Source organism: Panthera pardus, unplaced genomic scaffold, assembly GCF_024362965.1.
Source record: "Panthera pardus isolate Hobbes unplaced genomic scaffold, ASM2436296v1 HiC_scaffold_13, whole genome shotgun sequence".
In the NCBI taxonomy this organism is placed as follows: Eukaryota; Metazoa; Chordata; class Mammalia; order Carnivora; family Felidae; genus Panthera; species Panthera pardus.
In genome coordinates this window covers 204,627,110-204,851,300 of record NW_026526688.1, presented here as the reverse complement: position 1 = coordinate 204,851,300, position 224,191 = coordinate 204,627,110, and the positions used below count along the sequence as shown (strand labels likewise).

At 50.3% G+C, this 224,191-nt stretch overlaps 7 protein-coding genes across 26 annotated transcripts; 4 read left to right on the top strand and 3 right to left on the bottom strand.

Moving 5' to 3' along the window:
* The first annotated feature begins 17,977 nt into the window (after nucleotides 1-17,977).
* Nucleotides 17,978-62,039, top strand: PIGG (phosphatidylinositol glycan anchor biosynthesis class G). Of its 12 annotated transcripts, none has more exons than XM_019436858.2 (13): nucleotides 17,978-18,090; nucleotides 19,124-19,329; nucleotides 28,359-28,568; nucleotides 30,341-30,529; nucleotides 31,447-31,588; nucleotides 40,534-40,746; nucleotides 44,157-44,374; nucleotides 44,721-45,002; nucleotides 46,367-46,824; nucleotides 49,064-49,255; nucleotides 52,231-52,540; nucleotides 56,335-56,498; nucleotides 60,850-62,039. In XM_019436858.2, the coding sequence occupies exons 2-13, from the start codon at nucleotides 19,180-19,182 to the stop codon at nucleotides 61,061-61,063; spliced, it is 2,742 nt and encodes a 913-aa protein (XP_019292403.2). In that variant the 5' UTR covers nucleotides 17,978-18,090; nucleotides 19,124-19,179; the 3' UTR covers nucleotides 61,064-62,039. The 12 variants fall into 12 exon arrangements, with proteins under 12 accessions (XP_019292403.2, XP_019292401.2, XP_019292405.2 ...); XM_019436856.2 differs by lacking the exon at nucleotides 17,978-18,090 and adding an exon at nucleotides 18,097-18,282; XM_019436857.2 differs by lacking the exon at nucleotides 17,978-18,090 and adding an exon at nucleotides 18,289-18,645.
* Nucleotides 62,040-76,240: 14,201 nt separating this feature from the next.
* On the bottom strand, nucleotides 76,241-80,414 carry TMEM271 (transmembrane protein 271). Its single transcript, XM_053901813.1, has one exon. It carries the CDS (start codon nucleotides 80,290-80,292, stop codon nucleotides 79,168-79,170), a length of 1,125 nt encoding a protein of 374 aa, XP_053757788.1. The 5' UTR covers nucleotides 80,293-80,414; the 3' UTR covers nucleotides 76,241-79,167.
* Nucleotides 80,415-104,999: 24,585 nt separating this feature from the next.
* Nucleotides 105,000-139,596, top strand: PDE6B (phosphodiesterase 6B). 3 transcript variants are annotated; one of them, XM_019436883.2, is made up of 22 exons: nucleotides 105,017-105,635; nucleotides 109,849-110,001; nucleotides 110,306-110,395; nucleotides 127,041-127,181; nucleotides 127,272-127,346; nucleotides 128,298-128,362; nucleotides 129,239-129,305; nucleotides 129,484-129,531; nucleotides 130,232-130,381; nucleotides 130,674-130,817; nucleotides 131,270-131,335; nucleotides 131,735-131,881; nucleotides 133,225-133,332; nucleotides 133,686-133,795; nucleotides 133,980-134,067; nucleotides 134,412-134,512; nucleotides 134,653-134,760; nucleotides 135,339-135,402; nucleotides 135,726-135,800; nucleotides 136,942-137,025; nucleotides 138,288-138,444; nucleotides 139,358-139,596. In XM_019436883.2, the coding sequence occupies exons 1-22, from the start codon at nucleotides 105,096-105,098 to the stop codon at nucleotides 139,417-139,419; spliced, it is 2,643 nt and encodes an 880-aa protein (XP_019292428.1). In that variant the 5' UTR covers nucleotides 105,017-105,095; the 3' UTR covers nucleotides 139,420-139,596. The 3 variants fall into 3 exon arrangements, 2 of the variants coding, with proteins under 2 accessions (XP_019292428.1, XP_019292429.2); XM_019436884.2 differs by lacking the exon at nucleotides 105,017-105,635 and adding an exon at nucleotides 108,582-108,837; XR_002076635.2 differs by lacking the exons at nucleotides 135,726-135,800; nucleotides 136,942-137,025; nucleotides 138,288-138,444; nucleotides 139,358-139,596 and having other exon boundaries at nucleotides 105,000-105,635; nucleotides 133,670-133,795.
* A 1,542-nt stretch (nucleotides 139,597-141,138) lies between these two features.
* On the bottom strand, nucleotides 141,139-142,773 carry ATP5ME (ATP synthase membrane subunit e). Its single transcript, XM_053901812.1, has 4 exons — nucleotides 142,641-142,773; nucleotides 142,357-142,411; nucleotides 141,698-141,796; nucleotides 141,139-141,213 (listed from the first exon to the last, which is right to left on the bottom strand). Exons 1-4 carry the CDS (start codon nucleotides 142,674-142,676, stop codon nucleotides 141,188-141,190), a joined length of 216 nt encoding a protein of 71 aa, XP_053757787.1. The 5' UTR covers nucleotides 142,677-142,773; the 3' UTR covers nucleotides 141,139-141,187.
* Nucleotides 142,774-146,129: 3,356 nt separating this feature from the next.
* Nucleotides 146,130-149,828, top strand: MYL5 (myosin light chain 5). The gene is made up of 7 exons (XM_019436882.2): nucleotides 146,130-146,264; nucleotides 146,810-146,917; nucleotides 147,106-147,181; nucleotides 147,961-148,065; nucleotides 148,536-148,614; nucleotides 149,391-149,439; nucleotides 149,727-149,828. The coding sequence occupies exons 1-7, from the start codon at nucleotides 146,262-146,264 to the stop codon at nucleotides 149,826-149,828; spliced, it is 522 nt and encodes a 173-aa protein (XP_019292427.1). The 5' UTR covers nucleotides 146,130-146,261.
* Nucleotides 149,637-158,737, bottom strand: SLC49A3 (solute carrier family 49 member 3). 4 transcript variants are annotated; one of them, XM_019436812.2, is made up of 10 exons: nucleotides 158,218-158,352; nucleotides 155,114-155,272; nucleotides 154,716-154,929; nucleotides 154,478-154,554; nucleotides 153,342-153,479; nucleotides 153,088-153,204; nucleotides 152,195-152,347; nucleotides 151,796-151,953; nucleotides 151,460-151,569; nucleotides 149,637-150,907 (listed from the first exon to the last, which is right to left on the bottom strand). In XM_019436812.2, exons 1-10 carry the CDS (start codon nucleotides 158,350-158,352, stop codon nucleotides 150,735-150,737), a joined length of 1,434 nt encoding a protein of 477 aa, XP_019292357.1. In that variant the 3' UTR covers nucleotides 149,637-150,734. The 4 variants fall into 4 exon arrangements, with proteins under 4 accessions (XP_019292357.1, XP_053757784.1, XP_053757785.1 ...); XM_053901809.1 differs by lacking the exon at nucleotides 154,716-154,929 and having other exon boundaries at nucleotides 158,218-158,737; XM_053901810.1 differs by lacking the exons at nucleotides 154,716-154,929; nucleotides 155,114-155,272 and having other exon boundaries at nucleotides 158,218-158,737.
* Nucleotides 158,738-170,337: 11,600 nt separating this feature from the next.
* Nucleotides 170,338-223,031, top strand: PCGF3 (polycomb group ring finger 3). 4 transcript variants are annotated; one of them, XM_019436852.2, is made up of 11 exons: nucleotides 170,341-170,521; nucleotides 185,832-185,872; nucleotides 186,196-186,345; nucleotides 190,669-190,786; nucleotides 192,089-192,185; nucleotides 195,576-195,631; nucleotides 204,723-204,833; nucleotides 205,775-205,863; nucleotides 215,879-216,016; nucleotides 222,013-222,093; nucleotides 222,547-223,031. In XM_019436852.2, exons 4-11 carry the CDS (start codon nucleotides 190,678-190,680, stop codon nucleotides 222,592-222,594), a joined length of 729 nt encoding a protein of 242 aa, XP_019292397.1. In that variant the 5' UTR covers nucleotides 170,341-170,521; nucleotides 185,832-185,872; nucleotides 186,196-186,345; nucleotides 190,669-190,677; the 3' UTR covers nucleotides 222,595-223,031. The 4 variants fall into 4 exon arrangements, with proteins under 4 accessions (XP_019292398.1, XP_019292399.1, XP_019292397.1 ...); XM_019436851.2 differs by having other exon boundaries at nucleotides 186,193-186,345; XM_019436853.2 differs by lacking the exons at nucleotides 222,013-222,093; nucleotides 222,547-223,031 and adding an exon at nucleotides 221,384-221,533 and having other exon boundaries at nucleotides 170,338-170,521; nucleotides 186,193-186,345.
* Nucleotides 223,032-224,191: the final 1,160 nt, after the last annotated feature.

Sequence of the window (224,191 nt, the reverse complement as noted above, 5' to 3'; positions counted from 1 at the left end):
GTCTGACGGCAAGTACTTGGCTTGGCTTCTGGCCTAGACAGGCTACTAAAATTTCAATCTAGAGGTTCCTTATGAAAGGTTCCAGCAAAGCAAACTTTCAAAGATCTATAGGATCAATCACTAGTCTTGCTGAGCCTATGTAATTAATTAGGCCAAGTTTGTGAAAACTGGACTTGTTTTACAAATCAATTAGTGTTGATTTGGCTTCCTCTGGAAATGAGGGTTTTTAGGGAAAAAAAAAACCTATGTTTCAATAATGCACCTTCATGGATGTAAAATTCTAGTTCTGATAGTCTACAAATATTGTTTGCCTAAGCTGGACAACTTGAGATAAACTTGAAAAAAAAATTTGTCACAATAGCACAGGTATGGACAATCTTCTTGCTTATTATTCTTTGCAGATAGTAACAGGACCCAATGGGCATATGATTCCTTAAACAACTAAAAATGGGATGAACTCCTCCAATAACTGCATATGGAAAGTCTTTTCTCACCGTAGACCTATCAATAGATAGACTATAGTGTTTTGTTTAATTATTCACTTGAGGCCAGGTTAATTGATACATCTCTAAATGAATATGCAAGTCATAGCCTTCCTGAACCTGATCTGACAGTTACCAGAAACCCACCCCATATAAACCCTGAAGACATGATGTATTTAAAGGCTTGGAAGTCTAACACAGCAGAGGTTTTAACTCTAAAATGGAAGGTCCCCTGGGGCGCCTGGGTGGCGCAGTCGGTTAAGCGTCCGACTTCAGCCAGGTCACAATCTCGCGGTCCGTGAGTTCGAGCCCCGCGTCAGGCTCTGGGCTGATGGCTCAGAGCCTGGAGCCTGTTTCCGATTCTGTGTCTCCCTCTCTCTCTGCCCCTCCCCCGTTCATGCTCTGTCTCTCTCTGTCCCAAAAATAAAAATAAAAAACGTTGAAAAAAAAAAAAATTTAAAATGGAAGGTCCCCTTACTGGGTTGTATTATGTACTCCCACTATAGTAAAATTAGGTCATTCTTAATGGATTCACATATCAAGAATTAAACCTGGACCTTCCTCACAGGAATCTAGTATGCAAGCTGACATGCTTTCGTATTCCTGTGAACCAGTGGAAGGCCTCGAATCTCTCTTCAAATGACAGTAATGGACTGAAGGAAAATTGCCAAAGGTGTTTTTTTTTATATATATTTAGGCTTCTCTTTCTCATAATATGAACCCTATTTTGTTGTCTTTTCCAGTGTCTCCCTGCCTGGTGCCAACACTCCTTCACAGCCATAACTTCTAGAAGATAGCTGATCCTTTCTACTCAAGGAGGTTCATATATGTTGTCTACCTTGGATTGGCTGCCTCTGCCAGTGGTAACTCCTATGTATAAATACCTTCCCCAATTGACCAATATTGGCCCATAGGTAGGGACATCTCTATGCCCCTACTCAGCAGGAAGAAGTTACAGAAGATGAGACCTTCCACCCACAGCAACCTCAAAGATTTTGAGAGTCTAAATTGTCCAGGGTGGAATGATGTGGGAAACAAAGGCAGAAGGAAATGGCAGATAAAATTAAATTTCCTTATAACCTGCAGCCTATTGGCAAATACCTGAGTCAGGTTTCTCCTGGAACTCCCTACTGTCTTAATGCTAATGTTTTGCTAGGGGGAAAAACAACATTAGCTTGACAATAGCTAGGCCTCCAATATCCTGGGAGCCTTCTTTAGCATATGAAAATCTCACTGGAAACTTCTCCTGGACTTTACCTTCCGCTGCACTTTACCTCCATTGTATATAACCAGTCTTTCCTCATGGTCCTGGTGAAAGGGCGGGCCTACGCCAGCCGACTCCATTTTGTTCTGTGTCCTTCACCTTGACCACGCCTCCTCCCCTTGAGTAACCTCCCGCTCACCTGCCTAACAAGACTCGGACCCTTCCCCAGCCAATCGGCTGAGGCCACAGCCATTACCTCACCAACTGCCCCTAGGCCCCAATAAAACCTTTGTCCTTATGAAACTCGCTCTCTCTCCCCGGTATCTCACCGCTGCGTGGGTGCAGGTAGGGGATTGAGCTCGAGCTAGCTCGAATAAAGGCTCTTTTGCTTTTACATCGGACTCGGCTCCCTGGCGATATTTGGGGATCACGAATTCTGGGCATAACACTGGAAAGCTCTTCCTGTCCATGGGTCCTGTTCTGTGCTTTAATAAAATCAGCTTTTTGCACCAATTAATTAATTAATTAAAATAAAATGCAGACACAAGGGGCACCTGGGTGGCTCAATCGGTTAAGTGGTTAAGCATCTGACTCTTGATTTACACTCAGGCCATGAACTCACAATTGGTGAGATCGGCCCTACATTGGGCCTTGTGCAGACAGCGCCGATCTCTCAAAATAAATAAACATTAAAAAAATAAAACACAAACACAAAGACCAATCCAAAAAAGAGAACAATTGATAACATGGACTTTATAAAATTAAAACTACTACTCTGATAAACCTTATTCAAAGAACCAAAAGACAAGCCACAAACTGGTAGAAAATATTTGCAAACCACTTATCTGATAAAGGATCTGTATTCAGATTGTACCTTGATCCTAAACCCTAGCTCTCTCAAAGTCTTCTGCCTCTAGGTTGGAACCCACAAACTCCATTTATTCAGTCTAGTGCTCTCCCTAATAAGTCCTCTGGACAACTGGGTTCTCCTTGCATCTTCCACTGCCCTAGCCTAAATACATTAACCATTATCTCCCATGGCTCCAGTCTCACCGTAACTCCTATCTTCATCTCCTAAACCCTCATTCCCTAAACGATTACCACCTGATCCCACTAATCTCTCAAGAAATAAGCAATCATCCCCAAAACCTTATAAACACATACCCAATACTGTTACCCCCTCACCACCTAAACAATCACCCTCTCAAACCCCCTCACTCACCCTTAAACCATCACCCTCCAAATACTGAACCCACCAGTTCCCCACAGACCACCCACTGAACCTCCTACACCATCCCCTCACAAACACACACCAGCTCACCCCCTCATCCACTCACCCCCAAAAACCTTTCATCTCAAACCCAACAACACTCATTCCATCTTCTTCCCACGTCCTCACACAAAAACACCCAAATCATTAGGGCGTGTGACCAAAAAGCCATGTACCATAAACCCAAAACCATACACCACTAAATAATAGCATCCCAATCTATAAAGCCATAATCTGTAAACCATACACCATGAACTCTAACTAGATACCGTAAGTCATAGGAACAAACCATAACCATGATCCACACATCATGAACCAGAACCGTAATCACAACCAAAGCCAACATAAATACTCATAGCAATACTATTTACAATTTGAAAATGGTACTAAATATGCAAACATACCACAAACGGTAAAGGAATACATAACATGGGGTAGATCCGTAAACTTAAATGTTCTTCCAACATGTAAAGAAATGAAATAAATTTGTGCAGCTGCTGAGGAAAACTGAATGGGAGTTCCTCAAAATCTTAAAAATAGAATTAATTAATATACCTCAGGGTATATACCACAAATATTTGAAAGCAGGGATTCACTCTAGGAATTCCCCCAAATTCATAGCACCATCATGCACAATAGTCAGAAGGCTAAAGCCGACCAAAGTGTCCATTGAAAGGTCAATGGGTGAAGTATACACAACGGAATATTGCCCCGCCATGCAAAGGACTAAAGTACTGATTCATACCACAATACAGATGGACCTTCAATTCACTATGCAGGGGTAATATCAATCAAAGAAAAAAAATATAAGATTCTACTTGTTTGAGATATCCAAAATAATCAAATTCACCTACAAAAAGTAAAATATGATTGCCAGGCAGAGGGGAAAGGGGAAGGAGGAGTTAATTTAACAGGTAAAAATAAATGATTTTTAAAATGAAACCACAGGCCCCCAAATAAAGCCACTTATGTTAAGAGACCCATGTTAGCAATCCCAGACTTAATACCTAATCTAACTGCAATTTCACATACTCCCCACCTCCAAGTAAACTTTCAACAGTCAAGCTGTAAAATGTGCTGAGTGGCCCCTTCTGTTCCCCTTAGGAGGGAAACTTTGCCTAAAATAATGCATCCTTTTTTCAATCCCCTCTCTACCTTTAAAAACTTTCCCCTCCCGGGGCGCCTGGGTGGCTCAGACTTCGGCTCAGGTCATGATCTCGCAGTTTGTGAGCTCGAGCCCCGCGTCATCGGGCTCTGTGCTGACAGCTTGGAGCCTGGAGCCTGCTTCGGATTCTGTGTCTCTTCCTCTCTCTGCCCCTCCCATGCTAATGCTCTGTCTCTCTCTGTCTCTTAATAATAAATAAACGTTTAAAAAAAAGAAGTTAAAAACTTTCCCCTCCCTGCAGTTCAAAGAAGCTCTTTTCCATTTGTTAAATGGAATGCTGCCCAATTAATGAATTGTCCGATGAAGACAATATAATATTTTAATTATTAAGTTGCATTTTTATTAACAGATTTCACAGGTTTTTTTTATTAACAAATGAGATTGAATAGACCTCTCCTATAAGAATTCCAAATAATGGATGTAGATGTAGACGCTTGGCCATCCATCAAGGAGATGGAGCTAACTCCCCTCTCCTAAAGTGTGGGCTCCACATAGTGTCTTCCTACTCGTGAAGACACACCATACACACATCGGAAAAGAGTAACTTCATGGTGGGGAAGCCTGACCAACACTGCCTCAGCCAGGTGACCAACATTAACACCAACAGTGACAAGTCTTCCTTTGTCATAAAGTGATGACAGAGCACTTCACCTCTGTGATCTGCTTCCTCAAAACCCATAACCACAGTCTAATCAGGAATAAAACAAGTAAATCCCAATGCAGAACTTTCTATAAAATGCCTGACCAGATCTCCTCAACACTGCCAAAGTCAGGAAAACAAGACAAGTCTGAGGGACTGTCACAGCCAAGAAGAGCCTAAAGAGACATGATGACCACATGTCATGTGGTGCCTTGCATGGGACACTGGAGCAGGAAAAGGTAGAACAGAGGGAACCTGGATAAATTATGGGCTTTAGCAAACAATAACATATCAATATTTGTTCATTAATTGCAACAATTCTGTAGAAAACTAGAAAGAGAGTAGAAATTAAAGGTCAAATAAAAGAAGCCTATTGCATCAGACTAGAAACCTAGATAAAATGAGTTATTTCTTAGTAAAAATACACAGTAACAAAATTGACACTAATTAAGAAAAAAAAACCAAGCAGACTAATTAGGCATCCAGGGGCCTCCTCCTCCTGCTGGTTCTCCTCTCGCTCTTCTGGGGTTTTCCACTCCCAGGACAGAGAAGGAACAGGGACAGAGCTGTTCTGGAGCTCCTCTGAGCCCTGAACCCACCCACTGTCTTGGTCTTCTCAGCCATGCCCAGCCCAGTGAGGACACCATGAATAGGGAGTCTCAGGGATTGTTGATTCTGATGTGTTGGCTAGTACTTTTGGATTGCAAGGGACTGGACACACTTACTAAAGTAAAATGAATTAATATTTTTAAATGGTGGGAAATAAACTAATACTTGCAAGTAGCAAGTTAAGAGTGGGTTTGAACCTGACGGTGCCAGAGGCTCACACTCTCACAATGTGACCTGGACCCTCTCCAACCCTCCATCCTGTTAAGTGCCTTTGGGGTGGCCTCATTCACAGACACAGTCTCTCTCACTGCATCTGGGGCCTCCAGCAACTCCAGGCTGACACTCACTCACTGTCCACTCTAATGGGAAGGGTTTCTCTTTCCCTTGGGTTCCATGAAGAGTCATGGCTTTAGTCATGGCTGTAGCCTGAATTGGGTCACTGCCATAGACTCTAAGTCTACAGTTCTCTTTTGTCTAGCAAAAGAGTGAAGGCGGGATTAAAACCAGAGATGGCTAATGTCCAGGGAAAAAGACAAAAGCCCCAAATAAGGGCTTTGCCTTGTATTTGCCAATAAGGATCCTTGCCTTGTATTTATTCAGATGAGAAGGCTTACAAATGTGATGGGCATGCACAAAGAGACAAAGAAACTGTGAACATTAACTTGAGGATGTGAGGGGGGCAAAGGGAGTCTTGAAGATATACAGTGCTTGGGGTTTGGATCGATATAAAACAAACTCCAGGTGCCGGGAAGATGGGGTAGATGGTTGTTAACATAAGGGGAAGAATCTCAGGGTTAACAAGACACCTTTTCTTTTGTTAACCATCTTGCTCCGGGCTGCTTTGCCTGCAGCACAGTGGTCCAAAGTCCAATTCACCAATTTACCTAACCTGGCCCTATTCTCCTATGAAAGCAGCTTTCTGCTATACTACTAAACTTGGGGTGCTTTCACCCTGAATATCTAATCTCATTAATCCTATGTGTTGGGCACTTTTGCACCAATTCTATTTCAGGCCTTTGCCTTTCCCTCTCTATTTTGGGGGGTCCAATACCCCCTCCCTATTTTTGGGTGCCTTTGCACCCCCCATTCTTGGCACTTTTGTGCCTCCCTATTCTTAGAATGCCAATCTGTTTTTCCCAAACTCGGGTGTAAGCATTTTTCGACTTTGTGTTTCTTTATGCCCTGTTAACCCATTGGTGTAGGCCCAGGGAATTCCTAATCTTATCCCCCACAGGTCACATTCTCATCCTTGAAGCCATCAGAGCATCCAGAGGATGGGGCATGGGGTTAGCTAGATTTGGATCAAATGCTCATCTTCAAGGTAGGCAGAACGTGGGAACTGCCTTCTGGAACTGTTTGCATGGGAGGCAGGTGATATGCAGTTCCCAAAGGAAAGCTGAGGTGCTGGACTTGGGCATGAGAACAGATGCTGGGTTGGTAAAGCAGCAGATTCTGCACTACTGATGGCTGACTGCACAGCTGTGGAATCTGAAGTCCAAGGAAGGAAGGGGTTTGCTTAGAGTCAAGGGCTACAACCACCCATCCAGTATTCTTGCCATTGTCCCATGATGGCAAAAGCTCTTCCAACTGCTGAAATAGCAACTTTGTTGTCAGTGGGAAACTCAAGGCTTCTGCTTTGGGCATTGGGGCCTCACATCTCAGAGATTAGAAGCCACACAGACCTCACTCGTGACCCTGGGAGAAGAGAGCCCAGGAGACCCACCTGCCCCCCACATTCATCTCCAAAGAACAAACTGGCTCATTTTCCACTCTCTTCTCTCTCCTTTACAAAGAGCAGAGACCAGAGGGAGGGGCCAAGATGGTGGAACAGCATGGAAGTTTTTTTGTGTCTCTCATCCCTGAAATACAGCCAGATCAATACTAAACCATCCTGCACACCTAGACAACTGATTTGAGGATTAACACAACAATCTGCATAACCTGAACCACAGAACTTAGCAGGTACATGGCATGGAGAGATGAACTAGGGGAGAGAGAAGCCATGGAGGGCAAGGAGTTGTTTTTCCTTGCAGAGAGAGGACAGAGATGGGAGGAGAATATGGGAAAGCATCCCTCCCTGCCTGAAAGCAACTGGAGAGAAAAGAAAGAGTACACAAGGGACTGAACAATAAAAGGGAGAAAGGAGAAAGGAGAGGGTTTAAATTCCATTAAGACTCTATAAATAGGGGGAGTGCAGAGTCTGAAACTCCACAGCTCAATACCTGGAAATGCTCTGGTGGGAAGGGTGAATCCCCAGGAGCAGAGAGCGAGGTCCAAGGGGTCCTCGGGCTGCTCAGGGAGAGGTGGTTCCCCTGCTGGGAAGACATTTGGTAGAGGCTGTGCGGCCACCCCACAGACAAAGGTCCCAGCAGACCCAGGAGAACAACCACATTCGCGGATGCTGGAACAAGGACATTAAGTGGGAAGCCTGGTGCCAGTTGTGATTTTCCATAATCCCTGAAACACTGCTGCTACATGATCACGTGAACTTTTTCTGGGGCGGGCTGGCACCCAGCCACAGTCTCTGGGCATTGGCAACAGCATGGTTCCAAGAATGTTCCTGGGGGCAGGCGGACACCCGGCCACTGTTCAGTGAGACCCTCCCCCGGAAGGTAAGAATGGGTCAAAGCCACAGTCCCTCAGAAGTGAGAGGTTAGGAATCACAGCCGCATCCGAGATAAAATTCAGGAGGGAGGTGCTTCCTGGCAACCTGATGGCTTGGTCATGGGACAATGTAAAAGTGGGAGCGGACACAAGCTGGAGACAAAAGGGGTGCATGATTACTGGTCAGGGAGAACAGAGTTTCAATACTAGAGACTGGGTAGCTGAGTGATGCCATTTTCACCCCTCCTGCGCATGCACATACACACCTACAAGCACCACAACAATCCACCCCAGTAAGCTAAGCAGTGCCATGTAGTGGAGAACAGAGCCCTTACACTAAGTCCCACCCAACTGGGCCAACCTCGCCCTTCAGGAACACCATAAGTCTCTCCCTTCAGAAACACCATAATTCTCTCTGCCTGCTTAGTTTACAGACTAGAAAGTGCTTTGTAGTTTGACTTCTAGGGGAAAACAATGTAATTTCAATCGTATTTCAGTCTGTTCACTCAACCATTTATTCAATTTTTTTCTTTTTCTTTTCCTATTCTTGAATACAGAAAGAGAAAAAAATATTTTTATTCTCAATTTTTATTAAAAATACTTTTCCTTAATTTTTTCTACTATATTTTTACTTTTGTATAAATTTTTCAAATTCAATTTTACTTTCATCATTTCCCTTTATTCTATTTCATTGTATTCATTTTTTCAAATTTTCAAATGCTTTCCTTTTTTTTTTCTTTTCTTATCTTTTCCTTTTTTCTCTAATCTAGCAAGCTCCTTTCAACAACCAGACCAAAACACACCTAGGATCTAGCATCATTTATTTGATTTTGTGTGTGTGTGTTGTTTTTAATTTTTTAATTTAATTTTTTTACCTTATTAAATCCTTTACCTCCTTCAAAACGATGAAACAAAGGAATTCACCCCAAAAGAAAGAACAGGAAGAAATGACAGCCAGAGACTTAATCGACCCAGATACAAGCGAGATGTCTGAACCAGAATTTAGAATCATGATAATAAGAATACTAGCTGGGGTTGGAAATAGATTAGAACCCCTTTCTGAGGAGATAAAAGAAGTAAAAGCTAGTCAGGATGAAATTTTTAAAAATGCTATAACTGAGCTGCAATCTTGAATGGCTGCCACCGCAGCAAGGATGGATGAAACAGAGCAGCGAATTAGACATAGAGGACAAACTTATGGAGAATAATGAAGCAGAAAAAAAGAAGGAGACTAAGGCAAAAGAGCATGATTTAAGAATTAGAGAAATCAGCAACTCATTAAGAAGGAACAACATCAGAATCATAGGGGTCCCAAATGCTGAAGAGAGAGAAAAAGGGATGGAATGGTTATGTGAGCAAATCATAGCAGAAAACTTTTCTAACCTGGGGAAAGACACAGACATCAAAATCCAGTAAGCACAGAGGACTCCCATTAGATTCAACAAAAACTGATCATCAAGGTGTATCACAGTCAAAATCACAAAATACCTAGGCAAGGAAAGAATCATGAAAGCAGCAAGGTAAAGTCCTTAACCTACAAGGGAAGACAGATCAGGTTTGCAGCAGACCTATCCACAGAAACTTGGCAGGCCAGAACGACGTGGCAGGATATATTCAATGTGCTGAATTGGAAAATAATGCAGCCAAGATTCTTTATCCAGCAAGGCTGTCACTCAAAATAGAAGGAGATATAAAAAGTTTCCCAGACAAACAAAAATTAAAGGAGTTCATGACCACTAAACCAGCCCTGCAATAAATTTTAAGAGGGACTCTCTGAGTGGAGAAAAGGAAAAAAAATACCAAAAGCAACAAAGACTATAAAGGACAAGAGAACACCACCAGAAACTCCAACTCTTCAGGCAATATAATGGCAATAAATTCATACCTTTCAGTACTCACTCTAAACATCAATGGACTAAATGTTTCAATCAAAAGACATAGGGTAACATAATGGATTTAAGAAAAAGATCCATCTATATGCTGTTTACAAGAGACCCACTTTAGACCTAAAGACACCTTCAGATTGAAAGTAAGGAGATGGAGAACCATCTATCATGCTAATGGTCGACAAAAGAAAGCTGGAGTAGCCATACTTAGTCAATCTCGACTTTAAAATAAAGACTGCAACAAAAGAGGAAGAAGGGCATTATATCATAATTAAGGGGTCTATACACCAAGAAGACCTAACAATTGTAAACATTTATGCTCCAAATGTGAAAGCACCCAAATATATAAATCAATTAATCATGAACATAAACAAATTCATTGATAATAATACAATAATAGTAGGAGACTTCAACACTCCACTTACAACAATGGACAGATCATCTAAAGAGAAAATCAACCAAGATTTGGGACCGGATGGACTTAACAGATATATTCAGAACATTTCATCCTAAAGCAACTGAATACACATTCTTCTCCAGTGCACATGGAACGTTCTCCAGAATAAATCACATACTGGGACACAAATCAGCCCTCAACAAGTACACAAAGATCAAGATCATACCTTGCATATTTTCAGGCCACAATGCTATGAAACTTGAAATCAACCACAAGAAAAAATGTGGAGAGATAACAAATATTTGGAGACTAAAGACCATCCTATTAAAGAATAAATGGGCTAACCAAGTAGTTAAAGAGGAAACTAAAAAGTACATGGAAGCCAATGAAAATGATAACATCACAGCCGAAAAACTCTGGAACGCAGCAAAGGTGGTCATAAGAGGGGAGTATATAGCAATTCAGGCCTTCCTAAAGAAGGAAGAAAGATCTCAGATACACAACATAACCTTACACCTTAAAGAGCTGGAAAAAGAACAGCAAATAAAACCCAAAACCAGCAGAAGACAGGAAATAATAAAGATCAGAGCAGAAATCAATGCTATTGAAACCGAAAAAAACAAAAACAAAAAAACAGTAGAACAGATCAATGAAATCAGAAGCTGGTTCTTTGAAAGAACTAACAAAATTGATAAACCTCTAGCCAGTTTAATCAAAAAGAAAAAGAAAAGGATCCAATTTAATAAAATCAAGAATGAAAGAGGAGAGATCACAACCAATACAGCAGAAATGCAAACAAATACAAACAAGCAATTATATGCCACTAAAATGGGCAACCTGGAAGAAATGGACAATTCCTAGAAACATATAAACTACCAAAACTAAAACAGGAAGAAAGACAAAATTCGAACAGACCCATACCAGTAAATAAATCAAATTAGTAATCAAAAATCTCCCAAAAAACAAGAGTCCAGGGCCAGATGGCTTTCCAGGGGAATTCTACCAAGCACTTAAAAAGAGTTAACACCTATTATCCTGAAGATGTTCCAAAAAATAGAAATGCAAGGAAAAATTCCAAACTCTTTCTATGAAGTCAGCATTACCTTGATTCCAAAACCAGACAAAGACCCCGCTAAAAAGGAGAACTATAGACCAATTTCCCTGATGAACATGGATGCAAAAATCCTCAACAAGATACTAACCAGATCCAACTGGATCCAACAATACATTAAAAAAAAATTATTCACCACGACCAAGTGGGATTTATACCTGGAATGCAGGGCTGGTTCAATATCCGCAAAACAATCAATGTGATACATCACATCAATAAAAGAAAGGACAAGAACCACATGATCCTCTCAATAGATGCAGAGAAAGCATTTGACAAAATACAGCATCCTTTTTTGAAAAAAACCCTCAAGAAAGTAGGGATAGAAGGAGCATACCTCGAGATCACAAAAGCCATATATGAACAACCCAACACTAATATCATCCTGAATGGGGAAAAACTGACAGCTTTCCCCGTAAGGTCAGGAACAAGACAGAGATGTCCACTCTCACCACTGTTATTCAACATAGTATTGGAAGTCTTAGCCTCAGCAATCAGACAACACAAAGAAATAAAAGGCATCCAAATCAGCCAGGATGAGGTCAAACTTTCACTCTTCTCAGATGACATGATACTCTATATGGAAAACCCAAAAGATTCCGCCAAAAAACTGCTAGAACTTATCCATGAATTCAGCAAAGTTGCAGGATATAAAATCAATGCACAGATATCAGTGGCATTCCTATACACCCATAATGAAGCAACAGAAAGAGAAATCAAGGAATCGATCCCATTTACAATTGCGCCAAAAACCATTAAATACCTAGTAATAAATCTAACCAAAGCAGTGAAAAATCTATACACTGAAAACTATACAAAGCTTCTGAAAGAAATTGAAGAAGACACACAAAAAAAAGGAAAAATATTCCATGCTCCTGGATAGGAAGAACAAATACTGTTAAAATGTCAATACTTCCCAAAGCAATCTATCTACACATTCAATGCAATCCCAATCAAAATAGCACCAGCATTCTTCACAGAGCTAGAACAAACAATCCTAAAATGTGTATGGAATCACAAAAGACCCCAAATAGCCAAAGCAATGTTGAAAAAGAAAACCAAAGCTGGAGGCATCACAATCCTGGACTTGTAGCCTGTACTACAAAGCTGTAGTCATCAAGACAGTATGGTACTGGCACAAGAACAGACACTCAGATCAATGGAATAGAATAGAGAACCCAGAAATGGACCCACAAATGGATGGCCAACTAATCTTTGAGAAAGCAGGAAAGAATATCCAATGGAATCAAGACAGTCTCTTCGGCAAGTGGTGCTGGGAAAACTGGACAGCGACATGCAGAAGAATGAACCTGGACCACTTTCTTACATCATAAATAAAAATAAACTCAAAATGGACAAAAGAACTAAACCTAATACAGGAAGCCTTCAAAATCCTCGAGGAGAAAGCAGGCAACAACCTCCTTGACCTTGGCTGCAGCAACTTCTTACTTCTTACTCAACACGTCTCTGGAGGCAAGGGAAACAAAAGCAAAAATGAACTATTGGGACCTCATCAAAATAAAAAGCTTCTGCACAGTGAGGGAGACAATCAGCAAAACTAAAAGGCAACCAATGGAATGGAGAAGATATTTGCAAACAACATCCCAGATAAAGGGTTAGTATCCAAAATCTATAAAGAACTTATGAAACTCAACACCCAAAAGCAAAAATGATCCAGTGAAGAAATGGGCAAAAGACATGAATACACACTTCTCCAAAGAAGACATCCAGATGGCCAACCGACATATGAAAAAATGCTCAACATCACTCATCATCAGGGAAATACAAATCAAAGCCACAATGAGATACCACCTCACACCTGTCAGAATGGCTAACATTAACAACTCAGGCAACAACAGATGTTGGCAAGGATGCGGAGAGAGAGGATCTCTTTTGCACTGCTGGTGGGAATGCAAACTGGTGCAGCCACTCTGAAAAACAGTATGGAGGTTCCTCAAAAATTTTAAAATAGAACTATCCTATGACCCAGGAATTGCACTACTAGGTATTTATCCAACGGATACAGGTATGCTGTTTTAAAGGGGCACATGCACCCCAATGTTTATAGCAGCACTATCAACAATAGCCAAACTATGGAAAGAGCCCAAATGTCCATCGATGGATGAATGGATAAAGAAGATGTGGTGCGCGCGCGCACACACACACACACACACACACACACACACACACTGGAGTATTACTCAGCAATCAAAAAGAGTGAAATCCTGCTATTTGCAACTACCTGGATGGAACTGGAGGGTATTATGCTAAACGAAATTAGTCAGAGAAAGACAAATATCATATGACTTCACTCATATGAGGACTTTAGGATAAAAACAGATAAACATAAGGGAAGGGAGGCAAAAATAACATAAAAACAAGGAGGGGGACAAAACATAAGAGAATCTTAAATATGGAGAACAAAAAGGGTTGCTGGAGGGGTTATGGGAGGGGGACGGGCTAAATGGGTAAGGGGTACTAGGAAATCTACTCCTGGAATTATTGTTGCACTACATGCTAACTAACTTGGATGTAAATTTAAAAATAAATACATTATTAAAAACAAAACAAAGAGCAGAGACCAAATGCAAGGACGGTAAGTAAATTATTGCTCAGTGAAGCAGTGAGAAGCTCAAGGGTTATTCCACAGCACAGAATCCACACTTGGCAGGCTTTTCAAGGCCACAGACCCTGGGCCTTGCATGCAGCTCTCTGAGACCATGCAGTCTCAGTGAGAAACTGCCTGCTGGGAGACACAGTCGCTCCTATATCCTTGATTCTTAGTGAGTATGCATGTCAAAGGTTTACATTACAACCAGGAGGCCAAAGGACTGCAGGACCAGTCTGCTGGTCCTTGTGGCCAGGGCCACATTCTATGTTTGGAGGATCATTACCTCTCTTGGCAGGCTAGGAGGCACTTGTCTCAACCACACAGATGTTGGGAATGGAAATATCCCAAAGGGCTGACAACACTGTCCATGGACCTGTAAAATTGCCAGGAGCACAGTCGGCTCAGTAATTGGCCATGCAGGTTGTGGAGACCCAGACTGGCCTGAGCCGGAGAACCACAGAATGCCTGCCTGGATGATTGGAGGCCAAGGGCTGTCTATCTGTGACCTGATTGTCTACTGCTGATCAGTGGGATAGGAGGAAGGATCCAGCTGGTGCCAGGAGATCCCCACCAACCCCCAAGAGGGCTGCACATGGGGGCTGAGAGGCCACTGCAACCAGACATGTGTATCCATACATGTCCACCGAGGGCCCTTGCCAGTCAGAGCTGTGCTGGAACCTGGGGCTGCCCAGGCAGAGTGGGGCCAGCAGCACCCTTCCCAGGAGGGTGGGTGGAAGGGACCTACACAAGTTCTGAGGCCATCCACAACTCTTGACTGGGGTTGAGTTGGGTTTGATACAGTGGCCAGATAGATATTTCACTCTTCTTTTAGAGCCTAACACTGACAGGCAGAAAAGAATTGCTCTAGCTCAAACTCTAAGGCAAATGTCACCACAGGTGAGTTCTGTCCATCCTAGAGGTTCACAGAGATAGAGGAGAGATAGAAGATGAGGAAGAGGGTCACTTATACAAAAACCAAACCCTGACCCTGACCCTGGCCTTGACGCAGAACATGAACCTGACCCAGACCCAGACCCTGACCCCAACCTAGATCCTGAACCTGACCTCAAGCCTGACATTGACCCCAACCCATGACCCTAACCCTAATCCTAACCCTAACCCCAAGCCCTAACCAGTTCTTTTGAGATAGCAATACTGTTAATGAGACTTCTAAGTTCTGCTCTTTTGCAAAAAGTTCATCAGCTACTTCATGTTTATACTGGCACTGTATCTTCCCAAATGCACTTGGATAATTCTTTCAGTGTGTTCTTGCAGGCTTCACTATTCTGCTTTCATGGCTTCTTTAAGCAGAGATGTCCAGGAGGCATGCATGACTCTGGGTTTGCCTTTGTAGGGAGAACCTTTCTCCCCTAAGTCAGAATAAGTGCTGATAAATATTTCAGTTTGCTACTTTCAGAGTAGAGTCCTAGTCTAGAACTGCCATACAATTTGGAATTATGTTACTTGTTCTGTTTGTATAATGATTTTTAGTTTTCTATTTTGTACCCTGTCAAACTTCTCAAAAACAATGTACCAAATAAGGTGATGGCTGGCTCTACACTTCAAGATGATTTCCAGTGCTTATGATCTTGATAAATATGCACTATAGATGGGAAGTGCCTGAGCATTCTCCCTCCTGACCTTCCTTATTACTCAAATATGGCCTTAAGTGTTTTCCAACTACTATGCACTTTCCCTCTGATGTGTACAATATGACAACCAGAAAAAGTCCTTCCTGGAACTGAGGGACAAAACCACTAAATATGGAAAACCCTGACTCTCGATCAGCAATGCTTTCAAAGAAAGATCTTGATCAAAAGGGGGAAGTGTGAAAATCAATAAAAAATAAACCTCATTTAACTATAGACAACAAACTGAGGGTTGATGAAGGGGAGGAGAGGGGAGAGGAGGTGGGCAAAGGATGGGCTAAATGGGTGATGGTTATTTTTTTTAATTTTTTTTTAAGCTTATTTATTTTTGGGACAGAGAGAGACAGAGCATGAATGGGGGAGGGTCAGAGAGGGAAGGAGACACAGAATCTGAAACAGGCTCCAGGCTCCGAGCTGTCAGCACAGAGCCCAACGCGGGGCTCGAACTCACGGACCGCGAGATCATGACCTGAGCTGAAGTCGGACGCTCAACCGACTGAGCCACCCGGGCGCCCCTAAGGGTGATGGTTATTAAGAAGGTCACTTGTTGGGATCAACACTGGGTGTTATATGTAAGTGACTAATCACTAAATTCTACTCCTTAAACCAATGTTACACTATGTTAACTAACTAGAATGTAAATAAAAAATTGATATTAAAAAAAAAAAAAAAAAAGAAACCTTATTTAGAACGGAGTTGGAGGCCAGCAGGAGGAGCTCTCATGCCTTACAATACTACTTTAGCTATTACTTTCCTAAGGAGCAGTAGGAATGTTTCAACCTGACCTGGCAACACCTCAGCCAGTGAGAAACGACTACACTTCCCGCTCCCGGTTTACTCCAATGGACTTTCTGTTTACAACAGCCCCTCACAACGCCTGCCTTTCCTCTACAAAAGAGCCTCTTCTAGTGTTTTGGTCTACCTTGCTGGTCTTCCATTGCAATTCTCTGCTATTTCTGAATAAACCTATTTTGGCTGGTAAAATAACTGGCAGTTTTATTTTTAAAGTTAACACTTTATTTTGATTGATGTCTTTAAAAGCCTTATCTTCAAATACAATCACATTCTGAAGTACTAAGGGTTAGGACGTCAACATATAAATTTTTTGGAAGGACACAATTCAACCCATAACAAGGACCCTTGTAAGGGAGGAGGTGCTTTTTGTTCTTGTTTTCTTTGGTTTTTCTTAAAAGTCAACAAAGTGTAGAGATTCAAAGCACAGGTGAGTCAGACTGACAGCTCTAATTCTCGACTCTGTGGCTGTTTAGCTTTGTCACTTTAGACATGCTACTTCAACATTTCTTTGTCTGCAATAAGAAACAATTGTTTGTGCAACAAGAACCAACTACTTTAAAGGGTTCTTGTGATGATCAAATGAAATAACTTCAACGCCTTGACCTAGTGCATGGCACGTGATCAACCAGATAAACCCCAGTTGTTGTGTAGCAGTTATTATTAACACTCATGGTGAATGAGCACTGGTGAGAAGGTGGTAGAAACCTACAGTCATCCGAGCTTGAGGTGACAGACTTGTTTTAGAGACATCGCATGTAATGCCTGGAGACGCAACCTGAAGTCCGCCTGGGGCATGGGAATGGGGTTTGGGTACATGCAACTCACCCAGGAAAGTTCTCGGAAGTGTTAGGGTGTGAGGAGAGCGGAAGAAGGCAACAGGGATGCAATCCCAGGAGCCGCGAGCACAGACTGCACCAGAGTTAACCTCCTCTGAGGCCAAGTGGCTGGACCTTGGCACTGCAACCTGTCAGTCATGGGCTCCAGGTGTGTGCGGAGCGGTACCCTACGGGGAGCTCAGCAGCTCCCAGTACCCTAGGGCGATTCCCCAGAGGAGGGGGCGGCTATGAGCTACCGGTCCCCGGCACACACAGAAGCCGAGGACAGAGGCACCGTCCAGTAAGGGGTCTGGAACGGCGCCTCAACAATGTCTTGGAGTGTAATTCGCACAGGGACACCCTAGTCCAGGAAGTCAGCTTGACCTTCTCTAGGTCACTTAGCGATGCAGCGGCGGCCCAACTTGAAGCCCAGCTCAGAGAAGGCGCCCGCTGCTCAGACCTGCCCAAGAAAGGTGAGGGTTCTGACAGCGAAGGCACTAGACTCAGGAGGCTGAGGTGACACTTGCGAAAGCTCCCGGCAGGAGGAATGGCACACGTCCGGTTTTCCTACCCACGGGAAACACCCCCAACACCTCCAGCTGGAAAGCGGGGGCGGGGCCTCGCGGGCGGGAGGGAAGGCGCAAGCGCGCGCGCCGGAAGTGCTCGCAAGAGGACTCTGGGATTACCAGCACCCGGAAGCGTCCATCTGTTTTGCATATTTCTGGCGCGCCGGCGGACGTGATGACGCCACGAGTCACCGCCTGTTACGCGTGCCAGTTCAAGCTTGTTCAGGGGCTGCTCCCGGAAGCAGCCGGTGCCGAGGGAGAGTTGGGAGGGAGCTCGCAATTGTGAGGGGTGGGGGAGCACGGATCCTGGCCCTGCGGGTGGGCACGATGCGGCTGGGCTCCGGGACCTTTGCCGCCTGCTGCGTAGTGATCGAGGTGCTCGGGGTCGCGCTCTTCCTTCGGGGATTCTTCCCGGCTCCGGTTCGTTCCTCTTCTAGGACGGAGCACCAAGCAGAGCCCCCAGCGCCCGAACCCTCCACTGGTACGGACCCCTCCCCGGCCGTCTCCGCTCCCCTGGCCCCACTTTCTCCAGAGAACCCTCCTTCTGAGCCTCGCCTCTTGGACTTCTCGGGCTACCGGTGCTCGTCTCTTTCATTCTGGTCTCCACACCCAGGAGCCCCCTTTTTACCGCCCCAGCCTCTTTCTGTATCGTTTTGTGGCAACCACCGCTACTAGCCCGCCTCGAATCTCCTCCCTGGTCGCCGCAAAGAAAGCTATCCACACCCTGGTTCTTGCCTCCCCCCGGGTCTGCTCATCCAGCTAACACCCCCCGCCCCATTCCCTGGACAGGCCTTTGGGTCACTCCCTTTTCTAGGCACGTTTTTTGGTTAATAAGACATAACAGGTAAGATACTTGCTGACCCCTCGCGTTTTCTTCTATGACATTCTTCTAAGAGGTTGGTGTTTGTTTTATTCTCCCCAGTAGCCCTCACCTACCCAGCAGTACAAAAGGCTCTCCCGCTTGGACCAGGGCCACACAATACCAGCCACTGACCATGTAAACACAATTTGTAAACGCTTCCCTATCTCCTACCTGCAGCACTGTTTTGAATCAGTCTCCCTAAAGGTCCAATTTTCAGGACCTTCACGAAGGGACTCCCCTTTTCCAGTATTCACCATGCAGAGGGCAATTTACTGCTTCATACTGGGGCTCTCTCAGTGTATTTGTCACCCCCCGCATTGTCTACCAGTAACAGGTCCTTTTCTTTGGATTGAGGTAGGTAGATATGACAATATCTACGGTGCAAAAGTAGATTACAAGCTGCTTGGATGCTAAGTACAGTTTAAAGTTCAATTTCCTTTTTTCTTTCAAACCTTTTTAGGAGCCAGTTCCAACTGGACCAAGCTCCCACCACCCCTCTTCAGTAAAGTTGTTATTATGCTGATAGATGCCTTGAGAGATGATTTTGTGTTTGGGTCAAAGGGTGTGAAATTTATGCCCTACACGACTTATCTTGTGGAAAAAGGAGCATCTCACAGTTTTGTGGCTGAAGCAAAGCCACCTACAGTTACTATGCCTCGAATCAAGGTAAATGGTTTGACTTTGTTATATACGGGTTGATCTTTGGGAGGTTTGAAGGGGCTGTACTCTTTTACTTGGAGTCCCAATTTTTACTAAGTAGAAGTTAGTTTGGTGTTGTCAACCTGGCTGGGACAGTAAAATGCTGAAGAAGCCTCACAAGGTAGGCTAGAACTGAGACCTGTGATTTATGCCCCCTGTCAAGTAGCCAAAGTTCACACTTGTTGGAAAGCGTAAAGTATTTAGATCCAGATCATTCAGGTCAGCCTAATCCAAGAGCTAGTGTCCTCCTTGCTAACCTGGTCTCTAATTGTCAGTGGGTCACCTACATTCCAGAAAGGAGCCTTTAGGGTTAATCCAGTTCATTATGATTTTATAGATGAGAAAGCAAACTCAGATAAGTTCGATAACTCGTCAACGATTGTGGTATGCACAGTGATCAAACCTGCATGATCTGGCCGTTTCTAGTGTTTCTAGTGAATACCTGTTTCAGGTATTCAGCCTAGTGAGTGTGTGGCTTTAAAGCATATGGTGCTTTACCCAAGAACTAGGAGTTGAAAAAAAAAAAAAAATAGTACAGCTTTATTGATTGGCTCAAGAACTGTTTATTAAGCAACTACTATGTGTCAGTATTGTAATGGGTATGCATTTGGGAGAAAATAGTTATCTACCTTCATGGAGCTTTTAGTCACTTAGGAGAGACCTAGCCATTACACAAATGAGTAGACAAATTAATGTTCACTTTTAAAGTGTGATTAATGCATGATGAGAAAGAACAGGATGTGATGCTCATTGCTGGGTGGGTTAGGAGGAGCCCCAATTTAGATTGAGGGTCAGAAAAGCCTATCTGAAGAAATTACATTCAAGTTAAGCTGAGGATGAGTAAAGAGGAGGCAGCAGAAAGGGACAGAGGAGCTTAAAAGTTTGTGACTACGTTGCTAGCATGGTATAAAAGTCCTGGCTAAGCCTTACATCTATGGCTGATCATGTGACACGTCAATATTTGATGAGACGGAGCCACTTCTTGACTCAAAGCTTGGGGCAGCATTTAGTAGGTACTCAGTAACTGTTTACTGGATGGATAAAACAGCCTGGGATTGTAAGGATTAGAACCACATCTTTCATTGGCTCTTTTTCTTGAGTTTCCCACTCTCTGCCACTTTTGGATGTAGTGTGTCCGTCATTAGGCAATATTTATTGAGCATCGTCTGTGTACCACACAGTTTTAGATAAGAGGGATTCAGTGAGGAACAAGACAGCAAGTGCCCTATCCTCATGGAGCTTAATTTCTGATTGAGGGGACAGAAAATATGTAAGTATACAAATAAATAATCAAAGTTTCAGAAAGTGATAAGTGCTGTGGAAGAAATCAGGGAGGACAACATGATGGAGTGATGAGGAGCGGGAGGTGGGGAGCACCTTTAGTCAAGAAGCTCAGGAATGGTCTCTTAAGAGTACTCCTTCTGTTGAGCCCAGTCTTGTGAAAGCTGGAAGAAAAGCATTCAGACTCCTTACCATCAGGAGCACTGTCTTTATCTGTTCTATCAGAAGTATGGAAGGAACCCGTTCCTCCTTCGTTCTGGTAAGAAAAGTATTACTAGGAATCTGAGCAGGTGTGTAACAAAATGTGTAAATGGGTGTGCAGACCCGTATGGGGGCCGCTGTGGTTCTTAGGGCCTCCCGTCTCCAGCCCATTTGTGTCATTTCATGAAACCGGTGTTTTGTTTCATTTCGTCTGTTTTGTCTTCAGTCCTTTACAGGTTCTTGGTCCTCGTTCCTCATCAAGGAGGAGCTAGAACAGGAAGTCCATACTGGAGTTAGGGTTACACAGCTCTAGAATTTGGTAGGATTGGGTAGTGTTGGCTAAGGAGTGTGTCCCCTACCCTGCCTTCAGTTAGGGAAGGGACTTCAGTAATCTCAAAGTGTTGATGCAGTTGTCACAAAATGCTGACCTAAATGACTCCAGACTAATGCCCCTCATAGCGTTTTCTCGTGTTAACTAATATGTGACTGCTTTTCCTTTCTTCAGGGAATTTATAGTCACAATAAGGAACAGGTACTGAACAACTGACTGTAGTGAGCACAGAGCACAGGCATTTTCTCATGTGCTGTCACAACAGCCCCATGTTAGGCTTCGGGAGGCAGGTACTGCCGCCATCTCCATTTTCCAGATGAGGAAACAGGCTTGAAGTGGTAAAACCACACGGGTGACATCAGAAACCAAACCTAAGCCTATGTGTGTGTGGCTCCAGAGCCTCTGTTGGTCACAGTGAGTTTACACAGCAGTGCTGCCCAATAGAGTGACCAGGCCACATCCTCTTCCAGTAGTCTCTGCAGAGCCCTCCTTCAGTCTCAGAAGGCAAGAAACTACTATTCCCAAGGCCACAGCAACCACAGGAAGACCTCCGAGGTGATGTCAGGCTTGGGCTCTCACTTAGACTTCCCAGGGCTCTCAGCTGCCTGCATGCCTCCTGCAGGCATGCAGGAGGGTGAAGGGTACTAAATAGTCCCTGCCCTCCTTGAAAATGTTAGTGGAAACCCAGCCTAATATGAGAAGGAGGCAAGTGCCTTATAAAAGCCCCTGGGAAAAGAATGGACAGATTAGACCACGTGGAAACAGAAAACCTTTATGTGGTGGAAGACACTATAAACTAAGTCAACTGACAAATGATAAACTTGGAAAAATCATTTACAGCTGAGATCACAAACAAGATGTTAAGCCCGTGATGTGTAAAGAGAATCTGACGGAAAACAATCCAGTGGCAAAGGATATAAAGAACCCCACAAAGGAAGACATTGAAATGGCGAGTAAACATAGGAAAAGATGTCTTTACTAGTAATCAGGGCAAAGCAAACTAAATCAATCTGTAAACCCAGTTTTTGTCTATCACATTGTATAAAGTTAAAGATTGGTGATGACCTCTTCCTCACACGAAATGAGGTGGACAGGTACTCTCAACACTGAGCCAAGCCCTGCACTGCCTGTCCAAACAAAGCAGCTCGTGGTGCGCTGGCTTAAACTCTGGGTGCTAACCCAGGCCTTGAGGCTACATGGTCCTGTCCCTGTTTACCTGTCCACCCTCATCTGAGCTGCCTTCCCTCTTCCTGTGTCATTCATCCACAAGGATCCCCATAGCTCTCCGTACCCCAAGTGTGCTGCCCTCCTTCAACCTTGGGGCCTTCACAGATTGCGGTGCTCCCCCTTGGAAAGCCCCGCCTCACCTCCCTTCCCTTCCCCTAGACAACATGTCAGCCTTCAGATCTCAGCTCAGATGGCACTTCCATTGGAAGCTTTTTAAAATAAATGTCCATTAAAATGGTCTTGGTCCAAATACTGGATCGCTTTGTTGGTGCTAAAAAAGAAGAAGCAGCAGCAGCTGTGTGTTTTCTGGGGAAAGAAGTTCATGATATGTTAGCGTTTGAAAAACAAAAGCAAGTTGTGGAATTATTTATATAGTTTGTTACCATTTTGGTAAAGAAAAATATGTACCTTTGTGATTGTACACATACAGGAAAAGGTACGGTATGATACTCGCCAAGAGTAACTGGTTACCTAGAAGCAGTAGGATTTCACGGAGGGGGAGAGGCTCACATTTTAAAAAATAATTTCATTGAGATAGAATTTTCATACGATGCAGCGCATACATTTTTATGTGCACAGTTTGGTGAGATTTAACAAATGTGGCATAGCCGTGCAACCACCACCACACTCTGGACTTTGATCCGCTACCCCAGGAGTGGTGGTTGTTGCTGTCATTTTGTTGGTTTGTTAGTGTAATCACTTGCCTAAACTCTTTCTGTAGAGTCTGTCTCCTCTGGAGTGCACAGTAACGGGTATGCTCATTTTTGTTTTAAATTCTTGTTTTTTATTTTTAAGCTGGTCTTCTGAAAGGTTACCCCTTGGTGAGCATAGTTAGTGGTTAGCCAATGATTGGTCAGAGGTTGTGCTTAAATACATTATGCAGTGGGCCTTCCACCCTTTCCAGGGCTCTGTGTATGGTTTGTTCTCACTGTTCAGGCACCTAGTAAGCCTGCCTTCTCACTTTCTGTGTGAGCAGTGCCTTTTGCTCAGCTGGAAGGAACCGGTAACTAGGCACTGTCTGATCTCTCCTGAGTGCACACTCAGCCCCGTGTGTGCATCCAGATTTCAGGAATATGTGGGAGCTTACAGAAATATGCTATAGCTGTCCTTTATATAATATATATTATAATTATATGTATTATATATAATTTATTGTCAAATTGGTTTCCATACAACACCCAGTGCTCATCCCAACAGGTGCCCTCCTCAATGCCCATCACCCACTTTCCCCTCTCCCCCACCCCCCATCAACCCTCAGTTTGTCCTCAATATTTAAGAGTCTCTTATGGTTTGCCTCCTTCCCTCTCTGTAACTCCCCCCCCCCCCTGCGTTCCACTGCCCCTTGGTCTTCTGTTAAGTTTCTCAGGATCCACATATGAGTGAAAACATATGGTATCTGTCTTTCTCTGCCTGACTTATTTCACTTAGCACAGTACCCTCCAGTTCCATCCACGTTGCTGCAAATGGCAGGATTTCATGCTTTCTCATTGCCAAGTTGTATTCCATTGTATATATAAACCACATCTTTATCCATTCATCGCTTGATGGACATTTAGGCTCTTTCCATAATTTGGCTATTGTTGAAAGCACTGCTATAAACATTGGGGTGCATGTGCCCCTATGCCTCAGCACTCCTGCATCCCTTCCTAGTGGTGCTATTGCTGGGTGATAGGATAGATCTATTTTTAATTTTTTGAAGAACCTCCACGCTGTTTTCCAGAGCACCTGTACTGGCTTGCATTCCCACTAAGAGTACAAGAGGGGTCCCATTTCTCCACATCTTTGCCAGCATCTATAGTCTCCTGATTTGTTCATTTTAGCCACTCTGACCAGTGTGAGGTGGTATCTCAGTGTGGCTTTGATTTGTATTTCCCTGATGAGTGATGTTGAGCATTGTTTCATGTGTCTGTTGGCCACCTGGATGTCTTCTTTGGAAAAGTGTCTGTTCATGTTTTCTGCCCATTTCTTCACTGGATTATTTTTCGGGAGTTGGGTGAGTCCTTTATACATTTTGGATACTAGCCTGATATGTCATTTGCAAATATCTTTTCCCATTCCCTCAGTTGCCTTTTGTTGATTGTTTCCTTTGCAGTGCCGAAGATTTTTATCTCGAGGTCCCAATAGTTCATTTTTGCTTTTAATCCCCTTGCTTTTGGAGACGTGTCGAGTAAGAAATCACTGCAGCTGAGGTCAAAGAGGTTGTTGCCTGTTTTCTCCTCTAGGGTTTTGATGGGTTCCTGTCTCACATTCAGGTCTTTCATCCATTTGGGGTTTATTTTTGTGTATGGTGTAAGAAAGTGGTCTGGTTTCATTCTTCTGCATGTTGCTGTGCAGTTCTTCCAGCACCATTTGCTAAACAGACTGTCTTTTTTCCATTGGATACTCTTTCCTGCTTTGTCAAAGGTTAGTTGGCCATACATTTGTGGGTCCAATTCTGGGTTCTCTATTCTATTCCATTGGTCTATGTGTCTGTTTTTGTGCCAGGACCATACTGTCTTGATGATTACAGCTTTGTAGTAGACGCTAAAATCTGGGATTGGGATGCCTCCCACTTTAGTTTTCTTCTTCAATATTACTTTGGCTATTCGGGGTCTTTTGTGGTTCCATACAAATTTTAGGGTTGTTTGTTCTAGCTTTGAGCAGAATGCCAGTGCAATTTTGATTGGGATTGCATTGAATGTGTAGATTGCTTTGGGTAGTATTGACATTTTAACAGTATTTATTCTTCCAATCCGTGAGCATGGAATGCTTTTCCATTTCTTTGTGTCTTCTTCGGTTTCCTTCATAAGCTTTCTATAGTTTTCAGCATACAGATTTTACATCTTTGGTTAGGTTTATTCCTAGGTATTTTATGATTCTTGGTGCAATTGTGAATGGGATCAGTTTCTTTATTTGTCTTTCTGTTGCTTTATTATTGGTGTACAAAAATGCAACTGATTTCTGTACTTAATTTTGTATCCTGCGACTTTGCTGAATTCATGTATCAGTTCTAGCAGACTTTTGGTGGAGTCTGTCGGGTTTTCCACGTAGAGTATCCATGTCATCTGCGAAAAGTGAAAGTTGGACTTCTTTGTCAATTTTGATGCCTTTTATTTCATTTTGTTGTCTGGTTGCTGATGCTAGAACTTCCAACACTATGTTAAACAACAGTGATGAGAGTGGACATCCCTGTCATGTTCCTGATCTCAGGGAGAAAGCTCTCAGTTTTTCCCCATTGAGGATGGTGTTAGCTGTGGGCTTCTCATAAATGGCTTTTATGATGTTTAAGTATGTTCCTTCTATCCCAACTTTCTCGAGGGTTTTTACTAAGAAGAGATGCTGTATTTTGTCAAATGCTTTCTCTCCATCTATTGACAGGATCATATGGTTCTTATCTTTTCTTTTATCAATGTGATGTATTACATTGATTGATTTGTGAATGTTGAACCAGCCCTGCAGCCCAGGAATGAATCCCACTTGATCATGGTGAATAATTCTTTTTATATGCTGTTGAATTCAATTTGCTAGTATCTTGTTGGGAATTTTTGCATCCATATTCATCAGGGATATTGGCCTGTAGTTCTCTTTTTTTGCTGGGTCTCTGTCTGGTTTGTGAATCAAAGTAATGCTGGCTTCATAGAATGAGTCCGGAAGTTTTCCTTCCCTTTCTATTTTTTAGAACAGCTTGAGAAGGATAGGTATTATCTCTGCTTTAAATGTCTGGTTGAATTCCCCAGGGAAGCCATCTGGTCCTGGACTCTTATTTGTTGGGAGATTTTTGATAACTGATTGAATTTCTTCACTACTTGTGGATCTGTTCAAATCTTCTATTTCTTCCCGTTTGAGTTTTGGAAGAGTATGGGTGTCTAGGAATTTGTCCATTTCTCCCAGGTTGTCCAGTTTGTTGGCATATAATTTTTCATAGTAGGCCCTGATAATTGCTTATATTACAGAGGGATTGGTTGTAATAAATCCATTTTCATTTGTGATTTTATCTATTTGGGTCCTTTTTTCTTTTTGAGAAGCTTGGCTAGAGGTTTATCAATTTTGTTTACTTTTTCAAAAAAAACAACTCTTAGTTTCATTGATCTGCTCTACTGTTTTTTTGTTTTTGTTTTTGTTTTTAGATTCTATATTGTTTATTTCTGCTCTGGTCTTCATTATTTCTCTTCTGCTGGGTTTGGGATTTCTTTGCTGTTCTGCTTCTAGTTCCTTTAGGTGTGCTGTTAGATTTTGTTTGGGGGATTTTTTCTTGTTCCTTGAGATAGGCCTGGATTACCATGTATTTTCCTCGTAGGACTGCCTTTGCTGCATCCCAAAGGGTTTGGATTGTCATGTGTTCGTTTTCATTTGTTTCCGTATATTTTTTAATTTCTTCTCTAATTGCCTGGCTGACCCATTGGTTCTTTAGTAGGATGTTCTTTAACCTCTATGCATTTGGAGGTTTTCCAAACTTTTTCCTGTGGTTGATTTCAAGTTTCATAGCATTGTGACCCAGATGTGACTTTTTTTTTTTTAATTTTTTTTTTAACGTTTATTTTTGAGACAGAGAGAGACAGAGCATGAACGGGGGAGGGGCAGAGAGAGAGGGAGACACAGAACTGGAAGCAGGCTCCAGGCTCTGAGCCATCAGCCCGGAGCCCAACGCGGGGCTCGAACTCACGGTCCGTGAGATCGTGACCTGAGCTGAAGTCGGACGCTCAACCGACTGAGCCACCCAGGCGCCCCCAGATGTGACTTTTAAATGTTAGGCCTTTCTCTTACCAGAAACAGCACTGACCCCTCAGGCAGCTGTAAGGTTGGCCTTCCTTGCTTCCAACATATCCCTGGCATGGGACTTCTCTGAGCAGCTCCAGGTCAGACGGATCCCCATGGCTGCTATATTGCAGGGGTAGGAGAAGGGGAGCAGGCTATGTTAAACAGCACAGGGACTCACAGCTCTTCCTGAGATTCAGTAGTTTGTCTTAGATAAGAACTTCTCAATTTGTTTTATATCCTTGATGAGCTTTCAAAGTCTGGAAATGGTTGCTTTTGGCAGTTTGGTCCCATTTATCATTGCTCTTATGGGAGGAGATATGCCAAGCTCCTCTGGCATTCCAGAAGTCAGGTTAATCCATATTTGCATTTTTAGCTGTTAAAGAAGTCCTGGAAAACTTAGTATGCCTGTTGGCACTGTCCAGATTTCTGTTTATTTCAGTACATAGGTCCCTGGGTGCCAGTATCATGGGTTGTTGGATAACTCCAGATCATAGGAGACACATGACCTGTTACAATGGCCTCTTAGACTCTATGCTAAAATGAGGGAGGTTGTTGACATAACTCTACATCAGAAAGGTATTGGCAATATGTCACGCCTACCCTTTCTTCCCAGAAATTTCAGTAGGGTGTGTGTGTGTGTGTGTGTGTGTGTGTGTGTGTGTGTGGAGCAGGGGTGTCCCACCAGCAACCTGGGCCCGTTAACGATGGGAATTCCTGAGAGTTTTTGCTTAGAGACTGCTTTCCTCCCAGGTGTGTGTGAGAAGCTGTTCATCCACTCAAGGTGGACATTAGAATTGCTGTGTTGTAAGATCAGTACATGGAGTTTGCTCATCACACAGAGCAGATTTGAAGCTTAGGTGAGGACCTGACAGGTGGTTGAGTAAACAGATTTGTGTTTTCGATGCATAACACACTTTGCCATCTGCTTCAGTTGCTGTAACTCACGGCTTTCCTGTCCACCACTGTCATCCAGCTGCCCGCAGCCTCCTCCATCCTCCCATTGGCTGAAATACAACAAAGTCTTTGTGATCAGGTTTGCTAGCTTTGCCAGAACGTATGTGCAGCTTTCCCCTTTGTCTTAACACTGACCCACCCTCCAGTATTGAGGATGCCCTAGTTTTATGCTTTCCTCTTTCATCCATAAAATGATTTTTGGCACCCCTTCCCTCGCTGTGCTTTGGATTCCATGGTCTAAGTTCTCAAATGTTTCCTCCTGCAGGCACTGATGACAGGGAGCCTCCCTGGCTTCATCGATGTTGTCAGGAACCTCAATTCCCCTGCACTGCTGGAAGACAATGTGATCACACAGGCAAAAGCAGCTGGGAAAAGAATGATCTTTTATGGAGATGAAACATGGGTGAAATTATTCCCACAGCATTTTGTGGAATATGATGGAACAACCTCATTTTTTGTGTCAGATTATACAGAGGTCAGGTTTTCAAATAAGAAAATTTTGTCATGATAGATGGAGTCTGATATACTCTTAGAGGCAACATCGTTTTGTATGTGGCTTTTATTAGTATATTAGGAGTAGTATGGAGAGGTTGTAAAAATTGTCCATTCATTCACATAATCAGTTACGGCCCAGGGACATGAACCCTGATGCAGTTGTGATCAAAATTCTCTTGGAACAGCCAAGCGCCTGTTGATGGGGGTACAGAGGATCAGGGCCAGCCAGCAAGGAGCCATTTAAGCTGAGTTTTGAGAAGTGAGTAGGGACTTCCCAAGTGGACAGAATGGCGGGCGCAGCATCTGTACAGGGCAGAGCCTGAGGACTCCGTCGCCTCTCTGGGATCTTTGAGGATGTTCTCCTGTTAGTGTGGTGGCATCCCCAGTGGAGAGGTGGGAGGACAGATGGTGAGCTGGGCGGAGCCTGGTCCTGAGGGGCATTTCCCTGTGCTGGGAGTGCAGTCTCCAACAAGAAAGAGGGCATGATTAGTCCCGTAGTCAGAACGCTGACCCTGGCTGAGACCCTGGATGTCTCAATCAGTTGAGCATCTGACTCTTTATTTCAGCTCAGGTCATGGTCCCAGGATGGTGGGATTGAGCCCGCGTCAGGCTCTGTGCTGAGTGTGGAACCTCCTTGAGATTCTCCCACCCTCCCTTTCTCCCTCTGCCCCTCTCTGCCCACTCGTGTGCTCTCTCTCTCTAAAATCAATCAATCAATCAATCAATCAATCAATTTAAAGACAGTTGACCCTGGTCAACTCCAGAGGGAGTCCCCATAGACTAGAGGCACACGCACAGCAGCTCAATTTGCTGGGCCTCGTGGAGCATCTGCAGTCTTGCTTAGGTTGATATCCTTTCCTGAAGTTGATGTCTGTAGATGAAGCAGTTACTGAGTTTTCTCGTCCTCTGTCTCATCAATTAGAGACCCTTCCCTTTGTAGTGACTTTCCAGTGGGAGGGAGGTGGGCCAGCTGAGTGGTCAGGGCTGACCAGGCTCCCGGCTCTCAGTGGCTGCTCTACTAGTTGCCGAAAGCTGTGTCTTTCCTCCCAGAGCAGCCTTCTCATAGGACACTCAGCTTCAGCCCAGAGGTCACCTGAACTCTGGCACCTGTGTGACCTGGCTATCTGCTTAGTGTTAGTTAACTCCCAGCATGGATCCTGCAGAGTTTTTTTTAGAATAATACTTCTCATTGAAATTATCTGTATAACATGTTCTATCTGTAACTTAGAAATGTGAAACAGTATTAGTAAAAGCTTAATCTAATGCTAATATTTATTTATTTTTATTTTTTTAATGTTTATTTATTTTTGAGAGAGACAGAGACAGAATGTGAGTGGGTTAGGGGCAGAGAGAGAGGGAGACACAGAATCCGAAGCAGGATCCAGGCCCCGAGCTGTCAGCACAGAGCCTGACACGGGGCTCGAACTCACGAACTGTGAGATCATGACCTGGCTCCAGGCCTCGAGCTGTCAGCACAGAGCCTGACGCGGGGCTCGAACTCACGAACTGTGAGATCATGACCTGAGCCGAAGTCGGACGCTCAACCGACTGAGCCACCCAGGCACCCCTTGTTTAATTTTTTTATGACAGCTTTTTCTGTTTGTTTATTAGGGTTTTTTGCTCTTTTCAGACTCTTAGTCCTGTTACCTAAAATAAATGCTTAGGTTTTAAAAGGACTGTATCACTTTCTCTTGGAGAGTGAAGATCAAGGGAAACGAGGAGTTATTCATACTTACTTTTCCCCCTTTACAGGTGGATGATAATGTTACAAGGCATTTGGATAAAGTATTAAAAAGAGGGGATTGGGATGTGTTAATCCTCCACTACCTTGGGCTGGACCACATCGGCCACATTTCCGGGCCCAGCAGCCCCCTGATCGGGCACAAACTCAGCGAGATGGACAACATCCTGATGAAGATCCACACCTCGCTGCTGTCCGAGGTGAGGCTCACTGTGGAGCGCCGTGGAGTGCTAGAGTCACTGTGCCAGCGTCTCCTAGGAGAAACCAAGTTCCTGAAGTGGACTTGGGACCTACGTGAATGCCACGCCCACCATCATTCAGTTCACCTGTAAGCACAGAGCACAGGCTCAGCCTCCAGCAGCTCTGGTTTTGTCTACCACTCACCCACTTAAGCAGCTACTAGTTCCAGAATGCCTTTTATATCATTGTTCCTGTCTGGGCATCTGTGGAGCTTATACTCTTGCCAGGAAGGATAAACAAGGGGCATAATAAATGAATACATAAGTATACTGGAAAGTGATTAGTGCCAGAGGAGAGCATAGGGCAAGAGGTGGGAACAGCATCTGAGAGAGAAGCTGTGATTTTAAACGGTGAGATGAAAGCAGCTGTCCTTCAGGACGTGTGAGATGTGAGTGGAGCCTTGAAAGGAGAGAGGGGCGGATCCGCCATCTGTGAGGGTGCGTTCCAGGTGAAGAGGCAGTAGCGGTAAGGCAGAGCCTGCTGGGCAAATCCGAGAACAGCAAAGGCCCTTTGCTGGAACGCTGGGGCTAAGGGGCAGCCCCGTTTGACACACAGGAGACAGGCCTGACAAGGAGGGCACCTTGGCTCTCGCAGCTCAGCAATGGCAGACAGAAACCAAGCTCAAATCCTCTGCCTTCGGAGGCCCTAAATGTACCCCTCCTGGGCTCTGTGACCTCCAAGTGATTCTGTTTTATTTATGGTACTCTTTGACTTTAACCCTTTGATCTTGTAAGCTCATAGGTTAAAAAAAAGTCTAACACGTTTAGAAAGAGCTACTATTTATAGAGTACAGCTAAAATCTAAAGTTTTTCCTTAACAAGAGCGTGCGTTCTCCTCAGTCTGAATGCAACTGAAATATTTTTCCTTTGCATTGTAGGAAAGAGAGAATCTTTCACCCAATTTGCTGGTTCTTTGTGGTGATCATGGAATGTCGGAAACAGGAAGTCACGGGGCCTCTTCCATGGAGGAAGTTAACACCCCCCTGATCTTAATCAGTTCTGCATTTGAAAGGAAGCCTGGTGAGGATTTAGGAATGTTTACTATTCTCCTTTTTTTTTTAATGTCTATTTTTAAGAGAGTGAACACGTGTGCACGGCAGGAGGGGGGAGGGGTGGAGGGTGGGTAGAGAGAGGGGAGGGCAGAGGATCCAAGCAGGCTCCATGCTGACAGCAGAGAGCCCGATGCGGGGCTTGAACTCATGAACCATGAGCTCATGACCTGAGCTGAAGTTGGACACTTAACTGACTGAGCCACCCAGGCACCCCGGGATGTTTACTGTTTTAAAACGGTATTTTACGTAACTTCTTTCTATAGTCTGATTTTAAATTTAAAAATCAATTTTGGGAAGCTGGGTGTGTCTGAAATACCCTGAGCAATGTGAAGATGAGAAGTAGTGGGACAGGGTGCAGCCAGGGTTTGGAGTTTACATTTCTCACCCCGATTCTTATAATGCAGACATTTCTTGTGGAAATTTTGTTGTATGAATGTCACTGCCTGAATATCTGGAGGTGCTAATAAAAATTACCAGCAGCTTGGAGACATCTGAACACATATATGAACTAAAAGAAAGAGACGTTAGTAATTAAAATTTTTATAAACTATCCATCTTTGGAAACTATTAAGGGTCAGAGCAGGACTACCTGAGGGCCCATCTTTCAGCATTAAGACACCCAACTCTCCACCCCAAACACACACGGGCAGCTCTGACCCATGCAGGCCGGCCTGCTTCACAGCTATCTGCCCTCCCTCACCCTGCACTTGAGGCTGGCCTCTGCCTCCTCGCTTTACCACACGCTCACCTTCGCCCACCAGTTATCTCTGAGTTGAACACTCTGGCTTCCTTTCACGCAATCCTTCCATACCATTTGGCACTTCTGACTCCTAGTTCTGGGACCTCCCATGTGTCTGGTTTTCCTCCTAACTCTCACTTTGGTGTCTAGTCAGCTGTCTTTCTTCTCTGGTCTCCAGTCTCCAGACTGTCTACTCAGCTGCCTGTCTGACACCTCCACTTGGGTCTCCCACAGGTAGAGAAATGACAGCTTCACATCCTAATCTGCCCTCTCATGTTGCTCTGCCAGCAAATGGCACCTTCGTGTGATTCTTCCAATCGGAAACCTAGGTGTCTCTCTTCACCCTCCTTCTCCCTTGCTCCCCACATTCCAGACCATCCCCGATCTCCCGTACATAAAACCTTTCAGTAGCTAAACTTTGGGTCAGGTAAGTCCTACATGAGGTTTCTTTCCTACCAAACAGCTTCATCCTGAGCCATATTCATCACTATTCACTATGTCCTGTCCTCTGCCCTTCCCATGGGTCCTCCAAGTGGCAAGCTCTTCCCCACATGCCCCCGACTCTGTCGCCACATCAGATCCAGTCATCCTTGGTTTCATCTGACGTCAGTTGCTCATCCACGAGACCAAATTGCCTTCCCTCTGTTCATTTTTCACAGCATTCTGTGCATCCTTCCATCATTCTTTGCTTAGATTGTAGTTAAAGACTTAGATGTGACGCGTGTAATATCTGCCTCCTCTCTGCACTTCAGCTATAGTCAGGCATGACCTAGTCTATTTTGTTCATTGGTACATGCCTGCCTTGGGCCTAAACATTGCCTGGTATATGATCAGTGCCAAAAAGAATTGTTGAATGAATGAATCTTCCACTTGCTTGAGGATTGGTTGGGGCAGAACTCCACTGACTTCCTTCTGTCTTTTAATAGTGCTTTCTCCCCTCGGACATCTGACCCCCTAAAATATAAGTCCTTGGCTCTTGTGACCTGGGCCTTTCCATTCTAGGTGTCTTGCCTGCCTTCCAGTGAAGGCTCTACTCACCAGAGCACCAACTTCCTACACCTGACTTTCCCACACTGTGTACCCAAAGCAGGGTCCTGTGTGGCTCCCCTACCTGAGCGAGAGCCCATGCCAGAAACAGTCTTTCCACTCATCCATCCAGTGGAGGTACGCTGAGTACCTGTGGTGGGCCAGGCACTGCGCCGGACACTGTGGGCAGCCTTCACCCTCAGGGGCCTCGTAGTGTGGGGAGGAAGAGAGACAACCAAGTGGGTGGTTTTTATTGTGCGTTGTTAGGTTATTGTTGAACTATAGCGTTGAAGTTTCGTCTTCAAGGTGGGCATTTAAGAATCTCCTTGGGAGGCCTGGCTGCGTCTTCAGAGCCAGGAGCAGCCAGGGCAGCTGCATGCGCGGATGCCTGACAACTGACCGCAGTGCCAACGGTGGGTGGGTTCCAAGCTTTTTGTTATCTGTACATTTGTTTCCGGAATGGTTGTGTTCGGTAGTCTCATTATGCTGATTTTATGAGCCAGGACTGCGCTGTATCTAGTTCGCTCAGAGTCAGTATTAATTTTAGGACAGTGCATGTCCAGTCCCCCTGCCCCCAGCGCTGCCCTTACACAACCGCTGATCTTTTTTCCACCTCTATAGATTTGTCTCTTCTGGACATTCATGTACATGGACCCCGTAGTACCGGGCCCTGTGTGAGTGGCTGTTGATTACTGAGCATGATGTTTTCAAGGTTCTTCCACAGTTGTATCGGGTGTCAGGACTTCACTCCTCTGTTTGGCTACATTGTTGTGCAGATAGACCACATTGTGTATCCACGCATTAGCTGATAGATACATGGGTTGTTTCCACTTCTCAGCTGTTAGAAATAATGTTACTGTAAACATTTGGAAAGAAGTTGCGTGCACAGATGTTTTCATATGGTGTTGTTTTCTTTTGCCAATACAGCTTTGCCCCTATGTCCCTCCTCTGTGCTGTTATTGTCAAGTACGTTATATTTTTACATGTTACAAACTGAAGACCTAACTGTATATGTGTTTTATATAATAGTTTTTTAATTCAGTAAGAAGGTAAATATGTTTTTATGTGTTCTATAATTGTATAATTACTTTTACTGATGCTCTTTGCTTCTTTTATGGAACAGAATTAACCATGGAGTCACTTGCTTTCAGCCTAAAGAACTTCCTTTAGTATTTCTTATAATCCAGGTTTGCTAGCAATTAATAGTTTCTTTTTTATTTTGTTTTTTGTTGTTGTTGTTGTTGTTTTTACCCTGGGTGTCTTTATGTTGCCTTCATTTTTGAAAGATAGTTTTGCTGGATGTAAGACTCTTAGCTGACCATTCTTTTCTCTTCCAGTGCTTTGGATATGCTATCCCACTGCCTTCTGGCCTCCACAGTTTTGGATGACACATCATCCCAGTCTACCTGGGCTTCCCTTCTCGTCTTTCAGAATTTTTTTTTTAATTTTTTTAATGCTTAGCTATTTTTGAGGGAGGGAGGGAGGGAGAGAGAGAGAGAGCGAGCAGGGGAGGGGCAGAGAGAGAGGGAGACAGAGGATCCAAAGCAGGCTCCATGCTGACAGCAGAGAGCCCAATGTGGGGTTCGAACTCACAAACCATGAGATTATGACCTGAGCTTAAGTCGAACGCTTAACCGACTGAGCCACCCAGCGCCTCCAGCTCTTGTATTATGCTATGCATGTTTTGTGTTTATCCAACTTGGAGTCCGTTGAGGCTTTTGGATGTGTAGATGAATAGTTCTCATCAAATTTGGGAATTTTTCTGTTTTTCAGATTGTATATTTTTTTATCAATTTGACTTTAAATTTGGTGATTCTTCTGCCAGTTCAAAATCTGCTATTCAGCTATGGTGAATTTTTCGTTTCAGTTACTGTGTTTTTCATTTTCACACTTTCCATTTGGTTCTTTTCTTTATAATTTCTGTTTCTTTGTTGATAATCACTATGTGATGACAACATTGTCATCAGACCTTCCTTTACTTGTTTATGCATAGTTTCCTGGAGCTCTTTGTGCATGTTTACTGTGGCTGCTGAAAAGACAGTCTGTTACCTCTAGCATCTGGGCCCTTCCCTGGGAGGTTCTGTTGCTTTCCCTTCTGAGTTTTACTTTCCTGTTTCTTTGCATAATTACTCACAGTTTTCAATGAAAACTGAACATCTCAAATAATCTATTGTAGCAACTCTGGATGCTGCAGGTCTGCCCACCCCCCAGCCCGGGCCTGTCTTCATTGTCGTTTCCTTGTTTATTTACTGAGTGCCGTGGCTTGACCATTTCAGTGAGGTCATCTCCCACAGCGTGAAGTCTGCTGTTGCTCCTGTGCGGGGACAGCAGCGCTGGGGTGACCGCAGACTCAGTGGCTCTCTGTTGCTGTCACACCCAGCTGTCAGGCTCCACTCACTGCCAGCTGACTGCCTTATTTTCAACAGTTTGTGATAAATGTGCTTCACAATCTGATCTCATATTTGAGCCCCTTTGAAGGGTTCTTTCTGAGGCCGTTCTCTGAGGCGGTTCTGAGCCTTCTTGCTGTCTTCTCCCCAGGCCCTCCTCTCTGAGCACTTAGCTGGCCTGTGGTTTAGCTTGTTGCTGTCACGAAGCTACCAGTCTCCTCTCAGCTGCCCACCTCCAAAATCTCCATTGTTTTAAAGAGCATTCCTAGGTGTGAATTCACCACCTTCTATTCCAAACAAAGTCAGTTCTTTTGTGGGGAGTTTTGCTCTGTTTTGTGGCCTGCCCTGGGCGGTTTCTCTGAGCCACAGTTTCTAGTTATGGGTGGTAACAACAGTCCCCTTCTCTTGGGGGCTCTGTGTAGTCGCCTCTGGTCTTTCTGCTAGCCTATTCTGGGGGCAGCCTCCACCCGGCAAGACTGGTGTAAGGGTGAGTGGGCCCCAGTACTGTAGGCCTTTTATGCCTTGCATAGAAATTCTGGGTGAGGCTGGGCAGGACAAGGTAGCTCCCAGCCACTCCACTGCTGTTGAGGGTGTGCACTACACAGCTGAGGAGGATGAGCAATGCTGGCAGCCTGTTCCTCGCAGGGAGAGCACAGAGCCCTCCACAGGGCCCCGGGGGGAGAGGGAGCCCTGTGTTCTTCAGTGCACCCTCTCAGAGTAGTCTGTGTCCCACGGAGCTGCAAATGGCGGGGGGAGAGAGTGGGTCGTGGTTCCTCAAGGGCCTCACACTCTCCCGTTCCTACCAAGCTTTAGATTTTCTTGAACAAAGGTTTCTGTATTTGCCGTATGCCCTAGATGGTTTCCGGAGGCTATAAATCATTGTGCTGGTGGTGGTTTTTATGCTCTTTACCAGTTATGCTTGTTCTCCTGGCAAGCTGACCCACAGAACTCCCATGCCACCATTCCTAATAGGTCCTTGCAGGCTTATTTTTAGCCTACAAATTCATGTACATTTTTGTTGCTTGTTTTAATAATAAAAAAAATCTTTCTCATGGTTCGTGGGTTCGAGCCCCGCGTCAGGCTCTGTGCTGACAGCTCGGAGCCTGGAGCCTGCTTCGGATTCTGTCACTCCCTCTTTCTCTGCCCCTCCCCTGCTCACACTGTCTCTCTCTGTCTCTTAAAAATAAATAAACGTTTAAAAAATGTAAAAAAAAAAATCTTAAGGCGTTTATTGATCTGAAAGATAAGCACTTTGGGATTGTGTGCCTTGTGATTTCATACACCCCCAGCCTGCTACTGTCCACCCCCAGAGTTCCAACCTCCCAATAAAGAGAAGCACAGATCTGGGTCCATCCAGGGTCAGGGGGTCCCAGAAGGAGATCATGCTTGTGCTTCACTTCCACATAGGGCAGAGCAGGTATATTTTGTCTCCCTCCTGCTACCAGGATGTAAACTCCATGAAGAGAGGGAGGGACTTTGCCTGTTCTTTCATATTCTGCCCCTCCAGCCTGGAATACTGGCACATCGTGGCTGTCAGTATTTGCTGATTGAATGTGTGAAAGGTGGCTTAGCTGTACAGAGCATGTTGCTAGGGCCAGTGGAGATGAGGCAGGTGGGAGAAGGCCTGGCTGCTGGAGGGGGAGAATGATTTTCTGAAATGCGTTTCCTTCTTCCATGAGATAAAACCCACTCTGTAATGTGATCTGCCTTGTATTAGTATTACAGAATTGCAGTTATCAAAATATTGCTGGCAAGGGCTAGTCACACTAATCAATGGAGCAAAATCAAGAGGTGAAAAGTAGACCCCAGTAGCATTTGGTGACAAAAGGTGGCATTTCACAGCAGTGGAGAAAAGACAAGGCATTCCAGAAGTGATGTCATGACCTTCTAGAAAAAAAAAATTATGCTAGGAATCTACCTCATTCTTTAAACCTGTGTAAATTCCGGATCAAAACATTTAAATCTTTTTTTGAAACACTCTTTGTTATGTGAGTTTTCAGACCTGCAAAAGTAGGCAAAGCCCGCCACCCAGTTTCAGTGTTCATGGGCCGTTACAGCCAATCTTACATCTTCCGTCCTTCTCGCTCACTTTCCTCTCCTTTCTTGCTTGGAAGTAGGTCTCTAGAAGATGTGTGCTCTTACTTTCTTAATGTAGCACGTTTAAAATATAGTATTAAGTCCTTAATTCATCAAATGGTCAGTGTTCAAATCTCCAATGTCGGTCTCCCTCTTTGGTTGTTTGAGCTGAGATACCAGTAAGATCCACGCACTGAGATTGGTTGATGTAACCCTTTACGCTCTCTTCCGTCTATAGGTCCCCGCTCCATCCTCTTTTATTTTCCCACAGTTTATTTGTTGAAGAAGTGTGGCTATTTGTCCTGGGAAGTCTCTCTCTACACTGTCTGCTAACATATCCTCTGTGAACCCTGTCTGACCAGGAGGCAGATTCAGATCCCGTCGGCTGGTTTTCATAAGGCTGTTTCCAGCAGGAAGCGCACAGTGTCTGACTGTTCGCTGTATTGTGAAGCCAGTAGCCACTGATGACCAACTAGGGCCAGTAATTCACTGGAGGTTGCAAACAGTGATGTTTTAATTGTATAATTCTTCACTAACTAGCCTGAATCATTCTGTAAGGAGAATCTTCCCCAATCTACTTTTGCTTACCTACCGGTACCATTTATATAACAGACAGAGGATTAATGATGAGTTATTCTTCCCACTTATTTACCAATTTCAGACCAACGATTTAGTTCACTGTGAGTCACTAGCACACTTCATCTGTGACCAGTTAGGGTTTTGTGTTGCTGTTGTTGTTGTTGTTGTTGTTGTTGTTTAGTAGCATTGTGAACCCATGGATCTAAGCATATTTTGTTTCAATTCCCTATAAGTAATATTCTTTTTAATACTCAAATTGTGCCATCTTTGGCCAGTAGGAGCCTCTGATTCAGATTAGCTCCTGAGTCCTTCCAGCCTTGAGGTCTCAAACACCTTAGTCTCTCTGAGAGTTCTGTTGCTCTCTAGACTGAGAAGGGTTCCAGCCTCCCATTGCACAGTTCCTTCCCTGGACCTGGAATCGGCTGCTTTTCCAGGATTCCCTAGTTCTGTTCAGTGGACAGGGATCTTTGAGGACCACTGTCTGGATACTGGCTTATTTGTCATTTCTGGACAAAGCAAGGAAATCTTTTTAAGATAAAAATGATCTTGAGTTTGTATTGATACTTGCAATTCACATTCATTGCTGTAAAATGAAAGTATTAGGCCCTACATCTTTTCTGTCTTCCTCCTAAGCTTAGAATCGTGGTTGTCAACGACCCTGGAGATGAGTATCCCATAAACACCCAGAGTAATCTCGGAATAGCACTGGCACCACCACCAATATCAGCACCAAAATCAATTTAAGGTGGGATTTTTCTTTTGGGTTTTGTTTTGCTTCAGATCAAAGCACTTAATATAAGAAAATACTAGAAGAAAAACAAATGAAAAAATTGGCGTAGTTAGTTCTTTCTAAGTATAACCCAGAACCCATCAGTGGAGGGTTGGTCAAGAAGGGATTAATATATTTGACCAAGTCAAAAAGAAAAATTCTATACAACCAAAAGTACCACAATGAGAGTAAAACCTCTGCAAACCCACACTACAGTGTCTGAGGTACTCCCACCAAGCACCACCTACCTCTCCTGGGTAGACTTCCCTGGTCGCCCCCTCAGTCCGCCTCGGACCTTCATTGTGGTTTCTGGGGGGTGGGGGCTGGGTATTCTCTTTACAGATGAGAACAGTCTGACTGTGTTGCGTTCTCACCGAAGGCATCGGCCGGATAGTGGCAAAGCAGGAGCCTGAGCCCAGTGTCCCGATGTCACACCCATTTCCTCTGCAAAGTTAGTAGCAAAGCAGGCCATTACCGGGGCTTGAAGCTCTTCAATTGCTCAGGCCACCAGTAGGCAGACGTCTTGCTTGTTGGAGCTGGTTAGAGAACTAGGCCTAGCTGAATCCACCCTCACTCCGCTCTCCCCAGCACGGGTGCCTTCTACTGCTCAGGAGCTGCTGAAAAGTCTGTCCATATCTCAGTGCTGTGTGGGCCTCTCTGAATCCACAGGGTAGGGCTGCCATACATCCTGCTGTCACCCTTGTTCAGGAGGTTGACTGTTGACCTCACCAAAGTGACCATCCCTCAGCATGTACAGAGCTACCTGCTGTCTCTGTGCGTATCCCGGGCTCTAAAACTCAGGCGGTACTGTTTCTTGTGTTGGTATCCCTCCTACATATCGTACGCTACTTTGGGGAAGGCACCGTGCCCACACGGGATGAGTAGTTAGTAATTTATTGACATAAAAACCAGGAAAGTGCTTTCTGTATGAATCTACATAGAATGGCTCAAAGAGATGGATAATCGGTTGTAGAAGGTCAAGGGAACGGGGGTGCCTGGGTGGCTCAGTCAGGTAAGTGTCCCAACTCTTGATTTCAGCTCAGGTCATGATCTCTCAGTTCTGAGATTGAGCCCCGTGTCAGGCTCCGCACTGGGTGTGGAGCCTGCTTAAGATTCTCTCTCTCTCTCTCTCTCTCTCTCTCTCTCTCTCTCTCTGTCCCTCCCTCCCTCCCTCCCTCCCTCTCCCTCTCTCTCCCTCTGCCCCTCTCCAATGCACACAAGCCTGCACGTGCTCGCTTTCTCTAAAATAAATTAAAAAAAAAAAAAAAAGGTCTAGGGAATGACTACTATCTCACACATCTGAGAGCCCATCACTCAAACCGTTTTCTTTTCTCTAGGTGACATCAGACATCCAAAGCATGTTCAACAGACTGACTTGGCTGCAACCCTAGCAATAGGGCTTGGTCTGCCGATTCCAGAGAACAGCGTTGGTAGTCTCCTGTTCCCCTCCATAGAAGGGAGACCAGTGAGAGAACAGTTGAGGTTTTTACATTTAAATGCAGTGCAGCTCAGCAAATTGTTGCAAGAGAACGTGCCATCATACAAAAAAGGTAACTCAGTTAATAGACAATGTTTCCACTACACCTGTGTGTAGGTCATCAGTCTTTGTGCTTCTGTTTTATTAGAACCCTGATGAACACCATTAGCAACACCCACAGGTACAGTTATCTATATCAAGTTCTTTCATTCAACAAATATGGAATTTTTTCACTAAGTTCCTGTTTGGCTGGGGACTATCACAAGCACTGGAGGCACAAGGGCTCTGCCCTCACGGAGCTTACCTTCCAGAGGAGAAGTAGCAGTAGGATGGTGAGGAGCGCCTTAGGAAAAGGCTGTATGGGGGAAAGGATGGAGAATGCAGGTCGATGAGGGCTGTCGGGGCAGGCCTGGCCTTTGACACCGGGAGAGAACATGTGGCAGATGCAGGGTTCTGCAGTGGGGACCTGCCTGCACCTTCAGGGGAGGACCAGGGGGACGGAGTGGCTGGAGCAGGGTGAACTAGGGCAAGGCAGAAGGAGATGAGGTCAGAGGGATAGGAAGGCCTTCTAGGCCCTGGAGAAGCTCTTGCTTTCATCATGAGCTAGATGGGGAGCCCGTGCAGCCGTTCGTGCAGAGTCTGAAATCTTCAAGCTGCGTTTTCAAAGGCTCTCAAAGGCTCTCTCAGGTGCCCAGGTGGAAGGCTCTGCCTTGTGTGGTAGGAGAGTCCGAAGGCTGCTTCAGTGCCTCAGTGAGAGGTGGTGTGAGGGCCCAGGCAGTGGCAGTGCAATCCAGAACAAATGGCTGTATCCTGCATATATTTTGAAGGTAGTGCAAGCGGGATTTGGTGTTGCGCTGGATATAAGGTGCAGATGAACCAGAGGCATAAGGAACAGCTTGGGGTTTTCATTAGAACAGTGGAAGAATGGAGTGACCGTTACTGAAATGGGGAAGGGTGTGGGAGGAGCAAGTTTGCAAAGCAGGGTGCTTGCCAGGTGAGGGGGTTGGTGTGGAGGAAGTCACGCAAATTAAGAAACTCAGGAAGGGAGGAGTGAGCAGCTATGTTGAGCGCTACTTAAGGTAAGCTAGAGTGAGGAACTGAGACTGGACCATTCATCTGGCAGGTGAGGTTGTCGGTGGCTTTGTCAGGAGCAGTGCATATGGAGAACTGGGAGAAAACCAGGCTGGAGTGGGGACAGGGAAGGACCTGGGGCGTGGAAATGGCTGTTGTCTGAGGTGGGTGGAGGCCGACACAGGGTATATTGTTTCTAGTTTTAAGCTGGGAAAAACTAAGGGGTATTGATACTCTGGTGGGAATGATCCAGATCGCCCCACGACCATCTTTTCGTATGATTTATCTGACCATCAAGGTATATTAAGGACAGCGTGTTTGGTGCTGGAACTGGGGCTGGTTTGGGAACTTAGAGGAAGTCAACTCCTAGTTTGAGGTGACATTCAATGTGATGTTGGCAGCTTTTCCTACTTGAGATAGTGAGTGGAGTACTAGGAAGTATGGTGATGCTGATGAGTTTGCGCTGAGACGTAGACTGGCCTTGAGCTGCTGGTGGACGACAAGCCCTGCAGGGACTAGTGGGGAGCCAGGTGTCCTGAATGGCTGGAGAGCTGGGGAGCCAGCCCCTGTCAGTGAAGAGGCCCCCAGTGAGCAACTGTGTGAAAATCTGGGTGAAAAGTGAGGCCGGCTCTGGTGCACATTTCAGTCCCAACTAGAGAGTGGTTACTTTGTTTTCAAAAATAACTTGTTTGGTAGCTTTTGCAAATTTGTTATTGATAACGTGTGTCCTTTTTCCTACACTAACAACCAGCAAAACCCCAAACAAAACCACAGCGATCGTTGTTTGCTTATTTCAGGAGTAGCAAGTAGGGAGAATTAGGCACTGCAGTGGGTGTGGTGGGAAGCAGGCCCCTGAGATGAACTTAGGCCAGTCCCTGGAATGGGAAAGCATTCTTGGGGCCTTACGCCCCTGGGATGCCCTTTGTCTACGTCAGCAGTGTTTCCTGAGACAAAACTGGGTATGTGTCTGACGCCAGAATTGATTTCAAGGCCTCCCCTAACATCCAGCCCAATCTGATACAGCTTGCCCGGCGCTCCCCCTTCACTCCAGGGGGCCAGGCTTTTCTCGTCTCAAGACCTGTGCATGTGCTACTCTCATAGAATGGATGCTTTTCCCCACTGCTCACCTGGTGGATTCCTGGGCCACCTTCCACTTCAGCTTCAATATCAGGCCTTACTGTTCCCCACCCTCAACCCCAGATTTCATTCAGTTTCCTCAGTGTTACCAAAAGTCTCCCATATTCTCCCGCTTTCCTCCAGAGCATTTCTCACAATGTGCACTTCCATGCACGTGTGAGAACCCAGCTGGATGGTAGCCCCAAGCAGGCCTAGCCCCATGCCCCATGCCTCTGTGATTCTGGGTATAGACACCGGTGCCCCCACATCTCTGTGACTTCAAGGTGCGGGGGAGGGGGGTATAACAATTAAGGTTTCCATCCTGGATCCAGACTAATTGAGTTTAGATCCCAGCCGTCACACCTGCCAGCCTGTGGGCTGGTGTCCAAGTGCCTCCCCTCTGCAGTGGGCATGGCAGTCATCCCTATCTGAGGGTTAGGGTCATGCCTGCCATCAGCACTTGGTCACCTGGTGCCTGCAGCAGCGGCAGGGCTGTGCTCAGGGTCATATAGCAGCCTTAACCCTAATCCTGAAAGGCATGGTTTAGACCACCTTAGAATGGCTCTGCTGGAAGTCAGAGGAGCATGTTAAATACCACGGAGTCTCAGAAAGGAAGTTCTTGCGTTTGCAGATGAGTTGAGTCACCGGTAGGTCTGGTCCAGCTGAGCTGCCTGCTGCTGCCATCCCAGAGGGGGAGCCAGCCAGCAGTGGGGGCTGGGCTTCACCCAGCAGCTGTTCTGCCGGCCTAGCTTGGCATTGGGGAGGATCATCTAGCCCGGCATCGTGGCAGGAGGGGTCAGGACTGCTGTCCCTTTCCAGAGAGGACTTGCAAAGAGGGAAACAGGTCAGAGATGGGTCCTCACAGTGTGTGAGCACTGGAAAGATTTTTAACACCGAGGACCTAATAATGTAACGCATTTCTGGGTTGTTTTTATATTGCACATTAAAGAAGAAGAAAAGGGTGGAGAGAGATCGGGAGAGAAGGGGGAGGAAGAGGAGGAGGCAAAACCAGGTGTAAAAGGTAGAGACAGGGGGGCACATGCTTCTGTCCCTATTGGGTGCTGCTTTGTGCCTAGGGCTGTGGTGGGCTGGCAGGATGTCAGAGGATTCGTGAGCATCATCAGCTGTTAGTTTTACTGAAGGCGTTGCTGGCCACCCCCCAAGGAATAATTCACCTCCATTAGGTCTCAGAACTTATGCTCGCACTATATGCGTGTGAATAATGGAATACTTTGAAATGACATACGCATCCTCTTGTCTGTGATTTGTAATATAACCTTGTCCTCTTCTTGGTAGAGCCTGGGTTTGAGCAGTTTAAAATGGCAGAGAGGTTGCATGGGAACTGGATCAGACTGTACTTGGAGGAAAGTACCTCGGAAGTCCTTTTCAACCTGGGAACCAAGGTTCGCAGGCAGTACTTGGATGCCCTGAGGACTCTGAGCCTATCCCTGAGCAGACAGGTGGCTCAGTACGACATCTACTCGATGCTGGTGGGGACCGTCATGGTTCTGGAGGTACGGCTGCTTGTGTGGAGTCACGGCTCGGCTGTTAAACTGATTTGATAACTCAGCCAGAATTTTGTAGTTTCAAGTGTATAAAACACTTGTTTTTCTAAATATGGAAAAATACCAGTTTCTTTACTCGCTGAACTCTCTCATGGTGTGCCCTCATGCCCAGAGTACTGCCAGGCGTCAAGTATGCGTGCGCTCTTGGCAGCTCTGTACAAACCGTGTTTATTGGGCTTTCTTCTTCTGTTTCCAACGTTTGAACAGCTGGCACAAGGTCAGGAGGCAGGCTTTTTCTGACCGGTTCTCTCCGAGCCCATCAGTCATGGACACTGCTGCTGTTTTTCTCTGCCAGGTTCTAACCCTGCTCCTGCTCAGCATCCCGCAAGCACTGAGCAGCAAGGCTGAATTGGAAGTTCCTCTGTGGTCGCCTGTGTTTTCTCTGCTGTTTTATTTGATGTTTCTGGTTCTTTCTGCTCTTCACGTCATTGTGTGCACCTCAGCTGAGAGTTCCTGCTATTTCTGTGGCCTCTCATGGCTGATGGCAGGTGGAGTGATGGTGTTGATCTCTGCACTGCTCTGTGCGGTTGTGTCTGCTCTTGCCAAGATGTTTGCCAGCGGAAAGCTCCTGAGCAAGGTAAGGCTGGTTCCCACGCATGGGACGCTGTCTTCCTGGATCGGCCTTTTTCTCTTATCTCAGCTGATCTTTCATTCATCAGACACTGGTTAAACCCCTTGGTGTGTAACCAGGCAGAGTTGAGGAGCCCACACTTCAGAAGGGCCAACGTCTGAGCATCCTGACTTCAGACCCTCAGACCTGTGTTGCCAGGTCACAGGCCTCATTTCTTCGTTGTAAACACAGGGTTCCTGTGACTCTAAACATGGGCTGCTGGTCACAGACAAATGGGCAGTTGACTGGTGGTGCAGTGTGAATCAGACATCTCTCAGAAAGTGTTTGAGCTCAGCCAAGGGAAGAACATTTCAGAGAGGAAGGAGTCAACTCATTAGACCTTCCAGAAAGGTCAGCAGGAGGCTGGGACCCTGTCCTCACCCTGCCCTCCTCAGGAGTCCATCCTGCCTCGTAAAGTGCAGTTTTCTTTTCAAGACTGATGTTTTCCTGTAGATTTCTTAGGGTCTTTGGCCTCTGACACCTATATTCGTGATCACGGTAGCAGTGTGGTGAAGCAGAGGTGGGCAGCCACGGTTGGTCCATGGTGCCCGGAGCCTAAGGGACCCAGGGAAGTCACTCCAGGCCACCAGAATGATCAGAGGCCCTTCCCCGTGTGCCTGTGTCTGAGGAGCTGACGTGTTGTCGTTCATAGGACGCTTCTGTTCCCCCATTAGAACATAGGGTTCCCTCAAGCCATTTCGTTTGTTCTCTAGGCCCTAAATTAGGATTCATGGTATCTCTCTTTCTGTCTTATACAAGCTGTGCGTGACCAATAGAGGAAACATTAAGAAGTTGTCAAATGACAGTCACGGAGTCCTGATCTTTAATCTTCAACGCGTTCGGCATATGGAAGGGTTGGTGCCGTGACGCCAACTTTGTTGTTTCGAGGGAATTGACCATTTTAATGAAAGCTTTCTGGATTTCTGGAAAATTCATGGAGAAATTAAATGTCTGGTTTGGTTGCATATGTCCTGGGGGTTCTTTGGTTTCAAGCAGCAGGAACTGCCTGTGACCCCTGGAGGCCTAGGCCCTGAGGGAAAGGATGAGGGTGCAAGGAGGGCTGGGTCCAGGAGCCAGTAGGGGAGCTCTCGGAGCTGCAGCACTGCCCAGACGGTGTGCGGCTAAGTATCTTTGTTCTGTCACTCGGCTTAGGACTTGCAGTCCAGGGTGACAGTCCCTCCAGAGCAGAGCAGGGGGTGGGTGGGGGCGTGAGGAGCTGCAAGTGCCTGTCACAGCAGGTTATGCTCTGTGAGCAAGAACTTTAAGTGCCTGGGGTGGGATTTGTGTAATTTTCGTGTGTTTCCCTCACGGAATGCATTTTCCTTTTACAGAATCCAGCCCATCCAAACTCACGATGGTCAGAGTTGGATGTTGTTATCTTGTTGGGGACCATGGGCCACGTGCTGAGTCTGGGCGCAAGCAGCTTCATCGAGGAAGAGCACCAGACCTGGTACTTCCTCGTTAACACCCTGTGTCTGGCTCTGTGTCACGAAATCTACAGAAACTGCTTTCTGGGCAACGACTGTGAGCCCCGGCGATGCTCGCACGGGGAGCGGGGGTTTGTCAACACTGCACCAGCATTACAGGACAGGAGCATCGGCCATGACGAGCTAGAGCCCCACAGAGTGTCTAAGAGCCCCACTTCCCTTAACACGCTCAGAGGCTGGGAGAAGTGGATGGCGATGGCAAGCCCCTGGGTGATACTTACCTGCTGCCGGCTGCTGCGGTCACTAAACCAGACGGGTGTGCAGTGGGCCCACCGGCCTGACCTGGGGCACTGGCTCACCAGGTGAGAGAGAGTATGAGCCGTAGCCTTAGGCCGGACCTTGCACGGCTGACTGGCCACAGAGTGTTCTTTTTCCAAATTCAGCCCTGTTTTTTATACTTAGGACGGAAGTGGTATTTGAGAACTGAAGAAATGGAAAAATAGACTGTAAGCCAGGAATTAATATTGAAAGATGGATTTATTTGAGGCTACCCTAACATGTTTGGGGTTTTTTTATTGCTGAGTCACCATAACTTTATATTTGAAAACCTTTCAGTTTTAAAATGACAACTGCAGCGAGGACATAGTTTTGTTACTTGCTGCCTCCTCGCCGACAAGGCAGGTCTGGGACAGGGCCATGCTCCCTCCGTCCTTCCTCCCCTCTCTCCCCACCCTGAGGCTGATGGCTGAGCAACCTAGTCGAAAGTGTACTGGATGGCAAGGATCACAGTAGAGAGAGGAAACTGGGACAGAAAATACTGGCCGTATTATATATTCTAATTGCCTGTCAGTGAAGACTTAGAAAACTAAAGGAGAAGGAAGAGAACGGAATAAAAATTTATTTCCTGTCGCTGTGAAGGACTTGTATGAAAGTCGCCAGCAGGAAGGGGGCTCAGGACAGTGACAGACACATTCCTAAAGGAGGGAATGCCAACAGAAAGACGAGGGACATGCCCACCGTCCTAGTGATCAGGGAGCGTAGGGTCAAACAACGAGGTGTGATTTTACTCACAGCAGACACACAAAAGGAAGTGATAGAACGCAGTCCCAGCACGCAGCAGAGGACCCCTGACCGCACACTGCCATGGCTCCAAGATACCTGGAAAGATCCATCACAGGCTATAAAAATCATCCCTCTGGTCAAATAATTCTTGTGGGAAATTTCTCCCAAGTGCTAACTCTGTTGGCAAACCTCTGGCAACCACAGGCAGCTTCTTCCGGGTCCTGCCACGTGCCTGCTCGTTTCGTTTTTGTAGCAGGCCTGGAGAGAGATCGCTGGCCTGTCCCACCTCAGGTGAGGAAGCAGAAGCAACTCGAGACCTCTGCCTGAGCATGTGAGGTTGGGGCAGCTCTGGGACAGCCCGGGAGCCTCACTTACCTTTCTGGAGAGTCGAGGCACTGCAGGAGAATGTGCTGATCCCGCCCCTGATGCCCCGCCCCCCTCTCCAGGGGCCACTGTGCCCACTCCTCAGTCTGGACCCTCCTCCGGCACATCAGGCCCGACCTCTTCCCCTCAGAGGGTGCCCCTTCCTGCATCACAGCCTTCCCCGTGCTGCCAAATTAGTCCTGTCAGTTCGTGAAGAAGCTGCAACGTGGCCCCATTTCTCCTTCAGAGAAGGGCTTCTTGAGAGGCATCTGAACTCACCTTCTTTATTGCTATTTTTCAGTTGTTACAATGAACAATCCAGGAGAGTGCATAAAACATCTAGTTTAAAGAGCGACAGCGAATGGACACCCAGGTGACCACCTCCCAGACCAAGCACCAGGGCAGGGCCAGGCCCCAGCACGACACCCATCACCTCCCGCCGTCCCTGGGCCCATGTCCTGACGCTGGCCATATCTTTCCTCCGAGTCTTTTCCAAGTAGTTTTTCCGCTGCTGTGTGTTTACCTTGGCAGGGTTAGTCACTCATCCACTTAACAACTATTGAGTGTCTGGCCTTCGTGAGTGTATGCTGTGATGAATGAAACAAAAGAATCCTGCCTTCCAGCGCAGCACTCACTGAGGTGGCAGGATGGTGGGCGGGGGCCAGACAGAGACAGGGGAGCAGCTTTGCCATGACGGCTTTGTGCCCCGAGCCTGACTGCAAAGTCTCCTTGCCTGGGAGCGAGCAGACACTCTCAAGTGAGTCAATCTGTGTTAATGAGGGAATGAGAGAGGATTGCACCAGGACGTGCTGGTCTCCCGTGAGCAGGACGTGTGCTGGCAAATACACAGTTTGCCCAGAATCTCTTCACCGGTGGTTGGGGGAAAATGGGGTTGCCAGGGGAGGCAGTGGATAGCGTTCTATACAGGTCACTGCACTGGCCAGTGCAGACCTGGTGGCAGGGACCATTTGTGAATGAGAAATGAGAGCTCAGGTTAACTCATTTGTCGCATTTTAAGAACCTTTGAATTTAAAGCACCAACGATTTTCTTTTCTTTTTTGCTTTTCAGAAAAATCAGCTATTTTTAATACAGTTCCTAGAAAACCACTTGGTGTAGATCCGTAACATCGATCGCTATACTTACTAGCGATTTGGGGATTTTCCGTTTCATTTCAGTTCTGATCATAAAGCTGAGCTCTCCGTTCTGGCCGCCCTCTCGCTCATCATGATTTTTGCGCTGGTGCAGAGGAGGTGCTCCCTGACGTCAAAAGTAGCCATGGCACTTGGCCTCCTGGGTGTCTACTGCTACCGGGCAGCCATTGGAAATGTCCTGTTCCCATGGCAACGAGACAGCAAAGACATTTCCAAGTAAGCGTACTGGCAAATCTATTTAATGTTTTATACACTGAAACGTGCCACGCGGTCTTTAGAACTTTGGAATTGGTTTCTGTGAATCGTGATCTCAGCAGTTACTAGAGCCTGGACAAGGAGTGCCTCAATAAACTGATTCTTTTAGTCTCTTTCCTTTGGCAGGAGAGAGACAGATAACGGAGTAAGGTCACTGAGGTTTATTTTTTACAGTAAAGGGTTCTCTAAAAATAAGAAACGGAAAGGATTCAGTTTTGCTCGGTCAAGAAGTAGTAACAGGAATCACAAAGAGGGGTCGCTTCCTATCAGTTGGGAAACAAAGCACACCAGAAAAGTCAACTTTCCCGTAATTTGACGGTGAATTCCTGGGGTGGGGAGGGTCCCCCCCCCCGTGCTGACTGAGGCATAAATGCCACATTTTATGTATCAAAAACTGGCAGCTTTTCTTTTTTTAAAGGCAATGTGGGGTGGGGTGAGCAGAGGCTGTTCTGGAGGCCGTAAAACGTGGTAAGAACTTTGAGTGTATCCAACCCTGTGACCTGGGCACCCTCTTAGGACATTTATCTCAAGAACAGAACCAGAGATGAGGCCTGGAACCAGGACACAGGCATGCTCTCTGAAAAATTATTTACAGGCACACAGAGTACAAATCAAGATAATTGGCCAACAGTAGTGGGATGAACCTCTGAGTGATGTTAAAGCTCTGTGCTGGGTACTGTGTTTTCATAGACGATGAGAAGATGTGGACCAGGAGGCTATAAAACTATCATATGACCCCAGTTTATGAAGTAGATGCGTATTTTTTCATGTTTGTATGAAAGACTCAAATATGTAATTGGTTGTGATTAGATTTAGGACACAGACTCACAGGTGGCTTGTGCTCTTCCTTTCCATGCATTTTCATTTTTTTATTGCTTTTCTAATCAGAGAAAGGAAAGCAAATGTTATCTTCTCAGAAAAGGTCAGGGTGTAAGCTGAGGGCTGTGGCCAGGCTGTGTGAGTGGCCAGGAGGCATGAGGCCCACCTGAAAATAGGCCAACAGTACGGGCACTTGAAGTGATACCCAGAGCCTGGCTGAGGTGACGGCAGGGTGGTAGGCCTTCACCCGAAGCAGGGAGGTCAGGTAGGGGGAGGATGGTGTAGAGACATGTCAAAGGCTGTTCACTTTGGAGTCGGAGACTCTGGGCAGATGTCAAGGCTAGATGTCACACTCGAGGATGTCCACAGGGCTGTCTAAATCTCAAAGTGTGATACGTGAATACATTCCTCACTTCCTCTCAGATCAGTGCACCTAATTTCCTCCTCACTCATCTCAAGACTTGGATCACTTACCTTTCATGGACACTACAGCATGTACCTTCTTGGTGTTCAAAGCATAGGTCAATGCACCCTTTCACTCACCTTCACTGCTTGGTGTTCTGCCTGTAAAATGCTTCCATTCCCCACCCCCATCTATCCTGGCTCTAGATCCCTCTCACTAAGAGATCTACTCCAGGTCTTGAGCCATGCAGGTTCTAGATTTCCCTAACAGCTGCTTCTCTCCATTCAGTCTGCTGCTGTCCATAGATATTCTAAAATACTCCCTTACATTTAGCTCCTGCCTCTCTTCTCCGCTGTGATGCCCAGGCTTGCTGGAGTGGAAGGTCAGGTGGACATTGTCCTAGATAGCATTGAATGGTTTGGGGCAAGGAGGTGAACCCCTTGAAGGCCCCCACTGGTGTTCTCTTTCGTATTCACCACCCAGAATGCATTCTCCCCCCTCTGATGACTCGGACCTTGGCTGATTTCTCCTTCTTTAACCCTACTGGGTCTGTCATCAGCTCTCTGCTTAGCACACCTTGGCCATGGGGTTGCACCTAACCCTAGCTCTTTGGCTGCCGCATGGCCCTGTGGTTGGTGTCTACACACTAGAGGCACACAGCAGACAGTGCTTGGACTATTCAAATTAAACTAACTGTGGTTTTAAAAAGGAATTTTTTTTAGGTGCACAAACCTTCCGAGGAAAATCTGAGATAGGACCATTCAGTTTTTCAAAACACATAACGTTATTATGATACTGATTTCACTTAAAATTTTGTTTATTTAGCATTACTTTAAGTGATCAGCTTTTCTAGTATTTATAAAATACTTGATTTATAAAATTTATTTAAAATATGTTTTAGGGATATATGTGTTTCATTAGATGAAATTTTTTGGTATGGTGTCATAAATTATATCCTTTACAAATAATTGTAAGTGAAGTGCTAAAATAATTCTTAATAATCCTTAACATTTATTATGTGCCAAACACTTTACCTCTGTTCTTTGGTTAACTCCCAGGAGAGCTTGTGAGGTGTAGGTACTGTTTCTCTTCATTTTAGGAATAATGAAGTGAGCGTCAGAAGCCTTAAGTAACTTTCCCCAGCAACAGAGCTAGTAAGTGGCAGGGCCCAGATGAGCCTGGCCCTGCCCTTCTGCAGGCCCCACAGTGTTCTCTGCACCATTGTGTACGTGTGCATGCGTGTGCATACGCAAGTACTTGTGGTTGTGAGCACGTCCGATTGTATCTTAGCATTATGAACGTAACGGAAGTTTCTGCTAGAGCTTGACCTTATCCCGTTGCAGGAGTCTTTCAAATTAACCGTGTGAAGCAGGTAGGAGGTTTTTCTGGCACCCTACAAGTGATGGCTCTGGCCTTGTGCCAGGCCATCCTTGGGCCAGATGAATAGGACTCCCCAGAATTCCCATGAGTCAGTTCCATCAGAGATGTGCACAGAGAGAGGACAGGCCTGCCAGCCTCTGAGCAAGGGGAGCCCTGCAGGCCGAGATGCAGAAGCAGACACCCCCACTTCCATGGTGTCACCCGAGTGGGCGGGCACTATGGCTTCTTTAGTCAGCTAAGTGGACTCTTGGTTTTCATGGAAAAATATGTTTTGAGTCTTTCGAGCTGGTGCTAATGAATCAAACTCTTTTGCTTTTTTTTTTTTTTTTTTTAGGGGTCTTATTGAAGCTCGTTTTGTTCATGTCTTTGTCCTGGGCATTCTGTTCACGGGCACCAAAGACTTGCTTAAATCTCAAGTCATTGCTGCAGACTTCACAATCAAGACTGTGGGTTTATGGGAGATATATAGTGGATTAGTTCTTCTGGCTGCTTTGCTTTTTAGACCACATAATCTTCCAGTTTTAGTATTTAGCCTCTTGATTCAGACTATAATGACTAAATTCATCTGGAAGCCCCTGAGGCATGATGCAGCTGAGATCACTGTAATGCATTATTGGTTTGGTCAAGCATTCTTCTATTTCCAGGTAGGTTTTCATTGCTATTGTGAATAGAAGCCTATTAACTTTTTATGTCATTTCTCTTTTAGTTTTTCTCTGAGAAAGGTTACCATAAGTTGGGAAGTTAAAAAGGCTGTTCAGTGAAGGGACTTTCAGTATGGTGTGGGGGAATGATGCTTAAATTTCATGTGTGTTTGATAGGATAAAATTTAGTGACTTACTGAAGACCGACCCCTCAGTGTGGATCCGTGAGTGCTTAAGACAGTGTGTGGTTGTGCACTAGGTCTATTTACCGTGACTGGTTAGGGAGGCACTTCACAGTTCCATTGCTTTATCTGATGAAGTGATAACTGAAGTTTCTATTCCCTTTCCCCTGGCCATGCTGTCGGGTGTCTTCACGTGGTTATGAATCCCTGGGGCCCCGTGGTCGTCACGTCTTCTCTCCAGTGTTAAAGGGCCCATCAGAAGCAAGTCCAAGCTGCCTCCAGGATGGACCTCAGTATCTGCCTGTGTGCGTGGAGCGGCGCCTGGGCAGGTGGACAGAGGGCCCAGCTTCTGGCCAGAAAGGGACTTAGTTCCATCCCAGCCTTCCCACATCTCTCTGCCCAGTTCGAAGGGCCCCACCCTCAACCTAGTTGCTGCCTCTAGGACCCTGGAGGGTGGGCACAGCTCCCCAGCCTCCCCTGTCGGCCCTGTGCCCTCTGGTGGAAGAACTGTGCGCAAACCCCTGAGTGTCTCAGCTGTGTTTTCCCATCTTTACAGTGAGGATCCGTACTTCCTCTGTGAGCACCAGCTCCTCCCTCCTCTTCCAGACCCTGGGGACTTGTGTGGCCTGTGTGTCCCGATAGGTGGGCCTGGGCTTCTTCCCTGACCTTGCTATTTCTCTCCTGGTTTCCTGGTGCTCATGGCATCCCCCAAAGAGCAGCCCCCCATCATGGCTTTCCATCTGTTCCCTGAAGGCCAGAAGGGGGTGGGAGAAGTTCTAGAAATCCATAAGTCCTAGAGGATGTGACCTGACCCTCAGAACCACCCCCTTGCCATCCGTCTCCCCTGGGGGACTCCATACTTCTGTCTCCAGTCCTGCCCTTGGGTGGCTTCCAGAGTGTCTGTCCCCAGCAGAAATGTGGGTAGCTGCAGCCCTGACACTGGTGTCCAGTACTTTTAAGCCACTTGGCGTCTGGCAGGCACCTGCTGCGCCCTGGTCTCATCTGTAAAATGGAGTAACTAACACCTCATCTCATCCTTGGCTGCTGCAAGGGTTAAAGTAGTGAAGAACGGGAGGCACCCTATATAGTAGCTCTCACTGCCCGTGTCCCTCAGGACCCACAGAGAAGGCACGATTGGAGTCCGTAGGACCTGGAGAGTGACGGCACTTCCCTGGAGTCGCTGCCCATCCCTCGAGGTGCTGGTGGCTGAGGACCACGCTGCCCGTCAGTCAGCTCCACCCCTCACAGGCTGGGCCTCACGGTCTCTCCGTCGTGTGTGTGTCTCCGTGGTGTCGAGCAGCCACACTTCAAAGACCACAGCCTTTCTTACCTACCGGTAGGAATGTAGAAACAGCCCTGTGGAAGTGAGGGAATACAGTTAGCCCAGGAATTCCAGAACACCAGCCGGAAGGGGGGAAAGGACAAAGGAAGCAGCTGAGGTACCATGAGCCGCAGAAGAGAGAGGCGCGGGTCGGAGTCGGCCTCTGGATGGTATTTGCTCTGCTTTGTTGGCAGCGACACGCCTGTGTTAGGGCTCTTTCACTCTTGCCATTCAGTGTGACTGATGTGTTGCTGTAGAAGGACTTTACATTTTTCTGGGCATTCCAGAAATGTCTAGGTGGTCCGTCAGTCTCACGGTCCTCTCTCTGTCTGAAAGCCATGCACAGGCCTGTTCCTGGTGGTGACCTCCGTCTGGGAGTTCCACTGTTGACAGTCTCCACGTCTCTGACCGCGAGTGCCCTGGTGGGGAATGGGAATACCATCGCCATGGAAAATCGCCCGCCCCTCTCCCTTCTCAAGGCTCCCGGGTGCCATGCTACACAGTGAGCGTGTCTGATGGGCACCAGACGCTCCTACCCCAGGGGCACGTGGACCGCCGGGACTCCACACGGGAGCGATTTCGGCATATCCACAGATACGTCATGGTGCTTGTGAACTAGCCATACGGTAGACACTGCCGGCACGGGTGGGGAGACTCACTCGGGCTCCCTCTGAGCCGAGATGGAGAAAGTGGCTGCTGGCTTGGCACAGTGTCCTGCACTGAGGCCTTGGTGTCGGGAAGACCGAAGGAGCCACGGTCACGCCCCGAGCAAGGAGACGGCCTCACGTTCAGTGTGCTCCTCTGTGGCATGCGGCCACTTTCCCTGGGTGGTGAGGAAGGAGCACTGGTGATCGCACGTGGTACTGGTTCTCGTCCGGTGCTGCCTTGGGCAGTGGAACCCGCAGCAGACCGTGGTGTGTGCTGGGGAGGCTGTCCGCACGCAAACTCAGCACAGACCCTGTGCGGCAAGTCCTGAGGCACGTCGGATCCTGAGCAGCAGCAGTGTGGGTCTCCCTCGTCTCTCCCCTGCCCACAGCCCTTCCCGCATGGTCAGCTTTCCCGGGACAAGACCTACAGGCTTGCTGCCCCTCCTTCTTGCCCTCAGCTCCGTGATTCCTGGTACCCAGCTGGCCTCCTGGGTTCCCACCTGTTCCCACTGAGGGTCACAATGGCACCACATCAGGACTGTTGAGGACTGAATGAGTCGATGGAAGTAAAGCCCCAGAGCAGGCCGTCTGTGCCTTGGCTGCGATAACAGTATTGCAGTCAACCCTCTCTGGATACGAGTGAGTCGGCCTCGGTGGGATCTCCGGCAGCTTCCCAGTGTCAGATCCACTTGTCCTTCTTCATCATGCCTCCCTTGCCACAGCACTTGGGGCTCTTCCTCCCTCTGCTCAGCAGCTCCAGGGTCTCCTCGGTCTGTCGCAAGGGGCTTCTGAATAGGAATTACATAATCGCAAAGGCTCAGGCGGCCGCTGGCAAAGTGGGCAAAGGGGAAGCTGCACAGGAGAGGTTGCTGTCCGGGGAGGGGCCCGCTGCAAGAGGGTGTCTCTGAGGTATCTGGGAGGTCTGCCAACATGACCCGGTGACCATCTGGAACGACGCAGCAAAGGAGGAGGCACTGGGGTTCCACTGGCAAGTCTGTGAAGCCATGAACACCTGGCTGGAGTTGTGTCCTCAGCCATCAATAAGTGGTCCCAGGAGGGATCTTTGCTGGGCTGGGACAGACATTTGTGCGATCAAACTTATAAATGTCCTGAGTAGCTGAGGAAAGGTCACCAGCAGTGATGAAGACTACAAGTAGAGAGAGGGACTGAATCTTAGGAGACCCTTCCCTTGGATGTAGACCCTACCCTTTTGTGCAGGATGAGCCATGCATCCGTTACCCACCAGGGTCTCAGATCTGACACGTAAGCTGGAGGCCAAGCCCCCCCAGTGGCCAGCGTGCCCTCTTCTTCCTAGCAGCAGCATTCACCCATTGAAAGAGCCATGTGGCAACACCACCTTCAACCTCTCCTTGGCCACCTTGCCTCCCATGACCAGGTGCAGCCCTTAGACAGGGTCTCTGTTGTAGGGAGGTCGGTGTGTCTGTCTTAAGTAGATAGATCTGAGGAAGGTTTGGAATTTGCCACAGTCCTTCGGCAGACGTATATTTGTTCCTCCCCACCTGGCGGCGAGGTGGGAAAGGAGTGGGCGGGCATCTGGGGCTCCTGGGTGTCCGTGTCACTGTGGCCACATGCAGGTTTCTTTGGTTGCTGGTGGCTGTGTCAGTGCTGCTTCTACCTGTGTTCCAGGGAAACTCCAACAACATAGCCACAGTGGACATCTCAGCGGGCTTCGTGGGCCTGGACACCTACGTGGAGGTCCCAGCTGTGTTCCTGACCGCATTTGCAACGTTCGCAGGACCCGTGCTGTGGGCCAGCCACTTAGTGAGCTTCCTGAGCTCAGAAACCAGCAGGTGAAGCTGTTCTTTGTCTCTTAGCACAAACTCTGATGGCAGGTCGACCGTTCAAAGAGAGTACCTTATTCCAGATACAGGGTTCCAGACCCCAAGGGGCTAAAAGTCTTCATGCACTCTCTTTTCCACAAATAAGAATGAACAGTCCACAGCATGTGAGCCAGAGGCGGGTGCAGGTCAGGTCTGTGGCCACCCGGGCCCTGTGTCGGGATGATGGGGAGGCCACAGGGGCAGCCAGCTTCTGCTGCTCTCTTCCAGCCTATACCAGGGTGTGGTTTCCAGGGACCCTTCTCGGTTTCTTTGCTTGCTGGTGGCCTTATTGGCCACCCTTCGGGCACAAAGACAAGACGTGCTGGCTCTCACCTCCAGGACCCCTGCTACAGAGGAGCCTGCACGGGCCTGAGGGGATGCCGTCAGTGGGTACATACTCTGGGGCCGTGCCCTGCCCTGCCACCGAGAGGCCCCATCGGGCTCCACCTGGTGGCCCGCCCCTCTGGCCAGCCCATGGGGCAGCCTACCCCATCCTCCTGCCCACCATGCTCCTCCCTGCTTCCTCATTTGTTTGTGCATTGGCCCTCCCAGAAAGAAGGCTTCATAAGGCAGGGGCTTCCCAGTCTGTGTACCACGGTAACCTCAGCGCCTGGGTCCGGCCTGGCAGAGTGCAGCCTGAGGGGCATGTGGCCTGCCTGATTCTGCACTTTCCAAATAGGCCCAGACTCTCCCTTCTGTAAAACGGTGTGATGGTATCGCCTCCTGGGGGGTGGGGCCTATGTGAGGAGTCCCACGGGTGCTGGAGGTGGTGTGAGCAGCCGTGCAACGTGTGTCAGGGCTCTCTCTCTCAGTGCCCCGGTCCCAAAAGCACCGTTGCCTTTCTTAAGCTACTCAGTAACACCCCACAGGCGTGGTCTCCCCTCTGAATGCCAGCGTCTGGCTGAGGTGCTAGACCAGCCCCCACATGCTGAGTGGGCTGTGGAACATGCGGGGCAGGCCCCAGAAGGACGATATTCCTGCCAAATGTCCCGCTGTGTCCCCAGTCCTACAGGGGGATGTCGCTTGGGGGAGGTTGAGGCCTCCTGTCCCTGTTACCCCTCTAGACCCCCACTGCTCTGCCCCCCCATTAGAGTGCAACCCCTGCTATGGTGACTGCTGACCCATGTCTGAACTTCCCGGGACATGCTCAGGTCCCACCTCTCAGGACAGCACATACTTCATGGGAAGCCTCTCGTCCTCACCCCAGACCAGCTCCTGAGACTCAGGCCTCAGGGACCCTCGACTTCTGCCCCCAAGTTCATGTCCACGGGCCACCGTCTTCTCCCATTCCACAGTCAAACGTAAGGGGTGGAGGAGAGTGTAGGAGTGAGTGGGGTGATACCCTCAAGTCACAGTTTAGAGCAAGAAAGCAAGTAAAGGCTTCACCTGTGGAGAGCAGGCTTCCTACTCCGGGGACCTTCTGGCCGCCCCTCTGAATTGCCACGGTTGATGTTTGGTTTCTCCAATGTGGGAGTCTCCTTTCTCCAGCTCGCTCTAGGTTTCCTGAGGAGAGATGCCTACAAGTCAGTGTGTTTTCCTCGGATGCACACTTGGGGACCGTCTGTGGATAGTCACTGCTCGTCTGATGGTCAGCGCCTGCAAGCCAAGGCACTGCTGGCTGGAGCAGAGGCATGTGGGGGCCGCTGCACTGCCCGCGATGACCTTCAGGCTCTCGTGCTGCCTGTGAACCCACGTGGGCCACGAGACCACTACTGGCCTGTTGGTTCTCTCCCTAGCAGCCTCCTAGATGTCTCTGTGACCAGGGTTAGGTTGGGTTGGGAGGCCTCGGTCCTTGTCAGTGCCGTCATGTGTTGGGGACCCAGAGGGCCATGAGTTGGCAAGACGTGCTCGCCTCTGCCTTGGAGAGCTTGACTGCCTTAGTGCACATGGCTCTGCTAAGCACACCGTGTCTGGTCTGCAGACCAGCTGAACAGGTGGGCCAGGGAGGATGAGGGCCAGACAGTGAGAGCCTAGGCTTCTGTGAAGGGCAGCTTCTCTGGTGCTGGGATCGCAGTTTGATTTTCCTGACACTTTTCATCTATCTGTATTGGGGAGAAAAAAAAAAAAAAGCATTTTTTTAAAGTAAGCTGAAAGCATTTTAATCAACTGGAGAGTATTACATGACGTTTTCCCTAATTAAGAAATGTTTCTCTTTTATTTTAGAAAAGGTTTTGCTTTTTCTTTTTTAAAAGCTTTTACTTTTACATCAAGTTCTACTCATTGGTTTTTGGAGTTGTTTTGTTTCAGTCAAGTAAGAAAACTAGAGCTATATTAAAATAGTAGAAAAAGAAAATATTGCTAGTGGCTCAGAAACTGGGCCCTGGGTGTTCGTGACCCTTGGCTACAGGGGCTGGCTTCAGGTCTAGAGCCTGGTGGCATGGACAGCCATGCTGAGCTAGGCCGTGAGGCCTTCATTCACTCCCTACAGTGCACGTCATCTTTGCTGAGGTTGTGGGAATGGTGACCCCCTGAATGTTGCTATGGAAGGAAGAAGCCAGAGTTTTCTAACTAGGTCATGTTTACTACGTGCGAAATTGTGGCAAGCTCCAGCTTCCGTGCTGTCTGCTCAAGAAGGGAGCAAGGTCCGCAGGCTCTTAGCTAAGCACGGACTCCATGGCACTCCCCAAGAGAGGGGTAGCAGAGCCATGGGCCACAAGCATTCATCCAGGACGCTGTTCCCAAGAGTTTCACCGGTATTGGTGCAGTGGCCCTTGAGGGACGTAATGAGATAATGCCTCAGGGCCCAGCTCCCTGGAGGTCCTCGGCCTAATGGACTGGATCTTCAGTGGGACCCGAGGTGCAGGAGCTCATGGGCTGGTGGCAGTAGCAGAGAGATGGGTCCGTTACTTGCTGAGCACATCACAGAGATGAGCCCAGAATGGCTGAGCCCCTGAGTCTGCTGGTGTTGGTCAGGACAGCTGCCAAGAGAAGGGCATGTGGGTGGAAGTGGTCACGATCAGTCAAGGCAGCTGGAGAGGAGCACGTGCAAAGGGACGAGGCCACAGGATGGCACGCAAGTAGAAGCAGAGAGAGTATGTTGCCTGCCGGGGATGATGGGGCAGCTGGAGAATGCGGCAGGAAGGAAGGATGGGCACCAAGGCCCAAGATGGAGAACCAGTTAGGGCAAGGTGAGGGCACAGAAGGGGACAAGAACTGTGAGCATGAGGGGCCAGGCATCCTTTGGCCCTTGAGTGACTGTTTGGCTCCTCTCACTGGACAGTGAGCACACTGGGGGGAATCTTAGATGGCACCAGATAGTTGTGCCTGGCCGACAGGCCCAGGGAGCCCCTTTGTGGAGCACATATGTGCACACACTCACTCCTCTGCCTCCCAGCCTTTGCTCTACACAGAACTCATTGCTCACCTTTCATGTCCAGACCCTTCCCAGTATGAGCATGACACCCCAAGACTCCCCTAAGCACACAGAGCATCTACTCCGGTGGGTGTGCTTGCTCCCCACCTGGAAGTCCAGTAATCCCAGGCCCATGTCCATATCCCCATACGAAGCACTGCTGATGTGAGTCCTGCCCAGTGAAGATAGCTGTGTGTGTCATGAAGGCCACACTTCAGGAAGAGTGGGCAGCGGTGATGCGTGGCATAGACTGACCACAGAAAAGCCACTGACACTCATTGCAGTGTTTGAGGGGAGGCGTCAGAACTAAAACTTGTCTTCTTTTTTTTAATGTTTATTTATTTATTTTTAAGACGGTGGGGGAGGGGGAGAGAGAGGGGGAGACAGAGAATCCCAAGGAAGGCTCCACGCTGTCAGCGCAGAGCCCAACGTGGGACTCGAGCTCACAGACCGTGAGATCACGACCTGAGCATGTGCTTTGAGGGCTGTTTCATGTTTGGGCATGTTCTTCGCGGTTCGTTTGCTTAGCAAACACTCGCAGGCCAGTGTCCCCAGACCACACCAACCAGATGCTTCACTGGGCAGCACAAAGCAGAGCTCAAAACTTGTATCTGATCCAGTGGGATTTTCTTTTCAGTGTGTTTCGTAATATTTGTGCTGTATAGTAGTACATGCACATAATTCTTAAACATGACTGCGAAAGCTGGAGGGCACTTTTCAAAACCATTCTTGCAGATTGTGACACTGGAGAGGGACAGGTTAGCCACCTGCAGCGGTTGTCCCCTCAGGCAAGCTCCTACCCATCAGACTGACCAGATCCAGACTGGGAGGGCGGGGTGGGGGTGGAGGGCCGGGAACAAGAATTACCATGGTCATTTTCAAAGTAAAAATCTCGTTTGCTTTTATGTTCATGCCTTATATGAGGCGGAAGTGGCAGATACTAATACATATTTCCCTTTTTATTAACAGTGGTTCTGCACTGAGTCATGCTTGCTTCTGCTACGCACTGATCTGTTCTTTTCCAGTTTCTGCATATATCATTTTGGTGACATCCCTGCGTTACCATTTATTTATATGGAGTGTGTTTTCTCCAAAACTTCTTTATGAGGGAATGCACATCCTCATCACAGCTGCCATCTGTGTGTTCTTCACAGCCATGGATCAAACCAACACAAAGTCATAGGCACTGGGAGAACAATATATTTTTAAAGTCCATTCACTTCATGCATTTGAGTAGTGAAAAAAATCTGTTTAAATGCGAGAACATTCTTAAAAATATTGTGAATTCTACAGAGTTGATGAATAGCTTCAGTTTCTTTCACTGCTATACTTGAATTTAGATCAAATAGTAAGTGATTTGAAAGGTCACTTTAAAATAGTTTGGATATGAATCATGTTCCCTTGTTGACAGTAACTCCATAAACTTCTGAACTTCTAATTTCCTCTGACTCAAACGTATGTGTTATTGTGGCGTCGTGTGGACTTAAGAGAGCCCGGGAAGTCTGTGGGAGGAGGCTTACCCACTGCCGGCGTTTACCTCACAGAGCTCAGACCCTTCGCTACCCTAGAAGACACTGGAGGTCTCGGGGAGCTTCGGTTATCATGGGTGGGTTTCATCTATCAACATGAAGACATTCAAAACCTAGTCATTGAAAATAAAGATGTAAATTCAGTCCATGTTAACATAGCATATTTTTAAGAAAAGTAACTATTTTTTTCCAAAAGAAAAATACGTACTGAGGAGAGTGGCATTGTTTTACGTTTTTGCAAATCTCTGTAGCGTCTGATGGTTAGATTCTGCAATCATTCTGTTGTGATATGTGTGTTTGGTTGAAGTAGTCACACAAATACATGGTTGGGAAAGGGAGGAGGAGTATTCTTTTTCTAATCCTTGTGGATGTTCTTTTTCAGACTCCATTAAAATTCGACAAACAATGGTTTCTTAAAGGTTAACTGGAGAAAAAGCAAGTGCATGTAAAACAGGTGAAGCCCTATTAAGGTCTGCACCTGAGTTAGCAATTACCTGGTTGAGAAGTTCTGGGTCTGTGTAAGAGATAGTTGGGGGAGCTGGGTGAACTGTATGTGGAGCTTTCTGTACTATTTTTGCAACTTGTGAGATTTAGACTATTTTAAAATAAAAGTTATTTTATAAAAGCAAAGATTGCAGTGCCTGGGTGGCTCAGTCAGTTAAGCGTCCAATTCTCGGTTTCGGCTCAGGTCGTTCGTGATCTCATGGTTTTGTGAATTCAAGCCGCGCATCAGGCTCCATGCTTCCAGTGCAGAACCTGCTTGGGACTCTCTGTCTCCCTCTCTCTCCGCCCCTCCCCCACGTGCACTGTCTCTGTCTCTCAAAATAAATAAACTTACAAAAATTAAAGATTAGTTGCAATGTGGAATCTGAAACTGTGTCAGTGAAATTCTCTGCTCCAGTTTATTAAAATTCACTGATCAGGGGCACCTGGGTGGCTCAGTTGTTTAAGCATCTGACTTTGGCTCAGGTCATGATCTCATGGTTTGTGAGTTTGAGTCCCCCCACGTCGGGCTCTGTGCTGACAGCTCAGAGCCTGGACCCTGCTTCAGATTCTGTGTGCCTTTCTCTCTCTGCCCCTCCCCACTCATGCTCTGTCTCTGTCTCTCTCGCACGCTCTCAAAAATAAGTGAACATTAAAGAAAAAAATTTTTTAAAGAAACATCTTGGGGCACCTGGGTTGGCGCAGTCGGTTGAGCGACCGACTTTGGCTCAGGTCATGATCTCACTGTTTGTGGGTTCGAGCCCCACATCGGGCTCTGTGCTGACAGCTAGGAGCCTGGAACCTGCTTCAGATTCTGTCTCCCTCTTTCTGTGCCCCTCCTCCACTCACACTCTGTCTCTGTCTCTCTCTCTCTCTCTCAAATATAAATAAATGTTAAAAAAAAGAGAGAGACCTCTTTACACAGCGAAAGCTCACAATGGCAGATACAAGTTTTCCAACTCATGCATTTTAACTTACATAATGATTTGATATTTGTATATATTCCAAAATGGTCAACTCAATCAATCTAGTTAACATCCATCACCACACAGAATTACAATTTTTTTCTTGTGATAAGAGCTCTTAAGATCTACTCTCATAGCAACTTTAAAATATATAATATCTAGGGGCGCCTGGGTGGCTCAGTCAAGTGTCCGACTTCAGCTCGGGTCACGATCTCGCAGTTCGTGGGTTCAAGCCCCACATCAGGCTCTGTGCTGACAGCTCAGAACCCGGAGCCTGCTTTGGATTCTGTGTCTGCCTCTCTCTCTGCCCCTCCCCTGCTCACGCTCTATCTCTCTCTCAAAAATAAACATTTTAAAAAATTAAATATATCTTAAACTATAATCATCATGCTGCACATTATATCCCCAGGATTTATTTTATAACTGAAAGTTTATACCTCTTGACCCCTTTCATCCACCCCCATTCCCCGCTTCTAGCAACCCCCAATTCGTTTTCTGTATCTATGAGCTTTGGTTTTGTTTGTTTGTTTGGGATCCCATGTATAAGAGAGATCATACAGGATTTGTCTCTCTCTGAGTTATTTCACTTAGCATAATGCCCTCAAGATCCATCTATGTTGTCGCATATGGCAATATTGTGTGTGTGTGTGTACAAATATATGCCATGTTTTCTTTATCCATTCATCCATCAATGGGCACTTAGTTTGTCTTCATATCTTGGCTATTGTAAATAATGCTGCTATGAATCTGGAGGTACAGGTATCTTTTTGAGTTAGTGTTTTTATTTCCCTCACATAAATACTCAGAAGTGCAATTGTTGGATTATATGGTTGTTCTATTTTTAGTTTTTTGAGGAACCTCCATATTGTTTCCATAGCGGCCACACCAATTTACATTCCCACCAACAATGCACAAGGGCTGCTTTTCTCCACATCCTCATGAACACCTTTGTTATTTCTTGTCCTTTTAAATAATTTTTTAATGTTTATTTTTTTGAGAGAGAGAAAGAGAGACAGCATGAGCAGGAGAGGGGCAGAGAGCAAGGGAGACACAGAATCTGAAGCAGGCTGCAGGCTCAGAGCTGTCAGCACAGAGCCCAACGTGGGGCTCAAACCCACAGAGGGATCGTGACCTGAACCGAAGTCAGTTGCTTAACTGACTGAGCCACCCAGGTGCCCCTATTTCTTGTCCTTTGATGGGAGAGTGTTTCTTAATGTATAGATACTTAATATTTAATTTACAAATATTTTAAGATTTTTTTTATCACTTTCTAAAAATTTTTTTTTCTAGTTACAGGTCATTTCCCACTTAATCCATTCTGAAAATCCATTGTTTCATGCTAAAACAGTAACTGGGGATCTATTTTCCATTATTTTAAACAGAAAACCATGAGGATGCAATTCATATCATACTCAAGCCCCCAATCAGTTTCCTAAAATGTAGCTACATATAGCAAAGTGTCTACATTTGCTATCATGTTAAGATACAAGATGCTTAAAATTGGTTCCTGGCCGGGGCGCCTGGGTAGCTCGGTCGGTTAAGCGTCTGACTTCGGCTCAGGTCATGATCTCACGGTCCGTGAGTTCGAGCCCCGCGTCGGGCTCTGTGCTGACAGCTCAGAGCCTGGAGCCTGTTTCAGATTCTGTGTCTCCCTCTCTCTCTGCTCCTCCCCTGTTCATGCTCTGTCTCTCTCTGTCTCAAAAATAAATAAACGTTAAAAAAAAAAAATTTTTTTTTAAAAATTGGTTCCTGGCCATCAAATAGTTAATATGGTTATGAACAACAGTTGCTCTGTGTCTTTTCTCCTAGATTTTAAAAATAGAAACTCAAAATCATTTTAAGCCTTTTTACCTCTCCAAAATAAACATTTAAAGCTATAAATTTCTCTGTAAGGTTTATTTTCACTGTATTTACAAAATTTCATATGCTGCATTTTTATTATAATCCAGTTTGAAATATTTCCTGCTTCACTTTTTGGCCTAGTAGTTGGTCCATCTTGATTCCATGTGCAATAGGAAAAGAAGAAAAACTGTAGTTTCAGCAATCATTTAGTGTGATATCTTATACCTGTTGATTAGGTCAAAGTAGTTGTCAGCCAGACCTTCTACATCCTTACTGGTTTGTCTACTTATTCTTTCAATTACTGAGAGGATAGCTACAATTTCTAACTATGATTGTGGATCTATGTGTTTCTCTCTTAGATCTGTTAGTTTTTGCTTCATGTATTTTGCATTTCTATGCAATAATAATGAGGTAGCAAAAAAGATACATTAAGAAAACAGTTCCATTTCCAACTGCACACAAAAAAGTTAAACACCGGGGCGCCTGGGTGGCTTGGTCGGTTGAGCGTCCGACTTCGGCTCAGGTCATGATCTCACGGTCGGTGAGTTCGAGCCCCACATCGGGCTCTGTGCTGACAGCTCAGAGCCTGGAGCCTGTTTCAGATTCTGTGTCTCCCTCTCTCTCTGCTCCTCCCCTGTTCATGCTCTGTCTCTCTCTGTCTCAAAAATAAATAAACGTTAAAAAAATTTTTTTTTTTAAAGTTAAACACCTACAAGTAAATTTAGCAAGGGAGGTGAAAGACCTGTACTCTAAGAATTGTAAGACATTGATAAAAGAAAGTAAAAACATAAATGAAAAGATATACCATGCTCATGGATCAAAATAATACTGTCAAAATGTTCATATTATCTGTCCCCAAAAATCTACATATTTAATGCAATTCCTATCAAAATATCAATTGCATTTTTCACAATACTAGAACAAATAATCCTCACATGTGTATAGAACCACAAAGGACCTCAAACAGCCAAAGCATTTTAAGAAAGACCAAAGCTGACATATCACAATCCCAGATTGCCAGATACATTACAAATTTATAATAATCAAAAGAGTATGGTACTGGCACAGAAACAGACACATAGATCAATGGAACAGGCTAGAGAACCCAGAAATAAACTCAAGCTTATATGGTCAATCTATCACAAATGAGGCAAGAATATACAATGGGGAAAAGACAGTCTCTTAATAGATGGAATTGGGAAAACCGGACAGCTACGTGCAAAAGAATGACATGGGACCACTTCCATACACCATACACAAAAATAAACCCAAAATGGATTTAAAACCTGATTATGAGACCTAAAACCATAAAATTCCCAGATGAAAACATTGACAGTAATTTATCAACTGTAGCAACGTTTTCTCTGGTTATGTCTTCTCAGGCAAAAGAAACAAAAGCAAAAATAAATTGTAGGGACTGCACCAAACTAAAGCATTTTGCATAGCAAAGTAAACCATCAACAAACAAAAAGGCAAGCTACTGAATGGGAAAAGATATTTACAAATGATATATCTGATAAAGGATCAACATCCAAAAGGTATAAAGAATCATACAACTCAATCCAAAAAAAGAAAAAAAAGGTTTTAAAATGGGCAGTGGGCTTGAACAGATGTTTTTGCAAAACGCAAATACAGATGGCCAACAGACACGTGAGAAGATGTTCAACATCGCTAATCATCAGGGAAATGCAAATCAAAACCACAGTGAGATATTGCCTCACACCAGTCACAATGGCTAAAATAAAAAACACAAGAAATAACAAGTGTTGGCGAGGATGTGGAGAAAAGGGAGTTCTCATGCACTAGTGGTGGGATTGATAATTGATGCAACCACTGTGGAAAATATGGGGTTTCCTCAAAAAATTAAAAACAAATACTGTATGATCCAGTAATTCCACTACAGGGTATTACACAACAAAAACAAAAAACTAATTCAAAAAGATATATGCACCCCTATGTTTATTGCAGTTTATTTGCAATAGCCCAGATATGGAAGCAACCTAAATGTCCGTTGATAGATGAATGGATAAAGAAGATGTGGTATACACCTCATGCTAGTCAGAGTGGCTAAAATGAACAAAACAGGAGACTATAGATGCTGGAGAGGATGTGGAGAAACGGGAACCCTCTTGCACTGTTGGTGGGAATGCAAACTGGTGCAGCCACTCTGGAAAACAGTGTGGAAGTTCCTCAAAAAATTAAAAATAGATCTACCCTATGACCCGGCAATAGCTCTGCTAGGAATTTACTCAAGGGATACAGGAGTGCTGACGCATAGGGGCACTTGTACCCCAATGTTTATAGCAGCACTCTCAACAATATCTAAATTATGGAAAGAGACTAAATGTCCATCAACTGACGAATGGATAAAGAAATCGTGGTTTATATACACAATGGAATACTACTTGGCAATGAGAAAGAATGAAATATGGCCTTTTGTAGCAACGTGGATGGAACTGGAGAGTGTTATGCTAAGTGAAATAAGTCATACAGAGAAAGACAGATACCATATGTTTTCACTCTTATGTGGATCCCGAGAAACTTAACAGAAGACCATGGGGGAGGGGAAGGGAAAAAAAAGGTTAGAGAGGGAGGGAGCCAAACCATAAGAGACTCTTAAAAACTGAGAGCAAACTGAAGGTTGACGGGGGGGTAGGGGAGAGGGGAAAGTGGGTGATTGGCATTGAGGAGGGCACCTGTTGGGATGAGCACTGGGTGTTGTATGGAAACCAATTTGACAATAAATTTCATATTAATAAAAAAAAAAAGATGTGGTATATATACACAATGAAATATTACTCAGACATAAAAAGAATGAAATTCTGTTATTTATGGCCTACGGGTTACTAAGTGAAATAAGCTAGACAAAGAAAGACAAATACCATATGACTTCATATGCAGAATCTAAAAAACAAAACAACAAAAACAGAAACAGACTCATAAATACAGAGAACAAACTGGAGGTTGTCAGGGTGGGGGAGGGGTTGGTGTAGGGGTGTGTCAAATAAGTGAAGGAGATTAAGAGTACAAACTCCCAGTTATAAAATAAATAGGTCAAGGGGATGAAAAGTACAGCATAGGGAATATAGTCAATATAATAACATCCAGTGACAGATGGTGATACTTACTGTTAACATTACATAATTATTAATTGTTGAATCACTATCTTGTACATGTAAAACTAATGTAACGTATGTCAACTATACTTCAATAAGAAAAATTTTTAAATAACTTTTATTTTTTTAATAAATTTTTAAAATGTTTATTTACTTTTGACAGAGAACAATCAGGGGAGGGACAGAGAGAGAGGGAGACACAGAATCTGAGGCAGGGTCTGACACAGGCTCTGAGCTGTCAGCACAGAGCCTGACGTGGGACTCAAACCCACAAACCGTGAGATCATGACCTGAGTCGAAGTCGGAGGCTTAACCGACTGAGCCACACAGGCGCCCCTAAAAATTTTAAATGACTTTTGAACCTGTTATTAGACATGTATACATTGATATTTGTTATATCTTCCTGATATATTTACTTTATATCATTATGAAATATACCTCTTTATCTCTGGTAATACTCTGTCTTAAAGTCTATTTTATCTGATATTAATACTGCCACTCCAACTTTCTTTTGATTAGTGTTTGCATATAACTTCTCCACCATTTTGATTTCAATCTACTGTGTTTGTATTAAAAATGTATCGAAGGCTCTTATAAACGCAAAACTTAGGTCCTGCTCTTCTATCCAGTCTAACAATCTCTGCCTTTTAATTTGGAATATTTAGGCCATTTACATTGAATGTAGTTATTTGTAGGTTGGATGTAGAGCTGTAAGTTCTCTATTTGTTTTCCTTTTTGTCACTGTTATTCTATTTCTTTCTTGCCTTTGAATTAATTTAATAGTTTTTAGTAGTACATTTTATCTTCACCATTGTCTTTTATTTTTTAAAAAATGACTGGCACTATCTTTTAGAATAGTTCTGAGTGTACAGAAAAATTCATTGGAAAGTGCAGGGAGTTCTCATATTACACTCCCCCACACATAGTTTCCTCTATTAACATCTTCCAGTAGTGAGGTACACTTGTTATAATTGGTGAGCCAATGTTGATACATTATTATTAGCTAAAGTCTACAGTTTACATTAGGGTTCACTCTTTGTCTTGAATATTTTATTAGTTCTGAGAAATGTGTAATGACATGAATCCACCATTATATCATTTATCATTATATAGAATAATTTTACTGCCCTAAAAATCCACTGTGCTCCACACATTCATCCCTCCCTCCCCAAAACCCTGGAAACCACTGATCTTTTTACTGTCTCCATAGTTTTCCTTTTCCAGAATGTCACACAATTGGAATAATACAGTTTGTAGCCTTTACAGACTGGCTTCTTTCACTTAGCAATATGCATTTAAAGTTTCTCCATATCTTCTCATGGTTTAGCTCATTTCTTTTTAGTGCTGAATAATACTCCATTGTCTGGAGGCACCAGTTTCTTTATCCATTCGCCTACTGAAAGCACTCTTGGTTGCTTCCAAGTTTTGGCAATTATGAATAAAGCTGCTATAAACATCTGTAACTGGCCAGTGTCACTTCGCGAGAATTCAGCTCCACTTCCTGCCATGAAGATCTTGGGACACAGTGTGCAGCTACATGCAGGGATCTGAGAGGAGCAGGGTGAGATCCCTAATATTGGTTGTGCAGAGACCCACAGAGCCCATGTCAGGAGAGGGTGAGGACCCGGGAAGGGAGGCCTATATGAAAAGAAATCCTGGATTACTTGGCATGTTTGGACACATGAACATCATGTTTTCATTTTTGTCAAAAGCTGGGGATGAGTTGGCCACAGGTTCATGGAAAACGTCAGTTGTTAATTTCAAGGAAAACAAGAAAGATAATGAGGTCATGGAACACTGTATACTTCACCAGTGGATGATGTTTATGATCTTAATAAAGTAGAATACTGATTTTGGGGAAAAAAAAAATCCAGAACTATTGGCATTGTGAAGAGAAAAGGTCATGCGTTGAGTTGGGAGTTCCAGGAGTCTATCCCAAAGTTCAGTAATAAGAAGTCAGTAATCACACCCAAAATGGAAATAATCAGAATAGCAGTGTACTCATTGTTTCCCATAAATACAGAAGCATATTACCAAAGAAAGGGCTGCTTATGGGGGTGGAAATACAGAGTAGGAGGGCAAAACGATAGTAAAACTGACTGAAATGATGCATTATTAGTTTGATTTAACATTGAAATATAGATGAGTGTAATTTACCACAGTAACAGATTAATCGAGAAAATAAATGACTATGATGATGAGAGAAAAGCACTGATGGAATTCAATACCAATTTATACAAAACTAAACTAAAAATAGAAGAAAACATGCTTAAAATATTAAAAGATATCTACCAAGAGCCCAGACAAGCCCCATACTTAATGACTTCAGTCCTGTCATCCCCACCTCTATTCAAGTTTGTGTTGGAGATCTTAGAAAGAACACTTGGGTGGTGGGGGGCGCCTGGGAGGCTCAGGTGGTTAAGCATCGGGCTCTTGATTTTGGCTCAGGTCATGTTTTCACAGTCATGAGATTGAACCCTACATCAGGCTCTGTGCTGACAGCATGGAGCCTGCTTGGGATTCTCTCTGTCTCTCTCTCTGTCTTTCTCTCTCTCTCTCCACCCCTCCCCCAATAAACAACAAAAAGCTTCTTTCTAAAAAAAGAAAAGAAAAGAAAGAGAGAGAAAGAAAGAAAGAAAGAAAGAAAGAAAAGAGAGAGAGAGAGAGAAGTGGGGGGAAGAGGAGGGAGGGAGAGGGAGGGGAGAGGAGAGGCGACACTCGGGCCAGAAAACATGGCAGAGGGTTTGGAGAACAAGAAACAAAACCATCAATAATCACAGATGATATTGGAAATAGGTTATTAGAACTGAAAAGAAATGTTTGCAATGTTGCTGGGTACAAAATCTGTATACAAGATCAGTAATAGTCTTTAAACCAAACAAGTAGATAACATAGTTTTCAAAAAGACAGCATTGACAATAACCACAAAACTTGAAATGCATCTCAGGGAAAATCTGACACAAGTCATGCAAGGTATTTACAGACAAAAATATGGAGATTTATTGACAAACATATAGGAAGACCCAAACAAGTGAAGAGAGAGACTTACTCAAGGATGGATGAAGGGGCTCACAATTGTTGGGGTGGCATTCACCCAGATTAACATGAAAATCCAGTGTGGTTTCGTTCCGCACCCCAGCAAGGCTCTGCATGCCAAGCGACAGTCTCATCTAATATGCATGTAGAAAGGGCCAAGAACAACGCAGAAGAAGGCAGTGAACAATCAGTACAGACACCTCTCTAGTAAGAGTGGAAATGCAAGTGAGGACACGGAGACGCCTTTTCCCAACAAAAAAGGAGAAGACAAAGCGAAGGGGTGCTGAGATGGGGACCTGGGGCCGTGTGCTGCTGGGGGCTATAACTCTCTGAACCCCCATCTCCACACCACACGGTGCAATCACACATGGGTGTGGGACCTACGGAAACAGGAAGACAGGTAAAGCATTTTCCTTGCCCTGTGGACTATGAAAGTGAGAAAGGCCATGATCCAGGGGTGACTTACTGCCATTTGTCCACACAGTGGAATCAGTGGGACACAACGTGTCAGAGGAAATATGCCACAGGCACAGGGAGAACCACAGATCAATCTCAGACACATAATGCTGAGTGCAAGAAAGCATATTACGGGAAGATCAAATATAGTATGATACCATCATGTACAGTTTAAAAACATGCAAAAACAATACTGTATCCTGTGCGTGGACACACACTTTTGTGGTAGAAGGACAAAAATATGGCAATGGTCCGTAACCAGCTTGAGTGAAGTGTGGCCAGAAAGACGAGGCGGAGGCCCCGGCTGCTCCTGTAATACATTACGGTTAATAGATGTTACCTGTATATATTTAAGAGTAAAAGAGAAATGTGGACCAAACATGGGAAACAACACTTTAAAATCTTAAAATTTGGGGTTTTAGTTTGACGTTTCCTAGCAGCGCACACTGAATCTCAATGCTGATACGTGTGTGTTCTTTATATGCAACGCTTTGTGTCTAACATTTTCCTCAATCAAAATAAAAGAAGCATGCGAGAGGCTGCTCTAAGACTCTCCACACGCAGCTACTGGGCATTTGGAATGCAGCTGGTCCAAACTGAGATGTGCTCTATGTATAAAATACATACAGATTTCTGTACTTAGCGTGGAAAAAAAAAAAAAAAAGAATGTAAAATCTCTTTGCCCTCCAGTTCTCCCAAGAGCAAGCACAGGCACTTGAATCAGGGTGAGTGGCAGTTAGGGAGTGTGGGGCACCCTCTGGAACCCCCAGCATCTGGCCCAGCTGACAGTTGTTGAATGAAACACTGAATGAGGTGAGTTAGCAGAGTGCTGAGTTGAAGAGCTCGGAGGTGGGTGTGTACAGGGCATGTAGGACAGGATTCCGGGGGTGGGTGATGGGAGTCACTCAGCCAAGAAGGGGAAGATGTGAAATTTGTGGCAAAGGCTGAGTTCAGGGTCCTCAGGGACCCGGAAGAGGGACGTGAGCAGGTGGCTGGTTATAAGCACCCAGGGGTCAGAAGGGACATGGAGATTGTCACACTACCCACCCTGTGCCTGGGTTTACAAAACTCCCACAAATGCTGCTTAGAAACAGAAAATTGGTCCTGCCTTGCGGCTGGACTGAGTTCAGATGGCAGTTCTCACGCCGGCTCTAACCTGGGCACAGAACCGAGTTCCCCAAGTCTCAGCTTTCCCACCTGTAAAGCCATCGTTTTCAAGATTAAAGGAGGCAGTGAAACCAAAGTGCCTGGCCCATGCCAAGCACTCCATACAAATTAGCCATCGATCAGGCGGTGCCCAGGCCGCCGACAAAGATGATGGTGTGTGCCCAGGTGAAGTTTGAAAATATCCAAAAACAATACTGTATAGTGTGCATGGACGGACCCTTGGAATCCCGGGGGCTGGCCTGCAGTCTTTATAAATGCTTGTTGGTTGGGCAAGTGAGGACAAGACGTCCGGCAGCTGGCGGGGCCTTCTTTCCCCCAGCCTCAGGCTGGACTGGGTCGGAAGAGGTGAGGGAGGCGGCAAGTGGCGGGCAGAGCTCATGCTGGGAGTGGCTCCACCGTGGAGAACCAAAGTAACGCACTTAGGGAAAAATAACCTGAGTTACACCAAATAGGCAAGAGGGACCCTCAGGGGCACGCCCCCGGGGACAAGAAGGGGGAATACAGAGCAGACGCTGTCCTGCAGGGGAATCAAGGGAGGTCTCAGCAAAGGTGATGTCCCAGCTGAGCCAGGACAAGAGGACACAGGGTTGGGGGACAGGGGACGGGCACTCTTACAGAGGCTGGGAGGTGAGAGAGCAGGCAGAAAGAAAGCTCCTAAGATGAACAAGATGGAGGCTGACCCAATGTCCTGCAAATGCCCTGGGGTAGAGGGGCCTACAGGGATTCCTGCCAGACGGAGAAGGTCACCTTCAGAATAGCCTGGGATCCTGAGGCCTTTGTTTCCCAGAAGGACTGGCAGCCCCTCCCCACCTCCCAGGCACTGAAGCCACTCCTGCCCCAACCCTACACGGAGAAGAGAATGACATATGCCAGTCTGGATTTGCAAAATAATTCAGTTACTGTGGCTGTTACCTCAAAATATTTGCAAATAAACCAAATATAACTTATTTTCAGAAAGCATTTCCCCTTGGGCAATTAATTTTAATGTTTCTGCTTTTTTTAGAATATTCATCTGGAAGATCTATTCAGCTCCCTAAATACCCGTGGTCTGATGAGGGCTCCAACGGCTTTATTCCCCAGCAGCACGTCCCAGGGAGGGAGTGCCTGTCCTCTGAGGTCCTGAGCAGCTAGACCCGCACAGAAAGGCTTGAAGGCTTCCTGCAGAAAAGAATGAGCAAACCACAAACCTGAAATGAGCTCTGCACTGAGTTCAAGATTTGTCCCCCAAAATTCTGGTCCACACAGAGCGTGGCCTTATTTGCAGATCATGCTGGATTAGAGTGGGCCCTAAAGCCAATGAGAATGTCTTTGTAAGACACACAGAAGGGCACCCAGAGACAGAGGAGAGGGCTGCACGAAGGCAGAAGCAGAGATTGGAATGATGAGTCTCTAAGCCCAGGAGCACCAAGGAACACCAGCATCCACCAGAGGCCGGGAGAAAGGTCTGGAATCGATTAGTCCTCAGAGCATCCAGGAGGAAGCAACCCTTCCAACACCTTGATCTCAGACTATGAGAGAATAAATATTTGCTGTTTGAAGCCACCCAATTTGTGGTACTTTGTGACGAAAGCCACAGGAAACGAATTTGAGCCCCAGGTACCTGAGGTGGTCCAGGCCCCCACTACCAGCCCCACACTTTGCTCCAGAGACACACCCTCCTTCCTCAGCCAGTCAGCACCACAGCTGGTTCTGCTGTCCCACTGCACACCCAGGATCTGATGTTTGCCACACTATTCATTCAAAGGGCCCTACCAGATAGGAGCCCCCCGTCAGACTGTCCCCAGGCCCTGGTGGCTCACAGAGAAGGCTGCGGGGTCAGGCTGAGCTGGGTCCATGAGATTTTGCTTCCCTTCGGGAACAGGGCAGTTCTTGAAGGCCAGTTTCTTAGTGGGACAGCACAGTCTGTCCCGCATTTTGGGGAAATGTTGCATCAGGAGTAGAGGCGAAGAAAGAAATCAGGCTGGTGGTTTAGGAATAGGGTAAGGACCACAGCAGGTGCACAAGGTCAAAGCTGGGGCCTGAGTGTTGGGGAGATGGGCAGGTGAGGTGGGGCACCCCTCCAGCAGCCAGGGACGCCTCTGTCCACCCGCTTACCTGTTCTGCACATTCCTGGTAGACCTGGCCACACTCAGGCACAGTCTTCAGGGCCAGGACAAGAGCCATGCAGAGACAAGGCATAAAGGATCGTTGGCACGTTTAAAGGAGTGTGTTGTGCTTTCACACAGATTTTATTGACCCTAAAGCGGCAAGACATATTATTGGCATTCTGTTGAGGATAGATGGCAGATGAAAAGGCAAATCAGAGATCAGGGCTTCTCTAGGTGAAATTCTCATGTGTAAATCGATTCCCCTCAAAACATGGAGATTTTAAGAAAACTATTAGAAACACGGCTCTGTGGTAGGAACCATCAGGCTTTCTCCTGCCACCCCAGGAAGTCCTTGGAGAATTCAGATTGGGGACGTGACAATATATGAATACTATTTTCCTAGGTTAATTTTTTCCCATTTTGTTGGTGTTTTGTTACTGTGTTAAAGAGTGGCAAATTAAGCAGATATTGGATCATCTGGAAAGTAAACCAGTTGACATTAGGCTGTGGCCTCTGTCTCATATAAAAAACAGGTACACAGATACATAAAGTTGGTACATATCTTTATGCCAGAATTCATTTTTCTTATGGTCTCTGTCATTTATTAATGTTCTTTCTTGATGAGAAAGCAGTGATTTGAGGGTAATAATAACCTCGAGGGCCCCATGGGACAGCGTGTCATGTAGGCAGCCCTTGCTCAGCGGGCGAGTAGACCTCCAGGTGACCCAAAGAGGTCAGCACCAACCAAGCCGTGGCAGTGTCGGCACAACACGGACCCACCTAGGCACCTAGGAGGTCAGCCTGCCCCACAGCACTCGCACGGATGCCAGAGCACCTCTGATGTGGCTTGCTGTGCTGTGCAGGCATCCAGGTAAGGGGTCACCCCGCTATCTTCCCCCGGCACGTGACAGAGTGTGCAGGCCTGCGCGAATCTCTGCACCCGCCAGGTACCCTCCACGGCATGCCTACCGCGTGCATACCCTCTATGCTGCAAGGGGACGCGCCAGTCTACAGTCGGGCCTCTCCAACTCAGACAGATTCGACCCGGACACCCCGGGCAGGGCTGCTGGCCTGGCCCTCAGACACTTCTCATGAGGCACTATATGTGTGTGTGCTTGCGTGCGTGTGTGTATGTCCCACACAGTGTGTGTGTGCATGTGCAGACATATACACGTGGAACGTGTGGGCACTTATTCCTACACATGCATGCATGTGCATTTGTCCTTGTGTGCACGTATGTTCACTCGTGTGCGCCTGTACTTGTGTGTGCATTCACGCACCCGCACGTGTGTGTGTGTGTGTGTGTGTGTGTGTGCATGTTCAAGGCTTCTGCCTGAACTGTGTCCTGACACCAGCCAGGAGTAAAATCTTTATCACCAGCAGCTTGATCTTCATCACAAACACTATCTGACTGGTTTTTAAAATTAAATGATTAATTGACTTTCAGTCAAAACTTCAGTTGCATGGTTCAGATTTGTGTTGCCAAGGGCAGAACACCCCCTCTGACCAAAGAGAGTCCTGTAAACCCAGATGCCTGAAACCCTGGGAGGGCCTGTTTAGCAATCTAAGAAAACATGCCTTGTTTGGTGGCTACCCCCTGTGTTATCTTAGTTAAATTATTCCCTTAAAAGTAAACAATCTTTATGTTTAAAATAATAACTTACAAACTCAGCATTAAGTCATGTAACAATGCTAAAATGTGTTTAGTTTAATTCCGGTACTTTGTCATAATCATAAACTCTTGATCTGGCCTCCACCAGGCCAAGCGTTCGTTACTTATTATTCTGAGAAGCAGAGTAAGACCCATTTTAGGAAAGTTCCAGGAACTGGCACTATTTTCTAGAGCACAAAGAATCCATTTTAAACAACTAAAACTTACGGGAAGTAGAATGGACGTGAATAAGAAGTGAGGGCCGCGAGGCGGAGCCCCGCAGGGGCAGGAGTGGTCCCGAGGAAGTCACTCCTAACTGGAAGGAGGTTCAGTAGCTTCCTAATTCTCCACTCATTTCCCTGAGTACTGATCTTTGGAACAATGTGAGTTTGGGGAGACTTGATTTTATTTCCTCTCATAAACTCTAAAAAATAAAACCCTGGTATCCCACATCATTATATCAGCCTCAATAAAGTGGAGTTGACAATATCCGTGGAGTTAGACACACTTGCATCTTTAAAAATCTCATCTAGTCCGTTGGGCATGTAGAAGTTTGCCAGGGGAAAAGCAGCTGCCTGCACACCCCAGATGCTCCCTGCTGCCCTGGCCAGATGACCACCCAGATGGCATGATGCTCCTGTCGGGCTCCTGTGCCGGCCCCACCCACCTCACCCCCTTCTGCCTTCTGTTCCATCTCAAGAAATGTCTGAAAGTTGAGAGAGGTCACTGATTTGGATTGCAAATTTGAAAGATTCATAAGGCATATGACATTTTAAGCTGTACAAACCATGTAAGATGAAACACTTCAGAAAACAAGAAAGGTACTGGGAGGTCTGACGTCTTGTGTCCATGCTGCCCACGTGTTTGCTCTGCTGGGGTGGTCCTTGCCCGGCGGCCTTCTGCAGGAACCCACCGTGTGCCCGTCTATCCAGTGCACAGTGGCCTAGCCACCTCCACTGGGTGAGCTCTGGGTGGTCAGCCCTGCAGCTGCCTATGAGATATCTGCTCCGGGAGTGGAGAGCAGCCCTGCTCAGGAAGCAGGAAACCCCTGGCAATTCCTTCTTGATTTGACTTAGGTAGGTGGGGAAAAGTATCTTAAAAGCCACTTTTGCTGCCACTTATCACATTTCCTGCTTAGGTTGATGACCATCGGGCTGGTGGTACCAGGGCAGGTGATGGGCCAGGCTGCGAGGACCAGCGGTGGGACTAGTTGAGCCATGCCCTCAGCCTGGCTGAATCCCGAGGCTGAATATGGACCAGTATCTGAAGAGGCCTGTGGTTCAGAACCTACTAACTTGGCTGTGAATCATCCTCTTTCCTCAGGCAGCATCAACATAACAAGGAGATCTCCACGTTACACGGCAAGGATCAGGTGCTGACCGGCGACAGGTCCCCTCCGCTCCTCTGCATGGAAGCCGGGCCTCCTGTCTCCAGCAGCCTCCACTGCAGCTGGGCAGCCCCGCCAGGTCCAAGCTGGGGTGGGGGCCCTGATTGTCTAAGTACAGGAGACTGTGGCTTTGGGCAAGGAACGTGGAGCTGAGGAGAGGTCTTATCCCAGAGCCGGCACCTGGAAACTCCACCTCCATCCCTAACTCCGGCTACTTTCCCACAATCAGAAGTGAACCCCTTTACGCTGCAAAGGCATTACACATTATTTGTTCATTATCACCTAAAGTGTGGTGCTCACCCCTGGCAGAGCACTGGGTGTGTCCCTACCTCCTTTGGCTCGGGGCACACACTATTCAGGTCAGGGTGGGGCCATTCCGCTCTTCCGCTACACTATTCTGCTCCAAGCACCTTAAGAATCATCGGCACACCTCCCCGGCGCCACAATCCCAGCACGTGGGGTTGTGCTACCTTTTGCCCGAGACTCTGAGCCTGCTTGGCTCCCAGCCAGGCCACCAGACTGGATGGAAGCGTATTTTGCCGTCACCGAGAATACATTTCATATTGTGCGGGTAAGCATCCTAAGGATTTAAAAGTATGACCTTCACATCAGTTAAGGCTATTTAAGGGGTGTATTTTAAATGAAATGCTATAATATGCAAAAATTACCAGATCACTGAATTAATCAACAGGAAAATAATCTTTGCCAGAAAAAAACTATGACTGTGATTTTCCAAAATAGGATTGGATTGTTCATATATACTAACCAAAAATAAGCTCAGCTTTGCAGTAGAAACCCCACCGCCAATTTCCAAAAAAAGAAACGTTTGGGACCTGGTACACACACAGGGGAAGTTAACTGCAGGAAGAGGTTGGATGGAGGCAACCGCTCAGCAGAAAACTCCAACTCAGCGTTTGTCTGACCAGATCCAACCACTGGCCCCAAAGTGGGTTGTGTGTCGACACCCTCTAACTCCAATTTGATGAATATCTCCAATAACATAGCAATTAATTTAATAAAGGAACTAACCAATTTTAAATTGCAATAAATTTACCAAACATTTTCACTGTTTATGGAGAGCTTTACAGTAAGAAAGTATCAACAAAAGCAGGCACATCCGTGTACAAAGTGTCGCTTGTTGGGTGCGTTTTCACTTCTGCCATTCTGCTCCTTCTGTCCTCTCGGCGAGGGTTCTTCCTCCCGCGAAATCACCCTCTCTTTCTGAGCTCTCACCCTGGACCGGACTTTGCCAAAGAGAAGTGCGATGGGGGCGAGGCAGCCCCGAAACATTTATTGTAAACTTTAAAACGGAATCCGGATACGAACAGACACAGAAAAGAAGAGAAACCTCCCAGACACAGAAATGGTAATACTGGAGGCCCAGTCTCTCGGCGAGGGGCCCTCAGCGACGCGAGGCCAGTCCGCCCCTGAAGGTGCATCTCCGCGGCATGTCCACGGCAGGCCTGGTCCTCGCTCGCGGGCGGCGGGCGGTGGTCGGCCGGGGAGGCCCGCGCCGGCTGGCGCGCCGTCCGTCCGTCCGTCCGTCCTTCCGGGGAGGGCCCCGGGGCTCAGCAGGCCCGGCTCGGCTCCCAGGGGCGCGCGGCCTCGCAGGGCTGCCGGCAGCAGTAGGGGTAGGAGGCGTTGAGGTCGGGGTCCGAGGGCGCGTACCCCGGCAGCTCCACCGACGGGTGCCCTCCACAGCACACCTCCACACCCGCCTCGTCGAGCGCGTGGAAGACGCCCACGTTGATGTAGGAGACTGCGTGGTGCGCCCCGAAGCCAGCGCAGTCCCCCGGGGCGGCCACGTCCGAGTCCTCCGGGGACAGGATGGAAGCGTCGCTCGGCCGCGGCTGCAGCCGCCGACCGCGCCGGCCCCGCCGGCCCCGCCGCGCCCGGGAGGCTGGCGGCTGCGCGCGGAGCCCGGGGCCGCCGCGGGGCCGCGCCAGGGCCCGGGCCGCCCTCCGCCGGCCGCGCCGGCCGCGCCGCGCCTGCGACGCGCGGTAGTTCTTGACGAGCAGGAGGCTGAGCAGGCCCAGCAGGCACTCGAGCGAGTTGAAGACGGTGGAGAGCACCAGGCCGCGCTGGTAGTCCTTGAGCTGGCGGCACTTGGCCGACGTGGCGCTGTCCAGGGTGCTGCGGGCGCGCGGCGCGCCGGGGGCCGGGCCGGGGGCGGCGGCGGCGGCGGCGGCGGCGGGGCCGGGGGCCGACGCGCGCGGGGGCAGGCAGTAGTGGGAGTACTTGCGCTCCACGAGGGACACGGTGTCGCCGTCGATCACGGCGCCCGCGAAGGCGCTGAGGACCCCGAGCATGAAGACGAGGACGCCGAGCAGCAGCAGGTTCTGGCTGCTCCCCGGCCCCGAGGGCCCGGCCGCGGCCCCCGGCTCTCCCGGCGCGGCCTCGGGAGCCCCCGCCGCGGCCGCGGGGACCCCGAGCCCCGAGCCCGGGCCCGACCCCGCGAGCGGCGCGTCCCGGGGCCCGCAGCAGAGCAGGGCGGCGCCGAGCAGCGAAAGGCCGGCGGCCAGCAGCAGCCCCGAGTAGAAGGCGCCGGCGGCCGCCCCCAGCCGGAACGGCTCCCCGCGCAGCTCCGAGCCCAGCGAGAAGCACTTGAGGCCGACGGCGGCGGCGCTGAGCGCGCAGGCGAGCAGGAGGCAGGAGGAGAGCGCGGCGCAGGCCCCGCGGACGCTCCACTTCATCCTCCGCGCCCGAGCCGGCCCGCACCCCGCGCGCCCGCCGCCGCCGCCGCCCGCCGCCGCCCCCGCCGCCTGCGCCTCCTCCCGGCGCCGCGCGGCCGGACCGCCGGCCTCCTCCTCATCCTCCCGCGTCCTCCCGGGCCCGCGCCGCCGGCGCCGGAGTCCGCATCCTCCGCCTCCCGCCGCCGCCGCCGCCGCCGCCGCCGCCGCCGCCGCGGCCCCGCGCCGGGAACCGATGCGGCGCGGAGGACCGCAGGGCGCGCGCGCCCCCTCCCCAGCCCGCGGCGCCCCTCCCTGGACGCTCCACTCCCCCCACCCCACCCGCCGCCCCGTGCGCCCGGCCCAGGCGCCGCCTTCCCCCGCCCCCCTCTCCACCCTCAACCCCCGCAGCCCCTAGGACTCCCCTCTGCCGCCTCCCCAAGGAGAAGTGACCCCCCTCCTCCCTCGCGCCTCTCCGCCTGCCTCCCACTCTCCCGGCCGCTCTGGGAACACTACCCCCCACCCCCACCCCAAGTCTTTCTACCCCGGACTCCTCTAGGGGCCCACTCCCCAGTACCTCCCACCTCTCGGGCCCCTAAGGCTGCGCTTCTCCCGCGACCGGGCTCCACGCCCACCACCGGCCTACCAGCGGCCTGGAAGCCTGAGGAAGTTGGCTTGGGGTGCAGGAAGAGGGGGAAGAAGGGAGCCCGGGTGCTGGTGGGGTAGGAGGGAGAGCCTGGGTGCAGAAGGGGAGGGGGCCAGTCTGCGGGACAGGGGAGGGAGGAGGACAGAGGAAGGGAGAGAGTCCAGGTGGGGAGGAGAGGGGAGAAGGGAGCCCAGGGAAGGGGTGAGCCTGGGTGCTGGGGGTGGGGGTGGGCGGGGGGGGGGTTGGGTGCGGGGAGTCTGGATGCCAGGAAAGGGTGGGCGAAGGAGATCAGGTGCTGCTGGGACGCTCCAGCGCACCCTGGAAATCGCCCGCTGCTGTGCGTGGGGGTGGGGGTGGGGGGAGGCGGGGAGGTGGTAGGGATGCTGCCCAACTGGAGGTGAAGCCTTGGACGTTAGTCTAAAAAAGCCCTGCTCCGGGATCATGCAGGAATTTCACCAGGGCTCGGGTGAGTGTGAGTTAATTTCATCAGAAGGCGGTTCACGGCCTGAGTGCCACGGTTGGGGGGAGGGGGCGGTAAACCGCCTCTTTCTGACCACCGGACCTCAAGGTGGGTGCAAGGAAGGCGTGGGGTGTGCGGGGCGAGGGGGTGGCCTTCCCCCAGGCCTCTCCGGGCCCTGCATCCTCTTGCTGAAAGGCGATCTGGGATGGGACGTCTCTGGAAGGCCCTCTGAGGTCCCACCGGGCCGAGCGGCTGGGCCTGCGCCCGTGGTTCCTTCCACACCGTCTCCGCTGCTGCAGCAGCGAGGCCGGGGGAGCAGATGACTCACTCTGCCGGCTAATTGCAGCGTTAAATAACTTCGCGTTGCATCCAGAAGCAGGCGTGGCTGCAGCTAGGGGAAGAGCTGGGGGAGGGGGCGGGGAAGGCAGGGGTGCTCTGGAACACACCTCTGTTCCTGCCACCTACTCAGCAAGTTCTGGCCTGCGGAGACACCACCACCCCCCCCCCCCCCCCCCGAGCTCCCAGCTTCGTACCCCTTCCTGCACAGAGTGCCTGTCCATCGGCGCCTGGTGAGCACAAGACCCCAGCGGCTCCTTGCGTCTGCGGAAGGCCGCACCCACATTCGCAGGGGTCCCTCGCCCACACCTCACGGACACCATCTGCCCAGTAACTGTGATATGAACCCCCCTTCCTGCGGCTCTCTGGACATCTGCGTGGGACTGACTCGAACCGCAGTAGCTGCGAGGAGAGGAGCGCGTTGCGCTGTATTTTTAGCAGGGAGTGCAGATTTTAGAACATCAGCTGAACCTCCTCGTTCCGTCCTGCTCCTCTGGCAGGGTGCCTTGCCAGAAAAGCGGGGATAGTGAACCTTCTTTCACATTCATGGCGTATAGGTTTGAAAAGGACAGTGTGTAAATCAGCTTGTATAATAATCGTGGCACCCACGCGCGTGAGCGGAGTTGCCATGAGCTCACTTCCAATGATTATTCCGGTTTCCAGGGAGACGAGGTTTGCAGCCACCTCCGTGGAGAAGCATGGAGCAGCCCCTGCATTCCCCTCACACGCCGCTGTGGCCAGACTGATGAGGCTCTGGGGGCAAAAGTGAACTGATGTTGGCTGGTCCTCAGCTCTCCCTCATCCTGGGAAGGAGGCCCCAGTCAGCCTAGGCCCAGCGGGGAGCGGGGAGGGGCCTTGCTGGAAGGCGCTGTGTGTGGCAGCTACCACTGGGCCAGAGGCTTAGGATTTGTTTTGAGATCTAGCCTTCCGTCTCCTCCAGTTCCCCTTCACGCCCCCGCCCCGCCATCAGCCCTTCACTAGACACGTCCATCCCCCTGACCACCTTCCTGTTCCTTACACTCATCCTGCCTCTTCCTGCCACAGGGCCTTTGCATATGATGCTCGGTCTTTCTGTTGTATGTTCCCTTGCCACATCCTCACCTGGCTTCTGCCTTCTCATTTCTTACATCTTAGCTTCACCTCACTAACTTTTGTTGGGTGCCTGATGTCCTCCAAACACGAGAGTGTTTGGGTTTTCTTATTCAGTCCTTGCAACAAACCCTGAGTCAGGCAGCCCTGTCATTCTCGCAGAGGCTTTCCATGAGTACGTCAGTGACTTCTGGAGCCAGGGTTCACCCAGGCTCTGTGCACCACCTCCCTACACCTTCACCTCTGTCCTCCCCACTGCCTCTCTGCCCCCACCACCCTGCCCCCCACTGACTCCCTGTCCTCCCCCTTCATTACTCCCCTCCCTGCCTCCCCTTCTTCTGGTGACCCCCCCCCACCTCCCTGCCTCCAGCCCCTGGCAGACGGTCCCCCATGACAGGTAGGATCTCCTGGTGGTCTAAATGTCTGCCTTCCCCATCAGATTAGGAACTCAGTGCAGGCAGGGCTCATGTTCAACTTGTCCCCAGCTCCTCCCCATCAGGGTTCAGTCCTGCCCTGGTTGTGGGGAATGAGAGAGTAAGTGAGTAAGTGAATGGGTGGGTGGGTCGTCAGCTGCTAACCTTGGGTTGCTCTGTCCTGTGACAAAATCTAAATGTCTGCTTGGTTCTGCTCACTAGGAGAACCGGCCAGGCCAACAGGCAGAAGAGGTGCCCACCTATGTGTTCAGGTAGGGGAAGGCTCTCTAGGAGGGAGCCAGAAGGGAGGAGGGAGCTGGCAGCAGGAGGAAAGGCAGAGACCTGAGGAGGGAGCTTGGAACTCTTGGAACTCCTGGAACTTCCAGAGAAGTTGGGGGCAGAGAGCAGGGGACCTGTCAGGAAGGGTACTGAGCTGTGCCAATTTGGGACTCATCCTGAGGGTGGGGAGACCCTAGAAGGGCAGGAGGATGCTGTGGCGTGTGTTTTGGAAGGAACCCTTCCAGGCGAAGACTGGGCTGAGGAGATGAAGGCACGCAGGGGTGGTGGGAGTGTTTGGGGTGCAGGCGGAAGGGTCCAGCTCCCATCATGGTGCCCATCACATGTACTGCAATCTTCCCGATTTGCTGTTTGGCACTCAGCATATAGTCACCTGTCTTCCCGTCTGTCTACAGGGAGGAGGGACAGCCGTCTGAGGTCCCTGTTCTACGGAGGTGCCTTTTAGGGTGACCCAGTACCAGTCCCTCTCTCACAGGGAGGGCCTCTGCACCTGACGTGGCTTCTGACACCTGTAACCAGGAGCGTGAATTGAAATGACCCGTGCATATTTTGAATGGTCTTTTTTTGTTGTCTGCTTATCTATTTTTGAGAGACAGAGAGCAAGTGGAGGAAGGACAGAGGTGGGGGGTGGGAGGGACAGAGGATCCAAAGCCGGCTCTGTGCTGACAGCACAGAGCCCGATGTGGGGATTGGGCTCAAGAACCGTGAGATCATGACTTGAACGGAAGTTGGACGCTTGACCAAGTGACCCATGCACATTTCGAAAGCTGATTCTGTTGCTTTCCGGTGGAATCCTTTCCTCGTTCCCTTGCCAGAATCACCTGTAAAGCCCCTTCCCTCCCAGCCACGTAGCATAGCCAGAGGGGCCCCCTCGAGGGGGCAGCCATGGTCCACAGTGGGGTGATTTGGGAGGCTCAGAGGTCGGGCAGGGAGTCCACTCTGGAAAGAAGCACCACCCCAGTGAGCAATGGCTTTAGACAGGTTGTTGGGGAAGGAAGAGTGACTTTAATCATCACAGAGCCCACCATGGGCCACATACTTCCACAGACTGGTGTAGCATCTCCACGTGGGACACATCACTGCCTGATTCTAAAGACGGGGAAGCAGAGCCCAGAGATGATGACTCCAACTGCCTTGTGTGTTTTTCTGATTACAACAGTAATCATGTATCAGGTGAAGAGTATTTTCTCTATCACCTTTAAATTTCATTCTAATGTTTATGTATTTATTAGCATTTGAAATCCAGTCTCCTAGAGTATCGACTTCAGTTAATTTGGCTGATTCCAATGACTTCTTTCTAATTTGTTTATCATTTAAGTTTTCAGTATTTTTTTAAAAAACTTTAATGTTTATTTATTTCTGAGAAACAGAGAGAGACAGAGCACAAGCAGGGGAGGGGCAGAGAGAGAGGGAGACACAGAATCTGAAGCAGGCTGCAGGCTCCGAGCTGTCAGCACAGAGCCCGACGCGGGGCTCAAACTCACAAACTGCGAGATCATGACCTGAGCCGAAGTCGGACACTTAACTAACTGAGCCACCCAGGCACCCCTAAGTTTTCAGTAGTTTTACCCTGTATCTTCTTAACTGGCTAAACACTCAGATTTTTCTTTTATTATTAATTCTCAGCCCCCTTTTTTCCAGGAACAATGTATACTGGTCTTCACTTATGGGTGCGTCGTGTGCAGTCATGTGCCCACTCTGCATAGGTGATGGTTAATCTAAAGAGCCCACTCTCACAAAGCCAGAGCCAGTGAGTTGTGGGAGACACAGGAATGCACTTTCATGTTATTTAAATGCTTTTATCCTGTGCAGTATAATAGATCCACAGAGAAATCCATAAACTAGCACGTAGCAGCTTAGTGACTTCTAAATGAGCATCCATATACTTGCCACCGAGTCAAGGAACGGTGTTTCAGGACTCGAGTACATAGTATGCCTCTCCCCAGTCACTGCCTTCCCCCCAGAAAGGTCCTGCTCGCTTCATTTGAAGCCATTTCCTTGCCTTTATTTATTCTTTTAGCGCCTAGCATGCAACCCTAAACACTTTAGTCTGGCATTGTGTGTCTTTTGAGTTTCATATAATGGAATCATAGAACATAATTGGTATATATCTGTCTTCTTTCATCCAGCTTGATGTCTGTGAAATTTATCCCTGTTGTTTTATGTGTCTGTAGTTCATTCCCTTTTGTTGCTAGATACTACGCCATTAAAAGAATATGCCGCAATTTATTTATCTATTTTACTGCTGATGAACATTTGATTGTCTATAGCTTGGGGACAGTGTGAATAAAGCTGCTGTGAACTTTCTTATGTGTGTGCACTGATGCACTTTGGTGTGCATTTTGTTGGACCATGAGTCATATATATGTTCAGATTCTTGTGCCCTTTTTTACTGAGATACAATTTACATGCAGTAGCAATCAATCAACAATTTTAAGTGTACAATTCCATGAATTTAGACAACTGCACACAGTGTGTAAGTCACCACCACAGTCACGACGTGGGGCCAGTCCAGCTCCCCCCGAAGCACCTCCTGTCACTCTAGCTCCCGTGCACCTGCACATCTGCGTTCTGTGCTATAGTTTTAGGGTAAAATGTCATATACCTGGAGTCATAAAAGACATATTCTTTTGTGCCTGGATTCTTGCCTCTGGTATAATGCTTTGTTTTTATCCATTTATTCATATTGCTGAGCAGAATTCCGCCAAAATTTGTTCACCCATTCACAAAATGGAGGACAGTACAGTTCTTTTTCCATTTGGAGCTGTTATGAGTAAAGCTGCTATTAACATTCACGTACAAGTCTTTTGTGAGCGTGTGTTTTCATTTCTGTTGCATACATACCTAGGAGTGGGATTGCTAGGTTGTATAGTGAGTTTGTATTTAACTTCATAAGAAACTGACAGACTTTTCCGGAGCGGCTGTGACATTTGACATTCCCCACAGCCGTGTATGAGAGTTCCATACCCTCACCAGAGCATGATGTTGTCACTGTCTTCTTAACAATGGTGACCATGCTGCTGGGTCTGCAGTGGTACCTCACTGGAGTTGTAATTTGCATTATCCTGATGACCAATGATGCTGAGCCTCTAATATTTCTTCTTTGGTGAGGTGTCTGCTCCCATGAGCTCCTAAGAAGTTAATAACTTATGGCATTTCGTTTATCTTCTGTACTAAAATATCTTTCTGATTCTTTTGCCAGTTTTTAAAAGTTGGTCTGTTTTCATTTAGTTGCGATGTAAGAGCTCTTTGTGTATTCCAGACACAAGTTCTTTACCAGATACTTGTGCAAATATCCTCCCTGTCGTGGACTCGACTTTTAATCTGCTCGTCAGTATCTTGTAAAAAGCAAAACCTTTCCATTTGATGGAGTCTAATTTATTACCTTTTTCTTTTATGAGTTTTATCTAGGAAATGTTTGCCAAAACCGATGTCACAAATATTTTATGTCTTTCAAATGTTCTATAGTTTCAAAACATACACGTTTTCCATACGTGGAATGGTCCACTTTGAGCTAATTTTTGTGTGGCCTGGGGTGATAGTAGAGGCTTTTACTCTTGTGTGTGATGTCCAATGGCTGCAGCACCATTGCTGGGAATACTCACCTTCCCCATTGGGCTACCTGGCACCTGTGCTGAAAGTCATTTGTCTGTAACACTGTGGGTCCATCTCCACGTTCCCAGTTCTGTCCCAGTGACCTATACGTCTGTCCTACACCGACACCCTACTGTGTTTATTATTGTTGCTTCCTACCAAATCTGGAGATCAGGTGGTGTAAGTCCTCCAGCTTTGTTCTTTTTCAAGATCACTTTGACCATTCTAGACCCTTTGAATTTCCAGATACATTTCAAATTTGGGCATAACGGATTTGTTAGCAATGTTAAATTTTCTGATCCACGCACGTGAGTGGCCTCTGTATTTATTTATGCCTCTATTAATTTCTCTCAGTGTTTTACAGTTTTCAGCATACGGGCCCTGCACACATTTTGCTAGATTTATCTATAAGTATTTCATATGTTTAATGCTTTTGTGAATGTTACCTTAAATAATGTTACATTGTCCGACTGTTTGTTACTAGTATATGGAAATACAACTGACTTTTTTAAATTGCCTTTTTATCCTGCAAGCTTGCTAAATCCACTGATTGGTTCTAACAGCTATTTTTGTAGATTCCTTAAGATTTTCTAGCATAATCTTATCATGAGTAAGTAGAAAGAGCTTTACTGCTTCCCTTCCCACCTACATGCCTTTTATCTCTTCTTGCTGGGGTGCACCTGCTTGGCCCTCATGCAGAGCAGAGGTGGTGAGAGTAACATCCTTGCCTTCCTCCGGATCTCAAGGGAGATCACTTGGTCCTTCATCCTTCAGTCTGATGGAAGCCGTAGGCTTTTGTAGATAACTTTTACCTGGTTGAAATCTCCTGTTTGCTGAGAGTTTTTATCATGAATAGGTGATGAATTTTGTCAAATGCTTTTTCTGTTGTCATAATCTATTATCCTTTTTACACATAGTTGGATACACATATCCTTTTTGCATATTATTTTGTTGAATGTTTTTGAGTCTGTGTTAATAAGGAGTATTATTTATAGTTTTCATTCTTGTAATGTTTTTGTCTTGTTTTAGTGTCAGAGTGATGTTAACTTCATTAAAGGAGTTGGGAAATTCTCCCTCATTTTCTCTTTTCTGTAAAGGTTAGTATAAAATTGGTATTATTTCTTCATTAAGAAATACTTAAGAAAACACTTCCTTAAGTGTTTGGTAGAATTCACTCGTGAAGCCATCTGGGGTTAAAGTTTTCTTTCTGGGATGATTTTAACTATAAATGCAAATAAATTCAAAAAATTTTTAAAAACAATTTTAGGGATATTCAGGTTAATTTTTTAAATGAATGCTAATAGTTTGTGTCTTTTGAAGAATTTGTCCATTATATTTACATTTTTAGATTTGTTGGCATAAAGTTGTCCACAATATTCCCTTATATATTGTTGTATCTGTTGAGATTATTGTATGGTCTTTCTTTTTCAGTCTGTTAAGATGGTAAATGACATTTCTCAAGTTTCAATATTAAACCAACCTTGCATTGGGGTGCCTGGGTGGCTCAGTCGGTTGGGCGTCCGACTTCGGCTCAGGTCATGATCTCACAGTTTGTGAGTTTGAGCCCCGCGTCGGGCTCTGTGCTGACAGCTCAGAACCTGGAGCCTGCTTCGGATTCTGTGTCTCCCTCTCTCTCTGCCCCTCCCCTGCTCATGCTCTATCTCTCTCTGTCTCAAAAATAAATAAAACATTAAAAAAATTTTTTTAAATAAAAAAATAAACCAACCTTGCATTCCTCAGATAAATCCCATTTGGTCATTGTCAAGCAAGTAGCATCTGTTGCCTATTATCAGGAGGAGAAGAACAAATACTTCTGCCCACTACATCTTGGCATTGGAGTCACAAAAAAGAAAAAAAAAACCCACAACACAGTCAAGTACTGAATGGAACAAGTTCACTCATAATAGAAGTCACAGACCAAGATCAGCTTCAGTGGTGAGTGTCAATCCTCCATGGCCAGTGAGTCCCTCCCAGTGGCTGATGCATGGCCAAGGACCTGCGTGCACCCTTCTTATGCTGCAGCAGGAAAACTCCAGCCCTCGCTGCATGGACAGATATAGCAGTGGACTGGGTCAGGTACCACATGGCACATACACTTATGCAGAACAATGGAGCACACCCTGAATCTAAAACAAGGAAAGATATTCCCCCACAAGATGATAAGCCCATGGGCATTTAGAAGTGACTTTCTCACTTCCTCCCACATTAGCCAATGCCACAAGTCAGTTGCCTGAGGTCAATTGCAAGGATGGGGGGGGTGGATCTCAATCCTGTTACCAGAGTGTTGGCCACTGCTTTAGGGTCCCAGCTGGGCAATAGTGTCTTATCCTAGCTCCAAGTCCTGGAGCCACCTTGCTCGCAGCTATAGTTTGTTCTGGGCAAACTGATCCTTCGAGCCAGACTATTCCATCCAGGGGCTTTTAGATCTCCCTCTTGGTCCTTGGGTCTGTGATCATCACTTGAGTTTCTCTCTCCCAGTCCTCTGTAATCACACATGTTCTCTGAATTGAGGACCTTGTCCCTTAGTACTTATTTTCTAATGCACTCCATCTATCTCTTCAGTCTCACTTCTCATGGTGAGTCCTACTCTGAGATTCCAGGCTTGAGACACGCCAATCTCCTTGCCCGGCTGAGAAAAGGGGATGAGGAGGGCAACGAAACCTATGGTAAACTCCAGTCCTCACTGGTGCCAGCAATGCTTCAACCAAAGCCTGCCCCAGCAGGTGCCATTGGATGTTTATGGGACCCGATTTTTGTTCAAACATTCATCTTCTTCCAAGTATCCCAGGGACAATGACCCTCCTGTTAGTTTGCAACCTCCTTGGGAGCTTCCCAGGTGAAATCGGAAACAGGTTTCCATATATGGAGGGCAGGGGAAGACCAAAGAAAGAGGCAATCTACTTCAGGTTGACAAGTGGCAGGTTTAAGAAGCAAGGGAACTTACATATGAGGGTTGTTTTGGGTGGGCACAAGACAAGTAGATCTTCACATCCGCCTTCCGGAATCTTAAATGTTTACATAGAGGTCTTAACAGGATTCGGTCACATATGCCATCTCGATGATCTCAACATATTACTTTCTCAAGACTGTTCTTTGAAACAGCTTCTGGGAATGGAGAAGTGAAGCAGAATGAACATTCCAAGGACAGGCGAGGGAGTAAGCAGCCTCCAATTACCCAGGTCCAACTCATGGGTGAACCAGCAGTCACATCCTCTCAATCACTCCCTCCAACACCTCTATCAGCTCTGGGCGGGGCGGGGAGCTATGATCAAACTAAGCCAGAAAATAGCAAACATTTTCTGTCAAGAGCCAGATGGTAGGGGTGCCTGGGGTGGCTCAGTAGGTTAAGTGTCCGACTTTGGCTCAGGTCATGATCTCACTGTTTGTGAGTTTGAGCCCCTCATAGGGCTTTCTTCTGTCAGAGCAAAAGCCACTTCAGATCCTCTGTCCCCCTCTCTCTCTCTACCCACTCCCCACTCACACTCTCTCTCTTTCAAAAATAAATAAAAACTTAAATATATACATATATAATTAAAATAAAAAGAACCAGATGGTAAACATTTTCGGCTTTGCAAGCCACATGGTCTCTGTTGCATAGACTAACCTACAAGTAGCTTATTGTGGGAAGCCCGTTGTGAGCCACCTCTCCCTGGAGCACATGCCCCTCAGGGGTCCCTCCCCTCTCTGAGGTAGGGTCTGACGGACTCTGACTTGTTGGGGGCCCAAGCTAAGCCAGTCAGCACATGGGGTTTGCTGGCCAGTGTGGGCACTTGTAGCCCTGACTGCCACCGCCACCAGCTGGGGATCCCCCAGTCAATGCTGAGGGATGCAGAGCCAGCAGGAGGAGAAAAGCCAGAACTTGAGCTGCAGGGACCCCTGGTTACCCACCTTCCTGAGCTTAGGTTGTGTGAGATGCACATTTCCTCACTGTTTAAGGCAGTTCGAGCAGGTTTCTGCTACTGTCCTGGCTGCTCTGAGCAGGACCTCACAGCAGCATTGAGCACCCAGATGGCTGGGTCCCAGGTCACCATGCCCATCCCAGGGCAGCTCCGAGGGCAGCTCCAGCCTCATCTCTGAGGCCACACCATGTAGCATTCACATCCCATATGTGCGGTGCTGGCAATGGTCTCTGGGTGGGAAAGCCTTGTCTCAGTGCTTGGATGGAACTGGGAGGCCTCCATGTGGAAGCTGAGCAGAAGCTCATGAGACAGAAGCAGAAGGGACAATAATGCACATCTAAGATCAGGGCTGGCTCGGCCCCAGCAGCCATCTTCAGGGGCAAGCATGGGCTTGGGGTGTCTGGTACAGCTGGGAGACTGTGGTCTCAGAGGGCCAAGTCCCCCTGGTTATCAACCCAGCTTTGTAGAGTACAAGAGCTGATCTTTAAGTAGCTGCAGTGGTGAATTTTATGTGTCACCTTGTCTGGGCCACAGGGTATGTAGATATTTAGCTAAATGTGATTTCTAGGTGAGTCTGTGACAGATTAGCATTTGAATCAGTAGACCCGGTAAAGCAGATGGCCCTTTCCAATGTGGGTGGGCCTTGTCCAACCCACTGAGGGTATGCACAGGACCAACACTGGAGGAAGGGAGAATTCACTCCTTTGCCTGACTGCTGAGCTGGGGCATCAGACTCCTGTATTGCATCCCTGGGTTTCCAACTTGTGGACAGCAGATTGTGGGACTTCTTAGCCTCCATAACTACCTGAGCCAATTCCTTAAGATAAATCTCCTTCTTGCTCCCTAACATATCCTATTGGTTATGTTTCTCTGGGGGTCCCTGACTAGTACAGTAACTGAACTTTGATGCACACATAAATAAATCTCTTGCAATGCTTTCCTTTGCAGTTACAGAAAAGCTGCTCCAATGGCTGGAATGACAAATTGTTAAGAGAGGGAAGGTTCCAGCTCCAACCCCGCCAAGCTCTTAGGCTCTTCCCTCCTCTGGTCTTGGCTCCACCCTCAGACTTTCCTTCCCCAAAACAGCTGCAGTTGGGGTAGGTCCAGAAGAAGGAAAGAACCGTGATTCCGCAACATGGGCCAGGATCTCCCTTCTGCACCTGTAGCATTTGCCGGGAAACATTCATCATGGCTCAGAGCTGGTCCCCAACCAGTCTGGCCAGAAGGCTGAGGCTTAGACCAGGCAAACTGTGGCCCTTGGGCCCAACCTGGCCCACCACTTATGGGAGTCATCTAGGACTGCCTTAACCAAGTACACAAAGTGGAAGCTTACAACAACAGACATTTGTTGTCTCTCAGTTCTGAATCAAGACCAGAAGTCCAAGATCAAGAGCAGGTTCCCTCTGGGGGCTATGAGGGGAATCCACTCCAGGCCTCTCTCCAGCCTCTATGGTGGTTCAGGCAATCCCCGGTGTCTCTTGGCTTTTAGACCACCCCTCCAATCTCTGCTTCCACCCTCAAATGGCCTTCTCCTCTATGCCTCTTCTTATAAAGACACCAGTGGTTTGATCTGGGGCCCACTCTAATCCAGTGTGGCCTTGTTTTCAATTGGTTACATCTGCAAAGACCTCATTTCCAGGTAAGATCACATTCACAAATTCCAAGTTAAAAAGCAAAAGGCACAAGTTAATTCACCACAGCTGCCTTTGTTGTAGTTTTTTTAATATTTTATTTATTTTTGAGAGAGAGAGAGAGAGAGAGAGAACCAGTGGGGGAGGGACAGAGAGAGAGAGAGAGAGAGGGAGACACAGAATCCGAAGCAGGCTCCAGGCTCTGAGCTGTCAGCACAGAGCCCGACGCGGGACTCGAACCCACGAGCTGTGAGATCATGACCTGAGCCGAAGTCAGACGCTCAAGCGACTGAGCCACCCAGGTGCCCCATCTTTGTTATAGTTTTGAAAAGGAAAGACAAGGCAAACCCCTGTGGTATGGAGGTGTCACCCTCTCCCACTGCCCTCTCCTCTCTGAGCACCTATCCCAGGAGGCCGCCGCTGGCAGTCACAGCTATTGGTTGGGTGAAGTGAAACCACTGAAGTTCTGTAGGCTTGAGAAACTCCACCTCTTCTGCCCTCTTCCCCTGGATGCGAATCTGGTAATAGCCCGAGCAAGTGCTCTGGCCACCCGGCCAGCACACGAGGCCTCTGTTCTCATGGAGTGCCATCGGCAACAAGGGGGGAACTCAGGGCTCCTCCATCCACTCCCCCGCCTGTTCCAGAATGGGGCAGAGAACAGGGCATCACTTATTCTTCTTCAGATCACAAACGGAAACATCCTAAATGCCCGTGGAAAGGAGATTAAATAAGCTATGGAAACCACATAATAGAATTCTGTGCAGTCACTGAAACTCGTGATGGGCAGGCTACGAAACGTCGTGTGTACTGTGGTTTCATCACAGAACGATTCACATCGACATGTGTGCAAAAAAGGGGCAGTCTGGAGAGATCTGACACCATCAATACGTGTGAAGCTCTTGGGGTGGAAATGGCATTGGTGAGTGAGGTGTGCATCTCCTACCACAGACCCTTGACCTCTTCGCGGCAGGTGGAGGCATGATTCTGTCTCTGCATCTCTAGCTCTCCAACGACTCATGCTTTCCTATGTGGCTTCTACGTGTTCTATTTCGAAGGAAAAATTGCGTCCTATTTGGTGGTGATATGCTGGGCACATTGTGTCAGACTCACCCAGGCCCTCGCCTCTGGTCCACCTCAGCCACCTCCGACTGGCCCACTGGGCCCACCTGGTGCTGACCAATCTCTTGCCCAGGGAGGCCACCTTCCCCCCGCCCTTAGCAGGCTTCTGCTGCTTCTGGCTGGGATGAAACGCCACCCTCTCGTTTTCTGGATGGCTGCCCAAGGGGGTGGGAGTACCCCCTGCAGGTGTGGAGAGTTCCTTCCCCATGGGTAAACTGACCAGTGCCAAGCAGGAGACTGGACAGAGTAGAGAAAAATTCCCCTCCTTCCGTGGCTATTCTGAGGTGTGGTTTCTCTGCAAGCCTGCTGAGCTCCTAGGGTCCTCGAGAGCCAGGGCTCAGGGTGCTAGTGTAGATTTGCCCCAATCCTCCCCAACTCACTTTGTACCCACCCCCATTGCTACCTGGGATTCAATCACCCTTACAAAGTATTCACACTGTGGCACCTAGGGGGTTCAGTCAGTTAAGCATCCGACTTCGGCTCAGCTCATGATCTCATGGTTTGTGAGTTCGAGCCTCACATCAGGCTCTGTGCTGACAACTCAGAGCCTGCAGCTTGCTTCAGATTCTCTCTCTCTCTCTCTCTCCCTCTCCCTCTCCCCTGATCACACTGTGTCTCTCTCTCCTTCAAAACTAAATAACATTAAAAAAAATTTTAGGGGTGCCTGGGTGGCTCAGTCGGTTGAGCGTCTGACTTCGGCTCAGGTCACAATCTCACAGTTCGTGAGTTCGAGCCCCGGGTCGGGCTCTGTGCTGACAGCTTGGATCCTGGAGCCTGCTTCGGATTCTGTGTCTCCCTCTCTCTCTCTGCCCCTTCACCACTCATGCTCTGTCTCTCTCTGTCTCTCAAAAATGAATAAATGTTAAAATTTTTTTTTTAATTTTAAGCATTCACATTTTATCCATGCCCCAGGCTCTGTTTTCTAGAGAATCCAGGAGTATAAGTTATATTTTCTGTATGCCCCAAAACTTAGTGGTTTAAATAATTTCATTTGTTCATGGTTCTGTGGGTCACTCATTTGGGTTGGGCTCAGTTGGGCAGTTTTTCTGCCAGTCTTGCCAGAGGTCACATTGTAGCCTGGTCAATGGGCAGTCGGCCTAAGATGACCTTTCTCATAAGTCTGGAAGGTGAAGGCAGCCCGTGGCTGGTTGGGCTAGGAGACCTCAGCTGCTGCCACAGCTTCTACCCTTCCCCTCCCTGACCTGCTGCCCCTGGGGGTGGGCTCACCAGGGGCAACCAGTCACAAAGCCCCCAAGTTGCTCTCTGAAGCACTCCAGATCCTGCTGGAATGAGGCAAGGGACGCCCAGATCATCAGAGAGATGTGTGTTCCACCTTCTGCCCCCACATCTGCCCTCAGTTTGTTCTCTGTATTTAAGAGCCTCTTATGGTTTGCCTCCCTCTCTGTTTGTATCTTATTTTTCCTTCCCTTCCTTATGTTCATCTGTTTTGTTTCTTAAATTCCGCATATGAGGGGCGCCTGGGTGGCGCAGTCGGTTAAGCGTCCGACTTCAGCCAGGTCACGATCTCGCGGTCCGTGAGTTCGAGCCCCGCGTCAGGCTTTGGGCTGATGGCTCGGAGCCTGGAGCCTGTTTCCGATTCTGTGTCTCCCTCTCTCTCTGCCCCTCCCCCGTTCATGCTCTGTCTCTCACTGTCCCAAAAATAAAATAAAAAAAAAAATTCCGCATATGAGTGAAATCATATATTGTCTTCCCCTGACTTACTTTGCTTAGCATAATCCACTCTGTTCCATCCATGTTGTTGCAAATTTCAAGATTTTATTGTTTTTGATCCCCAAATAGTGTTCCATTGTGTATATACACCACCTCTTCTTTATCCATTCATCAGTTGGTGGACATTTGGGGTCTTTCCATACTTTGGCTATTGTTGATAGTGCTGCTACAAACATTGGGGCGCATGAACCCCTTTGAATCAGGGTTAGGGTTAGGGTTAGGGTTAGCTAAAGAGACTTTTTTCCACTGGATACTCTTTCCTGCTTTGTCAAAGATTAGTTGGCCATACACTTGTGGGTCCAATTCTGGGTTCTCTATTCTATTCCATTGGTCTATGCATCTGTTTTTGTGCCAGAACCATACTGTCTTGATGATCACAGCTTTGTAGTAAAGGCTAAAGTCTGGGATTGTGATGCCTCCCACTTTGGTTTTCTTCTTCAATATTACTTTGGCTATTCTGGGTCTTTTGTGGTTCCATACACATTTTAAGACTGTTTGTTCTAGCTTTGAGAAGAATGCTGGTGCAATTCTGATTGCGATTGCACTGAATGTGTAGATTGCTTTTAATTTTTTTATGTTTTTATTTTATTTTTGAGACAGAGAGAGACAGAGCATGAGCAGGGGAGGGGCAGAGAGAGAGGGAGACACAGAATCCAAAGCAGCCTCCAGGCTCTGAGCTGTCAGCACAGAGCCCGGCGCAGGGCTTGAACTCACAGACTGTGAGATCATGACCTGAGCCTAAGTCGGACGCTCAACTGACTGAGCCACCCAGGCGCCCCATGCTTTTAATTGACATTTTAACACTATTTATTCTTCCAATCCATGAGCATGGAATGTTTTTCCATTTCTTTGTGTCTTCTTCAACTTCTTTCATAACCTTTCTATAGTTTTTAGCATACAGATCTTTTACCTCTTTGGTTAGGTTTATTCCTAGACATCTTATGGTTTCTAGTGCAATTGTAAATGGGATCAATTCCTTGATTTCTCTTTCTGCTGTTTCATTATTGGTGTATAGAAATGCAACTGATTTCTGTACATTGATTTTATATCCTGCAACTTTAGTGAATTCACATATCAGTTCTAGGAGTTTTTTGGTGGAGTCTTTCAGGTTTCCAGGTAGAGTATCATGTCGTCTGCAAAGAGTGTGATATGCAGAAGAATGAAACTAGACCACTTTCTTACACCATACGCAAAAATAAACTCAAATGGCATGAGAAACCTAAATGTGAGACAGGAAACTATTAAAATCCTAGAGGAGAAAACAGGCAGCGATGTCTCCCAATTTATCTTTGACTTATCTTTGCCAATTTGTATGCCTTTTATTTCTTTTTGTTGTCTAGTTGCTGAGGCTAAGACTTCCAACACTGTGTTGTGCAATAGTGATGAGAGTGGCCATCCCTGTCGTGTTCCCGACCTTAGGGGGAAAGCTCTCAGTTTTTCCCCATTGAGGATGATGTTAACTGTGGGCCTTTCATATATGGCCTTTATGATTTGAGTTATGTTCCTTCTATCCCTACTTTCTTGAGAGTTTTTATCAAGAAAGGATGCTGCATTTTGTCAAATGCTTTTTTTGCATCTATCAAAAGGATCATATGGTTCTTAACCTTTTTTTTTTATTAATTTCGCGTATCACATTCATTGATTTGCAAATATTGAGCCAGCCTGGCAGTCCAGGAATAAATCCCACTAGGTCATGGTGAATGCTCCAATCAAAAGACACAGGATATCAGAACGGATAAAAAAACAAGATCCATCTATGCTGCCTACAAGAGACTCTTTTTTTTTATTATGAAATTTATTGTCAAATTGGTTTCTATACAACACCCAGTGCTCATCCCAACAGGTGCCCTCAATACCCATCAACCACCCACCCCTCCCTCCCACCCCCCCATAAACCCTCAGTTTGTTCTCAGTTTTTAGGAGTCTCTTATGTTTTGGCTCCCTCCCTCTCTAACCATTTTTTTCTTCCCCTCCCCCATGGTCTTCTGTTAAGTTTCTCAGGATCCACATAGGAGTGAAAACATATGGAATCTGTCCTTCTCTATATGACTTATTTCACTTAGCATAACACTCTCCAGTTCCGTCCATGTTGCTACAAAAGGCCATATTTCATTCTTTCTCATTGCCACGTAGTATTACATTGTGTGTATAAACCACAATTTCTTTATCCATTCATCAGTTGATGGACATTTAGGCTCTTTCCATAATTTAGCTATTGTTGAGAGTGCTGCTATAAACATTGGGGTACAAGTGCCTGGGTACAAGTACCCTGTATCCTTTGGGTAAATTCCTAGCAGTGCTACTGCTGGGTCATAAGGTAGGTCTATTTTTAATTTTTTGAGGAACCTCCACACTGTTTTCCAGAGTGGCTGCACCAGTTTGCATTCCCACCAACAGTGCAAGAGGGTTCCCATTTCTCCACATCTTCTCCAGCATCTATAGTCTCCTGTTTTGTTCATTTTAGCCACTCTGACGGCGTGAGGTGATATCTGAGTGTGGTTTTGATTTGTATTTCCCTGATGAGGCGCGACGTTGAGCATCTTTTCATGTGCCTGTTGGCCATCTGGATGTCTTCTTTAGAGAAGTGTCTATTCATGTTTTCTGCCCATTTCTTCACTGGGTTATTTGTTTTTTGGGTGTGGAGTTTGATGAGCTCTTTATAGATTTTGGATACTAGCCCTTTGTCCAATATGTCATTTGCAAATATCTTTTCCCATTCCACTGGTTGCATTTTAGTTTTATTGATTGCTTCCTTTGCTGTGCAGAAGCTTTTTATCTTCATGAGGTCCCAATAGTTCATTTTTGCTTTTAATTCCCTTGCTTTTGGGGATGTGTCAAGTAAGAAATTGCTGTGGCTGAGATCAGAGAGGTTTTTCCCTGCTTTCTCCTCTAGGGTTTTGATGGTTTCCTGTCTCACATTTAGGTCCTTTATCCATTTTGAGTTTGTTTTTGTGAATGGTGTAAGAAAGTGGTCTAGTTTCATCCTTCCGCATGTTGCTGTCCAGTTCTCCCAGCACCATTTGTTAAAGACACTGTCTTTTTTCCATTGGATATTCTTTCCTGCTTAGTCAAAGATTAGTTGGCCATACTTAAATTGAAGAAGATATAAAGAAATGGAAAAACATTCCGTGCTCATGGATTGGAAGAATAAATATTGTTAAAATGTCAATACTACCCAAAGCTATCTATACATTCAATGCAATCCCAATCAAAATTGCACCAGCATTCTTCTCGAAGCTAGAACAAGCAATCCTAAAATTTGTATGGAACCACAAAAGGCCCCGAATAACCAAAGTAATTTTGAAGAAGAAGACCAAAGCAGGAGGCATCACAATCCCAGACTTTAGCCTCTACTACAAAGCTGTAATCATCAAGACAGCATGGTATTGGCACAAAAACAGACACATAGACCAATGGAATAGAATAGAAACCCAAGAGACTCATTTTAGATCTAAACACATTTGCAGATTGAAAGTGAGGGGTTGGAGAACCATCTATCATGCTAGTGGAGGTCAAAAGAAAGCCAGAGTAGCCATACTTATATCAGACAAACTAGATTTTATTTTGCTTTTTAAGTTTATTTGTTTTGAAAGGGAAAGAGAGAGAGTGAGTGGGAGAGGGGCATAGAGAGAGGATCCCAAGCAATTTCTATTCTGTCAGCGCAGAGCCCAATGAGGGGCTTAATCCCATGAACCGCTGAGCTGAAATCAAGAGTTGCATGCTTAACCGACTGAGCCACCCAGGCACCCCAGACAAACTAGATTTTTTTTTTAAATCAACATTTATTTTTGAGAGAGAGAGAGAGAGGGCAGGGGAGAGACAGAGAGAGAGGAAGACACAGAATCCAAAACAGGCTCCAGGCTCTGAGCCGTCAGCAGAGAGCTCAATACAGGGTTTGAACTCACAAGCCGTGAGATCGTGACCTGAGCCAGAGTCAGACACTTAACCAATTGAGCCACCCAGGAGCCCCATATCAGACAAACTAGATTTTTTTTAATTTATTTATTTTGAGAGAGAGAGAGAGAGAGAGAGAGAGAGAGAGCATGAGCAAGGGAGGGGCAGAGGGAGAGGATCCCAAGCAGGTTCCACACTGTCAGCACAGAGCCCATTGCAGGGTTCAGTCCCACGAACCATGAGATCATGACCTGAGCCAGAACCAAGAGTTGCATGCTTAACTGACTAAGCCACCCAGGCACCCCAGACAAACTAGATTTTAAAATAAAGACTGTAACAAGAGATGAAGAAGAGCATTACATCATAATTAAGGAGTCTATCCATCAAGAAGACCTAACAATTGTAAACATTTATGCTCCAAATGTGAAAGCACCCAAATATACAAATCAATTAACAAACATTAAAAAAAAACTCATTGATAATAATACCATAGTAATAGGAGACTTTAATACCCCACTTACAACAATGGACAGATAATCTAAACAGAAAATCAGCAAGGAAACAACTGTGAAAGACACACTGAACCAGATGGACTTAGCAGATATATTCAGAACATTTCATGTTAAAGTAGCAGAATACACATTCTTCTCAAGTGCACATGAAGCATTCTTCAGAATAAATCACACACTGGGTCGCAAAGCAACCCTTAGCACATACAAAAAGATTAAGATCACACCATGAGTATTTTCAGATCCAGTGCTATGAAGCTTGAAGTCAACCACAAGAAAAAATTTAGAAAGTCCTCAAATACATGGAGGTTAAAGAACATCCTACTAAACAATGAACAGGTTAACCAAGAGATTAAGGGAGAAATAAAATACATGGAAGCCAATGAAAATGAAAACACGATGGCCCAAACCCTTTGGGATGAAGCAAAGGCTGTCCTAAGAGGAAAATACATTGCAATTCAGGCCTATCTCAAGAAGCAAGAAAGGTCCCAAATACACAACCATCCTAACCTTACACATGAAGAAGCTAGAAAACGAGCAGCAAATAAAGTCTAAACCCAGCAGAAGGGGAATAATAAAGATTAAAGCAGAAATAAATGATATAGAAACAACAACAACAAAAACAGTACACAGATCAATGAAATTAAAAGCTGGTTTTTTGAAAGAATAAACAAAATTGATAACCCCCTAGCCAGACTTATCAAAAAGAAAAGAGAGAGGACCCAAGTAGACAAAATCACGAATGAAAGAGGAGAGATCACAACAGACACCACAGAAATTCAAGCAATTATAAGAGAATACTATGAAAAATTACATGCCAATGAATTGGGCAATCTGGAAGAAATGGACAAATTTCTAGAAATTCACACACTACCAAAACTTAAACGAGAAGAAACAGAAAACTTGAACAGACCTGTAACCTGCAAAGAAATTGAATCAATTATCAAACATCTCCCAACAAACAAGAGTCCAGGGCCAGATGGCTTCCTAGGGGAGTTCTACCAGACATTTAAAGCAGAGATAATACCTATTCCTCTCAAACTGTTCCAAAAAGTAGAAATGGAAGAAAAGCTTCCAAACAGCCAGCATTACCTTGATTCCAAAACCAGACAAAGACCAGTAAAAGGAAGAATTATAGGCCAATATCCCTGATGAATCTGGATGCAAAAATTCTCAACAAGACACTAGCAAATTGAATTAACAGTACATTAAAAGATTCACTCACCATGGTCCAACACAGTTCTTACCCAAGGTTTGCCCCCCACCCCAGGCCAGCACGTACCCCAGACAGGTGGCTTCAACAGCCCCTCCTCCCACTGCCTCCAGCTTTGCACATCTCCCTCTGTACCCCCTCCACTTAGGCCTCCATCATCTCCCGCACCCCATCCCACCCTTCTCCCCCTGCTCATGCGGGGATGGGGTACTCTGCAGCCTGCTGTCAACAGGATGTGCTAATGCCCATACCACATTCTTTACATCACCCTTTCTCACCCCCCCCAAAAAAACATGGCAAGATCTTGTTGGCCAGGAGCCAAACAGGAGCCCAGAGAAGCTGAGACACTGCCCTGAGGTAAGGCAACAGGTGAGAGCAGAGGATAGAGCCAGGGTTGGGGTACAAGCCCACCTTCAGTTCACACGACGCCCCATCCCCACCCTGGGGTCAGAGTCTGAGGCATCTCCCTGCTCAGCCCACCCCCCACTTTGCCACCTGTCCTTTCCCAGTGGCGGCCCAGCCAGGTAACACATCTCCCGTCGTCCCTCTGGCAAAACTCGTCCTGTGGACACTCAGGTGCCTCGTGGATATGTCCATTTCTGCACTGCATTACACTTCTGCGCTGGAAATGTAATGAGATTTCTGAGTGTGAACTCTGATTTTCACATCCCTGCCATCCTTCTTGACTGGTTAATTTTAATCTCAGAGCATAATGCTCCTTATGAAATTGCATCCTCCCCACGGTTTGGGACAAGACACTGGAGCTCTCTTCATGGAATAGCTATTTAAGACATATTCCTTGTTATAAATGGCTCCCGGGGTGTACTTGGTAATTCTGAGATTCCACATTATGATGAAGTCAAATTAACGGGAACCTAGAGAGCCCGTTTGTCTTCGAACATCTCCCACGTCCATTTGTGGAGAGCTTACCCGTTGTGTCGGATGGGCCCTTGCACACGGGTGTACATCACAGGGGTATCCACAGGCCCGCCCCGCAGGTATACCTCACCGGTGCGCCTCTCAGCTGTGCTCTGCAGGGGTGCGTCACAGGCGTCACTGACGGCTACCTCACAGGCTCACCTTCAGGCATACCTCGCAGATGCACCTCGCAGACCTTCATCACAAGAGCATCTCGAAGGTGTGCTCACAGGCACAGCCCACAGGTGTACCTCAGGCACAAGCGCCCCTCCCAGGTGAGCTCACAGATGTATTTCATAGGCTTGTCTCGAGAGTCTGTCTCCAACCGAATCAAGAGCCCACCCTTTCAGGGCTGTGCAGGGGCCCCAGGTAACATCAGTGGATGTGTCAGAAAGTGAGACGAGGGAGGGCAGGAGCCAACCCAGAATGTGTTGTTGAGCCGTTGTCCTGGGGCCCCCAAGGTGGGCAGCTGGGGTATTTACACACAACCCCGTGAGTCACAGGTCAAGGGCTTCTCCAGGGGCGTTAACTTCTGGTGCCTCTGGGCTCCCGCACCTGCGAATACTGCAGGCTCAGGGGCAAGGAAACCCACAGGTGAAGTGACACAGGTACCACAGGGAAGGTCTAGCGGGCACAGTGTGTAACGGAGGGTTGGAGCAGGGCTCACCTATGCTCTGGGCTCTCTTCTGCTCCAACCCACCACCCCAGGTTTCCGGCTAGCGCCCTGAGCTCCTCAGCCAGCCCCTCCTCTGCTCCCCACCCATTCTGCCAGGAGCCCCCTCTGCTCCACCAACACTGAGTACATCGTGCCTCTGAGCCCACGGCCATGCCATTCCCACTGCTGCGACCCAGCCCTGCAGTTGCCAGACATAGATGCATCCCTCACCGAAGGGCCTCCCCTGCCCCAGGCAGGTAAGCTGCACATCTACACCCCATTTCCTCAGCCCTGCAAGGAAGGAGCCAGCTGGCAGGAGCGGGGTGCAGAAGCCGGGAGGGTTGTGCAGCCCTGAGTGAGCCTCAGGATGGGGCGAGCCAAGGATTTGGGAAGCGTCCCCACAAAGACTCTGCTGCCCTGGGCCTCTCGGCCAGATGGCTGCCTCATTGGCATGGCCCTCACATCAGGCGTAATTTGGACTGCAGCTCTGAGTGTCTGGAGACAATATGCTGGAAGGCTCTGGAAGCTGTCTGGGGACTGAATTCAGGGCAAGGTGACCCCCAACCCTGGCCCCAAATCCGAGCACCACAGCACCCCATCCACAGCACCTGCCTCCCTGCTCTCCCCCAGTCCCCAGGCAGAACTCACTATTTTTAGGAAAAGTGGGATGCTCAGAGCAGATCCCTGAAAGGAGTCTGCTGCATGACTAAGCACAGGCAGGAATGTCATAGCACAAGGGCCTGTGCCGGCGCTCGGCCAGCTGGGCCCATTGTGGCCAGCCCAGCTGCCAGGCGCCAGCCCAGAGCCCACGCGGAAGGTCCCCCGGAACCAAGGCTTGTGCTGAGAAAACGTGTCTGAGCCCAAGAAGTTCCCTGGCCCCACAATCACACATGCGTGCACACTCACACGTGTGTGCATATATGCATGCTCCTACATGCACAAACACATTTTTGCCAGCTGAATGCAGTGAAATTCAGAAGCACACACAGATCCTGCATCCTGGTTAAAAGGTAACATGAGGGAACCTTAGGCCTTTTCCTCAGGCAAGGCCCCTGGTTCGTGATTCCTGGTCCTTGGCTTGGAGAGGCCTAAAGTTCTTCCAACAGAACTGTTCTGCGTCTGCCTCTGCCTCTGTGGACAGAAACATGGCTGCTGCCTCAGAAGATGAGTCTAGAAAGCCAGGTGCCCACCTGGCATACCTCATGGATGTACCTCACAGACATTCTGCTGGGTGATGTGCACAGCTGGTTCACACTGTGGACGTAGCTCCGACCCCCAAACTTCCAGCAGTCCCTGGGCATGCACACGCATGCACACTCATGCACGTGCACACCCAGCCCACATGCACACGCAGGCACACGCACGCCCAACACACCTGTACGTGCACACCCAGCGTGAACACACACACTCATGCATATGCACACACATTGCACACCAGCAGCTGGAGAGTCAGACAGACACAGAACAAGCCACCCAGTTTGAATCCAACCTTTTTGTCACATCATGACCCACAAAGAAGCTAATCCCTGTATGGCACCCAGGCAGGTGGATAAGGAGAGAGGCTCTGCCTGCTGTCTAGGCACGCTGGTCACTGTTTGAGGCACAACCAGGAACAATCTCATCTACAGAACATGGCAGTACCTGCAGTGTGGTTGTGGACTCTGTGTGAGGAGGGGGTCTGGCAGTTTGAATAAAGGTTGCCCGGTAAGTAGGAATTGGGCCAGGGAAAAAGATGTGTGGTGGGGGTTTGCTGAGACTTCTAAGGGCACTAGCTCTTAACAGAGAAGCTCTGTTGTGCACCCAGGTGACCTATTCTCACATGCAAACCCCTCACCTGCAAGACCAAATGCCCAGGCCACCTCTTCACCATCAGAGAGAAAGGAAGGTCTCTGCAAACCCCCATCTTGTGGCCTGACCTCCACACTGGATGCCAGACCATCTTCCTCCCTTCTCCTCACTTCCTTCCATGAGGACGGAGCCATGGAGCTGCATTTGTTGACCTCTGGCACCATAGGAGGGTCCCCCTCTCCCTGCCTGGGGCTGGGCTGCAGTTCCCCGAGGGGGAGAGCTGGTGCCCCATCTCTCCAGCACACCTGAGCCCAGGTGTGAGGGCCAGGAGATGTGGGGATGCCTGTTGGACCATCCAGAATTATCAGGCAATCCCCCAGGAAGAAAGGGTCACGGTGTTTGTGGGATTACCCCTCTGGAGGATTAGGTGTGAGGGGCTCCTCCGGTGGAAGCCAACTCCCTACCCCCAGCTTCCCAGGACCCCTGCCACAGGCAGAAGCCCCTGAGCTCCCATCATCACCCACCCCTGGGAAAATCAGACCAAGTCCAAGATCTAAGGCAAGGGGGGCAAGCGTGGGTGAGTCAGCTGGCGTCCTCCCAGTCCTCAGTAATCGTCATTAAGAAAGGCTTTGCTGATGACAGTGTTTGCTGGGAGTCTGTGTGTGCCTGGGGACCGGCCACGACTCCTGGACGGGCAGTGGGACACCATGAGCCTCAGCGGGGAGCAGGTGCAACAGTTCCTTGACCAGAACCCCAGTTTCGCAGACCAGTACTTTGGGAAGAAGCTGAGCCCCGAGAATGTGGCTGGCGCCCACGAGGACGGACAGCCGGTGGACTGTGCCAGTTTCCGCGAGCTGTGCCAGGTGGAGGAGAGCACGGCCCTGTTTGAGCTGGTGCAGGACATGCAGGAGAGTGTGAACATGGAGCGGGTGGTCTTCAAGATCCTGCGACGCCTCTGCACCATCCTGCATGCCGACCGCTGCAGCCTCTTCATGTACCGCCAGCGCAACGGCGTGGCTGAGCTCGCCACGCGCCTCTTCAGCGTGCAGCCCGGCAGCGTCCTAGAGGACTGCCTGGTGCCCCCCGACTCTGAGATCGTCTTCCCACTGGACATTGGGGTTGTGGGCCACGTGGCTCAGACCAAGAAGATGGTGAACATCAAGGACGTGACGGAGGTGGGTTCTGGGCCACGACTGGTGCGGTTGGCGAGAGGTCCCTACCCGTCCCACGGCCAGCCTGCAGGCCATGTGGGGACCTCTTCTTTTAGGAAGGCAGCCGGGGGCAGTGGGGTGAGTGGGGTGAGTGGGGTGGCTTGGTCCAGAGCTCACAGAAAGGAAGGAAGCCAGCCTTGAGGTGGCTGGGAGGGTGGCCCGGACAGGCCCTGCTGCCTCCCTGACGCATAGGCCCCTGCACAGGAGCTTGCGGGGGGGGGGGGGGGGGGGGGAGGGGTCAGAGCAGGGGCTGTGCAAAGGCCCAGAAAGGAAGGGCCAGTTGACCCTGGAGCCTGGAACTCACAATCCCATAGGAGACCATGCTGCTTGCTCGCACAGGCAAGTTTGGGGGTTCGGGAGAAGCAGCAGGGAGACCAGGGCTGGTCCAGGTGGCACAGGAAGGGTAGGCAGGAATTCGTGTTGCTGAGAAGCAGGAGGACAGGCTCTTGTTGGGTGGGAAGGAGGGCGAGTGTGGGGCTAGCACAGCAGGAGGACAGGGGCCCTGGGGTGGAGGCCAGGGCGGTTGGCACTTGAGGGAAGGAGGTGCCTGTTGGACATGTGTGAGGGGCAAGGGCCTCCAATGTGGGCATGGGGTTGAGGAGCTCCTAGAAGGAGCAGGAAGAGGCCGCTGGGGCAGAATGGGAGCCACTGCCTTCTCCCCTCTTCTCCCTTCTCGCCTGTGAGAGGGGCAAGCAGGAGCCCCGAGCTGGACCAGCCTCTTCCACTTTCAGTGAAGGAATCTAGAGGGGGTTGCCCACCAGGGTGGGTTTCTCTCAAAACAGCTTCTGTCCCCTAGTTCCTGGAGGCGAACAGACACGTGCACGTCCCCCCAGGTCCCTTGGGAAGGAAGTGGTGGCAATCCTCTTAAACTTATCTGCTCTAAACAACCCCAGGTCCAGCGACCTGAATATAGTAATCTCTGGGATTAGCTTCATCTCCACTCCCGTTTAAGAAATGGGTCACCCATGCATCAGAATATCAGGAGCCTGAATTAACAGGAAAATAAGGAATTCGGCAGTGGGGAAAGGTGCAGGGGGCTTGCACTGAGTGACTTCCCCTGCTCCTTCTCTCTCTACATCTTGACCCCTCCCTTCTTGAGTCTGAGGCAGACCCCTCAGCCCCCAGGGGCCTGTCCTCCGATTGGCCTCCCAAGCCTGTGCTGGGTGAGGGTCTGGGTCAGGTGGCATGGCCATCCTGGGTCCTGTGCCTCCTCTATCCCTGGGCCCTCGGCTTCTTCAGACCCTTCCGCCTCCATGAGGACAGCCTGCCCTAACCTGTCCCCCAGTGGGTCAGGGGCATAGCACTGGCCTCAGTCTTCAGGGCTGTGCTGGCTCTTCTTTATCTCAGACGCGGTAGAACTGAGAACAGAGCCCACATCAGCCAAAAAGCACATTTCCATTAAGTATGTCACAAAGCTCTAAGCATTGCCGATGTCAGGCTCCCAGACCCAGGTTGTCGTCAGAGGGGATACTGAGACAGAGCCTTGCTCCGTCTGAGGTTCCAGCACCCTACTCGCAGGATGAGAAAAGCATGGAGGCTGTTTTTGGAGGGTAGTGTGTGCCAGCGGGGCAGGGAACCCTTGCAGGCAGCCAGGACAGCCAGTGTATGGTGGCAGGAGGACACCGCAGGGCTGCAACATCACCCCACCACTACTTTGCAGCTCCTGAGACCCCCAAGGGTTCATGGCAAGCAGCCAGGCAGAAGGGACATGGTTCTGGGACAGTCTCTGACTCCCCTCCAAAGAGCTGTGGGCCCAGAAACAGTCCATCACAAGGGTCCTGCGTATTGCCAAGGCATCCAGACCCCAGTTGGGGCAGCCAGCCGCTGGGGGGTCGAAGGAGGCTAGACTGGCGTTAGGGGCACGGCTTTGTGGGGAAGGTCTAGGAGCCAGGCCAACTCTGAAGAGGGAGGAGGGTGACAGCACCAGGCCGGCAGTGCAGAACATGGATAAATGCTGCAGGAGAGCAATGAAGAGGGTCTGGGCAGTAGGGACAGGGTTGGGGGCACTTTCGAGCAGTCACGGGACCCCTAGACCCACTGAGGCCGAGGGGGAGGGAGGTGCCAAGGAGACACCAAGTTCCCCTCCATGGGGTGGTGGGTGGCTTCCAACCCCTGGACTGGGGCACAAGAGGGCAGACGTTTTGGGAATGAGGTTTAGGATGCCGTGGGGCTGGGGCTGCTCCTACTCTCACACTCTGCTACAGGAAGCTCTGGTTCCAGGACTTCTGGGAGCCTGAGCATAGCCCCCTGCCCACAGTGTGGTAGGGGCTCTGAGTGAGGTGGGGTCTGATTCAGCAGAGAAGCCGGGGTGGGAGCGTTGACATGGACACAGTGGAGAAGAAGACGCAGGCAGGGAGCCTGATTGGGTACAGGGTACAAGGGTGTGGCACGCAGGTGACTCCAGCCCTGGGGTGACTCTGCTCAGACCGCACAGCTCTGGGCCAGAACCTTCCTGAGGCTCCCTTCACCTTGTACCTAGGGTGTTGTGGGAGCTGACGAGCTACCTGCAGGGACAAGGAGAGGCTACAGCCACGGGCGTCAGAGTTAGGGTCCCAGTGTGGCAGGAACAAGAGGGGGTGTTGGTACGGAGGGGGGCACCTGGGAGTGGGGGTGCTGCTATGGCGGGGGGCACCTGGGAGCAGGGGTGCTGGTGGGACCCCAGATGGGAAGAGGGGAACACAGCTGAAGGACAGTAAGGAAAGTCTGGGGCAGAGTCGAGGGCCTGCCAGGAGACCCAGCCGTGTGGCCAGGAAGGTAACTGGAGAGCTCACAAACATCAAGGATGGGAGCGTGAAAAGGGCCCTGAGCTCGTGCCTGTGCTCGGCCTGGGGTGAGGTGGAACACCCCCCTTTGTGTCACAGAACGCTGGTGCCACTGCCCACGCTGCTGCCACCTCCGGGGCTCAGTATTGATTTCCCTTTGTGGCTGCAGGTGACAGCTACCTCTCCAATCATCAGGCAGGAGAGGAACTGAGAAGATTGGTGCCAGACGCATGCACCTCTTCGTGAGAGCATGGGATGTCCTCGTCCCCAGCAGGCTTCCTCTGACCTCCCATTGGCCTGAACTGTGGCCCAGCTGCCCATGCAAGGGAGTCTGGGCAGCGGACGCAGCGTCCTTGGGCCACATGAGGGCGGAGCCACAGAGAAGGCGCGGGAAGTCACATGGGGTCAGTGACTCCTCTGTCTGCCACAGGACCAACAGTCCTTGAGTAAACCCCAAAGAGCCCTTTTAACAAGTAATAATAACCAAATGTAGGGAGCGTTTACGGAGATTGCCTCGCTCAACCCAAGCTGACAGGTGAAGAGAGGAGCCCAGGGCTGTCCCACCCTGGCTGGAGGTGACACGGTGGCAAGCCCAGGCCCTGACCCAAGCAGCCCAACTCTGAGCCATTCACTGCAGCTCTGTGTCTGGTCACTTGGGCCTCATGTAAATAAATATGAGCACCAGGAAGTATGAGGGTAGAGCTGGAGTCACATCCACTCTGAAGGACAGTCCCAGTCACCTGGGGGACCTCATCCTGGTGACACTCCGTCACTTGTTCCCTGTGGGAAGTCCGTCAATCAGCTCCCAATCAAGGAGCGACCCGGAGGAGCAACCCTAAAGCTAGCGGGACCTGCCCTGGGAGCCAGACGCGGACACATGCCTTATCATAGGGGCAACGGACCCCACGGAGCACCTGCTGGCTGGAGCATGACCCCAGGAGACTCCCAGGGGACCCTCCACCCCGACTCACACTCACCCTTTATTCAGCCAACACACTTTTTGGGAAGGAGCATGTGGGGGCTGGCCCAGAGGGAGGTGAAGGCAGGAGAGGGCCGCCTGATCTAGGAGGGGCTTTGGGACAGGTATCCAACAGACCTGCTTAACTGGATGGCAGCAGGTGCGGAGGGACCCAGGCCTGCCACATCCAGGCTTGTGAGGGCTCAGCAGAGTCTATGATGGAGAGCTGGGGTAATTGGCTCCAAATCGAGGGATAGGGACTGCGCCAGGCTAGAGCCACAAGGACAGGCCACGGGCTACGTCTTCCTGTGCTGCCTGGGCTCCCGACGCCAGCACCTGGGTCTTAGCACTAGCCTGGGCAGTGGACTCTGTGCAGCTTAGGCCTGGCCTCCCCAGGGTCAGGGTGGTCCAGGTCCACAGACTGACTGCCTCTCTTTTCTCCCCTCTTGCTGCCCAGTGTCCCCACTTCAGCTCCTTTGCTGATGAGTTGACCGATTATGTGACAAAGAACATCCTGGCCACACCCATCATGAATGGCAAAGACGTCGTGGCCGTCATCATGGCCGTGAACAAGCTCGACGGCCCGTGCTTCACAAGTGAAGATGAAGATGTGAGTGTTGGGGGCCCTTGCAGGCATGGGTGCCTCCGCATGTGGGCCACCCCGTCCCCAGGTCTGTCCTGTGCTGGCGGGGTGCACGTGTGTTCTCTTGGTGTCTGTGTGTGGACCTCCCCTCCTCTTAGCTCTGAGAGCTCACGTATGTGTGTCTCCTACACACCATGGGCCTGCGTGTGTTGCGATCGGTGTCGCGTATGGGCCCTGCTCCAGGCAGCCGGGCGTCTCTGCACCCTTGCACACCTGAGCACCTTCTGACAACTGGGGTTTTAAACTCCTGCTGTTGTAATTCCTGTCTCAGGTCTTCCTGAAGTACCTGAATTTTGGCACGTTGAACCTGAAGATCTACCACCTGAGCTACCTTCACAACTGCGAGACGCGCCGAGGCCAGGTACCTGTGCGTGCGCCCAGCTAGGGCCATCCCGCCCCAGCCTCCCAGCCCTCCAAGATGTGCACGTGTGTCCAGGTCCCTGTGCCAGTCTCTCTGGACAAAGACGGTGCGCGTCCAAGCTGGGCCAGTTCCAGAGAGCTCCAGGGAGGGTCCCATGGCTTTTGTGGTTGTGGGATGATGCTGTGAGTGGGCCGGCTACAGTGAGGCAGTGTCGGGAAGCCATCGTGCAGCTGGGACCCCAGAGAGGTTGGGTCTCTCATCCCGTCTGCCCACCCTGACTCTCCCCCAGCCCAGGCGGGTGTGAGTGCCTGTGAATGCTGCAGGCACTCCTTAGAAGCTCCCTCAAACCCTCTGTGGCAGGAGCTGGGGCGGGAGAAGAATGGACAACAGCCACTCATTGCCTGAGTCTCCTGGTGGGTTCAGCCCTTGCTACACAGGATAGCAATTGCTTCCGGGGCTGGAATCTGCTTCCCCCCAGCGAGGAGGGTGTGGGGCCTGATGCAAGCAAGGTGGGGCCTTGTGTTTCGGGAGGAGGTGCAGAGCTCACGGGCGCATGAGGTAGGTTCCCTCTGTGTCCTCCTGCCTCGGGCCCGGGCCCACTGGAGCCCTGGAAGACAGTGAGTGGGCCTGGCAAGAGGACAAAAAGGCAGCTCCTGTCACTCTGGGCCTTGGGCTGGGAAAGCTGTACGAGACGTGGCCTTCAGGCTGAGCCTCAGAAGATGCTGAGGATGAACTGGTCACTCTAGGCCATCCCCACTGTCTGTTCTGTCTGCAAACGCTGGGTGCATCCTGGGCACCTGCTGTAAACTTGCTTAAAATGATGAGAGGTTCCTGTGCTTCTCTCAGAAAGGTTGTCTGGGAGCCCCCTCCTGACCCACGAGCTACAGAAGGAGCCGCCTAGGCAGGTGGTCTGGGATCCCCTGAGGATCTTTTGGCCAGAGGCCAGCCCTATTGATGGAGAAGAGAAAAGCCTCTGAGAGAGACCTCCCACAGGCTATGGCCACATGGGGCTAGGGCCAGAGCCCAGGGGGACAAGGCTGGCCATCCTGGTGCTCCAGCATGGCTGTGCAGAGGGGGTGATGGGAGGATCCTCTGGTGAGGACAAGAGGGTGCCCTGGGCAGAAAGAAAAACATGGCCTGAGGCCTTAAAGGACATGATTGCTCAGTTGGGGGCTGGTCAGGCAGGGCACAGAGCCGGCTGGGGAACAGCTTAAAGGGCTGTGAGGCCGGCATGACACTGGCATCTAGAAAGGCCACCAGGTTGACGGTGCCCTTTGGAGGGAAATCGCTGTGAGCCCCACACTGTGGGAACAGGGGTTTGCACTGGAGATATGTCTCCCCTCGCCTATTTATTAATTTATGCAATAATTTATTTTCATCAGTTCGGAGTCCTGAGTATTTCGATTACAACCCTAGTCAACTTTATTGATTTTGTTGTTCAATCTGTTCTGACTGTAGCCACTGGGAGCCTCTCAGTGAGCTCCTGTGCCATCTGACATAACCCATTGACCCCATTATTCTGGGGTGTTTTTGTTCGTTGGGTTGGTGGATGGGTAGGTTTCTTGGTTGGGGGGGAGGGTTTGCACATCACTTTCTTTCTATTTTAATTTTTTTTTTACATTTATTTATTTTTAAGAGACAGAGAGAGACAGAGCACAAGTGGGGGAGGGGCAGAGAGAACATCACTTACTTTCTGATGCTCCAGGATCATTTGTGTATTTCCTATCCAGTCCTGAAATCAGCAATTCCTCAAGGACCCCTGGTTCCTTGTATCGGGGAATGTCTTAGAAACAAAGATCTGGGCACTGGGTGTGCTCATTGCTACTGGGGTGTCAGCTTCAAGGTCTTGTCAGCTGACAGAGTAAGGAAGTCTATGTGTGCATACTAGCCTGTGCATAGACACATCTACAAATATTTCTACATGTAACCATGAATCCATAGTAAGTTAAACTTGAGTTCTTGCTGGTGTCCACAATGTAACCTGACACCACAAGGATGTTCTGGCCTCCTTCTCTTTCTGGTAAGCAAGTTTCCACTCTGACAGCGAGATACCTGGCTTCCGTCATCCACCACTCATTTACTTAATTGTTCAATTCTAGTGCGTGTGCGCAGCAAGAACAGAATTGTTAACCCATGGGATACAACTTTACCAAGCAGAGGACAGTGTTTAGTCTTACAAGTCTCTGCTCATTTCCAAAAATACTTCCATCAGCACCTTTTCTCTGCCTCCTTCAGTGAGGTAATTTCAAGTGTTACAGTTTGATTTTCTTGTCAGAGTCTGCATTCTTTCATCCCCCCCCCCCCATCTGCTAAATGACTGTGCTATTGGCACACATTAAGGTTCATTCTTTGTGCTGTAAATTTCTACCGGTCTTAACAAATGCATCATGATAGTTATAAACTGTCACAGTATCATAAAGAATAATTTCACTGCCCTGAAAATCCCCTGTGTTCCACCATTCACCTCTCTCTCCCCATCTCCACTGAACCACTGGCAACCACTGATCTTTTTACTGTCTCCACAGTTTTGCCTCTTCCAGAATGTCATATAGTTAGAACCATGCGGTGTGTAGCTTTTCAGATTGGCTTCTTTCCCTTAGTAAAAGGCATTTAAGATTCCTCCACGTCTTGGGGCGCCTGGGGGGCTCAGTTGGTTAAGCATCTGACTTAGGCTCAGGTCATGATCTCACGGTTTGTGAGTTTGAGCCCTGTGTGGGGCTCTATGCTCCCAGCCCAGAGCCTGGAGCCTGCTTCAGATTCTGGGTCTCCCTTTCTCTCTGCCCCTCCCCCCCCTCAAAAAAATGAATAAACATTAAAAAAAATTTAAGGGCACCTGGGTGGCTCAGTCAGTTGAGCATCCAACTTTGGCTCAGGTCATGATCTTGCAGTTCAGTTCACGAGTTCAAGCCCCAAATCGGACTAACCGCTGTCAGCGCAGAGCCCAATTTGGATCTTCTGTCCCCTTCTCTCTGCTCCTGCCCTGCTTGTTCTCTCACTCTCTCTCTCTCTCTCTTTCTCTCTCTCTCAAAAATAAATAAACATTATTTTTTTTTTTTTACTCTAAGATTCTTCCAAGTCTTTTTATGGCTTGATAGCTCATTTCTTTTTAGTGCTAAATAACATTCCATTGTCTGGATGGACCACATTCACCTATGGAAAGACATCTTGATTGTTCCCAGTTTGGAGCAATTGTGAATAAAATTGTTAAAAACATTTGTGTGCGGGTTTTTGTGTGGATGTAAGTTTTCAATTCAGCTGAGTATATACAAGGAGTGGAACTGCTGAATAACATGGTATAATTACATTTAACTCTTTAAAATTTTTTTTTCAATGTTTTTTTTTGAGAGAGAGAGAGACAGAGAGAGAGTGTGTGTGAGCTGGGGAGGGACAGAGAGAGAGACACAGAATCTGAAGCAGGCTCCAGGCTCCAAGCTGTCAGCACAGAGCCCGACGCGGGGCTAGAACTCACGAACCGTGAGATCATGACCTGAGCTGAAGTCAGCTGTTCAACCAACTGAGCCTCCCAGGTGCCCCTAATTGTATTTAACTTTGTGAGAAACTGCCAAAAAGCAACTGTGCTATTTTGCATTCCTATCAACAATAAATGAGAATTCCTATCATCTGTTTTCAGTATTGTCAGTTACTTGGATTTTAGTCATCCTAATAGGTGTATCTCATTTTTGTTTTGATTTACAATCCCTAATGATGAATGCTATTGAGCATCTTTTCTTTTCTTTTTTTTCTGGATTTTTCTTTTTTCTTCTTTTTAACTTTATTTTTTATTTTTTTAAATTTACATCCAAATTAGTTAGCATATAGTGTAACAATGATTCCAGGAGTAGATTCCTCGTGTCCCTTACCCATTTATCCCATCCCCCCCCACACAACCCCTCCAGCAACTGTGTTTGTTCTCCATATTTGTGAGTCTCTTCTGTTTTGTCCCCCTCCCTGTTTTTATATTATTTTTGTTCCCCTTCCCTTATGTTCATCTGTTTTGTCTCTTAAAGTCCTCATGTGAGTGAAGTCATGTGATTTTTGTCTTTCTCTGACTGATTTCACTAGCATAATACCCTCCAGTTCCATCCACGTAGTTGCAAATGGCAAGATTTCATTCTTTTTGATTGCCAAGTAATACTCCATTGTGTGTGTGTGTGTGTGTGTGTGTGTGTGTGTGTGTGTATACCATATTTTCTTTATCCATTCATCCATCGATGGACATGTGGGTTCTTTCCATAATTTGGCTATTATTGATAGTGCTGCTATAAACGTGGGGGTGCATGTGTCCGTTCGAAAATGGCACACCTGTATCCCTTGGATAAATGCCTAGTAGTGCAATTGCTGGGTCATAGGGTAGTTCTATTTTTAGTTTCTTGAGGAGCCTCCATACTGTTTTCCAGAGTGGCTGCACCAGCTTGCATTTCCACCAACAATGCAAAAGAGATCCTCTTTCTCTGCATCCTCGCCAACATCTGTTGTTGCCTGAGTTGTTAATGTGAGCCATTCTGACAGGTGTAAGGTGGTATCTCATTGTGGTTTTGATTTGTATTTCCCTGATGATGAGTGATGTTGAGCATTTTTTCATGTCGGTTGGCCATCTGGATGTCTTCTTTGGAGAAGTGTCTATTCATGTCTTTTGCCCATTTCTTCACTGGATTATTTGTTTTTTGGGTGTTGAGTTTGATAAGTTCTTTGTAGATTTTGGATACTAACCCTCTATCTGATATGTCATTTGCAAATATCTTCTCCCATTCTGGCAGTTGCCTTTTAGTTTTGCTGATTGTTTCCTTCGCTGTGCAGAAGCTTTTTATTTTGATGAGGTCCCAATAGTTCATTTTTGCTTTTGTTTCCCTTGCCTCCAGAGACGTGTTGAGTAAGAAGTTGCTGTGGGCAAGATCAAAGAGGTTTTTGCCTGCTTTCTCCTCGAGGATTTTGATGGCTTCCTATCTTACATTGAGGTGTTTCATCCATTTTGAGTTTCTTTTTGTGTATGGTGTAAGAAAGTGGTCCAGGTTCATTCTTCTGCATGTTGCTATCCAGTTTTCCCAGCACCACTTGCTGAAGAGACTGTCTTTATTCCATTAGATACTCTTTCCTGCTTTGTCAAAGATTAGTTGGTCATACATTTGTAGGTCCATTTCTGGGTTCTCTATTCTATTCCATTGATTTGAATGTCTGTTCTTGTGCCAGAGCATCTTTTCATATACTATTTGACATCTGTATATCTTATTCTTTGGTGAAGTGTCTGTTCAGATATTTGCCCATTTTTAAATTAGTTTTCTGTTTTCTTATTGTTTCATTTTTAAAGTTTTTATAAATTTTGGATGCAAGTCCTTTATCAGATTTCTGTTTTGCAAATATTTTCTCCAAGGGTATAGCTTGCCTCCTCATTCTCTTAACAGTGTGTTTAGAAAAACAGAAGTTTTAAATTTTAATAAAGTCCAACTTATCAATTTTTCCTTCATGAATTATAGTTAGATGTTGTATCTCAAAACTCATCACCATGTCAATTGATACATGAATGGATAAAGAAGACAAGGCATATATATATATATATATATATATATATAGTGGAATATTACTCAGCCATAAAAGAGAATGAAATCTTGGCATTTGTAACAATATGGATGGAGCTAGAATATATCATGCTAAGCTAAATAAGTCAGTCAGAGAAAGACAAATCATACCATATGGTTTCACTTGTATGTGGAATTTAAGAAACAAAACAAACAAGCAAAGGGGAAAAGAGAGAGAGAGAGAAAGCAAACCAAGAAACAGACTTCTAACTACAGAGAACACACTGAAGGTTAGCATAGAGGAAGTGGGTGGAGGGATGGGGGAAGTAGGTGATGGGGACTACAGAGGGCACTCGTGGTGATGAGCACCGGGTGATGTCTGGTACTGTTGAATCACTATATTGCATACCTGATTTAACATAGCACTATATGTTAACTAACTGGAATTAAAATAAAAACTTAAAAAAAAACACCTCATCACCAAACTCAAGGTCATCCATATTTTCTTCTATATCATCTTTTAGGAGTTTTATAGTTTTGTGTTTTAATTTCTTTAAATGTTTATTCATTTTTTGAGAGAGAGAGAGAACATAGCATGAGTGGGAGGGGAAGAGACAGAGGGCACAGAATCAGAATCAGGCTCCAGGCAGGGCTTGAACCCACAAACTGAGATCATGACCTGAGCCAAAGTCAGAAGCTTAACTGACTGAGCCACCCAGGCGCCCCTATAATTTTGTGTTTTATAGTTAGGTCTATGAGTTAATCCTTGTGAAAAGTGTCAGGTCTGGGTCTAAACACACTTGTTTGTATATGGATGTCAAATTGTGCAAAGATGAACCTTTCTCCATTGAATTGCCTTTGTTCCTTCATCTAACTGCAGTTGTCTGAATCTATTGCTAGGTTCTCTATTCTGTCTTATTCATCTATGTGTCTATTTTTTCACCAATACCATAGTGTCTTTATCATTATAGTTTTATAGCCTTGAAATCAGAAACATCAATTCTCCAACTTGTTTTTTCTGTAGTATTATGCTGGCTATTCCATGGGTGGGGGGAGGGGCCTTTCCAATTAAACTTTAAAATCAGGGGCTCCTGGGTGGCTCAGTCAGTTAAGTGTCTGACTTCGGCTCAGGTCATGATCTCACAGTCCATGAGTTCGAGCCCCACGTTGGGCTCTGTGCTGACAGCTCGGAGCCCACTGCTTGCTTTGGATTCTATGTCTCCCTCTCTCTCTGACCCTCCCCCGTTCATGCTCTGTCTCTCTCTGTCTCAAAAATAAATAAACTTTAAAAAACATTTTTTAAACTTTAAAATCAGTTTGTCTATATCCACAAAGTAGCTTTCTGGTATTTTAATTGGGACTTCGTTTAATCTGTACATCAAGTTGGGAAGAATTGGCAACAATAATGGGTCTTCCAGTTGATGAACAGACAATCTTTCTCCATTTCTTTAGATCTTCTTTGGTTTCTTCAGAATTTTGTAGTTCTTGCATATAGATTCCATATATATTTTGTTAATTTGCACCTAAGTATTTCATTTTTATCCTAATATAAGTGATATTGTGTTCTTAATTTCAAATTCTAATTATTTATTGTTGATATGAAGAAAAGTAACTGACTTTTGCATATTAACCTTATATCCTGTGACCTTAAAACAATCTCTTATTAGTTCCAGGAAGGTTTTTTAAATTGACTCCTTGATATTTTCACATAAACAATCATATCATCTGCAAACAAAGACAGTTTTATTCCTTCCTTCCCAATCTATATGCATTGCATTTCTTTTTCTTGTCTTATTGCACTTGCTAGGACTTCCAGTACAATGTTGAATATGAGTGGTGAGAGGGGACATCCTTGCTTTACTCCCAATATTAGCAGAAAACATCCACTGTCTCACCATTAAGTTTGATGCTCACTAAAGGTTTTTATAGAATTTTCATCTAGCTAAGGAAGCTCCCCCTCTGTTTCTAGTTTGCATAGAGTTTTTATTCTGAATGAGTGTTGGATTTATGTCAAATACTTTTTCTCCATCAATTGATATGATTGTGTTTTTTTTCTTCTTCAGCCTGTTAATGTGGTAGATTATATTAATTGATTTTCAAATGTTGAAACAGCCTTGTATCCCTGGGAAAAATACCACTTAGTTGTGGAGCATAATTATTTTTATACATTACTGGATTGATTTTGCTAATATTTTATTATGAATTTTTGCATCTAGGGGAACTGGGTGGCTCAGTCCATTAAGCAACTGAGTCTTGATTTTGTGTCAGGTCATGATCTCATGGTTTGACATAATTTCTTCCCTGTGTTTGGTAGAATTCATCAATGAATTCATCAAGGACTGGTGCTTTCTTTTTGGAAGATTATTAATTATTGTTCTAATGTCTTTAATATGTACAGTTCTGGGGACGCCTGGGTGGCTCAGTCAAGCATCCAACTCTTGGTTTCAGCTCAGGTCATGATCTCACAGTTCATGAGTTTGATCCCCACATTGGGTTCTGTGCAGACAGCTCAGTGCTTGCTTGGTATTTTCTCTCTCCCTCCCTCTTTGCCCCTCCCCTATTTGTTCACTCTCTCTCTCACTCTCTCTCTCTCTCTCTCAAAATTAACAAATAAACTTTAAAAAATGTTAAATGCATGCAGTTCTATTCAGAGTATTCTATTTCACCTTATGTGGGTGTTGGCAGTTTGTGTCTTTCAAGGCATTAAAAAAATCATTTTACCTACGTTGTCACATTTTGGGGCATAGTGTTGTTCTTAATGTTTACTATTTATGTATTATTTTTTTTCTCCTGCTTGCTTTAGGCTTAAATTGGTTTTCCTTTTCTAGTTTATTTTTCTAGTTTATTTTCTAGTTTTTTTTCTAGATTATTGATTTTGGATCTTGCTTCTCTTCTAATATGTGCATTTAATACCATAAACATCCCTCTAAGCACCGCTTTCACTGTATCCCACAAATTTTAATAAGCTGTATTTTCATTTTTATTTAGTTCAAACGCTTTATAAATTTCTCTAGAGACTTCTTCTTTGACCCATGTATTATTTAGAAGAGTTTTTTGTCTCATATATTTTGTAATTTTCCAGCTACTTTCTGTTTAATTTTGGATCCTTAGTTTAATTCCACTGTAGTATGATAATATATTACTCCTTGTGGTTTTTATTCTTTCACATTTGTTAAGATGGGTTTTATGGCCCAGAATATGGCCGATGTTGGTGGCTGCTCCATGTGACCTTGGAAGTACATATTTTCTGCCATTGTTGCGTGGAGTGTGTGTTGGTGTCCGCTGTCTCCGGTGCTCTTTTGACAACTCTTACTGATGTTCTGGCTGCCAGATATATCGATTACTGAAAGAAGAGCACTGAAGTTGCCGACCTGTTGCTCTCTCAAGTCCCATCAGTTTTTGCTTCTTGCGATTTGCTGCTCTGTTGTTAGATGCATACGCATTAAGGATGTTATCTTCCTGGAGAAATGACCCCTGTACCATAATGTAATGTCCCATTTTACACCTGATAATTTTCCTTCTCCTGAAGTCTGCTTTGTCTATAACTGACATGGCTACTCCAGCCTTCTTTTGATTAGTGTTAGCATAGTATATATTTCTCCCTCTCTTTACTTACTTTTCTAATTATCTTTCTTGTGCTAAAAGAACACTATAAAACTTGGTATCTTAACCATTTTTAAGTCTACAGTTCAGTGGTATTAATTACATTTATATTGTGTAACCATTATCACCATCCATATCCAGAACTCTTTACACATTTCCAAATTGAAACTCTATCCTCACTAAATACTCACCCCCCAGGCCCCTTGTCCCCAGCACCTGGCACCCATCACTCTACTTTCTATCTCCATGATTCTGACTACTCTAAGTACATTATATAAGTGAGATCATACCGCGTTTGTCTTTTTGTGACTGGCTTGTTTCATTTAACATAGTCTTCAAGGTTCATCCATGTTGTAGGAAGTATCCAAATTTCTTTCTTTTTAAGGCTGAATAATATTCATTGTCTGGATAGACCACATTTTGCTATCCTTTTGTCCATCAATGGACACTTGGGTTGCTTCCACACTTTATTGTGAATAATACTGTTATAGGTATGGGTGCACAAACATCTCTTTGAGACCTTGCTTTCAATTCTTTTGATTACATACCCAGAAGTGGAATTGCTGGTTCATATGGTAATTCTATTTTTAATTTTGGGGGGAATTGCCGTACTGTTTTCCACAGCGGTTACACCATTTTCCATTTTCCCACCAACAATGCACGGGGTTCAAATTTCTCCACATCCTCACCAATACTTGTTATTTTCTGTGTGTTTTTCATAGTAGCCATACTAATGGGCATGAAGAGGTACTTCATTGTAGTTCTGGTTTGCACTCCCCTAATGGTTAGTAGTTATTGATCTCCGTTTCACATGTATATTGGCCATTTGTGTATCTTCTTTGGAATATCTGTTCAAGTCTTTTGCCCACTTTTGAATATGTTTTTTTTCTTTTGTTGTTGAGTTTTAGGGGTTCTCTACATATTCTACATATTCACTCCTTATGAGATATGTGATTTACAAATATTTTATCCCCATTTAAAGGTTGCCTTTTTAACCTGTTGATAGTGTCCTTTGATGCACAAAAGTTTTTAATTTTCAGAAAGTCCAATTTGCCTATTTTTTTTCTTTTGTTGACTATGCCCTTTGCTGCCCTATCCAAGAAATCATTGCCAAATCCAATGTCATGAAGATTTTTCCCTATGTTTTCTTTTAAGAGTTGTGTAGTTTTAGGTCTTATGCTTAGGGCCTTGATCCATTCTTAGTTAATTTTTGCAGATGATGTGAGGTAAAGACCCAGCTTAATTCTTGGACTCTCTATTCTATTCCATTGATCTATATGCCTGTCTTTATGCCAGCATTAAGGAAGCTTTGTAGTAAGTTTTAAGTGCAAGTATGAGTTCTCTTTGTTCTTCTTTTTCAAGATTGGCTATTCAGGATCCCTTGAGATTCCTTGAGATACAAGGATTTAGGATTTAAGATTTTTTAGGATTTTTTCTAATTTCCACAAAAGAATTTATTCAGATTTTGATAGAGATTACATTGGATCTGTAGGTCACTTTGGGAGGTATTGATATTGTAACAATATTAACTCTTCCAATTCATGACTAAGGCAGTTCTTTCTCTTTATTTATGTCTTCTTTAATTTACTTCAGCTATGTTTTCTAGCTTTCATTGTTACAATAATGCTACATTTTATAATTATCCATGTATTCGCCTTTATTGAAATCTTTATTTATTCATGAAGCTCTGAGTACCTGTCTTGTGTCCTTTCATTTCACCTACAGGGCTCCCTTTAATATTTCTTTCAGGGCAGATCTAGTGGTAACAAATGTCCTCAACTTCTGTTTACCTGGAAATGTCTTAATTTCTCTTGCAATTTTTAAGGACAGTTTTGCCAGATATAGGATTCTTGGTTGACAGAGGTTTTTTTTCTTTTAGCACTTTGAACATACCAACCCATTGTCTTCAGACCTCCAAAATTGCTGATAAGAAATCTGCAGACAACCTTACTGAGGATCCCTTGTGTGTGACAAGTCCCTTTTCTCTCACCATTCTCAAGACTCTCTTTGTCTTGGCTGTCAACAATTTGATTATAATGTGTCTTGGTGTGGATATTTTTAATTCATTTTACTTAGAGTTTGTTGAGCTTCTTGGATATTAATATCCATGTGTTTCATCCAATTTAGAGGGTTTCCAGCCATTATTTCTTCACTATTTCTGTGTGTCCTTCTGCCTTGGTAGGGTCTAGCCCACCTCCCTTGCAGCTAGTGTCTTGAGTGGCTCTCATTCTGCCCTTGCTCTGTGGTCCCCTCTTCTCCCAGGAGTAGTTAATGCAGCTTTCTCTTGGTCAGGCCCCTTAACTTAATTGCTGTGAGGACATTTCCCCATTTCTTACCATCAGCTGCTCCCAAGCAGTGACCTCAGGCTAAGATTCAAATCCAACCCCATACTTCCCAGGTATGTGCCTCAGAGAGGCAAGTCTGGGAGCATTCTCTTGGCCCTATCCCACCATGCACACTTCCCCCCACTGGGTATTCCTCAGAGGCAGGGGACACAGTTCCCTCCAGGAAAGTTGCATCACAGGAAAAGCCAGGTTTTCAGTTCTCTGTCTGTCATATCCTGAGCCCTTACCTCCCTCTCCAGCTACCCCTGCTTGACTGCTCCCCTTTATAAACACAAATCAGGGCCTCGTCTGCCACTGTCATGGACACATCACAGGGTCCTTCTCCCTCTGCATCTTGTCAGCCCACTCCCACTCAGCAGTCAGAGCCATATTTTGAAAACTTAGGTCATGTCACTGGATGACCTCAGGGGCTCCCCTGCACTGCCCTCTCCCTCCTTCTGGCTCTCCCCACCCTTGCTCCACCCCAACCATTGTCCCTCAAAGGGGCCTTTACACCTGCAGGTCCCTCTGCCAGGAACACTGTTTCCACACACCCTGTGGCTCGTCTGCAGAGAGCTCTCCCCTGCCCTGAGCACCCCCACTTGAGCCCCACATTCCCTACCCAACCCTGCCTCCTGTATCCCCTCTGTCTATTCATCTACTTGCAACAAGCCATAAGGCTGTTTATTCTGTTCATGTTCTAGCACCCCCTGTCCCCACTTAGAAGTGGATTCTGAGACTCGGGGATTTTTGTCTGTCCTGTTGTCCAGTTATGCTAGACCTAAACCAGCAATAAGTATCATTCTGGCAAATGAATTGCCAACGCTTGGGAAATGCATTGTTTCCAGCTCCTCAGACCACACGCATGTACAGACATGCTTTAAGTCAGAGCTCTACTGTGGGCTTCAACAATGGATTCATGTTTCATTTGGGTGCTTTGATTTTCCACTCAGACATCACCTAGTCCTAGTAAAAAGCTGTTTCTGATACCTCATACTATGAACAACGTTTTTAAGAACCCTAATTAATTTGTACAGAGCACAGGGCTCTACCTCACAATCCCTTTTGGAGCGGAAACTCTAAAGTAACTGAAGACTGGCACCAACACCGTTTACAGTTAAGCCTGGCACCCACTCCTTGCTTTCTTTCCCCCTTGTGCTGTAGGAGAGCAGCCACTTGGGAATTAAAGCAGTTCTCACGAAGCGGGTGTCCCCCCCCCCTCCTCAAACCTTAGCAGCTCTCAGGGTCCTCAGACCTGCCCTCCATCCCCCAGTCAAGAACTACTCAACCCTGACTATGCTCCCTGCAGACTCCACCCAGGGCCCCCTGCCAGCCCCTTCCTGAAAACACCGAGGCCTCTTTAGTCAGAGGCGACAGAACCAACAGGGTACACATTAGGTCTGGTCAGAGACGGTGGAACTCTCCCTGATCTACCACATCAAGCTGACTGGCCCACTTTAGCTGAGTGATCCCCACTCCCCAGCAGTCCTTGTTGCCTCGTCGGTGAGGACTCTGGCCTCTCCACCTTCTAGGCTGCCTGTGTGCCATGGCCTGCTGGCTGGCTGAGAAGACCAGAGGATGCACAACTCCTGCCAGGACTAGACAATTTCAGAAAACCACACAGACAGTTGGGAGGAGATGTGCCCTATTCCAGATCATCTTCCACCATAAGTAGCCTCAGGAGCACAGGTGATAGCGAACTGCAGTGGGATAACGAGGAAGCAATAAGGTTGAACATTGGTTCATTTGTTTTAATATACTTTTCTTATTTTTTAAGTTTACATTATTTCATTTTAATAATGGCCATGTCTAACCACTGGGCATCACAATCTCTGAAGACTGAGCAACCAGTTCTCAAAAGCTTACAACTCACTAAGAGCCCTGGGAGCCAAGGCTGACCAGAGCTCACTGGGTCACCTTTCTTGTCTGCCCCCCACCCTCCACACATCCTGACCTCTCCCTCCTGGAGTATGAGTGCCAGTTTGGGCCTCACAAGACCAGCCTCTCCATTCCAGGAGGCTGTACAGGCCTCTGTGTTGTCTGTCCCCACATGCAATTGGGCGCCAGGGGGCTCCTCACCATCACCCCCGTATTTCTCATTTTGGAGCACGAATCTATGAGGGGCAACACTGCAGCCCCCGGCTGATCCTGGCTCCCGGTCCCTCAATCACCTGGTGCTGGGTTCACATAACATGTGGCGGCACTGGTGTGCTGATGACAGCAGGCACAGGCTTGAGGTCAACATGTGGTGGCCACTCCCTGGAGAGGAGCTGAGGTCCAGAAGATGAGAAGTGAGCTGCACCCCGAAAGGTGGGACATGTCCTGATCCACACAAGGCCCCAGTCTGATTCAACAAGTTTTCCTATGTTTTAAAGGCTGGATTTCACTTAAGAATCTGGGTTTCTAACTTCTCTTGAAAATCTGAGGCCCATTTACTGACCCTTATGTTTACTCCCTGAGGGTCCTGGCCTGCTAATCTCCAGCAGGCAACATAGACATTGTCGGGCAACGGGTGTCAGAACTCTCCTTGGTCTGAAGTCAGGGGTTGGGGAGGCTATGTGGGAACTGGATGAGCAGGAGCAGCCTCAGATGGTCCCAGGTTGGAATCAAGGCGGTGGCAGAGAGGGCATCCGGGAGGCCCAAGCCACTGGGGATTCAGGAACAGCACCCCAGAGTGACACAGAACAGGGACTGCATAAGACATCTCGCTGAAGTGCCAGAACACTCCGGGGCCAGAGGTCACAAGAACCGTTGCAAAGACAGAGAGGGTGCTATGTCGACCAGGGACTAAAATGCTCTAAATTCTGACTGCACAGGTGTGTGCCAACATAAAAATCCACCCAGCTGTGTTCCACCGCGCTCGCCTACTGAATGTGCCAGACTCAACTCAGAAAGTTAAAAAAGGAAACAGGGAGAGAGGGGAATGCAGAGGCCCTCAGTGAGCCAGGACGCCTGGCTTCAGAACACTTGGATGTGTTGCCTAACCTGCTAAGCCCCTATTTCCTCAAGGCCATGGAGAACCTGCTTCAGAGCAGAGTCCAGCAAGTGACAACGGGCCCCTGGTCTGACTGGAGCAGCTGAGGGGCAGGGCGTGACAGGAGGCGCTCTGCAAGGAGGGCAGGATGGGACGGGGTGGGGGGTCGCAGAGGGTGTCCCTCAGATGCTGTACTGTGAGGCACAAGTCCTTCTGCTCGCCGTCCTCCTCCGGGGGGACAGGCTTTGGGGACCAAAGTACTCAGGTGACTCAAAACTTGGATGTGCAGCTCAGGCATACACCCCTCCCTGTGCCCCAGCAGGACCGGGGACAGCTGACTCTGACATCTCTGAGCACCCAGCCTTCCCCCAGCCTGACTCCCCCAATTCTTATATCTCTGGTGTGTGTTCTGGTCCTAGTCAGGGCTTTGTACCCAGGGGAAGCTTGGTGAGTATCTGTGGAATGGACACCCAGGTGACTAACACACTCATGTGCACACTCATAGACATGGGCTCCTGAAAGCCAAGCACTCTTCTCAGAGCCCGACTCCTGTTCCATCATTCCTCTTCCCAGCATCGTCATCCCCATTTTACAGGTGGGGAGGCTGAGGTCTGGAAGTTAGCCAACCTTCCTGAGGTCATAGAGCTGAAGGGAAGCAGATCAGCACCCTTATTCACCATGTGTGGGGGAAAAGGATGAAGGCTTCTGTGTCCAAGCCATCAGCCGTGGAGGACCAGGTTGCTAAGCCAGCGGCTCAAAGGTGAAGGAGACACAGTATGGTGGGTGTGGGTGACCACAGAGTCCTGCCCTCCCCTGCCGTGCATGTGCAGTCATCCAGGTAGCAGCTGGCTACAGGACCTGGAATTCAGACAGTCTGCCTTAGAGCTTCAAAGCTCACAGCCTTCTGTGCAATCAAGAAACACACAGGTTGCAAGGCACTCAGGCGTGAAGTACCGTGTAGCCATGAAGAAGCTATGCCTTCTGGCCTCATGGAGCTTGTGGTGGAGTAGGGAGACAATGAAACTGCACCTGCATGAGGTCAGAACAAAATGGAGTGTTGGGAGGGGTCAGGTTTGGTGGGTGCTCAGACATGCCTCCCAAAGATAACTTTAGGCTGAGACCCAAAGATGAGGAAGCCCTGGAATGAGTGCTGTAAAAGCAGAGGACAGAGCTTGTGCAAAGACCCTGTGGTCAATCACAGTGAGTGCTGAGGGCACTTGGTAATGCCTTGGAGAGGGATGGGCAGAGAGGGGGTGGGGCCAGGCCACCAGGTAAGCCTCATCCACCGATGGAGAGTGGTGGGTGGGACCAGATCTCCATGAGCCTTGTGCACCAATGGAGAATGTCAGGGATAGGGTTAGGGTTAAGCGCCTCCTGGTGAGAGGCTCCAGGGCAAGTGGGGCCGCCAAAGCCCATTCTGCCTGTGACAGTAAAGGGTGGGAGCTGCAGAAAGCCTGAGAGGGGCTGGCAGGAGGGGAAGCGGCATGGCGGCAGGAAGGGCTTGCACCAAGCAACACTCCTTACGGGCCAGAAGACATGTGTGGTGGTGGGTGGCGCAGGCTGGAGTCACCTGCCTTTGGGCCCTGGCTGAGGAAATAGAGAAATTGCGCCCGGGGAAGGGGAGGGGAGAGCCCCACAGGGTTCATCTGAGCCTGGTCAGTGACCCTGGACAGCAGCCGGGGTCTAGTTGGGGTGTTGACGTCCCGGGGAGGGTCTGGCCAGGGCTTCGTGGAGCGTGTCAGTGACCTGTTGCTCTCAGCTTGCTTTGTGACATCCAGAACACAATGACCCCATGTTCTCAAAACCCAGCTTCTCAAGGCTGATAAGGGAAGGCTGGTCAAAGCTTTACCTTTCAATTCTAATGCACTCACTCTTTCACTCATTGACCCAGCCCAAGGCCAGCACGAGACAGTGAAGGTCTGCAACGCGGCCGAAGCTTGGAGGGCTTACCTTCCAGTAGGTTTCAGGGCACCTGGGTCAAGGAGCAGATAGCCTTGTGCTTGGATGAAATCCTGGGTGACGGCACTCTGTGGAGATGCTGTTGGGAGAGGCACCATCAACCAGTGTCCCTCTGGGGCTCTGTGGTCAGCTGCATGTGTGCCTGTGTATGTTTGGTGTGACAGTTCACACCCAGGTGCTGCTGTGGTCACACAGGTGTGTGTGTGTGTGTGTTTGTGTGTGTGTGTGTGTATGCGTGGCACCACAGGCTCACCAGTGTGCCCCCCCACCAGGTGCTGCTGTGGTCAGCTAACAAGGTGTTTGAGGAGCTGACAGACATCGAGAGGCAGTTCCACAAGGCCTTCTACACTGTGCGGGCCTATCTAAACTGTGACCGGTACTCGGTGGGCCTCCTGGACATGACCAAGGAGAAGGTGAGGCCCCACTGTTCCACCAGCCTCCTGGCCAGGCTTGACCTGCTCCAGACTGACTCACTAACTCTCTCCCCTCTCTTCCCGGCTCAGGAATTCTTTGATGTGTGGCCTGTGCTGATGGGAGAAGCTCAGCCGTACTCAGGCCCACGCACGCCCGATGGCCGCGTGAGTCATGGTGGAGGGGGGACGGGTCCACTTGGCACACTGTGGTTTCCCTGACTCCAACTCAAGTTCCAGGGCAGGAAGGGGTCTGTCCCAGCTTGACCCAGGGTGGGAGAGGGAGGGTTTTAGGAAGGGTGTGGGGAGGTGGGAACAGACCACTGGGGCCGGCTGGCTGCCTGACTGCTCTGAGTGCTTGTCTGCTGTCCCCCCTGACTCCACCCCGTGCTCTTGGGCCAGGTGGGGCAGGTGCTTGTCTCCCAATAAGTGTCATCAGCCTGGTTGGAATAACCAGCATCCGTCCTGATTGGGTGCTCGTTCCGCTGCCCCACCCTTGAAACCACTGTAGCTTCTCCCTAATAGGGCCATGTGTATGTGTGTGCACACGCGTGTGCATGTGCATGACAGAGGCAATATGAAAAGTGCATGGGAACATGGGCAGATACCTGTGCCCTTTATCGTGTGTGCATCCAACCTGGTACACACCACCCAGCCTGGCCATGCTTCAGTCTCCCCACGTGCTAACTGTGCCCTCCTCACAGGGTTGTTTGTCAAGTGTATAGATGAGTTCCTGCACAAGGCTGGGCTGTGACCATGACTTGCCACAGTTTGTGTGTGTGTGTGTGTGTGTGTGTGTGTGTGCACGCACGCAGGTCTGGGTGGCTGTATGCACATGTATGAAAGGGTATGGGACCCAGTTTGTGTGTGGGCTTGAGTAGGACACAGAGAGAATGAAGATAAGTGTGTAATGTGTGTTACACAAGTGTCATTGATGGTCTGCACGTGTGTGTGCACGTGAGGGTTGTGTATAACTCTGGGTGTGGAATGTGCTGTGTATGCACATGCATGTGTGTGTCTGGGTGGGGCACCTGGGTGGCTCCTCTCACCCCTCAGGGAGGTTCCCGCTGGGAAGCTGGCCCGGGGAGCACCTCACGACTGCTATGGTCCATTTCACAGGAAATCGTCTTCTACAAAGTCATCGACTATATCCTCCATGGCAAGGAAGACATCAAGGTCATCCCGTAAGTGCCAGGGCTTTGAAGGAAGCACCACCTGAGGGTGGGAGCACCCTCAGACCCATGCTGGGTTGGCTTTGGGGATTTATCACAATGGATTCAGCAGCCTTTGGCCCCTCGCACAGACCATGGTGCTCCCTAATGCTGTAGGGCAAGGCAGAAATGGGGTGAGAAGGGAGGGTGACTCACCAATATGGGAGGAAATGAGTGGGGATGTGGGGAGGGAGGCACAGAGCATGTCCAGGGCGCACTTTCAAAGGCTCAGGTGAGCTGTCCAGGTAGCCCTGGCAGCAGCAACTGACCTTTGAGGCCTCAAGTCTCATCCTGGTTCACCCAGCCACCCACACAGGTGGGGTCCCCAGAAGGCACACCCAGTGGGTCAAGATAGGGGGGATGTCTGTCCCAGTGGAGGCACAGCTAGGCAGAGGGCAGGGAGGGGCTCCAAACTAGACAGGCTGGGCAGAGGTGTTGGCCATTGCCAACTCTATAACTGCATGGCCATGTGACCCTGCAACCCCATAAGCCTGTCAGGACCCCACCCTGCAGGTCCCACGAAGGGTCTGGGATCCAGGTGTGAGGCCACAGGATAGGTGACTGACACTGAGCCCTGGGGCTGGGTTGAAGTGTGGGGCCACCAGTGGTGAAGGGGGCTGCTACAGGGTAAGGGGCCTCAGCATAGGCAGAAGAGGGATAAAACAGCACAGCCATCCCCAAACTTAACCCCTGGCCTCCTCCTGATCTCCCTGAGGCACAACCTGCTAGCCTTCCCGCCCCGCCCAGAGCTCAGAAAAGGGAATGAACGTTAACACACACACTGTGCCAAATCTACATGCACACATCGGACAGCCCGTCCACCATCTGCCCCTCTGTTCTCTCCCCCAGCACACCCCCAGCCGATCACTGGGCCCTGGCCAGTGGCCTTCCAACCTACGTGGCAGAAAGTGGCTTTGTGAGTCTGCTGAGGCTCTGTCCTCAACTGGTGCCCCAGCCCTTCCCACCAGCACGTGCACCTCTCCCAGCTGCCCTGCTTCGCCTACTTAGAATCCATCAGGCTGGATAGTCTGGTCTAGAATCATATGGTACATTTGGCTGCTTCAGGTGAAATTGTTTTCCTGATCCTCTTTCAGATCTGTAACATTATGAATGCCCCCGCCGATGAAATGTTCAAATTTCAGGTATCTATCCATTCGTTAGAGAAAGTATGCCGTACTTAGGGAAATGATGGACTGAATTAGTTTTCGCTCCTCAAGAAAATCTCAGGCGCTAACAGCAGCAAACACGTACTTCCCATGCTCAGGTCTCGGGTTGGTGGGGCAGGGCCAGGCCACAGTGAGGTTTCCTGCCCCTTGGGTCCTCCTCTGGGGACACAAGGCCCAAACACGCTCTTTTCTGGAGGGGGCCAAGAGTCAAGTGGGCCAGTGCAATCGGCCTTTGTCTCCAAGGCCTCTCCCGGGAGCTGGCCACTGCTCATATCTCACTGGCTATGACCAATGGACGGTGAGACGATTCGTGGGGCCCAACAGAATGGGATGCAAGGCCCCATGCTCGACAGCCATGAAAAACTTTAAAAGCATGGCACCAGAGATTCAAATGAGTGTGGGAGCCTTCCAAGAGAAGGATCCTGTGTGACCACAGAACTCACACCATGAAGCCGCCCTGGTGGGCAAAGAGCATCATCCTTAGCTGGTGGGAGAAGGCACAACACAAACCATAGACGCGAGGTGCTCGTGCATGGGGGGAGTGAACAGACAGGAACAACAGCCCAGTCACCGCAGTTTGAGGGCAGCAGAAAAGAGGTTCACACTCTTTGGGTGACAAGGCTGGGCCAGGGCCAGGCCCAGAGTAGCAGGTGTCTCTGGACGCCTCTCCTTGCAGGAAGGGCCTCTGGACGACTCAGGGTGGACCATCAAGAATGTCCTCTCCATGCCCATCGTCAACAAAAAGGAGGAGATTGTGGGGGTCGCAACCTTCTACAACAGGAAAGACGGGAAGCCCTTTGACGAACAGGATGAAGTCCTCATGGAGGTAAACACCTGTCCCAGGTGCGGCTCTCAGAGGTGACACCTGTGTGATGGCATGGGACACAGCCATGTGGAGTCCCGCCCCCCGTCACCTACTTTAGCGTTTGGACCCAGCGTGAGGCCCAAGGAGCGTGGGGACGAGGGGGAGCTTGAGGCCCCATCCTGGAACCCCCTTCCACCCCGGAGACCCCATTAGAAGCACTCACTGCCCCAGAGTGACACTCCACACACCAGGACACGGGGCCTGGCACCCAGCGGGCACACGGCGGGTGGTGACGCTGCTTCTCTGTCTGCAGTCCCTCACTCAGTTCCTGGGCTGGTCAGTGCTGAACACTGACACCTACGACAAGATGAACAAGCTGGAGAACCGCAAGGACATCGCGCAGGACATGGTTCTCTACCACGTGAGATGCGACAAGGACGAGATCCAGCTGGTCCTGGTACCGCTCCTGTCACACCCTGGCCCCCTCTCCACAGGCAGCACATCCCAGTAGTTAGGGCACGTCCTGTGGTCAGAGGGCCCAGCCGGTCCTGGAGTCCCACGTGCTCTGCGTGGCCAGGGGCAGTCCCTGCCCTGTGTCCTCAGCTGTGAGCAGCGTCCAGAGCCCTCCTGGTTGTGCTGTGCAAGGGCTCCATCAGTTGTCCATGTGGACAGCACAGAACAGTGCCGGGGGTGGGGGGGACACGCAGGAAATGTGCGGTACCCCATAGGCACTGTCACTTACCTCTGAAGCTAGAGGCTCCAGCTGTGGCTTCCCAAGGCAATTGTTGTCTTGTGCCAGATGTCACCTTGTCTCATAGTCATGAGGGGTGTAGTGCTGTCACCTCGTCCCATGCTCGTGAGGGGCAGAGCTGGCACTTTCTCTCTCAGTGCCTTTGTTTTCTCTCCTAGCCAACAAGGGAACGCCTGGGGAAGGAGCCTGCTGACTGTGAGGAGGATGAGCTGGGGACAATCTTGGTCAGAACCTGACTCCCACCCCTCAGGTGGAGACTGGAGGGGCCTGAGGGTCGGGAGAGACTTCCTCATTCCTAGGAGACCAGAGCATGTCACTTCCTGATGTCTGCTGCTGTCTGCGTATCCCTGTGCCTGGGTCCGTGTGTGTGTCTGTGCATCACGTGTGTGCCCGGATCTCTTTACGTGTGTGTTTTTGCATCTGTTTTCCTGACAACACCCCTGTACTTGTTGTGGGGCCTTGGGTGGGGGCTGAAGCGCAGGGCATGTGAGTGTCCCAGCCACAGGCCAAAGCAACCGCAAGGGGGGATGCCACCACACAACTGGGGCATCTGAGGCTGGACAGAGGGTCCTGGGAGGGAAGAGAAAAGCCTGCCTCCCTCAGCCCCACAATTCTTCCCACAGAAGGAAGTGCTTCCGGGGCCCAACAAGTTCGACATCTATGAGTTCCACTTCTCTGATCTGGAGTGCACAGAGCTGGAGCTGGTCAAATGCGGCATCCAGATGTACTACGAGCTGGGCGTGGTCCGAAAGTTCCAGATCCCTCAGGAGGTGGGGTGGAGTCGTGGTGAGGGGGGTCCCAGATCCACTATGAGGTGGGGGGTCCTGGTGAGGGGTCCCAGATCCACTATGAGGTGGGAGGTCCTGGTGAGGGGGTCCCAGATCCACTATGAGGTAAGGGGTCCTGGTCAGGGGTCCCAGATCCACTATGAGGTGGGGGTCCTGGTGAGGGGTCCCAGATCCACTATGAGGTGGGGGTCCTGGTCAGGGGTCCCAGATCCACTATGAGGTTGGGGTTGTGGTGAAGGGTTCCAGATCCAGTAGGAGGTAGAATTTGGAAATGGTTGGGAGCCCCAAACCCCACAAGAGGTGGGAGAGATGTGGTCAGAAGTCCTAGGTCCTATAGGAAGTTTGGCCACATGCTCATTACCGAATACGCACAGCAGGTATGCCTAGAACACATCACCGGATGAATGTATCCATGGATAGATACATGGATGGAATGTCTGATAAATACTTGTTCCTGGCAATTTGATCATCAAGTGCCTTGTTGGGCAACAGCGGGGCTTTGGCGTGGGGTGGAGAGGAGGAAACAGAAGGAGCCCATCAGCTGTGCAGAAAGCACAGACCTCTCAGCCTGAACAAGAGAGCCCCCGGAAGTAACCCCAGGGAGGAGGGGTGGCCCTCCCAGCTCTGCCCTGAGCTCTGCTGCTGTCCTGCAGTTTTCTGCCACCACACTTCCACCTCATGTGCCCCCCCCCCCACCGAGAACAGGTGCAACAGGCTGGCATTGTCAAAAGAAATTTTACTAAACACTAAAAGAAAACACAAAGGAAAAAGGTGTAGAAATCATTAATTGAATTTCTAAACTTCAGAATCATTTTCTGACACTAAAAATCACAGTGGAAGCAGCAGGGGCTCCTTTGGCCCACATTCTGTTGTCCAGAGACAACCGCCTGGCAGAAAATGTGTCACGTTTTATTTCTGCATCACCCTTGCCAAGTACCCACAAATACTGCCCCGTTCAAACACGCATGCCCAAAACAGACCTTTTCTTCTAAAACACCCTGTAGCCCTTGCCTGGGGTCCTCTTCCCAATTTGGGGCTGGGAAGTCAGGTGGAGGCCCGGGAAGACCCAGGAATGCTGGAGCTATTCCTAGCTTCGACTCTGTGCCCCACAGGCTGCCTGCCACCCCTCGTGCACCCTGCAGTGACAAGCAAGCCCCTCCCACCCAGGAAAGTCGTCAGGGGCCAGTAGTGTGGGACAGAAAGGGTCATGGAGGCCTCGGGTGCAGGAGTGAGCGGGATTTTCACACCAAGCTGTCAGTCTGTGAATGCTCTGGCGGGACTGACGTTCAGTGTCCAGAGCCCGTGCTTCTCTTGGCTTCCCGCAGGTCCTGGTGCGGTTTCTGTTTTCCGTGAGCAAAGGGTACCGGAGAATCACCTACCACAACTGGCGCCATGGTTTCAATGTGGCCCAGACCATGTTCACTCTACTCATGGTGCGTGTACCGTCAGGGGCCAGACACGCCTCCCTGTCATCCCTCCCGTCTGGCCAGGGTCCTAAGGCCTCTCCTGGTTCCAAGGGCGGTGCCCCAGGTGCTTGGAGGTGGGGATTCCTCTGCGTGGGAGGTGGAGGCCTTCAAGGGCAGAGGGTAGAGGAAGTGGAAGCCCCTCCCACCAGTGTGCACCCCCAGCCCCGGAAATAGGTACAGAACACCAAGTCTGGGGAGGGCCCAGCTCCCCCCCCCATCCCGCTTGCCCCCCCCCCCGCCGCCCCCCGCCCAGGGAAGGGAGGGTGGGCGAAGGGGCTGACAGAGCTGAGCTGCAGAACTGTAGGTGCGTGTCTCCTCAGACCGGCAAACTCAAGAGCTACTACACAGACCTGGAGGCCTTCGCCATGGTGACCGCTGGCCTGTGCCACGACATCGACCACCGTGGCACCAACAACCTGTACCAGATGAAGTAGGTGGCTCGCCTGGGCGCCCTGGAGGCTGAGCAGGAGAATCTGTCTCGGGGTCCCACGGGAGGCGCCTGCCTACAGCTGGCTGAGGGGCAGGGAGGGGAAGGACAGGAAGCCTAGAAGCCGCAACCAGCCACTCTGGGGGCTTTTGACCAAAGTTTCATTTTAGTAAAACCTCCGTAACAGATCCCAGAATCCCTTAGCCAAGCTCCATGGCTCCTCGATTTTGGAACGGCATCACCTGGAGTTCGGGAAGTTCCTGCTCTCAGAGGAGGTTCGTGTCCAGTTAGTTACTCAGGGCGTGTCTCCACCCACTGACCGACTGACCGTCGCCTGCACCCCTGGCCCCTCCCACCTCGGTATCCCGGGGTGCGGGCGGGGGGGGGGGGTGCTGGAGGAGGGTCATTGGTGAAGCACCCACTGCAGGGCGGGGTGGGCTCAGCCCTCAGGCCAAGGTGGGGAGGGCCACCTAGGGGTCAGCGAGCGAGGCCACCGGAGTCTGGTGCCCACGACCCAGGAGGAGGAGCAGGCCAGCAACGTGCGAGGGACAGACGGCCGGATCCTGGGAGGGGGAGGGGACAGGCGGACCGCTTCTACCACCTGAGCCCCTTCCCACAGACCCTGAACATCTACCAGAACCTGAACCGGCGGCAGCACGAGCACGTGATCCACCTGATGGACATCGCCATCATCGCCACGGACCTGGCGCTCTACTTCAAGTGCGTGCCGCCCTCCCTGCGGGGAGGCGTCGGTCAGGGGCTCTGGGAAGACCCAAGGGACCCCTAGGAGGTGGTCCTGGCTCAGGGGTGGCGTGAGGGGCTGGGGGTCGATCCCCTCTCTCTTTGTTCTTGGGGTTCAGGAAGAGGACGATGTTCCAGAAGATTGTGGATGAGTCTAAGAACTACGAGGACAGGAAGAGCTGGGTGGAGTACCTGTCCCTGGAGACTACACGGAAGGAGATAGTCATGTGAGCAGCGGGGGAGACAGGGGCCATCTCTGCCCTGCTTAATCCTCAAACCTCCCGGGACAAAGGGTACCGGACCCTTTGGTGGGGACCACCCCACCCCCATGACCCGCAACAAGAACAGCTGATCTCTAAATGGCTTTGATACGTCAAAATAAATGCTCCATCTAACCTGCTCCTCCTTTTCTGGGAAGACCATACAGGATTTGGGGTCAGACAGTCCATTTCCTTAGTTTGTGGATTTGGCAGTATTTTACTTACTTTATGAACCTCCACAGATGCATGTACAAAATGGAGATTCAGAACTACAGTCCTCCCCCAGGCCTATCCCAGAGATCCACCAAAGAAAACTGTAAATCACGGGCACTTAGAAGCTGCCTGATAAATATTTGTTGATTTTAGTTTGTAGCTGCAAGAAGGAGGGAGAGGTGGAGTATGAGGGGGGTGGGCTGAAGTGTGTGTGTACAGTAAGATGCCTACTACTAGAAGGACTCTGGAGCTTGGACCTGTGCCCAGAGGTGGAGGTGGAGGGGAGGGAGGGAGGCCAGCCTGGGCATGCCTGGAGCTCCATCTCCCTGCAGGGCCATGATGATGACGGCGTGTGACCTGTCTGCCATCACCAAGCCCTGGGAAGTCCAGAGCAAGGTCAGAAGTCATGCAGTGCCCCCACCTCTTGTCAGTGCCTCGTGGGATTGCATCTAGGGGAAGCCTGAGATAGGCGGACAGAGCTTTCATTTGCAAGTAGCACTGAGGGCTGCCCCTTTGCTCTGGGGATGGGCCAGCAGCCACCATATTGGAAAGTGCCAATGTGCTCACTGTGTATTAGGCCCAGTCTGAAGAATGGGGATCCCAGAGGGTCTGGGGCAGAGAAGACTGAAGACACAGAGGCTCCAGGCAAGAGCCTCCTTGGTCATTCTCTGACCAAGCACTAAGCTCCACAAGATGACTGCCTTTTACGTACCTCCCAGGTAGCTCTGTTGGTGGCGGCTGAGTTCTGGGAACAAGGTGACTTGGAAAGGACAGTTCTGGATCAGCAGCCCATTGTGAGTGTTAATTCCAGCATCTCCATTGTGGTCCCTGGGAAACTCAGGCCTCACTTAGTGGAAACAGGGGACTCCCAGGGATTTGGGGGTCCTGGGACCTCAGTCTCACTTTGTGGGGTCATGTGACGTGAGCTGAGTGTGAAATTAGGTGACTCAGGAAATGGGTAAAGTTATAGAAATAATAGGGTTTGGATAAAGCTGTGGTGCCCATGCAGAGATGGAAAGCCATTATCAAAGCTGGTAGAAGCAGGCTGTGGCCCATAACCCAGAGCCTCCATGGCCTAGGAAGCTCTACAGAACCTCAGCCAAGCTGTGAGCTGCTCCAGAAAGGCCTTCAACTGGGAAGACTACGGTGCCAGAGGGAGCCAGTGGCTGCAGTCCAGGGGCCCACACCGTGGCAGATGGACAATGCTGAGATCTTCGGGTCAGCAATGTGGGGCCAGGAATATGCTGCTAGACTACAATGGCACCTGCATAGGAACCAAGGGTATGAGGAAAGCATAGTGTTGTCCAAAAGGCATGTGGAAGAAATGGAAAGTCAACTCCAGTCAATGAGTAGCTGTCTCAACCCTATGGGGTTGAGAAGGCTTTGGGGCCAGGTACAGACTGCAGGTAAGGGTATCCTGACCAACCAGCCAAGTCCCTTGGGGGCCAGGCCTCTAGGTCCTGCATGACTCACCCTTGCCACATGGAGCTTCAGACAGTGGGTAGCTATGAAGAACAGACTAGCAAGGGCCAACTCAGGCAGTCTGGAGTGTGTGGACAGTATGGACAGCCCCTCCAGAGGCATCTGAGTTTTGCCCCCCAGGGGTCTCTGGTCAGGTCTTGAGTCAGCACCATGGATAGCTCCCAGGCGACTGGGAGAAAGGGGCTCAGGGGACAGGGAACTGGGAGCACCATGGTAGACCTAGCCCTGGAACTACTAGATGGCTCAGAGGGGACAGGGGTGTCCTAGCTGTCTCCTTTCAAGGGCCAGCATCTATCAAGGCAGGCCAGGCCCCAAGGCCAGAGGCTTCACCTTCATCCCATGGACACTGCTTAATCTGTGTTTCTGTGGACATGTTCATCCAAGCTGGGTGGGGCTGAGTGAGTCCTGCGGGCTCAGAGAAAGTGTCTCTGCTCCCCCCCCCCCGCAACCAAGCCAATGATGGACCGGAACAAGGCAGCCGAGCTCCCCAAACTACAAGTTGGCTTCATCGACTTTGTGTGCACATTCGTGTACAAGGTGAGCAGGGCCTGACTAGGTTCACAGGAGGAGGAGGGGACTGGTGTGGGTTCACCCAATGGCCTGACTTGCCATAGCCCCTATCTCCTCCGACTTGCACTTAAAATCTGAAATCCTCAGCATCACCCCAAGGAGAACCTTCCCACCTTCACCTAGCCAGCCCCTCAGAAGCACTTCATGCTTACCCACTGGCTTCCTCCCTCTGGAGGGTCCTCCTGCTCTCCATCAGGTCTCACCTCAAATGTGCTTTCCCAAGACCCTAAGGCACCCCCACTTGTGGCCTGTGTGTTATTTTCAGGGCACTGACTGCAGTTTATCTGTGGGTGCATTTGTTCAGTGCCTGTGAACCCAGGAGGACAGGGATGGGTCCACCTGTCACAGCTGGGAATTCCTTGCCCAGCAAACACATGTTGCACAAGTGACAGTGGGACACTGTGCTGAAGACATGTGCTGTGACGTCACTGGCCAGGGAATATGTTGGCGGGGGTGGGGAGGGCTCTGCAGTCAGAACCCCCCCCCCCCCCGCAAGTGATGCCCACATGCCCATGGACTCCACTCCATCTGGTCCTGGGGGCTGCAGGGTCCCACGCTCTGAGGAGGAGGTTGTCTGGTTCTGAGTAAAGTCACCCTGACTGGACCAGTCCCACCCCCTCTTTGACCCCCACAGCTCCTGTGCTCCCCTTTACTGAAACACCATCTCCCTTTGCTACCCCTTCATTGGGGCTATAAGTCCTGGGAAGGAAGGCAGGACCAGGATGTACATCCCAGTCCTGAAGGTCACAGGTCACAACCCCACTACACTGCTCCCCTCCCACTGCCTTCCCCAAGTCCATCCACATGCTCCATAGATTGTATGTGTGTTTGCGTGTGCACACATGTGTACATGGGTGATGTGCGCATAAGAGACCAGAGAAGGAGCCTCAGGACTTACTTGTCTGCCCCAGTGTTCCCGCTCCCTCTGCCAAGGGACTCCCCTTCTGCCATTGTTATTTTCTATTTTATTCTTGGGGGGCCTCATCTGTGCCATAAGCATTCATACCCCACATCTCCCCATCCTATCTTCTCCATTTCCAAGGCTTTGCTGGGAAAGTGACGTCTCAGTGGCAGGCAGACCCCCTCCCAGGTTCTCCTCTTGGGGGAGTGGGGCAAGGTGGTGGGGGGACAGGCTGGTGCCAGCAAGGGCCAAGACGTGGGGAGACCACCTGCCCCAGCGGCCCAGGAACAGTCAGGTGGTGTGGGCAACTTCTTGATTCCCTGTCCAGGAGTTTTCCCGTTTCCACGAGGAGATCCTGCCCATGTTCGACCGACTACAGAACAACAGGAAGGAGTGGAAGGCCCTGGCTGATGAGTACGAGGCCAAAGTGAAGGCCCTGGAGGAGGAGAAGCAGCAACAGGAGGAGAGGACAACAGCCAAGAAAGGTCTGGGCTGCGGGGGTGGGCACTTGGTTAGTCCCCACGTTGAAGTGTATGAAGAGATGGAGTCAAAGACCAGAGTCAAGTCTCAAGAAAAGGCAGGTGCCAGACAGCACTGTGGCTGGCGTGCTCTGGTTCCTCACCGCAGGGGCGGCCATCCCTCAGGATCGGCCCTGCTCAGGCAGTGCACCCAACACTCCCAGACTGGAAGGTCTCCTTGTGTCTCTAGCCAGGAACTCTCATTTTCCCTAATGAAGTAACTGAATGTTACTTCCCTTGTAAAGGGGAGGAAATCCCAGCCAAACATTGTGAACTCTCAACAGGTCTTTCTTCCACCATCAGGCTGCAGTTCCCTCCTAATTAACTCAGAAAATCTACCTCTACTCCCACGCTACCCTCAGAAACAAAACAGAAGACCTTAAAAAATAAGTGAGCTGTTTAAAAAAGAACAAAGAAAATTAAAAGAAAAAAAGTGAGCTAAAAGAGCCAAGTGTGCATGAACCCTTCCCTGTGCCGACTCAGAACGTTTCTTTACCTGTTCGCCCCTCCCCTTGCTGTGGGAATGGGGCTTCATCGCAATGAGTCAGCACACCCCCAAGATGGAATCCCTGAAGTTGTTGCCTGTGCTTGGCCACCTCAGCTCTGGGACTTCTGTTGCTATTTCCTGCTATGGGGAGGGAACCAATGTAAACAGGACTGTTTCAGGGTTGGGGGGGGGGGATGGGGGCGGCAGAACTGGAAGTGTCACCAGAGCTAAGATAAGAAAGGCTGAGCCCTGGCTAGACTAATCGGCTTAGGCTCCCCGCAAGTCCCACACTCTGCCCTTCATCCTGCAGGGCTGGTAGAGGACACGGGGCGGAAGGGAAGGAGCAAGGCCAGTGCACACGGTTCTCACTCAGCATCTTGTTTTCTCTTGCAGGGGGCACAGAGATTTGCAATGGCGGCCCCGCCCCCAAGTCTTCAACCTGCTGCATCCTGTGAGCTGCCCCGGGTGTTCGGACGCTCTTTCATCCCGTACACCTCCTGGGACTCCACCTCTAACCCTTTGCTACAGGTTAGGAAGCCCAATGAAGTGACTGAAGACAATTTTGAATATTTTGAATTTTTTTTAAGGCTTGTGTTTTTATAAATGAAAGTCAACTATGAATAATTTAAACACTTTAGCCTACCTTACGCTCATCCATCTTTTGGGTACATAGCAATACCACAGAGATCTTCGGAAAGGGTCTGCGAACTGTGTCTGAAAGCATCGGGTGAGAACATTCACGACTGCACATTTATGTGTGTATGGGCAAGTAAGATACGTAGGTACCATTGCCTATCTGGTTTAAGGGAAAATAGGACCAGAAATTCAGAATAAAAACAAAATACATCACCCTTGTTTTAATTTGGCAGAAATGACAGGCACATCACATATGACCTGTTGGAAAATTCTGCCAGAAAGCTCAAGGCCACTGCTCAAGTGAGGCAGTGATCAGACACAAGTGACCTGTGCATAAATACGTTTAACAGCCCTGTGCACAGAGGTGCACTGACAGACCCTGAGATCAGGGGGGCACACTGCCATGCCTAGGGTCTGCCCAACTCCTATACAAGTGAGGGTTCCCTTAATGTTTATGAATTGGGATAGCCACACCCAAACAGAACACTACTCCCATTTGAAACGTACTAATTATCTGGTAGAAATTAAGGGCTTTTAACTTGAAGTCCTTATAATGTGAACTCCAAAGCATTTGTTGCCCAGACACTAGACACTTAACCCCACAGTAAACTCCTCTCAGCTGCAGGTTGAGACTGGTCGCTGTAAGGCCAATTCAGATGCCACCCAAGCCCTCTCCTAGAGCTCCAGAGCTCATGGGGTAGGTGGGGAGAGAGAATGGGGAGCACCCCCCACCAAGCCATCCAGTCATAGATGGAGGTAGTTTCCATCTCAGCAGTGACACCTGGTGACCGCCTGTGATTAGGGCCAGGTGCTCCTCCAGAGGGACTCAGCACCAGCTGGCCACACTGGAACAGATCCCACCAAATTCAGGAGGAGCTGAGGTGGCCTCACTCAAACCTCACCATAACTAAAACCAAGGCTTTAAAGTGTTTATATGCTTGCTTCTCATTTTCTCCTCACATTTGCAAATGAATTCGTCTTACCAATGAAATTTGGGCTCAAAGCCTAGGGAAATCTGCTCAAGTCCTGTGACTGGGAAATAGTAACATTCCAATACCAGGCCTCAGAGGTTGGAAGGGGCACAGCCAGGAGGGGCAGGACCCGGCTGTCAGCTCGGCAAGAGCCTGAGTCCGATAACGAGCTTGTGCAGCACCCCAGTCGGGTCCCCGGGCGGCCACATGTCTTCCTGTGGGTCGAGGAGAGGATTCACAACAGGGGGATAGAGATCCAGGTCCCATCCTGACACCTGCACGGCCCACCCAACGGGTGGGCTAGGGCTTAGCAAAGACCAAGCAGCACTCACAGCACCCAAGCTGGCTGTGTCGCTACTATAAACTGCTCCCTTTGGGGTCCCCCCTCCCCCGATGCCCAAGAGAAGTGGAGGAGTTTCACAGGCTCATTCGCGCACTGCATCCTGAGTCTGTGATGGCTAGTCAGTTCTTCTGAATTCCCCCTCCCCACCCCCACTCCCACTTGCACATAAACCAAGCCCAAGTCCAGAAATGAGACAAGCGGGGACAGTCCAGGAGAGCATCACGTAACAAGAAAGAAAATTTTATTCATCCACACTGTTCCAGGGAGGCAAGCTCATTTTAGTATGCTGTCATCTTGGGCTGAAAGGTTCAAAAGAAAACATATGTGTTATTACAGCCTCAGGCAATCCCAACAGACCATCTCAGCTCAACATCACCCAGCATCCAGTTACGCTAGATATCAAGGCTACGCTCTGCTTAAAGCCTTGTCCTTGGTCTTCCTTGTGCCCGCATGTTCTCACTGGAACCTGCCAGAGCAGTCAGTGGGATAGGTGAGCCTGGTTCCGGTCCTGTGGGCCCCTCTCAGGTGGCACCACCAGGTCACATTCCCAGACAACTAACCTCTAAGGCCTAGGGACCCGAGCCTCACCAAAGGCAAGGTGTCATCATGTCCCCACACCCACGCCTCTGCTCCATCTCCCCCCCGACACACCCCCAGGACCCACTGGGCCGGTGCTGGATGAAGAGAGGGGGCTTCTCCCTCCGCGGTGGGGCCCCGCGAAGCAGCACTGTGTGTCTAAAATCCGGCGGAGGGCAAATCTGTACGATGCAGTAATTCGAGTACCTTCTGCCAGCTCTCTCTCAATCCGTTTCCGTTCATCCTGCTTCTTCTTCTCCTCAGCGGCTATCCTCCTTTCCTCTTCCGCCCGGGGTTTCAGGTAGCCTGTTTAAGGCAAATGGGAAGGTGGGGAGACACTTGAACTTCCTCACTGAAACGCTGCCTAGCAGGGCTTCAGTCTCTTCAGGTGCACTGGGAATGCCGATGCCCCGGCTTCCCACCCTTTACTTCGATGTAGAAGGCCTGCCGCTCCCGCTCCGCAGAGAGCCCAACCCAGAGGGCAGCTGCAGGGTCCCCGCTGCCACCCGGCTGGTACTTGGCCCAGTCCTTTAGGTCGCCAGAGGCCGCCCCGCGTCAGACCGCAGCACTCCTCCCCCACCCACCTGGCACCACAGGTGTCAACTAGAACTCACCGTTTTTCTGTTCCCCGGGGGCTGCCCTGCATCAGGATGCACTTGGGGTCCTGACCGCCTGAGCCAGTCCCAAATCAACCCACACACCTGCCGCGTCCGCTCGGGTTTCTGGCGCCTCCCACTCTGCCCCCCTTCTCGCCCTTCGCTGGGGTTTAGCAGACGGCCCTGGGGAGCCCCAACAGGCTTTGAGAAGCCCCAGCGCCCCCTCTGCCGTCGGCCGAGACAGCGGCGCGGCCGCCCGCGGTCACTCACTGTAGCGCTTGGCTCCGTAGGCCACGCCGAGGAACAGGGCGGAGTAGCGGCCGAGCTGCGGGGAAAGGGCCGTCAGAGGCGGGGTCAGGGTCCGGTGGGGGTCCCAGCCCGCGGCGGGGTCGGAAGCGCAGGGCGGGGATCGGGGGATCGGGGGATCGGGGGAGCGCGGGGAGGGGGGAGGGCAGGTCGCACCCGCGGGGGCGCGGGTCCAGGGTTCCCTGAGGTCGCGCACGCGGAGCCCACACGGAGCCGAGCACGCGGCGACGGCCGCAAAGCCTAGTCACCTTGATGAGCGGAGAGACCTGCACCGGCGGCACCATCTTGTCGGTAACCTTCACGCCGGAAGCACAATCAGAGGAGGACGCCGCAAGGGCTCGGAGAGCCGCGGAGACGTAAAAGCGTACCAGGGCGAGCGCATGCGCTTGGCGACGAGCAAGGGCACCGCTGCGCCCCCCGGTGGGCGGAGGTGGAACGGCGTGCGCCCGCTCGGGGCGGGGAAGTCACCGGGCGCGCTGTTCGCGACCAGCTGCGCGTGCGCGACTGCCGAGCAAGCGGGTTCTGGCTGGGCGGCGCGGGTGATCTTGTCCTGGGTGTGAGGCGCTGGCCTCCCGCCACGTCTCCTGCAGCCCCGGACGCTGTCAGGCCGGGTCGAGCAGCAATCGAGCCCGCCCTTTATATGTCCAAATATTTGAAAACTACAAGTCAAAGTCACAAAGTGTAAAATAGATTGCACCGTATCCTCCTGCTTTGCCAGGGCTCTCCCGTCAGGGCCTGGAAAGTCGGGGAAGGAGCCCACCACCACCCACGCCGGGCGGCTGGAGTGCGGCCTGCAGCCCCGCCCAGGCCTGTCCAGGTCCCTGGCCGTCCCAGGTCAGCCTCAAGGACCGACTGGGAGGGGGCCTTGGCCGGTAAAGGGGTTTGAGGTTTTGGACAGGGAATACCGGGTCTAGGTACTAAGTATGACCTGAGCGCTGGCCCCCTGGTCCCCAGGCTCCTCGCCCATTTGTGGGGGGGGGGGGGGGGGGGGGGGGGCTGCGGCCAGACCCTCTGCACTCAGGCCCCGCTGATTATGGTGGCCTCAGAACCCCCTGCTGGGATGGCACTGCCTTGGGAGCCCCTTCGAGCCACCACCACCCCCACCCCCACCCCCCACCCCCAGTCTCAGTCCCCAGTCCCCTGGCAGAGCAGAGCAGAGCAGGAGCTTCTCCGGCACAGGGGGCTGGGGTCTTCCTGGGAGCTAGCAGACCTGCTCCCTGACTGCTGCCCTCCAGACCCTGCAGTTTGAAGCTCCAAGGTCCACCTCAATCAGGGCCCCTGGGTCCACAGAGCCCCCAGATGGGCCCTCATTCTCCCACTTCTGCTGCTTAAGGTGGGACGGGCAGGGGGTAAACCTTCCAGTTACTCTGTCCCCCTCAGAGTAGCCGGTTTCCCCCACTTCTGTGGTTAGTCCTGGTGAAGACGTGACAGGTCAGCTGCAGCTGTGCAGAGACTGCCCAAAGATGGGGCAGTGGTGACCAGCCAGCCAGCCTCCCAACAGCGCTGGCTGTGCGGACACGTGGTTCCCAAGGCAATCAGGTGGGGGTGGGGCTGACAGGAGGACCACTCACCCCCTTGGGCCCTGCACGGATCCAGGCAGAAGCTCCCTGAGAACCAGAGTTTGGGGCTCACTAGGGCCCCCAATACGACGGAGGGAGCCCACTTTTCCCTACTCTTCCATACCCTTCCGTTTCCAAAGACAGCTTAACTATAAATCTAAAGAGAATGGAATGCAGAGGCTAAAACTCCAGGGCACAAAGCAGGTGCTCAGTAAATCTGCATGGAGGGAGGCCCTTCTGGCTCGGCAGCTTGCTCTGGAGTCCTGGCTCTGGGACTCCAGCCGAGAAATTGGAAAATCACCTGCGCTGTTTCCTGGGATGGCGGCGGGAATAAGGAGGCCCATCCTAGAGGGTCACCAGGCTCTTCTCTAAGGACTCTGAGACCTCTGCCTGATGCCTCCACTGGTGCTTCTGCCCGGCCTGGGGTGGGGGGAGGGCCTTCCCAAGCCCCCTCATCGCTCCCTGAGGAGACTGTACGCACATGTTGACCCCACAAGGCACAAAATAACCCTCTTTCACCAACATGCCATGCGGCAATCCGGAGTGCACACCCCTACCCCCTTGAGCAGCTAGGCAGATGACCTCGGGTGATGAGTGTGTTTTCCCTTCCCTGGATTTTAAAATAAACAGGACTCCTCAGCAACTCCTGCTTCCAGAATCAAAAATAAATGTCTCCTGGGCTGAAGATGAGGCCAGAGTGCTGGTAGAGAGCACATACCAGTAGCTTCCAGTGGGGCGGGGGAGACGGGGAGGGGACCAGTGGAGGGCACACACAGGCACACATGCCCCTGTGTACATGGCTGCCCAGGGAAGACCCCTAAAGCTGAGGGAGACTTCCTTTGGCCCAGGGCCCTTCCTGAAGGCTGAGGGGGCTCCCACCTGGCTCAGAACACTGGGACCGCCTGCTGATGCCCCTGCACCTGTCAGGGCCAGCTGTCCATGTTGAATCCCGATATTCTCCCAGGAGCCAGACTCCACGGCTATCTTTAGTGCTACCAGCCCAGGAAACCTCCCCAGGGTCCCTGCCAGTGTCTTCTGGCCTTCCTCACATCAGGGGCCTCCTGAGCACAGATCCTACATGCCTTCCCTTCTCATTGCAGTGGTCCCCACTCCTGCAGCCCTGCTAGGGTCTCCCCAGGCATCACGGTCAGACCCTGCCCAGCTGAGAGTGCAGCCCTGCCTGGGTCTCCCACATTAGTGACAGGTTGTCCCTCTGGGAGTCCTCCAGACAGAACCCCAGGAAGCCCCCAAGTCCCCCCAGGCATGTCACGCCTCCCTAGGTTCTGCACAGTGTCTGTTGTCTCATACTTAGTGGAGACCAACAGTGAGCTGCCCCTGGGGTCGCCTCAGGGGTGTCACATGATGGAAGGTGTGTGCCCCAAGGGGCAGGACCCTGCTACAGTGGCACTCACATGTGATGTGGTTCCCAGACGCACCTGCAGACTGGCTGCAGCTGATGCTTCCCTACCAGGTGCAGGCACAGGGGCTCCGAGGGCTTGTTCCCCAGGTGTGGAACTGCAGAATCCTGCCTGCCCACTTCATTCGGCCACCAAGCGCCCTCCTCCTGCTCAGCCTACAGACCCCACCCCCGTCCTTTCCCACCCCTAACCTTCACTCCCCTCAACCCAGGACCAGGACATTCAGCCCCTGATTCTGTGGTGACCTTGGTACCTGGCACCATTCACAGGCACCTGTGTGCCCTCCCCAGCTTCTGCCTGCTGGGCCCCGACGTAGGGGGGAAACTTGCCCGAGTAATGGCCCAGGGCCCAGCCCATGTGGATGGCCCTTCATCCCAGAAATGCTATCCCCACTGCGTCCCAGGCAAGGAGTTCCCTGCCATGGGGACGGGGCCCTGGGACTTTTCTGCCACCGAGGCAGATAGATGAGGGTGCACACAACATGCTCAAGGAGCGCGTGGTGACCAGCCCCCAAGGCCACTCACAGTAACTTTGTGCAAATCTGGGAAAGGTGCTCCTTCCTCTAGCTCCCATAGCTCCCGGGTCTTTGGTCTACATGTAGGTGGCCCTGGAGGTGTACAGAAAACAGGAGAACAAAAGCTTCTGGGTGAGGGGCAGTGGGGAGGTGCCTGGAAACCTGGGGGCCCTGCCGGGCAGGGCAAGATGGGCATCTGAGTCGCCCGCCAGCTGCCAAAGCTCACTCTGCAGTTGTCCAGTCCCCAGGGTAGCCCTGCGCCTGCCCTTGTAGGGAGCGGCAGCCGGAGCCCGAAGTGTCCTGGGGGACTGGGTAGGAGCTTAAGACAGGCGACCTGGGCAGGGAGGGCACAGACCATCGCATCAGGCAGACCTAGGCATGGTGAGTGTGGCCTGCAGGCCACTGGGGCAGGAGCGAGTGTGAGTGTGTGTGTGTTTATGCACAGTGTGCGATTGTGACTATGTACACTTGCGTCACCTGCACAAGCCTGTGGTGGGTGGGTGTGTGCACACAAGTTGAGTCTGTTTACATGTGTGAGGGTGTGTGCAGTGGGGAGGAAATCTGTGCTCCGTGGCCGTCTCCATGCAGGTCTGGGGTGAGAGACGAGGGCCCTGGCCTTCACCCTGGCAGGGTCCCGAGAACAGCCCCACCCACTCGCTGGCCACCTGCACAACCCATCCGCTCCTTGGGTATTCAGGCCCAGCCGGTTCCTCCTGGCTGGATGGCAGGGCAAAGCTCAAGATGAGCTGCAGGTGCTGTGCTGTCAGGGCTCCTCACACCCACACCGGGCGCCTACAGCCATCCCAGCCCAGGGACCCGGGCTTGGGGTTCCCCCGGAGCCCCTGGTGCTATAGTCCATGCGTCCTCTGCCTTGCCTTCCAAAATGCCAGCCTGGAGGCCCCTCAGCCTCGCTGTTCTCACATTAGGCCAGCAGGAAGACCAAGAAGAAGGAAGGGGGGGGCCTTCGGGCCCAGAGAGCATCATCCAACGTCTTTTCCAACTTTGAGCAGACCCAGATCCAGGAGTTCAAGGAGGTGAGGCTTTGCTCTTGTCCCAGGGCCCCTCCACCCAGAAGCTCCTGACTCAGGGGCCCCCTGGGAATCATAAGGCAGGTGACCCAAAGACCCCATGTGAGCCTCTCTCCAGAGCCAATGAGAGTAGATGCCTGTCCTGACACGGTGTGGCTGGCCTGGCAACCTAGTGACCCTGGCTTCGGTTTCAGGCATTCACACTGATGGATCAGAACCGAGATGGCTTTATTGACAAGGAGGATCTGAAGGACACCTATGCCTCCCTGGGTATGTGCCGTGGGGCAGAACCCCGCCACACCCCACCTCAGAATGTCCTCCAGCCCTGGAGAGCCTTGCTCTACACTTGGGCCCTACAGCCTGACCTGACATCCCACGTCCCATGGGCCATGAGGAGGTGGGCCGGGTCTCCCCTGGGGGAGAAATCCCTCTCTGGTTTGGCCAGGGCATCACTAGATGCCCAAGCACAGGCATCATGGATGGGGGAGTTGGGACCAAAGCTCCAGGGGAGGGCTAACCTCCCAGAGGGACACCACTGCACGGGGAGGCTTGCCCTCCTGCCCCCAGGCATGCTAAGGAAGCCCAGAAACAGACCCGGGAGAGAATGTGGAGCCAACTTATGCTCCTCTGAAGAGCCAAAGACTGGCCCTTTCCCCCTCAACTTCCCATCTGGGGCCACGTTCTCAGCCTGAGGCAGTCCCAGGGGAGGACAGGTAGGTTTCTTTCCTCTGGGCCCCCTTACACCCAGGTAAGATCACAGTCTCCCTGGACCCCATGCGTGGCCTCTTCCTCCTCCTCAGCAGTCCATCTCCCCGGGGCTCAGGTTTTGGGGTTCTGCCGATGTGCAGAACCTGTACCCCACCACACCTGGGCCAAGTGTCCCCCCCATCTGCTCACTGCCCTCCTTCTGGTCTCCCCAACTTGATTCTGGGGTCACCTGGAGAATGATGGAGTTGGGAGGCCAGTGGGGACAGCAGACACATCAACAAGAACAGCCAGGGTGAGTGTGACATTCCTACCCAGCGCCCCCTGTCTTGTATTGGCGACAGGCAAAACCAACGTCAAGGATGATGAGCTGGATGCCATGCTCAAGGAGGCCTCGGGGCCCATCAACTTCACCATGTTCCTGAATATGTTTGGGGCGAAGCTGACGGGTGAGAACCATGGGGTGGGGAGCACCATGGAGCCAGGTTTCTCCCTGACCAGGGGCAGCCTTCAGGCCAGTCTGCCAAAGCCATCTATATTTCATTAGCTCCTAACACTTACAAACCCAGGCATTTCACATAAAAATCCAAATTTTCCAATTTGATGAAAAGCGTAGCATTCTGGTACCCACGTCTGTGGGTCACACGCCCAGCCTACCTCCCATCTGCCTACTGGCGCCAGCCTCTGTCCCTCACTCGCTGAGCACTCCCTCCACCTCTGGGCCTGGGTAGAACTCTGGGGACCCCCAGAATAGTCCCCTCAGGGTGGGTAGAACTCCAGAGACCCCAGAACAGTCCCCTCAGGGTGGGAGCTGTGGAGTCTCCCAGGCGCGCAGGAGCTGGAGGTGGGAAGGCTCTGGGATGGCCCAGAGCAGGACTGGAGCCCTAAAAGCCCCTGGTTCAAGGCCTTTTGTGGGCAGGTACGGATGCCGAAGAGACCATCCTAAATGCCTTCAAGATGCTGGATCCTGAAGGCAAAGGCAGCATCAACAAGGACTAGTGAGTTTGGTCACAAACGCCTGGGTATCTCCCCTGAGGGGCACCAAGCCCCCCCCCAACCTGGGCATCTCCCCTGAGGGGCACTAAGCCCCCCCCAACCTGGGCATCTCCCCTGAGGGGCACCAAGCCCCCCCCAACCTGGGCATCTCCCCTGAGGGGCACCAAGCCCCCCCCCAACCTGGGCATCTCTTCTGAGGGGCACCAAGCCCCCCCCCAACCTGGGCATCTCTCCTGAGGGGCGCCAAGCCCCCCCCCATCCCGCCCCAGGGTCCGGGTGTTGGGCTGCCTGCCCCAAGGTCCCAAGTCCCTCAGGGCAACTGAGGGCAAAACCAGTCCTACCCACACCAAGGCCAGGGCACCCAGTAACCCAGCTGGTCATGCCACTTGTACCATCACTGGGTCTTTAACCCCCTTTGAGGGCTACATCAGCCAAGCACTGGGGGTGGGCATATTTGGTGTGCCAGGCACTTGCCTCTAATCCCTCCTCAGTCTCCTCCCTGCAGGTGGAGCCCCCCACAAGGGGTAGTGACCCCTGAGTGTCAGGAAGGACTCCCCAGTGACCACTCCCTGGTGCCTAGGACTCCCCCTAGAGCCAGGCTTCCAAAGACACCTGCACTGTGAGTGGGTGGGACTAGAGGGTGAGCGCACCCCCCTTGAGGCATCCCACCGCAGAAGAGCCAAGTCATGGGGCTCCCCTGGGCCACCCCTCCAGTTCTTCTGGTGATGGTCCCTTTCTTCAGAGCAGCCTAATTCGGCTTCTCCCTCCTTGTCCTCAGCATCAAGCGGCTGTTGATGTCTCAGGCAGACAAGATGACCGCTGAAGAGGTAATGGTCCACTCCGCTCCCACCCCACCCCCTCCCCCATGGCCCTCCGTGCAGCTCCAGTGTGGCCCTCTGGGCTCCAGGGGGGATACTCCCTGGGCCTCCAGAAGCTGCACCATCAGGGTGGGCAGGACACCCAGTGGCTGGGCCCTGGTCCCACCCCTGGCTCCCCACAAGCAAAAACAACACTGGGAGCTGGCTGGAGTTAGTTGCCTGTAATTCAGCGGACCATTTTGCTCCTTCCCCTCCTCCCTGGGCCTGACCCTCCCCCACACCACACTGGCTTGCAGGTTGACCAGATGTTCCAGTTTGCCACCATCGATGCTGCAGGCAACCTGGACTACAAGGCACTGAGCTACGTGCTCACCCACGGGGAGGAGAAGGAGGAGTGAGGGGCACGGCCCCCGTCCCCACCTGGGCTGCAGCCAGTTCAATAAACATGAACCCACAAACCTGCCTGCCGGTGTCTGCAGAGGGAGAGGAGGACGTGTCACCCGGGGGTGGGAGAGTCTGCAGGTGGGGAACCTCCACCTGGGTGGGGGAAGTGTCTGCCTTGGCAGGGAGAGTGTGGGGAGGGTCCGCTGCGGGTGGGAGTGTTTGCTTGGAACTAGGAGAGTCTGGAGGGGAAGGGCCTGCTGGGGTGGGAGCATCTGCCTGTGGGGTCCTCCCTCTGCTTCCCCTCCCCACCCAGCCTGGCCCCTCCCGCCGTGCTAGCACTCATCCCAGGGCACTAGGCCACTCAGTGGTCCGCAGAGGTTGAGTAAAGCTACGGCTTGGGATCCCCCAAACACGGCCTTTCTCACAACTGTCGACTCCAGACTCGGTCATGCTAGGGGCCCCCAGGGCCCCCAATCCCTCCATGTCCCCCTCGCTCTTGCCTCTCTCGCTAGGTCCACACCCATACGCTGCTCCAGCACCAGCCGCCCTGGGTCTGGCCTGGCCACTGGGGTGTCTGCTTGTCACACGGCTCCAGCGGTTCTTGCCACAGCCACAGGGTCTCCTCTGGGCCACCCTGCCTTGCCCCAAGTCCCTCTGGCACCTGCATGAAGATGTCACCCTGTGACCAAAGCCTGTCTCTCCTGGCCTCCCCTTCACGTCCCCAGAACCACTTCTTGATGCACTAACTGCTCTCTTAGCTTCCAGATCTCGTCAGGGACCCTTGTGACATCTCTGCAAGTCCTGAGGGTTCCAGGGGCTCAGGGCTCCCAGGAACAAGAAGGCGGGGCCAGGAGAACAGCTCTAGGGATGAGTGGCCCCGAGCTTCCTAGGGCGCCAGTGCCGGAGGTCGTGTGGATGCCTCAGGGGGTGGCTGCCGGGTGGGGTTCGCGGTCCACGGTCGCAGGGGACATGTCCTCCTGGATGGAGCAGCTCGCACTGGCCTCAGCCTGGAGGCGCCGGTATGGAGTGTGAAAGAAGAGAACCAGGAAGCAGCTGAAGAGGGTGCAGAGGCCAGCCATCAGCAGCATGGACACTGGGGAGACACAACCCAGCTCTGTTCTGAGGCTCGCCCAAGCGGCCAAGCTCCCCACACAGGACCCAGAGTAGCCACACGGCTGGCAGAGCCCCCGCGGACCCCACTGGCCATGACCAGAGAGTGACCTGGAAACAGATCTTGCCCAGCATCCAACGGGCCCTGAGGGCATGTTCACAGACCCAGGTGTGGTGAGATCCAAGGTCAATGGCATGGGGTCCCTGGACGTGGCCATCCTCACCCCTGTCACTCTCTCTCTTTCCTCTCTTTGCCTCGCTCTCTCTTTCCCTGATCTCATTTTTAAACAACTCCCGTGGGCTTAAAAGTTGAGCTTTCATCAGGGCCTCAGGGCTGCTCCCACCATACTAAGCCTTGGTGGGGAAAGGTCGGCCTTGTTGCCCTCCAACTCTACCCCGCCCTAGCCCTGTGGGTGCCCTGCACGTGCCAAGGAGAGCAAAAGATGCCGAGAGGAAGGGGCCCGTGGAAGGGAGTTTCCAGGGCCAGAGGTGGGGGGGCTAGGCCCTGAGGTCCCATGTAGGCCGGGGCACTCACCCCGCCAGTCCAGTGGGCCCTGGCCATCCTGGCAGGTGGAGACAGACGGCTCCGCACGGCGCACGGTCAGGGCAGTCAGCAGGACCATGATGAGCACGCCCTCGGCCTGCCTAGACAGCCACGAGGCCTTCAGCCCTGCCCCAGGCACCGCTCACTGCTCTCAGTGCCATCGGTCATTCTGAGGGCAGCATGCTGTTCCGGTCAGTGTGGACCCCAGCAGCCAGCCTAGGACTGCACGCAGCTCAGAACGTGCAGGTGACCCACTGTGTAGCCTGGAGTGGGGTGAGGGGAGGGTCTCTGGGGTCCCAGGGAAGTGGCAGAGGGACCGACACTCACCCCAGCACGAAGATCAGGCCCGCAGCCGCACCCTCACCCACAGGGAAGGAGCACTCAACGGCCAGCTCCATGGCAATGGGTGCCACCGCGAAACCAAAGAGGCCAAGCAGTGAGCAGATGGCAGCCAGCGCGAGGGTCTGTCCCTGCAGCTGAGACACCTAGGGGGCAGTGAGCCACACAGAGGGATGGGACACCCAGACCCAGCCAGGCCCTGTACCAGCACCCTGTCTGAGCTGAGCAGGGGACAGGGTCAGGGGACCGGGGAGCCCATCCCACCCAGGGACCACTCCAGTGGGCAGAAGGTCGAAATTTCTGCTTTGACCCAGTTGCCAGCTGCCCTGCCCCAGAGCACCCCACTCCCACCACTGTAGGGTAGTCTTGGCTCGAGGGGACTCTCACCAGAGCGAAGGCCACACAGACCACGGAGGTCAGACAGAAGCCAATCTTGACCGCTTCAGTGAAGAGCTTGGTCCGGTCCACATACAGGCTGAGAACCAGGGCCCCCAGGACCCCAAACACAATGAAGAGAGCCCCACAAAGGCCTATAAATTCCTGGAGGGGGAGAGGAGGTGGGGGGCACCCCATCATCGGGGCACAGTGACACCGGGGCCCCAGGAGGAGGCACTCACCTTCAAGACACACACCATCACCAAGAGGCCCGTGGCAGGGTGACAGGGAAGGCTCAGCTGTAGGATTAGCTATGAGCCAGGGTAGCATGTCCTCCACTGGAGGCGCCGCTTTCCTGTGTCGCCATGCCCCGGGGACTCAACAATTGCTAAAGGCAAGGGCCTGGTTGCTGTAGACACCCTTCAGTGCCCACGGGCCCCTCATGAGTTGGGAACACACCAGGCCTGAATCCCACACCCAGGGCTGATGCCAGACGGGGGAGGGCATGGCCAGAGATGCTATGAGCAGAGCAAGGCCTTTCCAATCTCCAAATATCACAAGAGGACACTTCGGCCTTCAGGGTTGAAGCCATCCTGGGTGGGACACTGGGAAAGAGAGCGGAAAGCACACGCAAAATCCCAGGCCACTTGGGCACCGCCACCATCCCCTCCTCAGGGCCACCACTCATCCTCAGACTGTATTTGGCACCTGACACAACTTTTCACACACGGCATCTCAATACCACCCACAACAGGAGGTTACCCTGTCTAGGTGTGGAAATGTAGCACTTGGGGAGGTCCTGGGCCACCTGACGGAGGCAGAGGCAGACGGCCTTCAGGGTGACAGTAATGCCCCCAAGCCCCACCCTTGAGCAGGAGAAAGGGTCAGGGCGGGGCAGCACTCACGTTGGAGTAGCCCCTCACACAAAGGACCTGCTCCAGGAGGGCCGAGAAGCTGGAGAAGATGCCGATGCCGCCCCCGAAACACACGGCCAGGACGACATAGGCTCTGTTACACAAGAGCTGGGGGAGAAGGCGCCGCTCAGCACAGGAGCTCCCGCAGGACATGCAGAGGCTCCGACGGGGCCTGTCCTGACCCCCTTCCCTCCTCAGCTCCTCCCCACCCCGATGACCCCAGCCCGGGATCCCACGGCACCGACCAGCTTCAGCCCATCCAGGAACTTCTCTGAGGTGGAGTGGATGGCCCTGGCGGAGGGTGGGGTGGGGGGCACGCTCTCCAAGAGGCAGGCGGTGGCCAGCAGGCAGGTGATGCCGGCAGGGATGATATAGATGCCCAGCTGGGGAGAGGGTGCACGTGAGTGTGCGTGCGTGTGCAAGTGTGTCTGCGAGCACACGAGTATGTGTGCGTGCGCAGGCCCTCGCAAACACGTGCACATGCACACGAGGGCTTCACGTCCACCGCTCTGGGCACCAGGTGGCACACGGCCCCCCTTGCTAGCCACCCCCGCCGGCCTTCCCTAGGCAGACAAAGGCAAGCCTGGGGGTCTGCTCGGCTTTGCTCCGTCCGGAGCCCTGGCTTTCGAAATGTCACACAGAGATGACTTCCTCGGTGACAACCTTAACCCCAGACTCACCCATCCGCCTGCCAACTGAACCTTCCTTCCTGCCTTTGTGAATGACCCAACACTTACCTGGCTGCACAGCTGGAAGCCCCTCGCCTCTCCCAACCTGGCCTGAGCTACCACCCCCCGCCCCACCCAACCGAAGTCCCAACGCCCCGCCTGGACGCTGCAACCGCGTCTTTGGCTCCCCGAGTCTTCGGGCCAGGTTGAATCACTCTCCCCCTAGACACCCCCGGGGTTTCCATCACATCAATGGCAACCACCTACCACCTGGCTGACCCTTCCCTCCACAGCAGACACGCTGGCCTCTGGCTGCAACCCCTACCCCTCAAGCTCACATCCACCTCAGGGCCTTTGTTGGCCCCTCGTCTCCCTCTCCAGCCCGCCCCATAAACACTGCCTCCTCCTGCTCCAGTCAGCCTCTCAGCTCACCAAAGGCCTCTCCCCACCAAGGAAACCAACATCCTGGTCCCTAGAGCTGTGTCTGACGAGGTGCCTAGGACTCGCACACGTGGAGAAATCCCGCGTGCACCGGGGCCACTTGCTGGTGTGGCCACAGGGAGGGGCAGGTGCATACTCACACTGGCTCGTGCACACATTCCACACAAACACTCACGTACACACGTGTGTGCACACGCGAGCCCATCATGCCCACACACACACACCGCACACAAATGCACATGCGTGTGCCTGTACCTCATGAGCTCCCTCACCATCAAGGGGATGTCCTCCTCCTTCTTCACCAGGGCAGGTGACAGCAGGTTGGCCACCAGGATGCCCAGGGGGTTTGCTGGATGGACAGATGGAGACACATGTCAGCTCAGCCGTGGCCAGGCCTGGTCCCCAGCCCACAGGCAGAGCCCTTTGCTCTCTGAGAGCTGGGAGCACAGAGGTGGCAGGACCCTCTCACTAAGCCGCGGGAGACCATCAGCCTCACCCCCCGCCACTCACACATGGTGCCAATCATGTTGGCCGTGGCTCGCTGGTGCTCGGGGAACCACAAGGCAGCCAGCTTGGCGGGAGAGAAGACGACCAGGGTCTGGGCCAGGGCACAGAGGCTCTGCCCACCCATGAGGAAGGCAAATGGGTCCTGGATCCCGCCGACCATGAAGGGCAGGGTTCGGAACACACTCCCGGCAAAGTTCAGCCATGCGCACACGATGGTCTGCAGGGATGGGGTTGGAGCGCTGCCTGGCCAGCCCGGACTCCCGGCCCAGCACCCTGCCCTCCGCCCTGCCACCCCAGTGGCTCTGCCTGGAGATCCCCAGAGAGGAAGCAATGGCTCTCGAGCCCTCACTCGAGGACCCTGCCCCATTCAAGAGCTGACCCTCATGTGGGGTCTGACTCACTGCCCAGCGGAGCCCAACAGAATCCAGAACCCAGATGGCCACCACGCCAGACGGGATGGACGCCACGAAGTAGACTCGCGAAAGCCAGTTGATCTGCTCGGTGGAGAGGAGGAAGTGGTGGGCAATCATGTCGGCCACGGGTGCGAAGCTGAGCCACAGCTGTGGACACACGCTGGCATCAGCCCATGGAGCAGGTGCCACAGACACCACAGCCACCCACTGTCCCAGGCTCAGCCAGCCAGTCTGAGGGAGAGAAAGTGCCTGGCGGTCCCGTAAGGGCCAGTGTCTTCATCCAGTCACCTCCAAGGGAGTGCACCAGGTTGGGGGTTGGCCAGACAGTGTGCCCGGGATGCAGAACAGCACCATCCTGCAGGCACGGTCCGGTGGGGGGGGGGGGGGAGGGGGGGGAGCGGAGACAGAGGCTGAAGATCCGGCCAGAGTCTGCAGGATCATAAGCCCTACCAAGACTGACCCTCTAAGGAGAAAGCCCAGAGGGCTGCCAGTGAGAGGCAGATGTCTGAAGGGGGAAGGGGAGCTCTACACAGTGCATGGGCATGAAGAGGCCTAGACCAGGTACTGGACAGCACTGGAGCCTGGCAGGGTAGAAGAGGGGGTCTGGATCCTGGCTTCCCAGTCGCACAGATGTATAGATGGCCCAGACTGGCTGGGCAGAGGAGCACATTTGGGGGTGCTGTGGTGCCTGTGGCGAATACCCAGATGGATAAGGGCAGGAGGCTGGGTGGGCCTGCAGCCATTGAAGGGATGTTTCCACGGGAGGGTGGGGGGAGAGAGGGGCCCAAAAGGTCTCTCTAGCTTGTCTGCAAACTCAGTGATTGAGTCCCAGGTGGAAACACCTGGATTATGCGCTGGCCCTGCCCAAAGCCAGCCCCACCTGTCCTACAGGAGACCCAGGTGTTTGGGACGTGAGGCCCTCCCTGACAGGTGACACTTCCCAGCTGTAGGTGCTGTCAAGTGCTGGGACTCAACTCCACAGACCTTCGGCCAGCAGACCTAAGGCAAGACCTTAAGCTCGACTGGGTCAGTGGGGAAGACCACTGACCTTCCTGGCGGAGCTGAGACCCCTGCACGGGTGAGGCAAGAGGGGAGGAGGGGCTCTCCAAGGGTTACTGCAGGTGGGAGAGGGGAGATGGGCCAGGGATGGACCAAAGACAAGGGCAGCACAATTCAAAGTGCACAATCACTGCAAATCTGAGAGACCCAGAAATGCAGGGGCTGGCCCCAGACCACACCCTCCGTGGTGAGGCCAGTGAGATCCAGGCTTGCTGACCCAAACAGACACTGACCACAAAGTCTCACATGACAGAGAACTTGGGCAACAGCTGCCTTTCCTTCCTTTTCCACCCCCTTTTTTAGGACAAAACAGAGGACAGATCTTCCAGGTCCAGAAAAAGACCTGTTCCTGCCCAACTGATCCAGCAAAGACAAACCGCGGGGTCTGTGCTCCAAACCCACCCTGCTGAGCCAAGCCCATTCCTTGCTCCTCCCCAAAGCTTGTGGCTGGCAGGGCAGAGACAGGTCTAAACTGTGCAAGGCAACATGGGGACAACAGTTTATCTCCACTGCATACAAGAATTCCCTTCAGGCCGCTCCAGCCCTGCCAGGTGCCTCCTTGTATCCCTTTGAGTGTGCTGACAGATGCCCCACGTGCTGGCTCTTGCCCAGACCACTAGGCTGTCTCCTTGGGTCACTCTGAGGCCACCCAGGCCTCACTCCAGACACTGTTCCACCTGCCTCTGACACTGCCCTCTCAGAACCATAGAGCTGTGGTCACCTGGCTGCAGACAAGTCCACGAGGGGACATGGCTGGGGTTAGCCTCATGGTCAGTGTTTATCGTGGTGACCAGAGCAGGGGTCGTAATTCCTGATGAGAGTCCTGCTTGCTCCGTAATGATTTGTGGACCAAAGGAGAGTGCAGCAGGATACCGCCTCAGGGTCCAAGGGACTTCTCGAGGCCACTCATGATACCCGTCCCCTCTCAGAGTCATCAGAGCAGTTCTAGGGGCTGTGTCCTCAGACCGCTGGGCCCAGAGCCAGCTCCGGCTTCCTAGCAGCTAGAGGCACCTGGCCGACAAGCCACTGTGCAGAGTCCCATAGAGAAAAGAGGTTTCCAGAGTCACAGCAGACTTCAGCCCAGGCCATGGATGCCACCTGGTCCCAGCACAAGGCTGGCTCTCCACATGCAGTCAGCAAGGAAAAGAGGCAAAAGGCCCTGATCAGTTTGGAATAACATCCAAGAGTGGTTGGACACCTCCCTGAGGTGTCTGCCCACACCCCCACTGAGCCTGCTGTACGTGACGGGCTAGGGAAAGAGGGGCCCAAACCTCTGCACAGAACAGCTGGGGGCTCAGGGGTGAGCTGGAGAGAAGCAGGTTGGGGAGCTGAGCCCCTGTAAGTGGTAGACCCTGTTCTCACTGCTCAACCGGTCTCCGGTCTCTGCAGGGTCACTGCCAGCACTGGGAACCATTCTAGAACAGGTAACGGGTCACTGGGGACCCCAGCTGGGGAACTGTGGAGAGGCTGTGCACACAGGTAAGGAAGGCCCCCTGTGAGGGTCCCGCATACTGACTCAGAAACCCAGTGAAGGTTCCAGGGCACAGGTAAGCAAGGCGGCTGAGCCCTGACTGCCTTGCAGACTGGGGTGGGAAGTTTGGAGAGGGAGGGCAAGAGCCAGATCATGAAGGCCTGTAGCCAGACGTTGGGTGTTCGGGAGGAAGACCCCTCTCCAGCTATGACAGTGACCCCCACCTCCTCCTGAGGCATGGAGGGACTCTTTCGAAACTACCACAGGTCACAGGACTCAGGCTGGGCCGCCTGGAGGACAGATGCCAGCTTTACTTCCTGTGCAGCCACAGCTGGGAGAAGGGCCTCTGGTCCCGCGGCCGCGCGCTTAGGTCGCCGGCTCCCCCACTCCCAGCGGTCCCATAATGCACACCGACCCCGCCTTGGGTGCAGCGGGACACTGGAAGGTGCGAAGCGCGCCGACTCAGGCGGGGTCCCAGCTCGGGCCGCCCGCCCCCGCCCGGAGGCGACCCCAGACCCCCGCACCGGGGCATTGGAGACGGAGGCGACCCCAGACCCCCTACCGTGGCGTTGGAGAAGCTGAGAAGGCTGAGCACCAGCAGAAAGACCCAGCGACGCGCGTAGACGCGGTAGTCCCACAGCGCGCTCAGGGCCTGGGTCGCGTCGGCCCCCGGCCGGTCCCCCGCGGGCAGAACCATCGCCCGCCGCTCCCGCCGCGCGGGTTGAGGAACGCGGCGCCCGGGCCAGGACCGCCCCGGAAGGTGGTGCCAGGCGCGCGGGGCGGGGCGGGACGGGGCGCTCGGGGTCAGTCCCCGCCCCGAGGGACGGCGGTCGCTGCTCCGCCCAGGGGGAAAGATACCAGTCATGAAGTTGGACCCAGCTCCGTTGGCCAGGATGGAAGTCTCTGCCACAAAAACAGGGACAAAGTCCCCTCGCCGGGGCGAAGGAGGTCACGGCCTCTGTGCGGTCGCAAGGCGGACACGCCCACGCGGGTGGGTACAGGAGAGGGCACCCATGAAGTAACTCTGCCCGGCACGAGGTCCGCATTTCCTGAAAGGGGTTGTGGAAAGGTCCCCTACACTTTCCCCCACCCCAATTGCTGCTGTCCGAACAAGTCACAAGGAGCGGCAGGAGGCCAGCGTGGAAGAGGAGGCTGGGGTCAGTTTGCCAAGAGCCTCGAATCCAGACGAGGCATTAGATTGGGCCCTTGTTGGGAGCAGGAACCAGGGGACTGGGCAGAGTTGGTGCTGCTCAGGAGGAAGGCAGGGTCCAAGGCTAGCCTGGCCTGCCCAGGGAAAGGGCCTGGGGACCTGGGGGCACTCAGCCTCCCCCACCCGGTTATTGTCTGCAGTTTGCAACTGAGGAAACAGCTGGGGCAGAGTGGGGCGAGAACCGTGAGCTGCAAGGCAGAGAGGAGGGGATGTCTGCTGTCTCTCCCACAAGAACACGCTTGTGGTGGGCCAGCCTCCTCTCCAGCTTCCTCCTCACCCAGAAGTCCACCTTGGAAATCTTCCCTTCTACTCTCCAAATACTACTCTTCCTAAGGTCGCCCGTGATCTCTACGGGGCTGACATAAATGGACGAGACGCTATTCCTGTCCACCTCTGTGACCCTCCTGCTCAGCTTGAGAGGGCCCCTCCTCCCATCCTTAGGGCTCTTACGTGGAGTAGGCAGCTCAGTAAGGTCACAGTCGTATTTTTTCATGCCAACGATGGACATGTGGAAACTAAAATTAAAGACACAATACCATTTAAAATTACTTTGGACAATTAAAAATTTTTAATCTTTAAAAAATTTTACAGACCCTCCCCCCCCCCGGGTCAGTAAAAATTAATAAAAGGAAACCTCAATAAAAATGGAGTCAGTGGGGTGCCTGGGTGGCTCAGTTGGTTAATCATCCGACTGCAGTTCAGGTTATGATCTCCTGGTTCGTGGGTTCGAGCCCCACGTAGGGCTCTGTGCTGGCAGCTCACAGATCCTGAAGCCTACCTCAGATTCTATGTCTCTCTGTCTCTCTCTCTCTCTCTGCCCCTCCGCTGACTCTCAAAAAAAAAAAAAAAAAAAAAAAAAAAAAAAAAATTAATGGAGTTAGGAGTCCAGAAGGGGGAGCTCTCATGCAGTACCATTCAATATCAGAAATTGCCAGTACAGACCCTAACAGAAGAATTGTCAATAGGAAAGAATCATCAGTTACAGGCCCCAACAGGAAAAGATATGCATGATGCATCTCCTGCAAGAAATTAACCACCCCTACAACTCAGCCAGTGAGAAACTGTCATCCCTGTACACTCTTGTCTTTTTCCAATGGACTTTAATTCAAAACAACCCCTCCCAACTTCCTCCTTCTCTTTAAAATAACATTCTTCTCCTTTGTTTGTTCGACTAGCCTGTGATTTTGGCCGTAGCTTGCTCGTCCCAAATTGCAATTCTTTGCTATTCTCGAGTAAACTCATTTTTTTGCTGGTAAAATAATTGACTTATATTTTTAAGGTCAAAAGGTATAAATTTAGCAAACTGTACACAGAACTTGAATGCTAAAAATTATGCAACACAAATGAAAGAAATCAGTGAAGACCTATAAAAAAGGGAGAGATGTACCATGTTCATGGATCAGAAGTCTCAACATAGTAAAAATGTCAGTTCTCCCCAGATTGATCCATAAGATTAATACAATTCCTATCAAAAGAGTTTTGTAGGGGCGACTGGGTGATTCAGTTGGGTAAGCCCTGGAATCTTCTTGATTTTGGCTCAGGTCATGATCTCCTGAGTTCATGAGTTCCAGCTCCTGGAAGGGCAGAGCCTGCTTAGGATTCTCTTTCTCTCCCTTTCTCTCTGCCCCTCCCCTGCACACAAGCACACACATTTGCTCTCGCATGCTCTCTCTCTCTCTCTCAAAAGTAAATAAATAAACAAACAAAGCGTTTTTTAGACATAGAGTGGGAGAAAATATTTGTAAACCACATATCCAACAAAGGACTGGTATCTAGACTATATAAAGAACCCTCAAAACCCAACAGTAAAAAAGCAAAGCGAAAGTTCAATTAGCAAAAGACATGAAGAGACATTTCACTGAAGAGGAAATACAAATGGCAAATAATAATGAATGGCTAACATCATTAGTCGTTAGGAAAATGCAAATTAAAACCACAATTAAAAAAACACAATGGGGACGGCTGGGTGGCTCAGTTGGTTAAGCGTCCGACTTTCGGCCCAGGTCACGATCTCGTGGTTCATGAGTTTGAGCCCCGAAGTCAGGTTCTGTGCTGACCGCTCAGAGCCTGGAGCCTGCTTCAGATTCTGTGTCTCCCTCTCTCTCTGCCCTTCCCCCACTCGTGTGTGTGTGTGGGGGGGGGGGGGGTGCGCGCGCTCTCTCTCTCTCTCTCTCTCAAAAATAAATAAACATTAAAAAAATTCTTAAAACCACGATGAGATACCACTACACACTTCTCAGAATGGCTAAAATAAAAAACAATGGCATCAAATGCTGGTGAGGTTGTGGGTAACTCGGTTACTCATCCATTGCTGATAAGAATGTAAACGGTACAGCCACTGTGGAAAACAGGCTGGCAGTGTCTTATAAACCAATAAGCAGTTATCTTATGACCTAGCAGCTGTACTTTCAGAGTTTATCCCAGGAAAATAAAAACTTATTTTCAACAAAAATCTGTACCCAAATGTTCATAACAGCCTTATTTCTGATACCTAAAAACTGGAAATGACTCAGATGGCTTTTAGTGAGTAAATGTTTGAGCCAACTGCAATGCATCCAGACCGTGGAGTGGGCTCACTGGGAATGGACTGTTCATACAGGAAGCAGCCTGGGTGAATCTCAGGGTAATTATGCCGGGGGGCGGGGGGGGGGGGGGGTGCACAGAATCCAAACTCAGAAGGTTATATCCTTTATGATCTATTAACTTTAAAAATAAAACCGCCACTTATTTTACCAGCAAAAATGTGTTTATTTGGAAACAGCAGAGAATTGCAGTCCAGGGCAAGCAACCTACCGAAAAACCATAGGCTAGTTTGGAGAACAAAGCAGAGGAGGCTCTTTCAGAGAGGAAAGAGAGAGTCAGGAGGGCAGAAAGTCCAGCTAGGAGCTGGAAGTGTAGCGGCTTCTCATTGGCTGGGCTGTGGCAATCTCTCATTGGCTGGGCTGTTGCTGGGGGAGAAGGAAACCTTCCTCCTGGTGGGATAATAAAGCAGTGGCAATATAGCACTAACCTAGGAGGTCCCTCCCCTCCTGTTGATTCTGCAATTAAGAGCTTCACTTGTGGAAACTCCCTATTCCATTTTAGTGAACTTTCCCTTTATTAATTTTCACAATTCCATTTTTTAACATTTTTGAAAAGATAAAATTTTAGAAGTGGAGAGAAGATTAGTGGTTTTAGGCATGAGGGGGCAAGTGGGAGATAGGGTCCTCCTGGTGATGGAAATCTCTACCTTGGCTGTGGCAGTGGATACAGGAACCAATATGTGTGAAACAAGCACGTGAAGCTAAGTACACACATATGAGTGTAAGCAGAACTGGAGAAATCTAAGATTGTGATTCATCAATGCTGGTATCGGGGTTGTGATATCATACAGTTGTGTTTTGAAGATGTTATCTTTGGAGAAACTGGGCAAAGGGTACAAGGAATCTCTTTATTATATCCTACAACTGCATTTAAATCTATAATTATCTCAAAATAAGTTTAATTTTAAAAACTCACATAGGGCACCTGGGTGGCTCGGTTGGTTAAGCGTCCAACTTTGGCTCAGGTCATTATTTCACGGTTTGTGAGTTCAAGCCCTGAATAGGGCTCTCTGCTGTCAGCTCGGAGCCTGCTTCGGATCCTCTGTCTCCCTCTCTCTCTCTGCCCCTCCCTTGCTCACACACGCGCAAACTCTCTCTCAAATAAATAAACATGAAAAATAAAATAAAACAAAAACTCACATAGGATGGAAAGCACATTTGTTTGGAAACAACTCTTTCCACTCTCACATTTTATTGAAATTATGGACAACTACCTTCAACGTCGCATCTACGCTTCTCAGATTTTGAATCCAGGTAGAGCACCACCCACAGAAGTGTCTTCCTGAGCCCAGAACACATCCGCACACCTTTGGGACCACCGCATCTTGAAGGGGCCCTTTAGTGATCTCCACCTGGTGTCTTCCTTTGGACACGACCTTTAAAGACTTGTTTAAAATAACACTCAACACACAATTATGACTAAATGTGTTTCAGTTTTTTATCTCCTTTTTTCTTAACCAAATACAGACTCCCATCAGCAACCCAAACTAGCACCAGTCAAGACTTCTTCAGGCTACCCGTGTCTTCCCTAAATAGTGTCTTGTTCACAATTGAGCGATTGAGAGCAGTCCCTTCGCCAAGAATAGAGTAGAGGCAACGCCTTCTTCACTGACAGTATCAGGGAAGAAATCTCACCTTATCTGATGAGATGGCCACAGCCCATCCTGTTTGTTTGGTCTTTACTCGTCTTTTATCTGCTCCTCTCAAGAGAATGTCAACTATTTGAGGGCAGGAGCTGCTATGTCCACACCCAAATCCCTGGAACAGGATACAGCCAGCACACAGCTGCGGGAGAAAATAGAAGTGTGTGGGGTGGGTGACCTTCTGGCCTGTCTAGCAGGTTCTCCACAGGGTGGCCCTCTCCCCTGACCCCACCCTGCAACGCACATCCTGGACAACAGCCTCTGGCCTGTCTGATTCCAGAAGCACACCCTCCCTTCCCAGCACCCACACCTTCGTCCACTCCGTGCTGCTTTCCCTGAGTTCAAGGCTGCTGAAAGCCCACACACACCAACACTGCCCCACAGCAGGGAACTGAGCAAGCAAGCAAATCAGAATCTGGATTCGCAGGCTGCCTCAAAAAGGATGGTGTGCCCCAGTCCTTATCCTTATGGGAGGCCAATCGGGGAGTCGATCTGAAAACAGTTCACAAATCTGTGCTGGAATGTGTACCTGTTTAGTTAAATGAACAACACCCCTGGTCGCTGTGGTCTGCACTCCAGTTGGCTCTCACCAGAAAAGCCCTTGGGTTGCCTCCCCTAATCTGCCCTCTGTGTCTCTGCCACAGTCCAGGGAAGTCAGCCTGGGAGGCTCATTACATCTCAAAGTCATGACAAGTATCCTCCGCCCCAGCTGGCCAGCCCCTCCCAAGGAGGACTCTGGGGTCCATTTTTTACGTGCTGCTCAGACCTGTTCAGCCAGCTAAAGAAGAGGGGGGATCAGAGTTCTCTCAGGTGCATATGCACACACTGTGAGGTGGCCAGTTGTTCTGTACGTGCATGGTGTGAAGTGGCGTCTAGTATGTTTACGAGAGAAATAAGGATCTAATGTTGCGCATGGCCTGACGTGCACCTGTTTTGTGTGTCTGGTACGGGATGGTATGATAGTGTGTGTTCGTGGTGCGTTATGTAAGATTGTATGGTTTTTGGTACGTGCGGTGCAAGATGGGTCTCTCGCACGTATACGTAATGGTGTGAAATGCTTATCTGTTTTTTTCTGTCTGAATGGGTGGGAAAAACAGGCATCTAATGCTTTGGTTGTATTATGTGAAGGGTGTGTGTGTGTGTGGCATAAAATGAGCATGTGTTAAATCAGAAATTGTGCTGGGTCTGAAATTTTGCTGTACTTGTAAGCTAACAAGGTAGCCTACCACAGGTCACGTATGTGTGTATGCAGGAAGCACAGGACCCAGGTCGGAGGTGAAGGGCAATGCTTTGTGTTGGCTCCTCGGGTCTTATCTCCATGGGCAGACAGGTGGCATGCACGCAGTGGGGTACGTTTCAGAGGAACCCTGAAATAGGAAACTCTTATCTTAGACAGGACTACTGTGACCCTCCCCACCCTGCGTTCCAGAGAGAGACCTTCTCTTCGCACTGGAATATGAGCAAATCTTCTCCAGGGAGGGGAAGGATGGGTATTTTTCCTGACTATACTGGAATGTCTCTGAGACAAACATTCCTAATTAGGCTCTAAATGACTTTGCTCTGACGACCTGGACCTTGCAGAAACAGAAACATGAGATATTCATGGAGAACTGCCTTCCAATAGGATCTACTCTTCAAAAACACCTCTACGAGGACCTAATTTTTTGTTTGAGGATATGGCATGATGAATCTTTTAGCATGGTGTTCTGAGGTGGAAAGTAAGTATTGGGGGGGTGGAGAAAAGGAGGAGACATGAGTGTTTATTTGTGAGATGGATGTCTAACCTTTTTCTCTGTATGGTTGAAATTAGTATCTCAGTTTTCTGTGTATCATGTGGTATGACATTTTGTGTATGGTATGATATACTTAGGAAATTTTTCATGTACATTGGAAATGAATGGGTATCTGTTTGTGTAGAGTGATGTCTTTATTTGTGTGTGTGCTTTGAGGTCATTGCAGCCCACCTGATTGTTGTTTTGTTGGGGTTTTTTTAAAAAAATGTTAATGCTGGGGCGCCTGGGTGGCTCAGTCGGTTGGGCATCCGACTTCGGCTCAGGTCATGATCTCGCGGTCCGTGAGTTCGAGCCCTGCGTCAGGCTCTGTGCCGACAGCTCGGAGCCTGGAGCCTGTTTCAGATTCTGTGTCTCCCTCTCTCTCTGACCCTCCCCCATTCATGCTGTCTCTCCCTGTCTCAAAAATAAATAAACGTTAAAAAAAATTTAAAAAAATGTTAATGCTTATTCATTTTTGAGAGACAGAGACAGAGCATGAGTGGAGGATGGAGCAGAGAGAGGAGACACAGAATCCGAAGCAGCTCCAGGCTCCGAGCTGTCAGCACAGAACCCACAGGGCTCGAACTCACGAACCATGAGATCATGACCTGAGCTCAAGTCGGGCGTTGAACCAACTGAGCTACCAAGACGCCCCGTTCCTTTTGTGGTTTTATCCCTCTCTGCTTTGTGAGGGGATTCAGAGAGACGCAGAAGTCCTGCTACTGCCACCAGCCTGCGGCAACCCACAAGGATCTTAACACGGGCAAGCACATAGGAAGCAAGCAATAATCCCCATTTACTGGGCAAGCGGCAGCACTCTGCACACCCTCTGTCCACACTGCTTATCTCAACAATGTGGTCTGGCTCTCGTCGCTCGTGGCAACCCCGTGACAGCATAGATGGGTATTTGCCTCTCTGTTTGCAGCCGCCGGGACCCACGGGGTGCAGACTCGATTGTTTATTAATTACCACAGGTGATACCATGTGGACTGGCTCCAGTTTTTTCTATTACAAATTATGCCTCAATTAGTAGCCTTGTTCATGCTTCAAAAAAAATTTTTTTTTTGCATTTTTGCCAGTGTTTTACCAGTTTTCCCAATTTATCTTTGGGATAAATTCCTACTTGGGGATTGCTGGGCCAAAGGATAGATGCCCACATAGTTTCGCAGGTTATCGTCAATCTCCCCACGGTTTCCAATAGCAACGTATGAGGATCTTGCTATTATATATTGGCCCCGTTTAATAAGGTGAGTTATCAAATGGTGAGGCTTTGTCACCAGACTGGTCAGGAGAGGCCTCGGGTGATATCTGACCATAGGCCTGAGGGAGGAAGGAGCCCCACGGGCATCAAGGATGGGCCATCCAGGTCTAGGAACGGCTCTGCCAGGCCTTGAGATGGGAGGGCCTAGCGTGTCCAGGAGAGCCATGTGGTTGGAAGAAGTGAGTTGGGGAGAGCAGCCAGGGCCGGGCCAGAGTCAAGGCAGGGCTTGGGCCCAAGGCAAGACCTTGGAGGCTCAGAGCATCCACTGGGCTGCTAAGCACAGGCCTGGCACCCTCTGACTTAGGTACTGAAGGATCAGCTTATTGGCTGCTCTGTTCAGCACAGACTGGGGGCGGGCACAGAGGCTGTGGAACCAACCCAGACAGGATAGGTGGGTTCAGGCCATGTCGGCGGCTGTGGAAGCCATGGCTGGATTAAGGCATATTTGAAGACAGAGCCAACAGGACTTCCCCAGGAATTGGATGTGGGAAAACAGAGAAAGAGAGTCATCAGGAATGAGTCCAAATGTTTGTGCCCCAGTAACAGAAAAGGTAGAGTGGCTATGAGAGAGGAAAATGGAGGGAAGCGGGTCACCCGGGAAGGCCCAGAGTTGTGTCCTGAACCTGGTGGGAATGATGTCTGCTGTTCACTGGAGGGACACATAGTGCATAAACATTGGAGGGTAGCCAGCATCTGGACTGAGCTTAAAACCATGGATGGAGTGGGGCGCCTGGTGGCTCAGTCGGTTAAGCATGCAACTTCAGCTCAGGTCATGATCTCATAGTTCACGAGTTCGAGCCCCGCATTGGGCTCTGTGCCAACAGCTCAGAGCCTGGAGCCTGCTTCAGATTCTGTGTCTCCCTCTCTCTCTGCCCCTCCCCTGCTCATACTCTGTCTCTCTCTCAAAAATAGGTAAACATTAAAGAAATTTAAAAAAATAAAATAAAACCACTCAACTGACTGAGCCACCCAGGAGCCCCTAAAAAAATAAAATAAAACCAACAGGGGCAGAGCGATCACCAGCCAGGAGAGGAGCCTCAGGGAGAGGAGAGGAGGCCTGACAGGAAGAGCCCAGGAGGAGAAGAGGATGGCAGAGGGGCCAAGAAGGTGCTAGTCAGGGAGCAGAGCATGAATGGAGAACCAGGCAAAGGGAAAGTGTTTCAGGAGAGAGCAGCACAGGGGTCACAGAGATGACCCTTGGAGATGGAGATGACAATGGCCCTTGGTACAGCTGCACAAAGTCTTGGATGTCTGGACAGAGCATTTTGCTGGAGGGGGGCAGGACAGAAGTCTGAGGGTTTAAGAGAGAACATGGAAAGGGAAAATGGAGAGGCTGAGTGTAGACAGCTCTTCGGAGAAGTCGTGCTGTGAAGATAAGCAGAGAAGTACACCATCAGGAGACAGCCTCACTCTGAGTTTGTAAGCAAATGTAGTGATCCAACAGAGAGGATGGCCTGTGGGGGAGGGGGGGTGAGGAGGGACAGCTGGGTGGGTGAGCAGAACAGGCCAGTGCCCAGGGATGGCTGGGTGGCATAGGAGTGAGGACAGCTCACCTTCCAGGGAGGAGGGAGCAGTGGGCTGGGGGGCAGCCTCCTCTTACCGTTTGTACCCATGGTCTCTGGTTTCTTCTTTCTTTACTGCTCTATCAGGGTATAACCACACATACGTAACCTGTACACTTCGATGAGTTTTGACCCACGGATACACCCATGAACTCATCACCACCATCAACACAGCACACATTTCCATCTTCCCAGGTTTCCTTGGGTCCCCTGTAATCTACCCGCTCTTGGGCTTTTGTTCTGAGTGACACCCCTTTTGAGCAGAGGAGAGACATACATTGACTAATGTGTTACGGCAGTTACTATTCTGTGTTGAGAATAGATTGGGCAGGGGGCAAGGAAAGAAGCGGAAAGACTAGTCTGGAAGCCATGCACTAATCCAGGAGGAATCAGTGGACTTGGGCCAGGGTAGGGATGGAGAGCCATAGCCAGATTCTGAGGGGTCTGCTGACAGCAGTTTTGGGGTTGGAAGAAAAGACCCCACTGTCTTGGCTTAGCCGGCGTGATGGAGCCCTCTCCTCTGCAATGGGGGCTGGGGTGGGTAGCAAGGTTGGGGGAAGATCAGGAGTGGATACTCTGATATCAGAACCTGAGCTCCCTAAAGATATCCCAGTAGAGATGTGTCCAGCCAGTTGAATACAAGAGCCCAGGGTTCAGGGTCAAGGTCTGGGATGTTGTTGCTGACAAGGTCCCGGGAGAGAGCAGGCAGGCCAGATGTCTGGTCTGCATCCTTTGAGAGAGACAAGTGGCCATGCGTCATGCACACGCTCCTGGCTCTCCCCCCTTTGCAGACAGATGGCTACGGTGTCAGAGGGCCCTCAAATGACTTCCTAGGGTCAACTGTGCCCTCCACCCAGAGCTGATCCCGGCCTGTCATCCCCATTTTTGACATCCAGGCCTCTACTCCAGTCTGGGCCAACTTAGCTGCCGTGTCACTGGAAAATAGAGGCAGCTGGATGAGATGGTGCACAGACCCCCCACCTCCTGCATTGGGGCTGCCTCCTGCAGCGTGAGGGCTGCCACAGCCCCATCTCCAGATCTGGTCCCTGGCCCCAGGTGAGGACTTGGGCTCAGGCAGCCTTCCCTCTCTCCAGCGTGGCCAGCCTCCCCCTGCACTGCACCAGTACCACTGAGGCTGCAGCCCAAAGGTGAAGCAGCCCTCTAGTCCCAGAAGCTCCTCCACAGCAAACCACCTGGAAAAGTTGTCTATATTTACCCTCCTCTCTTGAGCCCACCGCAATCCAGTTTTTACCCCTACGTAACCTGTACGTAGGCCAAGGCCCCAGAAGGGTCTCACTCCCCTTGCCCCTTTCAGCAGCTGACCAGACATCACTCCTTCTCTCCAGCTGGCTCAGTCTCAGTCTTTGTTACTGGATCCACCTGGACTTGCTGATTTTTCCACGTGGGCAGGGGGCTCAGCCCCCCAACCCTCACTCACTCTTTTGACCAGCTCACCCGTCTCCGCACACTGCAAACTCATACTACACGTACTACACAGCAGCTCCACTGGGGGGCCAATGGACCTTACGACTACACTCTTGACTCCACCCTTGCGCACTCCATCATGCTGCCCGGACTGTCAGCAGCTGCCCACCCTTCCAGTTGTTCCCCACCCATCCCTGCCTCTTCTCAGGCTGATCCCCCAGCAGTTCACACTTCCTCTCCTCCAGGGCACCACTTGCCTCCTGCTCTGCTCCTGCCAGACAGACACAGCACAGCCAGAGGGAGGCTTACGATGCCAGCACCGTGCCGTCACCCCTCCGCTCATAACACCCAGGGACCTCTCCCTCTGACCTCATCTCCTGCCTCCTCGTGCCCCATTCCCTCCGGCTTCCATGCTGGCTCTCTTCAATCTCCCCACTGTGCAGCTTGGTGCTGGCGGGACAACTAGCCTGTGAACCCCACCTGCCGACACTTGCAAGGCCGTTACCTCTATGTTCCTACACTGTGCTTCTATGGCGCCTTCCCCTCTGTCCCTTCCATGCCCGCCCACCCTATTGTAACTAACACTCCAGACATCCACGGCCTCCCCCAACCAGTTTATCTGGCTCCCACATTATATCAGATTTACTTTTTCTTGTCATTGTCCCCCTCCCGCTAAGGTGTGGACCGCACGAAGGGGTGGACGTCACGCTCCAGGGCAGGGCCTGCGCAAGGGTGGACACACGGAGTTTCAGGGTCGGCCCTGCTGCCCACTGGACCGGGGCCCCGAAAGCAGGGCCCTGTCCGTGTGCGGCCCCCGGCTCCTGCCTGGTGCACGGAGAGCTCTCGCTGCTACGTCCCAGGAAGGACTGAATTGCAAGAACGAGACGGATTCCGCCAGAGGAAAGCCCCGGTCAGGTCCCGGAGCTGGAGGTCAGGTCCCGGAGCTGGAGTCGGCGTCAGCTGCCTGCTGAGTCCAGTGTACAACAAGACTCCTGCCGCAGACCTCACCCCCTTGGTCCACGCCCCCTCGGGCCACGCCCTCACGAGCCCCCGCCTCCGCTGAGGGCCCCGCCCCCGACGCCCTCCCCTCTCCGGATCCCTCGGCCTAGCCCTGCCGGAACGCGCCTGCGCCTTATGACCACGCCCCGGCCCCGCCCTCGGGCTCCGCCCCCTCCAGATCCCGCCCCCCTCCCGGCTGCGGGTGGGAGCCGGGAGGGCAACGCGCATGCTCCATGTGCGGCGCCCCCGACTCGCCACTCGGCTCCGCTCGGGCATTTCCGCCTCTTTGTTTTAAACTCCGGACGGGTTTTTTTCTCCTGCTCTTGGGGGGGACCCGGAGGGAGCGGCGCCCCCCCCCCGCTCCCGGCGCTGCCCCCGCGTGCGCCCCGCTCGCCCGCAGCCGAGACGGCAGGTCAGTGAGTCCGCACCCCGCCTGGCCTGGCCCGAGGCGCCCGCTCCTCAGGCCGCGGCCTCGGCCCGTGTGCGGGCCCCTGAGGCTCGGAACCCCGGCCCGCGCCCCTGCGCCCCTTGTTGGCTCGGCCCGCGGGAGCCCCGACACCGCTGGGCAGGCCCCGGGTGCGGGCGCGACCCACGGGGTCGGGACCCCGGGCGGGTCACGGGGAAGGTGGCCGGACCCCAGGACGGGTCATCGGGGAGGGACCAGGGAGGACCGGATCCCGGGACGGGTCAGCGGGGAAGGCCAGACCCCAGAACGGCTCACCGAAGAGGGCCAGACCTCAGACCCACTATACAGGGACCAGGAAGTGCTAGACCCTGAGATAGGTCACCGAGGAGAGTCAAACCCTGGGATGGGTCATCCAAGAGGGTCCAACGCCAGCTCGGGTCACTAAGGGGGATTGTGACCCTGAGACCCGACAGGAACCAGAGATGGCTGGACTCTGAGACAGGCCACTGAGGGGGGCCAGCCCCCAGGATCTGGCAGGACCTAGGGAGGGCTGGGACACGAGGCTGGGTCACTAAGGAGGGCCAGGACACCGAGACTGGTCCCAAAGAGGGCTGGCATACTGGAACAGTCCTGTGAGCACTTCTGAGACCCTGAGACAGCCCCTTCTGAGTGGGAGGCCAGGACCCTGGCATCTGCCATGAGGAGGGTTCATCCCATGTGACAGGCTCCGGGGATGACCAGGCCCCAGCTAGGTCATTTAGGGGTATCTGGATGCTGGAGCGGGACCATGAAGAAGTGAGGCTCTCAGGGAGGGCCAGGACACTGATAAGAGCTGGAACTTGGAGACCGGTCCCTGCCAGAACTCCTGAACAAGTCAGTGGGATGCACCCAGGTCCCAAGAGCAGAAAGGAAGGCTGGGACCCTAAGCCAGCCCTCCAGGGGTTTGGACCCCTGGGGCAAGATCCAGGGGTGCCTTTAATGTGCCCATCCTACTCAACTGGACCCACGGCTGTGAAGGCTTGGGGGCGTCAGGGACCCTGCTCACCTGAGCCCCACAAGTGCAAACCTCCCTGAGGCCCCCGATATGAGCACCTGGGCCAGCCCCACAGACCTTCTGACCTTCAGCAGATGCTGCCTGGCTGGGCCCCAGGGGCAGGTGTGAGGCAGGGTTAGGGTCTGTCCTCTTCCTTCTAGGGGTTCAAGTGGAGCTCCTAGTCCACACTGGCTCCATGCCCCAGTGCCCACTCCCCAGATCCAAGAAGCTGTCTCCTACCCTGTTCTTCCAGCCCCTACTGCAGGGCTGCTATTCTTTCCTTGTGGTCAGTGTCCATCACCTTCAACCACTCCTGGCCTCCCCGCCCTCCGCTGTTGGAGGTCAAGTGGTTGGGTGGGTGTACCCTCCATCCAGGTGTGTTTTTAGTGTCCAGGAAGTTCCAGGAGGAGTGGGGTTCCTTAAGGAGTGTTGGAAGCTTAAGGAAATATTTGGGGGGCACTGGGCCCAGGGTAAGAAGGTTGGAGTAGGTGAGCATACATGTCAGGTGAGTGGGTCAGGCACCTTCTCCACTCCAGGACAGGAAAATATTAAAGGACCTAGCAATGGGGGTCTTTGCTTCTTTGAAACCTTTGGATGAGACTTTCGTCTAAAATTTGCCCGTGTGTTCCTTTAATTTGGAAGTGTTGATGAAAAAGAAGGGTATTGTATGTGCTGCTCTTTGATTGGGTAATGACTCCAGAGCGTGTCCAGTAAGGTAATGCTGGAGGAGTTTAAGAGAATGAAGAGCCAGGAGGGCAAGGGCCTTGTCCAGCTCAGCTGCCAGAACTGGTTCCCTGGCCTGAGGTCGGCGGGCAGTGCACGACTATTGAATGAAGTGAGTGCGCGAATGAATGGATGAAAGGCAGGAGTACTTTTAGAACTTGTGTTAAGTTTGCAAACTTATCCACAGGTTGGACAGTAGGATGAGGTACAAGTCTAAAACTCTGAGCTGTATGGACTCCCAGGGGAGGCACCTGAATTGGTCACTTCAGCGTCTCATTTTGTGCCACAACGTTGCCGCTTGGTTACTTAGGAGAAAACCTAAGATTTGCAGTTGAGATTTTCAGATTGACATTTCATAAGACCGAATCTTAACCAAATGGAGTCCCTGAATGGTCTAGCTTAGGAACTTTTATTTGCCAAATGTATCCATACTTGGGACCTTCCTACTCAACACTTCTGTTTTTTTTTTTTTAATACACACTTTACTTTTTTAAAAACTTATTTTTGTTTTGTGAAGTTTTGGAAAAGACTTGCAAAACTGGGCATTCAAGTTTGGTTAGGCTCTATTTTCCTATTTTCGGATTTTTAAAGGTACAATAGTGCTGTGTGGCTGTATTATTTATATATTGCTGTCCAACAGATTACCCCCAAACATAGTGCCTTTAAACAACATCAGCTATTATCGTACAGTTTCTGTGGTTCAGGAATCTGGGCGCAGCTTAGCTGAGTCCTGTGGCTCTGGGTCTCACAAGGCTGAACTTAGGGCACTGGCTGGAACCGTGGTTTCATCTGAAGGTTTGACTGTGGGATCTACTTCCAGGCTTGCTCACTCAGCTGTTGGCTGAAGATGTCAGTTCCTTTTCACATGGGGCTCTCCACAGGGCAACTCAGAGGGAGCCAGTGATAGAAGAAGAGAGCGAACAAGGAGGCCACAATCTTGATGACCTAATCTTAGCGGGGACATCCCGTCCGTTTGGCCACATTCTCTTTGTTAGGGCCTAGTCACTAGGCCCAGCCCTCACTCAAGAGGAAACACGTGTGTACTGGAAGGAGGGGTGACACACACTGTGGCCATCAGGGTTTCGCTGATCTAGGGCCTGCACCTGAGAAATACCCAAGTAAATTAACACTTGTGTAGAGGGTAGCACGTTGAAGTACAAGGTTACAGCAGCCCGGCTGTCTCTTTAATTGTATCGGTTCCTCTGTTGTCGCCATAATGACTGAAACCACTGGAACTTACACATGAGGGAAGATAAATTATAAATAGGGAAGATTGTTGGGAATTAACTTCTAATGTAACACACCTGTAGCAAACCGTGAGCCGCCCCCTCCACCCCCACCCCCCGCGCTCAAATTAAGTGAAGTGGTGTGGAATTCATTGATAGCTTCAAGTGCAGTGATTTCAATGTTTCCCAAGAGTCATTTTATTCCTAGCAATGATTTTGCTCCAGAAATTGTAAACTGACCTTTGTAAGAAGTTTTTAAGAAGTCAGATCCTGAGATGTTTTGGATATTTGACCTTTGTAAGGAAGTCATGCTCCAGGAGCCTGTATGCAAGGTCCTCGGTGCTTAGGACCTGTGGCTCTGGGGTACCTCTGTCTGGCACTCTGGGCTGGGCTGTAGCATGGGGCTGGAAAGGACACCATCCGGGGCCCGTGTGGGAGGCCTCCATGCAGGACTTGTCCCAGGAGCCCTACGTGGACGGAACTGTCACCTGCTGCCCAGCTCTCTCTAGATCTGCCAAGGCCCCACCCAGCCAGTGTGAGGCGGGGCCCTGGGCCAGTGACTGGAATTACTTATTTGGGTTGTTTGGGTCTATACTGTTACTCTTTAATCTATTAAATGGCAGGATTTATTAATTCATTTGGAGCTATTTGCTTAGTGGTGAGAATCAAATTTGAAGTTGAAACATATTTTTCTTTTACTATTGAAATATGTTGAGGTTTGGGGACAGTTTCTTATTACCCTTCTGGTATTTGCTGTTAATAGTCCAAAAATGCTTCACAATCCCTTGTCCTTCAGAAAATGGAACCACAGGATACTGTTGTACAAGTGATAGTGTATCAATTCAATTGTAAGAAGACCTTTAAAAATAATAGGACTGTCATTTCTGATGTGGCATGTTCCTCCCTACAGAACTGAATTATCTGAAGGCCAAAATGACAAAGAGCTATAATGAAACACTTAACACATGACGAGAGAGTTAGTTAGGGTGTGAGCCTTGCTTAGACACATTTTCAGAATTGTCTGTTGAATTAAGCAACGGCGTCTGTTGAGAAGAACTAAAACTCACTTGAAAATACAGTCCTTAAAAACTGATTGTTGGGTTGATTGTTTTTTTTGAAGAGAACTTCTAATATTTAGGTGAATTGGGAGAGTGGAGGTTAATTGGATTATTTTGCAAATGAATCAATATTTGCTGGACTTTGCTACATTAACAGCAAGTTCCAGATGTTTAGCAAGAAATATGCAAACTGTGGAAAGCTGTCTGCATACTTCTTTGAAGCCCCTGCTAACTAACTGTGGGCTTCATGGAGGCAGTGGGTGTTGTGAATGTCAGCCAAGCCCTGGCTGGTGTGTGTGGTCCTGTCCCGGAGGCACGGTGTGTGCGAACCTGTTTAGTTCTCAGAGCCATCCTAGGACTGCTGTTTGACAACCCCCCCCCCCCGCCCCCCATTTGCCTGATGAACATGCAGGCACAGGGCACAGTCACAGCTAGGAAGTCAGGAGCAGAGAAAGGGTAGCCTTTCCTTTTTTTAAAGTTTCAAGTGATTTCATTTTACTTCCCCCCCCCCCCCCCCGCCAAGTTTTAATTTCAGAGAAAACACAGTGGAGAAGAACAGAAGGAATTCTGCACTGAGCAGTCTTACACCCCTGCTCCGACCCAACAGCTATTCATGCTTTGCCACATTTGCCTCATCTCTTTTTTCTAAATACATATTTATTGTCATTGAATCATCTGGAAGTAGTAGCCACAGACAACCTACCGTGTTCCTGAAGTAGTTTAGAGCACACAGGTCACAGGACAACCACGACATCATTATCACCCCCGAGAAGTGGGCTCTTACTTCACACACTAGCTAATTTCCTGTTCATTTTCAAGTCTCCCCCCTTGTCTCAAGAATGTCTTCCATGTGTTTCCCTTAACCAGACCCAGGCAGGTTCCTGGTGTGGCACAGCGGGTCACGTGCCTCCTGAACCAGACATATCTGGGTTCCCAGAGTGGCACTGGGGGTCACGTCCTTCCTAAACCAGACACAGGCAGGTGCCCTGAGTGACACTGAGGTCATGCCCCTCCTGAAACAGACAGGTAGCTTCCCTGCATGGCACTGGGGGTCATGCCTTTTCGGAACCAGACAGAGGCAGGTTCCCCGTGTGGCACTGGGGTCACGTCCCTTAGTGTCTTTTCAGGTTCCCCACTTGCCCTCCACAGGGTTGACTTTTCTAGGCCACCTGTTACATCTGGATTTTTCTGAGTCTTCACTATTTGTGTTTCCTCACTTTTGTCTGTTGTCCCTGTGTACTCTGTAAACTAAAGGGAACGAGGGAGAGGCCGAGTCGGGCTCGAGATTTGGATCACTTCATAGGAGCCGTGAGTGAGTGCTTCACGCGACTTCAGGGACATGTGTTCAAGTGGTGGTTACTCGGGTCAGTGCTGCAGGCCATACTTCTGGCGCCCCGGTCCCCAGTGCCAGGAGAGATGTGGAGCCCCAGCACAGGAACCCAGGGGAGAGTCCCACTGTCTTCAAACAAAAATTTTTTTTAATGTTTTATTTATTTATTTATTTTTTTTTTTTTTAAATGTTTTATTTATTTTTGAGAGAGAGAGAGTGGGGGAAGGGCAGAGAGAGAGGGAGATGCAGAATCCGAAGCAGGCTCCAGGCTCTGAGCCGTCAGCACAGAACCCGACGCAGGACTTGAACTCAGGAACTATGAGATCATGACCTGAGCCGAAGTCGCACACTTAACCAACTGAGCCACCCAGGCGCCCCAGAGAGTCCCACTGTCTTGCGATAGGGCATGTCCTTCCGGGCCACCTCATCCGTCTCTGATGGGGAGGTGCCCTTGGCCCTGTTAACCCTTCCTCACAGGCACACAGGGGCAAGTCCTACTTGTCAGCTTCCATACTTTTTAGCAGACTTCATAAAAGGTTTAGTGGGTGGAAAGTGTTTGAAATTGTTCGTGGAAATAGGACTTCTGCTGACAACATTATCCTTGCATAAAGCAAGTGCCTTTCTTGCTGTAGAGACACGGCTGGCTAGAGGCAGTTTTTTGCCCCCGGCCTTTTATTGAAGGCAGCCTGGTGAACAAGACAGACATCAGAAACCAGGAAGGGGCTCAGTCAGCTCAGCCGCTGCAACAGAACGTCGTAGATGGGGTGGGGTGCTCACACGGTGGAGACTGAGAGGCGGCGAGCCCTCTTCTGTCTCTTGTAAGGACACTAATCTCATCACGGGCCCACCCTTGGGAATCTAACCCGAATCGCCCCATGGGCTCCGTATTTGGAGATCGGGGCCTAGGGTTTCAGCACATGAATTTTGGGTAGGCACAATCCAGTCCCCACCAAGGGGCTCTAGCTTCTTCTGCTGGTTTGTTAACCTGTTCCTTGTCGCTCCAGTTGGGAGAATAGTTGCCTAATGAAAATGTTTCCGGGGTTGGTGGCCACTCTGTATTTTACATGCTGGGGAAACTGACCCTGTCTTCTGCTATTAATTCTGTTTCTTTTAATACCGTTACGTTAATTTTGTAATTCTGCATCGCAAATTGCCACAGAATTAGTGGCTTAAAAGGACACCAACTCATTAGTCACAGTTCCATGGGTTGGAAGTGTCGTGCAGTGTGGCTGCCACCCCCCCCCCCCACCCCCGCTCAGGGCCTCAGAGGCCGAAATCAACGCGGTGGCTGGGCTGCAGCTCTCATCTGGGACTCGGGTTGTCTTCTGAGCCCGCCCGCTGTTGGAGAATCCATGTCCTGTGGTTGTGGCACTGGGGTCCTGCTGTTCTGCTCGCTGTCGGCTGGGGACTGCCCTCAGCTCCTGGAGGCCCACGGCTCCTCGCCCCGGGGCCGTGAGTGCTTGACGGATCCAGTTGCCCTGTGCCAGGCCAGTGGGACTCGTCCCTCCTCTTCTGCCACCAGCTGGGAAGAACATCGCTTTGAAAGGCCATGCTACTTGGCCAGCAGATACTTGCTCTGTTTCAAGGTCAGCTCATTTGGGACCTTAATTTGCTCCTTAAAAATTCCTTTGCAGCAGTGCCTGGGCTAGTAAGGCAAGAGGTATGTGTATGCCAGGGCCTTCTCGAGGCTACCTCGGAATTCCGCCTGCTACGGTCCTGGCTCTCCGAAATTGATATCCCCCCAAATGCCAAACACACCTGCCCTTCTTCTGAGGTTCCCCGGGGTCTCCTCCCACTGCAGCACCAGCTCAGAGTCCCAAACCTTGCCTGAGTCCCAGAATTCCAGAGTCTCATCCCCTGGGTCACCCGCTGGGTGCCGCTTCCGGGCACTTGCAGACCAAGCGACACAGTTCGCCTTCCCAGCGACCCCCACGCAGCGGACCGGTTGTGGGACCACAGGTGTAGATTGGCCAGTTCAGAAGTGGGAACTGGACACAACAGGAAGTCCTGGGCCCAACACGGTTCTGAAACCCAGCGGGGGATCCCCAGTCAGGAGCTCGGGGTGACCCCCCCTGGCTCCCTGCTTCGCTCCCTGGGCTCCTGTTTCTGCCCTGAGTCAGCCTTCCTCGTGAGGGGGATGCGTGTCTGTAGCTGAGCGGCCTCTGTTGGTAGAAAACCTGGGGCCCCACAGCCCCTTTCAGGGCATGTTATTTGTCTTCTCCAGGGGTTGGATCTGGCAGTTAAAATGGATGTGATTGTATCATGATCTGTTATACAGCTGACTTCCAATCTCCCTTCCTTTTTCCTTACATTGCCTGACGTTACTGTCTCCTGTTCCAAATTCTCAAGGGTTGCGTCTGAGCCCTTGTCCTCCTTGCTCCTCTGTCCTCGTCCCCCTGCCCTGTCTGGATGCCTCATCCTCTGGGCCAGCCGGCTTCAAAGTGGTCATAGTACGCTTTGGGGGATCCCTTGCCCCGTCAGTGGGGTGTCTGCTGCTCTGGCCCCTCCCTCCAGGCCCAAGGTCAGATGTCCCTCTGCACCGGCTCTCCTCTGGTCACTTTCTAAAGCAGCCCCTCCGCCTGTTCTCTGCTTCGCTGCCTTGACCTACTTTCTCAGTGGTGCTCATCTCTGTTTGCTGATGAGTTTGTCACGTCTCGTCACCAGCTGGAACGGGAGCTCCATGAGCACCAGGCCTGTGATAAGGTGTGAGCACCCTGGTTGGCTCAGTACGCATGCTTCGGCTGAGCATTTGAGCACTTTCCTCAGTGCTCTGAAAGAATCGCTTTCTTACTGGTAGGGTTCACTGTTGCTGATGAAAATGCTATCTGATTCCCAGTCCGTCGTGGGGAGGGACCTCCTCTCCTCCCAGAACCTTTAGGGCCCTCTCTTGTACCCTTGATGTCTCCAGATTCTAGGACTTGGTTAGACATGGGTCATTTTCATTCTCTGTGCCTGGCACTCGGGCCTTTGCAGCCTCATGGTTCTTCCAGCGGGGGGAATACTTGGATAATTTTTTCCAAATCATGAAATAATAGAATATTAAAGTATATTTGGAAGCTCCATATCTCGGTTTTCTGTTTTTTCTAAAACACCTGTTGCTTGGGTGTTGGCTCTTTTCTGTTTCCTGTCTTTATCTGCTCTTGGAGAAGGTTTCTCAGCTTTATCATATAACCCTTCCATTGAATTTTTAATACTGCCAGTCACATGGCTGGCATCGTAGTGTAGGGAGATGGGTAGTAACAAAATAAGTAAATTATAAATTCGAGGGTAATGTCTTAGATTTGTGGTGTGTACCCACATAGCATGGAGTTTTAAGTCAGATGGTCTCTAACAGTGTTGCTGGGGGTAACATCAGAGGAGAGGCTTGACAGAGGTGAGGGGCCCCGTGTAGCCATATGACAGAGAATGTTGCAGCTACAGTAAGTGCCAGGGCCACGAAGAAGGAGCACACCTAGAATGTTCTAGACCTAGCAGGGTCCACCGTGGCCACAGTGGACTGCGAGGCGGCTTGGGCATCGCTGGCCACTGGAGCCACTGGAACACTTTGGAGAGTCTGTGCCACAGCCACCTGCTCGGGTGCGTTTTCATGGGATCCCTGGGAGCCGTGTGTGGGCAAGTGTGGCATGGTATGCCTGGACAGCAGGGCCAGATGGGGTAAGTGTGAGGGGTACAGCCGCCCCTGTCTCTTGCACACGGGTGTGAGGTGGGCAGAAGGTGCAGGAGGGATGGCGGACACGCAGAGGAAACTTGGAGACGCTGGCACCCGCGTGGAAATGCCCGGCCTTCCCAGTGGAGCATAGGGAGTTGACGTCTGAATTTGGGGTCCGGAAGTGTCGAGCTGGAGGAACAGGAGGTACAAACACGGAGGTGGGGGGCCAGTGGGACGTGACTGGAAGTGAGGGTTGGCGTGGGCTCGGCCGCAGGGACCGGTGCCTGGGAGCAGTTCGGTCCGCTTGCGGTGGATGTCACTGATGTGGGCGGGCCTTGGTGCTGCTCAAGACATGTGCCTGGGATCCCACCCTGGACTGTATGTCAGGTCACTAAGTTACACCCAGATATTTGTACAAACTCTTAATTTAAGAAGTAAAAATTGGGAGTAAACTCACCGGTAGAAATGACCATCAGTCTGCCGTATCGTTGAGCAGGTATTCATTGAATGCATGTTAGTGGGGTACTGTGTGAGCCTCCGAGCACCCAGTGATGCAGGAGGAGTAGCCGGGGGGGGGTGGGGCACGGTGTCCCCGAGTGGGGAAGCGAGGACGAGGCCTGGGGAGGGAGCCCCGTGCAGCTTTCTGCAGGGCCGAGACCATGGTGACCTGGGGGTGACGGGATGGCAGGGGTGGAGGTGGGGCGTCGGGTCCAAGTTAGGGGAGAAGGTGGAGCAGGGATTTCACTGTCCTTTGAGTCACGAAGCCTCTTGAGAGTCTAAATTCAAAGCACTTTTGTTATTTCATTACTTTTTTTAAAAGCTTTGATGGTGCTGTGTAGCCATGTAGAAATACATTTAAAGTTTCCCTTTTTCTCATAATCTTGACCTGATTTCAGTGACCCAGGGAGGAACATTCGTGATCTGGTTCTGTTTATCTGGAGGTTGCGATAAATCCTGGGTGTTTGGCCCCCGTGCAGAGCCCTGCTGGCGGCTCCTCCAGGCCCGGCTGGAGGACCTGGTGACGCCCTCACGGGGCGCGCTGGCTCGGCAGCTGTCAGTGCCACGGCCCCACTGGTGAGCAAGACTGCACCGCGAGCGGGCAGCAGTGTGCGAGTGAGTTAGCTGGGTGTCGGAGAGAGAGCAGTGAGGAGCCGGGGGTCTGGAGCTGGGGGTCTTAGGCCACAGGCAAAAGGCTGCAGTGGACCAGGTGGCAAAAAGTAGGGTTCTTTCTTAAGCACCTGCTGCGTGCTGAATCGGGCCCTCTGGCCGGGGGGAGAGAGAGGCCCATCAGATGGGGCACGGCGTGCGGAGGCAGCTTCCCTCGGCCTTACACGTAAACATCCCAGACCGTAGCAGGCTGGTTTGTGAGGCGAGGGTGTTGGACATGGGGGAGGTTCGGCAGTTTGGTGATTTTTGTGTAGAAGTAAGTACAGACAGGACTTCTAGAGTGCTTAGGTGAAGATAGAAATCTCTCTCGTTGGTTGCTCAGTGTTGACTTCCTGAGCAGCAGCTCTGGGGCGGGCACTCCGCCGGACACGACGTCCCCCAGGGAGGTGCAGCCTCAGCCTGCCTGGGGGTTCACAGTGCCATGGGAAGCGGCCTGGGCACGGCTCTGAAGATGCTGACGGCGTGGGAGTTAGAACAGCAGCTGGCTTTAGACCTGGGGTTGGGGGGCCTCTCCAGGAGGCTCGGGGTCTCACTGACAGCCTGCTGCCCTGAGGTTGGAGGGCCGGGCTGGCAGGAATGGTGCACACCGGTGGCACTGGCACGGACGAGCGCCCCGACACGGACGGGCTCTGCCCGTGGATGGAGCCTGACCTGGACAGACGTTGTTAATGGACGGGGCCGGTGTGGACAGAGCCTGACGTGGACGGGGCCAGCGTGGATGGAGCCTGACCTGGACAGACACTGATAATGGATGGCCCTGATGTGGACAGAGCCTGACGTGGACGGGGCCAGTGTGGATGGGAGCCCTGATGTGCATGGGGCTGGCGTGGCTCATCAGGAGTCTGGACCCTTTCAGGGATTTCGTGCAGGAAGGACATGTCTGATTGGCTTTTCTACATGTCGCTTAGACTTGTCCATGAGACTGGGTGTAGGAAGGCCTGTTCTGGATGGATCTGCCATCCAGATGGGAGCCATGGAGTGTCCAGGGAATGGCCGTGGGCTCAGAGGGCGTGGCATTCAGGGAGGAAGGGGCAGGACTGGGGAGAGGATGGTGTGGGGAGGAAGGAGAGAAGACAGAAGGACCCCCACAGGGCAGCTGGAGCTTGGAGGTGGGGGGCGGGGGGGAGCAGGTTGGCGATTTCTTAGAAAGTTGTCCGATAGCCGTGTGTGGCTCCCCGTGGTGGGCATTTACTCCAGAGGGTCTGTCCGCCCAGAGGTGTGGCCGTGAGTGTTCACAGCAGCCTTAGTCCTCACAGCCCCACAGGAAACAACCCAAATATCCATTTGCTGGTGAGTGGGCCAACAAAATTTCAGTGGACGCTGCTCAGGAGGAGAACGAGCTGTTGATGTGACAACGTGAGCGAGCCTGGAAACAGGATGAGGGAGACAATTGTGCTGTGTGACCCACAAACGCAGTGCCCAGAACACGCCCCCTCGGTGCAGTTGTTGGGCAGACCGGGGGTCTCTGGGGCGAGGGTCCTCATCTCCGTCATGGTGGTGGTTTTCAGGCAAACGTCAAAACTTACCAAGTTGTCTCTTTAAAATACGTGCAGTTTGTTTTGTCAAATATTTCTCCTTAAAGCTGTTTAATAAAGGTTATGGGATAGATAGATGAATAATCTAGAAAAATACAACTTAGCAAAGCTAATGAAAAAGCAAGTGGATGGGACGCCTGGGGGGCTCAGTCAGTTGAGCATCTGACTCTTGATTTCAGCTCAAGTCCCGATCTCATGGTTTGTGGGATCGAGCCCCACGTCGGGCCCTGTGCTGACATCTCGGAGCCTGCTTGGGATTCTCTCTCTCACTCTCTCTGCCCTCTCCTGCTTGTGTGTTCTCACTCTAGTGCAAAATAAATAAATATACTTTAAAAAAATAATTGGAAAACTTTAAGATTCTTGTAAGATGTGGTTAACGAAAGGAAGGGATGACCCCTGGGTGTTTGCACAAGGGGGTGGATGCAGGTCCCTTCTCCTGAAGGGTCCCCGGGGCAGGTGGGCCTAAGGAGGGTCCGAGCCGCACGGGAAGTTGGGACCAGCCGGAGGGGGTGCTTCCGTCGGGGACCCCACGGTCACGGAGCCTCCATCGTGCCTCGCATCTGTGGGCAAGGCACACCATATAACGCTGTCCTCACTCAGCTGCGGCTGAGGCCCGAGGGCCTGAGCTCTGGAGCCCACTTGCTGTGTGTGCTGGCACGGGAAGGTACCCCCAGTGGTTGACTAGTTATAAAAACCGCATTGTAATGCATCATATTGTAGTCCGAGGTTGGCTTTTTAGTAAAGATGGAGATCTGTGTATGCGTGTGAAAAGTATTTAAGTGTAAACCCACAGAGGGAAATACACCTTCACACTAAGGACGACAGCTCCTTTTTGGTGATTAGGGTTGTAGGGTTTTTTTTTTTCCTTAATATTATTCTTTACTTTCCAAATCACGTTCAGTAAATGTGCGTATTGCTTTCATATTGCAAAAGAAACCCAATGTACTTACCTAAAGGACAGTAATGCAGGATGTGGGTGCAATACGGGGAGGGCGGGGTGGGGAAGTGTCCACTGAGCAGTGCCCAGGGGCTCGGAGGGAGGGCATGCTCCAGATCGTGGAGCAGTGTGCAGCAGAGTGGCCGGGACGGAGGCACTGGCCTCACAGGAAGGACTGTTAGTGGTGGAGGAGGCTGATTGCAGGGGCGGGTCGAGGTGAGTGGACAGGGAGGCAGGACCTCTTCACACAAGCATGGCTGCCTCTGGGTCCGAGGTGTGCCTGATGCACCACCCACGCCCTTCTGGAATGCTCCAGCACCAGTGCAGCCAGCCTCCGTGCACCTCGGCAGGGAGCCACCTGGGAGAGGCTCGGGTCTCGGACCGGAGGGGTTGGCCAGACCACGGTTGGGGCAGTGACCAGTGATCTTGGATACAGGTTGTGTTGGTAGCGTCCTTGTCACTGGAATCTCGTCAAGAGCAGTTTGATGGAGTCAGGGGGTGGCAGATGCAAGGGAAAAGAGTGCGCTGGTGTGGGGGGCCTGTAACACCCTCGCTGAGTTTAGCTTGCATTTTCTGGGTTACTAGTGAAGCTGAACATTTGAAAATATGCCTGCTTGGATTTCCTCTTTTGTGAAGTGCCCGTGGTTCCTCGTACGGCCCGGAGCCGACGTTGGCAGATGTCTTGTGTAAAGAACCGGACGGCAAATACCTTAGCTTTTTGGGTCATCTGGTGTCGAGAGTCCTCAGTCCCAAAGCAGTCACAGACGGGACACAGGTGAGGGGGCGCGGCAGGCCCCATCTCGCTTTGTTTACAGGCCAGCCTTGCCGAGCCCTGTCTGGACTGTAGTCTTACCCACGGGGGTGTTTTCGTCCACCGTGGCCTTTTCCACTCTTGTGGTTTTCGATTATCTGATGCCCTTCTCTTTAACCAAGTTGCTCTTCTTAGGGCAGTCCGTCTGTGGTTAGCGCCTTCTGATTGTTTGGTAACCTTTTCTCACTGAGGTCAAGATGATGTCCTCCCCGGGATCTTCTCACGTCTTGAATTGTGCTTTCACACGCGGGCTTCATCCACCTGGAATTGATTGTTTGGGGGTGAGGTAGGGGAGATCCCCGTTACGAGGTAGTAAGAGTCGGTTTTCCTGTTTCATCACTAGGGATGGCGTTGACGGTAGTTTTCTTCATTGTAAAATGCACTTTTTGTGGAGGTGTCGTCTACACAGCCTGAAGCTCACCACAGTCTTCGGTGTGGCTGGCGTCTCTTGGTGCATCTGTGACCGCTCCCCAGTCCCGACCCCGACTGTTCATCCCCACAGACTTCCAGCCACCAGTCCCTGCCGCCGGCCGGTCCACGGGCGCCCAAATCTGCCTTTTCTAGAATCGTGTGTGCACTGGGACGCGCACTGTGTGGTCCTCGTGTCTGGCTTCTTGCCTGCAGCGCAGATTTCGCCCCTTGTTCATTTTGGTTGCTGAGAAGTACCAGCTGTGTGGATGGGGCACTTTCCGACTCCCACCACCCGTCGACGGGCACTGTAGCTGTTTCCAGTGCGGGCTGTTATGAATAAAGCTGCTTTGAACATTCAGGCATAAGCCTTTGAGTGCGTATTCGTGTTTGTGTCTCTTTTAAATTAGAGAACTTTTATTAGCTTCTAAATTGGTGAAGAGGTTTTGGTGGTTTTTTTTAATGTTTATTTTTGAGAGAGAGAGAGAGAGAGAGAGAGAGAGAGAGAGAGAGCCCGCAAGCAGGGGAGGGGCAGAGAGAGTGGGAGACAAAGAAATCCAAACAGCTCCAGGCTCCGAGCTGTCAGCACAGAGCCTGACGTGGGGCTCGAACCCACGAACCATGAGATCATGACCTGAGCCAAAGTTGGATGCTCAACCGACCAAGCCACCCAGGCATCTAAGAGTTTTTTTAAAGTCATGAATGGATAATGAATTTTATCAAATGACTTCTGTGCATCTTTGGGAAGATCTTGTTATTTTTCTCCTTTTTTGTCTTTTGTGAAATTGCTTCTTCTTCTCATATTAAGCCCCCTTGTATTTTGGGGTAAACCCAGCTTGTGAGGCACGAACCTCCTTCTCAGACACTGCTGGGTCAGGTGACTCCACGTGCTGTGACTTTGACAGTAATGTCCACCAGTGAGGTCAGTCTGATTTTCCTTCCAGTTCTGATCTGGTGGGTGTGGATGTTAGTTTCATAAAAAGAGTTGGAAAATACCGTCTTATTGATTCTCCAAGTGGACTTGTTTGAGTAGGTTTGCTTTGGCTCCTTGAACGCTTGGTAGGACTGCCCTCGAGACGATAGGCCTTCACAGACCTTCACCCTGGCTCCTCGGGCTTCATAACATGGGATGTCCCCTGCCTGCCCCCACAACTCCCACATGCTCCCCGCGCACTGCCTGTCTCCCGTGCCCTTCCAGCCCACCAGCCCCTGGGCCTCAGTGACACCAGACTGCCACTGAGATCTGCCCGTGTGTCTTCGGTCGGTCCTGGTTCTTCACTGTCTCAATTCTTACTTTTCTCTTGGTTTGAAGCAAGCAAACGAACAGACCGGTGTAGCTGGGCAAAGCCAAAGCTGCTGGTCTGGGGACGTGGGGGGAACACGGGCTCTGTGTGGCCAGCACGTGTGGGATGACGCTCCCGTGTTGTGTGTCTCCACAGGCTTCAAGATGTAGCGGAGGGCTCCGGGCTGCCGTGTACAGGTAAGTGCGGTTTGAATTTTCTTTCAGTGCATGCAAATTGCTTAAATGTACCTTGGGTTGTACTTTGTGAGATCATGGTAGCCATAGAAGAAGTCAGTTCCTTCTGACTCCTTTCACATGTCTTCTCTGACAGCTCTGGAGGAGATTAGGGCACAGCCACTTACACATGTTCAAGTTTTCTCTTCATTAACACTTCTGCTTGACTCTGTCGTGTTGTTTGCTACGTGAGACTCACCTAAAAGTTCTAGAAAGAACTTAATGGCAGGACTGTGTGCATCAGACATAAAAGACGTGAAATAACACGTGCGTTTCTGTGCCAGAAGATGGACAGAGAGCAAGGGACGGAGGGGAGGCACGGAAGCGAAGACCCGCAGGGCAGAGTGAGGCCGCTGGCGAGGTGCCCCAGTGTCAGAGCAGCGGCCTGAGCGCCCAATGCGAGGGCAGGAGGAGGGGGCCGAAGACGTCTAGAGGAGGTGAGGCACGGCGTCCCCAGGGCCCCCAGCCCTCCGTTCCCACAGCCACTGGTGTCGGGTGGGGAGGAGTCCACAGCCGTGAGAAGCCCACCGTTGAGACAGGGCCACGTGCTCACATTCGCTGCCGGCATCCCCTGGTGTCCCTCCTGCCAGGAGGTCGGAGACGGGCCAGGCCAGGCGTCTCGGGGTTTGCCGGCAGGTGCCGCTTGTGGAGGGTGCGGGACTGGAAGCTTTGCACCCCTTTTGCTCTTTGCACCCCCACCTGGTGTCCAGTGTCCAGTGCTGAGTAGGGGCCGCCGAGCATGGGAGGTGCAGGGGCGGTGACAGTGGACATTTCCCTCCTGAGTGCAGCTCCTTGTGGGCCTGGGGGCAGGACGGTGGCTGGCCATGGGGCCCAGCGTGGGCCGAGCGGGCACTCGGCGGCAGGGGTCTCTCAAGTCCGCCCTCGTCTCCGAATGCGGTGGTCAGCAGGCAGAGGGTTCCTCTGCCAGGCTGTCAGGGCCATCCCCTCAGCCAGGTGCTGCGCTTGGGTGGCCCGCCCCTCCACCTTCCCTTGTCCCCTGTGACCTCCCTCCCTCGGGGCTCGTCCGGGGTTCCCTGGCGGTGAGACTCTTGTAGTGGGAGTCTCCGAGGGATGCTGTGTCTTTCGCAGCTTGAAGGCACTCCTGCCGCCCATCTGGTGCCCACCTGCCGTCACCTGGTCACTCAGGAAGTGACATCTACGCAGTGTCTCCGCACTGAGGCCCTGCTCTCACTCTGCCTGAAAAGTGGTAGGGGGTCTTTGAGCCTGAATCTTCTCTTCCTCAACAAAGCCTCCACTGGTGACTCCCGAATAAATTGTCACCGCAGTTACTAAGGTGGTGGTGACTCCTACTCCACACGATCAGCTCACCTTCTTCTGGAAAGACACGTGTTCCTTTCTTACTCATCTGTCTCCCTGTGGACTCGTGAGCTTCTGGGTTGTTCTGTCAATTGTCATCTGATTCATTCTGTTCGCCTAATGATAGTTACTGCTTATCTTGAAGTTCTAGTTGCCCCCGGGGTGTCTAGCGGGGCCCCTTTGAGCTGGGGCCAGGCCCCCCTGCTCCAGTTCTGTTACCTTCCGGGCCCAGCCTTGGGTCAGTCACCTACTCACGCACCCTGGTTCCTCGTGGTGGATAGTGCTGTAAGCTGGGACCTAGGCTGCCAGGGAGGCTTACTCCCAGGCCCTCTCAGTGGATAGAGCTGGGGAGGGGGTGTGGAGTCCACAGCCACATGCACCCACACGTCTTTATCTCTTTACCCACCTCCTCATAAGCATGAGCTCACACTGACCCTGGTCCCTCAAGGGGCCAGAGGCCCTGTCAGTGCCGGCGCGACCATGGCCTCTGTTTTGTCCTTATGCATCTGCTTGTCACCCTCATGCAGGGCCACGCCAGTCTTCTCCACGTCGTTCTGATTTCAGTGTGTGTGCTACTGAAGCGAGCACTGTTGCGGCTTTCGTTTCGTGGTTCAGTTACCTGGGGGTTGGGAAGACACTTTGTCGCCGAGCACATTCCTGTCTGACGGGAATATTTGCGTGTGGTCACATCCTCAGTGGCTGGCTTGGAAACAGCTCCTATAGAGGGCTGTGGACATGAGGGCAGCACTCCCTGGGGCCAGTGCGGGGCCTCACGCCAGAGTCCTTCCATGTCGGCAGGGCCCTGTTTCCTGCTCTGCTTTGCTTGGGATGATTCCTGGGTTTCCCTTCTCTCGGGTGTCGTTCTCTATCTGTCTTTTTTTTTTTTCTCCTTTTTCCTGGCTCCACACGGTGGTGCTGGGTTCCCAGGTCAGTCACCTGGCTGGCCTCAGTGCACACACTCGCTGAGGACAGACTTTACTAGATTCCTAGTAACGTCCGTGAACCCTGACCCACAGACACACCTCGCTGCAGGGAGTTAGGAAAGGTCATCTCCAGTGGAGACCATGTGTCTGCTGCAGCCTGATGTGCAGGGAGGAGAGACGTGGGCGAACGCCTAGGAGTGTCAGCTTCCCCCTCACTCTCCGTGGAAAGCCCAAAGCGGTACTGTGGTCGAGAGACCCGCCGCGTTCCATCAGCGACGTTAGTGGGGCGGTCTTGCTGATTGCATTCGTTTGCTCTGATAGTCTGTGGGTGCCACTGGGTCTCAGGATGGGTGACGGTGTGCCTCCAGATCCTTGCTCCCTCCGGGTCCCTCACTGCCTCTTCTAGCCGAGAGCCCTGGCCAGGCCCACGGCGGCGGGCGTGGCGGGCATTTGCCCTCGGACTTCACGCGAATGGAAGTGGGTCTGAAGTCCCCCAAGTGGCTTGCTTTCTTTTTCATTTTCCTTAAATGGCATCGAGCAGTGAACGTCCTCGCTGGCGGCCTGGGAGCCGTGTGCGCGACGGCCACTGGGTGCGGCCGGCCACCCTCAGTGATGCCTTTGACTCTGATGTCTCGGAGCATCTGTTTCTGTTAGTCATCTTACCGGGAAGACATCCGTTCTGTAAGTATTTTCCGGAGCAGCGTTTTGTGTGGGTTTCCTGCTGCTGCTGCAACGAAGGGCCACAGGCTCGGTGGCTACAGCAGCACAGACGTGTCACCTGACGGTTCTAAATGTCAGGGGTCCAAAGGGTCTCAACTGGGCTATAGTGAAGGTGCCCGCGGGGCTGGCTCCTTCTGGCTTCAGGGGAAAATGGATCTTTGTCTCTTCCAGGCACCCCACCCTTGGTTCATGGCCAGCAGCCTACCACTCCCAGTCTCTCTGACTCGGACCCTCCCATCTCCCCTTTTAAGGGCCCTGTGATGACAGGGGGTCTGTGGGGTCATCTGGGACCATCTCCCAGCTCAAGGACTTTTTGCCTTGTGAGGTGACACGCAGATTTTGGAGTAGGACATGTAGTAGGACAGTAGTTACACCTCCTGACACAGCTCCGGAGATGCGGTGACAGAACCCAACCTCACGGAGCCTGTGGTCCAGCCAGGGAGACGGGGAAAGCTGGAGCAGAGCAGGAAGGGGCCCCGGGACAGAGACAACATGTCGGCACTTTGGTGCACAGATGATTGGACTTTGATGATGCCATGTTGTGTGCAGCGCTGACGTTGTGTGTGATAGTGACAGGGATCAGCAGGCGGCCCAAGGCGGGGGCTTCTGTGTGCCCCCCTGCTTCTGGGCCTGGGCTTTCCTGAGCCAAGAGGCTCCTGAGTCCCGGGGAGGGGTCCTGGAGGGCTGGTTGGGCTTTCCCTGGACAGGGCAGGGGGAAGCGGGGGAGGGTCTGGAGCTCATGCCGGCTAAATGAAATCGCTTTCCGAGCCAGTCCTCGGTGGCGGTTTTCTGTGATTTGCCATTTGAAACAATTGCAGCGGACATCTTTTTTTTTTCTTTTTCTTCTTTTAACGTTTACTCGTTTTTGAGAGACAGAGAGAGACAGAGTACAAGCAGGGGAGGGGCAGAGAGAGAGGGAGACACAGAATCTGAAGCAGACTCCAGGCTCCCAGCTGTCAGCACAGAGCCCGACGTGGGACTCAAACTCATGAACTGTGAGATCATGACCTGAGCCACAGTCGGATGCTTAACCGACTGAGCCACCCAGGTGCCCCTGCGGCAAACATCTGTTGAACTTGTCCAGTTATTAGGATAAATGTCTAGAAATGGGATGGCTCCTGTTCCATCTGGGCACATCTGGGCCCCTCTTACTGCCTGCTTCCCTGGGTCTTGTCGGGACTGGACATTGACTTTCCTGACCCTTCTGATGTCAGAATCACGTGGTGTGACTGTTTGTATCAAGGTCTCATCGAAGGACTTTGCTTCTCCTTCAGGTTTGGCCAGTGCTGCCCTTGCTGGTGCCCCTTGGGGTCATTCATCCCCTAGGTTTACAGAAGAGCCAGAAGCTCTAGGAGTGACCCCTCAGCCTCCTGCCCCAGACTCAGCACAGCCCGCCTATTCTCCCAGCCTGTCTCCCTGCACCTTCACGACCCTCCTTCACTTGCCTGCCACCTCACCAGCTGGCCTCAGCTCAGTCCTGAGCAGGAGGGGTCAGGGGAGCCGAGAGGGGCAGTGCCACAGGTGGTTAAGGGAATAGTAACGTTTGCAGAGAGCTGCCCATCAGGTGTTTGGCGGGACAGTCCCAGTCCTCTGTGGGAGGACTTTTGGCAGTTCCTTCTCCAGACAGAAGTCGGCCCACAGAGCCTTTGTGGCTTGGACCTGCCCTGGCAGGTGGCAGCCTCTGTCCACATGATGCTGTGCCCTCCTGGAAGGATGTGCTGTAACTTGATTTACATTTAGCCTGAACCTTTGACAACACATGGGAGTATTTCAGATATTGATACTGGTTTTCTCTTCTAGAAGCCAAAGATGTTGACCAGAAAGATTAAACTCTGGGACATAAATGCCCACATCACCTGCCGCCTGTGCAGTGGATATCTCATCGACGCGACCACGGTGACCGAGTGTCTGCATACGTGTACGTGGATAATATTCTAGAACATGGCCTTTGACAGCTGTGGGGGGTGTGTGTGTGTGAACTGTCTGCATATGTGTATGGTGGAATGATCTAGAACATGCCTTTGACAGCTGTGGGAGGGGTGTGTGTGGACTGTCTGCATATGTGTTTGGCAGAATGTTCTAGAACGTGGCCTTTGACAACTTCCAGCCTTGTGCTTTCTTAATACTTGTGGTTTCTTATTTTTCCTTCCTTCCTTCCTTCCTTCCTTCCTTCCTTCCTTCCTTCCTTCCTTCTTTCCTTCCTTCCTTCCTTCCTTCCTTCCTTTCTCCACCAAAAGCTTTTAGCTCAAACACAAAGCAAAACACAGAAGCAGGAATAAAGATCTTAAAAATAAATCAGAAAAATTACTTCAAATTAAAAACATTGTGGGTACTTTCAGTAGAGATACCATTTAGGAAAGCTAAGTACAGGAAAAATTTAATTATTTCTATGTAACAGCAAAACCAGTAACTGTTATGACAGAATATTCATTTCTAGTGGACAGAAAGGCTTCCTTTTTAAATTTTTCCAAATGAATTCCTTTAACGTTTTAAACACAAGAATGTGGTTCGGCTCCTCACGACTAATAAGCCTGTGTTCTGATGTTTAGAAGACTCTTAGCTGTGCCGAGCTTGCGGTTTTAATGCCCCAGCTCAGCAGGAGATGCTGCTGTTTACCCCGAAGCATAGTCACCGCTGGGGTGGTTGAGGAGTCAGGCCGGAGTGTCTCCGCTGGCTGTGGTAGGCACGCCGTGTAGATAGGGTCTTTGCAATACAGCCAATGGGTGTAATGCAGATGACTTTTGACTGTGTGTTTTCCACTTCAGAAAATAAAATATTCGACCCCTTAGGTAGAACTTTCATTTTAAAGGTAACTATAGTTTTTGGATTATTATTTTCATTGAATTTCCTTGAATTTTGGTGTACAAAGAAAATCTTGTGGTCTTTTTTTACACACATGAAAATTGTAATTATTGGCCCCTATGGTGAAGATATTTGGGGGAGACAAGTACTTTCTGATGATTTCTCAGCTCTTGGCCTCTGAACACCTATTCACTTAGGTTCTTTGCCCCTCTTATCCCTGCACCTCAAATCTGCTGAGTGAGGCCGCTGACTGAGCGCCTGGGGCTTCTCCGTCGTTGCTGAGACCTGAGAGGTGGCAGCTCCATCACAGCAGCCACGTGCGAGGTGGCCTGCGCCTCAGCCCCCGTGTGTGCCGTGCCCGAGGGGGTGCTGGCATCTCCCTCCCTGGTTACTTTCTGACACAAGTGTGCTTTCGCAGTCTGTCGGAGCTGCCTGGTCAAGTATTTGGAGGAGAACAACACCTGCCCCACGTGTAGGATCGTGATCCACCAGAGCCACCCGCTGCAGTACATTGGGTAAGTGTGCCCAGGTCCCGGTCCCAAAGCCACAGCTTCGGCATCTCCCGGTGTGTCAGGGACCCGCCCAGCGCGGGACACGTGACCACGTACGGCAGCCGATCCAGCCAAGTCAGGCCAGTGAGCGCTGGGGCTGTTCCCATAAGTTTCCAGGAATATTTGCTCAAATTGAGTATTTTGAGGAACCTCAGGACCCACCTGTATTTCACTAGTTTTGCAATAAATTGGCTGAAGTTTACTCTGAAGTGGATAGCAGCCCCTGGTCCACCTTCCTGTCATGGGACAAGTGGTCCTAGGCCCCGGGTGGCTGCCCCTTGTGTGTGGCCTGCGTCTTGCTCCCCGCAGCTGGTGCTGCAAAGAGTCCCCTCCTTTGGTTTCGGGGAGATCGGACCCCCTTGGAATCAGCACCATTTGTGAGGGAGGCGTCAGGGAGTTGGCACGACCAGACTTGGGGGTCAGGCTATGATGGGCAGGAAGTGCTGGCTTATGGCTTTTACGCAGAGTTTTAAATGACTTCAGATTTGGCTGGGGGGGGGGGGTGCTCTAAAGGAAGCCAAGCGCTGCCTGCACCACATGGGAGCAGCAGAGGTAGGTCTGAATATATGTTTTGAAGGAAGAGAGGGACGTGTGTCTCCACTTCCCAAGTTGTGAAGTATGTCGTGTGCGCACAAGGCGTTGAAAAACACATGAATGGCTTATAATGGCACAGCAAGAAACCACTCCCAGATGGAGAAGTAGAAATCACCAGGCCCAGAAGCCCCCGCCCCACCCTGGCCGCTGTCCCCACACAACATAGCTTAGTCTCCTGTGGTCCGGCTCGCTACATGGGGAACCAGCTGTGTTTTCGTGGCCCTTGCCCTTGACCCAGCCTGTTCTCCAGACGGGTCTCTGTTAGTGGGGAGGTCTGTGCAGGTGGACAGCAGGGTGTCCTCTGTGGGCCCTCCGTGCTGCTCTGGGCATTCCCGTGCAGGTGTCCCCCCTCTGTCGGCCCTCCGCAGGCTGCTGGGTTGTGGAGCTCCCGTGCCTTCCTGTGCGCTGCTGGGCTGCTGTGCCGGGCACCGTCTTGATGTGTCCTGTGGGTGCCTGTGGACTGCGTTCTGGCCACATGGTGGCTCCGTAGGGTATCTTGGCCTGTCGCCCTGATTACCAGTGAGCACGGTCCTTTCTCAGATGTCACCTGGCCACTCGGGCTGCCGGGAGATGTCTCTTCACATCTCATTTTTCTCTTGGGTTCTTTATTTTACTTGTTTGCTTTGAAGAAATGCTTTATATGCTCTGGGTACTAATTGTTGGCAGTGTGTGCACGTTACCTGCGTTGGGGGCATAGTCTTGCAGAGCACGGGGTTGCTTTCCTGACATGAACTGTAGAAGGCAGGTGGTGGTAGGGGCTTCATGCTAGTGGGAAGCTGTGGAGACCCTGCCCCCACCCCCACCCCCGTGCTCTGGGGAGACAGCAGGCAGGGCTGTCTGGAGAACTGAAGCCCTTTAGCAATCTGAGACCCCAGTGTTCCAGGCAGAGCCTAGCCTGCTGACACACAGGGGGGGCCGATGGGAAGAGAGCTGGCCAGGTGTGCAGGCCTGGGTCCAGAGGGCCAGGGCCAGCGAGACGGAGGTGCAGAGCTGGGAAAGATGCGCAGCCCCAAGGCCTGCTGTGGGCCCTGGGCTCCAGGGTGGCTCTTTCCTGGCAGTCCTGTCCCTTGCTGTTTGCTCCCTGTGCTCTGCCTAAAGCTACCCTGGCCCAGGGTGATTTTCTTGTTCTCCCCTCCTGATGCCAATTCTGCACTTGGCTCAGAGCCTTGTTCCTGACACAGCTTCTCCAGCCACACCTGGCCCAGCCTCCTGCTCTGATGCGCTACCCCCCACTGTGCAGCTGCCCCAAGGGAAGGGCTTTCAGCTTGGGGCTGGGGCAGTGTGGGGAGAGGGCAGTCAGGGCGGGGCGGCGGGGCCTGGGGGCACCGTGCGGGGCCCTGGGCAGTAACTTAGGCCTTACGAGGTGGGATGATGCCGAGTGGTGCTGGCCGCAGGCGGGTGCTGGGCCTGAGCTCCTGGTGCCCGTTGGATCCCTGAGGCAGCTCCACACTTCAGGCCTCATCTTAAAGCCAAGGGCTCTTGTCACGTGGGCCCAGCAGAGACCTCGGCACAAGCGAAGGGCTGGGAGAGGGTGTGTGGCCTGTGGCCTAGAGTGTAAACACGAAAGCCTCTTTCAAGGGGCTGCCCCTCCAAGAGCCTGGATGTGGCTGACACCAGGAGAAGCGCGCTGTGCTGTTCTGCCCTGCCTGCCAGCACCCTTTCCAAGGAGAGCCCCCCCAACCCCTCCCCTCAGCCCTATGGGTCTGTGGCCAGGCAGGCGGGGCCTGGCACGGTCATTCGGAGGACCCGGAGTCAAGCTCTGTGGCGGGGATCTCTCCACCATCCTCTCCTCGTGCAGTGGGGGGAGCTTTCCACAAGGCCGTGGGGGTGTCCTGCGTGCTGCGGGCCAGCTGTGGTCCATAATCTTCGCTGTGGGCACGTGCGCATCGTGGTCGGAAATTTGAGAAACCCTGCTTTGGTCTGCCACAACACAGGCTGAGATGTCAGACTGATGTCTGTTAGAACTTAAAAGTTCTTCCTGGTAATGGTGAATGAGGGTCTCTGCAGGCCCTGGTCACCCGCCGTTTGTGGCCTAACCGTGAGCCCATTGAGTGGCTGCTGTGTGCCCGGCCCTGGACTAGCCCTGACAGCTAAATGTCTAGAAGTTTTGTGGAACCCCATCGTTTATCCGTTATTTACATGCTACTTGTCTGGGTACTTACGGGTTTTCATTTTAACGCATGATGTTTGAAAATTAACGTTGATTTGAAAAGTTACTTAAACATTTGAATAAGTTACGTTTAAAAATAGCAAACTGGAGTAGAAACTATATTTGAAATGCTGTGCTTATATAACCTTTTCAGAAAACCTTTATAGGTAGATCTTAAGGACCACAGGGAGGGCCTGATCTTAGGGCCTTTCCTCTACATTATTCAGAACATGAAAGAAAAGTTTCCCGTCTAGTGGAGGCCCAGGAGGCACCGGTGGAAGAGGTGGGGGTGGGGGCCTGTGTGGCCCCTGGAGGCCGCATCTCTGGGTGTCCGGACCACGTTCAGCAGGCAGAGGGCACTCATCATCTAGAGGGTCTTGTCTGTGCCGCCATTCCTTGAAACTTCTAGAACCTGAATGAAATGATACATTGATTCAGGTTGTTTATAACTTTTGCTAGCACAAACATTTTTTTAAGTGCAAACTAGAAGCAAAACTCAAGCAAAATTTCAAATTCGCGATTGTGGAGTCTGATACCGTTAATGGAAAATGCGCACGGATTGTGGAAGTGGCGTTTCTAGCTAACCTCACCTGTTATGTTCTCTTTGCCAGTCATGACAGAACCATGCAGGACATTGTTTACAAACTGGTTCCAGGCCTTCAGGAAGGTAAGTGTCAGAACGTCCACCTGGACCCCTGAGTCTGCGGCTCAGCCTCTGAGCACTTTGCTCCTGGGGGTCCCGGCCCCGTCCCCTCTTTGGGAACAGCACCGTCTCGCTTGTCCCTGCTCTGAACTCGTGAGCGCCGTGTTGCTGGCTTCTCCCACTGTCTCTGTCTTGCCGAGCGTGCTGCCTTGTTGGGGCAGTGGGGGCACAGCAGGGCACGGGGGCAGCCTCCTCAGTCACACGCACACGGACGTGAAGCCGGTAACCAGTGTGTGGATAAAGTTTGACTGTATTTAAAGTCAAGTCTCACTGAGAATGAAGAAGAAACATTATGCAGTGTGAATACCCTCAAAGTGGAAATGGCTGTTCTTTTTCAACCTTTTCTGCAATTCTGAACGCAGAGACTGTTGCTCCCCCTCTTTGTGGGGCTGGTGATGGGGGAGGGGAGGGAGACACTGGCCTCAGAATCCCACTCAGGGTCTGATGGTGGGCGGGCGTGGTGGTGCTGGCTGATACAGCTCAGGTACACTTTGTTTTAAAGATAAGATATGTTAGGGATTCACTTGGGCTGTGTTTTCTCATTGTAATGTTTCGGAAGAGGGTTAAAATTTAAAATACAGCTTACTACCTTAGATCAAGAGATAGATAGTACACCTGGCTTTTCCTACAGAACTGTCCCCCCCCTCCCCCCGCCCCCCGGTTTATTTATCCTTGAGAGAGAGAGAGAGACAGAGACAGAGACAGAGCATGAGTGGGGGAGGGGCAGAAAGAGAGGGAGACACAGAATCCGAAGCAGGCTCCAGGCTCTGAGCTGTCAGCACAGAGCTCAACGCAGGGCTCGAACTCACGAATCGTGAGATAACGACCTGAGCCGAAGTCGGAGGCTTAACCGACCGAGCCACCCAGGCTCCCCTCTTACAGAACTTAAAGAATAATATTGTTAAGGTCTTTTTTGTGCCATTCACCAATTCACTCATACAAGAAGAATTCAAGTTTCCCGTAGAATGCGGACGGAAACAATCTTTTGATACCTAAAAGTTTTTGAGTCCTCAGAAAAGGCAAAGAATACGTCAAAATAAAATACCAGTAACTTGAAAAATGATCACAGGGTGTTTTAAACATAAGAGCCGGCAGAACCACATGTAGAACCCCATGTGTGTATTGCCCAGCCCCTGCAGCTCACGCAGAGCCCCGTTGCATCCTCTGCTTCCAGCCATCTTCCTGTCCCAGAAGATACCCTCCTTGTAACACGAGTAACCACAACACTTCGTAAACCTAAGGAAGTAGTAGTAATCCCTTCGGATCAAATACCTGCTCAGCGCCAGCATTTCTAGCTGCCTCGTGAACACCACATGTTTTGAGTTTCCTTGTTGTCATTTATTTTAATCAGGGTCCAGGTCAGGTCAGCCCCCAGGCCAACTGCTCTGCCCCGTCTCAGCCCCTCCTGTCACCAAGTCTGGACTTGTTGAGGAGGCCCCATTCCTGTGAACCGTTGGCGTCTGCAGGCCTGACAGGATTCTGACTCATGTTTTTGGGAAGCCCACCCCCGGGGGTTATTCCGCCTGGACGGGTGCAGTCGGCCTGGCTCCCGTGTCACCCCAGCCGCCCTGCCCCGGCAGAGCATCAGTCCACGATTCGTTAGAAGTGGCCAACCCGTGCCTGTCCTGGCGCCCAGCCCGGCCCGCGTGCCAGGTGGACCGCGGGGTTCCTGAGGCCCGTTTTGTACCGACCGGCAGATCGGAGCCCGTCTTTCCTTTGCGCACGGCACGCTGCCTTAGTTCTGGCCCCTCCGGCCACAGTCAGGGCCGTGTAAACGTACACATGTGTTCACAGTGCTTCGTGGTCCTTGTCCTTTCTGAAGCACGCGCCCCCCCCCCCATTCCCCCCCTCCCCCGTTGGCAGCTCCCGATACTGCCCTGGGAGTCTGGGGTGACCGGGCGGGTCCCGGGCTCCTCCTGTTGACTTCCTGCCCCAGGCAGTGCCAGCCATCTCCCCGCGGAGTCCAGGTGCCCTCAGTGTAGGGGTCGCACGGTGACAGAGTCGTAGTGGAGGGTTTGTTTGTGAAGAACGTGGTGCGGGTGTGTGATGACCCTGCATGTGGGACGTGCCCCTTCTTGCCCCTCGGGCAGGGTTTCTCTTCCAGCAGGCGCTCAGCTTCTCTCTTGCTCAGGCTCTCGGTCGCTTGCTGCCCCTAAGTAGAAGGAAACCCTTCCCGGCAGGAGGGCTTCCTCCACACAGTCTGTCTGCTTGTGCCAACAGTCGCAAACCCGGTTTCTCAGATGGAGTCCCCTTCCTGGCAGACGAGCTTCAGCTGACAAGGGCCGGAGGCAGCAGGATGCCTGCCCGTGCTGCCGTCCGGGCCTCCCGAGTGGCCGCTCCCCGGGGTTCGCTCCCCGCTGCTGGCCCCGCACCAACTCGGTTTCTCTGTTCCCTTGTAGACGAGGCCTTTTTGCTGGAGAGTTCATTGTTCAGTGGTCTGTTTCCTTTTTCAATAATTTTTAAAAACCTGTCTTTTAGAGGCAGCATTTTAAGTTTTTATTTACTTTGAGAGAAAGAGCATGCATGCACGCGAGCAGGGGAGGGACAGAGAGAGACAGGGGGAGGGAGAGAACGCCAAGCAGGCTCCACACTGTCGGCACCCAGCCCGACACGGGGCTCAGTTCCACCAACCATGAGATCATGACCCGAACCAAGATCAAGAGTCAGACGCTCAACTAACTGAGCCCCCCCGCAGGCGCCCCAAAGAGGCAACATTTTATAAAATTTACCAAATTATTTTTTTATGTTGAGCCACCCCCTCCCTTCTTTGCCTCACACTGCCCGCAGCTGGCTTCTTCTGCTGGCATGGCCAGGACGCCGGGCTGGGCCCTGTCGTGAGGGTGGCTGCGTGGGGTTTGCTCACTCCCGTATGCCTCCTGAGGGACACTCAGGACGTTCTCGTCCTTGGCTTTAACAGAAGAGGGGGTGCGGTGACACCTTTCGCGTAATTTTGTGTGGATGTGGGTGGATGTATTTGGCTTTATTCTGGAAGTGCAATCACTAGGGCAAGGCTTCTGCATTATTTCTTTCTCTTGCCTTTTCGCCCTGGCTGGAACAGGGTTGGCGAACTGCAGGCCAGATCGGGCTTGCTGCCCATCTTTACGTGGCTTGTGAGCCAGGAATGCTTTTTATACTTTTAAATGGTTAGAAAAAAGTCAGTAATATTTGTGATGTGAAAATCACAGCTCGCTCGCTCCTGTACCGTTTGTGTTCACGTCACAACGCAGAGCAGCAACCGGCGGCCGACGGGATGTGCACTGTGGCCGCTCCTCACGCTGCAGAGCTCAGAAATGCAGTGGTAACTCGACGGTGTTTCAGGAGCCATGTGAGCCACTGGTGCGACTCTCCTTGTTGCCAGTTCATACCCGTCATGTCGAAACAGGAAGAAGGGAGGTATGGACTTCAGATGTTGCCCTTTTAAGCCACAGTGAAGCGTGGACGGTTTTGTGCTTGTGAGCCGACTGCGCCATGAGGCGCATGCCGAGCTGGAGGGGCAGAGCGTGTGCAGGCATCGCCAGACGAGTACACGGCGCTCCCAACGCACAGGAAAGCGACGTTTGGGAAGAACTGAAAATAGCAAACGGAATACCTCATCGCGGAAATAAAATGTGGATATCAGGCTACAATCGAAGTAGGTTTCTGACTGACTCCTTTGTTAAGCCAAACGAGGAAAGCCGCTTAGTAACGTAAGTTAATTAGATCTCGTTTGATTGTAGCCGCTGAGCCAGTGCGTCCAGAGAAGACGGGCTTGTTTTGGGGAGGGAGCCTCTGGGAGGCAACATCAAGGGTCCACAAGAAAACGAGGCAGGCGGTTTTGAGTGGTTTTCCTTGGCCTTGGTGTCGCCAGTCTGCTCAGTTGTTCATTTGGTGAGTCCGAAGCGACTGAAGAAATAACATCTCTGAACAGTCTGCAGAGAGTAGCTGCGGGCAAGAGTGTCGTCCAGGGGGTCGAGAAAATACTAATTCAGTGCAGCCTGAAGTGGGGTCTGCCAAGACGTGTTCCATCCAGCGGCAGTAGAAGCGTCTGGGGGTCAGGAAGATGCTAACTCGGGCAGACTAACCGAGCTGGTAAGAGTGTGAGGTGTTCAGAGGGCATCGTATTCTGCATCAGAGCAGGTACTCTGTGGAAGGCGAGTCTTTCATAGGTCACTGAACCAGCGGAGTCTGCAGCAGGCTTCCTTCACTCTTTCAGATGTCACTGTCACCAGGGAGATGAATTTGTCAGGAGTGGAGCCTAAACACCCTGACTTTCTCCCCCAGACGGCACTTTAATAGTGGCTTAGTAGTGGTGAGTGTGTGTGTGTGTGTGTTCTTGTCATTTTGAGCTAAGGACAAATTGAAGTTTTTTGGAATGGAAAGAAGTTCCTTTAACCTGGAATGACTATGGAAATTAGCTTTTGCTAAAGATTTGATAATGTTTCCCAACATTATGTTGGGATGAATTCAGCCCAACATCATAAGGCACGACGGGACTACTTGTATGCAAACCTCTGTTGCGAGTGAGGTCGCTCAACAGCAGTGAGTGCTGTCTGTGCTACGTGACTTCAGACATCCTGCTTTCAGAAGAGGGGGAGCGAGATCTCTGATCCCATTCAGGTTTGTCGCAGGCTGATCCGAGCTCTGGCTCCGGGCCCAGGAGCTCAACACACACGCGAAGGCAGTTTCCATATTTCAGAGTCCATTAACCGTGCCGCGGAGGAGCTTTCGTCCTCCCTCTGCTGGACGCGCTGGCTTGCGGTCGGCGCCACGAAGGCCGGCACCGGGAGGAGAGTCTGACGGAGCTCCCCGAGCGCCCCCACGCTGACACACGAGCCACACAAAGTCACGTGCTTGTGGACCGATGTCCGCATCTCTGTACGAAAAGACACTTCCAAAAATGAAATGTGTGAAATATCATTGAGATGAACACGTGTAGTCAGTTTTGATGATAAGGAACACTAACTTTTAACACCAATTAAATATTATTCCCCCTAAAAGGAGCCCATTCTTCTTGTCAGTAGCCTATATTACAAAAATTGTACTCAGTTATAATTACTGTTTTTTGAATTTCGTGACTTCTGGTTTCCACTTCCTCATATAAGGAACTCGGAAGTCTCCACTTTGTTCTAACAAATAAAAAGCTGAACAGCCTGAGAAATCAGCCAGCTTTCTTGGATCATAAAGAGGGAGGGACACAGGGCAAAGTTCTGCGTCAAGAGTAGAGAGACTGACAGTGGGTTTGGGGACACGGCTTCCCGGAGCAGAAGCCTCTGCAGGAACCAGCTCAGGGCTGAAAACCTGAGCTGTGGTTGTGGAGCTGCTGGAGGCCCCGTGTGGACAAGTCTGGAAAACCTGTAGGAGATGTAATCATGGCCAGGGCCTCACGGTATCGTGAACTTCACCTCCAGGAGCTCGGCTGAGGTCTCTCAGCAAATATCAGAGAAATCTCTCATGCTTCCAGCAGGGGGTAGAAAAGGAGCCATTCTGAAATATGTCTAACAAGGCCTGCCCCCGGGGACACTAGTTAGCCAGAGCCAACCTGAGCAAGGGGAGCCGGTCAGCTCCGCTCACCCCTCCCCACCGAGGGAGAGAACACAGCTGGGAAGCTCTGGTGACGTTCAGTGTGGAGGCGCCACCCACGGAGCCCTTCCCCCGCCCCCCTGCCCCACATCACCGCAGGCCTGGGCACACCAGCTCTCTTCCCTGGCACATCACATCTGACTCACAAGAAAAAATCACAGGGCACACTCAAAGAAAAACACAGTTTCTCGAGACACAGGAAGCGTCAGAACCAGACATGGCAGGGATGCTGGTGTCGTCAGACTGGAATTTAAAACAACGGGGATAGGGGTGCCTGGGCAGCTTCAGCTCAGGTCATGATCTCATGGTTCAGTTTGTGAGTTCGAGCCCCATGTCGGGCTCTGTGCTGACAGCCCGGAGCCTGCTTCGGATCCTGTGTCTCTCGCTCTCTAACCCTCCCCTGCTCACACTCTGTGTGTGTCTCTCTCTCCAAAATGAATCTTAAAATAAAATAAAATAAAACAACTGTGATACATATGCTAAGGGCTCTAACTGGTAAAGCGGACTGCATGCCAGAACAGGTGGACAGTGGAAGCAGAGAGATAGAAATGCTGAGAAGGAGCAAAAAATGCTGGAGCAGAAATGAAGAAAGCCTCAGGTGGGCCTCCTAGTAACAGGACTTGTATGTGGAAGAATCTCGAGGTTGAGGACCTATCAACAGAGACTCTGAGGCTGAAAATGAAAGAGCACACACTAAAACAGAGTCAAAATCTCTGAAGACGTGGGATGGCCCCAGAGGTGTGTTGTGTGTGTAATGGGAACAGGAGAAGCAGAAGAGAAGAGTGAGAAGGAACAGCAGTGAAATGATAATGATGAGATTTTCCCCAAATTAATGTCAGACACCAAACCATGGATCCAGGAAGCTCCGAGAACACCAGGCAGGATAAATACCAAAAGCACAACACCTATGCATGCTCTTTTCAAGCTACAGAGAAACGAAAACAAATAAGCCAGAGTACAGAGGAACAAAGATCAGAATTCACCTGACTTCTCCTCCAAAACTGTGCCTGCAAGGAGAGTGGAGGGTGAAATGTTTAGTGTTGAGAGAGGAAGGCATCCACCAAGAATTCTGCACCCTGAGGAATTACTCCCCAGACGTGGAGAAGTAAAGACTCAGTCGAACAGAGATGGAGGGAGTTTGTTGTCTCTAGACCAGCTTTGCAAGAACAGTTCCATGAAGTTCTTCAGAGGAAGTATGGGTCAGAAACTCTGACCCACAGGAAGGAGCAGCAGTGAAGGTAAAGTGAGAACTTTTGTTTTTCTAAATCTGACAGGTGACCATTTATTCAAAGTGATAAGGAGCAAGAATGTACTCAATTACTTACTATGTTTGGGGATGTGTGTATATTTCAATAAAAGTGCACCTTCTTCCTGTTATACAAGTGCCTGCCTCATATCACAGTTTTGCTGCTAAGCTCACACATCCCCTCCTCGAAGAGACGTTTGTCAGCCTGAGCTCTGACTGTGACGTTGAGTCCGAATGGCGAGCGTGGACGTGGACGTGGGTGGGGCCGGGGTGGGAATGCAGTCCACCTTCCACACCCGAGTGTGAGGTCGGCCATGGGGCCCCGTAGGTGCCCTTTGTCATTGAGGAGGTGCCGAGAGCGTCAGGAAGGGACACTGGCTTGTGCCCGGGGTCACATTGTGTTATCGCTCCCCTGGATTCTCACAGCATGGTAGTCACACCAGGATTACGACTTGTAGTTTTTACCTATGACATCACATAACCTGTCCTTTGCATGACAGCATATCGTGGTGCTGGCTCCACATCAATAAATATGATCTGTATCATTTTTTTTAAGGTTTATTTATTTGGAGAGAGGGTGTGCGCCAGCAGGGGCGGGGCAGAGAGAGAGACAGGGAGAGGGAGAGAATCCCAAGCAGGCTCTGCGCTGTCGGCACAGGGCCCGACACGGGGCTCGATCCCATGACCCTGGGGTCATGACCAGAGCAGAAAGCAAGAGTCCTGATGCTCAACCGACTGAGCCACCAGGAGCCCCTTAAATAGCAAGTTACCTTGCTGAAAATCATCCCAATTAACATTTCTATGCTGGCATATTCCTGGCAGAGAATATTGTTATTTTCAATCTTTTTTCATTCTGATAGGTGAAAAATGTTTAAATGGGAATTAAAGCAAGGTAATGGGAGCTGCCCCATTTCTACAGGTGAGGAGAGAATTCTCTCTCACACTGACCAGCAGGACTCCGTCACCCTTCTTGGAGAACCTGGGAACAGCCCCACACCATCTCACGCCTTTATTCCTGAGCCAGCTCTTATAGGATTGTTTGATTTCTTTTCAAGCTAATCCAAATTTTCCAGACCAGCCTTTTGGTTTGGCACTTGCCGTATTTGGTTCCAGCAGCCCATCCCTCTCTAGTCCGGCAGTGCTGTCCCTTCAGTTCTGAGGGCCACCCTCTTTCCGCCAGAGCCCCACCCCCTGCATCGATGCGCTCCCACATGACTGGGCACGCCAAGCGTCTGTGTGGGTCCAAGATGTGACCAAGATGTATTCCTGGCTCCGTTGAGCTCATGGCGTATAGAAGACAGACATGCAGGTAAAAAGTGCAACAGTTACCAAGTGAGCTCCACAGAAATGTTTTTCATGGAGTGATTTGTAGGTTATTAGTTGGAGCAACTTGGGTGTAAGTTTTCTTTGCTGCTGCTGTGCGGCCCTGAGCAGTGACTACTTGCTTCGTTACCCGGGTGTACGCTTCAGAGCCACTTGTTGCTAAAAGCCCATCCGTAGCTGCCTTGTGTCATATGCTCCTGCCCTCTCGTTGTCCGGCCCGGCCCCCACTCCGTTTGGGGAGCCTCCTCCGGTGTAGCCAGCAGTGACTGCAGTGCTGACTGTGGGGAGCAAGAATGCTGACTGGCGTTGCTTCTGAGGAGGAGATCACAGGGCACTGTGGTGGATGGCCTCTGTTCCCCAAGGAACCTTCCTCTGGCTTCCTCCTCCGGATGCGGCGAGCTGTGATGGCTGGCCACGGACACCAGGGGGCAGCCTTTACACACCGCCGGGCACACCTGGGTGGCCATCTAGCTGTGAAAGCACAGTGCGAATCAGGGGCACTGCTGGTTTCTAAGCTGTGGCCGTAGGCATGAGGTGCTAGAAGGCCCGAGTCTACTACTGAGCAGCCTAGAGGTCAGCGGGTCGTGTTTGCTGTGCCCCTGAGGAGTCCCAGAATGTTGACCAGACGCCACATGTTGAAAACAGCAGTCTTGGGTCTCGGGGGTGGGGGGGAGGATGGGGGGGGGGGGGGGCATCTCTTCACACAACTGCCCCGTCCTGCAGCCGGGAGTCTATGCCTCGACGGGGCGGGGTGGCAGCGGCTCCAAGATCCCGAGGATTCGGTCCAGATTTATCTTCTCATTAGTGGCGGCCGTCGAAACCTCCCAATCCCAATCTGTCGTTTTCTTCATGTGGTGTTTGTGAACAGAATTTTAATGTAATTCGTTGCCTCCTTAAGATTAAAGAGTATATATTCATTTTTAATAGCGGAAATGAGAAAACAGAGGGAATTCTACCACAAGTTAGGCATGGAAGTGCCTGGAGACATCAAGGGGGAGACCTGTTCTGCAAAACAGCACCTAGATCCCCATCGGAACGGTGAGTGGGCTTCTGCACACCTGCTGCCAAGGCCGGCCTTTATTATGAACCCCTTTCTCAGGTGGCCCTGTGCCTCCCTCCAGCGTCCTCCGGCACTCCTGGTGCCGATGGGAATGCGGGGCGGAGCTGAGAAACGGCTTGTGGACAGAGGGGTCCTGCGTAGGCGAAGTGAGGGAAGCATGGGGGCCCCGAAAGTACCTGGAGGTGGGGTGCAGTGCAGGCGGGCCTCCTGAGACTTCCCCTCAACTGTCCTGTTGTAGAATGGCAAAATGACATTTGGATTCACTGAAAAATTAGTGGGATTTTTAAGTCCACGTGCCATAACAAATTATTCAAATCTTTGATGCCATGGTACTTTTCTAGTGAGCACAGGGATTCCTGAGAAGCTTCTAGACCACTCTGTGTGTTTCCCATAATCTTAGAAGAAAGGAGACGTCCTGGCTGGGACCCCTGGGAAAGGTGGAGCCCTGCAGAGACGGAAGGAAGGCAGTTGGGGGCTGTTTGGGAAGCCAGGGGTCTTGTCCCAACTTCTTACGTACAATGGAGTCTTCATTTTAAAAGTAGTGTTGGAACAATAAATATTGTGGGAGTCCTGCATTACTCGTGGGTAGTTGGTGTGTTAAGCATTGAATAGTATTGGGTGTGGGGGGCTTCTCTGCCCCTTTCACCCTGTCCCTGCCACCCTGCTGTGCCCTTGTTCACACACTCACAGACCCATGCACAGCTGACTTCAGCTTCCTGGGGCCCCTGCACTTTACAGAAGACGGGAGTTTTAGCAGGTGCTTTGGAGACCAGCTCTCCCCAGTTGCATATGCTCTTAAAGGTGCAACTGTCTTATTTGAGTGAATTTTTAGAGCATTTTGAGTATACCGTACAGTTAAAGAAGTAATGGTTTAACATTCCGGATTTCATAATATAGTGTCTTCTGTTTTTGCTGAAAGGTGAAACCAAAGCAGATGACAGTTCGAACAAAGAGGCCGCGGAGGAGAAGCAGGAGGAGGACAACGACTACCACAGGAGCGATGAGCAGGTAGGTGGCGCTCTGCCTCCATGGCCGCCCCGTCCGCCCCCTGCAGGTGCCTCATACCCCGTCCCAGCGAGAGAGGTGCTGCAGACTGTCCCGCAGGGGGCTCCCTCCACTTAGGAAGGAAAGGCCAAACAGCCAAGTAGACATGTTAGAACGTCCAACGTCTTAGTTTTTCCTTCTCTTTCTTTTTAATTGCCACAGTAATATATGCTCACTATAAAACATCTTAAATATAAAAACATTAAAGTCCATTCTCCACACATCACTCCACAGGTGGGAAAATTTGGTGCCGGGCATTTTTCCGTGCATGTGCCCATATTATATAAAAGAAGGTACGGTCCAGTCCTGTATTAAAGGAAAAGTGCAACATTGAGGAAAATCTGTGCAGACGTCATTTACTGCATTACCAATTTAAAAAAGAAAACAATCACAGAGATGCTGTTAAGAGCATTTGATCAAGTCCTATAGCCATTCCTACCCAGCTTTTAATACAGCATCCTATACCAGTGAGAAAATTAAAAGGCCACAGAGTGGGGGAAAATATTTGCAAATCATATTTTTTGTCTTTTTTTTGTCTTTTCTATCTGTGTATCTATTATAATTTATTGTCACGTTAGCTAACATACAGCGTATACAGTGTGCTCTTGGCTTCGGGAGTAGATTCCTGTGATTCATCACTTACGTACAACACCCAGTGCTCATCCCAAGTGCCCTCCTCGATGCCGTCACCCGTTTTCCCCTCCTGCCCACCCCTCTACCCCCACCATCAACCCTCAGTTTGTTCTCTGTATTCAGGAGTCTTTTATGGTTTGCCTCCCTCTCTGTTTATAACTTACTTTTCTGTTCCCTTTTCCAATGGTCTTCTGTTAAGTTTCTCAAATTCTACATATGAATGAAAACGTATGATATCTGTCTTTCTCTGACTGAATTATTTCACTTAGTATAATACCCTCCAGTTCCATCCACGTTGTTGCAAATGGCAAGATTTCATTCATTTTCATCACCAAGTAATATTCCAGTGTATATATAAACCACATCTTCTTTATCCATTCATCAGTTGATGGACATTTGGGCTCTTGCCATAATTTGGCTATTATTGATAGTGCTGCTGTAAACATTGGGGTGCATGTGCCCCTGTGAATCAGCACTCCTGTTTGGATAAATTCCTAGTAGTGCTATTGCTGGGTCATAGGGTAGTTCTATTTTTAATTTTTTGAGGAAACTCCACACTGTTTTCCAGAGTGGCTGCACCAGTTTGCATTCCCACCAACAGTGCAAGAGGGTTCCCCTCTCTCCGCATCTTCACCAACATCTGTTGTTTCCTGAGTTGTTAATTTTGGCCACTCTGACTGATGTGAGGTGGTATCTCACTGTGGTTTTGATTTGTATTTCCCTGGTGATAAGTGATGTTGAGGCATCTTTTCATGTGTCTGTTGGCCATCTGGATGTCTTCTTTGGAGAAGTGTCTGTTCATGTCTTTGGCCCCTTTCTTCACTGGATTATTTGTTCTTCAGGTGTTAAGTTTGATAAGTTTTTTTCTAGATTTTGGATACTAACCCTTTATCTGATATGTCATTTGCAAATATCTTCTCCCATTCTGTCCGTTGCCTTCTAGTTTTGTTGATTGTTTCCTTCACTGTGCAGAAGCTCTTTATCTTGATGAGGTCCCAATAGTTCATTTTTGCTTTTAATTCCCTTGCTTTCGGAGATGCGTCGAGTAAGAAGTTGCTGCAGCTGAGGTCAGAGAGGTTGTTGCCTGTTTTCTTCTCTAGGGTTTTGATAGTTTCCTATCTCACATTCATGTCTTTCATCCATTTTGAGTTTATTTTTGTGTCTGGTGTAAGAAAGTGGTCCAGGTTCATTCTTCTGCATGTTGCTGTCCAGTTTTCCCAGCACCACTTGCTAAAAAGACTGTCTTGATTCTATTGGATATTCTTTCCTGCTTTGTCAAAGATTAGTTGGCCATATGTGTGTGGGTCCATTTCTGGGTTCTCTATTCTGTTCCATTGATCTATGTGTCTGTTCTTAGGCCAGTACCATACTGTCTTGATGACTACAGCTTTGTAGTACAGGCTACAAGGCTGGGATTGTGATGCCTCCAGCTTTGGTTTTCTTTTTCAACATTACTTTGGCTATTTGGGGTCTTTTGTGATCCCATACGCATTTTAGGATTGTTTGTTCTAGCTCTGTGAAGAATGCTGGTGCTATTTTGATTGGGATTGCATTGAATGTGTAGATAGATTGCTTTGGGTAGTATTGACATTTTAACAGTATTTGTTCTTCCAACCCATGAGCATGGAATGTTTTTCCATTTCTTTGTGTCTTCTTCAATTTCCTTCATAAGCTTTCTATAGTTTTCAGCATACAGATCTTTTACCTCCTTGGTTAGGTTTATTCCTAGGTTGTTTGGGGTTTTTTTTTTTGTTTTTTGGTTTTTTTTAGCATTTATTTCTTCTTGAGAGACAGAGCACAAGTGAGGGAGAGGCAAAGAGAGAGGGAGACACAGAATCCGAGGCAGGCTCCAGGCTCTGAGCTGTCAGCAGAGAGGCCAGCCAACGAACCGCGAGATCATGACCTGAGCCAAAATCGACTGCTTAACTGACTGAGCCATGCAGGCGCCCCATTCCTAGGTATTTTGTGGTTCTTGGTGCAATTCTAAACGGGATCGATTCCTTGGTATCTCCTTCTGTTGCCTCATTATTGGTGTATGCCAATTTCTGTACATTGACTTTATATCCTGTGACTTTGCAGAGTTCACATATCAGGTCTAGCAGTTTTTTGGTGATGTCTTTTAGGTTTTCCATGTACAGTATCATGTCATCTGCAAAAAGTGAAAGTTTGACTTCTTCGAACTGCCAATTTGGATGCATTTTATTTCATTTTGTTGTCTGATTGGCTAGGACTTCCAACACTATGTTAAATGACAGCGGTGAGAGTGGACATCCCTGTTGTGTTCCTGATCTCAGGGGGAAAGCTCTCAGTTTTTAACTGTAGGCCTTTCATATACGGCTTTTTTGATGTTTTTAATATTAAAAGAATTATTCACCATGACCAAGTGGGATTCACTCCTGGGGTGCAGAGCTGGTTCAGTATTTGCAGATCAATCAACGTGATACATCACATTAGTAGAAGAAAGGATAGAAACCATATGATCCTGTCAATAGGTGCAGAAAAGCATTTGACAAAACACAGCATCGTTTCTTTATAAAAACCCTTAAGAAAGTCGGGATAGGAGGAACATATGTGTTAGAATGAACATGGCAGAAGACACTCTTTTCCACAGTAGTCTGCAGAGCTGCGTCTTTGTGGAGAAAGTCACGTTACAATTGGGCTTCAGTAATTTAGGTTGTGCTTGTGGTGATGTCTCTGGTCTTTTGTAGTCTTTGCTGCTTTCCACTCAGAGTCCCCCTTAGGATCTCCTGCAGGGCTGGTCTAGTGGCCATGAACTCCTTTAATTTTTGTTTGTCTGCAAAGGGCTTTATGTCTCTTTCTATTCTGAATGACAGCCTTGCTCGATAAAGGATTCTTGGCTGCACGGTTTTCCTGTTCAGCACATTGAGTATTTCCTGCCACTCCCTTCTGGCCCGCCAAGGTTCAGTGCACAGCTCTGCTACTTCCCTTATATGTCTACCCTTGTAAGTTAAGGACCATTTGTCCCTAGCTGCTTTCAGAATTCTCTCTTTATCCTTGTATTTTTCCAGTTTCACTACGCTGTGTTGTGGTGTTGACCTGTTTTTGTTGATTTTGAAGGGAATTCTCTGTGGCTCCTGGACGTGGATGTCTGTGTCCTTCCCCAATCTAGGGAAGTTCTCAGCCATAATTTGTTCAAATAAACCTTCTTCCCCTTTCTCTTCTTCTAGAACTCCTGTGATACAGATATTATTAGGTTTCATAGAATCACTTAGTTCTCTAATTCTCCCCTCGTGGTCTAGTAATTTCCTAACTCTTTTTCTCAGCTTCATCATTTTCCATAATTTTATCATCTCTTTCACTTATTCTCTCCTCTGCTTATTCCATCCTTTCTGTCACTACATCTAGTTTATTTTGCCCCTCATTTACAACATTTCTTAATTCATCGTGACTATTTCTTAGGTCCTTGATCTCTGCAGCAAGAGATTCTCTGCTGTCTTCTATGGTTTTTTTTCCAAGCTAATGTCTTATGACTATTATTCTAAATTCTTGTTCAGACATGTGGTGTATATCTGTTTTGAACAATTCTCTGGGTGTCATTTCTTCCCAGAATTTCTTTTGAGAATTCTTCCGTTTCGTCATTTTGGCTAGTTTTCTGTCCCTTATGTGTTTTAAAAGCTTGTTATGTGTCCTGCACCTGCAAGCACTACTATATTAAAAAGAAGCCATACAGAGTGCAATGCCTGACCCTTAAGGAGGTGTTTTTGGAGTGTGTTGCATGCTCTCTGTTATTGTGACTCTGGTTGCTTTATCTCCCTATTTGTAGTGGTGGTTTGGGCCTTCCATCAGGTGTTCTTTGATTTGTTTGTTGAAGTAACCCTGGAAAAAGGAAAAAGGAGAGGGGGAGAAACATTATCCCATACAAAGAGAGAAATGAAAGATGTGGAAAAAAAAGACCAGGCAGAGAATCAAAGAAACTATAAGGCTTAATCCAGAGAGAGAGGAAAATAAAGAAGAAAGAGATACAGAAAAGGTAAAAAGAATAAAGATGCCTGATTAAGCAGACAAACAACCAGAACAGAGAAAGAAAGAAAAAAAAGAAAAAAATATATATAATAAGAATTAACCAAAAATCAAATCAGAAACCATGAGGCTGATTCCCAAGGGAGGAGAAAAAAAGAGGAGAGTGGAAAGAAAAAGAAGGGAAAAGAGAGAGAAGAGAAAAAAATAATAATATTAAAATTTTAAAAAGTACCAAACAAAACCACAGGACCATTCTGTGTTGGCGCCTGGGACCGGTGGCACCTCTGGTCTGGAGGAGGGGCCGTCTGGTCGGGTCAGTGTCAATCTCACTCTGGTCGATAGCAGTTACCAGGCACGGAGGGGCGGGTTTGGTGTAAGCAGGTCCCGCCTCCCCTGGGGGCCGCTGTCCTGTTCCCTGAAGCCCCGCTGTGTTGGTGATCGGGAGAAAAATGGCAACACCCCAGTCTCTCCTCCCTGGACTGGGTGTCCCAAACCATGCTGTTCAGGTGGTCCTCACAGAGCAGCGTGGGAGGCCAGCTTGTCTCGCTCCACAGTCTCCCGTGCCTCCCAGGCACTCAGCTGAGATTCAAAACCTGACGTCTTAAAGAGTCCCATTCTACACGGTCCTGGTTCTGGAATAATGCCACTCTGCCCAGCCGACAAAGGGCGTCTGGCTGGCACCTGCAAGGTCTTTTGTCCTTGAGGAGGGCAATACACCTTCTTCCCACAGTACTCAAAGGAGGGACCGCTCTCTCCCAGTGTGCCCCTGAGATCGCTATCACGCCCAAGCTGGCTCCCTCCCCACCAGGCCCATGCACCCGGCTCTGGTCTGGAGAAAGTCACACACCCCTGATAATTACCATCTTTAGCTTCTGAGGCTGTTTGCAAAGTAGAAACTGGCACTCTCTGTGTTTCTCGTTCCCCCGTCTGTGGTCCGGAGAGGTTTTTCTCTTGTCCAAATATAATACCACACTTCCACAGCCTCTCTTTCTCTTCCTTTTGTCTCCACTAAAGGGTTTCCCTGCTCCATGCTTACACTGACCGTTTTTTCTTTTCTAATTCGCATACACACACCTCTGTCCTGCCAAGCTGTCTCTGTCCACCTGTGGAGATTTTTCTGTCTCTCCGCAGACTGATTTCATGGGTGTTCCAAGTGTTGTGACGTCGATACTCCTGTGTTTGAGGGACGAGGGAAATCGCGATCCCTCTACTTGTCCACCATTTTGACTCCGATACAAGTCATATTTCTGATAAAGGACGTATGTCTAGACTATATATCTGTTATAACTCAGTAAGAAGATAATCCAGATAAGAAATGGATAAGAGATTTCGGTAGATGTTTCACCAAAGAAGACATAAAACTGGTTAGTAATCACGTGAAAGGACGTTCAATGTCATGAGTCTCTTAGGGAAATAGAAATTAAAACTATAATGAAATCCCGTTTCATACCCACTAGGATGGCCGCCGTCAAAAAGACAGCCACTGGCAAGTGTTGGCAAGGATGTGGAAGAATGGGGCCCTTGTAGCGTGCTGGCAGGAACATAAAATGGTGTGGCCACTTGGGAAAACAGTGTGGCAGTTTCCTAAGGAGTTCAACATAAGCTAACCATACAACCCTGCAGTTTTCCTAGGTGTATATGGAAACCTATTCACACAAGGATTTGTACATGAATGTTCACAGCAGGGCTATCATACTTACGATAGTCAAGCCGGGGAACAGTGCGAACTTCACATAGACAAAATGTGGTCCACGCGTACAGGGACGTTCTGGTCAGCAGTGAAAAACAATGACCCCAGCACCTGCTACACCACAGTGACACTCGGAAGGACTTTACAAGGCAAAGAAGTCAGATGCAGAAGACTGCATGTTGCACAATTCCATTTGTGTACGGTGTCCCCCAAAGGCCAATCTTAGAAACAGGAGGTAGTTGGGTGCCTGGGGCTGGGCAGGAGCAAGGGTTGAGCACAAAGCAGGATGTGGGTCTTTATGGGGTGGTGAAGATTACGTAAAACTGGATTCTGGTAGTGGCTGCACAGGTCTGTAAGTTTACTAAATACTATTGAAGTGTATACGAAAAACATACGTGTGAATTATACTCCAATGAGGCCGTTAAAAACATACTTTAGTGTGTTTAAACAGGTTTCACACTCATGTACTTCCGAGTTCATATCATATGAAAGATATAACCTGAGCACCCCTGCGACTGTCCCTGCTGCCCCCACATCCACGCAAACCTGAGTGAAGCAAAGAGTTTCTTACCCCCCTTCCCCTGCGCACACGGAGAGCCCGGCGGTGGTGCTTAGGGCTTCTTGTTGGTCTCTGACTTGCATCTTCTTACCGCACCCTGGTCTGCATGATGCCTGTCGCTCTGGGCTTGGGGAGCAGATGGCCAGGTGTCCTGTGTCCTGACAGGTGTCCACTGCTGGGGACAGAATTCAGTCTGTCACTTACAGAGAAGCACACAGGAGGCCCCCCTCACACTTAAGGATTTTACTGTCCCTCAACCTTCATTCAGTTTAAGGTTGTTCCCAGGTGCACTCAAGTTTAGAAGTGTTTCCCATCCTTAGGGAATTTTTTGTGATTAAGCTTTCTTTCTTAAAGTCTGCTTTTTCTAATATCAATGTAGCTGTGTCAGCTTTCTTTGGTTAATATTTGCTTGGTATTTCCCTTTTTTTCCTAACTTTCTTAAATGTGACTCCTGTCACAACACAGAACTGGGTTTTTTTTAAAAATCAAATGAGTGGGGTGCCTGGGTAGCTCGGTCGGTTAAGCGTCCGACTTCGGCTCAGGTCATGATCTCACGGTCCGTGAGTTCGAGCCCCGCGTCGGGCTCTGGGCTGACAGCTCAGAGACTGGAGCCTGTTTCAGATTCTCCCTCTCTCTGACCCTCCCCTGTTCATGCTCTGTCTCTCTCTGTCTCAAAAATAAATAAACGTTAAAAAAAAAAAATTAAAACAAAAATCAAACGAGAAACTATCTTTAGCTGACAAGTTATTTCACGTTTTCCATTTACCGTGATTAACAGTAACTCTGGGTTTCTTTGTGCTGTCCATTCATGTTTTTTTATGTTCCCCCCATTCTTACCTTCTATTGAATTAGTAAGTTTTCTTCAATCCCTTTTTTGCCTCTACTTAGCAACTAGTTGACAAGTTATATGTCCTATTTTTATTCTTTTAGTGGCTGTGAAATTCTAAAATGAATATTTACATTTTTTAAAGGTCTGAAGTTAACAAGAGTCTCCCTTTCCCTGAATGACACAAGGGCCTTGCTCACTCTGCCTGGGGCCACCCTCCCGCCTCCTTTCTCTCTTCCCAGACCCAAACCTGGCCGCGGACTCTTGTCCCGCCTCCCGGCTCACCCTTCTGTGGCTTCCCATGTCTTCCTCCTGGACATGGGTCTCTTTTCTTCAACTGTACCCCCTCCTAGTCATTCTCTGTTTTGTTTACAGATGGCTTTGTTTCGTTTTAAGTCTTGAGTGGTAATTTCTCTGTGCATTTTCTGCCAGCGCCTTGCTTTCCAGGCTCCGTGGCCACACCTGGAGAGCCGTCCACCGCTCCTTCCTGGCGCCTTCCCCACTCGTGCGTAGGTGTAGGGTTCCTTTTCTTTCTTTTTCTTTCTTTCTTTCTTTCTTTCTTTCTTTCTTTCTTTCTTTCTTTCTTATTATTTTGCTTCCTAAATCTGAGAATTTATGTCCTCCATTATTTTGGGGAGATCCTTAGTTGTTATTTCTTAAATTTTGCCTTTCCCTTTTTCTGCCTTCTTCCTCCAGAACTCATTACGAGTTTGTCAGACACCCGGTCCGTTACCCTGTCTCTTACTTTTCCTTTGTTTTGGTATTTTAATTGATCCCTTGGCCTTCTTTTACGTAATTTCTTCATATCGGTCTTGTAGGAAATTAGTCTGCCTTCAGCTGAGACTAATTTGTGGTTCGGCCACCTGTGAGTTTTTAGTCTAAGTGACTCTGCTTTTATTTTTAGAAGTTGTAGTTGCTTATCTTTTATACCTGTCTGTTCTTAATTCACAGTATGTTCTGTTTTTAATTCCTTCTTTTGTATCTCTAGTGATTTTAGGCCTACATATTTCCATTAATTCCTTGCTAATTCTTTTATCTGAGTTTTCGAGAGTCTGTGCCAGCTTTTAAATTTTTTTTAATCTTCATTTATTTTTGAGAGAGAGGGAGCGGGGGAGGGGCAGAGAGAGAGGGAGACACAGACTCCGAAGCGGGCTCCAGGCTCCGAGCGGTCGGCACAGAGCCCGACGCGGGGCTCGAACTCTGAGTGGCGAGATCGAGATCTGAGCCGAAGTCAGATGTTCGCCCCGCTGAGCCCCCCGGCGCCCCCGGTTGTGCCATTGTTTCGTGGCTGCTGCTGCAGACTCACTCTCTGGAAGCGCTGTCCGGCCGCACCTGCTCTGCAACGCTTTGTGGCCCTTGTGGCCTGGGGTCCGTGGTGTTGCATCTGCCAGGCATCCCGTGGGCTAGAATCCCTTCTGTTTCGTTACCTTGTGGTTCCTTGTTACATGGCCTACTGTGATCCCCTGTCCTGTTGATCATCCAGGAGGGACTCTGAGCTTTCAAACTTCGCGGCTTCGCTCGTGGTTTTTCCTCGTACTTTTTCTCTGGTGAGTCTGCCACCCTCCCTCAAGGCCACGCGTCACACTCACGTCCTTTACGAAGCCTTCTGTGGTGCATCTCGCGTGGGCAGGGGCACCCGCTTCAGATGGCCGTGTGCCCTTCCCCCTCATGCCAGCGGAACACTCGGCCCGGGGCCTGTGGGAAGACGCACATGTGTCCCACCAGCCGGAAGCTCAGGACAGGCTGCGTCTGCATCAGCCAAACTCTGAGACCAGCGCCGTCTGGACAACGAATAAATAATTCTCGGGTTTACTTCAAATATTTATTTGTTTATTTTTATTTGAAAGAGCGAGAACACACGCGATCGAGGGAGGGCAGGGAGAGAGAGAGAATCTCAAGCAGGCTCCGTGCTCGGTGCGGAGCCTGACGAGGGCTTGATTCCACGACCCTGGGCTCTAGACCTGAGCTGAAATCAAGAGTCAGACGCTCAACCGCCTGAGCCACCCAGGTGCCCCTCAGATTTACTTTCAAGTGGTACGTTTATAAGACAGAATAGAAGACACTTTTAGATTACATTTCCCAAAATGGTAAACAGAGATTTTAAGAGAATGTGCGTAAGACGAGTAAAATGAAACCCTCTCCCGCAGTGTTGAGGTCAGACAGACGTCTGATTTCACGAAGTCCGCGTTCTCGCGCCTGACGGCACGAGCGGCCACGGGAGCAGGGGCCCCGAGAGGCAGCCCGCGGGCCCCTGTCTGCGGGGCTGCCCAGCCGTGTCCTCCTCCCACAGGTGAGCATCTGTCTGGAGTGCAACAGCAGCAAACTGCGGGGCTTGAAGCGAAAATGGATCCGCTGCTCGGCCCAGGCGACCGTCCTGCACCTGAAGAAGTTCATCGCCAAAAAACTTAACCTTTCGTCTTTCAACGAGGTAACAGTTAGGCCACAAGTAGAAACTGTGACAAGCCGGTTCTCAGTTGTAAAAGCGATGCCTCTACGGTTCTTTGTGGGTTTTTTGTTGTTTTGACATCTCCGTTTAGAGATTTCAAGTCAGAAAACAAAGCTCTCAGTTTGTTTTGCGTACCCCCAGACAGCGTGACGCGGGACGTGGTGACGACGAGAAAGGAGGGAAGGCCGGACGGAGCGTGCGGAGCCCCCACAACGGGAGAGAGTGCTGGCGGGCGGTGGGGACAGTGTGACCGTGCTGGGGGGGTTCATCTCGGAGAGACTCTGTTCTTTGGTTTCACAAATGGAGGGCTGACTGCCTGCCGGGTGGCAGCGAACGGGTGGGCAGGTCAAGATCTTGTGGGGATGGCGGGCCGCGGGCGTGCGCGGGGCTGGTGGACGGAGGGCCGGGCGAGCGCTTACGCTGGGATGTGAGTCGCCGGTAGGAGTCAGTTGTGCGTAATGAAGTGCAAGGAGAAGGCGGCAAGAGGTATGGCTTTAAGATAGTCCTCAGGCCGTGAGGAAAATGGGTCAGTGGGGCCCAGAAACGGAAGCAGGAGAGGCCAGCAGGGGCATCAGTGGCAAGAGTCCAGGGGAGGTGGACCAGGGTGGTGCACTGCAGACGGCAGAATTGGACAGACTTGAGGGACGTTTCAGAGGGAGTAGTAGGTTGAGCAGTAGCCCCCCAAATATGTCCACATACCCCAGAATCTGTAAATGTGACCTTTTGGGGAAAAGTAGTTTTTTCTAAATTGAGTAAGGATCTATAATTAAGAGAAGAATCACGAGATGAGATAACCCGTGAATGTCCCGAGTGGACCCTAAATCCAATGACGAGCGTCCTTACAAGAGAGAGCAGAGAGAATTGAGACACACACAGAGGAGAAGGTGATGTGAGGGCAGAGTCACAGGGGGTGATGTGGCCACAAGCCCAGGAGCACCTGAGCCACCCAAAGCTGGAAGAGACAGGAAGGATCCTCCCCTAGAGCCTCCAGAGTGAGCTCAGCTTTGCCAGGGCCTTGATTTTGGGCTCTGGACTCCACATCTGTGAGGAAGTAAATTCCTGTTGTTTTAAACCACCAGGTTTAGGGTACTTTGTCACAGCTGCTACAGGAAACCAGAACAGATTTTGGTACCAGGAAGCGGGGTGCTGCTGTAACAAATACCTAGAAATGTGGACATGGCCTTGGACTTGAATCACTGGTGGAGGCTGGAAGCAATTTTGAGAGACGATGAAAAAGGCTGGATTGCTGTTGGAAATAAGGTCATTTAAGGTGACTCTGGTGGCCCCAAAGGAGGTGAGGGGCGCAGGGAAACCACTCTGTCACCTAGGAGGATACATGTCACCACAGGCACAATGTTGGTAGAAATAGGAACGTGAAATATGCTTCTGACAAGGAAGAGAGGACGCAGAAGCAGTCACCATCACACGGTGGCAGCCAGCACGGGGGGACTGTGCTCTCCGACCACGTGGAGGTGATGAACTTGGGCATTTGGCCCAGGAGGTCTCCGAGCCCAGTGTGAAGGTGTGGTCCGGGTCTTGCTGCTGTCAGTAAAATAGGAGAGATGTGAGTTGCGGAAGGGACTGCTGAGCAAAAAGGAGCCAGCACTTAGGCCTGTCGCGACTACAAACGGACCGGAATACTAGGGTTTCGCTGTTGGGAAAGCATGCTCTGGAGGGAAGATGGAGAGTGTGGCTGGACAACCTTTTGCTGAAGACATTAGATGTGTGACTCAGCTGTCTCACAGAAACTAGGAATGGGTCTGTGGAGAACCATCCTGTCTAATGGCCTGGATCCATAACACATGTGGGAGACCCACAACATTTTTGAGAATGTTGTACCAGCAGAGTGACCATCACCTTTTCCTGAAGGGGACAGAGACGGGAAGAAACAAGAACAGGCCGTCAGACTTCCAGAGTTTTGCAGGCAGGAGATAGGCTGACAGAGCTACGCTTCGTGAAGAAGAAATGACGCCCAGGGCAGAGCCTTAGGCCCAGATGGTGAGGCCGTCATGGGCCCAGAGAGCAGAATCTCACTCAACCCACAGTGCTGTTTCTCTGCTGGGTTTACAAACTTGCTTGAGACCAGTGACCCCTCTATTCTTCTAATATATTACCCTTTGGAGGAGGAATATCCTGTGTTTTTCCCAACCTTGTATATGGGGAGCAGACAATGTGATTTTAGTTTCATAGGACCCACAGCTAGAGAAGAATTTCAACCCAGGTGGATACCCAGAGCCTCACCTCTGCCTGATTCATATGCTTTGGAAGGGAAGGTCTGGGACTGTTGGCTAATGGTGTCCGAGGAGATTTTGGAATTTGGAGTTGCTACCGCAATGGGTTGAGACTCGGGAATGTTGGGATGGGGTGAGTATATTTTACATGTGGGATGGGTGTGGACTTGGGGGGACCAGAAGGCAGACTGTCTATCGCAGGTGAAATGATGACTCCACTAAAAGATGTGTTCATTTCCTAACCCCTAGAACATGCGAATATGGCGTTATTTGAAAAAAGGCCTTTGTCGATGTTTCAAGACTCTTGAGATGAAGAGATCATCCTAGATCCTCTAGCTGGACCCTAAATTCAGTGACAAAGGTCCTTATAAGAGGATGGCAGGCACAAATTGCCTCAATAGATTTTAAAAGAGAGGTACTTTACAAAGCACCTTCTCTGACCACAACAGCGTGACGTTAGAAATCACTAACAGAAGGAAGACTGGAAAGTTTGCAAAATTGTGGAAATTAAACAACTCACTTTTAAAGAAGTAATGAATCAAAGAGGAATTAGAAAATACTTATAGACAAATGAAAACGAAAACACAACTCACCAAAACCCTTGGGGTAAAGCAAAAGCAGTGCTGATGGGAAATTTGCAACTATAAATACTTACGTTAAAAACAAGAAAGGTCTCATCGATAACCTAGATTTACAACTTGAAGAAGTAGAAAAAGAACTAAACCCAAAGCTAGCAGAAGGAAGTAACTAATAAAGATTAGAGCAGAGATAAATGGAATAGAGAACAGAAAAACAGTAGAGAAATTCAGCAGTTCTTTGAAAAGATCAACAAAGTTGACAAAGTTCTAACTAACGGACTAAAAAAAAATTACTAAAATCTGAAATGAGGGTAGAGGCATTGTCATAGTTCTAGAGAAATCAAAAGGATTGTGGGGCGCCTGGGCAGCTCAGTTGGTTAAGCATCCGACTCCTGATTTCGGCTCGTGTTGTGATCTCGCAGTTGTGGGATCGAGCCCCATGTTGGGCTCTGCAATGACAGTGAGGAGGCTGCTAGGGACTCTGTCCCTCTGTCTCTGCCCCTTCCCCGCTTGCGCATGCACTCTCTCTCTCTCTCTTTCTAGATAAATAAATAAATAAATAAACAAACAAACAAACTTGAAAAAAATTGTTAAAATGTTAATATTACCTAAACAATCTACACTCAAAGCAATGCCTATCAAAATCCCAATGATGTTTTTTGCAGAAATTAAAAAACCCATCCTAAATTTTATATGAAATTTCAGGGGACCCTGAATAGCCAAAACAATCTTGGCATAAAGACAGACATCTAGGTCTATGGAGTAGAATAAAGAGCCCAGAAATAAACCCTCACGTATGTGGTCAAATGATGTCCAGCGAGGGTGTCAAAACCACTCAATGGGGAAAGGACAGTCTTCTCAACAAATGGTGCTGGGGAAACTGCACATCCACACACAGAAGAATGACGTTGAAGAGGTGTGTGCACCCCACGTTCACAGCAGCACTGTTCACATCAGCTAAGATGTGCCAGAACCCAGTGTCGACAGATGCGTGGGTAAGAAAACGTGGCCCATCTACACAAGGAACCTCAGCCTCGAACGGGAAGGACGTCCCGCCGCCTGCCACCACACGGATGGACCTGGAGGACATTGTGCTCCGTGAAATAAGCCGGTCGCGAGGGGACGAGCACTGGATGATTCCACTTACGGGAGGCCCGTGGGGGACGCAGATCATAGAGACAGGCAGTGGATGGTGGGGGTCAGAGGCTGGGGGCGGGGGAGACGTGGAGCTAGTGTTTCATGGAGCAGAGTGTCCCCTGGGAAGATGAGAGAGTTCTGGAGGTGGAGGCTGGGGATGTTCACAACTGCTAACTTGCCCAATGCCACGGAGCTGCCCACATGAAAAACGGTTAAAATGGTAAATTTTATGTGTATTTTATCACATTAAAAAAAAAAAAAAACAGTAAAAAGGAATGAACTGATGATAGAAAGCCCCAGAGACCCCAGGGGAGTGTGGCCTCCTGGCGTCCAGGCAGAACTCCAGGAGATTACGTGTGAAGCCCCCCAGTGGTGGTGTTTCAGGGAAGGCACAGGGGACTGATACTGAGAGAGCCAAAATGATGTGCTGGTGTTTTCGGCGGGGCTACTAGAGGGAAGAAGGGGTCGGGAATGAGCACCCAGGTGGACGGCCTCTCGAGACAGGCCGCCATGGCCACTGCCTGCACACAGTGGAGAGGGAAAGTGGGAGGTGAGTGTCAGGGCCCCGGGTCAAGGTTGGGGTCCTTGGTGTGTGGTGCCCTTTGGCCCCCGGGGTCATGGTGAGGTTGTCCAGAGGAGAGGGTTGGTGTGGGTGAGAGGCACGCCTGGGAGAGGTGGGGTTCGGCGTCGGGACAGTCTCCTCCGAGTTGGCCCCAGGTGGCCCCACGTGTGTCCCCTGCCCAGCCCTCATGCAGGTGTAGGGGGTTTCTTCCCCTCGTCCCGAGGGAGTTGAAAAGACCACTTGAGTCCACATCATTTGTCATCAGGGAAACAAATTAAAACAGTGAGATTACGCTCCACACCTATCAGAACGCCAAAGTCCAGACCTCTGACCACCACACGCGGGAGAGGGTGTGGAGTAACAGACCCCTGTTCGCGGCGGCGGCAACACAGAATGCTGCGGCCAGTTTGCAAGACAGTCTGTCAGTTTCCTACAAAATGAATTACACTCTTACCGCATGATCCCGCAGTCCTGCTCCCTGGTGTTCGCCCGAATTAACTGAAACCTTACGTCCACACGCACGCACCTTGCCCACGGTGTTTGTAGCAGCTGTGTTCATAGTTGCCCAAACTAAGAAACAACCAAGATGTCCGTGGTAGGCGATGGTAATAAACTGTGATCCACCCAGACAGCGGAATCTTACTCATGCTAAAGAGAAGCCAGCTATGAAGCCATGAAAAGACCCGGGGTGGGGGGGTGCGGATCTTCAATGCACGTGATGAGGGAAAGAAGCCAATCTGTTTCCAGCTGTGGGACCTTCTGGAGAAGGCGGAACCACGGGGGCTACGGGGGGAGGGGAGGGGGGAGGAGGGTGAACAGCCGGAGCCCGGGGCAGCTTTAGGGCAGCGAGGCAGCTCCGTGTGGCGCCAGGGTGGTGGGCGCCTGCCATCACGCGCTCGTCCAGACCCACGGGACGTGCACCACCGAGGGTGACCCTGCTGTGGACTCGGGGTGATGGCGACGCCTCGGCTCCGGCAGGCGCACCACCCGGTGGGGATGTGGATCGCGGGGGAGGCTGGGGGGGGGGGGCCGGGGGCGTGGGACATCCCCGTGCCTCCCTCACGTTTGCTGTGAGCCTAGATCTGCTCTCAAAATAGTCTTTTTTTAAAAAGAAAGGAGAAAGACCATCTGAAGAGCCCATTACCTTTCTCCACTGAGGTAAGAGGAACAAGCTTGGCCAAGAGGTGGACTGAGGTGGAGAGACAGGTGCTCTGGGGTGACAACAGCTGAGCGCGCCCCCTGGGGGCCGTGTGGTGGGTGTGGACCCAAGCCCCAGGTGCTCTTGGACCTGGGATAGGTTGGGGCGGGGCCTCCCGAGTGCTCCCCACCTGTGCCACCTGGAAACGGGGCCCGTCGGCCACAGGCAACTGACTTGTGTGATCCGACCGGCATCGCTGGCGCAGCCCGGAGGCCACGTGTGCTGAGCGCCGTGCCCAAGGCACCCTGACTGAAGCCTTCTTCTCCCGCCAGCTGGACATTTTATGCAACGAGGAAATCCTGGGCAAGGACCACACGCTCAAATTTGTGGTTGTCACGAGGTGGAGATTCAAGGTGAGACCCGTCACTTTGTAAAGATTGGGTTATTTGATTTTCAGAATCTGCTACAAATGGCAACTGCTTTTCTGTGCATATTTTCAACTAAGAGCTTAGAAATAACAACTCAGTCACGGGATTATTCTGGAATCATCAACACCAGAGTCGGTGTGGCCGGGGTCCTCAGGCGAGCACCGCCCCTCCTGGCCAGGCTGGCTGCCCGCAGTCAGCTGTGGGGGTCAGAGGACGCCCACAAGCCTTTGGGTACCGCTCTAAAGCAGGAAGCAGATGGCAGGATCCCCGACTTGAGGGGCAGCCCGGAGAAGGGGGTGACAGCCAGTAGGACCCCAAGAGGAAGGGCGGGGCCGGGTGGGGCAGCAGCTGTGCGGAGGGAAGGGGCCCGGCCCGTCCCCCTTCCCTGCCCCCGCGGCTGGCGATGGTGACGCGCCGCGCTCTGACTTTGTCTTGCAGAAGGCGCCTCTCCTGCTGCACTACAGACCCAAGATGGACTTGCTCTGAGCTCGGCCCTGGGCCGGCCCCGCCGCGCCCGGGCTGTGGCCGCCCTGCAGGTGTCGTGGGGACCAGATTTCTGAACAGAGTATTTATAACTTTTGTACGAGAGAACTCACACTCACCAAGACACTACCAGCACCGCGGTCACGAGACGACGAAACACTTTACTGCACAGTCTTAGTGGCCGAAGAGGCGCCTCTCACAGACTGGATGGTAAACACAGTGGCCACGCGACCTTCGCTTGCTTTCCAGGCCTTGGAAATCTGGTCATTTCAGTTTAGTTGATGAATTAGGGTTCACGATAAGCCTCGAAAATACTTGTATGTTTATTGAACCCTTCCTAAGTTATTGAGAAAATATCTTTTCATGGTGAATGACGCTATTTATGTTGCCTTTAGCTTCCTGAAGACTTAGAAGGTATATAAAGGTTTAATTTAAAAGCATACCAAAAGGGGTTTCCATTAATGAGTTAGCCACGGTATTTAATTTCCACATTAGGAAACGGGAAAAGCTGACGGCGCCTCTGCCTCGCCTGGCGCTCCGGGCTCCGAGGGCCACGCGGCCCCGAGGCGAGGAAGGGCTCCCACCTTCCTGGGACGCCCCCAGACGCGGGCGCGGCGCACTCAGCAGGGCGGGGTGGCTAGGCCGGCCGCACGCTGCCTGGTGGAGCCGCCCTTGTTCTCAAACATCACTGGTGCGCGTCGGGTTCCGAGGGCTGAGGGCCCCGCTTAATTCTTCCTATCTGCATCTTGCTGAAGGGAGGGGTGGTGGCTCTGGGGGGCGTTCCCGTCGGATGAGGGCCGGTGCCCCAGGCGTGCCGGCTCCGGTCCCCGCCACGTCCACCCTTGGAAAACTGTCCCCCGCCCCTGCTTGTGCGCAAAGCTGGCACTCTGTTGCTGTTCCCAGCCGAGCCTGGGAGGAGCCCGCTGGCTGCTTTTTCAGTGACTTAACGTTCTCAAGTGCCGGTCACAGGCAGCACACATTTTGTCAACCCCTTTCTCCTCCCAAGTGTTAATATTTTTGTGGAATTAGAGAATCAATATTTGTTCCTTGAAAATAGTAACTTGGAACACGTAAAGCAAGAAGGAGAAAGCAACCATTTTCCGGGGCAGTGAAAGTGTTGTCCTGGGTTCTGTGTCTGTCCTTGTCCTCTGCCCCCCCACACCGTGCTTCCTCAGTGAGCTTTGGGTTCCTGCCCCACCCCCGCCCCCCGCCGTCACCTCCGCTCACCCTGCAGGCAGGCTGGGGGCCCTGGGTCCATCAGCCCCCGTCCACCACCTTCGTTCATGGACTGTTTCACCTTACCAGAATTTTTTTCTCCATTTGCTTCGAAAGTTACGGTTGGGTTTCTTCTGCTTCCCATTTCGTACAGGTAAATGTCAGGAGCAGCTACTAACGAGACCTGATCTGGGTGACGAGAAAATCATCCCAATTAACTCAGTCCAAGGGATTCTAACGTAAGGCCTTTTACAAACATAGAAACAGATTGTTAGGGACTGGTCAAAATTCACGTCTTCATTTAAGCCCATGGACTCCCAGTACTGTTCGAATCGTTCAGTTACCTAAGCTTGCTACTCATCCAAATCATGTTTTAGAGTTGCTC

Excerpts from the sequence above, each read along its gene's own strand:
- PIGG (XM_019436856.2), top strand. The coding sequence starts at position 18,129 with ATGCGGCTGGGCTCCGGGACCTTTGCCGCCTGCTGCGTAGTGATCGAG. Across the intron at positions 31,589-40,533 it reads TGCATTTGAAAGGAAGCCTG|GTGACATCAGACATCCAAAG; the intron begins GTGAGGATTTAG and ends TCTTTTCTCTAG. Across the intron at positions 44,375-44,720 it reads GGACCGTCATGGTTCTGGAG|GTTCTAACCCTGCTCCTGCT; the intron begins GTACGGCTGCTT and ends TTTCTCTGCCAG.
- MYL5 (XM_019436882.2), top strand. Across the intron at positions 147,182-147,960 it reads GGACACCTATGCCTCCCTGG|GCAAAACCAACGTCAAGGAT; the intron begins GTATGTGCCGTG and ends TATTGGCGACAG. Across the intron at positions 149,440-149,726 it reads ACAAGATGACCGCTGAAGAG|GTTGACCAGATGTTCCAGTT; the intron begins GTAATGGTCCAC and ends ACTGGCTTGCAG.
- SLC49A3 (XM_053901809.1), bottom strand. The coding sequence starts at position 158,701 with ATGCGGACCTCGTGCCGGGCAGAGTTACTTCATGGGTGCCCTCTCCTG. Across the intron at positions 151,954-152,194 it reads TCTGTGTGGCCTTCGCTCTG|GTGTCTCAGCTGCAGGGACA; the intron begins GTGAGAGTCCCC and ends ACTGCCCCCTAG. Across the intron at positions 150,908-151,459 it reads GGGCCCACTGGACTGGCGGG|TGTCCATGCTGCTGATGGCT; the intron begins GTGAGTGCCCCG and ends GTGTCTCCCCAG.
- PCGF3 (XM_019436852.2), top strand. The coding sequence starts at position 190,678 with ATGTTGACCAGAAAGATTAAACTCTGGGACATAAATGCCCACATCACC. Across the intron at positions 204,834-205,774 it reads CCTAGATCCCCATCGGAACG|GTGAAACCAAAGCAGATGAC; the intron begins GTGAGTGGGCTT and ends TTTTGCTGAAAG. Across the intron at positions 205,864-215,878 it reads ACCACAGGAGCGATGAGCAG|GTGAGCATCTGTCTGGAGTG; the intron begins GTAGGTGGCGCT and ends CTCCTCCCACAG.
- ATP5ME (XM_053901812.1), bottom strand. The coding sequence starts at position 142,676 with ATGGTGCCGCCGGTGCAGGTCTCTCCGCTCATCAAG. Across the intron at positions 141,797-142,356 it reads CTACGGAGCCAAGCGCTACA|GCTACCTGAAACCCCGGGCG; the intron begins GTGAGTGACCGC and ends TGCCTTAAACAG. Across the intron at positions 141,214-141,697 it reads TGAGAGAGAGCTGGCAGAAG|CCCAAGATGACAGCATACTA; the intron begins GTACTCGAATTA and ends TGAACCTTTCAG.
- PDE6B (XM_019436883.2), top strand. The coding sequence starts at position 105,096 with ATGACAGTGTTTGCTGGGAGTCTGTGTGTGCCTGGGGACCGGCCACGA. Across the intron at positions 110,396-127,040 it reads GCGAGACGCGCCGAGGCCAG|GTGCTGCTGTGGTCAGCTAA; the intron begins GTACCTGTGCGT and ends CCCCCCCACCAG. Across the intron at positions 134,068-134,411 it reads AGTTCCTGCTCTCAGAGGAG|ACCCTGAACATCTACCAGAA; the intron begins GTTCGTGTCCAG and ends CCCTTCCCACAG.
- TMEM271 (XM_053901813.1), bottom strand. The coding sequence starts at position 80,292 with ATGAAGTGGAGCGTCCGCGGGGCCTGCGCCGCGCTCTCCTCCTGCCTC.